This window comes from Megalops cyprinoides, chromosome 22, assembly GCF_013368585.1.
Source record: "Megalops cyprinoides isolate fMegCyp1 chromosome 22, fMegCyp1.pri, whole genome shotgun sequence".
In the NCBI taxonomy this organism is placed as follows: Eukaryota; Metazoa; Chordata; class Actinopteri; order Elopiformes; family Megalopidae; genus Megalops; species Megalops cyprinoides.
Window position 1 is genome coordinate 2,953,231 of NC_050604.1, and position 288,358 is coordinate 3,241,588.

The 288,358-nt window shown below is 43.7% G+C and overlaps 2 protein-coding genes and 1 pseudogene across 3 annotated transcripts in view; 2 read left to right on the plus strand and 1 right to left on the minus strand.

Annotated features, from left to right (window-relative positions):
• Window positions 1-1,742: 1,742 nt before the first annotated feature.
• Window positions 1,743-3,096, plus strand: LOC118770008 (annotated as a pseudogene).
• Window positions 3,097-22,022: 18,926 nt separating this feature from the next.
• atrn (attractin) lies at window positions 22,023-187,350 on the plus strand. Of its 2 annotated transcripts, XM_036516519.1 has the most exons (29): window positions 22,023-22,600; window positions 57,104-57,187; window positions 58,809-58,922; window positions 74,255-74,383; window positions 79,635-79,840; window positions 82,852-83,020; window positions 84,309-84,399; window positions 84,959-85,202; window positions 90,799-90,982; window positions 92,329-92,483; window positions 99,254-99,338; window positions 100,961-101,181; window positions 101,510-101,631; window positions 103,937-104,075; window positions 105,091-105,272; window positions 108,470-108,689; window positions 109,143-109,328; window positions 109,789-110,010; window positions 110,443-110,580; window positions 112,723-112,816; window positions 121,872-121,924; window positions 122,331-122,425; window positions 123,988-124,066; window positions 124,231-124,388; window positions 138,681-138,742; window positions 153,079-153,157; window positions 165,215-165,322; window positions 179,876-179,990; window positions 184,963-187,350. In XM_036516519.1, the coding sequence occupies exons 1-29, from the start codon at window positions 22,335-22,337 to the stop codon at window positions 185,085-185,087; spliced, it is 4,125 nt and encodes a 1,374-aa protein (XP_036372412.1). In that variant the 5' UTR covers window positions 22,023-22,334; the 3' UTR covers window positions 185,088-187,350. The 2 variants fall into 2 exon arrangements, with proteins under 2 accessions (XP_036372412.1, XP_036372413.1); XM_036516520.1 differs by lacking the exons at window positions 153,079-153,157; window positions 184,963-187,350 and having other exon boundaries at window positions 179,876-179,952.
• Window positions 187,351-202,907: 15,557 nt separating this feature from the next.
• Window positions 202,908-288,358, minus strand: part of gfra4a (GDNF family receptor alpha 4a) — a 109,136-nt gene continuing 23,685 nt past the window's right edge. The window contains exons 2-8 of the mRNA XM_036516437.1: window positions 232,340-232,618; window positions 230,817-230,897; window positions 226,395-226,740; window positions 220,332-220,441; window positions 218,267-218,401; window positions 206,579-206,739; window positions 202,908-205,000 (exon numbers count right to left, since the gene is read on the minus strand). Coding sequence (XP_036372330.1) covers window positions 204,860-205,000; window positions 206,579-206,739; window positions 218,267-218,401; window positions 220,332-220,441; window positions 226,395-226,740; window positions 230,817-230,897; window positions 232,340-232,618 — 1,253 coding nt within the window. The 3' untranslated portion in view covers window positions 202,908-204,859. The remainder of the gene's footprint in view (window positions 205,001-206,578; window positions 206,740-218,266; window positions 218,402-220,331; window positions 220,442-226,394; window positions 226,741-230,816; window positions 230,898-232,339; window positions 232,619-288,358) is intronic.

Consider the following 288,358-nt stretch of genomic DNA (forward strand, 5'->3'; position numbering starts at 1 on the left):
TGGCAACCGCAAATCCACGTTTCGGTGCCTGGATTCCAGTTGTTTCTGCGAATTGCAGCGATCCATTTGCTTCCGTTTTCTTTAGCTTTCGGCAGTCTGTAAAAAGAGAGCTCCGACTGCTTGTTGAATCTATGTGTACAGTCAATCGCACAACAGCTCTTTCCCATTTTAGATGTGTTTTTTTGTGTTTTCGCGGCATTCAAGCTGAACGCTAACGCTGTCTTTCTGCCACTCAGTGGGTGTAATCCGCAATGACTCCACCCATTGTGACGTCACATACATAACCTCTATATGTAGCCTAGCAGCTCATATCCCTCCAATCCCCACCCAATTTTTTTTTTTTTTTTACGGATCTGCATGATTCACGTGGGTCACATTTTCAGGTCGGAAAATCCGAAAAAAATCATCCCTTCTTATTGCACTGTATATATAATACAATTTGACAGCATTTCTTTTTACTATTTTTGCACTGTAAATAAAACACTTTGCACTAAAGTGCTATTTGTTGCTGTTTTGAAAAAAATCTTTAATAAAAGGAAATGGCTAAAGAACAATTGGTCAGTGTTATCAAGCTGGTCCTATGGATCCTGGCTGTAGAGCTCCCAAGTGTTACAGTAACTAGATCATGGTGTAGCCACATAAGATGGATACCAAAATCAATCAAAACCTTGCCATCATGGCTGCCATATGCCTGATCTGAGTATTGGGATTAATCTGCGAGTCAAAAGTAACAGGCCTCCATATCTTGCAATACAGACAAAAGTGACATTTTCCAAAGTTGCACAACTGTTGGGTTTTTTCAATCTAATTTTGGTGAAAACTAGTCAGAGATGAATAATATTGTATCACAAAATGGGCATGTTCAGTAGTTGATCACACCAAGAAGGAGTTCACATAAGACGAAAGCGGAGGACTCAAGGTAGCACGTCCTTTAGCATTTATACCTCATAATTTTGCATTAATCACAAATACTATGCCACCACTGTGGAAGTTCACCTTGTAATGCAGTTAACATAATTTTGCAATATAGTGATGGTGCTTGTTATTCAATTCAATTACCCTCATACCCTAGAGTGTGTTCCATCTTAATTGTGAGTTGTGACCACAATTTAGTAGTTTATTTTTAGACAGACTCTATGACCTCAGGTGTCCAAACTACATGGATTTGTTTTTGGCCTTGTGCTAGGTGACTCTTTAAGTAAAGTACTTCTGAGTGTGGTACGATTTTTAGGAAGCTAGAACAAGTTAATAACATCTAAAAAAACTCTATGAATTATAAATGATTATTCCCTAGTTCTCTTTTCCCAGGCATTACAGAAAACTATTCACAGATGAATAATACTGTATCACAAAATGGGCGTGTTCAGTAGTTGATCACATCAAGAGGCCTGGTCTATGACATGGTGACCTGAGTGCGCTCTCAGATTGTTCGTTATTGCACGAAAAGCCTAAAAGTCATTTAACAACAAATGATCTGACGATGGCTAGCTGCACTCCTGAGGGCTGTACTACAAAGTGAGGTAACTGGTTTATCCAGGTAACTTCAGGAGTAACTTTGTGACGTCCGGTGTAACTTCCGGATTAACCCATACTACAAAAGGTGGATAAGTCTTGCCCAGGGTATGTTGTCATGGCAATTTACGCTGCATCTCTAAACTGCTCCAAGCAGGTTATCTTCATGGTTAACTCAATGTTACCCTATATAAGCATCACCCCTTCCGTCCACAATCTTGTTGTGAAAAATGCCGGCACATTTGGAAGACCCAGTCAACATTGGTGCACGGATTGTGAGAGGCTCACTCCGCAGGGCGAGGATGTTTAGAGACCGTCAGAATCCTCTACCTTACCCTGATGATGTTCTCTATGAAAGATATTGATTCTCATCTGAGGGAATTCAGTATCTTTGCCGGCTTCTAGGGCCAGACGTCTCCAATGGCACTCGCCGGAGTAATGTTATGAGTAATGAGTATCACTGTTGAACAGACAGTGTGCCTTGCTTTGCAATATTTTGCCAGCGGACACTTCATGTATTCCATCAGTGATGCTGAACATCTGAGCAAGAATACTGTATGCTGTGCAGTTTGCAAGGTGGTACTTGCTCTCACTAAACTGCTGGATGCATTTGTTGTTCCCTGGCCATTTAAACGTTCTAAAGTTCAAAGAGGCTTTTTATGTGATCACAGGTAATTCGCAGTATAAAAATACTTGGTCTATTTTTAATATGCATAGGCTAAGCCTATATACAAAACACATTTTTTTCCATAGAAATCCCGAGGGTGATTGGTGCAATTGACTGTACGCATATCCCCATTTGAGTGCCCTTGGGAGAACATGAGGGGGATTATGTGAATAGGAAGTCATTTCACAGTAGCAATGTTCAGGTATTTGATCATATTGTATTTGATCTGACATGTAGGCTAGTCTACATTATTTTGTCCTTAAAACTTCTACTTATATTCAAGACAATTAAAGACACATTAGGTGGTGATTTTCTTACAATGGTAGTATGTTAAAATGGCCTGAAATCCTTTGTCAGATGACATGTGATCCCCATTTAATGGTGACCAGTCTGGGAAGCTAGGTGGCCTGGGTTGGTGCATGATTCACGCATTTTTCAGGAATCTACTCTTGGTCAGAGATTTGAACAAGGTAAGACAAGCACCCCCCTATATTTCACACATCATGCTGTATTGTGACAATTTCTTTCTATCGTTCAAAGGGCGTTTTGATGGCCTGCTGCTTGGGGACAGAGGCAACCCGTGTCTGCGTTACCTGATGACCCTCTATCCTGACCCACAAACAAGGGAACAAATAAAATATAATGTGTCTTACAGTAACACAAGGGTCAGGATAGAGATGACATTTGAGGGCATCAAAGCACGCTTTGCTTGCCTGCAAGGCTTGCGGGTGCGTCCGGAGCGGGCATGTGTGGTGGTGGCAGCATGTGTGGTGCTCCATAACATTGCTACTATTAGAAAAGAAAGCGCACCATGCCAGTTGCAGATGCCACCAGATGCAGTGGACCCGGTGACGTTGGATCACCCAACAGGAAGAGCCGTTAGAGAGGCCATCACAAATAAATTTTTCCACCAATAAAAAAAAAGACATGAATTTATTCTTTCTTGATTCATGTATTTATTTATTGGCATTCTCCCTTTCCTAAAAATTAGAAGAAAAAAGTTACAGATGGTAGAGACAAATTGATCAAAGGATGGTCAATGTATAGTAATACCTTTTTGTCATGTTCCAGCTTTTCTATTTCCAGTTTAAGTTTTTTTATTTGTAGCATTTTTTTCTGGCAATCGAGCTCAAGCATACGCTTATAGAGCGACCGCACATTATCAGATCCAGTCTGCACAGCAAAACACATTGAGAGAACATGGCATGCAGGATTCGGCATCATTAGTGTTACATATTGTCAGTATGAATAATCCTTTTAATAGCAAAGGAAAAGCTACCCTTTGAGTTCTCTGAGAGGGGGTAGCCATGGGTGGGGAGAGTGGTTGATTTAGCTCCTCCTGAAAGACAATAATGCAATTGCCAACTGACCAAAGCTTTGTTCTCTTGAAAGTTCATTCTCATTCAATAGATGTATGACTGGAAATACCAGCTCATGACAATTTGCCATACATATCAAAGTATTAGCCTATGTTAGTCACTGTTTAATAGATATTAAATAAGTGATGAAATGGGTCAACCTGGATGTGTGTTTCCGACATGGCTGACATGGTCTCCTCACCCAAGTCCTCCTTAAAAAAAAAAAAAATTAAAGAGAAAAGCTGTTAAGGTGTGTCAACATATCAGCATTGATAAATCCACAGAACTCCTCAATTATTTCCACACTTATCTCTACCTGAGAGTCAGATGAGGGGCATGCTGGTGGCTGGAGCAGATCAATAGTATCCCCCTCAACTGTACATAAGACAGGCATGTAAACTACATAAAATTATTTTAAACTGGGCAACCAAAACAATTGATATGATATTACCCTGTACATAAAGGGTGGACATTGAGCTGCCACCAGGGTCAGAACTGACAGCCCCCTCAACCCCCTGCATTATGGGCCTTCCTCTGTTGTTCGCCATGGCCAACTCCTCTGCCTGTGAAAATGTAGCAGGAGGTGGCCCTCCTCCAGTTTTCACTATCTCTGCCTTTTTTCTGTTTGCTGTGAACACATGAATATGCTATTATAAGAGTAGGCTACACACCACAGTATTAATGATGAGAACTATTAATGCATACCACTTGATATAATATTGTTATATTTCATCCTGACTTGTTGCCAGGTGTACTTTCCACTGGGGTTGCAGCTGAAATGATTGTTAGAATGCAGTTATTCTTAACACAATAGCATTACATTCATAGGCCTACAGGTAGCCCTACAGCCTAGGTGCTTTAGAGAGTAGATCTTAAATCATTAACAGTGGGTAACGGGTCAATGTCAGAAATGTAGCCCATGTGTAGGCTATAATTAAACTATCCTAATTGTTTTCACATATTTAGATAGAATATTTCACCTGTCCTTACATCTCAATCATATTACTATAATAAAAGAAGAGTGCGTAAGACAAAATAGATAACTCAAGAACAATGTTCTTACGAATTTAGTCCATGGCTTTGTTGGCCGCCACGGTGTTAGATTTAGCTGTTAACGTTTCTTTAAACTCCTAATATCCTGAAAATATCGGGGAAAATACGGAGCACGAGCCATTGTGCAAACTCTGCCTGCGTTGCCGAACACGCCCCTTTTATACGAACGCACGCAAACTCATATTAAGTTAACACCGAATCAACTAACCGACGTCTTAATCACCGTCGTAGTATAGTTTAACACCAGTTTAGGCAATCAGAGTTTGTCAACCCTGACTTTCCTTGATAACCCCGAGTTAAATCTGAGTAGGTTAAACTCCCTTCGTAGCACAGCCTTCTGTCTGCTTACTCGACTTAATTGAAACCGCTCAGCGGAAGCTATCATCTGCTCGTGGTGATCGAAACCGAGAGAACCGCTCAGCGCGTTTGCACATTACTTGTCCATTACAAATTTCCGCTCGGCACTCAATTTAACGTCAGCTTGTTTAGCCAGTTAAGCAGATGACATCCAGCAAAATCTGTGCACAAGAGACAACTATCACATCGAGCTTGGTTAATGATCCCTGTAAACAGTGTACGAAATACCCGGTGGCAATCGGGGGTCCCCCCTATACCCACACCTGCTGACATGTAGGTTTCAAAATACGGGAGGGGGGAGGGGGGGCAATTGCTCTGTCAGCTATCTTAGCTGCGCTTCAGAACTGTACTACTTAGACCGGAGTATCACGAGTTTCACGCGCAGCTGCGTGTTAAGCTAAATGTGATTGCTGTTAACAGCACGCACGGGTTCAGCTGATTCGCAGTTGAACTGTCTGGAAACCGGAAGTTGGAGATCTACACAGAACCAGAGCCCGTCTATATAGATGTTCTCTGCCAGAACATAGTTAACAAGAATGCCACTTAATGACATAATTTACGATTGTTTGCGAGTTGGATCCTCAGTGTAATATAAATATTATAGGCGACTGTAATTGTTATTAGGCTTATATATTTCTTATACAATTCACTTCACATCCGCCAAAAATAAAGTTTATTTCCCTGCAATAAATAAATAAGACCATTCCTGAATCCTGTCGTCATTGAAGTGTCTGAAAGGGAACTAAAGTTACGACTTTATTGTAACCCTCGATTTATAAGCATTTTGGTCTGGATCGTGCTTGAATTACTGTATCATTACTCAAGGACGTGCATAGACATGTGTTTTGGATAAGAGTGGCTGTGAAATAAGTAAATGTGTTCGATCGCTAAATTGTTTGTTGTATATACAGTACATATTTCTTTTTGTTGAAAATTGACGGTGCCGAACGGCGCAAAAATCCTGGTGATGAATACAGAGTGCACTATTTAGATTAAGCGTGTTTTGCCTGTCTTTGTGATTAGAAAAAAAAAAAAAAACAGCCTACAATTTTTCGAAGATGTAGAGCGCTATCTCCGCAAACCTTAATTATAGGACTATATAAAGAGATATGCCTATATAGCTTTTATTTCACAGTCAAAGCGGGGGTTGTAGATATTAAATAAATAATTGTATGTAGTGCCTGGATTGTGTTTCATAGACGATCTGGCAACTTGGGTAACGTCAGACAAACATACAAAACTTATGGATCCGTGTATGACGATTATTCATAATAAAGTTTGCCATGCAATGTGCTTTATTTTATGAAGACCTGCGTCTTTTGACCACAACTTTTGAATCATTGCATTGAAAAGCGAATACATTATTTTGTGTTTATTTTTCATACTAAGTGGGATGTCATGTCAGCTGTATGTTAGAGACAATGCAGAAATTTGCTGCGATTTCAAAACCGGATTACTCGACAACGCTGTCGCTCAGAGAAACAATCGTAGTAGGCCTATCATCGGAAAAGGTAAATTCGGCTGTTTATTTTGATATATGCGGTAAATTGTGAAGCGATCGTGACTTGTTCAATCGAGAAACAGGAGTGTGAAAATGGGTGAAGAAATTAGTAAATATATTACTTTGCAGAAGTTTGATCTGTCTTCATAACGTGATTACTTCGGTATGTATAGGCCTATGAGACTAGCATCATTACAAAGCTCCGGTTCCGCTCTTTCTTGTGATAGGCTATGTGTTCCATATCTATGCAATATGAGCTCATGAGTAATTCAAACAAAAGTAATGGGTGTGGAGATGGACGCAGAGCTGTATGCAGATTGTAACTATGATTAAATTTGATGTAAATTCTAAATTATTTTTATCGCCAACACTTAGGGTTGCCACCTTTGATTTGTGGAAAAACCGGACCACTTGGACTCCCTGACGCAGTTGCACTCACTCTGGACTCCTTTGTCTGCTGCTGTCCCTTTCTACATTAAAAAGATTTTTTTTTTTACTTTAACGTGTAAACATATACTGTCTAATTATAATCTACTGTAAAATCTAATCATATGTCCAAAGGTAGGCCTATACTCCCTTTATAAATGAAAACATGATTAGATGTATTATAATAGATTATAAACAACTATTTAACTTAATGAATTTGGGCAACCTAACACTGACATTTCTCATCTCTTTTTTGCACTTACTTTATTGCCACAATCCGTAGATAAGTAGTTGTGGCCGTGAAGCACTCCGTGGTATACACTGCTAAGTTCCGCTATTGCTAGCCTGTCTTCCTCTGGTGAACCTTTTTTGTCATAAAAGTTAAAATGACTAGATTTTTTGTGTTTACTTAATACAAATCTCTGGTGCTTCTTTGTTACTGCATGATTTCCAGCGCTGTTCTTCCTTCATATTTAACTGAAATTTTGGCTGGACACAGAACACAGATGGCGGGGAACGGGTCTCCTTGGGTGGGCCTTACCCATTCAGAAACGTTTTCTCTTTTCGACTAGTCTGAGTTGTACATTGTAAATTGTTTTTTCTTTGACGTTGGTGGCTCGTCCGATTTTGTTTTGTCGTCGTTGTCGTCGTCCGTCCCGCCCTTCACAAAACCGACAAAATAAACATAAAGTTAAAATAATAATAATAATAATAACGTTACGTCTAGCTAGGAATTGAACTCACGGTGGGGTCCAACACAGTTGATTCAAATGATCAACTCGTTATGAACTCCTGAAGCTGCTTAATAACAAACTGATCATTTGAATCAGCTGTGTTGGAGCAGGGAGAGATCTAAAACATGCAGGGCAGGGAGTCCTCCAGGAGAGGGTTGAGAAACACTGGCCTAGGCTTCTTCGTGAGCAATTCAACCGAGAAGAAGGGATGTGAATTTGGACGCAGACTTTAGGACTTTAAGAGTTAAAAGACATTTTTAGTGACAATTGCAGGTGACAAATAATTTTTAATTTTTTTTCCAGAGACCCCTCCCAAAACTTGCTGTTGAGGCTTTCAGGGGGTCTCAAGTGTCGATCATGGGGTCTTGGACCCCCATATTTCGCACCCTGTCTGCAAATGAAGGAGCATGAATTAAACGGGAAGTAAAATTTTTTTTTGTTTATAAAATATCTTTCTCATAATTAGTTATTTAATTGATCTTTTAAAAACTAGCACACCTGTGGGCCAATCAACATACCCCTTGGGTTTCGGATGTCCCCGGTGTGAAATTTTGACAGGCTCGCTCTGTAAATTACTTCAGCGAGCAGTCAAGTTCAAGTTCAATTTTATTGTCGTGTAAAAAATACAGTGACATACTTGTGCTCCAACTCTCTCTGCCTTAACATGAAGGGCACACCATCACAAAATCAACAAAGAAGGACACTACAGACTTAGACTATGTAGGCCTACACCTTGCACACGTAGATATACATTTTATACACAGAATACAGTACACAGTAACATTACATTATATACACAGAATACAGTATACATTATATACACAGAATACAATACACAATAAAATTACATATTATACAACTACAATGTGCAGTGCATATGGTTGTGTCAGCTGTTCAGCAACCTGATTGCCTGTGGGAAATAACTGTTACTGAGACGGGTGGTGCGTGATTTGATGTTCCGGTAACGTTCTTTCAATGGAAGAAGTGAGAACAGAACATGAGCGGGCTGGTTGGTGTCCTTAATGATGTTTTGGGCTTTCTTTTTGCATCGAGTGGTATAGATGTTATGAAGTGGCTTTGACGTGTACAGACCGGGGACATAAGTCAATTCACTAAGCAGCTCGACTGTAATGCAGTTCACCCCTCTGCTCCAGCAATGAGCAGCACATTCAACAAGGAGAATATGAAGAGGAGGAAGTAGGGATCATACATGGCGTTCTGAGGCTGTGAGAACCAATGTTTATATCAAGGATACGGCCATGCAATACTTACAGATGGAAATGAGAGTTCTTGCCTGCTAGCAGATGGGGTTACGACCTTAGAATCAATCTTAGTCAAAATCCACAGCTCTGCACCCACAGTTTTTTGTTGCTAATAGCAACCTCATCCGATTCAGTAAGTGCAATGGAGCTCATTTGATGAGACATGTTATGATTATGAAATCTGCAAAGACTCATCCTTAAACATGACTGATAATTACACCCATATAGACAGTATCCTTGGCCCCCACCCATAAAGTGGTATGTTTTGCATATAATTGGGGGATGGTACAAGGATCACTCCTGGGACTAGGTGCTGATAGAATTTTGGGTTGATGGGACAGGGTTCAGCATTGTAGTGTTACCATGTGTGAAGGAGAGCCTTCACCACCTCTCCCTAGAAACTAAGTGTTAATTGTTAATCACTTGTTAATTGTGTGCACCTGTGTTAATTTGTATGAGGACCGGCCTATTTGATAACGAGCCACACGTTACTAATTGAAGCCTGATTAAATACAGGTGTGGCTGGGGAGCAGGGAGAGGCTTGTTTTGTCTCTGCTGTTGGTGTATGCAGTTTTCTTTGTCTTTGGTTTGTTGTATTTTAAAATAAATTATTGGTTTCTTTTAACCATTGCTCTTTTTGGGAGAAGTGTCAGCCAGTTTCAACACACCATAGCTGCCTATTTCCTGGACAGGGACCACTTCGTGCAGTGATAATGTTGCATGCTGTGTCACAGGAAATGAGGGTTCAATTTTTTGGCAGGTATACCCCCCAGCCAATCCAGGCCACTACAGGTTTCACATGTAATCACTCATCCTGCAACCTGCTGCAATATCAGTCACCTGCATTGTCTTATATTGGTCCTACTTTGTAAAAGAGCCAGTGGTTCCAGGAAGAAGTTGTCCATTAGTCCTGATCTAGCACAAGTTTTGCTGTTTAGTAATAATTTAGGTTAGTTTTTTGTTCATAGGTCAGCACCTGTGAACAACATCTGCTTTGGGCAAATTGCTGGGTTTAATCAACACTATGGTGGGAAGTTATCCTTGCAAACCATATCACTTTTAATCAGGCCGTCACAATGTTAAGCAATGGTTTGCTGAGTCTGTTAGTGAAATGAAAATAGATACAGTGGATAAAAAAAGTCTACACACCCTTATGAAATTGCAGATTTTTGAAATGTAAAGACAGAATAACATAAATGTCAGACTCTTTCCATCTGTAATGTGACCTTCCAACTAACAAAAATCCAAAAAACAAATAATTACTAGGAAGTTAGGTACATTTTAAATAATAAAAAAGACTACAACACCCTGATTGCATAAGTCTGCACACCCTGCTCCACTAATACATTGTGGAAGCACCTTTTGCATTATTACAGCAGCATGTCTTTATTACGTCTTTATTAACTTTGCACATGTAGACTTTGGAATTTTATCCCACTTTTCTTTGCAAAAAAGTTCCAAGTTCCTTCAACTTGTGAGGAGATCTCCTGTGTACATCTCTCTTTAGTTCATTTCACAGGTTTTCGATGGAAGTGAGGTCTGGGCGCTGACTGGGCCATTCCAAGACTTTGATTTTCATTTTCTGAAGCCATGCCTCGGTCGACTTGGATGTGTGCCTTGGGTCATTGTCATGTTGGAAGGTGAAATTCCTCTTCAGCTTTCTGACAGAGGCCAGCAGGTTTTGTGCCAAAATATCTTGATATTTGGAGCTATTCATTATCCCATCTATCTTGACAAGAGCCCCTGATCCAGCTGAAGAGACCAAAGGCATGATGCTACAACCACCATGTTTCAAAGTCAGTATGATGTTCCTTGGATGATGAGCTTTATTGGCTTTGCGCCAAACATATCTTTTACAATTTAGGCCGAAAAGTTCATCCTTTGTCTTGTCAGACCATAGCACATTTTCCCACATGGTTTGGGGTGACAGAATGAATTTTTTGGCATAATTTAGACTTAAGGGCTTGGATGTTCTTTTTTTGTAAGAAAGGGGTTCCATCTTGCCACCCTACCCCATAGCCCAGACATGTGCAAAATACGAGAGATGGTGGTCACATGCAAGGAGTGACCGGTACCTGCCAGAAATTCCTGTAGCTCCTTCAGTGTTGCTGTTGGCCTCTTGGTAGCCTCCCTGATAAGTTTTCTCCTCGTTCTCTCATCAACTTTGGAGGGTCATCCTGATCTTTGCAATGTCTCTGTGGGGCCACATTTTCTCCACTTACTGATAATGGTTTTGATAGTACTCCATGGTACAGCCAGTGCCTTCCATATTCTTTTATATCCCTCTCCTGATTGGTACTTTTCAACAGTTAGCTCTCGCAGTTTCTTTTGCAATTCTTTGCAGACCATGGCTCTCCCAGTAGGATGCAACCCCAAACATTCAAGCAAATCCTACAGCAAGAGCTGACTTTAATCTGGGTTTAATCAGAATCACTTTCATTGATGGCAGGTGTATGCTATTTACCTACAGGCATGATTTTGAATGTGATTGGTTAACTCTGAACACAGAGCCCCCATTATGAAAGGGTGTGCAGACTTATGCAATCAGGGTGTTGTAGTTTTTTAAAAATGTTCCTAATAATTAACTTTTTTTTCTCTGGATTTTTGTTTGTTGGAAGATCACATTACAGATGGATTACATTGTTGTTATTTTTGTCTTTACATTTCAAAAACCTGCAATTTCATAAGGGTGTGTAGACTTTTTATATCCACTGTATGACACCTCTGTACATGGAATGCCTTGTTGAGGTTATTTGAGTTTATTATATTTTGCTTGCTATTCACACCGAATACATTACTAAACAGTTTGTTCACATCTCTAACCTCCTTAGCACCATTTTCAGGCACAACTCTTCCCCCTAGCACAGACCCAAAATCCCCTCTCATCATGACCAGAGCTGGGTAAAGATACATCAAAATGTATCTTGTTACAGAATACAATATACCCCTCAGATAAATCTATCAAAATAAAACACAAAATACTGGTGCACAAATTGCATGTATTTTGTATTTTCAAAATACAGGAAAATAAATTTATAACATTGGGCATTCTGAATTTGTACAAAATGGCAGAACATTCAGACTTTTATAAAGTTCAAAGTTTATTGTCATATGCACAGTAAAGAAACAAGTTCCCTGTACAATGAAATTCTTCCTTTGCCTTCCACTTATGAGTGCTGTTAGGAGTAAAACACAAGAAAACACAAGAATTTAATAAAGAAAATATATAAAACAGGTCGGAGAGTGTAAGGAAAAAAAATAAATAAAGGATATATACATTAAATGTGCAAAAAGGACATCAGTGCAGTGTAGGATGTGCAATGTTGATGCAATGTCAGTTCCATTCCATTGCACAGTTGGTTGCAGTGTGGATGTGTATGTGTGAATGTATGCATGGGCTAGACCGGGGAGGTGTGTATTTGTGTATTTGACCCATTCAAGATGGCTGTTGGATAGAAGCTGTTCCTGAGTCTGGATGTTCTGCATTTCACACTTCTGTACCTCTTGCCAGAGGGTAGAAGTGTGAACAGTTCGCACTGGGGGTGGGTGTAGTCCCTGACAATGGAGCAGGCTCTTTTGTGGACTCTTTGATGATAGATGTCCTGCAGAGAGGGTAGCGGTGTCTTAACAATCCTTTCAGCAGTTTTAACCACTCTCTGCAGACGCTTACGGTCCATTTCAGTGGTACTCCCATACCACACCATGATGCAGCTGGTCAAGATGCTTTCACTGATGCAGCTGTAGAAGTTGCTGAGGATCTGTGGTGACATGCCAAATTTCCTCAGCCTCCTCAGGAAATACAGCCGCTGTTGTGCCTTTTTGACCAGCTGGGTGGTGTTAAGTGTCCAAGTGAAGTCATCACATATGTAGACGCCCAGGAATTTGGAACTGCTCACCCTTTCCACCTCAAGCCTATAGATGATCAGTGGCTGATGAGTTTTCCTCTCCTTTCTCATGTCCACGATCATTTCCCTGGTCTTGTCTGTGTTGAGGGTGAGATTGTTCTCCTCACACCATGTCACCAGATTTGCCACCTCATCCCTGTATGCTGTCTCATCACCGCCAGTAATGAGTCCGATGACAGTGGTGTCGTCAGCAAATTTCAGGATGGTGTTGTCCTTGTGAGAGGCGACACAGTCGTGTGTAAACAGTGTGTAGAGCATGGGGCTGAGGACGCATCCTTGTGGGGTGCCGGTGTTCATCACGATGTTACTACATGTTGTATTTCCTATTCTGACAGCTTGTGGCCTGCCAGTGAGGAAATCTAACATTCAGTCACAGAGTGTGGGGCTGAGACCAAGGTGCAGCAGTTTGCTGGTGAGCTTGTACACAAGGCTCTGGTGAGAGTTTGAACCCTACAGGAAGGGTGAACAGGAAGTAGAATGCTACTGTATCTAAGCAAAACTGTAAAAAAAAATACTGAAAATAGTATGCCTTGTACAGTATGTAGAAACTTGCTCTCCGTCCAGTTCAAAGACATGGCAGTTGAGACCCAACCACTTCAATTAGTAGCCTATTTAATTGCCTATAAGAACAACTAACTTTTCAAATATTTCTGGTCTTAACCGCCTCCTGTGCGGATGGAGTATTATTCCTGCAAATGACAACAGTCTCTCAACCGGAGCTGAGGAGGTGAGGGTTAAATTGTGTTAAATTGAGCAAAAAGGAGCTTGATCGGTGGGTACAGCTCCAGAGAAAGCAGGTCCCTTCTGGTGTCCTCCAGAAAATGAAGGGTCTCTAATTTAGCTTTGCTGTGGCTTGTGATCTCTGGTCTTTCCCAGACTTATACATCTAGCTAAAACTTGCTGGCTGCCCATGGCTAACCAGTCTTAGGGTGTACTCACACTAGGTGATCCGTACCGTGCCCGAGCACGTCTGACCCCCAAAGTCCAGTTTGTTTCTGTCCTTTCTTCTGTTCAGTCTCCTTTTTGATATTTTTGTAAAGCCATGTAGGTTCAGAAGTCACAAGAGTAAGACGAAATAACAAGATAAAAGACAATAACAAGTCAACCATGTGTTCAGAGTAGATTGGGCAAACCTACAGTATGCATCAGGGAGAGTGAGCCCCTTTCCAGGCAGTAAGAAAATTGCAAGCAGAAACTGATGCAATAGATCTCAGAGAACAGCAGGGTAGTCAAGAGACCCTCCGGAATTGGCAGCACATAAATAAACCACCAAGCCTCTAAGAGAGCCTAAATATACAAGCATACAGTTTCCCAGTACAAGACTGACTCTTTATCATAAGTGGGCATTGACTGGAAACCTAACCAAACCAAACAAAACTTTAAAAAGTGGAATTCAGTAATGCATTTGTTGTTTTTTCTTCCTTATCTGAACTCTTTCATACAGGAATTGAACTTGAGGTCTTTGTTGTTCAAAACAATTATCTTATTCATTGTGTGATATTTCAAGACCATCTCAGCCGTCCACCATGACTCTGAATATAATACCTGGACAGGAGCCAATGATATAAAACATAAAGAGAGATAGAATGTAAACGCAAGTTGGAGGAGCTATCACATTATCAAAAAAACAAAAAACAAAACAAAAAAACCCACAAATTAAAACACTATGGAATCATAATTTTAATAGGTACATTATATCAATTTGCAGAATTTTTACTTTTTTGTTGAGGGTCGAAGATCCCTCTGTGCAGTGATGGGACATTGTACTCTAAGGTGTGCTGTCAAAACTAAGTCACAGTTCCTATAGATCCCATGGCACTTACTGAGAGCACTAGTTTATGATCCCTTGAGTCCTTGATGAATTCCCAATATGGCTTATTCAGTCTGGCCAGCTAAAAGTCCTCACCCTGTCTCTTTTGGTAATTAGCCAGTGCCACTGAAAATCACTATGGCGTGGGGAAATCCTTGGCACACTCCGCAGCATAATGCATCATTACATTAAATTATTCTGCAGTTAAGCAGACACTCTTTCCAGTGTGACCTACACATAGCTTACAGTTTGCATGTTATCTATTTATACAGATGGTTATTCACTGAGGCAATCTGGGTTAAGTACCTTGCCCCAAGGTACAACAATAAGAACCCACTTAGGAAACATATCCTTAACCTCTGGGTTTTGAGTCCTGATCCTTCACAACTGCACCACACCATGTCCACCACACAGCCTGTTCACATTCCTTAGAGATTCTGCCCATTTGTCAGCTGCACATTCATACTGCGAATGTCCCATTCCACCACATCCCAAAGGTGCTCTATTGGATTGAGATCTGGTGGCTGTGGAGGCCATTGGACAACTCGTTGTCATGTTCCTGGAACCAGTTTGAGATGACATGTGCTTTGTGGCATGCAACGTTATCCTGCTGGAAGTAGCCATTAGAGGATGGGTAGACCGTGGTCATAAAGGGATGCACATGGTCAGCAACAATACTCAGGTGGGCTGTGGCATTTAAATGATGCTCAATTGGTATTAAGGTGCCTAATGTATGCCGAGAAAATGTTCCCCACACCATTACACTACCACCTCCAACCTGAACCGTTGACACAAGGCAGGATGGAGCCATTGATTCATGTTGTTTACGCCACATTCTGGCCCTACCATTTGCATGTTGCAGCAGTAATCGAGATATGTCAGACCTAGCAATATTTTTCCAATCGTCTACTGTCCAGTTTTGGTGACCCTGTGCCCAGTGTAGCCTCAGTTTCCTGTTCTTAACTGACAGGAGTAGTACCCGGAGGGGTCTTCTGCTGCTGTAGCCTATCCACCTCAGTGTTCGACATATTGTATGTTCAGAAATGCTTTTCTGTATAGCACTGTTGTAACATATGGTTATTTGGGTTACTGTCAGCTTGGACCAGTCTGGCCATTCTCCTCTGACCTCTATATCATTAATAAGGTGTTTTTGCCCACAGAACCACCGCTTGCTGGATGTTTTTTGTTTTTCACACTGTTCTCTACACACTCTAGAGCAGTGTTTCTCAACCCTCTCCTGGAGGACTCCCTGCCCTGCATGTTTTAGATCTCTCCCTGCTCCAACACAGCTGATTCAAATGATCAGTTTGTTATTAAGCAGCTTCAGGAGTTCATAATGAGTTGATCATTTGAATCAGCTGTGTTGGAGCAGGGAGAGATCTAAAACATGCAGGGCAGGGGGTCCACCAAGAGAGAGCTGAGAAACACTGCTCTAGAGATTGCTGTGCATGAAAATCCCAGGAGATCAGCAGTTTCTGAGATACTCAAACCACCCCATCTGGCACCAACAATCATCTCACGGTCAAAGTCACTTAAATCAGATTTCCTACCCATTCTGACGATTCTGATTCTGGTCATTTTTTTCATAAATCAATGCTATTGGCCACCCTTTACATCTGTCTGTGGGTTTTACAAATATTTAACCAATGAAAAGTATTAAAAAGAGCTTGTGACTAAATCTAGTAACTCCATTGGATTCTCAAACTGTCGGCAAAACCTCATAGCTCCACCCCGCCTCCATCTTGAATGAAGTGCAAGTGCTGCACACAGCAGAGCTATAGGTAAACAGTGATGAGGGCATTTCGTCTGAGGCAAACAGCTCAATAAAATGCTTTCAAATTAGCCCTAGGTTGCAAACTCAGTTAAAACGATGCAGTGTACCTATTTATCAAATTTAGCTCTGATGTTAACATTGTGATTATAGGTAGAAGTGTTTGCTGAGGAGACTAGCGAAGCTAGCTAGTGATATGACAGGAAATGATCAGATTATTCACAGCCTTTATCTCGCTAGCTAGAGCAATCCCTACTTCATCGAAAATAATACTTATTAGAAAACTCAGTTAAAAATCTGTCCATTATTGAAACGGCGATGATAAATGAAGTATAGCAGCTAGCTATAGCCTACTGTAGAAAAATACACAGCAGTAGTAGGCAGTTGTTGAGACAGTCTGTGGTTGTTTGCAATGAAAGAGCTGCAATGCATGGCTAAATAAAGAACTGGTTGTTTGAATAAGTACAGCGTTTTCTATACGCAAGAAACACTAAGTCTATAAAGGCTAATGTTTTACATATTTGAGGCCTGAGACGTGTGGGAGCGGAAAAGAGTGCAGGCCACGGTAGGTTGGAGTGCAGTTTAGTCTAGCATTTGCAATGTAGTCATAGCCAATACTATCTTCAATAGCCTGTTCATAGCACTATGTATATAAAAATTGTCCAATGTATTCAACAACAGGGAAAACCGAGTGCACACATAGCTACAATAAACTTTCTAACCTGTAAGTTGATGATAACGCAGCTGTTCTAATGATAATCAGTGACGGACAAAACGTGTATCTCGACATTCGCTGGTCAAAAACCCTCCTAACTCCATTTGAGCTTGATTTTGGTAAAATATTAATAATATAATGACACATGCAAGTATCTGACCATATATAAAGACACAACACCATCTTTGACGATGCGGTTGTTCAATTATTTTAAAAACACAGGGGTTTTTTTCATTTCCTGAAAAGTAAAGGTTTTGGACATACAAGGTTTCTGTCCGACAGCGACAATATATGTAGATAAATTAATCAGCTTCAAACTTGTAAACAGGATATACTTCAAGAGGGCTTTTTTGTGGGGGTGGGGCAGTGGCAGTTAATGCTCTTACATTTATTCATTTGGCAGACACTTTTATCCAAAGCGACTTACATAGGTTTTACAATGTTATCCATTTATACAGCTGGATACTTACTGAGGTTAAGTACCTTGCCCAAGGGTACAGCAGTAGTATTCCAGCGGGGATTGAACCAGCAACCTTTCGGTCCTGCTCCTTAACCACTATACTACACTGCCACCTAAGACATTAAGGTCAGGGAGGTGATTTTTCCTCAAGGGTCTGGCTGCAGACCATGGGGCGAGTGGAGCTCCACTCTTGAACAGGAATCACGTCACCTCCACTTGAGATAATAATAAGGAAGTAGTTGAATTGAAACAGTAGGCGAAGCTTTTACTGTATATGAGACGAAGGCATTGAATGTATTTTTGTATTTTCCCCAGCAATTTGCACTACTTACATTAAAACATCACAATACGTTTAACCCTAGTATTTTGACTTTGTTCATGTTTTACCGGGAAGTGGAGGTGATGTACTTCCTGTTTGACAGTGGAGCTCCACTCGCTCATGGTCTGCAGCCAGACCCTTCTCGATTTTTCCGGATTAATCCGGAATTCCGGATTTTCCGACCTGAAAATGTGACCCACGTGAATCGTGCAGATCCGTAAAAAAAAAACAAATTGGGTGGGGACTGGAGGGATATGAGCTGCTAGGCTACATGTAGAGGTTGTGCATGTGACGTCACAGTAGGCGGGGTCACTGCGGGTTACACCCACTGAGTGGCAGAAAGACAGCGTTAGCGTTCAGTTTGAATGCTGCGAAAACACAAAAACACATCTAAAATGGGAAAGAGCTGTTGTGCGATTGACTGTACAAATAGATTCAACAAGAAATGGGAGCTCTCTTTTTAGAGACTGCCGAAAGTTAAGAGAAAACAGAAGCAAATCTAGGCACCGAAACGTGGATTTGCGGTTGCCATTGAGGATAAGGATGTTTTTATTGTCATTCCAGAACATGTTATACATGAAGGGGAACGATATTTTTAAGGTTAAATCGCTGTTTCTTCAAAGCTAAAATTAGCTAGAATTTTTCCATCTACTTATCTAATCGCACCGGTTTAGCATAGGCTATACGTGCTAAACGGCTAATCGCACCAGAGTGACCATCCGAGCAAAAGGGTTAAAAGTTTCTAAAAAACATGTTGAAATTTTGTTTATTATTAGCAGGGGTGGACACCCCGGCTTCAGAAAGTAAAAGTCCTGCCACGTATTTGTTTTTTGAGGCCTTCTTTTGAATTGAAAAGTTGCATGTTGCGTGTTGCTTCTGCTGAGTTAATATAAAATATTAAAAATATAAAAATAAATTAAAATGATTTTTCAAATTAATTGTTGTCATGGGTCATACCTTACCATACGTATGCTATAGTAGAGCCGCCATCGGTTTGATCCTAAATGTTTGTAAGGACAGAATCTGGACCAGCACTATGGAGCAAACTTGTGGCCCTAGTAGATTTCTGGAAAAGGTATGAAATGTGTTGTGTGTGTGTGTGTGTGTGTGGGGTGGAGCCGCAGCCGCAGCGTGCTCTGTGCTCAGTATATTTTCCTGTTTTTTTGTCCTTTGCCAATCACATGACTGTAAGGTGTGTGGCCCCAAGGGATCCCTTTTGTGCTTGTTTTATTACTACAATTATTTATATTTAATTATTCAATAATGGTATGGTCTAAATTTCAAAAACAACTGTTAACAGTAGGCTACATGACAGCAAAGTGACCAGCACTAAACTGAAAAAGCTTTGAAAAGAAAACTGGAGATACATGGCTCCAAATTTTTTTTTGAAAATCTAGTCCTGATAAAAGCAGTCTCAAATGTTTGAGAACTGTATAATGAAGAACAACCTATATGGTAAAAAAAAATCCAAAATATAACAAAGTTCCCCAGACTCAATATCATAATATTACCCCATGACACACAGTCTTTCTTGCCATATCGTATATGCCTGGAATCATTTTTCATTCTATTGTAATTCATATTTTTCAGAGTTTTTCCTCACTTTTATTCTAAAAAAGCCTTCCTGACTGATGAGGAAATACGTCTGTGACACAGTGGTGTCGGTGTATGTTTTCTTGGAATGAAAGAAAAAGTAGCAAGAAGAAGTCATGAACGAGCAATGTTAACATCTGGGCCCAGTTGTTCAGAAGTAATCTGATTGGATTTTGGCTATCGGATTGGATCAAATCTTGAAAATGGGTCGTTCAAAAGAAAAAAAAAAAGGATTCTGAAAGATCACGTAATCCAGTCTTGGTTTTGATCTGGATCAAACCTTCAGTGTGTTGTTCAAAACTTTTTAGTAGGATTGGGATACCTTTGATCCAAAAAAATCTGGATTATCCTGATCCCAGGAGAAGGGTGGATTCAGGGTGGATTTCAGGAACAAAATGTAATAAAACTTTAAATTGGTCAAATAATACAACATTTGTATCATGTAGTGTATATACATTTATTTATATTTTGCACTTGATTTGTTTAACCATGAAAGTAGATAAAGTAGACATTAGGCTACCTATTAAACCTTTCAGTACAGTAAAGTAAAAAAAAGGATTTTGTCCCCATAAAGTAATCCCCCAAACAGCTGTCAATATCAAACAAAAATATTTAATTTTAACTGTCATTTATCACTGTATATTATTTACAATGATACATCAGAGATGAAGCAGTCAAAAGTAGTTACTAACAATTGCATCCCTTATTGCACATCCAGTGTGTCCCTCATTCTGAGAGAATGCCGGAGGATGGTCTGGGTCTTCAACAGGCTCAGGTGCATCATAAACATAATCACAGAGAGGGACATTGCACCTGGTAGTGATGTTGTGCAGGACAATACAGGCAAGTATTATGTTGCACGCTCCCTGTGCTGTTTTCTGTCTCTACTAGTTTCAATAAAAACACTTAAAGTGACCCCACGCTGGCTATTCTACCTTTTGTTCTTTACATAGCTAGTAGCCTACATTGTGATATGTAATCCCATTCTGAGCACTGGCAATCCGGATTTGGTAATCTTGAAAAAATTGTATCTGGATCAGGGTGATACAATCCAATGTTGCTTTGAAAAATCTGCACAAAAGTAAAATGGATTACTTGATCCTGGATAGCAAAACATGGGATTTCCAAATCCGGATCATTCTGATCGAGATTAAACTTTTTGAACAACTGGGCCCTGGAGTGAGGTCTAACTAATGCCACAAGACACTAGTGATGTGCAGTTCGTGAACGAATGAATCCTTTTGAACGAATCTTTGAGGTGAACTGAGTGTACTGAATCCCTAGTCTAAAAGATTAGTTCCTTCCTCTTTGCAAACATGCACGCTGATTAGCTGGCATAGCAGCTATAACTCTCCCTCCAATGGATATTACATATGTGGTCTGTCCACGAAGCAGCCTATCACAAAACTGAATCAGCAGTACGATCATGACAACAACTAACCAATGGCTGAAATGCAAAAACTCTCGAAGCATCTCCCATTGGCCATCTCGGCACAGCTGACGATGTGGGACAATGCAAAAGATCCGGTGACTATGAAGACTCCAAACTCCCCATACTGACCTGATGAACTGTTGACAAGTTCCTCAGTTCACCAGTTCATTCGGACTCCAAAGATTCACTGACTATGAAGACCTGGTGACTACGTGTTGCCAGAATCGCTAGTTCTCAGTATAGCAGGTTTGGGCTACATCCGCCATTGACTGTGACGATGCAAAAGGAATCAGAGCGCTTCCGTGACATTATTATAGTAATTAAAAACAATATTAACTATTATTTTGCTCATCTACCTGCAATATTATTTTATATTTATATTTTTAGCAGTAGCATATTTTAGGTGCGCACAATGTATCACATAGTAGGCTACAAAACAAAACAGCGTACTGTGTAGCGTTTGTAGCGTACTACGTCTACATTAACAACAAATAAAAATACGATATCACTGACTAGAAGTATAATAAAATGTTTGGGCTGGGTTAGTTCAAAACTTGTAAAACGAAGTTATTCGCTTCGGATATAAGCGTGGCTCTTTTCTCCTCAGTGCTTTTTTTAGTTTTAGCAAATGTACTTAGGCTATTATAGGCCTACGCGTTAAAATGTGGGGTTCTATTACCTTCCTAAAGACGAAGTATACTTTGCGGCTGCATGATTGTTTGAATAGCATGGGGCAATTTCACGTAATGAATATTACGATTTAATTATTATTAATTTCATTGACATTTTGTTTCACGCGTTCTGTTCTGCCGCAGAGCAGGCTAATAATGGACATGATATTTGGAACAATGTAGAGTAACTTTTAAAATTCAATAAAACTATTGACAGATTCGTGTATGCCGCCCGACCGGATATGGAAATGAACGAGTCAGTGAGTCAAAGAATCGAATCATTTTATTGAAGTGAACGAAAGGAACCGAATCACTAAAAAGAATCGTTTTGAACACCACTACAAGACACTCATAATCCCACAGTATCAACATGTCGATACAGTGAAAGGCAACAACAAATCAAATTCCCCGCGCTACACGCGCTGCTCGCTTTCCCCGCCCCTATCGGTTTAGACGTCATTTCCAGGTGTCAGTGTGTCTCTGCGCTGGTGGGGATTAAGGGATGTGAACAAGGTAGCGAGAAAACTAGCCGATCGGAGGGCTGGGGACAACTGTACGGGCAAGAAGTGCTTTCGGAAATCCCCAAGGATTTACAGGGAGGATCGGAGCACACCGACATCGCTTATCTCTGAACTCTTCGAACAGGAGACGATAAAACGGGTGCCTTTTGTCAATGTAGGAATTTTACTCGATGATTTAAGAATACCTGCCGTGGAGGAGTTTATTCTTTGTACATAATCGGGAATATCGCAAATAAATCAGACACTTGCAAGGAAATCATTTCCAGGATGGACGGTGAGAGGCGGCTGGCCTGCTGGCGCTTCGGTCGTAGCCTGAGCCGCGGTCTATCCGGGGAAGGTCGTCCCGGCGCGGCGCTACGAAGCCTGCTCTTTCTCTCGGCGCTCGCCTTCCTTATTGGTCTGCCGCGTCCCTCAGAGTCGAAGGAATGCGACAAACAGTGTCTGAACGGGCAGTGCAACCCTGCGAGCGGCAACTGTTTGTGCGATCCCGGCTGGGTCGGGGACCAGTGCCAACACTGCGGGGGACGCTTCAGGTAAGACGCGATATTGCTGTGCACCGTAGTTTTGCCTTGTAAATGGAAAAGTCGATGGATAGCCTCAAATCAGCTGCGTCGGGTACCTTTTGCGACTGTGCCTCGACAGAGAAAGCTGACAAGCCGCGCTATTCTTGGATCCTCACAGGACTTTATTTCTGTTGACATTTTGCCAAGTGCCCGAACATTGTAAGCAAGCACTTGTGAAACGGTCAGCTAGCTTTCATATCTTTCCATAACGACCTTCCCCTTGCTGGTTGCAAGTTAGTTGTTCACGTAAAGAAAATCAGGTAGGTTATCTTCTACACATAAATTCATTTACATCTTCATTTGGAAGACGCTTTCATCCAAAGCGACTTACAGGTGAGGCAGAGTACAACAGAGAAAGCCATACACGGAGTCACAATATTAAGGCTACTCTGTAGAGTGCTGCATGACCAAGTTTCAGCAGTTGGCCAGACAAGGTACAAACTAGTTGGTTAAAAATACAAATGCATTAAACCATTAATTATTTTTTAAAGGAAAACAGAATTTAGGACATCAATTGCATTTGGTGGTAGCGATTCGGGTGATCAGATGAGTGTGGATATTAACGGGTAGATGTTTCACTCGGGAGTAACTCATTACTCATTAAACAGTTAAAAAATCGCACAATGTCCAGATTGGCTTCTCACACAGCTGCAGTCCAGGCGGGGGACAGTGCTTGTCACGAAATATTACAGGATTCGGTAAACTACTTGCTTGTAATAAGAGCTTCGTTTTGTGCCTGTACGAGACATTCTAAATACATATCCCGTCTCTTATTGTATTGGAGGGGTGTGGATGCTGAACTGTTCTCAAAATGAACTCAATTAAACTAAACCTGACTGATAAATTCAGTGCCTTATATGACATAAAATCGCAATGTCACAGCCGTACTTTTGCGGCCAGTACAAAACGTGTGTTCTTGGGGACGCACAGTAAGCTACTTTTGATCAGCAGAATTGAGCGGAATTTGTAGTCTCTAGTATGTAAAACAAGATTTAAGGTCAACACCTGCTTCTTTAGCTGCTTACAAAGTAGAAACAACCAGATTTTAACCCACCCCCCCCCCCAAAAAAAAAAAAAACAGAAACAAAACATAATAAGAGGGTGCCATTGTCGATATAGTTGGGGTAGGATTAACAGTTAAGGTTAGTTAAATCTACAGTTTTGTGGGATCTGAATGTCAAGTGATGCGTTAAATGTCCGAAGCTGACGAAATTGGGACAGAATTCCCCTGAGCCCTTTCCACTTTCCCTCTTTGTTTAAGCCCCTGTGTTTAAAAAGAGAGCTGAAAACAAACAGTCCTACGGCTGAGTCATCGTTTTTTTTTTCTCTCAGAGAGAGGTGTATCTGACCTAGCTGTGTTTAATGTTGATTCCAGTTTCAGTGCTGCACAAGTGCCTGTTTTTATGCACGCATGAATTTCTCTCCGGTCTCTACAGCATTGCTGGGGTAATGGCAGTTGTCTCACCCCTAACTCATCTTTGGTGGGCCATTGCGTATTACATTACAGTCACTCATTGTGCTGACATAGCTTTACATTTTGACAGTTTATTCTTTCATATAGCTGGAAATGTAGCGAGGCAAATGAGCTTAAGTATCTTGCACCAACTACCTTGGTGAGGGTGAAACGGCAGTGGCCCGTCTCAGAATTGAACTAGCAGCCTTTGGGGTATGAGTCCTATTCTCTGCCACTGCACCACGTGAAGGGATGCTGTGTGTTCTGTCAGAGGGCCAGGTTTGAGCGAGGCTAAGGTGAAGGTGAGTTTTGGCACATCTCTGTAGGAAGAGCAGAGGACAGTGGGTGGCTTATGGGTGAAGCCAGCTTCATGACTGATAGCATGAGGTGAGGGGAGTGTGAGTAGCGGCAGGTGTTCCTTCAGGTTCCAAATGAGAGCGGAGCAGGCCACTAGCTTGTTGCGTCTTCCAATGCCTAACCAGTCTTTTGCACTTTGAGATTGGTGGGAAAGATGTGGAACTTAACACAGATGAGGCCATAGCATAGCAGAGGAGTAGGTCCTGTGATGCTGACAGCTCCGACTACATCGATTGCGTGTGCCTCGGTCAGACTCTCGTGTGGGTATGGCATGGGCCGTGCTCATGTTTGTGGAGGCCATGGCTGCGAGTCAAGCCACCTTCACGGCGTAGGCACTGGAGTTGCAGGGCTATTTTCAGTATGTCCATTTCTTCTGCTCCCGCTGGGGGTGAAATGAAGAGCTTTCTAGCACTCCATTCAGCCTTATCTTTCTTTCCGTCTCTCTTAAGTTCTCCCTCTGACATTGATCAGGGGCACTTTTAACTTCTGCTCTTCTCTGAACCTCACAATTTAAGATTTGATTCATGGAGGAGACGTGCTAACTGAAAGCAGTTGATTTTTGGGGCCCGTATTAAGTGAGATGTCCCTGGATCTACTTTCCAGAGGTGAATGCCCCCCCCCACTTCACAACTTGTGGCCAAAACGCTGATCCCCCTCTCTATGAAGGCTGTTTTGAGAATTTATGTCCCTGCGACTGGCAGTCGAAACCACGAGTCGGTTGCCTGAAAGGCCTGTTGCCTTGGCAACAGAAACCACAGCGGGAGAGGGGTGAGAAAGACCTCTGGTAGTAACGAAAATGCATGGTGGCCCCCGGTCTTCTCAGAGCAAGGGGGAAATGAGCGCAAAGCAAAGCCGCTTTTCCTGCCCTCCTGCAGCCCTGAAATGCAAGAGGTGACGGGTTCCATACCAGACTGTGCTTTGGCATGTTCTGCGGCTGGAAGCGGCAGGCTCAGTCACCCTCCCTCCAGCTGGTGCTGTCTCACTCTGAGCCGCAGTTGATGGGGGGGGTTGGAAGATTTATGGATTTTTCCTCTCGTAACCTGTTTGCCGGTGAGGTTGAGCAGAAATGACAGAAATTGATGCTTTAGGCTTCCCACTGAGTCCTTGTTCTCATCATCAAGAATAGGAATGGGGAATGGAAGGGGTTTAAAGGGTTCTGAACATACGTTCATAGCGTTCATTACATGCAAGTGATCCTTTAGTGAGAGTTAGTGCATACTGCCTGAGATTAAAAAGGTAATGAAAAGGTAAAGTAAAAAGAAACAGTACAGGTGATTGAAATGGCTTTGTCTACACTGAACCACAACTGTATTCACACTGTGTTCTCTGTCTTGTTTTCCTTGAGTAGCCCATTTAATCTCAGTGAGTGTGTGATAAACTGAATTTTCTAAACAGTGGTACTCCTGCCATCTATTGCTTAGTCTATATTTGAGATGGGAGAAAAAAACTGCTGGAGTTTAAGGGCTGGGGAGTGCGCTTATTTAGCGGAGGCAGCAGTGCCATCTTTTGGCAGGTGGGAGGAGCGTGGGAGGAGCATGGGAGGGTTTGTCTTTATCCTGTAGTTAACCAGGAAAACCCCACTGAGACTCTTTTTCAGGGGGAACCTGACAGAAAGTAGTTACACGTTGTTTCAAAAGATGGCATGGCACATAAACACACATGATGAGAAAATAGAGGGTGATAAAAATTGAACGTGTAATAAGACTGTCCAGTGTGAGATATGTCTTGTTGGCTCAGTGTACGGGATTAGATTCCCCTTCACCCCTCATCTAAACCAGGACGGGCTCTGGTCCTGAGCCGCTTGAGGGCCTGGCCTGTGCTCTCCTCCTGAAAGGCCCGGAGTGGCAACTCAGCATTAGCTCGTAATGGGAGCGTGACGAGAGGACGTGCTCAGTCTTGTTCCAAGATCCTGCTCTGCTGCTTCGCTCTCTGACATGATGTGATGCACCTGGCGCATGTGGCTGGGTCTTGCGGGGGTTTTCTGCCCACCTCCACAGAGCCTGTGCTGGGTTTTGCTGTTTCCGGCCATGTAGCGAGTGCTCCCCTCTAGCTGCAGACATTAATTACAGACAGGGAGGCTGGGCAGGCACCGAGACATGGTGGGCCGCAGTGTAGCATAGTGGTTAAGGAGCAGGACTCGTAACCGAAAGGTTGCCGGTTCGATCCCCGCTTGGACACTGCTGTACCCTTGGGCAAGGTACTTAACCCACAATTGCCTCAGTAAATATCCAGCTGTATAAATGGATAACATTGTAAAGAACTGTAACCTATGTACGTCGCTTTGGATAAAAGCGTCTGCTAAATGAATAAATGTAAATGTAAATGTGGTGCAGAGAGGGGCTGAAACTGAGGCTTGGGTGCGTGGTCAGTAAGACCCCGCAGATATTTGGGGTGGTGGCATTCCAGTATGCTCAGTGGCCCATCAGGGTTGTGGCCACTGAGCATACTGATGCTCAGATGCTCAGAGACTTGTCCAGCACCACTTTCCCATCCCTGGGGCATAATCACCTCCTGAGCCAAGCCGCCTGTTACCACAGCCGACTCCGCTCTCCCTCCCTGTCTGTGGGGGTTCAGAATCCAGTCGGCGGTTATAGTTGGGTGTGTGCTGATGGGTCCCTTGCTTTTTGTCAGCCCCTCAGTTACCCTCCCAACCCCTCAGGACAAAATGGCTTATTAGTGGAGCACTTGTTGCACCCCAAAATATTGTCAGAATCACAGTGACAACCTCTGGCACAGAGCATCTTCTCCAGCATAGATTCCTAATGTGGCGCTTAATATAGCCCGCTCTCTTCCTCCGTTATAACAGGAATATACAGAGTGGGTTGCCCTATGTTTCTATGCTCTCTGCTGTTGAAGCCACACTGTTCCCTGTGCTGTATTACTGATTGAAAGGTTCCTCTGGACCCTGCGGGGCTCCGGCTCTTTGACGAGAGAATGCTGCTTCTGTAACTGCTGCAGTCAGTTGTGCGATATTTCTACCCACCAATTACAACCTCTCCGCACATATTCCCTCATCCTGCAAATGGAGACAGATGGACCACATTTCAGAAGGAAGAACCACATCATGAGGCCAAAAGGACCTCACATCCACACTTTTTCCAACACAGTTGTGGGCAGTACGAAGCATGTTTGACATTTTAAGGGTTCCTTTTGCTCTGCTTATGCTGGCTAATAAAAATAAATCATGGTGCGTTCCTTGGTGTGCAATGTAACCCATATGACTTCACAGGCAGGCCTGTGTAAATGTCAAACTGCCTGTGTGGGCAAGGATTTATGAGCAGATATTAATTTCTGATTTTAATAAAACTATTAAGCCAGACCTCTAATAAATACACAATCACAAGATGATGTTGCGTTAAATGTACATGCATTCCTTTACTTTGTTGTCATTTAGCAGGCACTCTTATCCAGAGCGACAGTTTTATTCATTTGTAGAGCTGGATAGTTATTGAGGCAATTGTGGATTAAGTACCTTGCCCAAGGGTATAGTAGCAGTGCCCCAGCGGGGAATGAAACCAGCAATGTTTCGGCTATGTGCCCTGCTCCTTACCACTATGTGACACTGCTGCCCTTACATGCAGGGTTGAGTATTTTTTTCTAGCAGAAACTCTTATTCAGACTGAATTACAGAGGTGCCACATCATCAGCTGTGTCAATGCAAGGTACTGTATTGGTACAGATGATGTAGCATATAATAAGCCTGCATGAACTGTAGCACACATCAAGACAATGGGAACATGTGTTACTGTGTAACCCAGTGGTACAATAAGTATAGTACTGGACTTGGGGGGGCTTATAGTGTTATAAGAGTAAAGATGATGTCAGCAGCCTAAGAGCTATATTCATGATGTGTGAAACTACAACAACCATAAAAACAACAGTAAAACACCGGACCTGCAAGCAAACAAGGCTTGCGTTTGTCTCCTGGCTGCCGCTGTGTCCTTCCGAAATGGCCTCCTTGCAGCTGATGCTGGCTGACCCCCTCCTCTCACAGGTCTGATGCTCATCCAAATGCAGCACTTTGTGTAATTACGCTCTGCAAGTAATAACAGAGCAGGCGGAGTGGGGGACTGTCCAGTGGACTGCAGCTGGTCAGCTACGTGCTTGTGTGTGCTGTTTGCGTGTGTGTCAGCGCAAGCCTCTGTTTGGGAGTTTCAGCCTGCATTGCTGTGTTTGTATGTGTTTGTGCGCATACATGCATGTGTGCGTTCATGTGTGCGTTCATGTGTGTGATGTTTGTCAGCAAGCGGGCAATGGCGTGTGCATCTGTGTTAGGGATATTGAAAATCCACTAAAATTACTGAACATATTCACTCACAACATCCCCTGTCTGCAATACAAACAACATCAATGTATTTAAAGCCTTTTTATATTACCAATTCTTGCCTAGAGGTGAGATGCAATTGTGTTCTATTCAGATATCAGAAACAGTGGCTTTACACTGAATTGGAACAACCCACTTAAGAAACACTTTTTATTTCACCAGCAAGTCTGCATAGGAGAACAGCTTTTTTCCCTCTCTGTTGAACATCTTAAACCAGAGAAATGAGGGTGATTCTGCTGTTTTTCTTCAAAATCAATGTGTTGCTGTCCTAATATACATATATACACACACATGTCTACATGACAGTACCCAAATGGCACCCAGCCCATAGACACATGTGTAACTGGCCTCTGGTAGCTGTCATAAATGATTTGTGTCAGGCGAATATCAGTTTGGGTTCTGAGTTGGACTGAAAAAGGCAGCTCCTGTCCTCCAGAAGAGGCCTGAATTCTCCTGATGGTCAGAGGCTGTGGTTCTCACAGAGGATCGCATTGGTCCTTTTGTTATATTCATAGGATGCTGCCCCGCCAATGCCTTGAAGACATTTAACACAATGTCTGGGGCATATTTGTCCTTATCTGGAGGGGGCAGTGCCCATTCAGGCAGGTAAGGTTTTTGTCTGCTGGACTGGGCAGCTGGTTTGCTAGCCCTCAAAGTTCAAAGCCAGAGACAAACTCCATTCCTCTGAGAACAGCTAGGGACCGGAGAGAGCAGCTCAATGTAGCTGGATGATGTAGAGTAGTTTGGTATATTGTGTAGGTTTTGCTTGCAATTTGATGTTAGGTTCTAGTGATATTAATATGCTATTTTGCCATTATCTTTCCCTCACGTATTCCTTCACAAATTTTGTATAGATTTGAAATTGTCAAAAAGATTGATTTCAAGCACAAAATGACCTATTAATAAATTTAGTGGTTGATCAGCAGTGCAGAGCAAAGTTTAAATGTGAAGTGATAAATAATTCAAGCACTAGCCTGCCATATCGATAAACACACAAGACTATAACGAGCACATTTTAAAAAAATAGTCTGTTCTGTTTGGATGCCATTATTATTTCATGAAAACTGTCAGCTGGCAGATAGTGGTCTGGAGTGGGTTAGCAGCCCTAGCTTCTGTCTGCGTGTTGGAGACTGTTTCCTAAAACCAGTCACTGTATTCAAAGGGGATCAATTGAATTCATCTGTGTTATGTCCCTCACCAGCCCGTCTGCAACCCCCAGTCAGAAGGAGGCCCATTCCATTGTAATGCATGGCCCCGGGGGCCGAGTTTAGAATATTCACAAGGGCCAGTGCAACTGAAGGTAACTTACTCAACCAGGTACACAGCTACAGCTGGGCGTAAACCACAGCCAATCCGGCGACAAGAGGAAGCGCTGAATGTCTGTGGTCATTGAGGAAGACAAAGAGTCATGCAGTAGTCATGGTGCCTATTGCTCTCAAACGAGTTCAGAAAAAACAGGATAACAGCCAATGGTAACCAGGTTTTTATTCAGTTTTTATTCAGATTCATTACACATGAGTTTAGTCAAAGGAGAACCTCTGAGTCCTCATTGTTGAGACTGTCTGCTACCTGAAGCAAACTGTTACTTTTGAGTTTAGTAAAAAGGTAGGCACTGAAGTCTGGTCATTGGTCATCAGTCTTGCTGGGATTTTTTTGTTATGACTTTTGTATTGACTTGTGATGTAAAAAAATATGTGGTTTTTCAGTTTGGACATGATGATGAAAATAACACTCCCATTGTGGAGCTGCTTGAGCCATTCCATGTTTTTCCAGGAGGAGGTTAGCGTACCATCAAGAGGAAGCTTCCATTCATTGTGCTAACCTGCTTCTCGTAAAACCTGGGGTGGCTCACAATGCTGTGCATTGGGAGAGCTGTTCCATCTCTGCAGCACTAGACAGCCTTTGTCTCTGTGAAAAGGAGGAATTGTTGGGTGATATACAGGAAAGCCTGTCTGCCCAGTTGTATTCTGTGAGTGGTTATTTATACAGTTGTTCAAACAGTTCTCTGCCAGTCAGTGCAGAAATCTCAGTTCTGCTCATGGCACAGATGGTTCACAGAACAACAGTGTTTAAACAATGACTCTTTGTTGCCAGCTGTAGCTGTTATCTTCTGAGTGAGCATGTTCAGGAGCATGTTCAGGAGTGCATTTGGGAGCGCATTCAGGAGTGAGTTCCCACCCATTTTCAGGAGTGTTTTCAGGAGCATGTTCAGGAGAGCGTTCCCACCTACAGAGGTCCTTCCTTCTTTGAGGAGGCATAGTGAAGGTGGTAGGTGATACACATTGGCCATTTTACAGCAGAGTATCCACCACACATCAGTCAAGGGGGAGAGAAAGGGAATTACTTGGAAAGTGCCGCTGGGAGTTTATTAGCTGGCCAGATTGAAAGGGACTACGTGCAGCCGATCTGCTGCATTCTGTGCTGTGGGATCTCTAATGACCTCAGTCAGTCAGGGCCTTGCTTTCACATCTCATCTGTACCACAGAACAACTAGAGATTTCACAGCACTGGGCCTTCTGAAAGGGGTTTGCTTAGGAGGCTACAGAGGGAGTCACAGATACTTGGCACGTCCTTGCTATGGACCAGCTCTGGGGGGTCAACATCCATATGTGACATTAGACTAGCTGACCACTTGGAAGGTGGGACATCTCTTTAAGCAGCTGTTTGGATAATTCCAGTGCTGAAAGCAACCTAAATCGGGCCTTCCCATTGAGAAGTCTCATGCTTTGTGGGAATTCAGAACTCCTCCTCCTCATGGTCAGAGGTGAGTTTTTTTTTTTTTTTTTGAGGTCAGTGGCCTCAGCCGCTGAGAGTGGGGTAAGAAGAACTGGGACCCAGAAACATCTGCAGACCCCTGTGTAAGGCCATTCATGCGCCTCTTGTCAGTGCTGTAGACCTTTGGCCATTGTGATCAGTGTTAGCCTGTACTGACTTGCTGGGACCTGAAACCCTTGAGAACGCAGGAAGTATAAGACTGGATAGAGACTAGGGGTGGACAGTATAAACGGTATAGAAAGTACACCAGTATAAATTTGCCCTTCGGTATGGATTTTGATTATACCGTGCTGACCGGTAGAACCCTCACAGATCTAGGTGTAACTTCATCGAAAAGACACGCTATTAGCTTTATCTACATACACAAATCTTTGCTGACCTGACAGTGATTAATCTTTTCTGAAGCATAAAAATATTGTTGTCCAGGACACGGTGAGCCCGGCGGCTGTATAGCCTATGGGACACCGTGAGTTTGCGCTACTGTCAGACGCACACCCATTCTCTCTCGCTCACACACGCAGGCACACACGCACACAAACACATAAAAACACACAAAACAGTAGCCTAATCTCACAAAATGTAGCCTACATACAACAACATGACAAAACTCTTCAAAACTCCTGTCCCATGTAATGGCCACCCATTAAAAGTCTATCTGCATGTTATTTTCTTTTAATAATGTGTTATTCTCTTTCCATTACTCTTGAATTATGCTAATCATTGTGTGTGCTATCAATTGATTATATTATATAACAAAGATGGACAGGACGTTCTCACAGGCTAAGTGCTAGGGATGAGGGGAGATTAGTGTGTGCATGCAGGTGAACACGGTGTTCAGGCTCATCTAATTGCAAACTGTCATGATTCTTAGCTGCTTATTCTTATTCTCGGTTGTAAGATGTGGGTGGTTGCAAAAGGATTGCTTTCTTCTCGTTCTTTGTGTTACAGACAGGCCATTTCCTGTGAGATCTAAAATGACCCTCGAGAGTGCCAGGAGATCTTATTAGTCCCCAGATGAGCCTGTTATTATTGTTGATACCCGTTTTGTCAGATTTATTTGAGTAAATTTCATTGTTAGTATTAGTGGGTCCCTAAAACACTTCGGCTTGCTTGGTACAATATGAAAAGAGGGTTGGCGTTGCTTAATTAATGAGTGGTTTGACCCTATCACCCGGGGGCGATACGTGGAATGAGGCTATTTCCGGTGGGGTTGCGCATGCACCGGGGTGGCTGCCACTGTGGACCAATGTGGACTGCTGAAGCTGGCCTCCCGCGGGAAAACTGAATACCCTACTGCAGTTTATGACCGACCACTCTACCGCGACGTTTTTTTTTTTTGCGCGATTTCCTTTTCTATGTGTTAAGTCCTGGGAAGGCGACCAACCGAAGAGCGTTAACAAGCATAGCGCAATTACGTTATGTGTGATTTGAAGCACAGTAGAATTCCCTGTAAATCATTATATAACGTTACTGTCATTTGGCAGATGGTCTTATCCAAAGTGTCTTACGTAGGTTTCAATTTTATCTATCTCTACAGTTAGATATTTGCTAAGGCAATTGTGGGTTAAGTACCTTGCCCAAGGGTACAGCAGCAGTGACCCAGTGGGGAATTGACCCAGCAACCTTTCAGTTATGAACCATGCTTCTTACCACTGCACCACACAGCTGCCCTGTGTAATGATAATGTTTGTGACCATGTCATGCACCTTCTTTGTGTGCACATTTTTATTGTGCTTAAGTTACTTTGTTTCGTGCAGGATTGAAGTGCACAGTGTTGTTATAATCCAGAGTGGATGGTATGAACCCCTGCATCCTTGCAAAGGCGCCCCTGGGCATATCAGGTGTGGAAAGAGTGCTACTCCACGCAGCATTTCAATTGATTCATTATTTGGCCCACGAGGCCCCAACCCGCTCTTGTGGCTTTTGTCATTGTTTCATTCTTCCTGTTATTTTATTTCTTGATTGGCGCATATCCTGTTCCAAGCATTATGTGTCCTTTAGTATTTGGCTTGATATTTGGCCACTGATATCCCCTGCAGTCATAACCACTCTTCAAGGTTTGTGCCCAGGGCTTCATACGCAGGAAGCGAATTACCAGGCTGTCCATTGTCAAGCCCAAAAACCTAAATGCTCTTCCAGGAATAGTTCCAGGATGCTCAGGCTGTTGTGCTTCGAGATGCAGCCCGAGTCTAAATCATGGCAGACAGAAAGCTGTGCTGTGTGTTTATGATTTACCTCCCTCTCCTCCTTTTATTTCCCTTCTTATTACTAATTAATTACTAATTAATTAGTAATAATTAATTATTTAATTAATTATAGTAATAATTACTTATTACTTTAATTTTAGAGGAAAGCTTTTTTTGTGCAGCGTCTCTGTACAGGGACGCTGAGCCTGCAAAGCCACCACTTTAGCCCTGGCCTTAGCATAGCGAGGCATGTGTGTTCAGTCTGGATTAGAACAAACTGACAGAACATCTTGCTGACCTGTAGTAAATTTCCCATGTAGAGGACTCAGTATGGCTCTCATTTCTACAAGGAGTTTCCACTCCAACAACTAACCACATGCTGTAAGATCAGTAGCTTTATTACTGCCTTGGCTGAGCTGAGCCAATTGACCCCATGCCCCAGGCCTAGGAGAGATTTAGAAGGACCCGCACACTGGGAATAGGGCCTCTGAAGTTTTGGTCTTTTGACTGACCCAGAAATACTGTGGTGGGAGAGGGTGACCGTTGCAGTTCTGCCCGCCTGAAGACAGTGAAAATGTATCGTTTTCATGTGTTGAGTAAAAGGAGGCGGTAACTATCTTGTTTACCTGTGTTGTTTTCCGCGTCATCAGTCCTGGGATGGCTGGGATGGTAATTGATGGTATGATGGTTTGTACTCATTTATCGCATGGGCTAGAAAGCAGCAGGAAAACAAAGTTTTCTGGAATAAATCAAGAAGTAGGCAACTGGAAATATACTCCAGAGAAAGTATGCCTATTTTAACATAGCAACCATGCACAGAATGACATGGTTGTCAGTTGTCAAAGGCCCTTGAGCTGCTGAACCAATCAGAGAGCTGGAGCTGGCGACTTGTGAGCCAGTTAAATGTCTGCATTTTGTAAACATTATAGATGAAGTGGTACTGGCTGCACTTTTAGCACCACCCATTCAAAAAAATGCAGCATGACCATGAGCTATTCTATAGGCCAGTGGAAGCATCTGTCTGGGTTCCCACGGGTCCTTGAAATCCTTGAAAGTTTGTGAATCAGAAAAAAATTTTCAAGGCCCTGGAAAGTTTTTGAAAATAGACATAAATAAATACAGGTCCTTGAAAGTGCTTGAATTTATTTTGTGCAAGAATTTTTTGGAACATTTTCCGTATAATTCCCTCCGCTAATGTGTCTCCATTATTTCGCCACCACTTCGTATGCATAGGTTGCTGATTTACGTTGGTTACGCACAGTGTTCGAGTTATGTGGGGGACAGTGGGAGCTGAGCTCCCATAGAGTGAGGAGTGGCTCCCATGAAAGCAGTAAAGTCAAATATCTGTGGGGGGGGTCTCTGAAAATACAGCAGCATTATATTTTAATCACAAATAAAGCTCATTTTCCTTCCATATACGGAGTAATATTTACGTTAAAGATAGATAAATAGCCTTGACAGGTAATAAGAGTAAACGTGTAGAATAAAGCATCGTGAATGCAGCATGGCTGCACTTCACCACGACGCCCCATGCCACTATGCGTGAAAACTATCAATTTATGAGCTCGCGAACGTTAATCCGAAGAAGAAACACGACCTTGCTTTCATTCCTTGGATATGTTTTCAAGACAAAGATCAATAAGTTAAATAGGTTTAAATACTTTTTTTTTTCAAGAGTTTGGAGACCCCCACAGAGATGAAATCATAACTCGATCCCTGGTTACGCGGCTACTTTGCTAGTTTGTGTTCTACGTTGCCATGACGTTCATGCGCGCGCAAAGCTACGACAGTACCTCAATGTTTGTTTCACACACACCATCGGCTGATCGGCGTGATGCCTGGTAAATGTAAATTTCAAGATATTTGGCTCACCAAAGAGGATTTTGAAGAATGGCTTGCCAGAGATCCAAAGGACCATCACATGGCCAGGTGCAGAGCCTGCTGTAAATCAATCAAAGTGGATAGCATGGGATTTGTGATAACATGTTAACCAAATATTTTATTTAATGTAATGTTCAATAAACCAACAAGTTTACTGTAACTAACTAGTTTTGCTTGTTAAGATAACTCATGACGCAAGAATACCTTAAATGTATATTCATATATCTTAAAACTTCTGGTTACATGAGCCTAAGCTCTTTTCAATCAAATCCATGCAAAAGTTAATTTCAGATAATTTTAGAATACAGTATAAGATGTACTGCATATTCTTCAGTTTCATGCAAAACAAAAATATGACAAATAGAATACCACATCTCTGTCATATGACCAAAAATAAAAAGCTTTTTTCCATAGTTGTGTTCGACACATGAAAACTGTGACAAGGTATCCTTGGTCTGACAAGGTAACACGATGTAACCTTGCTCTCACTTGAAATGTATTGCCACATTAAGTCCTTGAATTTGAGGGTATTGGACCTGGAAAGTCCCTGAAAGGTCCTTGAATTTGAAGTTAACCAAGGTGTGGGAACCCTGATCTGTGAATTTCAGGGTTTGCAGGTACTTAGATGCAGCACTTGGTTAGGTTAGTGTTGAATGGCTAAAACATTAAATTATACAAAGCCAAATGCCACGTCATGAGTTGCTTGTGAAGACTAAAATATGGAAAATTTTGACCCAAACTGGTTTATTTTCCTTGGACTGTGCCTCTCTGTCCCCAGATCCTGTGTTTACTGCGATGAGAGAACCGCAGAAAGGGCACTGCACTCTCGTCTGGCCCGGTGCGTTCAGCACCATAATTGAATGCCAGTTAACGCAGAGGAAATGCCGGAGCTGGCCTGACAGGGGCTGTCTGTGTGAGGAAGCCTTTAAACCCAACACATTCAGAGTGCAGCCAGCCTGCACATATGAATACAGACAGGCCAAGTCATGGTTCACTGCTGTGGGGGGCTCTCAGATCAATACAGGTGATTCATTTCACTGGCTGGGCTGTGTCATCAGTGCAACCAGCCTGCAATTCACTAACTATATTCCTATTGATATTGACTAATTGATTATGTTAAACTGCTTATAATAGCCTTCATGCAATTTGCATGGAGTAGTGGGAGAGCACACTGCAGTAATCTTCTTCAGGCTTATTGAATGTGGGTGTGGTAAGAGATGCCTGCTGTGAAATTGTTCTGGACAATGAGCTTGCAAAGTACAGTACTGTGAAAGGCTCTTTAAAAAATCGCTACCTCTAAATAGCTCCTGTTCAGCTTGAAGTGTAAGTCTCCATAAGGTACATTAGCTATAGCAGACAGTTCACTGCTCACCACTCTCTGAAAATGACTAATCTTTTTGCACCAAATTGTTTTATGAACTAATTTATGAAAGCTTGTCTAAGTCATCCTGTTTCCTATTGAAGTGTTCTTTACATAAAGGTTGCAGTAAGTAGGTGGTAAAATGCATGGTTGATTTTTTTTGTCCTCATTGAGGTAACAGGTAGTTCTCCTGGGCACACTTTGGTAGGTTCACTTATCACGCACACAGACAAACACACATGCACACACTTTGGTTTTGCACTGCCTGACCCAGAGGCATAAAGGGTTGGAGCTGATTGGTAGACAGAACCATAGTGAGAAGAATAGTAACATAACAGTTGAACATAACAGGCAAGTAACTTGCTTATTTTTAAAATCCCATTCCACTGCTACATTTTATTGGAAAGTGGAGTGTATCAGCCAGTCAATCAATCAGTCAACATTTATTTTGTACCGTGGCCTTTTCAGTCAGATTGTCAGAGCACCTCGCAGAGCACAGTTTCTAGAGCCAATCAAACTTGAATAAAAAAAAACAGATAAATGGGAAAAACTGTAAGGAGTTGGGGAATAGTATTTCAAAAGCCAACATATGTGAGAATAGACATGTTGCGTGTATATGAGTTATTAAGTAGTTAAATTACGTCTGATTAAATTCGTTTAGCATACGCTCTTATCCAGAGCGACTTCCAGCACAGAAGAACAGAGGTGTATCCATTCAAGTTGAATGAGCAACAGTGTCAAACCAGGCTAACAACTCTCTTAGGCCAGTGAGTGTGTGTATAACACTATTTAAGCCCTACCACAAGTTAACTTGTGCAATTTGAAGAGGCAATGGAAGCCAAGTATAGTATGAAACATCAGTCACTAGAATACAGAATCCAAAATACATCAAAATACTATGTAAATGAAACAATACTAGAGGTACCAGGTGAAACCGAGATGCAGTCTAAAGAGGTGTGTCTTCAGTCTGAGTCAGAAGATGGCCAGTGATTCTGCTGGTCTGACCCCCTGATACTACAGAGGGGCCAGTACAAACAGAAATCATGCCAGGGAGGAATGACCATGTCAGGATGCGACAGTCAGTTGCTCCGGGGTTGCAGCACTTAGCGATCTGATGTAGGTATGAGGGGGCTGTCACATTCACTGTCATCCATGCTAGCACCAAGGTTTTGAACTTGATGTGAGCGATAACAGGAAGCCAGTGAAGTGAGATGAGGAGGAGAGTAACTTGACTACGTTTGGGGAGATGGTAGACAAGTCGTGCAGCTGCATTCTGGATTAGTTGTCGGGGTTTGAATGCACAAGCAGGAAGACAAGCAAAGAGGGAGTTACAGGCGATCATTGAATAGGTAACAGCACACAACACATACTGAACATGTGAAAAATATACAAAAATATGTGAAAATCTCTTTCTACATTGTGTTGTGTAATATCTAGAAATCTTTCCTCTGTAACTTGGACTAAGCGCATCGAGCTTGCCTGGCTCGGTGCCAGTGTAGTTTGTTAGAGAACCAGTCGTGGTTGCCTGCACGTTTCTGAATGGAGAGCATGTGAATGATTCTTTTGCAGATTCAAATCAGCCATTTAAATACACCCCCCCCCCACCTTTTTTTAGTTGGTTTGCTGATCTGCCAGTATGAGAGTGCTGGTTGTTTCCACAGCAACGGGCAAAACAGCAAGTGATTTAGGAGGGGTAACAAGACACACCACCTTGTGAGCAACCAGAAGCTTTCAAGTTTGAGTTTGGGAAAAACGGCAAAGAAGGAAAGGGAGAGGGGTGTCCACCCAAACCTCGAGGGGTTCATGCCCCACCCATATGCTGCCAGCCCCTAACTGACGCCTGAGAAATCCTGTTTTTAAACAAAAATACAGCATAGTTTGCAGTCCCTCTTTACATGAAGCGCTGCTGAATACCGGCACATTTACACCTTCAGAGCCATTGCCATAGCCTTGCATAGCATCTATTGCCTATAACTTGTGGCTGTTACATATAGGCTGAAGGTATAGCCATGCTGCATGGCTATGTGTAGGAAGTGCATTGTAAAATACTCTGGCAGTAGACCCACTAAATGTACAGAGGAGGCCAGCATGCTGTGGTATCTCTTTCTATGTTAATGCAGAATAATACTTTTGGTTCAGTTAGATTCAGTTTTTATTGACAAGTGATGGGCTTTGTTTGAATTTGTCACCTGAAGTGCTTTCAGGAGGCGGGCTTGAATCTGGCACACTGCTTGTGTCTCTTTAAAGTGCTGCGGCTGAGGAGAGGGTGTGCGGTTTAAAATCTCGTCCTGTCCCGCCTGCCGAAGCACGCCACTTGCTCATCTTGTGCGCTGTTCGCTTTCCAAAGGGGCCATCCTGCTCTGTGACCTCGTGCTGCGATGCGTCACATTCCCCCATTCCTCACAGTGTCGTCTGAGCTGAAACGCGGAGAGCTCGCCGTGGCTGCAGAACTGGGGTTCCCTCTCTGCAGAGCAGCCGTGCCATCCCACAGCAGTCATTAGAGGAGGGCAGCCTGCAGTCTGCGTCCTCAGTCTTAACCAGCTAAGAGGAGCAGTGCACATGTTCTTCATGCACGTGTCAGCACTGGGAGGATGTGTAACTCAACGGCTGAGACCAAGCATGCATCTCACAGATGCATTTAAGTGTGGGAAAACCTCAATGCTTTCATTTGGTTATGGCACAAAAGAGAATCACCCAAAAACAATCATGCATGCACATTTTATTTAACTTTATTGGAACAACTTCATATGATACATCCTGTTTGTACAGTATATAAGTGACTAACTAAGCTTTGTAGTAAAATACTAGTTGCTGGTGCTAGGTTAATATGATATATTGCAAATATGAAATGCTAATACAGTAGTGTAGCTGTTTGTAAGTGGGCTTATACAGACTTATAAAGACATACAGTGAGCCAGCTGCAACTACAGGATGATTAATCATTTTTGACAAAAAGTTGTTTACTTTCATAAATATCCATACTTGTGTAGGATTTATTTAAGCTGTCCTCCTCTGAAGAACACCAGAAAGTGCACACATTAATGTCACTGATTCAGTAACATATGGAATTGGTCAGAATTTGAAAAGGAGTTCAGGTGAATTAAGTCTTAAATCTCACCTTTAAGTACTTTAGGAGCCCCAGTCCATGAGTCATTTATGTCAGTCTAGGTCTTTGTGCACTAATAAAGTTGTGTTTTTCAGGATGAGTCAATTTGGTTGAGGTACACCTTATCCTTAGACTTCTTACTGAATGCGCTAAAGGACACTCATTAACTAATATTGGTCAGAACATTTATGACTTCCTCTGTGTCTGTGACTATTATAATCTTCATGCAAAAACTGTAAAAGAAATCATTGACAAATGTATTTGTATGTAGTAAGACATATTTTCATCATGCCAGTGTGCATTAATAAAATATCTTTGTCAAAAAGGCAGGCTACACAAATTCTACAGAACTCAACTCTAACACAACTACAGAATGTCCGATTAACTAAGGTGTTCCACGGCGGCCACATTTCAAGACGTGAGACCTCAAGTGTATACCTCAAGGATAGTTGCCATAGTTAACTGCACCTTCACTTTTACCATCCCTGTTCCAGACAGTCAGCCTGAAGTTTGCAGCATTGTTTGGTCAGAAGGCTACTTCTACCACTGGTTGTTCAGAGCAGGAAGTAGCCTTGTAAGGCTCCCATCTCGAAAGCCAAGGAATGGACTGGGTGACGCGTCTTAATTGGTGAATATGTGCGGTTGCATTGTTGTGCAGTTGAGGCTGTATCACTGCTGTTTCCATATGCACGTGGTGGTGCCTGCTCTCTTACTCTCTCAAAGTATCTTCCTCTATCTCCCAGAAAATCTTGGCTTCCTTCTGGGTCTGCTTGGAGAGCTTGTGCAGAGATGGTTTTGCTTGAGTGGGGAGAACCCAGGACCTAATTCAGGGTTATGTGCGTTTCCCATGCCTCAGGCATCCAGTTTGGACTGTGAGCACCGCTGTCGTGCCTGTAATGCGATCTGACTGCCCTGTTGACATGAAAGCACGAACATTTACCCACATGGCATTTATAACTTCACAGAGCCTGCTTTGGCTATGTCACTGTGGGCACTGTGTTCCTCTCAGATTTATGGTAAGAGACTCATCTCCATTTTTTTTTGCTTTGCACATTCCCCCCTGGTATGTGAGTGCAGCATGTGTGACTGCTTAGACTGTTATTCAGGGCTGTGAATTACAGTGGACAGAGATGCGGGCTGGTAATTAAAGGATTGGTTTGTCCTGAGACGGTTGATTACTATGAGGCCCAAACCACTAGCTCCATCAATCCTTGGCTCTTCCACTATCTCAGATCAGTGTTCAGCACTTTGTGCATTGTTTTCAGCTGGTATAACTCTACCACCACTGACCTGAGACCATGGGATTCAGGCCTGGGATTCTTTAAATTCATGCTTCGCTTGCTTGAGCTATGGCTAGTGAACTGGCTGCGTAGCCTTGAAACTAGCTGCTGCGAATATAATATCCATCTTCTCTAGAGTTAATTAGCAGTTATTAAAGAGAAATGAGACAGGCTTTTGAAGGAGCAAAAAGGAGAGCAAAATGAAAAGAACTCAAGCTACAGAACCCCCTCAAAGCTGTCATTCCTTCACATTTATTGTATATGAAATGAACATCTTTCATTAAATTTAGGGCTGGGCAATGTAGTCGTCGCAATATATTGAATAGCTATTTTTAGTGCAATAACCGCTATCCCCGGTATGTGGCGTTAGGTTTCTGCCCGTATTGTTTTCCTTTTAGTCATACCTGATGTGGGAGCACACTTCCAGTTTTCTGAGGCTATGTGAAATGCTTCTGGGGGAAAAAAAACACCACTCATATCTATTCAATGTTGATATCACAGCAACAGCACTATGCTGCTTCCATGCGGTAGATAGAAACACATGGCTACAAAGATAAAGAGTGAAAACATATGCAATGTGTTTTTCAAAGCTAATAGGTAAGTTAACCAACATATAGATACAAGTGATATTTTTCTGCCCTGGAACAGTGGTGGTGGGTGAGCTGGAAACAGGGGAAGCCGGAACACTACCTTTAAATCTATCATTACTTTCAACCTGTTTCCCTTTATCCTCCTTGATTAACAATAAAACAAATAATTCACAGAATAATCGACACCAATCTTGTTATTAGAATAAATGATTATGCTTGCGAAACACCTCATTGTCTGTAGTTTGTGTGCTTGCGAAAGCTACAATGTGAGATTGTTTAATTAGCAAGGATGGCATTTATCGATTTAAATTGCGTTAAATGCTCATGACACATCACAGCTTTTTTGAGGTCTGTGTTCTAAACGTTATTGTTCATTGCATTCAGCCTAACCTAAAAGTTTATTCTCAGTAATTTAAATTGAATTTTGTAACACAAGAAAGCTATAATGTGAAACATTTAAGAGAATGCTTTGGGATTGCCACTTAATTATTGAAATTGTTTAATTAACAAGAATGGCAATCTCATGCTGTAGCTTTTGCACAGAAATTTCAGACCGTCTTCAGTGTTTTGGGAGCATAATCATTTATTCTAATTACGTGATTGGTGTCGATTATTCTGTGAATTATTTGTTTTATTGTTAATCAAGGAGGATAAAGGGTAACAGGTTGAAAGTAATGAGAGATTTAAAGGTAGTGTTTCCACTTCCCCTGTTTCCAGCTCACCTGCTGCCACTGCCCTGAAAGCACTTCACTGAACTTTGGAGTTGTGTTCCCGCATCAGGTATGACTATAGGGAAAAAAATATGGGAGGAAACGCCACATACTGGGGATAGCTGTTAATGCTCTAAAAATAGCTATTCAATATATTGCAACGGCTATATTGCCCAGCCCTAATTAAATTAAGTAGAATGGTATAAGTATATGAAACAGAATGTTGCCATTTTGACCAGCTTAAGATAAATATGTAATAATTAGTGAAGAAGTCTGTTATCTATAAGAAGGCAAAAACCTTAATCCATGTTGATCGATGTGTGAGTGTATCATGTTATGATGGAGGGGATGCTGGGAAAACAGACTTGCTAAGATGCAGCACATGAGCTGAAAGGACACGGGCAGAGATGGATGGAGAGGACAGGGAAGGGACCATGAACATAGAGGAGGCCATCAGAAACATGGAAGAGAGTAAGGTGTCAGACTAAGAGGTAGACTGAAAGACCGAGGCACAGCTTGAGCTCAGGTAGGATATTAAACCTTTCCCCTGTGGTTATTATGGACAGATTTTATTAAGTTCTCAGGCAGTCAATTTAAAATGTGTGTGTGGATCGTGAATTGAGCCTGTTTGAGATGTCAGTCAGCTGGAGGTTGAAAGCAGTCTCTAAACCCCTGGACCGGGGATCTCCAGGAGCAGCAGTGGGCACCACTGGTCCAGAGGAGAGGTCATCTCATTTCAGCATTGGTCTCTTTCAGCGCTGGTTTGTTATATGACTCTTTTCATCAATAAAAAGAGAGTCCACCTCTGTGTTTGCCTCTGGAAGGTATTCACTCTCCTGCTTGCCTGAACTGAAAACTCTGCAATTTACCAGCTTGAATGGTTGAGGCAAACAAGCAGCAAGAGCGTTTTTTTACATCCTCAGGCCCTTTGACCTTGAGAAGTAACCTTTATAATTAACCTTAAGAATCGATTACCCTTGCTCTCATTCCCTCTCACCAGACCCCATGATCCTATTAAAACAAGAGCACAGTGAAGAATGGAGGAGGCCTTGCTGGGTAGTTTGTCTCATTAGTGGAATGAAAGCCTGGCTTGATTATTTGTGATTTGCAGGTTTGAAGGTGCAGGTTCTGCATAAAGAGAGTGAGTCGACCACGTTCCTGCTTTCCAAATGATTCAAGGTGTTCTTTTTTTAATTTGAGGCGGGTGAACATTGTTGTGAGTGAATATTTGTACCATGTCTTGTGTAGCTGAGATGTGTCTCAGTGTTCCTCAGTGGCGAAGATTGCTCCTAAGAGCCGAATCATCACTTACTGAGACATGCTCTCTTCTTATGGTGGCTCGGATGTTGTGGACTTGCCTGTTGTGACTCATAGCGTTGTTCTGTTGCACAGAAAGGCCATTGATTTGGGCTTGTCTGACTCTAAGGCTGGTATTCAGTCCTGCTCCTCTGTACTTTGCCCTTAAGGTTCAATTCTACTGCAGTTTTGTACATGTATGTGTTGTTTGTCACCTTTAATATAGTAAGAAGCCACTCTGAAGGGTCCTTATATATTTATTTTGCCATCTATTAATTCCATTTTCCTGGATGGAACAACCTTACTGTGCTTGCTGGGTACTGAGGGCACTCAGGAGAAATGCTGAGGGCAGTAATGTTTGTTTTATAACATCCCTGTAAAAGTGTGAATGTGTCTGTTGGTCTAGGACAGCAACTTTAGCATGTGTTGAAGGCTCATGCTGAGACCATACTGACAGCTCTGGTTTGCTTCATGGAGTCTGCCAAGCATGTGTCCATTAATTTTTATTTCACTGGAGAGGGGAATGTAACTTTCTGAGGGAGTGAAAACAGATCATGTATTCTTACATTTTTCCTTATTCTTTTACATTACATTTACATTTATTCATTTGGCAGACGCTCTTATCAAAGCAACTTACAAGTGAGGCACAGTACAATGCACTCAACGTTTTTCACCAAACTTTAGCAGTCATCAATGAGTATATTTTACATTGAAGCTTGTCACCACTGACTCACTCAGGAGCTGTTTTCCATTCTACAGGTCCTTCAGTGCACCAAGAGGCAAGCGCCATTGCAGGACAGGCACATTCTCCTGTTTGGGTATTTCATATGCGACCCAGGGTGTCCCAGGGTGCTGAGAGTGGAGCAATGAGGGGACCCTGGTTGACCTGCCTACCCCATCTCTGGCAGAACAAAGCTAATTTGTCCTGCTGACTCCTGGATTTAAACCCGGGTCTAAGAGTTCAGTCTATGCGTGAAACAAGTGCCTTTATAGTCTGAGCCACTGCAGAACCGGAGAATGGGGAACTGAAAAGAGGATTTCTCTGTCCCTCAGATGTTTCTGAGCAGTTCCCACATTGGTGCATGTTAAAGAGTGCAGTCACCAGGGCTCAACAGGACCACTGAATCCACAGCTTATAATATTCCTGTTAGTTGCTTGCTGTTATTGTTATCAGCTGTGGAAAGATGCTGTCCACAGCAGTTATGAGCATTGTCTTTCGCACTGATCTTATTTCTTTTGAAAATACACATAATCATTCATTGTGCAAATGATCAATTGCAATCAAAACATTCCTCTGGCCTTTGAAACTCTCAGAAATAGCTGTCAATCTTTATGCTCTGTTGAGCTGCTGGTCACACGCAGGGGTGCAGGCAGACATGTATTGCTCTCCTGCTGAGCTGTTAGTGGCTATTTCTCTGTCTCCATTTTGCCTTATATCAGGGTCAGAGTACTGCTATTCTGTCAGTGCATGTGGATGCATGGGTGTGGGTGATATAAAACTAACAAGCTTGATCGCTTGTCGCTAACCTGCAGATAGCTGACAGTGTTAGCAAGTTGGTCATGAGATATGAAATTCTGCTACCGTAAATGAACTTTCCTGCTTGTCCTCTTATCTAGTCCTTCAAGCTGGCAGGCTAACTGCATTAAGACAACTACAGGTGTCAGTATGACCAGTGATGTGTGAGCAAGTAATGAGTAATCCTTTCAAAATAAGTCTCAAGTTCATGTACTTGCTGGTGTTGGCCTCCCTGTCGCTGATCATCTGTGCATCAAAAATCTGTTTACCTCTACAGCTGCCTTTACTTCTACCTTTGCCTCTACCTTTATCTCTAACAGCTACCTCTACCCTTACCTAACAGTCTGTTGTATACTGAAGAATTTGTGCAAATTGTATGGTGAATGAGAGGTTTATTTCAAGCTTTCATTGCATAAGCATTTCAGGAGATACCACAGAAATCTGCACAGCATATTAAAAGATAAGACCACCACAAAATTGCTCTTTCCTTCTTTTAAGTGCAGATACCCTTTTTCGACTGTCTCTGTTTGCTTATATTTCAAATACCTCGGTTAAAGGGGGTTAAAATTGATTTCCTGCTGTTAGATAGCATCTTCTACATTGCCTGCTAAAACTCATTGCTGGGGCAAAAATCATACTTTCTTTGCCCATCAATATTATTTTCATCCACTGGATTGGTGTAGTTGTCCCTGCCTAAGTAACATAAGCAACGCTGTCAAAGTTAATCTTTGCTTTCAATGTCAAATCCCTTGCCTGCCAGTTCAGCTAATCTGTCTTTGTGACCACAGGATGCAGTGTTGTAACATGCCTGGCGGCAACAGGCTCTGCCCAGTCTTTATGCTGTCCTTGCTTGGTTATAGGCAGGACAATGTGCGTGTTGGGCACACCGTGACCCGTCTCGTCTTCTGTATACAGCCAGCTCTGCTCTCAGACTGCATACAGTTAGCTCTCCCAGCCAGTGATTTTCTGTTTGTGTGGTCCTACGAATGCACTGTGACAGAGTGCTGTCACTACGGTTGAGTATGCGCTCTGACTGCCATACCAATGAGCCTGGCTCTTTGGTGTTGCGGTCAAAGGTGCAGTTTGGTACCCTGTACACCCGGGTTTGAGGCTGGGTAGGGTGACTGCTCTCGCCCTTCGCTACATGCACCCATAAGTACAGATTTTAGACACCGCTTGGGCCCCGCTCAGAGCTCAGCTGGCATCGCTGACACTGGGTTGGTCCTTGGGGGTTTGCAGTCACGCCCTAAGCTGCTTTACCTTTGGCTCAGACTCTTATTCCAGAAAGACCCCAGTGGAGGGAGGCTTCACCCACAGCTTGTGTGAACTCTGGAGGGCTGAGAAACAGGAGTTTTCTCTGTGTGTGACATGTCTAGACTTCATGCCTGGCATTCAGCACAGGGAGAGGAACCTACCAAACCTCTCTTTTTATAGAGCTGTAAAAATTTATGGTATTATTTGGTATTGATACTGGAGGCATCTTTCCATGCTCAGCTCATCTGTCATAGCTCATTAAGAGTGCCCCTCCCCCAATGCAGTCTCTCACTAGCGTTCGATGGATGCTGACGACGCACTGTTTTCTGCGTGACAGAGCCATTGAATCAACAGTGACTGAGACTGCGCCAGGCCAACCTTGCCAACCTTGCCTTCCCTGTTCGGCAGCGTGGGTTGGCAGAGCCCGGGTCCCTCTACGGCAGTGTGCAGATCCACATAACCTGGCCCCGCCCCCCCCCCAATAGGGCATATTACAGCACAGGGATTACCTGTGTGCTGAGGCTGTAGAGCATTAGAAATGAAAGTGGATCACCTCACCTCATTCACTGTTCTGTGGTCTCCTCTAGGTCTGGGTTCTCTCTTTTTGGGCCTATACAACCACTCTGAGTCATGAAGGAACAGAGCTGTGTTCTGCCAGCTGTGGTATCATGGCTTTGTTGGCGTGTTATGCTTTTGTGCAGACTTGGCAAACATTTTTCTTCCTGACTTCCAGCATTGAAAAAATGGTCTTCTTGTCAAGTTTCAGAACATGCTTGCTCGTAATTCTGACAGACTGTATAAGATAGCAGGAGAGTTGGATAAAAGAAGAATAAGTACAATAAAAACGAAGATTTGTGATGCTTTTTTGTTTTGTCTGGATTCTGTATATTTTGTCTCCAGTATGTCTCTGGTTTTATTTATCAGTGTGTACCTGCTAACACAAAATGCATTCTGAGCTAGTGGCGTATTCCTGCATGCTATTGCCCTCTTATTAGTGCACGACTCTCTCCTGGGGTGTGTGTGTTTGTGTGTGTGTATGTATGTGTGCTGTAATTGACCTCCTTGTCATGTGCAGATTTCACCTTGGATCGCTGCAGTCTCTGTTGGCTTTGTTTGTGTGGAATGCACTGCCCCCATACATCCCCTCTCATCCTGGATTCAGCTTAGAGGCTTGCACCTGCTGGGTGGACCTGTGTACCCTGAGTGCAGCCAAGAGCACAAGTAACCAGCATGGCAAGATGAATGCCTGGCACAGTGTCTGTCACACCTGCAGGTCAGAATGTCGGAGGGTCAGAGGTCAGGCCTGCATCGAGCTGTACGTCCTTGACCTTTGATCTTCCTGGATCACTAGAAGCCCGGAACTTCTTACAGTGTTGCACTTATGGCTGGTGTGGTTAATAGCAATGCGGAAGGGTACTTACAGCTTTGGCTTATGGGTTTTCCTTATGCGTTGCCACTTGGATTGGCAGATGACCGAACGCTCTCATCACGCCTGTAACCCAAAAGTCCAAGAATGTGTCTTTTCTCTCCATGAGACAGATTGTGAAAAATGTATTCTGTTTATACTTTGCCCATATCTTGCAGGCCCTCCATAACTCTTCTTATGAACACAGCAGGACTTTGAAGATGTACAGTATTTTTGTTACCTTTGAGTTAAAATGAAGTTTGCTGTGGCCAAAACTGAAACTAATACCTAGAAATCAAGTCCACGTGCAGAATGACTTTGACTAATGTGCAGTCTTTTCGCTTCAAATGAAAGCTGTTTGGGTAGAGCAGAACTGTAACTACTGTAACCCCTTGGCCAGTAGGCCACTTTCTTGTTGCACCCTAATGTGCTTTCAGTAAAACCTGGACTGAATGAAACTGCTATGCACTGGGAGCACTGTTTCCGTTCCTGAGGCTGTGAGCACAGAGGAATGCTTCCCTCTCATGAAATAATAGATCACTGTGTGGAGGAGAGGAGATGTAAAGATGTCTTGTGAAAGACCACTTAATGATGTAGGCTCTCTCTCTGGGGGGCTGCATGGCCATCCATTTCGTAAACCGAGCTGTAATTTCCCATAACTCGATTACCTTTCAACGCAGTTGGTTGTAATGAATTGGCTGCCTTGTCGATCAGCATAGAGGGCAATGGAGCTTTTACCATTGGACCTGTTCCTCTACTGACGTCTGACCACTGACCTCCTGCCGCCTGCTTCGAAGTGCCCCTGGGTCCTACAGTAGTATGCTTATGTTGATCCTCCGCCAATGTCTCAAGGCAGGAGCATTCAAGACACAGACAAAGCCACTTTGCTGTTGTAGAGCCCCTTGTTTCCTTTTTATTTATTTATTTGTTTAGGATAAATTCATATTCAGATAAATTCAGAAATGCCCAATTCCGTTTTACTGTGTGTCAAGTTCACTCTGTCTTTCCTTTTCGAACAACTTGCACCCATTCGTCGTTCATTTTACAATGGATTCAAAGAAGCAGACAAAACAGAATGGCTGTTGAAAAGTCGCCCAGAGTGAATCTCTGAGGAGAACGGGCACCACGCCTAAATATTAGGGCACTGCAGTTATTCAAACCAAAGAGCAAAGATGATTCAGCTGGGTGTAGTTGGCAGGATTCGGACTTCAGACTCATGTCTTTGTCATGGTGTTTGTGAGCATGGGCTGCGTACAGGGATGCTGTAATTATTAATTCGCAGAAGTGTCAAACCTTAAAGAAGGGGGTTAATGAAGAAATGTCTCTGTCCTCCCTGCTGACTCACTGAGGTGGGGGGGGGGGGCTCACCACAAAACTGAATTATGTGCTGAAAGAGGGTTTACAGTCAGATTGCAAAAACATCTGTGAATGTCTAACAGAATGCTCACCTGCCCCAAGAATGCTGTGTCATATGGTATTATGGTATTTGGTGAAGTTTAGGACAGCTCTCCTGACACCCTTTAATGTTCAGACAACTGCATGGGAATAACATGAGGGATTTATGTGTGGCATATGGTTTGTGTTGTGTGTTTATCTGCTGCACTATTCACCATCCCTATATTGGATCTATTGTGCGCTGTGTTGTTGTAGTTAGTGCTGTAGTTAGTTAGCTGTAGTAGTTAGGTGTAGTTAGTGCTTCAGCAGCGTTAAGGTGATGTGCGATCGCCAGACACCTGTGCAGAAACACATTAGTGCCACGCTTCTGACCCGCACCCAGCCGTGCTGCTTCGTCGCCTTGCTCGCTGTTTATATCTCTGACACATCACATTTGCAAGCCTGCATTGGTGTTACAACTCATGCATGTCTCCCCGAAGTGACATGCTTGGCATAAACCTCGATTCAGCTGACCTTTGATATGATGCCTCATGACCCAAAGAGCTTAGCACGTGACCTTGCTTCACCTTCCCCCACGGAGTGCACCTCACGGAGTCCAGGCATGGAAGTCCCCCCTAGATTTGGTTTTCCTTTTCTCCTAACGGTCCTAATAGATGCAACCATTGCGGCCAGATAACAGCACAGAAAGTCTGATCCAAAGCCCCTGCTTCTGCGTAATCACAGCCTGACTTATCTTTCATTTGCTCTCTCTGAAGAGGTTTCTCATCCTTTTCTCAGCTGTAAACGCATCAGAGGCAAATGAGTGCTTTTGGGTGAGGGGAATTGGATCAGTTTGTGTAAGCGTTGGATGCATACCTTTTGAGAGATTTACTAAATGGTGCTTGTGCCATACACACCCCTTTTGGGGTTTGGTTCCACAGCAGTCTTGCCGCATTCAGGTTCAAAACAGATGGTGGGAAGTTTCACAGGCACAGAGCAGGAGGGCAATTCAGTATTTTGAGCAGCTGATGAGAGGAGGTTTGAGCAGGGAGCAGGCCTTTAGACAGATTCTGGTTGTGTGCTGCTGGCCTGTGGCGGAGCTGGCTACATTCAGGGGCTGTATTAACCTGCTGTAATTACGGGATCCATCCCTGCACTAACAAACAGCTTTCCGTGCGTATGATTACCAGCCTGCTGGAACAGCTCTGTGGAATTATGGAACCCAGACACGAGAACAGAACGTGGCATTCCTGATCTCTCCCACAAAATCTGCTTAAAAAAGACACAGCACATTTCTAATTACACCAAAAAGTGCATATTCCAGAATGGCCTTAAATAACACAGGCTTGCATGGAGATGCACAGGGAGAAGTGGTGCATGTTGCCTGCTAGTTCGTCATTTTCCTAACCAATCACAAGCCAGTAAAACAGACCTTAAATTTCAACAAGAAACACCTGCATGCATGCTGAGGGGGTGCATCACCTGATGCTTTTGGTTGGTTGGTTTTTGAGCATACCTTCTCTAAGCCTACAGTATGGGTGTCACCTTGTTTTCAGGCTTGACACATAACTAGTAAACAAGACTATAAACCTGTGATTGGATAGAATATGCAGTCAATTTTAGCTTCCCCTTGGCCTTTGACTCTAATCCTTCAGCTGCTTAGTGCAAGAGGCACATCAACTGTTGTTAGCAAGCCCACCTACCATAAGTACCACTAAGCTGTCAAACTTAAGCATTATCAAAATCATGAGAAAATGAACTTAGTTGTGAACATCAGACCATCTAAGAATAGTATTTATTTGTAAGAGTAAGAATTTCAACTAAAGCAGCTGTTTGAATTGTAAAGTTTTACAATAGCCCATCATCAATGATGATTGAGAGGATGCTGTGGTTTAAGTGTGGTGATATGAAATCCTTCTTTGTGATTGGTGCAGTACAGTGGCATCTGGGATGAGTGGGCTATTCTCTGTTCCAGGCAGACTGACTCATCTCAGAACACTCACAGGCTCATTTCTGATGCTATCCTTTTCACTGTCTGTGGGGAAAAAAACCCTTATTTCAAGTTTTGAGGTACAAAATTAAGGTAAAAAAGCCTTGCAGATTGAGAGGCTTTTGAGACTCTGTGCTTGGTATTATGGCACATGCACGCTTCCTGAGTAAACACGACTCCATTCCCAGATGGTGTCTCAGCATGAATTAAAAAAAAAGAGAGAGAGAGAGAGAACAGTGTGTCATGATTCGTGGTGTGGAGCAATGAAAATGCATTACATTGTGATGTCATTGAGCCAACTGTTCACTTGTAAGCACTCAGACAGACTCACAGGTGCACTGATTTAACATTGCTACATGTCTGGGCTCCTCTAAGGCATAATTCATAATTGTACCCCTGTCTATGGTTGTTAGAGAAGTGGACTGTGGTCTTTGTAAATCAGCCACCAGGTGAAAGAGAATGATGATGATGATTAAAGGTAGTCATGGGGCCTCCGGACTCTGTGGTCTTTCTGGAGGAGCTTGAGTAAGTGGATTTAGACAGACTGCTGTACGAGCTTCTCTGGGCTAACCGGCAGTGGGAAAGGCCGTGCCCCTTAACTGTTTAGCCACAGCCACTGTCTGCCTCTGCTCCTCTGCTGCATGGGTCTGGAACTCCAGCCAAACACAGTCCACGACTCCTGCCTTTTATTATAACACCAGTTTGTTTACCTGAGTTTTACCTTTTTCCACTGGAATTTGGCCTGCTATGGGCCAGCAGCAAAAAATACAGTGTTTTATGTTTGCCAGAGAACAGGAGGGCTCTGATTGGTTCCCTCTGTGGTTGACTATTCAAGCATATTGACATCTCCTTGGCGGTGAAATCATCTTGAACTTGTGGGCCACGTAATCAGACCCAGGTCGTTTTTACGGCATAGCTGGTAAAAGAGGTTAAAGATTTTTAAATGAAGTGGCAGCAACGAGACTGTAACCGCTGGAAACAAGGCACAACCTTTGCCTTGTTTTGTAGATGGCTGAGAGCTTTATGACATCGTGTAATTACTTTCCATCTTTTGGAATGTGTAACTGCGGCTTCTCCCCCTGCTTGTGCCAGCATCCTTTTCCTAAAAGAACTTCAGCTGCGTTTCGGGGCATAAGGCGAAACTTGTCCCCCTCACGGTGAGTGCCGGTGATCACCCCCAATGTGCTTGTGTGGCACTCTTACCAGGGTTCTCTGAGTTCTGACCAATAGCAGCAGACATCTGTTCTCTCCAGGTGTGTGATTGGTACACACAGTCCAGGTATCACTGAAGTCCTCAGTCTGAACACATTTGGGTATTTTTTGGACTGGAGAAGGTGTTAGATGACATCATGCTGATTGATCACCCTCTGTCTTCTCTTGGGCTTAGCCAGGGAAATTCCTGATTTATGATTCACTTCATTATCTTGGGGTTGACAAATGATGTGTTTTTCTCTTGCTGACTCAAGATTAACAATTGGCTTTTCATTTTTTTCAGTCTGAAATCTGTTATGACACTGTGGTGCTAAGCCCCAGTGCTTTATTCAGTGTTAGATTTAACCCTTTATGGTCGTGTTTATGGCTTTCAGTGGATACATAGAGCTCCTCTTTTTGTCATGGTTCTCGAGACATAAGACATAAGAAATTCATTTACACAAAATGGTACTAAAACAATATGGTGAAAAAAGCTCATTCAAAAAGAGGGGGTGTAGGAGCCATTTTGAACCTTAGTTAAAGTTTGTCATTATTCAGTTGGTGTATGGGTTAAGCACAGAACTGAAAGGTAGTTTTTCTGTTATATACCTTTAAATGGCTTTGTAGAGTATGCCATGTTAGTTGTTGTCTTAGACATAATTAGTTCAATATATTATAGGTCACGCCCCTTTTGATTGGGAGAGAAGAGTATGTTAATTAGATGGGAGGAGGGAGGAATGGAGTTAGCAAGTTTGCACATCCAGAGGGGGGTGAGCATACAGTTTTTCAACCATGTCCGTATTCTTTGCTCAAACAACATTATAACAAATAAGGACGCACTCAAATTGGCAACACAAAGCAAAGCAAACAAACTAATGAATTGAATAGTTTCTGGAAGGATCGATTCGAGTTTGTGTTCAATGGGATGCAATGTGTCTGCTACTGAATGGAAATGGAACTAGTGACTGTGAGATGTGAACAAACTGGATTGTTGTGAACAAACTGATAAGGATATGTGAGTAATAAACCACCCTTTTGAGTTAACTTGTGACTCTGGATACTTCTTAGTTTGCTAGAGGAAGGACAAGAATGTAACTTGTGCCCTGGTGCAACAAACTAGCAGAGGTGGCTAATTTAGAACACAGAAACAAGTAGCTGTCATAGGGGGTTTACCAGTACAGTGCACTTTTCATACTTTCACATCGATTGGATGTTTCCAAAAAAAAAACAGATGTTGAGTTGCCCGGGGTTTGTACTAGTGGGGGTTAGTACTATTGAGTTTGTTGAGACAGCAGGGTTTAAGGGTCAGGACCATGGTGGCAATAACAGATGGGATTAAAAACCACTGGTGTGTGTTGTATTTACTGGTATAAGTGGGGAAAAAACTTGTGGTGTCAGGTAATCCTAGGACTGTCCAAATAAATCTGTATGCTTCAGAATAGTTGGTAATTACTTGAAAGTTACTCAAAGGGAGTGATCAGTTGGCTGCGCCTGTGTGTTGGTGTTTGGAGGTGTGTGCCCAAAGTAGGCCTGCACGATATGAGGAAAATCTGCGATGTGCGATAACATTGTTCAGTATTGCGATGACGATATGACTTGCGATAAATAAACAAATATTGAAGTGTGCATTTTAGCTATACAGTTCCTATGTCTTTCTGCTTTAATAGGCACACTGCTGACATAGACCCCAGACATTGAATAAACTATGCCCACTGAATAAAGAAATGAAATAAATTATTTCAAACATGCTTTTATTGAACAAATTGTACATGAATACCCAACCAATTAAACAGAACATTAATTTAAATAAAACATTATAACTATTATATGTCATGTTATTCAATGTCATTATAACTAAGACATTAAAGTTTAATTTCCCTTGCTCCCTTGAAAATATTTTCTTCTAAACCAGAGGTGCCCAAATTCTTTCCTATGAAGGGCCAAAAATTAATCTGGATGGAGGGCCACGGGCCAAAAATAAATGTTGATGTTATGTGAAATTACATTACATGTATGTAATATGTATTATATTTTATAGAAAATTAACATTCTAAATCTAAAATAAAATTTCACAATAATAAAAACACAACAGCAATTTTATTAATTTGCAGAGATGATTGTCAAAACATAAAACATCCATATGCTTCTTTTTGGGAGCATAAACATATTTAAAAGGAAAGACACTTTTCTGACAGAAAGTGCCTGCAACTCAAGTTTCAAGGTGCTTTAGGAAATTACGTTGTAGGCTGTATTGTCCACCTTTGTAATGAAGAGTGGAAATTTGACTTCAGCTTGAAAAATTGACAAGAATATATAGTTAATCTTCATAGTGACAACACTGAATAACAAATCAATATTGGATATTAAGTTTACATTGAGCAACGTTTAAGTTACACATCATCACAAAATGCCCCAATATGGTAGCTAATGAGCCACAATATCAAAATTAGCTTCTCATTCAGGGTCACTCAGAACGATTGGTAATTTCGGTTTATAGTAACGTTGGCTAACTAATAACACCTATAACAGGTTATTGGTCGGAAATACAGCAGAATCCGCTAACCCGGGCTGCCAGGTTTGGCATAATTATTTTGCCTAATTGGTAGTGATTTCGCACTCACTTGTGTGACTGAAATGGCAATAGTTTGGTTTCCTTACTGAGATCGTGTCAACTTAACAAAATAAAACATGCATTTTAGCCATTAATTTCAGCACTCGTTCCTGCGCAGAAGTAGCCACGGTTTGTTTCCATGGTTACCAGTTTATTGTAAGTAAACACTTGGCAGAGTGCTGTTGTCGGGAAACGGTTTTGATAGCGTGTAACACGATTTCAGCTTTTTATGTGACGTCACTTGCAATCAGACTGAGAACCCTGTCGAAAAGGTTGACTGTAGTTTATCACAAAGACATGCTTCTTTAGTGCATTTCAACCACTGCTGGCTACGCCCCTGCCCCTTTCCGCTCATTGGTGGAACGTCAGTTTTAAGGGACGTGTCATCAGCCTGTGTTTTAGGATCAAAAGTACATGTCTGTGTGTTACGGTCAGAGGTAGCCGTGTGTGACAGAAGTGCATGCCTGTGTGTTTGGATCTGAGATGTGCTCCTGTGTGTTGGGGTCAGTGGTGCATGCCTGTGCGTTGGGATCAGAGGTGCGTTCCTGTGTGTTAGGGTTAGAGGTGTGTGCCTGTGTATTAGGGTCAGAAGTGTGTGCCTGTGTGTTAGGGTCAGAAGTGTGTGCCTGTGTGTTAGGGTCAGAGGTGCGCTCCTGTGTGTTAGGGTCAGAGGTGCGCTCCTGCGTGTTGGGGTCAGAAGTGCGTGCCTGTGTGTTGGGGTCAGAGGTGCATGCCTGTGCGTTGGGATCAGAGGTGCGTTCCTGTGTGTTAGGGTTAGAGGTGTGTGCCTGTGTGTTAGGGTCAGAGGTGCGCTCCTGTGTGTTAGGGTCAGAGGTGCGCTCCTGTGTGTTAGGGTCAGAAGTGTGTGCCTGTGTGTTAGGGTTAGAGGTGCGTGCCTGTGTGTTAGGGTCAGAGGTGCACTCCTGTGTGTTAGGGTCAGAGGTGCGCTCCTGTGTGTTAGGGTCAGAGGTGCGCTCCTGTGTGTTAGGGTCAGAAGTGTGTGCCTGTGTGTTAGGGTTAGAGGTGTGTGCCTGTGCGTTAGGGTCAGAGGTGCGCTCCTGTGCGTTAGGGTCAGAGGTGCGCTCCTGTGCGTTAGGGTCAGAAGTGTGTGCCTGTGTGTTAGGGTTAGAGGTGTGTGCCTGTGTGTTAGGGTCAGAAGTGTGTGCCTGTGTGTTAGGGTTAGAGGTGTGTGCCTGTGTGTTAGGGTCAGAGGTGCGCTCCTGTGTGTTAGGGTCAGAAGTGCGCTCCTGTGTGTTAGGGTCAGAGGTGCGCTCCTGTGTGTTAGGGTCAGAGGTGCGCTCCTGTGTGTTAGGGTCAGAGGTGCGCTCCTGTGTGTTAGGGTCAGAAGTGTGTGCCTGTGTGTTAGGGTTAGAGGTGTGTGCCTGTGTGTTAGGGTTAGAGGTGTGTGCCTGTGTGTTAGGGTCAGAGGTGCGCTCCTGTGTGTTAGGGTCAGAAGTGCGTGCCTGTGTGTTAGGGTTAGAGGTGTGTGCCTGTGTGTTAGGGTCAGAAGTGTGTGCCTGTGTGTTAGGGTCAGAGGTGCGCTCCTGTGTGTTAGGGTCAGAAGTGTGTGCCTGTGTGTTAGGGTTAGAGATGTGTGCCTGTGTGTTAGGGTTAGAGGTGTGTGCCTGTGTGTTAGGGTCAGAGGTGCGCTCCTGTGTGTTAGGGTCAGAAGTGCGTGCCTGTGTGTTAGGGTTAGAGGTATGTGCCTGTGTGTTAGGCTTAGAGGTGTGTGCCTGTGTGTTAGGGTCAGAGGTGTGTTCCTGTGTGTTCAGAGTTAGAGGTGACTGATGTTTCTTTGCTCCTCTCTCCTGCAGGCTGACTGGTTCCTCTGGGTTTCTGACAGACGGACCCGGCAACTACAAGTACAAGACAAAGTGCACCTGGCTCATTGAAGGACAGTAAGTGCACTTACCGACACTGCTATTGGCACACCCGTACAGCAGGTCCTGGGTCGTACAGTCTGGAACCAGACTCTGGCAGGACCTGGCAGGACCTTCTCAGGCTTTGTTTGGACACTGTGTTTTTCTTTTGAAGAAAATCTTTATGCTCATAATTTCATAATTCACTACACATAATTCCCACAAGTATGAACAATAGTAGATCAAACACAAATATTAGCTGATGTAAGTAGAATCCTTACTGGTGATCAAAATCTCGCAGTTACACTTTAAATATAAACAGTATGTATCTGTGGTCTAAAAGTCACTTAATGTGTTCCCAGCAGGCGTGACTCTATTTAAAATGTTTGTTTCAGTTCTTGTCAGTTCGCCTTTCTCAGTCTCGTGTGTTGAGTAACTCAGCAGGTCAGACGATAGAGAGGGAGGCGCTCTGTTCTGTGTCCATTGCGGAGTTCAGTGCCCTGATTGGTCATGCCAGCTCAGTGAAAGCTTAAAACCATAGCGCAGGAACACATGAGGGGTGTTGGGGTGTTGGGTTGGGAGCACACTGCGGAGGGGGGATGAGGTCAATCAGAGACACTCATTATGGCAGCTTTGTCCCCCTCCCCTTCAGTGCTCTTTGCTTGCTCACTCCACAGCGAACCAAAACAGGATATCGATTTGTGTCCCTGGCAAACAATGATGGGCATTCTGCTGCGGATACACACACACACACACACACACCCACACACAGAGGTGCTTCGCGAGAGAGCTAACACAAAACACCCTAATAATGTGCAGTCGTAGAGGTGTCCCCCTTGTTGAAAAGTAACAATGCTCCGCTGAGGAGTGGCCCTGCACCGCACGGTGTCACCCTCACTGCCGCTCAGACCTCTGTGTGATGTCTCAAGAAGACACCCTAGATTGGAAAAGGTTTTCCCTGCGTGTCGCGTGGCAGGCCAAGCCCTGAAGGTTTGTCCGACAGCAGGAGAGGAGGACGGTCCGCCTCACTGATGAATCCAAATGAAAATGGCAGAGCTACCAAAAAGGCTGTTTCTGTGCAAGCGCAGGTGTGCTGGGGGAGCTGTGGAGAGAGAGAGAGTGGCTGTTAAAGCTGCAGTTCCCACAATCTCCTTTATTTCAGGCCCCAAGCTGAGCCTGCTAACACTGTTTAAAGTCAGCCTGTTTCTCTGTCTCGCTTCTGAAAGAACAACAGCAAGCAGCACTGCACACACTGTTGCACTCTCGTGGAAGGCAACCCCCTGTCAGTTGTGCAATTTAAGTTTAAACAGATACATTCATATTAAATACTGTTTGTGTTCAAGCCTGGTTCCTTGCCAGCAATGCCGATAGTGCCAGTGCACTGAACTGATTAAATACATGACCTGTTCTGTATAGAGCATTAGTATGTTAGCTGTTGGCTAGGTATCTATGATCAGTACCACATAATTAGCCAATTTTGTTTGTGAGCCTAATATGTCATTGATGGGTTTTTTTAGCATACTGGATGGTGAATTGCAATGAAAGATGTTTATTATATAAACACTGTAATAGCACTTGGTCTTTGGGTGAGACCTGCAGCAGGACTTCCTGGAGGAGCCATGCTGAATTGTGTGAGGATGTGTGTTCTCTCCCCTTGCAGGCCCAACACCATCCTGCGGCTCAGGTTTAACCACTTCGCCACTGAGTGCAGCTGGGACCACCTGTACGTCTACGATGGGGACTCCATCTATGCCCCCCTGCTGGCTGCCTTCAGGTAAGGAATTCCGGGATGGGGGGTGTCTCTGTGGAGCAAACGGGCCAAGACGTAAGCAAAACTCCGCATATGAAAAAGCATTGACTTTCTAGAGGACAGGCTGATCGTGCAGGGCCGGTACTGGGTGGAGATCACAGAAACACTGCTCCACAGGGAGGTGATCGTACTACCAGCTGAGCCCCTCACCCACTGTGAGCAGGTCATGTGACACATGCAGGAAGCACATGTTGTCACTAGAAGTCTGTCCCATATGATGAAAAAAGCCAAGGTCAATTTACGATCAGGCTGTACTATATCAATTGTGTAAAAATCCCATACCGACTTAAATCTAGCAGTATTAAAAGTGTCTCTCCCCTCAGATTTTAGGTCATGACCCAAATCTGAGGTGTTTTTTGGCAGGTTCAATGCTGTCAGCTCTGAGATGGCAGTCCAGCTTGAACAGCTTTTGGGCAGTGTGTGGTACCTGCTGTAGATGGCCTCATGGCCTTGGTGCTGGCACAGCACACGGGATGCTTGACCTTACACCCCTGGCCTGTAGGACTGTGCTCTCCTAATGCATCAAATAGGAGAGTGAGAATGACAGTTTGCCTGTGTAGTTTGAAAAAGCTGAATTGTGTTGGTTCAATTCTGCTTGTTTCTTCTACTGTGGGGAGCAGTAAAATGTATGAGAAATTGGTGTATGTGGTATTCAGCTGCATAATGCTCTGTCAGCAGTCTGGAGTGTGTCATATTCAGCTGCGTAATGCTGTTTCTGTAGTCCGGAGTGTGTCATGTTCAGCTGTGTATGAGGAACACACTCCTGTGGTTCCCACTTCCTCCACTAATTTCCTCAGTACTGAGGACTCACTGTCAGAAAAAATGGATAAACATTGTGGATTACACTATTCAACAGTTAATGAATGAGCAGGACAGTGATATCTCTAGTTGCATACTATTGAACCAGCCTGTAGTTCCCTGCATTTTGGATTGCCTGCACAGGGTTATAAAGCAACCATTGAAATATGAGCAGAGCATGCACAAATCCAGATCTTGGCAGCGATTCCTCTGTGTTAAGGGCTTTCAGAGTCCCATTTCTCAGCAAAATAAGCCATCTGCCTACAGTCAGTTGCTGTACAGTACAGTATAGTGCTGGGCGGTATGACCAAAAATTTGTATCATGGTATTTTTTAAGATTCTGGCGGTTTCATGGTAAATCACGTTTTTTTTTTCATTACGGGGCCTTTACATAGGTTTGTGGCTTATTCTACTGTCAGGAGCACATAGAACATAAAACAAAAAATTTCATCATGTATATAATGAAGGCTTTGATTACTATAGGGTTTGCTTGGCCCCACAAAATGACACAATATATGAAGGAATCAGTATGCATGAAACAGTTGGAAAATGTAAGCTATTTTTATTGTGCAAACTGCAACATAGTAAAAACAGAACTTAAAAAATAGATATGCCAACAACTTTAACATTGCTTCCTTTTCAAAAAAAATCTCTCATTACTTTCAACCAGTTCCCCTTTATCCTCCTTGATTAGCAATAAAGCAAATAATTCACATAATAATTGACACCAATCGCGTAAATAGAGTAAATGAATATGCTTGCGAAACACCGCAGATTGTCTGAAATTTGTCCTATTGATTTAAGCTACAGCATGAGATTGTTTAATTAACAAGGATGGCGATTTGAATTATTAAGTGGCAAGTAATTCAAAAGCTTTCTCTTAAATGTTTGTTTCACATTATAGCTTTCTTGTGTTATAAAATTCAAATTACAAAACAGCTAAATTTAGTTAAATCGATTTAAATTACTGACAGTAAATTTTTAGGTTAGGTCAATAACATTTAGATCACAGACCTCACAAAAGCTGTGATGTGTCATGAGCATTTAACGTAATAATTTAAATCGATAAATGCCATCTTTGATAATTAAACAATCTCAAGTTGTAGCTTTCGCAAGATGTTGCAGTAGCTGTTGTTGCGGCAACAAAAGACGCTCTCAACTGCTTTTTGGAACAAACGCTGATACATTTTTTTACCTGAAAAATGCTCTGACCAGCGTTTTTCAACAGCCTTACAGCTGTTGTTTCAGCTATGCTACGGTATGGCGGTATATGTAAAATTCATACCTTACGGAAAATTAATACCGGTATACCAGATGAACCGGTATGTAGCAAAGGGCGAGAGCAGTCGCCTTCGCTACACGGTATATTGCCCAGCACTCGTACAGTACAGTCCCACAATACAGAATCTACTTCTGGGGCAGAAAATTGATAACTCTAAGCTGGTGTGAAACGATTCAAATTCCACCTTGTTTGGCCCCTGAGTGGTGAGTCAAATGGTGGTAGGCTGGAATTCCAAAGTCAGATGTAAAAAGGCTCTCAAAGACCGTTTTCTTTCTCCCCATAAATTATTTTACAGCTGGTGAATTTGGCCTTATGCATGGTTGTAGGTATTTTGATGATTTCATAACCAGACTAGTTACTGCAGTAAAGAGTTTTATGCTCCAATGACTGTAGTCTTCTCCAGTGAGCCATTAGCCATTCATCTGGAGAGGACCGTGAGTCATTAAACGCTTTCTTCAGGATGGTGCCTGGGCCCCCAGTACTGGTTGTGTTAGAGTTATGTTTGTCCGTGATTGGAAAACAACATTGGAAGCTTATGTGTGTTTCACTGTGGTGCAAAACTCACTTTTTCTTCTCTTCCATATATGAAAGTCTTTCTTTTTTACTGTCCCATTAGCTGCCTGGTTCCCTTAAATCTGTTCATTAAAGATGACACAGTAACTGCATAGTGTGGGCTCAACTAAGGGATGAATTCCAATGTTAGCAGACATTACTCGGCACTTTTAAGGTCATTTATGTACTGTATTTGTTATGTAATGTATTAATTTACTCTGACAGAACTAAACTTTATCATACAGTTCGACTGCTATTTGGCATAATCACAAAGTACTGTAAGTGACCTGTTTTAAGTCAAGAATTTAAGTAAGTTCTGAGTTGTTAGTTATTGGGTAGCGTTTCATGAAATTCAGTAATGCCAAACTCATGATTTTGTAAGTAAAGTGTTCCTATATTTGATAGTAAAAGATAAGGACAGAGGCTATTATGTTTGTGTTGTGTTGAGATCATGGCCGCTAACAAGGCATAATAAAGTGATGAAGTACGAGAGCCTGCATTTATCAGCAATACTGGCATGTCTAGGACTGTTTGGCTTTGTTTCGTACCAGCAACTCTGTGCCTATATTCTTGATTTATCTCTGGCCCCAGGTGCTTTATTGCTTTCATAAAACATATTTATGTAGATGCTCAGATCTGTTTTTCTAAATCCTTCAAAAGTCATTTTTTATTCCTCAATTTTTGAATATCATTCATACAACAATATGTAGTTCCTCTAAACTTTTGCTGTCTTGGCTCAGAACTTAAGAGTTTGTATACAGGCTTTTGCTGATTATTATGTTTTTTAGTTAGTTATTTTCTAATGAAGTTACAGCACAGGCAGAAAGGAGAGTCTATCATTCATTACTGAATGACTGGCTAATGCATTCACAGCCTGGGCTTTGTTGTATAAATAGGTTCTTATTTTCATTCAGTCACATGAGCCTCTCTGAAGTTCACTGCATTGTGTCAGTTATCCTTACCTGGAGATCAGATGCTGTGCGGTTATTGAGGGCGGTCCACACAGGCCTTTTTATTGGAGGAAGCCAATTTGATTGACACTTGCGTACTGTAGATTAGGAAACTGAGAGTCTTGAGGTGGAAGAGATTAGTCTTGCAGTAGGGTCAGAGGTTGGAAGTGATGCACACTGCCAGACAGCAGGCAGCTGTGACTTTTCACTTGACACGATGTCTGAAATTGATGTCTGATTGCTACTCAGCTGTACCAGCGGTTTGCGGGTATTGGAGGTATCACATGTCATGGGGAAGTGAGTTATTGAAGTAGGTCATCTTCCCACAGCTGCAGCCACCTTAGCGCTCGTATTTGAATGAGATGAAATTATTTTAGTGCATTGAACTGCATTAGGCTCAAATACAGTGCAACAACAAAAAAATTCAAAGCTGTGTATTTAGCTGCAAAAATCTTGTCAATGGCGTTTTAGTCACCAGAGGCCCTTCTCCCTCCTACCTCTTAGGCGATGTGACCACTTGACCACTATTACAGTTCAGCGCTTTGATGAATTTGAGGTGTTATAGCAACTGGAGTGTGAGAGCAGTTGTTACCCTCTGTAAGAGTTCTCTCTCTCCCAGGGCCAAGCTACAGTAAGTGCTGATCCAGACTGTCTATGCTCGGTATTCCATATTTTGATAGCAGCCATGCGTTCTAATAACCTGGTCCCCAGGAAAGCTGATACTATGTGGTGTTAGCTGGATGTTAGTGTTCCTTTCTGTGGAAGATGGTGCAGTATCCACACTTTCTGATCTGTTCAGTGAGTGAGGTCTGCACTGAGCATTCACCTTGTTCACTGTTTTTCTGCTGCTGAGATCATTTGCATTTTTCTGTTCTGTACCGGTTGAGAGAGAGCCTGAACCTGTTTTGTATGCACATGCTCACATGCACGCACACACACAGCCACACAGCTCAGGTACGGTGTTCTTGGAATTGAGGTGAGGTTACTGCACTTGTGCGCAGTGAGCTGAACATTGTCGCATTTGTCACATACGCGGTCCGCTCAAGTGACTAGGCACTGGGGAGGGGAGTTCAGGTACACAGCCAATCAGTACTCTGTTAGTTATTATCTTCAGGTCTCCTGACTGTCACATAGTCAGTTACTGCTCTGTTAGTTATGATCTTCAGGTCCCCACACTGTTATTTTTAGTTATTCATTTACTTCCCAGGAGCCCTATTTGCATTCGGCAACATTCTTACATTAGCAACATCCGTCTCCTATATTTTGCATACATCCAAGCAACTGATGTTATCTCAGTAGGGAATCAGCCCCACAACCACCTGATGACTATCTGAGTTTCCTAATCGCTGTTAATGGGATTGCACACCCTGGAATAGTGTGTGGTCTATTGCAAGTGCTCACGCTGAGGAAGGTGCCCCCTGCTGGTACTGAAGGAACATGGGCAGGACTCTCATTGGCCTTTGTGGAGACAGCAGTGGGGCTCAGTCTGGGGTGGGGAGAAGGGCTCTTTAGGGTAAAAACAGGGTGTTAAGGCCCGGAGAGGCTGCAGTAATTACCTGTAATCCCCAGATCAGCCCTGCTTTAGCAGCTGGGAGTCTGCAGTCTGTCAGAGAGTGCTCAAACAAGCACACACCCACATGCACACAGGTTCATACTCATTTATACACATACATGGACATACATGCACACACACACACACACACACACACACACTCACAGGACAGCAGGCAGGTCCCTTGTACCTCTCTGGCGTGAATGTGGGATGGCCAAAGGCTTCCATGGGGCCAGGCTGTGCGGCCTTGGCGGTTTGAAGAAGCAGAAATAACAGCCACAAATTTCATTTTTATGGTGCTTTTCATTACAGCACAATATCAAAGCCTTTTACAGCCTGGAAATAAAACAAATACCACAAATGGCAACAGTATAACAAAGAATGTCTAAGAATTAGTAGAAATGCATAGAAACTGTAACAAAATAATAGCAGTGCTTCCACAAAAGCCAGGCGGTAAAGATAAGTTTTAAGACCAGATCTTAATGGTGCAATTGATTTGTCTGAAACAAAGTGTCAACAGCCACCTGTCAGTAAAGGCGACAGGTGTATTCGCCTGGTCACATTGTTTTTGGAGGCAGAGCTTTAACAAGCAGCTTGTCTGCCTTTCGAGAGCCAATGAGGTGTGAACACAAAATCGACATTCCTTTGTGTGCTCCTCTCGTCCTGCCCATGTTCACACAAAGGAAGACTGTCGCAGTCAGCGCGCTGTCACGGGACCTTCAGCCAACAGCACAGCCATCAATATATCAATACAGGCTCACTTTCAAGGAATGATCATATACATTTACTTTAATGTCAATGGCTCACCAGTAGTATGGCCTGAGAGAAAACTCTACTGGGAAGAAACACCTGCAGGTAAAATAGTTAAAATAGGAGGCTGACCAAAGAAGCAAAAATAAAGAGACCAATTAAATACTTGAAAATAGTATGATAGTTAACTTTGGCCTCAGTACAAACAGAATAAGATGATATAAATGCATAGCAGTGTTGCAATGTTTGAATTTACCCAGAATCATGTATAACGACGGTGACCTCCCTTTGGAGTTCTACTTTGAAGTGATTTTGAAAGCCAGAAAAGGTGTTTGTTTGAGAGTGTGAGAGAGGGATCTACCACAGCAGGTTCTAAAATGCAGAACACCCATGTGTCATGAGCGATGGGGGATTGGCTTTTAAGTCGAGCTCTGATCTGTCCATTTCAAACAGGTGCGCACCTGTGCTAGTGATGGAGCAGGGCACTGTGATGATGTGCAGATAAATCAGACAGAAGCAAACAATTTGATCACTGGTGTCTGCGCTGCAGTACTGTATTGTACTGTAGCGGAAGCAGGCATGACACTGGGGAGGTGAGGTAAAGGAGATTGACTGTGTTTCAGTAGTGTGGTGGTTTGGGTGCAGTTGAGAATCTTCTCTCTGCTTCTTGGTACTGTGTTGTAGCTGACCAGATTTCAGGCTCACAACAGGACCAAAAATGGTTGTTTTTGGCGCTGGTCATGCCCCTTGGTGCCTGTGTCTTCTGGTAGGGTTGCATTTTTTAGCAGTCAGTTCATTGTAGAGAGTGTGGTCATTCCAATGTTGTGCAAGGCAAGAGGTCGTCAACTCCCATTCAGCCCCATATGCCAAGACTCGGCACAGGAACTGAGATTCTATCGCTCTGAGGGCAGTTCAATGGCTTCTGTGTTTAAACATAGCGGGCAGGATGATTGATGTCTCTCCTTAGCTGCTGACAGGCAAATATCTTTACTTCCCACCACAAGATCATCCTGCCATCAGTCCCAGTTCACTAGACCCCTCCCTCTGGCAGCCCTCCAAGCCCTGCTATTGGTCCAGTCTCAGATAATAGCCCCAGAGCACTTCCCCTGTTGAGAAAAGACCCTGACAGTCAGGCTTGCCTTCTGAAGAGGCTTGGTTTTATTTCACTGTCTATTTTTATTTATCGCCACAGCCAGGCTAATCCTCCTCTATCTGAAATCTCCTATTTCCCCTCCAGCGTGCGCAGATAGAGGCCACTTTGTTTGACTGTCAAACCCTTAACACAGAGATGCCATATAAAGGCCTTAATGAATTCAGCCTCCCAACATCAGATTTCAAAGCCTCCTGTTGCTTTGCTAAAGTAGTGGTGTTACAGGGACCAGATGAGCCCCAGTTTCAACGATCTGACTCGTTTGAATTGAAATGTGAACCTAAGAAAAATAAGTAGAAAGAAAAAAGTGCTATTGTGATGTTAATACTACAAGGCAGAGGCATAATCCTCAACTGCAAACAAACTGAACCGAGTACAGCTCTGTATCAGCTATAATCACACTGAACTGGGTACAGCTCTGTATCCAATGTACTCACAGTTACCTGAGTACATCTCTGTGTCCTATGTATATTCCCTTGTTTTTTTTAGTCAAGTGTTGAACTCTATAATGAGCTGTCATGAGTGGCATCAGCTTGGATTGAGCTGTGCCTCAGGTGTCTGGAGCCCAGCTGTGGATGTGCTCTCTGAAGGACAGGTGAGGGACTTTGCTGGAGGCTGCGTGAGGAGGTCACGGAGGCTTTGAGTCTGATCCCTTCATCTTTAGTCTGCAGCGGCAACCCACAGCTCCAGTGGGCAGCTGCAGTGTGCTGGGTTTATCTGTCTTATAGTACAGCCCCTCTTTGAGCCAGCCCAAGCCACTGCCAGTCAGTCACTCAGATGGCTGATTCGATTGGACAATTAAGAGTATGTGGAATGCAAAGTGAGGATCCTCCGGCATTCTAAATTTACTGTGTGTGCATTCCGAATCCAGAGTTGCACACAGTATACAATGTAAAGTTTATGCCAGAAGCCCAGAGTTAAGCAGTGTTGATTTCTCAAAATGTAGAGTTCTGCAGGGCCAGTTTACAATATACCAGAATTATGCAGGGCCAGTTTATAGTATCCCAGAGTTCTGCATGGCTGGTTTACTGCATCCCAGAGTTCTTCAGGGCTGGTTTACAGTATGCCAGAATTCTACATGGCTGCTTTACAGTATCCCAGAGCTCTGCAGGGCCACTATACAGTGGCCCAGAGTTCTGCAGGGCTAGTTTTTAGTATCCCAGAATTATGCATGGCTGGTGTACAGTATGCCAGAGTTCTACAGGGCCACTTTATAGTATCCCAGAGTACTTTATAGTGTTTGTATACAGTATCCCATTCATCCCATCCCCACCACCCTCCCCCAGACTAGGTCACAAAATAATGAACTACATATCATTTATGCAGAAATGGTAAATGGACTGCATTTATATAGTGCTTTTCTGCTCATTTGAGTATGCTGAGAAAGCACTTTACGGTTATATGCCTCACATCTACCTACCAGTGGTAGAGGCTGCCATGCAAGGTACCAACTGGCCACTGGGAGCAGTTTGGGGTTCAGTGTCTTGGACACTGTCAAAGACACTTCAACATTCTGCCAGGAGGAGCCAGATTCAAACCAGGGTTCTTGCAATCCCCAGTCAACTGCTCTACCTCCTGAGCCACTGTCCCACAAAGCACAGAGGGACCATTATTCCTGAAATATGGTCACACATGACATAAACCTTATGCACTGAAGGATGCAGCACAAGGCATTAAACCATGCCAGGCGGTGCAGTTCCTGTGATGGACTGCACAGCTGAAAATGAGCCTCTACAGTACGAGCAAACTTCCAGCTCAGACACTTCAAATGGGCTTACAGCAAAAATAACATTTTAAAAGGATGCATGAAATATTAAGACAATATCAGCTTAAAACTGGAACATCTTGTCAAGTGATGCTTCAGCCATGCGATATTGTACTGTATACTCGGCAAGCCGAGAAATGAAGCAGAGCTTCAAGTTTGTGTTGCCGGTAGGAGAGGACAGCAGAATTTCTGTAAAAGTGGGCTGGTAGATAAAAAAGAGGCTGTGAGTGATGGTTGTACCCTGGTAGTAGGGACATCAGCAAGCCTGTGGACCAAGCCCCTTCCTTGTCATAATGCTGGCATACTAACCAGCTAGCATGCCTCACATGTCCTGTTTTTAATTTAAATGAATTAGTCCTGTTTATAGCTTTCTTAATGTTTCAGCAAAGCGCCAAAATATAGAACCATGGTGAAGCATTGTAATTGGGGTGCTGGCCTTGGAACCCTGTGTTGAGCTCAGCATAATAATGAGGAGAAATCTCTCAAATTAGTTTTCTAGCCAGCCAAAAAAGTTTAGTTTTCCAGAATTTACACAGCTCAGCAGCTAGTTATTGTGTCATAATGAATTTTAATTTGTGAGTTATCTATTGCAGCTAAATAGTTAGCTGTATCTGAATGTCCTGTCACTTCTCCGTGGATTTGCTACCGTATAGGGTGATTAAAAGTTTTTTAAAAAAAAGAAAATAGAAGAGGATTAGCCAGCGTTAGAATCGGTACACATGTTCATTGATTTAACCATAATACAAGCCAGTCTGTTGAGATGGCTTGCTATGGAACTAGTTCGAAAATCAGTCAGACAAATCAAATTATTAGTTTTCACTTTTGAGTGATTGCTCAGAACCATTCTGATTTTCTTTATATGACTAGCTTGCTGTAGCATTACGGGGGTCCTGCATGAAACATGAAACTGAAACATGAATGCTGTAGGCAGCAGAAAGCTAAGAGAATAGTGATGGTGCCTTCATGCTTAACATTTAATTTCTGATGAAATTTTGGGGGTGGGGGGAGTGCATAGTCACCAAAAATATGTAATGTGGAGAACATGCACCTGCCCATTTTATCAGGGATTATACCTGTGTATTGTAGGAAATTTGACAGAAGTAAATCCCTAATGGAGGGTTGTTGTTAGGTAAACTCAAAGGCTCAAGTGTTGAAAAAGTAATTATAAACTGTGATTTCACACCAGCTATGGGGAAATTCTAAACAGTGTTAATGAAATTGAATTTTTTTTTTTTTACTAATATTTGTGTATTCTGTCTTCAGTCCTTTGTTTTAACCTGCCCAGGGGCTACAGATGTGAATTAGCTTCTGGCTAATTGACACATTTACATTGGCGTGTAAACTCAAATGTTGATTAAAGTGTGTGGTCCCTGTTAAAATAAACTGTTTAAGTAGTGGTGGCAGTGTAGTGTAGTGGTTAGGAGCAGGGCTTATAACCGAAAGGTTGAACTGCCAGAACTGCCTCAGTGAACACTGCCTCAGTACCTATCCAGCTGTATAAAAAACATTAACCTGTGCACGGAATAAGAGCACCCTCTAAATGACATTAATGTAATGTAAATAAATAAATTAATAAATAGTATCCAATTGTCAGCTAATCAGATTCCAGTATTCAAGCTGTAGTATGAGTAAGTAATAACCCAGCACAAGCTGTGCTGTTGTATTCAATAAAGCATGAGGGGGTGGTGGGATGCAGTCTTGTCCCTGGTTCCAGTGCCCCTGCAGGTTCATGCTTCCAGTGTTGGAATTCCAGCTACGTTCCCCAAAGGAAAAGAGGTGGCTGGTCCAGCCTGGCAGAAGGTCACTGTGCGCTGTAACATGGAGGGGGGGGGGGGGGGTTGTTGCCTTATTTTCTATCATTAGTCACCCCATTCTGGTCTTTTCTTCTGGGAGGTTCAGTGGTTCTTTCACACGGAACCTTCTCCGTGCAGAACCGGCATTCCAAGGGATTAACATGAACAATTTCACACCTCCCAAGTGTTCTCTGATTAGATGGTTATACACCATGTGTAAACTATTTACTCTCAAATGAAAAAAACGTGCCTTAAATGAGTAAGTTGTGCTCCACTTAAATCTAATCCCCTTTTCTATCCCTTGTGCTGGATAGCTATATGCATTCTGAAGCAGAGTCTGCCATCTCAGTGGAGGATCTTAGTGGAAACATGCTAAACCAATGTATATGCTGGAGTGGGCTGTCACGTTGGGGTGTGAACGTGAATTGGCCAGCCAGATGTCTCTTGAAGCCCAGTCACAGACATGTGACTACATTTCTCATAATACAATCTCTCCATGCGGAAACCACAAAAAATGGAGTTAATACACCAGAGGCAACAAACGGCTTACGCCTTTCCTCCAAAAGAGTCCTCTTCACCTGGATTCCAGTTGGCCTGGGGAGCAGGGTCAATGGCGAAGGTGTGGAAGCAGCTGTTCTTGGACTGAGCTGAATCTGTCGATCTGAGTCGACCAGTGACCCCTGTAAAGCTGAAGGAAAGAGCTCTCAAAGAGCTGCCATGCCGTTTTCAACTCCTTGATCTCCCTGCTGTCCCTGTTTATCAGTTTGCTGATAAACGGCTCATTTCTCATCAATGACAAGGTCCTAATCACATTGGCGAATCTGTGGCTTGCAGAGGTAAATTGGAGTTCGTGTAGCTGGTTCCCGACATTCTGTAGTTTATGACCTTAATTTGATTTTGTAGGGGCAGTGATGGAACACCACACAGAGCCCCGCTGTTTGTCTGTTTTCCCCTCCTTATCTTGAGTTATTGTATTATGTGCATACTTCAGTGTGGGGGCACTGTCCCCAGAGGTGGAAAACCCCGGCTTCAGAAAGTAAAAGTCCTACCATGTATTAGTTCTAGCCATTCACTAAACAAGGTGATTTCACTGATTAGCTCATCTACCTGGCTGAAGAGTTGTGCTAATTAAATTCAGCTGGTGTAGTGCATGGATGGAACAAATACGTGGCAGGACTTTTACTTTCTGAAGCCGGGGTTTGCCACCTCTGACTGTCCCATCCATTTCAGTTAGCATGAGTCTACAGGACTGTTCTGGAGGTAATCTGCAGTTGGCAGATTAAAGCAAAATGAAATCCTCAGAAACACTACAGGAAAAAAGACCATGCTCCGGCAGTAATCAGGTTGAGATGTGTATTGAATTGGCTAGACCTGTACTCTTTGGCTGTATTCTGACAGAATTACAGCGGTGCACAATTCCTTCCTGAGAATTTGCATTGAGCGAGTACAATTTCTATTGTTTTGCTTGTGTGATGTAATCTAATGTATGCATGGAACAGTTTTGGACATCAGATGCAGTGATACGCTGGATCAGGGATGTTTAATTGGTGCTGGATTTGAGTGTGCTATGCGATCTCTGCTCCCTGCTGTTTTTGGCTCTCCTGGTGTCTCAATAGCTTCTTTTCATTGTACAGCTCTGACTTTGCTGTTTGTGTCCCCTCTCTGTGTCTAAATATGTATGATAATTAGCTTTTGGCTTGTGTGTTGTAGTCCATCAAGAAGAATCGCTCCTCAGTGTTGGGGCTTGGGGAGAGGGAGAGGATGGGGCAGACAGACGGGCGGAGGGATGGAGGGGTGGATAGACACCCCTGTGTTCGGCGGAAGCGTGATGGCCCTGTTTGTCCTGCCAGGCGCCACCATTTTAATGCCATTTTGTCGCGGGGTTCGGTTTCTCATGTTTTCCTTGTAAGGCGCATGGTCTGTGAAGAGGGCCCGGGGACCTCAGATGACCCCTCCCACAACAGTCATGCTGGGCCAGGGACTTTTGGCTTGTCCCTGTTTGACCTTCTCCAAAGCAGCCACGCCCTTGGGCCGGATCACAGGGGAGTCTTGGCTGACGAGGGTTGCTCTGGCTTCCAAGACTTCAACAAAACCCTCCTTGTGCCACCCTTTCCCAGAATGCCTGAGGTGGAGCGTCTCTGTCATCTACCTTTGCCAGCACTCATGGGAAGGAGTTTCTTTGGAGCCGGTGCTTAATCAGGGTAGTGTGAATTTTTTGGGATTGCACTGGTTCTCCATTCCTGTATATTAATATATTCTCAAGCAGGGAGCCCTTCTGTACACGTGGAATACTTGAAACCAACTTGAGTTTTCAGTTTTCATACTTTTATTTCCAGCCAAATTTTTGCTGGTGTATTCTAGAACTATGTCTTCTTGTCAGGGTTGATTATTAACCTATATGTTCCTTGTAAGAAATGTTGTGTTATTGATTCTCTGGAACTCAAGTGAAGTGAAGAGTAGTGTTTTTGCTTAGAATCATTTGGGTGAACAGTTCCTAGAAGTGCAATTTTTTGCTGCAGCCTAGATGCCTCTCTTCTATGAAGCCCCTAAGCAGTCTTCCCAGCTTTGCACAGCTCTGTGCAGCTTGCAGAATGATGCTGGGAGACGCAGAATGATGCAGGGAGACGCAGAATGATGCAGGGAGACGCGGAATGATGCGGAATGATGCAGGGAGACGCAGAATGATGCAGGGAGACGCGGAATGATGCAGGGAGATGCGGAATGATGCAGGGAGACGCGGAATGATGCAGGGAGACGCGGAATGATGCAGGGAGACGCGGAATGATGCAGGGAGACGCAGAATGATGCAGGGAGACGCAGAATGATGCAGGGAGATGTGGAATGATCCAGGGAGACGCGGAATGATGCAGGGAGACGCGGAATGATGCAGGGAGACGCAGAATGATGCAGGGAGACGTGGAATGATGCAGAATGATGCAGGGAGACGCAGAATGATGCAGGGAGACGCGGAATGATGCAGGGAGATGCGGAATGATGCAGGGAGACGCGGAATGATGCGGAATGATGCAGGGAGACGCAGAATGATGCAGGGAGATGCGGAATGATGCAGGGAGACGCGGAATGATGCAGGGAGACGCGGAATGATGCAGAATGATGCAGGGAGACGCAGAATGATGCAGGGAGACGCGGAATAATGCAGGGAGACGCGGAATAATGCAGGGAGACGCGGAATGATGCAGGGAGACGCGGAATGATGCAGGGAGACGCGGAATGATGCGGAATGATGCAGGGAGACGCGGAATGATGCAGGGAGACGCGGAATGATGCAGGGAGATGCGGAATGATGCAGGGAGATGCAGAATGCTGAATGTCTTCATTGTGATGGAGGCCTGGTCATCTCTCACCAGAAGTGCGTGCAGACAAAGTTTCAAACTGCTGACTGAGTCACCTGAAAGATTTGGGGGTTCATGTCCTCATTAATGCCAGGGTAACAAGGGCTGTGATTTTCACAGCTCTTAACTATAAGCAAAATCTCTGCTCTGCTCTGTGGATGGGCACTCCCCCTGGATAGAGTGCAGAGAGAGGGAGAGAGGTAACATAACGCTCTGTTTGTGGGTCCCTCTGCGCTAGGTGCGCTGTGCTGCCCAGTGGTGTCGATCTGGCACTGAGCTGACAGGGAAGTGCAGTCCTCTGAAGCTGCGTTTGAACCGAACGCGAAGCGAAATTTCGGTTTGATCGCTTGCCTGAAAAATGAACAAGCGAATTTCGCGCACGTAACAGCAAGCATTTTTGATTGCCAATGCTGATAGCAAGTTGCTGAAGAGAGCGGGGCGTGGCTTCTAGCCGTACTTGAAGGTGATTGGGTTTCGCCGGGCGAAATTTTCGCTCGAGTTGAACATTTTTTAACTCAAGCGAACCGTTGCGAACGCTCATTTCGCCCGTGGTTGTACTAGCATATAAGGTAAAAAATTAAATTACGTAAAAGTTAGCTCAAAACAATTAAAATAAACAATATAAGTCGCAAGTTGGGATCACAATATATAATTCGGAAATCGATGGTAAGCCACTGGAAGAACTTTTAAAAGTGCGTTTTAAAAACGTCTATGACTTTTAAAAAATGCGTGCGTTTTAAAAAATGACTAAAATGAATGGGGAAATTCACTTCCGACACCAGTGTGACGTAGCCACCTCGGTACTCTATTTCGCATCATTCGCAGTTTCCCCGCGATTAACTCCGCCCATTCGCCGCTCGTAAATTTCGCTTGAGACCGCAGCTCTGTGCAGAAGACAAGCTGTGGGTAGTTGACATGCACACCTGCGTTCCCTTTGAAGTTCCCTGTGATGATCTGAGATCAGTGTGGAGCCGCGCATAGTAATGAGGATGAAGCTGCTGCCTTTGACAGCGCTCTTCTCTGTGCTTACAGGGGCGTTTACTTCTCAGAGCTGTTTGCCTCTCTCTCCATGACAAAGTTTGTTTTGCTGCTGCTGGAGGTGCCGGGCTGTGCATGTGTGTGTGCGTGCGTGTGTGAGTGAAAATGACACTGTGGATTTCAATGAAAGTGTGAATTGCTGTAGGTGAACAGTGTAATGAGCAGTATGTGTGTTTGTGTGTGTGTGTCGTTTGTGTTTGTGTGTGTGTGTGTGTGTGTGCATGCGAGAGAGTGAGACACTGTGTGGATTTTAATGAAAGTGTGAATTGCTGTAGATGAGCAATGTAATGAGCAGTCTGTGTTTGTGTTGCAGTGGCCTCATTGTGCCTGAGCGTTACTCAAATGAGACGGTCCCGGAGGTGGTGTCCAAGTCGGGCTATGCCTTACTGCATTTCTTCAGTGACGCAGCCTACAACCTCACCGGCTTCAACATCTCCTACAGGTGGGCCCTAACACTGTCCCAAACCATGTGTAACTGTCTGTCTCTCTCTTTCTTTTTTTTTGGGCAACAGGTCAGCTGTATGCAGCAAGAAATTTACTGCACTCCCCCTTTCTCCTCAAACACACTCAACACACACACACACACACACACACACACACACACACACACACACACACACACTGTGTATATACCAGGACAACAAACAATATGCAACAATGAATAGTTAACCTGTGATCACATATCACAGTAAATTTAATTTGACTATTCAAAAATATTCAGAAACCCATGATAGCTGCTGCACTGGATACTGAGTGAGTCAGCTTTTTTGAAAGTTTATATCTTTTTAATGAAAATGTCCCTCGCTTGGGAGGGACATTTCACTTTATAAAAAAAAAATTGATCCCTGTGTCAGTCTCTCTTGTATTGCAGTGATCAGAGAGTTTGTCTTCCCTTTGTGTCCCTATTCAGTGGGCAAGCTGTGATCACTCAGGTGATATTTGGTCTGGATCAGATTTTCTGCCAGGGTATAAACTCCTTTTAGTGTCCAGTAGCACCCCATTTTGTTTTGTGTCTTAGTGTGTGTTTCCTGATTTTCTAGATATGATTGGTTGAGTTGCTTTATAATTTGGTTTGCTCTAATTGGAATTGTATTTGCAGTGGTGTCCTGAAGCAGACTGATGGTGGTGTTAGTCTGCTCAGTGATTTTCAGAATCATATGGCTGGGGGGATTCTTTTCTGGGGTTCGGCTCTGGGTATTGCAACGCTTGATGATGGAGAGAATTTGGATCACTGTTTCAGATGAGTCCAGAATTTGAATGTTATTCTCTGGTAATTTGTTTATTTGTTACTTATGTTAAAAAGTAATGGGTGAAGGCATAGAACCTCTTCATGACACAGAAAGCCTATTTCGCCTTCACCTGTAATGCCTTTGCTGCCAGCTCAAACTTCCATAAGGCATTGATAGTTAGACCGGCAGCTGTGTACCTGGAGGTGTGCTGGAGGGCAATGTTTCCCAGTGTAAAATTATATTTATTTACCTGACATCTGCCTTTTTACTGACATGTCATGCTGTAACTCTTATCTTATTAATAGTCATTGCCAGGGGCCCAGGTCTGGTAGCACTGTTGTAACGGAGACAAGTTCTTCTGAAGCCCCTTTTCTTTGGGCAACAGTAGGTCATCTGTATACAACAAGAAATTTACTGCACTCCCTCGTCCTTTCTCTTTCTCCCTCAAACACACACACACATACACACACACACACACATACAGTCTCACTTCGCCACCTATGTCCCATGCTGTCCCGGGGGGGGGGGGGGGAAGCGGTGGGCTCAGTCAGACAGGCAGAGGAGCTGGAAACGGAGATACTTTTAATTCAGGTCACGCCTGATAACAACAGCAAAAACAAGAGCAGCACAAAGCCCCCTGAAATGGGAGCGTTTAGCGTGAATGTGCTCACTGGCTGAGGAGTGGAGAGGCAGCACTGATACCCCTGCAGATGATTCCCTGCTCTGAGGCAGGTCTGCCACACTGCACAGCATGGAGAATCTCCATTAGTCTCAAAGAAAGGAAACAGTGAAACATGCTGCCGGAGTGCACTAACCCTTTCTGCTCAGGGACAGGAGTATGAACCGTGTGGGTGGGGAAGTGGAAAGGAACTTTCACTGTGTCTGCCTGCCGGCCTGCCTGTCTGTCTGTCTGCCTTCCTGCTTTCCTGCCTTCCTGTCTTCCGTCCTTCCTTCCTTCCTTCCTTCCTTCCTTCCTCTCTTCCTTCTTTCCTACCTGCCTGCCTTCCTGTCTGTCTACATGCCTGTTTGACTTCTGGCCTACCTGTCTGTCCTCTCTTAGCAGCCTGCTCACATTCATACTTACAGGCTTGTGATTTTAAAAGCAGTTGGGCAGCCATCTGGGTGCTTGTGTGGGTGGTAATTATACTGAGAGTTGGTGAAAAGATTGTACTGCTTTAGATATATTCAGCTCATCACTTTGAGGGCATATTTCATCTGGTTCCCATTTATGTTTCTCTTTAAATGGCTACCACAATTATATCACACAAAAGGAATCAAAATGCCCGATTATGCTGACCTCCTCTGTCATTTGCATCACAAATGCTCCTCATAGCATGCCTTTAGCAAAATTGAAAAAGGAAAACAATAAACCAAATATAGGTAAACACAACAGTGAGTTGATCTCTGCACGAATGCATGACTGACTCCTATGGAAGAACACTTCATTCAGCCTTTTATCTCTGTCAGGCAGTCAGTTGGGGATGTTCTATCCCCAATACATCCCTAACTTTGAGATGCTATTTGACAGCAGTGTGTTCAGCTTTTCCGAAGAGCCTGCAGAAATGTGCTTTGAACATGGAGAGCAGAGAGATTGTTATTTGAGACATTTCCTTCCTCACATGGGTAATGTGTGGAAAAGGAGCTGCACCTAGCTGTAAAAATCAAAGATAAGAAAAGCAAGCTGCCCTGGCAAAGGCTGTCTCATCTACGTTGATAATGCTGTCTTATCTTCTAATGCTAATGCTAATATTTAGCCATGCTAAAATATCCGCACACCTGCATGCAGAGATTAACTGTGTAACGCAGTAAGGGCACATAAACTCATAAGAATTTCCTGCTCTGTACCTGTACAGGGTTTTGCTTTATGCGTTGGGCTGTGTGGAAAAGGAAACGTTGTTTGTTAGGCTGAGGGTGAGGGTGGCGGGTGCTGAGATCACATGGAGACATAGAGGTGGGCAGCACACCTTATTGGTATGCCAGGACATGGTTCCGGGGTGGCGGAGCGGACAGAGGCCAGGGGGAATTGGTATGCCCAGTCACGGCTCCAGTAGCCTGGCCTGGGGAGGAACTGCACCCAGAGAAACGTTTGTTCCATTCCAATGCACTGTGCCCCTCCTTTTGGAAAAAGCAGGCCCTTTTAATGTGTTGCCCTCTGTGACGGGGCACATTGGGTGCCCACATTCAGTACGTACTTTTGAACAGAGCGGAAGCTGGAGCCGACGGCCTCGGGGGACTCAACGTGGCACATACCAACAGTGGAAAATCTGAGCCCCGGACAAATCGCATTCGTCAGGGAACATAAAACACTACGCCAGTGGGGGACTTGTTTAATGGCTCCGCACAGCAAAAGTTCATGCAGCTAAACGGTTATTACTGCACACACCATTGTTTAGGAAGTTGCCGTTCAGCTTCTGGAAATAGTCCTATGCGTGTCGAAAGGTTGTTGAAAGCCGTGCTGGCTGTCGGTAAGGGCAGATCAAAAGAAGCAGGCAGAACTCCACCATCAGCATTCCAGCTCCACCGCCACCCAGAGCCACTGAATCAACACTCACATCTGAAGCGCAAACAGCTGCATTGTGCTGCGTTTCAGCTTTTTAACTTTTTAACAAAATCGCTCACAGTGTCCATTTACATTTACCCATATATACTATGAAAGCGGACAAAACAATATGCAGACTGCACACTGCTACAGAAATTAAGATTCATAGCTTAATCAAAAATGTTTTATTCTACCTGCTTGCAAGACCAAGGAGTCTATCATGTTATCTTATCAATTTACAAGATCTTGGAGTCGAAATTATGTTGCACTGTATGGACAGCATCATGTTTCTTAATGTTTTAATTGGCCCTATCATATGCAGGAAGCTTATTTGCATTTTTTTTATTGAGAGCAACAAATTTCCTTTGAGATATCCATTATTATTTGGTATTTGAAGGATTCATTAGAGTATCAATGTGTATTTGAAGCCCTTCATCTGATTTGGCAGATTCTGTAGTAATCTGAACAGTCTTCACTGTCCCCAAGTGTCTGTAGATGCCTTTGTTCTCAAATATCGTGAGAAGGGACTCTACCCCTGACTCGGTTCATACGGCTTCTGGCCAGTTGAGGTATTACCTGGACGTGATTTTGGAGGAGGCATTTCCCCTTGAGAGAGGGTATGTGTGCTGATACGCACAGTAGTCAGACTGGAGTGCATTATCCTCCAAATGGCATGTCACAGAATGTGCAGTCCCAAATGAAATTCACCCCATCTCTCTCATCTCTGCCTTATAGGCATTGGGACTTGTCATACCGTACTCCTCACCTTCCTATTCTGTCTGCTTCAGTGGAATTCGTTTTTGTCTGGTTCACAGACACACACTCCTTCCGTGTCTCTCTCTCACGAGGGTGCACACATACACACGCACACAAACACACTGGTGTTCAGCAGCCAAACAAAGTGTTTCTAACCGCATATCATGGTGGAGATGAGGATGATGATGATGATGACACCAGAAACCATCTCTCTCCATTAACCAATAGCCCATCTGTGCCAATGTTTCTATTTTTAAGTCTTGGCAACACACTGTAGTGTCAGTAGCAGCAGCTCACTGCAGACCCTTACCTGAGCATTTCCTGAGTACCCACAGCACAGAAAGGCTGAGCTCCACATAGTCTGGGCTGAGATGGTGTCAGGGATAGTGGCGGTGCAGGCTGCTGAATAAGGAGCGGTGTGTTAGTGAAACCTTGTCGCTCGAGGGCAGGGCAATCAGAACCACGGGCCATGGTAATAACAGCCCCCCCCCGTTGAATCAGCCACAGCATTGGAACAGAGCAGCATCAGCGCACAGAGAGGCTGCTCTGTCCCTGACCCTGATCTTATTGGACCCTTACTCTCCCCTGTCACTAATGGGAGCTTTTCTCTGCCCTGAGCCTTTGGCCCAGGGCCCGACTCTTCTTCGCTGCAGGTTGAACGCGCATGCCAATCTGCCGCAGAGTGTGAGTCTGAAAACATCCTCTCCTGCAAATGCCACTGTTGCTTTTGCATTTTTTTCCATTAGCACCTGTGTGTTTTAAACATTTCCAATGCTTTTTCCTGCCTTGGCGGGTGGAGGAGGGGGTTGGCTGTGCTCTTTAACATCATGCCGCCATGCGCTTTGTGGACACATTTGCTTTGCTTTGTTTTACAGTCGACCTACTAGTGGTTAGCCTTGGAGTCAGGTGCTTCATTCCAACTGTCCTCAGTGATCTGCCTCTGTAAATATTCAGCTGTATAAATGGATAACATTTTAAATTGTACAAAATTCAAAAAAGTCGCTCTGGATAAGAATGTCTGCTGAATTAAATGTAATGTATCCTTCACAAGCAGCGATTGCTGAGGTTTGTTTCAGGTGAGGTACTCCGATGTGAGAGTCTCTCCCCTCCCTTCCACATTCGATCATGCTTTAAGCTTGTGTTTCTCTGTCCCTGTGTTTCTGTTCTAGGATCAACACGTGCCCCAATAACTGCTCGGGGCGCGGGGAATGCCGGGTGGGCGATGCCGGCGAGGTGGTGCGCTGTGAGTGCGAGGAGCACTGGAAGGGCGAGGCCTGCGACATCCCCTACTGCGCGTCTGACTGTGGCTTCCCCGAGCATGGCGTCTGCAAGCCCAATGGCACCAAGGGCTGCCTCTGCCACCATGGCTGGCAAGGTGCGTGCCACCAAACACGCCAAATACATACTGACAGTCACTCTGTATGCTCTACACAGTGGGCTCTCTCACTAACTCCGTGCTCTCTATGCACTGAACCATGTTTTCATACTAACTCTGTATGATCTACACTGGGACATCCTCTGATACTAACTCTATAAGCTCTACCCATTAGGCCACACTCACACTACCTCCTTATGCTCTATGCACTGGCCTGTGCTCTCACACAGCTTTATAGCAACAGGTGGTCTTAGTTTTGCCATAACTCCAAAGTGAGTATTCAGCGCTAGAACTAGAGTAAAGTGTTTTTACGGGGCTGGCGAGTTGTGCTTAAGCAGTAATTGTATATGTAAGGAGTGATATTGAGATGTTTCCTGAAGCTTGCCTTGCAGGGGTCTTTACACAGAGCTGTGCGTTGTGTGCTGTTTTAGGAGGTGCTGGAAGAATATGACTTAAAGCAAACACTTTCTGGCATGACATGGGAAGATAAAGGATGACTTATTAAGCAGAATAATAAATGTGTTGAAATGCAGGCGCGGCCATAGGCTGAAGCACTCAAAGCTGGCTTTGTCTGCCACCCCAGCTTCATTCTTTTGCAGAAACATTAACACCCAAGTGCTGAACCTGATAGCGTTCATGGAGACCAAGACCAGACACACTCACATACTCATATGCACACGCCCACACACACTCACATACACACCACATATACACGCATGCACATAAATATACACATGCATGCGCACATTCACTCACACACACACACACACACACGCGCGCATACACACATATACACACATGCACACACAGATACACACAACACACACACTGAGACTTTGCACCTGTGGACTTATGAGCCTACAGCAGCCATTTCAAGGCAGAGCCAGAAAGGCACTTTTTAAGCCCTGTTTTCATCTCCAGATATGTGACTGTGTGAGCATCCATCCTCATTAGCCCTCTGGCTTTTCTCTGAGCCGTGACCCTCTCAGTATGCAAGAATGTGTCCCTTTTAAGCTTGGAGCATGCCAGTGCCCCTGCATGGCCCCCCCCATGGCCCATCGCGTCCCCGGTCGTTAACACTCCTGCCGGCAGGGCTTTGTGCTATGTTCAGGCCAATAAACACAGCCACAGACGGAGGCTTTAGCATTCTGCTCAGACCTGCTGTAGTGGAGACACGTAACTTAATGACCCTCAGATTGTTTACTTTCCGGTAACACAGACTGAAGACGGGTTCGCTTGTCAGTCAATATTAGTGTTGATCAGTGTAGCGCTAACAGTGTTCACTAATGACTTGGTGACAGTCTGGGGGAACACTGAAACAGGCCCCACATGCAATCCCCTGTGTCACTGCTGTCCTCAGCTTGGTGTGATGTGGGTCTCTTTGGGCTAGCTTGGCTTGCAGTGGAACGCTCCCCTGGGAGTGGAGGTGCGTAATTGCTAAATGCCGCCATTCAGAATCGAAGCTTAGCGAACATCATCTTAGATTCACTATAGTGCCTGAAGACTGAAACCAGCGGGAGAAAGATGGATGCCATCTGCCTAAGAAAAACGCTGCCTTGATTGGTCGTAAGAAGACTATGATAACAACCAAAGTGAAGAAATTGGGAGTTCCACAGTCAAGCTGTAAAATTCGAAAAGACAGGGAAAGCGTCATATAGAGGTAAGGTGTAGGGCTGTGATGATAATGATTTTTTCTTCCTGCAGTAATAAAACAACATATTACTACGATTTAGCGGTTTACCGATTTACTGATTACAACTTAGAAAGTGGTTGCAAACTTACAAATATTTTACATTTTAACATTTTTACATTTAACATTTAAACATTTTAATATTTTATATTTTAATTCACATAATTCTGTAGGCTATACAATAATGGCATCTCAAGCAGCATGAACAGGTAGGCTATGTGTAGCCGCATTAAAACAGTTTTAATTATTTTTCAAATCAAATGAAAAATAAGAAGATGGTAAGGGAACATTAAGCTAATGGTTTTTAAACATGCAACATAATTGAACATTCATGATGTTGGTAGGCTATCTACTACAGTCACTGCTTGTATAAAGTGCTGCAAAAAAATCGAAATGTACTCATTCTTTATTTTACTGTCTTTTTATTTTACGTGGTTAACGCAGATGTGCTGAACGGCAAATTTCGTTTTAACCCTTTCGCGCGTACGGTCACACCAGTGTGATTAGCCAGTTAGTGCATATGCTAAAACTGGTGCGATTAGAACACTAGATTGGCGAAATTCTAGCTAATTTTAGCTTGAGGAAACAGCGAATTAACTCTAAAAATATAGCAAATGCTAACTGAAATCTATAAGAAACTTAATAACACAAATGAAAACATAATGAACCATATAAGGTAACACGCGTGCTACATACCATAACAAATAAGTTACATGCCAAAGGGTTCAAACAAAATTTGCCATTCAGCACATCTACGTTTGCCACGCTTTTCAGTATTTCAGCCAGGTAAATATCCGCGCTAGAATTATGGAAGGAAGTTGTGGTCAAACTTGATAATATGATTAATTTGCGTTAAAACATTAACGCGTTAAAGTTTCCAGATTAATCGCAAACGAGCGTTAACGCATTAACGTTGACAGCCCCAAAATAAATAAATAATTGCGGTGATGCGGTAATGAGCTCATCCCCGTGGTAGGCGTCTCATGACCGCGGTATTGCGGTAATGCGGTTATCGTCACAGCCCGAGGAAGGTGACGAGTGTGACTCAGTGCCTGTGACCAAAATGTCACTCATCGCACAAGTTTGTTGTCAGGAACTGCAGAGGGCATTTTAGTCTTTACAGACATGTGCAAGTTAGTAATGCAAGTCAGTTTCTTTTTTATGTGTGGGAATTGGGTCAGTGTTACTTAATGACAGTGCTGTTTAATTCCTGTATTTTCTTATATCTGTAGCTGTCATTGCATCAGTTGAGCCTCTATGTACGTGAAGAGGGTTTGCACTTGGAGGTTGATTGATGGTCGTGATGGCTTCTCCTTCTCAGGTCCAGATTGCTCAATCCCAGTGCCGGCAAACCGCTCCTTCTGGACCCGAGAGGAGTACGAGGTGCGGAGCCTGGCGAGAGCCTCCCACAAGGCCGTGGTGGACCAGGACATCATGTGGGTCATCGGGGGCTACATGTTCAACTACTCGGACTACAGGATGGTCAAAGCGTGAGTACCGACTGGCTACCAAGATACCAGGCCTTCTGTTGTGCTGGGGGAACAGTCAGGCTACCTGCTCTACACTTGTTAAGGTCAGGCTATCTGCTTTATACCTGCGTGAAGTTGGCACCCCAAGTATTTAAAAAGTTCGAAATGGTATTACTGTTCGCTTGTGCTACGTTTGTGCTGGTTTGTGCCGTAAAAATTTTCGTTTGAGCTGCTATGGTTTTTTAGATATAACAAATTATATTGTATGTGCTGTGACATCACCCAGCACCCCAACCTCCTCCGAATTGCTCCTAAATGGTCACGGACGGCTACTATATAACTAACGTTAACCAGCTAATTAGCAAATGCAACTCAGGCCTTGTAAGTAATTAGCTGGCTTAAAAAATAGCTACAAGTGCTTGTCATTTTTAAGTGTTGGATATTTCCAAATAGCGCTGCAACGTAAGTTTACTGGGATCCCATGTAATGTTATTGCTCTTGGCATTGAAGCGCTCTGTGTAGGCCTATCAGGAAATAATGTAATGCCAAAGTTTTTTTTCAGGGCACCAACCAGCAAAACATTGCACAGTAGAGCCCACTTTCTTCGTTATGGAGAAAGAAGCGTTCTGGAAGTTGTCACAGAATTTTTGCCATGAAGTACAGTGTTTATCCAAAGCATGACCGCACGAAGGAAAATTATCATGGCACAAACCAGCACAAACGTAGCAGAAACTAACGTGACCATTTTGGAGCAATTCGGAGAAGGTTGGGGTGCTGGGTGACCTCATCGCCCAAAAATATAATGTTTATATCTAAAAAACCATAGCAGCACAAACGAAAATTTTTACAGCACAAACCGGCACAAACGTAGCACAAACGAACAGTAATACCATTTCGAACTTTTTAAATACTTGGGGTGCCAACTTCACGCAAGTCTGCTTTATGAGTGTAAAGGTCAGGCGATGTGCTCTGCAGTTGTATAGGTCAGGCCTCAGGTTGTACAGGTATAAAGATCAGGCCTCAAGTTGTACAGGTGTAAAAGTCAGGCCGCAGGTTGTACAGGCGTGAAGGTCAGGCCCCAGGCCGTACAGGTGTGAAGATCAGGCCGTAGGTTATACAGGTGTAAATTGGCTGTGTATTGAAACCTGATTACAACCCCTTCAGCGCTCCATGGCATCCTTAGTGACTGTGGAGCTGATCCATAAGGAGGCTTGCTTTCACAAAGTGAGTGCAAAGAAATTTTGTATGCCCAGCGCTTGTCTTACCTGCTGTAATGGCCCCTCTGTTGCCCCCGTCTCCTTCCTTCCAGGTTCAACGTGACATCCCAGGAGTGGCTGCCCCTCAACCGCTCTGTGAACGCGGTCACAGGCCGGTATGGCCACTCTCTGGCTCTGCACGAGGTACGAGCTCATATGGGCTAATATGTACGCTTTTCTTTAGCATGTACCCAGATGCAGTCCTGCTTTAAGAGTTGGGGCAGAGCTTGCAGCTTAATCAAGCCTCTGAAGGGCTGCTTGACTGCATAAATATATATGTTGTTTTCTTACCAGTGTTGTATATGGAACCAGCATGGTGCAGCTTATTATTGTTACACTGTAGCACAGCTCTTATCTGACATCTGATGAGCTCAGCAGTCAAACAGTGGATTTCTCCCATTTTAAATGTAAAATCTGGAGGTATTTTAGAAAAATAATGGCTCCCCTCAGCCAGTGGGAAACAGCATTGCACTTTATGGGAGCACACTTTCTGTGGAAGGTTTTGCCAGATTGTTGTGCCTGTCTGTCACCAAATTAACCAGACTGAATGCTTCTGTGGGCTGTTGGCTGGGAAGGCAGAGATATAGCAAATATCAGCCCATACATGGTTTTTGTTTTTGTGGTATGTCAGTGCTCTCAGAGGTCTGACTGTGTTGATTAATTAACACAACTGATTAATTGATTGATTAACCCCCTGCCCCAGGGCAAGATCTACATGTATGGAGGCAAGATTGACTCGACGGGCAATGTCACCAGCCAGCTGTGGGTATTCCACCTGCGCAACCAGTCCTGGGTTCTGGCAAGCCCACGGGCCAAGGAGCAGTACGCAGTGGTGGGCCACTCGGCCCACATTGTGCAGTTGGCGCGGGACACGTGGGTCATGCTGGTCATCTTTGGCCACTGTCCGCTCTATGGCTACATCAGCAAGGTGCAGGAGTACAACATCGGTGAGTTGGACGGGTAACCACGGCAACCGGCAGAGGGCCACACTGTACTATACCACTATACCCACTCTACAGACATTTACTCTGTCCGCTGCACTGACACTGATCCAAATCAAGGTTTGGTTTGCGGCAATATGGTCACACAGTCATACTCCTGAAAAGCTAAGTGAACTGAAGCTGTGGCTGACATTTTCTTGGTTTTTCAGATCACCTGTAGATGCATCCTCTTTTGTTTCATTTTGGTTAACATTTTTGCCGTGTACACACGGCACTTGTAGATACAAGTGCCGTGTATCTACAAGCCTGACATTCCAGTTTAAAGTAGCAAGTGTGTTTATTTTACCAGGAACAGTGTACAATTACAAACATTCATGACATGTTACACGATATACTCAGATTAGCCACGGGCAACTGTTCACTGGCAGTCTCATTCAGGGATCCTGGCACCTGAGGACAGCATAGCTAAAACTATCAGGAGTCCCTGTGTGCCAGAGTTACCATATTAATCTTATTAACTAGCATCTTTAAACATTTGTCTGTGACATGAGCCAGAAATAAACGGAACTCCTTCTGCATCAAGCAGTTTTGTTTTTATAAACTAAACCTGGCGATTAGTCTCATACAAATGAGGCAATACATTTAATGTCATTACACATGCCACAGTATGAAATTTTGTTGCCAATTTGGGCGTGGTGACTTGGAAAATTGTCATGGCTGTCATCATGTCACTAAATACAGCCTTTGTCATGTTCTTTCTCTTCCACCGATAAGTGTTCATACTGGAACGTGCTGATTGAGCATGTTAGGTCTGATGGCTTGTTCCTCGTTTTCATGGAGTATAACGTTAAATTCAATTCAAACAAGCTTTGTTGGCATGATCACACAAATACACAGTATTGCCAAAGCAATTTTCACATAAATATGCAAACAAAATTACAATTAACCGAAGCAGACACATGTACAGAACCACACAGATGCTTCCAGCCTATTGTCTCTCAGGCTGTGGCGCTCCGATATGTACCATGCTGCTTAAGGTGCAGTGTTTTCCTCTCCCAGTTTGTAGTCCTATTTCTATTGCTTAATTGTGGGGAGGTGTAATTCAAAGTCCTCTGATTGTTTGCAAGTTATTACAGTGTTTTTACCTCACGTGTCTCATAATGACCACATTGCCTTTCCTCTTTAGGTTCCCATGACTGTCTGTGTCTACCTTTTACAGTTGGTAGGGTGTGGTCACAGCCTGTACTTGGTCAGGATGTCTCTCTGCTTTGTATCTCTGACAGTGAAGAGATACTCTGCTTGTGTGTATAACTTTTCAGGTGTCTGCGAGAGCGGGTTGTGCTTGTTACGCTTATACTCGGCCTTGGCTACCTGGCCAGGGTGGTGTTTATAGACCAGGGGTGGAGCGGAACCATTTAATGGCCCCGTTGAGCCCTATCAGCAACCTTACAGAGCAGAGACCTGCATTCAGAAGGGAGGGAATTAAAAACTCCGAGCACATCATGCAAGAAGTACCACCATGGCAGCGACCATGTCCCATTGTGTTTACCATACTGCGTGGTGATATTATTAGCCACAGCAGTAATGAGGATCAGGTAAAACCACACGCTAAATCCCTCCTGTTTAATCCTCTCTAAACGATCCCAGGAGGAGGCCCTGGGTATGCCTGAGACTCAGGTGGCCTTGCACGTGTGTGGAGAAAGGCCTGCAGAGGATCATCAGCACCCTGTGGGGTCGAGCATGAGGAGGAGGCCGTCACGGTTGTAGCCAGTGCTTGGACTGGTGTTCCACGAGCGCCGTTACCGCATTCGACAGGCTGACGGCTAACGGCAGGCTGTAAGCTAGCCCGCTTTGTGTAGAGCAGCCTAACCTGAAGGCTAGTGGAGCTGTCTCAGGAGGAGTGCGTGCGAAATTAGAAGGCTGTTAGCAGCCGTCCCCATCCTCGTGATCGTTCATTAGGGCCTAATTAACTGTCCGCTGCTTCCTCCTGTGGCAAGCCTGAGCAAGCGAGCCCGAGAGACAGGCACATCGATCTGTGTGCCGAGGGCGTGCTGACGCTGTCGGCTGCTGCCCTGCCTCCGATCAGCGGTCAGCACCAGCTGCTCAGGCCTGCTATAGATTTACCGCAGTGGGAAGCTAAATGCTGCACTGGGCCTGTACGTAATCGCCCCGCTGTGTCCTCTTAGCGATGTTATTGTGACGTGTGTTCACTGCCCTACCCATGATGGCCGCTTAAACAGTCACATTGGTGCAGACCGAGGCATTATGGGTGAAGGAGCATACCCTGCGTATTAGAATGGTCACGTGTTCCTCTCTGTCCAGGGTGACTGCCATAGTCTGGCATGCAGTTAGCCATGACATTCAGATAATGAGAGCAGCTCTAATTCTTTAGCCCATGCCCACACTGCATGGCCCCAGGGCAAAGTGGGGACTCCTCTCTCTCGCACCAACCACCCCATGAGACCAGACTTATAGTTAAATGCTCTGCACCGTAGTGTTATCTGCCACATACAAGGTGTCTGAGCTCCCCTAACCTCTCCCCAGTCCTATAGGACTGCCGCGGAGAGTCTGTACTCTTAGGGCAAAAAGCCTTTAATGGGTCACAGCAGTGCATCTCACACAGAACACACCAATACACAGCAGTCACACTGCCGGCTTTCAAAGTCTAGTCCAGGTTCACAGTGTGATAGCTGCTTAGCAGAGTTTTTGTCCAGACTTGCATACTTTACATGCTTTAGTTTTTACATTATCCGTGCGCATGGCTGGATATTTACTGCAGAGACCCCACTGGCACCCTGTGGGATAGGTGCCCTGCTGCTTAGCGCTATGCCATACTGCAGTAGGTAACAGGAGTCCCATCGGCAGACCTTTAAACATGCAACAATGGCGGTAATCTCACCCACCCTGCTCTTTCTGCCATCTTTCACTGATTTCAGAAGGAGGGAACCCCAGACCTCAAACCGTTACCTAAATCAGGTCATTGAGCAGATTCACTCATCCAGGATTAACACACAGCCTTCAGCTTTTATATGATCAAGAGGCATATACTTTATGAGAAAACCGTGAGGGATCATTATTATTATTACTATAAATGTATTAATCTGGAGGAGATTTTTCTTTCCCTTGCAATGCACAATGTATGCCATTCATGTATACAGATTAATGTCAAAAAACATCATTTCCCACACAAATTAGCTCACAAAATGTGCCAAACGTCTGTGGTTGCCTAATGGTGTAATCTGAGATGTTGCTGCACAGCAGGTATGGTTGATGCCCCCATTTATCATAGTAAAAAAATAAGACTCCCTTCACTTGCATGGGTAGAATGTGAATAAGGCCCATCTGAGCAAGGCCAGCAGGGAGACGGTGGTATCATAGTGCCCCCTGGTGTCCACTCTGGGCTCAGCTTGGATGGTGAAGTCCAGTGCTGCATTTCAGTTCAGTGGAGACTGAACCAGGGCCTAAAGCATTCAGGTCTGTGGAATGAAGTGCACCTCTTGCCGTTCCTAAACCTGCTTGCCAGGGGACTGCACAGGAAGGTTTGCTGCTTTACCCAGATGGTCTTCCTGAAACCACAGTCTATCCTGACTGCAAGACATTTGCTCAGTGTGTTCATTACCCCCCACCCCTACCTTACATGGACGAATCACATTGTTGTGAATTACAGAATCAGCGAATGAGACTTTGGTGTAGGTTAGAGGTAGACACAGAGGAGAGTGAATCTGGGGTTCAGGGAGAGGTTGAAGCTTTTCTGTAGATATTTAATCATTGCTTGCCTTTAAGTTTTCATTTTCTAGGACAGTCCCTCCAGACTCAGTGTTTAGCTTGAAATCCTATAAGTAAGTATATCAATTTGACCTGTGCTTCTGTGTAAGGTATCAAATGACCACAGGCTATATCATGCTATTATACTACCGTAGCTATCTGGGGACTTTTCAGCAATGTAAGTGAAGCTAGCTGGGTTTGCAGGCTGTTTTTTCCAACTCATAGAAATCTGTTCTCTCAATAAAAAGAAACCCAATGAAAAAATGTGTTGTGATTGGTGTAAAATCAATACCCCGTTGATTGTTAGTGGTCGTAAGTAGCTGGTAGGGGTGTCCCATGCTGTGAAGCCAGCAATAGCGTTTGATTGGACATGCTGTGGACAGAACCCAGAGCTTGGATCTGATGCTGCCAGACAGCAGACATACAGCGATTCCTCATGGCTGTCACACCTGGCAAGGGGACCCCGCCAGGCCAAACTCCCCATCACCCCCCCCCCCCCAACCCCAATGCTGACACATTGCTTTTGTTTTAATGTTCAAAATCTCATTTTATATATACTGCATCTGAAACCAAGTGATTTTACACGCCAAAAGTGAAATAACATCCTGCTTAACAGATCTCTTTAAACCGCTACCTTACAACCATCACCTTCGATTCCCAATAAATGATGATGCATACCAAAAAGGCAGTAGTGGAAAATGTTATTATGTGATATTAAATATCATGAAATACAGGAAAGATGTCTTCTTGGATACATTTTCATCCAGCGTAATGACAGACAAGGTTGAAAATTTTTCATTGTTATGAAACTTTTCCCATCATCACGCTGTTAGACCATCGTTTCACTCATACCTAATAAAGTATCACCAGTCAGCTTCATACATATCCTCTAAAGTCCTCTAAATTGACTTGCTCCACAATGAGTATTTCAGTTAGATTATGTCCATAAAGTCATTGATTTTTGCAATGAGTACCGTGAGCAGACTGCAGCTCTGAAATACATAAAATAATAAGTAAACAATAAGTGAATTAAAGAGTCATGGATTTTTAGATTTTTAACGTACAAAATTACTTTTGGACATCAATACCTGAGAACTAATAGGACATGAAAAAGAAATGCTCATGATTTGTGAAGTCTGGATTTTGCCTGTCAAAATGCCAGATGGATTTATTTTCCATCAAAACTTGGCAAAATTTGTTAAATGGCAGGTAATTGTTGGGCAACAGAAACCATAGATTATAAAATTTGTTACAAAACCATCTTCACTGAAACAAACTAGCACAATTTGGCGGGGCAGACCTGAGGCTAATTCACTGTTTGTGATGTTGTGTTTTATTTGGGTTAGTTCATTTCCCTGTTACCGCCTAAGAGAGCTCTACATGTAACCCTGGATATAATAAATTGACACATTTTGTGCATCTGAGACGTGCTCTTCCTTTAATATTGCCTAAATGTGCTTTGCTATACTCAGCACCCTGGGAACCATTGTAATAGGTTCTGCTAGTTTATTGAATACAAAATCCCAGAATTCGGGAAATGTATGGGATTATTGGAACCATTATGGAAATGACTATTTGCGTGTTTGATTTGCATGTCATTTCGGCAAGCTCTGTTAATTAACTGTATTCCTTGTGCTGCTGATGGGCTGTGAGGCAAGTCAAGTGTACGCGTCACACTGGTAACTGGCCATGAGGTGGGTTAAGCCCTTTCCTCTGTGTCGTTTGATTGGTCACGTGGTGGGTTGACTGCACTCATCACATCGTCGACTGGTCCCGCTGAGGGCGGGAGCCGAACGCTGACCCTCACCCCGGCCTCCTCCTTTCCTCCCCGCTGCAGCCACTAACACCTGGTGCATCGTGAAGACCAATGGTGCACTAGTGCAGGGTGGGTACGGCCACAGCAGCGTGTACGACGCCAAGACCCACGCCATCTACATCCATGGTGGCTACAAGGCCTTCAGCGCCAACAAGTACGGGTTGGCCGATGACCTCTACAAGTATGAGGTGGACACCAGGATGTGGTAAGTGGACAGCTGAAAACCCCTCTGGGAGAATTAGGTGCCTGCATGGCTGTGTTGCAGGTAGGGTTCAGTGTGTGTTTGAACATATTGGAGTCTGAGTGGATTCTGTCTGCGCACTTAGAGGCCCAAAGGTTGTCCTTGTTCATTAGTACTGAAATTAGTACTAAATTACAGCTGGCGCTCTTGCTTCTGTTGGAAAATCTTTTCAGGTATCCTCTTAGGTATCTGCTGTTCTTACCTGAACCTGAACATACCGAAGGTTATAATTGCAAGCAGGTGAAATAACAAGTTTGACTGTGATGGAATCAGGAGCTGCCAGTAACAGAGGTAGAGGTGGTGCTGGGAATGGAGGTTCCTCCATCAGTGTCCCTCCTTCTGCCTGCTCTACCCTTGCTGGTTTCCTCACGCAACCCCCATAAGTCAAACCCTGTGCAGCTGTGACAAAAGAAATCCCAAGGTTACCATGCAGCATTTGTGACTGAAGATGGATCTGTGAGACACAGTGTAGGATTCTTCAGTCCCCAAGTTCAGCTGTGGAAAAAGAAGAAATCCTGTTGGATTTAATTCAAAACTGTGCAAAATGCACTATGCAACTGTTAGATGGAATATTAATATAATGATTTGAGTTATCATTGAAGGTAGGCAGTTTATCATTGTTAAGCTCAGGTATTGAGGTTGGTGAGTTGCTGTAAGAAAGATCTGCAGTGGGTGCATAATTTCATATCTGTACACATCGAAAGGAAAGCCCTCATTGGGAGGAGTGTTGTTGCATATGGCAGTTTTCCATAGTAACATTAACAGATGTTAGTGGAATTTGCTTGGATATATGTCAGACTTCAATATTTGTCAAGGACACATTGTAGCAGATAATTCATCAGGCCTGTCTGGCTTAATCAAATATACCCAATTACACAGCTGAGGTCCAATTCAGAGCAAGCTAAATCGATACCCGGGGTGTCAGTTATGGTCAGTTGTCAGTGAGTGAATTGGAGCTGGAACTGTTTGTGCATGTTTAGAATTGATTAGACTTTAAGTGAAAAGAATGGAGGAATTTACGTGAGTTCAAATTTGCAGGGGGAGCCAGACTATCAGAGATTGATGCTCCTCATCCTGATGTGCTCAGTGCTTACTTGATATTTTGGTGCCTCATCTAACAAAAGGTTGAGCTGATGTTTAGGTCGCTGATTTTGAGATGATGTTTAGGTAGCTGAGGTTGATCTGATGCTAGGGCAGCTAAGGTTGACGTGATGTTTAGTTAGCTGAGTTTGAGCTGATGTTGATGGTACCAGCAGATTCTGATCTGATATATGTGCCTTGGATGTGATGTTTCTGTTGCCCCTATCCAGGACCATCCTGAAGGACAGCGGCTTTTTCCGCTACCTGCACACGGCAGTCATTGTGAGTGGCACCATGCTAGTGTTTGGGGGGAACACGCACAACGACACCTCTATGAGCCACGGCGCCAAGTGCTTCTCCTCCGACTTTATGGCCTACGACCTGGGTGAGTCCCGTCCCGTTGTTCTGACTCAGGCAAGTTCTGCTCCCTTAACTTTACCTAGCTAAGTCCCGTTTCCTAAACCCGACCCGGCCAAGTCCCACCCCTTAACTCACCGAAGGTGAATCCTGCCCCTTAACTCAATGTGGGTGAGTCCCGACTCATCAGCTCAACCTGGGCAACGCAAGTCCGGTCAAAGTCTGGTCTCCTTAACTTGACCTCGGCAGGTCCCTACTCCTTAATGTGAAATCCAGTGAGCAATAAAAGTCTATTGTCAAACTGAGAACCCAAACGAAATTTGTGACATTTTTGCGGCAGCTATGGGTACTGTGTGTCTTTATTGCACACTAATGATTTGTACCTTCAGCTCCACATCAGTGTATGCAGTGTCTGTCTGAGAGAGCCTCCCCGTGCAAATGTCTCACCGTTAGGTGTTTGACTCATCATTCAGGAGCACCCAGTCATAAATGCTTTAATGCCTGCCTGACGCCCCCGCCATCTGGCTGATGTGAGGATAATGCACGCTCAGATCAGCATCTTCGCAGAGGAATGGCACATGCACGCACAGTGTGAGATAGGCCCCCACAAACCCCTTCAGGGTGCCTTTTGCAGTGCCTGCTTACCTGTCAGAGTATTGCTGACTCCCATCCTCTCTGCATGAGGCCAGCATTAAACTGACTTTCATGGAGTTACGTCTGGTCTTATGACCAAAGCCATATCGCTGGGGCAATATTAAACACACTTTTTATGTTTCATAAACCATAATATGAACACTATCTAAATCATTTTGCTGAATTATGACGTCAAATAACACAAAACCATGTGAGTAAGGCTCAGACCTTCTCCCTGTTACTGCTGGTGATCCTCTTCAAAGTTGGAGTGAAGTCCATCTTTGTGTGTATGTATGTGTGTGAGTGTCTGTACATGTGTATACATGTGTGCTTGTGTGTGATTTGTGTGCCTCTGTATGGCGTCTTGGCTTTAGGCTGTATGTATCATAGAGAGAAGTAGGTCTTACTGTCAGGGCGGTTGTCATTGGTGATCTCAGTGTTTGGCTGGTTCCCATGTTCAGTGCATCTCCCTCAGGTATTGGTATTCTGTGAACATCCTTCACCTGTGTATGTGGGGTTTTCAGGAACAAGATTCTCTGGGTGAGCCCCCACTGCTGGGAAATGTGTGTCAGATTTCCTCTTTAGGACCATGATCCTCATAGACAGAGTCCAGCAAAGTCCCATTACAGAGTAATGGGTAAGTTTCATTCTGTGGTATGGGTGAGAGGGCTCTGTTCTCCAGGGTACACCATGTTTAGCTGCATGGTCACACAACATAAAAATGCTGTGAGAATACTGGCAAAGCGGCCAACCTGTGTTCAGGAAGATCATGTAAAGAAGTGTCTCTTTCAATCTCTTAAAATATACTATCCTTTTTTACCAGTTGGTTGGCAAGAAGCTACCTTACAGATTGGTTGTTTTCAGAGATGGTATATTTTTGTTTGTTTTAAAAGATGCTGCCCATGATTTTGATTGGCTTACAAGATGCTGCCCCTCATTTGGAATGGTTTACAAGATGCCTGTAAATTGAGAGGACATGTTTCTGAGCTGTCTATATTTCCTTCACCTCCTCATCAGAAACAAACTGTAAAAAGGTGATGGCTTGAGTGTAATTAAACTCAGGGAGTGGAGCTGCTTGGCCGTGCTTGTTCGAGGCTGACGCCTTCATTAGCGGCCCTGACAGCTGTCTGCTCTGCCTTTCCTCTCTTCTACTGCTGTTCCTCTTCAGTGATTGTGGGTGGGGGAGAGGGGTGGTGGTGCATCATTGGCTGGTTTCCCTTTTCCTGAAAAATGGCTAATTACGGAGAGAGGGGCCCTCTCATCATGAGCCGTCTGTCTGGAGAGGCAGATGAGGAACGCACTCCCCCTTCCCCCCACTTCAACTGCAGTAGAAATGAAAAAAATTGGACTCTAATTATGTGCTTGTCCTATGAAGACGTGCCTTGGCCAGTGGGCTAATTGACCCTGCTTAATAATGTCGGCTCGATTAAGTGAGCACATCGCCCCTCCTTTCATATTCTGGCATCGGGTGGACATGCATTGGCCTGACCAACAGGGGGCAGCATTGACACGCGGATATTGCATGTGTGGCCGGCAAGAGGCAGAGTTGTGTAACAGCTCCTGTACGCTCACAGCATTGCAGCCCATGCAAAGCAAGGTGGATGACGCCCCTGCGTTCTGCATGCCAGACTGATCCGGGCCCCTTGTGCTTCTGAAAGGAGGTGTTTCTCTGTTTTTTTGGCTTCTCCCCTTTCTGAGAGCTACAGGACTCACTCACTGGCATTATTCCATTTTATCACATTATTTATCCACACCGATGGCTGTGTTATAATTCTTGCCTCACACTTTTTTCAGATTCTTAGTTTGAGAACACCTTGTGTTGCAGTGGGAGTGTTTATGGAAAGGCTTTGCTGACTGTGGCATGTGACAACAATGTGGGAGATTGATGTACCTAGACAGTGTTACATTACATTATTGTCATTTAGCAGTGGCTCTTATCTAGAGTGACTTACTTAGGTTACAATTCTTCAATGTTAATTCAATGTTATCCATTTATACAGCTGGATATTTACTAAGGCAATTTTGGGTTAAGTTCTTTGGCTAAGGGTACAGCAGCAGTACCGCAGCGAGGAATCGAATCAGCAACCTTTTGGTTACAAGCCCTGCTCTTTACCACTATGCTACACTCTGCCCTTATGATCTGCCAAAATACATAATGTGTCAAGTGTAAAGATAAGCATTTTACGCCTCCCTGCATAACAGAACCTATATGCAGATGATGGCACCAATGTTATTAATATTGTACTTGGCAGTATAACAGAGGTGCTGTGGGAATTATGTTTATATGATTAATGGTTTGCAATGGTGCCTGTCCCAGATGAGCTGCTGACTGACTGCCCTTATATCTGGCAGCCATGGGTAGGCCTGTTTGTGTAGGGGGAATGAGTACAAGGGTGGGTACATGTACTCATTGTACCCACCCACATGACAAGGAGGCTTCACTCAAACTGCACTGTGTCCAGCATGTTCACCCCTAGCTCTTTATTCTCTTTATTCTGATTCATGCAATCACCCCTGACACCAACACAATCACCCCTGACTCCAACACAATTACCTCTGACCCTCACACAATCCCCCCTGACTCTCACACAATCACCCTGACTACAACACAGTCACCCCTGACTACAGCACAGTTTGCCTGTCTTCTCTTTGTCATCTCTCACTTTGTTCAGTTGTTCCAGTAAGCCTTCAGTTTTTCCAGTAAGCAGAAGTGACACTATGAAATGAGGTGTGCTGCACCTGAGACAGGGTAAATTTTCTGGTAATAATTTGTCCCACAGAGAACTGCCAGGGTGAAGCCATGCTTATTTTTGCTTTAGGTGTTACTCCAGACTTCCTGAAATGGCAGCCTTGCAGAAACAGATCTGCATCGCTCTGGAGCAACCTGCAAAACTGTCAACTGAGGTGGCGGCTGTGTGTGCGGGGGAAAGGGAGAATGATTTTCACAGTGTTACTATGTGTGAATTTGGCGGCCACTCTTATCCAGAGTGACATAAAAGTCCACGGTGGTGATACAAATTGTACAAGTAGCAAGAGAACTAAGGGTGCAGGTATGGAAGAGCAGGTAACACATCAGTGATAAAGCTAAGTACAGGTGTGAATGCACCCAAAACCCCCAAATTATGAGAGTCTTAATGTTCAGCAAGCAATAGAAATAATTCAAATACGAATAAAGTTAATAAAGATTGCAGTCACAGTCAAAGTTTGTGATTCATCACTGTCAGGTCAGCAAGATTTGTGTATGTGTATAAAGCTTAGTATCGTGTCTTTTCGATGAAGTTACACCTTGGCTTTACTGACAGTGATTAATCTTTTCTGAAGCAAGGCTCTATTTGTGGCACTGTCATGCAAAATAAGCTGAAAACACATTATTATACTAACGAAAACACAAAGTTCAAGTATCCCTATGATTCTAAAGACCTGCCTTAAATTAACTCTGTACCGATTTTCAAAATTAAATACACATACATGACATTTTTTTTCTTTCATTTAAAATAAAAGCGTCACTTTGACGCACTCCCACGGTAATCTGCCAGTTAACTTTGCCGCAGTTCTAGTGTTAAATAGGCTATTGGTGTCTGGGGCACCGTGAGCCCGGTGGCTATATGAAACCGTGAGATGTAGAACATAGGCTATTTGAAAGGTAAACAAACAGCTAATGACCCAAACGCAAATATTCATGTTGGCCAAGTGCGTGTATACACTGTCTGCTTTTTTTATTTTTTATTTTTTGAAAAAGTGGTGGCTAGACTGGACAACAATGGTCAGACTTCGGTTCAGCACAGTGACTGATGTTATCATCATTATCATCATTATTATTTTGTCAACCTTTTTGTTTGGCGAATATTAAGAAATGATTAAATCATAAATCCTCTTTAAGAATATGATTTTAACTTTAGAGGACAAAACCCAGAACCGGCTTCCTAGCATGTAATCCATCTCTTTGTCATGATTGGTCATTTGGTACGTGTACGTATTTATTTGCATATAGAGCAGGGAAGTGAGATCTGATCACAAGTGGTCACTCGAGACACATGTGGAGATGCATTCTAATGCCAGGTGTGAACTGACGTACTTAGAGCTGTCCACTTGTGATCGGATCACCCAAAATGCATGTTAATGCCAGGTGTGAACAGGGCCTAAGACACAGTGAGAAGATAAGCTAACAGCTAATAAGACAAGCGTAGCTTTCACTTATTGTTGACGGCACCACAGTAACCTCCTCCACATCGCTGAAGAGCCTGGGTGTCACCCTCGACAACAGGCTGGACTTCAACAACTACATCTCGCAGACAACACACTCCTGTCGATTCCTCCTCTTCAACATCAGGAGGATTTGTCCTTTTTTGACAACCTACTCCACCCAGCTGCTTGTCCAGGCCACCGTGTTCTCCCGCCTGGACTACTGCAATGCCCTCCTTGCAGGCCTCCCAGCCTGCACCTTTCAGCTGCTGCAGCTCATCCAAAACGCAACTTCTAGGCTGATCTACAATCTCCCTAAGTTCTCCCGCATCACCCCATTACCCCATTACCAGCCAGGATCCGCTTCAAAACCTTGACTCTCACCTTTTCTGCTGCAAAAAAGACTGCCTCTACCTACCTCCAGGACCTCATCCTACCCTACGCACTCGCTCGACAACTTCGCTCGGCTACATCCAGACGCCCCGCTCCTCCCACCAACAGAACGAAAGGCCCACACTCCTTGCAACGTCGTTTTTCCATCATTGCCCCCCAGTGGTGGAATGAACTCCTCACCCCCCTGAGAACATCTCCTTCACTCCAACACTTCAGACGTGGGCTGAAGACACACCTCTTTAGACTCTACCTGGACTGACACCCTTGCCATTTAACCTTGTAAATCTATGATTCTTGGCTGTACTTGTAGCATTATCTCTGACCTTGTATTTGTGGCATGTTTAGGTATTATAGCGGCACTTTATTGTCCCAGTGATTGTATTCGATATATGTAACCTTAGATCAGATTAGTTCTGTTTTGCTACACCTTCATTGTGCTCATCTTCAGCACTATCTGCATTGTATGACCTGTACACATCCTGCACTTGTGCCTGTTTGCCCACTATATGCACTTTTGTACGTCGCTTTGGATAAAAGCGCCTGCTAAATGAATAAATGTAAATGTAAATGTAAAGTGTAGCATAAAGTGCTGAAACAGAATATACGGACAACTTGTCTTATTCTAACAGCATAGAAATTGCCAACAAAGAACCATACTGGTAGATCAACTACAGGAGTAACACAAGAGCAAGCACAGCAGCTGTTCTAACTCCAGTCACCCAAGCGTACACACTGTCCTTAATGCTAATTTATAACACTGTGTCAGACTTCACTCCAAGTAAGATGTGCTTAGGTGTCAGGAGTTTGGCATAGGATGTTTCTTTTGAACATTCTACTTTATTAATGGGAACCGTGGTGTTATTTGAATAGGTGGGTTTGGAGTGGGTGTTGGTATGTAATGAGCACTTCTGCATTTGCGGTAGTTGCAGGTAGCTAATAGTACCACAAGGGGGCCAGAGAGGAAAGGAAGGGCTTTGAGGATTTGTGGCTGTGTTGGGTAGGAATCACTACATGACTGGAGGTTGTGAGGCACACACAGCTTGTACTGCTATGATAGGGGTTATGCTGTGGTGTGGTAGGGAGATGTCATACTGTGGTGTGGTGGGGAGATGTTAGTGGTGTGATGGGGTGATGTTATGCTGTGGTGTGGTGTGGTGATGTTAGTGGTGTGGTGTGGTAGGGTGATGTCATGCTGTGGTGTGGTGGGGTGATGTAAGTGGTGTGTGGGGTGATGTTGTGCTGTGGTGTGGTGGGGAGATGTTATGTTGTAGTGGGGTGATGTTAGTGGTGTGGTGTGGTAGGGTGATGTTATGCTGTGGTGGGCTGGGGTGATGTAAGTGGTGTGGTGGGGTGATGTGCTGTGGTGTGGTGGGGAGATGTTATGTTGTGGTGGGGTGATGTTAGTGGTGTGGTGTGGTAGGGTGATGTTATGCTGTGGTGTGGTGTAGTGATGTTAGTGGTGTGGTAGGGTGATGTTGGTGGTGTGGTGGGGTGATGTTATGCTGTGTAGGCTAAGGCTGTCGATGATGAGGATTTATTGGGGTTTGTACAGCACAGTGACCTCTGTCCCTCTGCCCTCTCTACCCACAGCCTGCGATGAGTGGTCAGTCCTGCCCAGACCAGACCTCCACCATGATGTCAACCGCTTTGGACACTCAGCTGTCTACAGCAATGGGTACGGCCACCGCCTGACAGAGCAGGGGAACACAATCTGCGGTCAGCATGTCAAGTGCATTCACAAATAATTGCATACATATAGTGGTATCCGAGGAAGGCAAATCACTGATTTATCATACAGTGACTGATTCATGCATACCTTCTGGGACATCACTGGTAACATGATTCATCGTAAAGTCAGTGGTTTATACATACCATCTGGGAGATCATTGAAAACCTGATTTATTATACAGCAGTGGATTCATGTATACCTTCTGGGAGATTATTGAAAATGTGATTTATCATACAGTGATTTTTTTCATGTATACCATGTGGGAGATCATTGGAAACACAGTGTGTGATGTATTCTTTTTTGGGTCTTCCTGCTTTTTTGCAGTCAGAGAGGAAGCTGGAAGTGAGTCTCTTCCACTTTTGTCCCCAGGACCCAGTCATAACTTTCTAGCTTCAGTGGTCGTCAGTTGTGAACGACACGTTTGGTGTGCGATCTGTGTTGCCTCGTCCTGCCCTCTTAAACAGAAGTAGGAGGTCAGACTTTAAACGGGTCTCAGCGGTCTGAGGGTTGCTAAAGAGGGGGTGGCCTCTCTTAAACAGAGAACCGTGACATCACTTCCTGCTGTGAACCACATGGCAAGCACAGGGGGAGAATCTCGCCAGAACCTTCTTCTTTTTTCTCCTCTGTTTTGACATCTAGTAATTGAACTGGGCGCCTTATTAAAAACATGAGAGCTTGTATGTTATTCTGTCTTACTGAAAATTTCATTGGCAAAACTAGTGATGTGAATCGATTTCTTTCTGAGGCCCTGCTCAAGGTGCGTAGCATAGCGTGCTTCGATGTAAGGCTTCCCGAGTGCAGCTGCTTTAGGTTCAGTATGGCCTCGCCTGGTTGATGTGGCAACAGCAAAGATGTGAAATAAGTGGATGAAACTTGCTAGAGTTATGGGCTAGGGATGCTTGCCTCCATGTAGTCACGTCGGCTATCCCACAGTCCTCTGCGGCACCCCTGCTGGTGTTTGACCTGTATGAGGCCTGCATCGCGCCCGACCTCTCTTGTCTCATCCTCTCCTGTTCGCCCAGACCTCAGTGGACAGCCCAACAGGACCACTGGTTCTTGGACCAGGGGAACGTTAGGAGAAAGGAACCGGTGATAACTGGGACAGTAAGCTGGGCCTGTGCCCATGAGCTGGGTCTGAGAAGGAGGGCTGGAAAGGGGTGTTTGAAGTCAGTGGGGTGTAATCCTTCGGTTTTGATCAGAGAGGCGCGAGTCAGGAGTCAGGGATTGCACAGCACGCATGTTTGGCGAGAGAGCTCCCTCTGTGCTTTGGTGTTTCCCGGTTGCTTTAGCAAGGGCACTGCTGTGCAGGATTAGACAGCTCTGAGGGCAGGGACAGTGTCCGGGTATACACGCTGTGCTTCAGAGGAGCCTGCTAATGCTCCATCAGTCAGCCACATCTCAGTCTCTCTCCCTTTCTGTCTCTTTTTCTCTCGCTCCCACTCTACATTCATTCTATTTTTCTCTTGCCTTTCCTCACTTTCCTGATCGCTCTTTCTCTTTGTCTCTCTGCCCCTTTCCCACCTTCCCTATCTCTCTCACCCTCCCCCCCGTCCCCCTGTCTCTCCCAGTGTGATGTATGTGTTTGGAGGCTTTAACAGCCTGCTGCTGAGCGACGTGCTGATGTTCACTCCGGCAAGCTGCTCAGCCTTCTCCAGCGAAGCGTTGTGTGACTCCATCTGGCCAGGCATCCGCTGCCTCTGGAACAGCAGCCAGGGGGCGTGTCTGCCCTGGGAGGTGGCCACCCCCCAGGAGGAACAGGTGGTGCTAGCCTCCTGCCCCCCCAAAGCATGTAGGTACCCCTGCCGACCTCAGTCTCACTCACCTGTTTTCCTCTGGGACAGTCCCTGTGCCTCTCACTTGGCTCTACCCCATGGCTCATCAGCCAAGCTGGCATGCAGAGCTGTCCCACACCAAACTCCATGCTGCTGCCAACTTTCTGGTGGCCAAGAAGAGCCCCCTCTTCGAGAGTCACACACCCAAGGCTGGCTTCACAGCCTGACTTTTTAAAAGGCAGAAGCAGTGTTCAGGTGTGCAGCGGGCTGTGAGTTGTTTGGAAACCTGTTGCTTGGGCTGGCCTGTGTGTGAAGAGTGTCTGTTCTCTGTGCTTCCCCCTGCAGATGCGGACAATGAGAAGTGTGACCAGTACAGCGACTGCTACAGCTGCACCGCAAACACCAATGGCTGCCAGTGGTGTGCAGACCAGTGCATCAGCATGAGCAGCAACTGCACTGCTGTCACGGTGAGGGGGGGCGTGGCTGTAGTGGTCAGGGGGTGGGTCACAGGCACAGGGGGTGGGGCTGTGGCAGTCAGGAGACAAACCAGCAGACGCAGGGGGATGGGGCTGAACAGGGTAAGGCTACAGTAGTCAGGGGAAAGTCTGCACAAGGGTTGGAGCTGTTGTAGTCAGGGGGTGTGCCAGAGCTGTAGGCACAGGAAGCATGCTTAGAGCTTCTGGGAAAGCTATATTTCAAGCATCATTAGAGATTCATGATAACATACTGCTGTTGCTATACATTTGTTTGTGTGGCATTTGTTCTGCAACGGAATACAAAAAAGGTAATATGTTCTCTCATTAGTTGTAAGCCTTATTGACTTTGCCATTACTATCCTTTTACTGTCAACAAAAAATGTTTTTTAAAATGTTTTATTCACCTCAGAGTTTCCTTTTAGGTCAATTGTAGAATGTATAAGGCCATTCTGTGCATGACACTGAGATACTGATATGTGGAACATCAACATACTAGCCAAAGGCAGTGCAGTCTGAAGTTCCCTGGACCAATCTGAAATCTGGTGGCAACATCACAACATTGTATGGGCTGAGTAAATGACCTTAGGCTTTCTATTGGAGGGCTGCATTAAGAGACTAACAAGTAATGCCCAATGCAGAATGTGTGCATTGAGCTCTGTTTTGGGCATTCCCAGTTATCAAAATGGGCAATAATTAAAGACGGTTGGGCCTGGGCCTGTTTGTGTTTAAAGCACACATTTCTGCCATCGTCTCTTCTGCAAATAGTGCATGGAGAACCTCCATATCTCTGTCTTGAAACACAGAGCTCACTTTCCTCAAAGCTGCTTGTAGTTCACCCCTTTTATAACTTCAAGCCTGCTGTTGTCTTTCTTTGCATTTTAGTAGGCAATACATACACTATATGGCCAAAAGCATGTGGACACCATCACACCTATATGAGCTTATTGGACATCCCATTCCAAAACCATGGGCATTAATATGGTTGCCTCCCCCACCCCCCACCGCAGCTATAACACCTTCCACTCTTCTGGGTCTTTCCACAAGATTTTGGAGTGTGTCTATGGGAATTTGTGCCCATTCAGCTCAGGCACTGATGTTGGACAAGAAGGCCTGGCTCGCAACTGGCGTTCTAATTCATCCCAACGGTGTTCAGTGGGGTTGAGGTTGGGGTTCTGTGCAGGCCACTGGAGTTCTACCAAACTCATCAAACCAAGTCTTTACGGACGTTGCTTTGTGCACAGGGGCACAGTCATGCTGGAACAGGAAAGGGCCTTCCCCAAACTGTTGCCACAAAGTTGGAAGCATACGATTGTCTGAAATGTTTTTGTATGCTGTAGCATTAATGTTACTCTTCACTGGAACTAAGGGGCCTAGCCCAAACCCTGAAAAACAGCCACAGACCATTATCCCTCCTCCACCAAACTTTACAGTAGGCACTGTGCATTCAGGTTGGTAGTGCTCTCCTGGCATCTGCCAAACCCAGATTCGTCCATCAGACTGCCAGATAGTGAAGCGTGATTCATGTTTCCACTGCTCCAGAGTCCAGTAGCGATGTGCTTTGCACCACTCCAGCCGTCGCTTGGCATTGCGCAGATTGATGTTGAGCTTGTGTGCAGCTGCTTGGCCATGGAAACCCATTTCATGAAGCTCCCAATGCACAGTTCTTGTGCTGATGTTGCAGCCAGAGACAGTTTGGAACTCTGTAGTGAGTGATTCAACAGAGGATAGGCGGTTTTTACGTGCTACGTACTTCAGCACTTGGTGGCCCCGCTCTGTAAGTTTGCGTGGTCTACCACTTTGTGGGTGAGCTGTTGTTGCTCCTACACACTTCGACTTGACAATAATAGCACTTACAGTTGATCAGGGCAGATCTAGCAGGGCATAAATTTCAGGAACTGACTTGTGGCAAAGATGGCAGCCTATGACAGTTCCACGTTTAAAGTCACTGAGCTCTCCAGTACGACCCGTTCTACTTCCAAGGTTTGTCTATGGAGATTGCATGGCTATGTGCTCGATTTTATGCACCTGTTGACAATCAGTGTGGCTGAAACACCTGAACTCAATAATTTGGAGGGGTGTCCACATACTTTTGGTCGTAGAGTGTAGTTCTCAAAATACAGGAACATAGTTGTCCATCAGTATGTAATAACAATGATAAAATACAATCTAATAAAATACACACTAATTTCTTTTTTATAACGGGAAGGTTACAGTGATGAGAGTGGTTGTAGCTCCACATTAGTGTTGCCTTAGGTTTTTATCTGGTCTGTGTGCTGAGTGGTGTGCTGTTCTTCAGGGTCCAATTGCTGAGTATGAGATGTGTCCCAAGGACAACCCTGAGTACGTGTGCAACAAGAAGACCAGCTGCAAGAGCTGCGCCATGGACCAGAACTGCCAGTGGGAGCCACGAAACCAGGAGTGCATCGCCCTGCCAGGTACTGTCCCTCTGCCTGGTACTGTCCCTCTCTCTGTCATCGCCCCTCCCTCTACCCCTCCCTCTGTCCCTCACCCTGCTCCTCACCCTGCCTGATATTATCCCCGTCCCTTTCTCTGTCCCAGTCCCTCTCTTTGTCCCTGTCCCTCTCTCTCTGTCCCAGCCCCCCTCTCTCTGTCCCAGGCCCTCTCTCTGTCCCAGCCCCTCTCTCTCTGTCCCAGCCCCTCTCTCTCTGTCCCAGCCCCTCTCTCTCTGTCCCTGTCCCCCTCTCTCTCTGTCCCAGCCCCTCTCTCTCTGTCCCTGTCCCCCTCTCTCTCTGTCCCAGCCCCTCTCTCTCTGTCCCAGCCCCTCTCTCTCTGTCCCTGTCCCAGCCCTTCTCTCTCTGTCCCAGCCCTTCTCTCTCTGTCCCAGCCGCTCTGTCTGTCCCAGCCCCTCTCTCTGTCCCAGCCCTTCTCTCTCTGTCCCAGCCCCTCTCTCTGTCCCCGTCCCTCTCTCTCTCTGTCCCAGCCCCTCTCTCTCTGTCCCTGTCCCCCTCTCTCTCTGTCCCAGCCCCTCTCTCTCTGTCCCTGTCCCCCTCTCTCTCTGTCCCAGCCCTTCTCTCTCTGTCCCAGCCCTTCTCTCTCTGTCCCAGCCCTTCTCTCTCTGTCCCAGCCCCTCTCTCTGTCCCAGCCCCTCTCTCTGTCCCCGTCCCTCTCTCTCTCTGTCCCAGCCCCTCTGTCTGTCCCTTGCCCTGCTCGTGAGTGTAGTCCTTGCTTTGCAGGCTGCTGCTCTCTTTAGGAATCCTGCTGTCTGCAGAGTTTGGCTTCCCTCTGTTGTTTCTGCTTCTTTTCCCTTTTCTTGACAGTCTTCTTCACTGACAGGGGGGCTCTGTTCACATGCGGGACGTCTGGAGTGTAAGAGCAATTAACCTGGCTGCTCCAGGCCGTGGGTGGGTGCTGTTGACAGCTGGGTGAAGTGTATGAGCTGCAGCTCAGCATTTTCGTAACGAGCTGGCCGCCCCTCCTGCTGTCCTCCAGAAAACATCTGCGGGGAGAGCTGGCACCTGGTGGGGAACTCGTGCCTGAAGTTCATCACAGCGAAGGACTCGTACGACAATGCCAAGCTGACCTGCCGCAGCCACAACGCTGTGCTGGCCTCTCTCACCACGCAGAAGAAAGTGGAGTTCGTCCTCAAGGAGCTGCAGATCATGACTGTGCTGGTGAGCTGAGAGGACTCGTTGCAGTGCATTACCATCATTTAGTATACACGTTTATAAAGGGGGACTTACACAGGTTATAATTTCACATGTTACCTTCCTATACAGCTGGATATTTATTGAAGCAGTTGCGGGTTAAATACCTTGCCCAATGGTACATCAGCAGTTTCCCAGTGGGGAATTGAACCAGCACATTTTCAGTTACCAGCCCTGCTCTTTACCTCTATACTGCAGTGCAGCCTGATTAAGTGACTCAGGAAGTAACAGATGACCTGTCTTATTTGGAAGTCAGTACCTGTTTTGAGTCGGGCGCACCAAGGGCATGCCAGGGTAGCACAGTTAAGTTACTAAGAGACCCCAGTCTCAGTGCATACTGGGAAAAGAACAGTCCAGTTTAATTTCAAGGCCTGTCAGTCTCAGCTGCCAGCAGGTGGTACCATCTCCCAGGTCTTCATTGGGGAAAGAAATGCAAACAGCATATAACCATATAACACATGATTACATTATGGATTATAGGGCTCCATTTGCTGTTTCTCAGCAGCTTCGACGTAGCTGACCATGGCTGTCTATAGCCCACTGGTTTGATGATCAAAATGACCAACTTTAACTGTTTTTTTTTTTTTTTTTAAATGAATAATAAAAATGAAGCTATTTCATTGGACTGTATACAGAGAGGAATATTAATAATGTACCATGTGTCATGTACTCATGACGTTCCATTTTTGTCTGTCAGCGTGACATTTAATATCCTAGATGACAAGTGGGTGATGGGGAGATGCAAAAACCCTGAGCCCCCTGCTTTTGCTCCCCTTTGGGCACACATGTGGCAGTTTGTGTTCTCTTTTCGCTGTTGTGTCATTGTGGAGGGAGACCAGGAGGGCAGGGCTTAGGGTTGCGGGTAAAGGAGCTGCCAGTCCATCTCATTGGCTGCCTAATGATCCCAGAGCACGCACCCTATACTCCTGTCTGCTTCTGGCTTTTGTTGCAATGGAGATGCGTGTGTGCATGCGTGCACGCACATGTGTTCATCAGTGTAAACCCTTACTATGACTGCAGACAGAGTTTATCCCACAAAAATGAGCTCATTAATTTTTTATTTAAATCAATTTAATTGTGTTAATCACTATTCGTTTTAAACCATGCTGCCAGCTCACTTGTATTGCTCATCCTTCCTCTCTGTGGTGTTTTTGTACCTGAAGGTATGCTGCTCTGAGTCAAAGCCCTGTTAGGCTGCGCCCTAAAACTTGATCCCCCTTGTTATCTGAAACATGGACAATAGAAAAGATCAAGGCTGTATTCTCATAGGATTCACCCTTTTCCCAACAAGTTGTTTATCAGCTTTCTGGAACCAAAAGAGGCAATGCTTTTAGTTATTCCATTCATTAACCAACTTTACAAATTCCCCCATCCGGGATGCCTGATTCTTAATTAATACAGGACTTAAGTATGAGGCTCAGAGCAATAAGTCTGGATCCGCTGTGGAGAAACAATGCTAGGACTGCACAGTGTGAGGTTGCTGTTCAAAATGTGTGTCATGCACAGCACTCGAGCTGCTGAAGGCAAGGCATTGATTGGATCGGCGATTTGTCCAAACAGCCTTAAGGAATTCCTAAAGCGGGATGGAATGTTCAAAGTCTCCCCTGTAATGTAGTGGGGGGTTTGTGCCACATAAAAGGGACGAAGGCTCGATTGCATGCGGCGGGGTGTGAGGTCTGGGGTGGTGTTTTCAGGTGGCTAGGAGGGAGGTGTCCGGGGGGAGTCACTGCTGAAGGAGGGAAGGGGTGTTGGAGGAGCAGTGCCATCGGTGCAGATGGTGGCAGAGTTGGAAACGCTCTGAGGAGGCCTGCCAGTCTGCCAGAGTCTCTCTCCAGTGAGCTCCACTCTGTGTGTAATGCCAGGAATGGATCTGAAGTGTCTACATGTGTGTGTGTGTGTGTGTGTGTGTGTGTGTGTGTGTGTGTGTGTGTGTGTGTGTGTGTGTGTGTCTGTGTCTGTGTCTGTGTCTGTGTCTGTGTCTGCGTGACTGTGTGTGTGTCTGCGTGTGTCTGTGTGAGTGTGTCTGTTTGTGTGTGTGTGTGTTTCTGTGTGTGTGTGTGTGTATGCTTATGTGTATGCTTTGTGTGTATGCTTGTGTGTGTGCATCTGTACTTATATACATGTGTGCATGCATTACATTATGTTATGCATATGTTTTCCAGACCTGCAGAGATCACATATCTCTGAGTGATGGTGTGATGAACCATCACTCCCACACAGACCAGACCTGATTCCCCTAGCCTAGCTTGCTAACCACCAGCTAATACAACTCGTGAGCTGATAACTGGATTAGGGGAGCATCTGTACCAATAAGGGTTTTAACAAAATGGGGCACTCTGCAGGAGAGCTGGAGACCTGCCCAGGAAGAACCTGCCCAAAATGTAGAGGAAGAGTCATTCTTTCCGGAAAGGGTGAACTACTTTTCCCCTTGGGTACCTACTTATGAGCAGAATGCTGGTTAACACCCCTAGCACTGTCTAGCTTGGTTTGGCTTGTTTTGGTTTATAGGGAGGGTCAGTAAATCCACCCACACCAATCAGCACCAAACAGAAGATGAAACAGCATGATGAAACCTTCAAGCCTCCCAAAACAAACTTCATGACATGAGCTAGCTTTAGGAAATCCAACCGACTCTGGTAATGATAGGTGGGCCGTTTGGAAAGGTGTTAAAATGTGATGTTTCCAAAGGACAAAAGACATTTCTGTCCCCCAAATGTCTTGCCTCTAAATAGGAGTCCCTGCCACATAGTACAAAGCTGTGATATGTCCCACGTTGGCCCATAAATGCTGGCACTCTCTCTCATTATGCCATGTGGGTACGCTGTAGAACCACACTGTAGTTCTTGCATAGACATTAAATGACAGAAGTGGGTCTAGCTGTTAAAAATAATGGGTGGGTGTTTGCAAAAAAATCAGGAAGCTGATATGGATAGGAATACCTCAGGAGCTTCTTACCATCTCAACAGTAATTCTTCATCAGCAGGAGAACTGAGCCTAAAACTGACCCTAAAATGTCAGACTTGTGCTCTGTGCATAACTGCAGAGAGTGCGATTGGCTGGAAGCCCCGTGTAAGACTGTGACCTCTGTTTCTGTGGGTACACAGTTGCAGATGTGTGATTGGCATGTGTGATGCGACTGGCCCTGCCCCCTCTGTGTGTTGCAGTACAAGGCCACAGTGACGCCATGGGTGGGGCTGAGGAAGATCAACATCTCGTACTGGTGCTGGGAGGACATGTCCCCCTTCACCAACACGTCCCTGCAGTGGCTGCCCGGTGAGCCCAGTGACGCCGGCTTCTGTAGCTATCTGGCTGAGCCTGCCTCCAGTGGTCTTAAGGCTGCCACCTGTGTCAACTCTGTCAACGGAAGTCTCTGCGAACGCCCAGGTGAGCCATGTGACCATCCAGCCAAGTTCCATTGAGGCCTTTTCCTAGGAGTTTTACAAAAAGGGGATTCTGAGTCATATTTCGTACCTTAAGGAGTATTGCTAGTCTCTGCTCCGGGTCGAGCTTTTTCTGCTTTCATTGAGACATTTTCTCAAGTAGTTTACAGAATTGGGGTTCCAAATCAAATTAATCAGGTGCCTTGCCTCTTGAGGGAGTACCCTAAGTCTCTGCTCAGGCTAAGCCTTCTCTGCTTTCAGTAAGATTTAAATGTATGGGTTATCTGCATAGGAGATATCATTAATCCCAAATTAAAACGGTCAGAATCACATGTATATTCATTTCAATAAGGGTGCAGTGGTAATACCTTGCTCAAGTCCCACCCTGCGGTGGTCATCACTGTGTCACTGCTTTGTATCTGAATGAGCTCTCCTCCCTCCTTCCCCGCCCCTCCAGCCAATCACAGCGCGAAGCAGTGCCGCACACCCTGCGCACTGCGCTCCTCCTGTGGCGAGTGCACCAGCAGCAGCTCGGAGTGCATGTGGTGCAGCAACATGAAGCAGTGCGTGGACTCCAACGCATATGTGGCCTCCTTCCCCTTCGGACAGTGCATGGAGTGGTACACCATGAATAGCTGCCCGCGTAAGATACACCCCGCTGTGCTCTACGTCTCCCTCAAAATGCGCTCTTGCTTGCATTGGTGGTTGTAGGCCATCAGTGGTCTGTTGGCCAGAAGTACTTGGCATTACATGACATTATTGTCATTTGGCAGATGCTCTGTAACATAAGCTACAGTTTTTACATGTTATTTATTTACGCAGCTCTATGTATACTGAGGTAATTCTTGATTAAGAACCTTACCCAATGGTACACCAGCAATGTCCCAACAGGGAATCCATCCAGCAAACCTTGGTCTTTACCCAACAAGCCCAGGTCCTTACCACTATGCTGCTTTGCATATTGTCATACTGTGTGTGTGAACACATAGGAGGTGTTAAATTATAAAGTATCTGAAACTCCTAGGCACATGTTCAGGGTGTAAGGTAGTGCCTATTGTTTAGGGGATTTGCGCCCATGTCTATTTGATGCATCTGTGTTTCAGCGGAGAACTGCTCAGGGTACCGGACCTGTGGGCAGTGCCTGGACCAGCCGGGCTGCGGGTGGTGCACGGACCCCAGCAACACAGGGCGGGGCCAGTGCATTGAGGGCTCCTATCGAGGGCCCTTCCAGGCCCCCAGCCCCACCTCCTACCTGGAGCCAGCCCTCAACCTCACAATGTGTCCCCAAGAGAACAAGTACAGCTGGTCTTTCATCCACTGCCCTGGTAAGGCTGAGAATTTACCTGTCATCCACAGGGAAACCCCACCCTCCTGCCCTCTCGCTGGACTTAAATGGACCGCCTGCCCACTCCCTGTAGTGTGTGTTCCTTCCTACACAGTGTGTTTAACAGTTACACAGTACTACACACATTCTGTACCATAGGGTAACTGCAGCGTATTGTGTAGTCATAGTGCAATTGCACTAGAATCTATAACTTTAGTCTAATTGCCGTAGATCATGCAGTCATAGTGTAATGTCACTAGATTCACGGGCCCCGTAATGGAAGTGTTGAGTGGAGGGGCCCCGTAATGGAAGTGTTGAGTAGAGGCAGACTGAAGTTATTAAAGATGCTGTGAGAAATGACAGTGTAGAGTGAAGTGTGAGTCAGAGTGTGTGGAGTCACTGGCTCTGACGCTGGCCCTCTCATCCTCTGCAGCATGCCAGTGTAACGGCCACAGCCGCTGTGTCAACGACAGCGTATGTGAGAAGTGTGAGGACCTAACCACGGGCAAGCACTGTGAGAGTTGCATCTCCGGCTACTATGGCGACCCCACCAACGGGGGCACCTGCCAGCGTGAGTAACCCGGAAACAGGGACAGGGTCTGGGTCTGGGGTCTCATGCAAAAGCTTCATCAACTTTACTTTCACATACTATGAGGTTGACTTTTAGTTGCATTTTAAGGAAAAGTCATCTTTCCTTACCTTCATGTAAGTCACCTTCATGTTCTGCACATATTTAGGGGTCAAGCACCGAAGGTGCTAGGCACCTATTGTAATTGTTAGAATTTATCATTATTATTATTAGGGGCCAAGCACTGAAAGTGCTTCAAAAAATCTTTTACCAAAAACAGGTGTTGAAAATGGGGGGTCCTTTTCTAACCAGGGACATGTTATTATATTCAGCTAATATGGTATGTTCTCTGCCATTTTTCCCACAACTTTTAATTCTTTCAAATACCCAAAAAATGCACTCCTCCAACAGCATTAGCATTTCTTATTGCAATGTCCCAATAAGGCACACTGCATTTTATGGCACTGCTTATGTTTAAGCTTGACATATATGTAGTGGGGGGGCAGTACGGTGGTGCAAATGGGTAGCACTACTGCCTAACAATATGGAGGTTTCAAATTCGGGGTGTGTCTGCGTATTCAGTTTGTACCTTGTCTCTGTGTTCATGTGGCTTTACTCTGGGTATTCTGGTTTTCTACCACAGTCCAAACACATTCAGGTAATGTCAATTGGACATGCTATTAGGCCCATAGGTGTGAGTGTAAGTGTGGGTGTCAATGTGTGTCTGTCTTGTGATGGACTGGTGTCTTGTCTATCCATATAACCTGTGGAGAACTCAATGTACACAGTTTACAGCACTAGCAGTTACCAGCTGAAATGGGGAGAAAGAGCCATGGGTTCAAGGGCACAGAGCTTGCATGCTGATTGGGGGCTATGCTCTGGGTTGCCATCTGTCAGCTCCACGTAAATTGTAGTTGGAGGATCCTAGTAGTAGCCAGCAATGGAAGGCATTTGCAGTTGAAGTGTGCATATGCTGTAGAGTTTATGGCCGGAGTGCTAAAAACAGTATCATGCTTCAGTCCTCATTAATGTCACAGACACATTGTATGATCCTGAACTGCAGCTAAAGTGTGGCAGCATGTCTCTGCATAAAACCAACCAATGCTTCGGGGTGGTCTTTTCAGCAGGAGGAAAGGTTAAAGGGATGGCTAATTAGCCTGGATTTGAGGATTTAGAGGGTGCTTCCTCTGTGATGAGGAAATGCAGTGTATAAGTTTGACGCCCCATAGCCAGTTGCCTGAGAAACAGTGTGAAAGACTTTCTCAGATATTATGGAAGTAGCTTTTTAGTGCTTTTTTAAGGATAGGAGCTGAGTTTTTACAGAACTGTCTGTATTTAATGTGGAGCTGATGAAGAACAGCACAAATCCCATGAGATTAATTTTTTTGTATTTAAAATCCTGGCACCTGCATTCTGAACTAATTGGGGAATGGGCAGAGTACAGTGGGGCTGTCAGACTGTAAGGGTTTGCAGTAGTCTTAGCTCAGGGGGATAGACATATAATTTTTTTTTTTCGTAACTTTAGAGGGATGTGAATCATTAGATTTACAACATTATTTTACATGTGAAATCAGAAAAGGGTAAAGCTGGAGAGTTAAAGCAAAGCCATTCACATCTCCTGACATGAATGAATGAATCCTGACACCCCATCAGAGAACCTCCAGGGATAAAGAACCAGTTTTTGAAAAAATGTTGCATTCATCCAATCATCAAGGCAGATTATTTGTGTTTTCTCAAGTAAAGTTTCACATCACCTGCACAATAGAGGAAACTGACACTTTTTCCCAGTTAAACTCTCAAAGGGTGATTCTAAAGTACTTAAAGCATAAACTGTCGGTAAACAAACAGAGGCCTAAGTACAGAACCTCATGGTGTTGTATATTGAGATCTGCTGAGCCGTTCTCAGCGTCCCACTCTTTGTTCTGTGCCATAATGGTTAATAATGAATCTGCACTTATGCTTTTGGAATTGAACAGTTTTCGCTGTGTGCCTGTGTGTTTATTCTTACGTGTATGTGTGTATGTGTGTGTGTGTGTGTGTGTGTGTATGTGTGTGTGTGCGCGTGCGCATGCGCTTTATATTTGTGTGTTCTTGTGCTTTGTGCCTGCATGTGTTCATGTGTGCGTGTGTATGCTTTGTTTCCAGCCTGCAAGTGTAACGGCCATGCCAGCATGTGTAACCCAAACAACGGGAAGTGCTTCTGCACCACCAAGGGAATCAAGGGGGACCGCTGCCAGTTGTGAGTCTGACTGCTCCTTTTCCTCTTTCCTTTTCCCTGATTGGCCCTTTTCCCTATCCCTTTCTCTGATTGGTCCCTTTCCTCCCCCCACTGCATCTTTCCCTCTCTTCCTTTCTTTGAATGGCTACTGACTGTGAGAAGTTCAGCTTTTTGTGTCCTCCAGTAGTCCTTCCATCTTTCCCCTTGTCTGATTGGCTGCTAAAGTAGGAGCAGGCCCTTACAGACCTCCGCAGTGTGTCATTTTGGAGCACTTCTGTCTGAGCTGTTTATGGCAACACACTGTGAACAGATGCTGATGTCTCTGTTGCCCCTTTTCCACCAAGGCAGTTCGAGGGCCGGTTCAGAGCCGGTGCCTAATCTCGAACCAGTTCTTCGCTTTTCGACAGCCAAAGAACCGGCTCTCGGCCAGGAAAACTGGTTCGAGAGCGGCATCAACACTCCTGGTCTAGAACAAAGAACCGCTACGTCAGGAGCTGGGGGCGGGATTATCATGACCAATAAGACCAACTAAAACTTTGTGACTGCCATTTTTTTTAAATGTAAATTTTATTGATTTTTACCATTACATTTGAAATTAAACAACACAGTGCCCTTTACAATCTCAGAAGATAATGAAATATGAATAATGAATAAAATAATGAATAAATAAATGTAAAAAATTACAGCAACATGCTAACATAAGGAAAAAGGATATACACTCCTGGGCAAAAGAAAATGGGCCAAGCCCAAAATCGCAAAACATTAAGCTTTTAATGGTCTTAATAACAAATCATTGGTTAGGAAATTAGCAAGAATTATACAAATACACTCTTGAGACCTTCTGTGCCACCATTTGCTCGTTAACTTTTGCTGCAGTGAATAGTTTAGGAGAAAGCTGGAAACAGGGAAATTCACTTATATATTGTTTTTGTACACAATGTAAAATAATGATAATGATAAAAATGTTTGATATAAAATTCAAACTAACACATGTCTGGATGTACAAAATTTTTGAAAAATATCTTCTGGGATGTTTTTATTCTGAAAAGATAAGTCATTATTTGGTGATCTGCTGCACCTAACATAGCCCGTCAAAGGCCTGATAATGAGCTCATAAGTGGAGCCAGGAGTGATAGAGAGATCTACAATATGCAGTGTTGTGAGTCCCAAGGAAAATCTGCTCCAAAAAAGCAAAATATCATGCAGGGGTTGCGGTCAGAAATCGCATAGCTGGTCTTCATCAGGCCAACTGTAGTTATTGTGAAATTTACAAGACCTTAAAGTCAGAGAAAATCCCTATTTCTCTATCAGCTATTAAGAGAATAGGTCAAAGCTTTGAAACAACAGGTGATGTTGCCAGAAAGAAAGGATCTGGAAGGCCCAAAGCCACGTCATGCAGGGATGACCACCTGCTGAAATTTACAGTTCTCAAAGACAGGAGAAAAACTGTCAGAAGAATTCAAGACCAAGACAAGAATCTTTCGAGAACAACAATTACCAGAAGGTTGTCTGTTGCAGGTTTTGTGTCTAGAAGATGTGTTAAAAAGCCATTGCTGTCTGAGAAAAACATCAAAGACAGAATTAAGTTTTTGGCAGAATATGGAAAGTTTGATTCAGAGTGGTTCAGCAGAGTTGTATGGAGTGATGAATCATGGTTTGAGTTATATGGTGATGCTCCAGAGCGGTGTCATCAAAGACCTGGTGAGAAATACAATATATGCATCTCTACCACAGTGTAATGGTGTGGGGAACCTTTTCAGCTGCTGGTACTGGTTAGCTGCTTCACTGTGAAAAGTCAATTAATGATTTGGAGTACAGGAGAAAGACTTGCTTGTTCTCTAAACAGGAACAATCAGACATTATTTTTCAACAAGACAATGCTCCTGCCCACACTGCAAAGACCACCAAGAAGTGGCTTGAGAACAAGTCCATCAGGCTCATGTTTTGGCCTGGCCATAGTCCAGATTTGAACCCTATAGAGAATACTTGGTCTCACATTAAACACAAACTAGCCGGGAAATGTTTTTCAGCTACTCATCAACATCAACATCAACTATTTGAAGCCATCAACACTGAGTGGAACAATATTGACTCCTCCTTCTGTAAAAAGCTGTCTGCAAGTTTACCCTCAAGGCTTCAACATTTAAAGAAATCACAGGGGAAAGCTATCCCATACTAAGTTACTTTATCTATTTGTTTAATTCTTGCTAATTTCCTGAAAAGTTATTTGTTGTCAAGACCATTAAAAGCTTAATGTTTTGCCATTTTTGTCTTGGCCCATTTTTTTGCCCGGGAGTGTGCATTAAAAAAGAGAAATAAGAATAAATAAAATGAATAAAATAAAAAACCACCATCTATGCTAAGATTACCTCATATAGTGCATGACTGTCTCCTCACTTTTTTTTTTTACCCAAAACCCTGCCTTTGTACCCCTCCACCACCCACCCAGACTTACCACTATATCCTCCACCCTCCCCTGCATGTTGCACCATCAGTCATACATGCGATGTCATAACTCCATTCATTTTAAATACCCAATACTGTTCATTTAGCTAACAAATATTGAAGAAATAAGAAAGATAAATCCATAAGGAACAGATGAATAACTAAATAAGCAATACAATATATATATATATATATATATATATATATATACACATACACACCATTATATGCACACACACACACACACACACACACACATTTATAATATATAATGTAAAAGATATATAATGAAAAAAAAAATAAGTAGAAGGGGGTAACAATAGGTTTAAATTCCGTGTACCAATAGTTTGTCTAGGGACTAGAGGGATTATTCCAATCTAAAGCATATTTCCCCTTTCCCACAATGTTCCGAAGGGAAGGGGGTAGATACATTAAAAAAGCTCACTCAAACAGACCATCATCACCCCTCGCTCTCACAGTTAGTTGTGAATGTATGTCCCAATGTTTCTCTTACATTTAGTACAAAGAGGAGAGGTCTAGTTGTTCATTTTATTAAGTATAAAAGGCCTTATGTGGGATCTGTGGAGTATCTTATACTGAGTTTCTCTCATTTGGTTGCAAATAAAAGTGGTTCTGGCAGAAACTATTGCTTCTTGCCAGTCATCCTCAATGTATTCATCACCAAGATCGCGATCCCATTTCTGTATGACCTTGCGTATATCTGAGGGATCTACGGAATAGAGCAGTGAGTAGGAATGTGAAAATATTTGTATCTCTTCGCTTCAATAAAAATAAATCTGTGTTGCTAAAAGAGGGAGTGTCTGTGGGGACTTTTTTCACCTTTGATTGAAAAAAATGATGGGCTTGAAGGTACCCAAAAAATTGTTCTGATGATATGTCAAATTTTTGTTGAAGTTGCTGAAAGGACATCAGTGTATTGTCCTGATATAAGTTCCCAACAAGCCTGATCCCTTTTGCATGCCATATGTCAAAAACACTATTTCTAACTCCCGGGGTGAACTCTTCATTCTTAGTCAGTGGTATTAATGCATATGATGGAATGTTTTTTTCCTAGATATTTAGTCATATCTTGCCAGACTTTGTAAGTATTGTAAGTGATAGGATTATCCTTAATTTCAGGGGTTATCTTTTTTCCAGCATAGTTTGTGAATTTACTTAACAAAGATAAGGATGCGGAGAACCATTCATCTATACCCGTTTCTGATTATAAATGAGACTGTAGCCATTCTCAAACTATATGGGTATGGCAAGCCCAATTATAAAATCTCAAATTAGATAGGGCTAAGCCTCCCCGTTCTACTGGCAGTTATAAAGTCTTCAGCCTAATCCTGGGCTTTTTATTATGCCAAATAAATTGAGAAAATGCCTTTTCCAGGTCTGAAAATACTTTCTTTGATATCCATAAAGGTAACATCTGTAAGGGATAAAGTAATCTGGGGAGTATGTTCATCTTTATCAGACTAATTCTGCCTATCCAAGAAAGGGGAAGGTCACGCCATGTCTCTAGGTCATTTTTAACAGTTCCAATTGTGGGTGCGAAATTAAGTTTCCACAGGTCCTCAACATTGGGTGACACTTTTATTCCAGGTAAACAAAGCCTGAGGTGGCCCATCTGAAAGGAAAATTAACAAATGAAATTGTACTGCCAAAATTCCCTAGAGGCATAGCTTCAGATTTAGTATAATTTACTTTATAGCCTGATATTAGACCAAATGAATTTATAATAGACAGGGTAGCTGGGATGAAGATCTCTGGGTTTTTGAGAAAACGTAAAATGTCATCTGCATATAATGCAATCTTATGTGAAGTTCTTCCCAGTAGGTGATTTTATTAATTTTTGGGATGGCAGATGCACATGCAGCTCTCTCTCTGCTACTGACTAGGGGATGGAGAGGGGGGATGGCAGGTTAACAGAGGGGATGCATTTTGGTCATTTTGCAAACAAGAGGGATAGCATCCCCCCTCATATCGCCTACTGGTTCTACCTAAAGTGACACCATATATATCCTTATCATTCCTAATGTGTTCTGCCAGTTGCTCTAGTGGAAGGGCAAAAAGGAAGGGAGAAAGGGGGCAACCCTGTCTTGTCGCTCTACAGTGTTCAATGTTTCATCTGTGAGGAGTACTGTATTACATTGAGAAGCCTCCTCACATTGGAATATGAAAACTTATTCATAATAAAGCCTGTCTGGTCAGTTTTTATGAGTAAGGGTAAGTAATCCTCTAGTCTCCTGGCCAATACCTCGGAGAGCAACTTGCTATCTACATTTATAAGGCTTATAGATCTGGTTTATTTTTTTTCAAGATCAAGGAGATATTTGCAAAGTTTAGAGTAGGAGAAAGACAACCTTTCTTGAGAGTCTAAATACATATCAGTAAGAGGATCCACTATAACCTGTCTCTTTTTTTTGTAAAACTCTGGACCGTAACCATCCGGTCGTGGTGCCTTCCCAGTTTGAAGCTTGCAAATAGCATCCAAGACCTCTTCTTTAGTAATTGGTCTGTTCTGCTGTTCTTCTGTGAGGGAAGGCAGGGTAATCTGGTCCAGGAAAGACTTTCTCACCTTCTCTGACATATCACATTCAGAGGAATATAACTTGTAATAAAATTGTCTCATAATGATGTTATTTTTTTGATTCATAAACTTTATTAAGTGATGATATTAAATTTACCTCAATTCTGCCTTTTGCCAAACAAACAAGGAGATGACCGGGCTTATTGCCACGCTCATATAGCCTCTGTCTTGCAAAAAGGATAGAAGTCTCTGCTTTGCTGGTTAAAAGCTGATTCAGTGCAGATCTTGCTGCTACAAGTTTCTTTAAAATATATTTAGATGGAGACCCCTTAAACTCATTTTCATATTCTTGAATTGAATGTTCTAATTCCAGTTGCTATTTAATTGAATCCCTTTTTTGAGCTGTTGTATAAGATATAATGGATCCCCTGATATATGCCTTGGCTGTTTCCCGTAATAAAGAAGGATCTATATCTAGTGTTTTATTTGTTGACAAAAAAGTCCCATTGCTTTTCTAGAAAATCCATAAATGGAGGGCTACTCAAAAGTGAGGGACTTAGCTGCCAATGAAGGGTGGAGGGATCAAGATAAAGGGGGGGGGGGGGATAACTATATGTACTGGGCTATGGTCAGACAGCATACATATGCCAATTGAACAAACTCTGTCTAATACTTCTCTAGATGCTTGGAAATAATCAGTTCTTGATGGGGACTGATGGGGTGTGAATAAAAAGTGTAATGTTTAGCACTTGGATTTGTAATTCTCCAAATGTCAAACAGACTCAGATCTACACACAGTTCCTTCAGTCTTGCTGTCTTTGTTGAGATAAAAGCAGGCTTTGGTGGAGATTGGTCAACACCTGAATCCTGGGCACAGTTAAAATCTCCCCCATTGTAAAAGGAGTTAGATGTGAAGAAATCGCAGTAAGCAGTTTTGGGAAAAAAAAGAGGACTCAAACGTATTAGGGGCATAAACAGAGCCAATAAGAACACGTTCCCCATACAAGAAACCCGAAATAATAACAAATCGGCCTTCATCATCTTTGATGACCTCATCTAAAGTGAAGGGTAATTTTTTGTGTACAAGAATGGCTACTCCCCTACTATGCGAATTGAAAGATGAGTAAAAAACTTGGCCTAACTCCTCCTTAATTCAATGTGTTGCAGATATTATTAAATATTAGCATAAAAGCACAAGATGAAAATATCACAGGTTTCGATGGTGGTGATGAAAAAATGCACTGTCAAGAAAAAGTCTGTCCACAAACAATGGACACTGAACACTGAAAAAAGCCCTAACAGGCCCAACAGCAAATAGAGAACAAAACCAGAATAACAAGGTTTGTACAACTCTTACAGCAGGTTACATGACGCTGAAAGTGATTGATAGACCGAAGAAAAGAATTAGCGTCAGTGCTACTGTCATCCGAGCTCACTCGCTACAAAATACCACACCAACAAATCTCTTCAATCCCATCCCCTCCCCAACGACCCCGACGGTTCCTCCTTAAACATCCCTTTTGGGATTATGATACTCTGACCACAGAATCAAACCGCAGACAGCCCTTCTTTTCATACCAGTATAAAAACCCAATATAGTAGGCTAACTTACTTATTTACTGTAGGTTGCACTGCAGCTACATTCTAAAGCAAACATAAACTAATATGTACCACAGTTAACTTAGTATTTGCTATTTGTAATGTTACCTAAAGCACAGTTCAAACAAACTCCAGAGCAGTAGCCTACCACCAAAGATGTACTTAGACGGTGGCAATTCTTACATAGTTCATGGCAGTCCATCCAAAAAAGTCTGTGCTTCTCAAGGGGACCGAAAGCATGTTTCTCTCCGTTGTGAGTAAAGCTGAGGATAGCCGGGAAGCGCATAGAGAAGTGAATATTCTGTTCAATCAACTGTTCTCACACCTTGTTAAAGCTATGCCGCTTCTCCTTGACTGTAGCGGAGAAATCCTGCTGGATGAACACCTTTTGTCCTTCATGTGTCAGCTGCCATTTTCCCCTCAGTGCAACCATGATCCGTTGCTTGTCCTTACAGCTGTGTGTTTGTTCGGTGCGTTTAATGCGTTTAATGAACTACTGTATGTGTGACAGATAGCGGGGGCAGTGACATGCCTTCATTGTCACATTACGATTTGAGCAGTGACTACAAGTATATTAAAATGTTTGGGCTCGGTCTATTCAAAACTTGTAAAACGAAGTTTTTCACTTCAGATATAAGCGTGGCTCTCTTTTCCTCAGTGCATTTTTTTAGTTTTAGTAAATAACATGTACTTATTATAGGCCTACGCGTTAAAATGTGGGGTTCTATTACCTTCCTAAAGACGAAGTAGGCTATACTTTGTGGTTGCATGGTTGTTTGAATAGCATGGTGCAGATTCACGTAATGGTGATGGGAATAACGGCTCTTTGAAGGGAGTCGGATCTTATGCCTCCATTCCTTTCCAGCTCGTCGTTCTTTTTTTCTTTTCTTTTTTTTAGGGGGCGGGGGTTAGTAGGTTTATCTGCAAAATTATATCATATAACGATATGATAGGATTTGGATCAAAAATGACTTGTATTGCCAGGCCTAATATCATTGTCTGTATATGGTAACCGCCATGAAACAATCAGTAAAACTCTCTCTGTCTCTCTCTCTCATTGAACCAATAACATTTTCGTTACGAGTCCTGCTCCTTAACCACTATGCTACACTGAGTGGATTTAGGGCAGGCAGTGAAATTCGGGTGCAATGATAAAAATAACAGCTCTCAAGTACGACTTGGATCCCTTCGTTCGTACCAAAGAGCCATTCAAAAGACTCGGATCGGTCACGAATGTAACATCACTATCTTGTAACGGATATTATGATTGAATTATTATTAATTTGTTTGACATTTGGTTTCATATGTGCTGTGTTGCCACAGAGCAGGCTAATAATAGACATGATGTTTGGAACAATGTAGGGTAATTTTCAAAATGCAATAAAACTATTTACAGATTCGTGTATGTTGCCCGACCGGATATGGAAATGAACGAATCAGTGAGTCAAAGATTCAAATCATTTTATTGTACTGAACAAAAAGAACCGAATCACTAAAAAGAATCGTTTTGAACACCACTATTCTAAACCGAAGATCCCAGAATGCCCGGATGAGATGGTGGTATCTGGTTTGGCAGGACGTTCCCCCCGCATTGCTCTATTGGATATGGTGTTCGAAAAGTGGACTACAAAACAAACTACAAGTCTTAAATCTTAACATTTTTGGAAAATACCGAAACATTTGATGAGTCCAAATATATCCTCACACTGAACAGGTTAATTCAGGAAATTCCCAGCTCCTGAAATGAATCCGAACTTGAGTAAAGATGGACAGTGTGTGAAGCCCATTATAATTTTCCATAGGGAATTTACTTCCAACACCAGCGAAGAACCAGTGATGACGTACCCACCTCGGTGAATTACTTGTTTTATTGTTAATCAAGGAGGATAAAGGGGAACAGGTTGAAAGTAATGATAGATTTAAAGGTAGTGTTTGGGCTTTCCCTGTTTCCAGCTCACCAGCCTCCACTGCTAGCTTGGCGCTAGCAGGAAAGCGGAGACCTATACAGATGTATACAGCGACGTAATGACGTGGCTCTGTGGTGGCTCTCTAGCCCGTGGAAAAGCAAACCGGTTCTTAGAAGGTTTGCAAGTTGAACCAACTCCGAACTGGCACCAGCACCAGCCCAGAACTAGCACCTAGTTCGCGTTGGTGGAAAAGGGGTATGTGTGAAGCCTGCCTGGGTTTGGCTTCCTGTGGAGCTGTTTACCTTCTTTATCCTTACGTTGCCTTCCTCTTACCTTACTGTTTTATTACACTTACCTCTTTACCTAGCATGTTTGTCCTCTTCATCTGTGGATTAGTTTAACTTACATTTGCCCAGTGATACCTTAGGCTTCATTTAAATGTCTGACATCTCTACATAGACGTCTCTATCTAATCTGGAGATTTGTTTTATCACTCCTTATTTTATTACTCCTGTCCAATTAATGCACCAAATTTCTCTCTCTCTTTCTCTCTTTCTGTCCCCCACCCTCTTCCATTTCTTGTTCTCAGGTGTGAGGTAGAAAATCGTTACCAGGGTAACCCTCTCAAAGGAACCTGCTACTGTGAGTGTATACTGCCTCATTGTCTCCAGAGACAAAAAAATAAATCAAAATGTGTCTGTGGAGACCAGGGAGGTGAGAGGAATACAGGAGACCAGTACATCTGTGCAACAAGCAGGTCAAACTGACTGGGGCCAACTCTTATGGTGTTGTATCAGCTTCTTTTCCTGGGCAAATTATGCAGTGCACGCCTGCTGTTCCAAACCTGGGCCTTTACTCACAATACTTCAGTGAGTCAGTGCAGAGTGCATGCTTGTTTTCTACCCACAGTGCCTCAGTAAGTCAGTGGCGTGCGGATGCTGACTGAGTCACTGAGCCATGTGTGGTAGTCTACGGTGGCAGGATGTTTCCCTTTCGGCAAGGCGGGCGGTGGTGGTGGTTGTCACTGCTTTGTCTCTCTTTTGCACAGACACACTGCTGATTGACTACCAGTTCACCTTCAGCCTGTCGCAGGAGGACGACCGCTACTACACCGCCATCAACTTTGTGGCCACACCAGAGGAGGTGAGTGCCAGAGATAGCGGAGTGCTGCCAAGATCCTCACATCCACCTAAACACCAATCCTAATTCTTACTGCTCCACTAGACCCGTCCCACTCCCTGTCAGTCACTATGTAAACCACACCTTCCCCATCACATAGCCATCGTAACATTGACACTGTTGCCTGTTGCACAGCTCAGTGTGTTACAATACAAAAGACAGCCCCTTCTCTGGATTAGGATCTAAATTCTCTCCTGTGCCAGCTAGACAGTGCCAGTGAAGACTGCCCTTGAACACTGTGCTCATGAATATTCATGAGCAGGCAGGTCTGGTAAATATTGTGATTCAGAGTGATTGGAGGTCATAGAGGTTTGAAACATACTCAATAGTGATTAGCCTCTGAACCCACCAAACACTGGGATACACAGCTAATGAGTATTCATCAGGGCCTGCTGAGAGCATTCGTGGTTTGAAAGTACTGAACAATGTCCCATTGGACTCCTCTTTACTGCAGCCACAGGCAGATTAGGTTGTAATGGGTTGGGCATGTAATGGGCATGTAATGGGTTGAGGAGGTCTTTCTTGGCCGTTCTCCATTCACTTCCTTCAGAACAGCTCAAAATGTGGGGATATGGAGAGATGGCTCGAGCCAGTCAAAACTATGATAATGAAAGAAGAAATTTGTTCCTTGCATTTATACTCGCAGAGCACATTTCAGCTGCTTGATAACGGGACCTATATTTGAGCCATTAAGGTGGCAGGCTTGTGGAGGCTTGTCCAGGCTTGTGGATGGTTGCCATTCTGATTCTACTCTACTGCCATTGTGGGGCAGTAGAATAGCAATTTATGACAGAGAGGCTTCCATTAATATTACATTATATAGTTGCACACAGAGGAGGTGGACAGGGTTATCTCCCCCACTTCAATTGCCTTTTAGTTGTTGAAACGGGAAGTAGTTTAGGCCATTGCGAACCTCTGAATGAATGATTCCAACAGGTATGGAAACATAAGGACGTGGTAAACCAGGAGACAGAATGTGGGCACACACACATGTGCATGCACCTACACACACAAATTCTCAGCAGAGTAAAATTTGAGTGGTCTGTTGGTCCTGTTAGCAGGGGGAGGAAGCTGTGCTGCATATTGCAGGAGGCATTTCGGCTGGTATCCCATAATGGGCGATCAGGAGCCCATTCTCTCCCTGTGTATTTCCTGTGTCCCCTCTCCCTGTGTCTCTCCTGTGTCCCCCATCTCTGTGCTGAGTGTTTTGAGAGCAGGGTGCCACACTCTTGCACAAGGAACTATCAGTCAGTATGAGAATGTTGTTTTTATATCCTGACTCAGTGCAATTAATAAGGAATTTCAATGTTTCAATAAGTCTGAAAGAGAAACGGCTCAACGACATGTTTTCTGGTTGGAAGCAGACAGCTATCAGAACAAGCTTCTCCACTTCTTTTCCAGTCTTCTTTGGGTTTGAGCTTGCTGCTCAACATGACCCAAAATGTGTCCTTAAAACAAGCAGCTTTGAAGTGATGACCAAGAGTAGCCTCCTGTAAGCTCACTCCAAATGCCTGTGCCTCTTTCAGCAAAATCGTGACTTGGATATGTTCATCAATGCATCGAAGAACTTCAACCTGAACATCACCTGGGCAACCAGTTTCCCAGGTGAGGCGTTTGTGTGTATATGTATGTAATACAGTAATACAGTCAGCAGAGTCTCACTGTGAATGTTGACTACTTCCCTTGAGCTTTTGCTATCCTTGCCTTTCTGTGTCTCTTTCTTCATCTGTGAGTCTCCCTCTCTCTCTTTCTCTTGCTCTCATTCACAGCCGGCACACAGGCAGGAGAGGAGTTCCCCATCGTCTCCAGGAGCAACATCAAGGAGTTCAAGGACAGCTTCTCCAACGAGAAATTCGACTTCCGCAACAACCCCAACATCACTTTCTTTGTGTATGTCAGCAACTTCACCTGGCCAATTAAGATCCAGGTAGGATTCATAACAGGTCGGCCCATGAGAAGCCTCACCAGGTCATTCCTGGAAACCTTATTCAGTGTCATTTAAACCAATGAAATGCTCAGCAGTATAAACACAGCATGCACAGATAAAGCAGTATGCAGCTTTCAGCTACAGGCAGTCAATATGACTTTGTGTATTTGCTAATCAGATAGCAATGGCATGTAGCAGAGGTTCTCAAACTTCTTGATGGTAGGTGTGACCTGTAGGATTGTTTCCCTGTTACTGTGTTTAATTTGAATGAATACACTTCTGTTCTCTTGTGCTGAAAGTCACTCTGGATATGAGAGTCCCTTAAATGAATGTCATGTAATGTAATAATGAGACCTGCTTGAAGAAGCTTTGAATATTCCTGTTGTTGACAGCGTTCAGTAGCAATTTAAAGCAATTTTTCCCACTCAGAAAATTCATCAGGAATTAATAAGGGAATCGATAAAGAATCGAACTGATAAGCAGAATTAATAATGGCATTGGTATCAATAAAATTACACATCAATTCCCATTCCTAAGCATACAGTGACTGTAAGCCACTCAGCTGTGTTTATGGCTCTGATACTGTCTTTAAAAGGACTTGTTTTGTAGAGATCATGTCGAAACCTTTGCATTTGAAATATGACCTTAGTACCGCCTGGTAACATTGCAGGTTGAGCTTACGTCTGGTAAGTGTAATCGAGTACAGGGTAATTCTGTCATTAAACCGACAGAGCTAAGTGATTGTTCTGGCAGTGATACTGCGTAACTCATGAGGCTCATGATTCACTAACATGGATTAGCTGCGGAGGAGATTTACACGAAGGCAAATGTGAGTGACACGATTTACAGACTGAGTTTCAATACATGATCATAGCCTAGCTGAAGATAACATTTGGACACCTGTCAATTTTGCTGAGAAAACAGCTGGACCGTTACCATCGTTAGTCCAACTGCAGCACAGAACCCAGGAAGGAAACCCAGTCTTGTAGATTAGATGCAATGCCATTTTTCCTGCATATCATATAACGTGTTGACATAGAGTAATTTTGAGCAAACTTGCACTGGCTTTATGTGTTAGACTTTGCTCGGGAAAGGAAGTTGGAGGAATAATAGAGCAAACGGTATGGTTTTGTCTGCATGAGTCATCTACAACTACAGGTGCACAGCAGTGTGCTGCTGATTGGACAGGAGGCCAATGATAAACCATAGGAGTATGCCATGACCCAAGCAAACAGATCCAACAGCAATGCATCAAATATGACTTTCATACACATATTCAGACTTTGTGCTTACAATTACATTTGTGATGAATGAATAAAAAGAAAGGTCCTAAAACTCTCCTGGCAGCTATCTGAAAAGCCTGTTTGCTGAGGTTAAATCACAACAGAGGTGTGAGCTCCTCAGTCACTCATTCAGATACAGGAAGTGAAATGGATTTGCCTGTGACAAATGAGGAGTGTAGGTCCTGACCCTTTGTGGCTCAGTTTAAATTATGTCTGGGACCCCTGAAATGGAACTTAAGACCCCAGGTGGGGCTGGTTAATGCTGCTGATATGCATGTATACTATTTGTAATACTAATTTGTAATACAAATTGTTTTGTGGCTTGTGTAATAACCTGTTTTAACCTTTGCTTTGCTCTCTAAGGGTGTAACGCATCAGTAAATAAACGAGTGACAGCAGCAAAGACGTTTCTGAGTTCCTGCCTGTTAAGGGTCGTGCCGAGAGGCCAGCCTGAAGTGTGGGTGAATCTGACTGCCAGTCTGAAGTGTCAGTAACTCTGAATGCCAGCCTGAAGTGTGGGTGACTCTTGAGTGCCAGCCTGAAAACTGAGCCTGGAGAGATACAGCTCGGAGCAGTCTGAGTTTTTCATGGATCTTTTGTTTGTTTGTCCTACATGAGGTTGAGGGGTATTTTCTGGCAGTTGTGGCAGAAGGCAGGTCTATGGGCAGCAGCCTGAAAGAGCTCCTACCCCAGCAACACCCAGGGAGCCCCAAGCTCAAAGGGAGGTTTAACAGCGGAGGGGAGTTTGGTAGAGAACTGTTGGGCAGACAGGGATACTCTCTCTCTCTCTCTCTCTCTCTCTCTCACACACACACACACGTCATGTTCATTTTTACATTTTTATTCTTATGTAGTGTAGCACTATTACTGTCACTGTCATCATTACAGTCATCATGATCATCATCATCATCATCATCATCATCATCATATTTATAAACAAAATCGAGAATTACCATCATTGTAAATGATTGTTATCATTGAGTCAACATCTTTTAAAATAGGATTTGTGTCCTTTTACAGATCCTGTTGGTGAATGGGGCTTTATTTGGTGTTATGGCAGAAGTGGTATACCCACTAGGAAGTGGATAGTGATTTCAAACACAAAACTGCACATGCTGGAATATGTGTCTGTCTACTTGAGGGCCACTCAGAGGGCCTGTCTTTCCAACCATATCCCTCCTTGTTTGCATGAGGACCAATGAGAAAACTTGTGAGCGAGTGGGGCTGGGTTTGCGTGCAGACACAGAGGGAGATTGGGGGCGGGGTTGCGCGGACAGTGTGAGAGAGGAGAGATGCAAACACTGCCACGGCTTTACGGAAGAAACGGATTATGTAACGCAGCACCAAACTATATCAATATAAATGGTATTGTCTCATCCTATGTCTCATTTGAAAATATATTGATATACCTTAAATAGTCGATATACCACCCAGCCCTACTGGAAGCTTTCATTTGGTGTTCTCAGCGTCCATCCCACCCTGTTCAAGAGGTAGCGGAGGACAGCTGCATGCCATGGAGACCCCCCCCCCCCCCCATTGCCTTTTTTAGTGTGGAGCTAAAACCTGTCCGAAATCACAGTAAATTCCCAGGATGCTACAGGGTGCAGGGCAGTTACCACAGGGGCAGGGATCTTTGTGGATGTTTGAAAAAGCCTGGATCCATGGCCTTCCAGCACTCTAGAAATCCAAGTGTTGTCAGGGAACATCCCATTTTCTCCCATCTGGTCATTAACTTTTAATCCAGTCACATTGCTTATGTTCCAAGATTCTAAGATCTGAGCATTTCTAAGACATTCCACATTTTGTTCACGTCATCAAACGCCGGCTGGCTTCAGCTTTTATCAGTAATGCTGAGAACGTAATATTGCTGGCTTTTTCACTGGCAAGTGTGATTGAACAAGAAGCAGAATAGCATGCTAACAGCATCTTTGTGTGTGTGTGTAGGTATGTCTGTGTGTAGGTGTGTGTATCCTGGAATGCAGCAGCTGGTTTATTTTCTTCACCTAGTTGCTACCATAGAATTCTCCTCAGAGATTGAATTGGGATTGTTGGCCTCTTCTAGCTGAACCTGATATTGGCGCTGCAGATGAAGTGTCTTGGTCAGAAATAACTGGTTATTCACCAGACTCCTTTTGACACCCCCTCTTCTAGTTGCTCTCTGCTATTTAGTGGTTCTATATTTAGTGTTATTATTGGCTATAATATGTACTTTGCATTTCTGAAGGAATATTAAAAATACTTCAAATTTTAGCATTACCAAAAGCAAGACACTTGCTTTTTACATTAACAAATTTAACAGTACAATCAAGCACCTAATTTACTCTCTGAGAATAAGTTTATTCAAATCAACTAAAATAGCTGTCACTTTAGTTTACAACCTGTTTATGCTGTTTTGCTTGAACATCAAATGAATTAATAGGTATGTTACTACATTTGACTTATGCTTTTGACTATACCATTAATAAACAGATTGTATGTGTGTTATTGATGCTGTAAGCTGTAATATAAGAAGGTAATTGAGTTTATGGACTATCTGTTTGCCATCTACTCAAAGCTCATACGCTTTGTATAGGCTGTGATGTATAAATGTAATTTCTCACAGAATGCATAAGCCATTAAAATAATGAGACAGAAATGCATACATATGTACATACATACACACACACGCACATGCACTGGCAAAGGGTAGGAGGGAGAAACATCAGGACCAGGAGGTTGTGATTCGGATTGGACTGCTTCCTGGATTGGCGTGTCTTGCGGCCTGTGTTTATCTGAAATGCCACCGGGGTGCATTCCCTCCTTGGCTGCCAAGACAAGCTCAAACCCTTGGAGGCGCCCAGGTTGGTGTACAGGGGGGAGCTGGCTCACATCCTTTCCAAGGCCCCAGACGTGGTCCAACGCACACTGCACTGAAGGAACACAGAGCAGCTTTCTCTCAAAAGGGGATGGAGCGCGGGACGTTTGGCAGAGCTCACGGGCTGGTCCCTTAACTGGGGAGAGGAGAAGCTTTGAGAGCTAGAGTGAGAGGTAGAGGGAGAGAGTGAGAGGTAGAGGGAAAAGGAGAGAGAGAGAGAGAGAGAGAGAGAGAGAGAGAGAGAAAGAGGTAGAGGGAGAGGGAAAGAGAGTGAGAGAGAACAAGAGGTAGAGTGAGAGTGAGAGGTAGAGTGAGGGAAAATGAGAGTGAAGGAGAGGGAGAGAGAGCAAGCAGCAGAGCAAGGTGTAGCGGGAGTGAGAGAGGGAGTGTGAGAGTGAAAGGTAAAGTGAGAGTGAGAGGAGGGTGAGGGAAAATGAGAGTGAAGGAGAGGGAGAGTGAGGGCAAGCAGCAGAGCGAGATGTATCGGGTGTGAGAGTGAAAGGGAAAGTGAGAGTGAGAAGAGGGTGAAGGGTAAAGACAGTCTCCTCTGCATGGCTTTACTCCACTCTCCTCCACTGTGAGCCTGTGCCAACAGCCCCTGTAATGGCCAGCAGCCCCCACCCCGAGCCACTGCGTGTGGCATAAGGGCAGCTGTGTCTGTGTGGCTGCATTAATGTTATTTATGTGCCGTGTGTGTGCGTGCGTATGTGTGTGTGTTCTGGCTGTGGGGCCCAGCTCTCACAGAGAGGGCAGCCTGTTCCCTGGCTGGCCCTCTGGAAGTGATTTGGCAGCGTTCACCGCTCTCCCGCCCGTCCACACGCTCTCAGACCCAGCGGCTCCAAGCCCCGCAGGCAGCGGGAGGGAAAGCATCGCGCAGCACGCACCCCTGCCCTTCTCATCCAGCCGCCCTTTAATTTCGGCATACCCCATTCCAGGTGTAAGCAGCGACTTCAACAAGGTAACTTTCGGGCTTGATCCCAGCTCTACTGCTGAGGGGGCGGGAAGTTTTAGAGGGAAGAGCACCAACTGTGGTGGAGTTAGTGGTGGTGGTGGTGGGGGGTATCAGAGTTTGGCGTGCGACGATGCTGGAGCTAGCCTCCAGTAAAGTCATTGCTCATTGAAATCCAGTAAACATAGGTGGCAGGCGAAAAACAGGATAAGCAAGTAGGAATGTTAAGTGGGAACACATGGCGAATGTGGAAGAGCTCTCCAGTGCTGCTGGTGGCCTGCCTCTCAACAGCTAGCGCTGCTGTCAGGTTCTTTCAGGCTTTTCTGCCTCTGAGCAGTGTGGATCACTGAGGACGCGCTGTTGTGCATCCCTGCCTGTGGATGTGCTTCTGCTCGGGGTCTCTGCCGTGACCCATGACCCACTTACTGTGGGCACGTACGTGTCACATCTTCCACCAGAGTCCCCCGCGTGGAGTTACATCCAGACAACCTTTTCTTGTTTTTTTCCTCATAACCGCAAGATTTGTTTTTCAGTGTTTTCAGTGCCCTTTTTTCATCTGGGTGGAATGGCTTGTTTCTCTCATTGCATGCAGGTAGCAGTTGCCTCAGGTCTTGTATGTGGCTGCAGGTGATTCAATTCCAGCAGCCATCTTAAAGGTGCTCTCTTTCTGTGAAAGGGACGGTGAAGTGCTGGCCATCAGCTGTGGGTGGCAGGTGTGTGATGCTCACCTTTCTCTGGAAGTGGCTGCTGGTGGTGTTTAGCCTGAGCGGGGCAAGCGGCATCTGGCTGTTAGCGGTATGGGTCCTGGCCCAGCTCTTTACAGAGGAAAACACACTCTGTTCCGAACAGTGCCAGATTCTGTGTAAACAGCTCTAACAATAATATCAGCCGTTTCCCGTTTCATGGACTGAGGCCAAGCTCTGAAAACAGGCTCTCTCTTAAAGAGGAGAGACTTTCCTCTGAATATTGTCATTAAGACTTAGAAGTGTGTGTGTGTGTAATGTCTGTGCATAATGTAAAACAATTTTGCAGTTTGCAGGCTGTGACAGTGGACACCATCAGCGAGCTAGTAGGAGTAATGTCTGCTTAAATGCATCAAACATTATCAGCTATTTCACAAACTGATGCTTTTTACACAGGATCATAACACAGTAAAGATAGCATGAGAAAATATAAGTCTGTCTCCTGGATTTACTTTGTAAAGGGACAGTTAAGATAGATCCATGGCAGCTGTCGCTGTAGATGGTTGTTTTATCTTGATAAATTTTGAATAATTTGCTTATACTGCCTTTCCTCTGGTCTCCTTTTACTTAAATATCACAGGGCACACTGCAGAAATCTATCTCAGCCATAAGAAGTTAAATGATAAATTGGGTTTGTTTAGAAGGGTTTGTGACATTAAAAATAAGTAGTTGTCAGGTGCTGCCTCCTTGTCTAAACTGGCCATGTGTGGGATTAATGCAGACTCCAGCTGCTGGCTGGTGGCTGACACCTGATGCAGAGTTAACTGAAAGCAGATTAATCTGCCCCACCCTGGGTAATCAGAATGTGCTGAATCTGGTTTTACTGTTTTTCTCAGCCCCCACATGTCAGGTTCCCACTGCCAGGATGGGCTGCCCTCTCTGTGTTAATCGCCTTTATTTCTTTTTATTTTCACATGACATGGACTGTGCTCTCTTAGCTCTCCCGCAGATGCAGGCGCTGCTCAGAGGGCATTTCTGTTACCCTTGCCTGTTTAGGGCAGGTCCTGTTCTGTGGGTTGCTGCTGCAGCACTGAGATGTTAGCGAAATTGTCAGCGGAACGGGGGAGCGTGAAGCGTGACGTGATTCTGATCTTCACTGCTGATGTTCATGAGGGTGATGTTCTCCAGCGATCACATGCATTCACTCATGTACATCTTAAAATGTGTTTTCTCTGCATGCCTTTAAGGTCTTTCATGGGTGGGTGGGTGTCACCAGGGTTGTCGGACCCCCGGTCCAATCTTTGAGTGTCTTAATGGGAATTGCCAGTGTGGAGCCTGGTCAAATCTTGGCACAGATCTACAAGAAGTCACACAGAAAGTGCAGGATCCCTTAGGCTACTTGTGATACATTGCAGGGGGTGTTTACGTGTCTTTGTTTGTATTACGGTACAGCACTAGCCACATTCAAAGCACCCCCAGCGAAATCCTAATGCCATGCTTTGGGCATGTGTGGAGGGCTCTCTGCATTGTGTGAGGCTGGCTCCTTTAATGCCTCTGCTTACTTTGGGAAGGAGTGGGAGAGAGAGGGAGGAGGGGAGAGAGAAGGAGAAAAAGAGAGAGTAGAGAGGGAAAGGGAGAGGGCAGGAGGGAGAAAAGGAGAAAGAAAGAGGGATAAAAAGAGAGAGAAGGGGAGGGAGAGAGGGAGAGTTGCTATTTCCTCATCCTTCAGTGATGAAAGCTTTGGGGTGAAGGAGTGAGAGAGTGAAAAAAGTGTCAGTTCGGCTTTTTTCTCTTCCTCGTTTTGTTATTGTGCTCCAGTCCCCCCTCTCCCCCGCCTGATTTCCTGTCCTCCCCTCCCTCTCTGCCTCCCTCCCTCCCTTTCTCTCTCTGGCCCTTCCAGAGCTCAGTCTGGAGGCTGTGTTGTCTGGTGTGTGTTGTGCTTGTTTGATTGGTCATGGTCTGTGTGTGACAGTCACCTGCCGGTGGCGTGCTGACCATGAACGCCGTGGCCGTCTTCACCTCCACTATCCTGCTGTGTGTGTTCTGCTTCTGCGCTGCCCTGGGTGTAAGTTCCTCTCAAAGTCGCTCCGAGCTCTTTGCTGCCACTGCTCTTGCACCGGGCTTACTCAGGCTGGGCTTTCTTACTCATACTGGCCTTACTCCAGAGTCTTTGCTGCAAGGCCACTCATGGCTTTCAGCACACAGCATGCAAGGCAAGGAGGAGACTGTATCACTGCGACACTTTTACAGATTGCCGAAAATGCGTGCGTGTGTATGAGTCTGTATATGGATATGTGTGTGTGTGTGTGTATGGATGCGCGTGTGTGTGCATGCATGTATGTTTGCGTGTGTGAGTGTGTATGGATGTGAGTGCGTGTGTGTGTGTTACTGGTCCTTTTCACATGTTTACTGGCAGATGCGTTTACCGGAGCAAAGGGCAGTAGAGCCTCATGCTGGACCCTCTCAGTTTATTTGTGATCTTTGGAAGGCGCGACTCTGGTCAATATTACTGAGCGTTACTCCTGTGCTGCCTTAGATTTCAGTGACTGATACCACCTGTTATCAGTGTCAGAGCAGAGACAGCTCAGCCACACACTGGCTCTGGAGGACAGTGGGTCTCAGTTACAGACATTGCATTAAAGACAGTTCATTTGCTATAACAAGGCAAGGTAATGTGTATTGCTTGTGTATATTTTTCTGCTGAAGTTCTGTAAGATATTTTGACAAAGACGTGCTACATTGCTTTACTCATGAATTTTCATGAAGAGGTAAGCGTAGCATCTAATTGGTGATTACAATCAGAGGTGACCAGAAGCGTGTCAGTGGTAATGAGCTTGTCTCCTGCTGTTGGATGGACAGATGTCTGTCTCTGTTTGGGCTTTAAGTACCTGGTACTTCTTAGTCCTACTATGAGCTGTAAAACCATAGTAAATAATATTAATAAATAGCCATGAATAAAGCTCAAGGATCCTTACTTAAAATACTGGTGAAATCTGTCACGCAGAGTTGGCCTGTTTGGAAAGAGGTGGAGGGTCTGATTTTCATGGTCGCCATGTGGTTGGCTGCATGTGATGTGTGTTGTGGGGAACTCTGTGAAAATGCAATGAAAGCAGCAGCCTGGCTGATGGGCAGGGCAGCATTGGAAAACTTGTAAAACCACTGTGATGTCTCAAAGCTGGGGTTACGAGTGTGTGATTCTTTTAGAAGCTGTGCCTGGTTGAATCATTCAAACTGGACTGGGAACTCGTGAAGCTGCGTTTTGGTGCGATGTAGCACTTTTTTCTCTGAACACGATCTCCTCTCATTTGTGTGGATACCCCGTGAGACCAGTGGATGGTACCTGAGGCAGTGTTACCTCGGGAAGTGCTGTGGCGATCCAGACCTGCGTGTAAGAGTGCAAGCAATATGCTCCACATATTAGAGCTGGCTAAGAATAAGGGTGGATACACATGCTTCCTACCCTCCAAGGACTATTTGTGTGTGCATGTATGTGTGTGTGTATGTGCTGCATGTGAAAAGTGGCACACACCTGTGCCATCACGTTTAACTAATCTGTTTTCCCAAACTCCTTTGTGACCATCCCTGTTCTAGTGGTCATTAAGACTGCAAGAGGCTGGTCTCTCTCTAGTGTGGACAGAGAATAAAACACACTGATATTGACAGGATCAACAATGGCATTCTCATTGAACCATGATTATTAAACTGTCATTTTATAAACAGTGTGGGTCACCCTGGTGTGTAAATCTGATGGCAGGCTCAGCATGCCAGTGGTCCATTACAAGCTTTTAAAGTGCTGACGTAATGTGCAGGCTCACAGCTCAATACAGTGGACTGCAGTGAGTCAAATTAACTCTTCAACCATTTCACCTCTGCTTGGAGTGATGTTTGTGTGGTAATTACATTGATTAGAAATGTGTGAATCTGTATTTGAAAAATTCATATGTCACTGGGTTGCATCCTCAAATCAACAACAGCTTCTCAGATAGCGTAACTGTTTCTAGGATTAATAACAGCAGTAAAAAATAAACTACATGATGGTCATATGCAGTATAACCTATGGCTACCTACAGTATGTAATATAGTAATGAATTGCATGGTGGTCATATGCAGTCACCCAGCAGCCTGTGGCCCTGGGAAGAACATCATATTGGGAATAAGTGCATGTGTGTTCAAAGGGTTGTTTTGGGTTTTTGGTGGAGGAGCACCCCTGCCCTCTGGCAATGGATTAGACATACTGCAAGCTTCTCTGAGGGGCACTGTGTCTTCACTGATTTGTTTGTCTTGCAGTCATGAGAGGAGAGGGCGCAAAACACATTAAAGGAAATTGCTTGCTTGAAGGTGCTACACAATGGGTGGACAGGCTGTCTTGAATATTTGTTTTTAGGATATTTAAGTGCTGATTTTGGGGAGGGGGGGGGGGGGGGGAGGGGGAGAGAGGGGGAGAGAGAGAGAGAGGCTGCGATGGTATGGTGGATCTAAACTAAATTGTGTGGATGACACTGGCTACATAGTATGGCTAACCTAGGTGTGATTGATCTGGACTCTCATTTGTGGTTGATCTTGATTGATATAGACCATGTGTGGTTGATGGAGTCCAACCTGTGTTAGAAACCTAGTTACTTTATGTGAAGCTGGCTGACTGCTCTGGAAGCACGGTTCTGAAATGTCAGGGTAACTTTCCACAGATGTTGTGCAACAGATGAGGCGACTGCACCACTTAAAGTCGCAGAGTTGTGGAGATTGCAGAGGTGATGCCACTAATGAGATAGCCTGTATGATTATCAGCTGAATAAATGCTGCTGTCCATTGCAGTAGTACAGGGAAATATATGAATTTCTTACTGCTTTTTTGCAAAAGCCTACTTTCTCTCATTTGTTGAGTTTTCAATATGGGTCTGGCTGAGTTCCCTCATTATTCCTGTTTAGACACAGTGCCAGAGCTGATGGATGGTAAACATAGCACAAGCACAATACATCTAATTTAATGGAGACAGGCTCATCTTCCCTGCTCTGACTGCAGGCTGTAGGAGGCACAGGCTCTACCAGGGGTGCTGTCATGTGTCCATGCGTTCCATCTTGTTTTAGGGCCCAACTGCAGAGCTTTTGATTCTTGGCACATTGAAGAGGGCATGGTGGTCTTTTTACATGTGTCCTGGATGAGAACCTAGTGATAGAAGAGCAAGGGGTGTCATGGGACCACAGAGAAGACCCCAAAATCACAGAGTATCATCAGAAATAGAGAATGACGCATTCAGATTGTGTGGTCATGACATGTATTGACAGTGTGCAGATATGACGCTGAGAGAGGTTCTGAGTGAATGTGATGTGCCTCAGAGCAGATAGAGCCTCAGCAACAACTAGCTGCGGAACATCGGAGTGGCAGAGACTCACTAAAGACATACTCCAGTGGTACTTTATTTCACCCTTTGAAATGGTAGCAGGAGGCTTAACAGAATTACCTACTGTATATCAATTTCACTGAACATTGAAGTTACATTATAAAAGCATAAAGGGAAGCATAGCCTGAGTATCCATTTGTTAAAAAAGTGCTAAACATGGGCACTTGGTATATTGGCAAGACCATTCATCAATAAGACCTCCCCCGATCTGTAGAGACTAGTACTTTTGAAGTTCCGCACTGGTTACTACACTGTGTGGGTGTGGGTGAAGCAGTCAAGAGAAAGGTAACCAAATGTACTCCAAACAGCATGTAGTAGTGTGCTTGAAAAAGCCAATGCACTGTTCTCTTTGTTACTACTTCTTATTCCATCTGATTTTGTGTACTCCTACACCTTTGAGGATACACTTGCGAAACTTGGCTAATACCTTCAGATAGTATGGTATTGCGTTGCTTGTGCATTTTGTATCAATATCTAAAATATTCTTTTGGACACTTCTGATTTTACATTTTCCCTTTGACTATCATGAATAGAATGTTCAGAATCTGATCGTTCTGTCATGTGCAGTTGAATTCACAGTAGGCATACTACAGTGGCCACAGACTGTTTAAACTAGCAGTGGCTAGCGAGTGAGTAGCTAGCTGGCTAAGTCACTAGCTAAATCTTTTTTTTTTTTTTTTCAGCTAATTAATAATGTGATGATATAGGTAGCCTATGAGTTGGCTAACTGTCTAGCATGCTAGTTAGCTAGCTACCAAGCTGGCAGGCTCAAAATGAGTTAACTTGTAGACCTATCCATGGAAAAGCATGTGCATGTCTGCATGAGATGGTCTCACATTGAAGTTGCACTCTAGCAATATAACCAAAGTTACTTACTACTAGCTACTACTATGCTAGGGGATTTCAAGCCAACTTAAAAGTCCCCAAACTTTCTTTTCTAGTTTTATACTGTAATTTCACTTTCACACTCTTTCTTGGATCCTGAAGTTGAAACCTTTCATTCCAAGTTAGGGAAGTTATTGCTTTAATTAATAAAGTAAGCTATCTCATGAACTGCTCAAGTGCACTTAGTTTCTTATGGTGGTCTGATTGTAAAATTTCTTATGATTAAGGTTATTGGAACATGCCAGCCTTTCCTTTCCATTAGTGTATATGCATGTACGGTCCTTGTCTGCATCATTATCATACTGAATATACCTTTCTGAGTGGAAGTTATTCTGTAGTGATTATTGGCTCTTTTTGAAGCAGGCACTAGATATTTCTGATAATAAGAGGATGCCACTACTTGGCTGAAATTCAGTGAAGGGGCCTATTTCCAGTCAGGCTGCGATTGATATCTATCGCAGTTGTGATTAAACTACATTGAAAATGAAGGTACTTTAGTAGTGCATCGGTGATACTTTAGTAGTGATTAGTGATATTATTGTAGCGCTAGCTTACACATTATAGGATATATTATGTATAAAATACATTGTTTTATATAGATGCGTGTATGAGAGGTATATGTGTACACACACACATCTACATATTAATACATCTATATATATTTATATGTGCCTAAAGTGGTATTTTGTACCAATAAATAGCATTTGCCACACAGCCCACCTTCTTCATTTGATTGGTTGGACAAGCACCTGACCGCCTCCTCCTGTCATTGGAATGTTCATGTCACAGTCTAGTCTTAGGTATACCTGTTTAATATTGTTCCTCATTCATTGCCCACACGCATCTGATGTTCAGCTTATCAGCATTTTGCTTTTGCTCTTGTATAACAAGCTTGGCGTTGTAGGGAATAATAACCAGGGGCAGGGATGTAATCGGAGTGGCCGAGGATGAGGCTGGACCAGTTTACACGAGGGATTACTGCAGAGTGTGCTGCAGCATGTGTATTTGGCCAGCAGGGGGCAGCTTCGTACCAGCACCAGTGCTGTCCACCTTTGACAGCCCCCTCATGGAATCCCAACACCATAAGACAGCCACGATTACATTGTCCACAGCTGATACACCATTTCATTGGGGCCCAACACCGCTACATGCACTCACCTTCATAGGTACGGGCCACCACCAGCTGCCATCCCTTTTCCTCTCCCTCTCTGTTTATCTTCCCTTTTAAATTAGGCAGCGTGAGCAGCGGTGTGGCTGTCTCAGCATGTCTGGGCTCATTAGGCTCTTTGATTGGACTCACTGCCCATTAGGGTGGATGGGCAGATAGACAGCAGTAGATGCACAGCAGTAGGTACTCATGTCCCAGGCAGGATGTTAAGGTCCTCCAGACATCAGAGGTCTCTCAGTTCAGAGGCAGAGGTCAGACCCAGTTCCAGAGTTTCACTAATAATTGGCATGTGGGACTCCACACAGCCATAGACAGAGTTAGTGACGTTAACAATGCCAGCATCTCTGTGGTAAATGCACATGCGAAGATGAAGCGTTGGTGAATACTTTTTAAATGAGGTGTGTAGTTACTGATTGCTGATGTAGGTAAGTGAACTCATTAAGGGTATGCTTTAATGAATTGCGTGTTCTCTGAATTGCGTCGTTATTCCTGTATGAGTGAAATGAGCTGAGGAGGTGAGTGGAAACCCTGCTCTGTTTAGTGATTTCAGTCGTTCTTGCCTACCTGTGGGAACTCATCCATCTCTTTTTTTGTGGAGATGATCAGAGTCTCTCCTCCCATTCCTGTTCTCCCTTCAAGCTCTTCTATCCCACTAAACCCCTGTCACCCAACAGTAGGTGCTTTCCTGCTATCCTGGGTTCCATCATTGGCATCATTATGGTTTTTTGCTTGTGTTGTACTCTGCCTCACTTGTAAGTCGCTTTGAATAAAAGCATGTGCCAAATGAATAAATGTAAGGCTCAGACAAAGCACACCCTGCGAAAAACATAACAAAACATGGCGCAGTGGTTGTGTTGCTGTTTTATTTTTTTCCATCTTGCTGCTTTTTATTAAATGAGATGACAAAGCCGTGTTTGTGAAGCTGCTGTATGTCACTGACCTGGCTGATCCCAAAAATCAGGTGGTCACTTGGTACTTTTGGTGTCACGCTCCTGCGATGGCGAGCATCAGAGTGGGTGAATAGTGCCACTGATCTGAGTCTCTAACAGTGTCCTCCTTCCTGTCTCCCCAGATCGCCTTCTCCCAGCACAGCAACTTCATGGACCTGGTGCAGTTCTTCGTCACCTTCTTCAGGTGAGTCCTTCTCATGATGCCACACCCCCATCTGGAGGTACCGTCAGCTCCGTGGCCCCTCAGAAACGCAGGTGGGATGTTGCCAAAACACTTTGACTCACTTTGCAGCCACATACTCTGACATTTCATGTGAGTCGTGTGGAGGTTGTCGTGCCTGCATGGTTGTTACTCAGGGCTAAACTGAGACAACCTGTCACAGCATATCTGCTGATGTGCTTTACAACACATGTGAAATGCTTACACCCAGTATGAAGGGTGAACCGATTACGAGTTGGCACATTGGCTCCAGAGGCAATTCCCACGCTCTTGTGAAAGATATATTTTTAGGCTTGCCAGGGATACTTAAAAAGTATTAAAATGTCAAAAGTCTTAAATGAAATGTTCCTATTTGTTAGGCTTGAAAATGTTGTAAATCCAGTCAAAGATGTATTAAATTTTGATCAAAAACTCACTCCAGATTTCGCAGAGGCTCCTGATGTGCCCTTTACTTTCACAGTGCCAGTTTCTTTCCTTTTTCTTGTGCATTTGCGTGTAAATAAGTTTAACGATAAACGGCTCAAAGATGAAAAACAGACATGGGTTAAGCTATTAGTGGTTAATGCTTCCGAGGCCTGCAGCTGCAGTTGCAGGAAAACATCCAGGCTTTCAGGCAGGATGGGTGTGAATGCTGCCTATTGGCGCGTGCAGTGTGAGTGACTACAGGACCAGCCGCTGCTCCAACACCTCACGCAGCACCTCGCTTCTCTAAGATGGCTGGTGTTCAGTCTGCAGCACGGTGCATGGACTACAGTTTTAATTTCTTCAGTTTCTATTGTAAGAATTCCAACTTGCCAAAAGCCTCAGTTTTGAAAGAGTTCTGAATTTGCCAAAGAGCAGATAATCTCACTGTAAAATAGCACTGGGGAGAGGAGCGCAGAGCAAATGCAGGCTTAATGCCACAGAGTCTGCCTTTAGACGTTAAGAGTCCCTCCTCATCAGATCACCCACAGGTCAGAACACAGTCCCTCCTCATCAGATCACCCACAGGTCAGAACACAGTAGTTCCTTGTAGTAGTCATTCCTCTGCCTACAGCCTACACTATTATTTTTATGATACTACCAAAGCTCAGTGAGAACCAGAGCTTTCTGTAGTTCATGCTACTGTAGCTTAGTTAAAGCCATGCTACCACAACCAGGGGTGTAGTGGTAAAAAAGTGGTGGGTAAATGATGAATTCTGTGATCAAGGTAAGGTGGACCACGACATACTGGTTAAAAAAAAAGGTTTTCAGAATATTTGTTTATTTATTTGTAGAATGTACATTTCGTGGAGAAAATGTGAAGTGGGCTAGCTGCTACATGGAGGTTATCGCCCAATGCTTGTGTCCCGAGTAATGCAGCTCTTGTATAACAATACAGGTTGTTATAGGCTACCATTAGGTGGTTCCTAGGGTGTTGTTGGGCATCACTGGGTGTTCCCTGGGGCCTTACTGTGTGGTTTCTACACAAAAGGTGAAGCTGGAATTCGTTGTTAAACAAGACTATGGAAGGAATAAACATAGTTGAAGTCTATGAAGTGTATTAATCACCACAAAGAAAGTATGAAACAATGAAAGGCTATGAAAGAAATATATATAGTTAGTCTATGAAGTGTAGCAATCACCACAAAGAGAGTATGAAACTATGAAAAGCCTGAAAGCAATAACTATAAAGTTTATAAAGTGTATTAATCACCACAAAGACAGTATGAAACTATAAAAGACAGTATGAAAACAAGAAAAATATAATATCTTTGAAGTGCACGAATCACCATAAAGAGAGTGTGAAAGTATGAAAGAGAGAAAAATATAACATCTGTGAAGTATATTAATCGCCATAAAGAGAGTAAGAAACTATGAAGCAGTCAAAGGACATCCCATAATAACTTGAAAACAACCCAGAGCAACCAGTAGTATACAATGTGAAATTACAAACTGCATCTAGAATGGAATTCTGAACATTCCGCAATGTATGTGTATGGAGAGCATGACTCTCAAACAAATTGCTGAAGCTTAAAGGCTATAAAATCACATCGCTTAGATATTTAAATGTGAGTGACAGTAGAAGAAGCTGAACATTTTGATGTAACATATGTCTATATAGTATAAAAACTGTAGGAGTAGCAGCAGTTTACATCAGCATCAAGGAGGAGGCTTGCTTTTTTCACGTTTACGAAATCGCCATATATCAATTTGTCAATGGCAGGAATCCAGACACGTAATGCTAGTCAACCTTAGATGGATAACTAGCTGGCCAGCAAGCCCCATTCTACGGCTATGTCGTGACCCCAGCTGCTGCAAGTGATGTTATTGGTCACAGATACCGTAAATACTGATAATGCAGTGCAATTTTGAATACTACTGCTTGTGCTGGTAACACAATAGGAAACTAACTGTAACGAATTTTAAAGTTGTGTATTTAGAGGTGAGTAAACGCTATTTAGAGGTGCGTAAATGCTATTTCAGAAATGTAGGAGGTGCATAAATGTCGTTTACGTGCGTATAGCCTCCATTACAGCCCTGACCACAACTCATTGTAGGGACAAGGTTATATGGAAAGCTCTGATCAAAGACAATTGAAGCATATATGATCTGTCTCTGTCTTAGGGTAGGCATACCACAGATGAAAAGCTCAACAACTCTTGTGTAAAAGACTTTTTTGTGTAAGATCATCTGCAGATATATCTTCTGCAACCTCAACTTGAGAGTTAATCATGCTTTAGACCCGTGCCTACCTCCTGGATGTGAAGTTAAACATATAGAGCATAGTGTCAGTTTCTGTGTGGGCCTCTCCTGTAACAGCTCCTTCCCACACACATGTTCTTAGCTCTAAGGAACATTCTGGTTGGTGGCAGGACGAATTGCTTGAGGCTCTCCTTTCAGGCACGGCTGGTGATGCTGATAAGCATCGCACAGCTCTTTAAATCTGCTTATCTGTGTATTACCCTTCTGTCCCTGGAACTCTGGCATCCATCTGACTTGCAGAGAGTTCTCCTCGTCATGCTTAAGACTCTGAGACAGTTAAATGCCCCAGTTACATAATTTAACAGGTTGGTACTGTGCGCTTATATTGGCAGTATTCGATTTTGACAGTTAGCACTAGTAGCTTCAATAAATCATTATGCATAACCAAATGGGCACAAGGAGTAGAGAACATGCTTCAGAACTCCTTCAGGTGATGCAGTTAGCAGAGAGGAACAAGGAGGTGTTAGGTTTGATGCTGGAAGCCAGGTGTTAGGATGGAACATGGATTGAACATTTTTGTTGAAGGTCAGGGCGTTTCTCGGAGGTATGGGTTATTTGAGTTGCTGAGACCCCCTCGCAGGAAGTGTGCTAGCCAGCTGTGATGGATTGTCCCACAGCCCTGTGTGCTCCAGAACTCTCCCCCAGGAAATGTACTGTTGTGTTATTGATCTGGGAGCACTGCAGCAGTGCACAGAGTCAGCCCCTCCCTTATTGCCTGTACCCAATCAGCTTTATCTCACCAATACTATGACCTCTGATCTGTGTAAGGGGCAAAAATACCAAAGTGTGCATTCAGGTAGCAGTACATGTACGCACCGCAGTACCCACAGTGCGCAACACACACACACACTCAACTACTTCCCAAGATGGTCATGAATACTGTTACATAGCTTACATACGAAAAGGTCTGCTTTTAATTGCACAGACATAATTTTCTATGTTTTCTCACTTCTGAGTCATCTGAGGTATTTCAGAACACTAACACCTCCCCCCTGTCTTGCACACAAGTCAGTTCTGCAATGTTTCAGACTGTTGACAGATTAGCATGCAGTATCTGAGGGAGTGGAGTTTGTCTGCGCCCAGCGGTTTTGCTGCTGGTGGAGTTAGTTAGTGTGCAGCGTCTGAGGGAGTGGAGTTTGTCTGCGTCGAGAGGTTGTACTGTTAGAGCAGATGTTATTTAGCAGAGGGTGATATTGACTGGGGCCCAGTAGCACAGTTCTGCTTTCCTCTTGTTTGTATTATATTAGCTGTAGCCTCAGAGGCGTATGCAGTGTAGTGATAGATTCCCTTTCTGTGCAGACAGAAGTGTCTGCAGATGCCTGCTCCTCACTATCACTGAGCTACAGTAACATTTTGTACAAGACGTTCACAATGCATTATGTCAGTACGTCAGTCACAGTACTGTCTTCTTTGTGAGGAATGTGACTTTGGCTTGAGCCAAAGGAAGTTGGACTGACCTCCAGATACACAGGTGATGGGTCTGAACCTACCTGCAGATACACAAGTGATTGGTTTGAACCTACCTCCAGATACACAAGTGATGGGTTTGAAACTACCTGCAGATACACAAGTGATGGGTGTGAAACTACCTGCAGATACACAAGTGATGGGTTTGAAACTACCTGCAGATACACAAGTGATGGATTTGAAACTACCTGCAGATATACAAGTGATAAGTATGAATCTACTTGCAGGTGCTTGGAATACTAGTTGGTTTTATTTATGTGATGCCACTCACAACATATCCTTTGTATACAGGATTCTCTGTGACATAGTGACCTGAGGATGAAACGTTGTTTTAATTGCACACCTGAAACCATTTAAGGCATCTAGATGTGTCACAACGTGTGCATATTGATCATGGCCAGGAATTAACTGATGAAATGGTCTTATTCTGGAGGGGAAAAGCTCCACCTCTTAAATCCAGAGAGCAGCCACCTCTGGCCCTTCCCAACGGCATTGATTGGCCTCTTGTTGAACAATGCTGTGTGCAGCTTTGCCACCTAAAAGTCCATCGATTGGGTGCAGCCAAGTGCTGTCTATAGTCTGAGATCAGAGTGGCCTGTGCCATTGGCTGATGTTTCACACGGTTGTTCAAGGACAAGGAAGTTCTTCTTTAGCAGTACCTTTGTAAGCCTTTGTTTTTGAAATAAAATGAAATGAATCCCAGTTAAATATTGTATGCATGCCAATGAGATTTGTCTTCATACTAAATAACAGAGCTACAATCACATCGCCTTGCTTTCGAAAATTGTGTGTGTGTCTGTGTGCTTATTTTGCATTGTCTTGAGACTTCTTTAAAATGCAGATGACGCTGTCAGGCTATATCCTTCTTTTGAATATTTTGGCATTTTTGATCGTGTAAAAGCCTGCAAATTGATTTTAAACAGTTGCACTTACTGTTGCTGAATGTGACGTGAGGTTGGCACAGCAGAGCTACAGCCTAGAGTTACACTGTACAGGGAGGGAGACTTTTTCTATTTGTACTGCAGGACCCTTTAGGGAGATGAAGTGTACCTCACCCCAGCTCATTCAGCTGCAACTGCCGAATCATTTAATGGAAAAAACTGCCATGCAGTTGAAAACGACTTTCCCCATTTTCACAGTCTTCAAGATTAATTCAAGTTTCATTTCAACAAAGTGACTTTTCCTGTTGAAATACCTTAGTGGTGTGGCCCAAAATCGAGGACACTTCTTGACACAGAGAAGAATCAAGAATATGAGCTCCTCTGACTGTGAGCAAGGCTGCTTTGTTGAGAACACAACAATGCTTGGACAAAATACTGCTCATTTCTGCTGTGTTTTTGTGTTGATTTCTTTGTCCCCACGGGTGATGTAATGAGGAACTGCTGTTTATGAAAAATCAAAAAACAGAAAATGAAGGGATAGTAAACCAATCAAAATCTGTCTCCAAAGCTACAAGGCTGTTGCTATGGCTTTTGGGCTAGGTCTTCTTGATTTTAGTGGCCTGCTGAAGAGAATGGAGTATTGTGCACTGCTGTTTGGCTTTGGTGGAGAGAGCTGATACACAAGACCCAGAGAGAAAATAAAGAAGAAAGTAACATGGATGAGTAGTTTACTGAATAATATACTGGATAATCAGTCTCTATTTGTGAACCTTTTATAACTGTATATTTCCTATCTTCATGCCATGTTCTGCACTGTGCCTAGGAGCGGCTGCAACATGTAATAGCTGACAGCTGATACGCAATATGAGCTTTTTATTCTTTTTTTACCTCGTTACTTTTGCATACTTTTGCATTATCTGTCCTGGTGTTCTATGATTTTTTTGGTCACACATTTACAGTAACATGAGCTGTTTCCATTCACCTGTTTCATGCTGTTCATCACTGATGCTGGCAGGGAGTCACGTGATGTAGGTCAAGGGTTAAAGGGCAAAGTCTTTGCTCTGCAGCTGATTAGCAGTGACTGTTGATGGTGGGTGAGATACACCATGGAATGTGTTTCTGCCTGGGTTTTCAAGGCTCATCAGAGAGGCTGAGCACTCTAAGTGTTACATGTATGAAGACATTAGTCATGTAGCATTCACTCTCTTATCACTGGGTTTGTGTACGTGTAAATTATCTGGGCTGTGATTTGTATCTCATAAATATCAAGGTGGGACTTCTCAAGCACTTTTGATTGTGGCACTAAAATATTGCTAAATGACATTATCATTGTATTTGTGACATCGTAATCATAAACTATCCAGACGTTGATCTTTTAGCCTCAGGCCTGTATTAGCTTCAGCTTCTTGTACCACATATCAATTGATTTCTGTCTTCTACATGTGCTAGTACACAGAAATTTTTGTCTACTACTTTTTCATGTCAGCGTATTGTGAACTGGGTGAGAGCCAACACCAGCTTATCTCTTCTGCTTGTTTGCTCTTATAACACTTTTTGTTACATCAGTCCTGTTCTCTCTGACAAGGTTTTAGTTAGCAATTAAGGGATCGCATCAGATGTTGTGCAAATGGCCTTCAAGGCATAACACTTCCAGTGCCGGTCTTTCCCCAGCCCTGCGCTCAGGGGCGCCTATGTTCTGCTGGTCTAACAGGTTCACCCTGGGGTTTTCCATATCCCTCATTAATCATAAAAACCTGAATGTGCTGAAGGTTTGAGCAGTTCTGACCTGCTAATCCGGCAGCAAGGGGGAAACGGATTAAACAGAAGCCAGGAGTTCCTATGAGTGCCCACCACTCATGCTCTGACAAATGGTGGCAGTTCTTCTGACACCATTATCTGGGGGTTCAGCTCCACGTGGAGGAAAGCCTTGCACATGGTCCTAGCCCTCGGGGACCCCAGTGTCACTCAGAGAGCTGCTGGCTCCAGTCTCTTTTTCCCATTGTACTCTTCTCCCACTACTCACTCTAATGTAATACGTGCACATGGTGGATACTATTGAGAGAATAACAAACCCACCAAACCATTGTTTTTTGAGCCATGTCTGAATCAGTGAATGATTACTGGCAGTTGCAGGGAAAACTTGTTGTGTTACTGTGCTGTTAACTTGTGAAATCTCCCAGCAACCCCTGTGTCCACTGCCGGACTGTATCCGGCACAGCATCCCATACACAGCCACACAGACCCTGTGCATGGGGGTGCCGGCTTTAACGCATCATTTCCTGTGTTTGCTTGCATGGGCAAAGGATTGAGGGTGGAGGAGAGACTCCCTGCTGCCAGTGTGAAATGCCCTCTCCATGTGAAACATTTACAGTCATTCAGACCAAAGAAATTACAGGGGAAACCTGAAAGGCTACTGGTTAAAAACAGGCATTGTAAGACAAGGCCTCCTACTGTTACTGAAGCAGTGTGGTGTAGAAATAAGGAGCAGGGCTGTTTCCTCAGCAAACATCCACCTATAAAGGTATAACATGAAAAATTAGAAAAAGCTATATGAGTAGGTCTGGTTAAGAGTGTCTGCAGAGCAGATGTAGTGTATTATTTATTGTAACTTCCTTCAACAAGGTTGTCATGGTAAGATATACTCTTGTGTTCCTGCACCTGTTATATGGTATCATATCTGCTGTATGGAAGACATATGTAATCAAACAGCAAGCTAGAAGTAAGTGGCAACATAAGCCTTCAATTGATAGATAGTGCTTAAAGAGATCATAAGGAAATCCTAATCTTGTGTTGAAGAAGTGCAAAGAATTGTAACAGCTATATCAGCTTACATTAAAATTAGCATACATTTAAAATCAGTGAGGCAAAGGAGTTTATGGGGAATGCACAACTGAAACTGTTAAACATTAAATATTAAAAAACAAAAAAAGAGAACGTGCTTTGCTTTCCTTAGTATTTGCTTGGACCCCAAACAGCTCTTACCCACACACCCACTCTCATACTAGCTAATTATCGTGTGGACCACTTATCAGATCTGCAGCCCCCCTGTAGCACTCTCACACTGACAAACTCACAAACTCACAAAAAGCTGTTTCCAGCTGACATCTTATGACAGCTCAGATTTGGGTAGTCACAACTGAACTGAGGATATATACAAATAGATATTTAGACCATACATCTGTTCATTTCATTAACAGAGTGATACAGTAATTCTGGCCCCAGTTCAAATGACCCCCTCAGTTACTTTCATTCATTAACCAGCCAAAGACATTCCATGACTGGCTGTTTTTCTCCCCCAGGTTTAAAAAACTAACCAAATAAGAACCGTTCTGTTCATATCACTAGACTTTTATGGGCCCCTGTGGTTTCCCATAGGCCATGTAAATCACATGTTGATCAGATTGTTAACAGATTTAAAAGCACATCAGTTTTTATACAATAGGTCAGGAATGAGATTGTTGAAAGGCTGTTGTCTTGAATAAGAAGAACTCTTGGAACTTACACTATTATTCACCAAATACCTATTGTGACACGCATAACTTCATAGTCTTCTGAGGGCCCTTACATTATGCTGAGACTATCAGTGATATGTTCCGTTTAAAAGGATGTGTCTATTTAGCAGTGTAACCTGATGGCATTTCTAAAGCTGGTTAATGCTCTCTCAGCTGAGATCCACCTCTTATGCATCCTCTGCTTGCGCTTCCATCACTGTGTGTTAGCCCAGTTCCTTCGTTTGTGAAGCATATCCTCATCACTTCCACTCAGTACCATATAATTAGCAGTCAGTGGTCCTGTAGCTTCAACAAATAGCAGTGCAGCAGATGCAAGGAAGATACGTGCACAAGAGGAAATGCACTCAGTGCCGTATATGTTAACAAATTATGTGCCTGTCCATGCATACCAGACCTTGAGCCTGTGTGTGAGCAAGAGGGATTTTAGGTATAATACCTCGCTCTCATTAGCCTCGTTTGGTGGTACCTGGCCTGCGCTGCACTGGTTTTGCTTGGGCTCGTACAGAAAGGTGACTTCAATATCTGGTGAGCTGTGCTGTGTATTGCTTGACTACCTGACCTGATGAATACGCCCACAGCAAGCAGAGCTGAGCAGAATCAATAGCTCTGCACTGCAGTCTGGCCCTTTTGCTCTCTGGTCGCGGCAGGCTAAGACACTTGTGCTTCGTCTGTGAAGCTCACCCTAGCAGAGTGTGTGAATGCCTTCTCTCTTCCCCATAATGAGGGAGGTAAGCTTGGCTCAGGTTCCTCAAGTCATGTGAATCACCTCTAAAGCTGCACAGAGTTCCCCATAGGAAAGGCAAGGCTTGAGAGGGACAGCCCATCAACACAGCCAGCTTCCAGAATGGGTCTAGCTCTACAGTTTAGAGGTATGAGAATATCCAGCATTTCATGCATGCAGTAACACAATGCCTCAGGGTAGCCCTCAGGCTACTGAAGGCTCTCATTGTGTTTTCTTGCTCTTCTTACCTGCTCACATTGTGACCTGTCAGACGTGTGGCATTGTTAGCCAGATTCTACTGGGCAACCACAGTTTCTCAGGGGCTGCCTGCATGAGGAGCCCTGGTGGATCTTCATTTCCTGGTGAAGGGAATGGTACCCAGAATCCACTGCGGTTGAAAATTCAGTCTGTACTACATATTAGTTGCAGATGCCGTGGTAGAGATGCTGAGGTAGAGTCTTCACATTTCATATTGTGTACAGGGTCCCCTGGCAGCTGGGCCCGGCCCTCACCCAAGCTTTCCACTCTGACTGTGGGTGAAATGGCAGAGCCGCCCTGAAGCTATATGAGTCTGCGGAACTGTCAGTGCTACAGGAGCCATGCTTAATGGAGGACAGTGCACAGATAGGCTTTTTAGACAGCAGCGGCCCACCATGGAATTGAAGTGGTAACCTCTGGTTCACAAGCCTTCTCCTTACCGCACCAGACTGTGGATACACCATAGGTGTCATATGAAGGTCAAGTCTGGAAGTCTCCAGACTTGGATAGCCTCTTCTCAGTGACATGTATCAGTGTCAGCATTTCAGTGGGGTACATACGTGGATCTGCTTGGTTCAGTTCACGGCTAACAGACATCCATCCTGGCTCTACTTGTTTCAGTTAACTGTGGACAAACCTTTATTCCGGCTCCTTGGTGTACTCCAGGGGAACATCTGTTGTCTCCTCCACCTGTCACGTTTACTTAATTAGCCCCTTAGGCTGTGCCCCTAATATGGAAGGGCCTCTTCATTTTTCATTTTTCGTCTGTAGATTGATTCACTTGTCAGGCAATTCATTTTATTCCCTCTTGTTTTTTGATGCGATGTGCACATTTGTAAGAAGAGAGGTCAATCTGTTTTCTGAAATCCTTAAACAACACCATTGTTCAGTGAAGAATAAGTGTGCTCGGAGAGTTTGGATTGGGTGGGTTTGTATTTTTACAACTGCCCTGGCTAAGATTTTCTTTGCTTTGTTATCTGCCTGACTTAATTTTACTTCTTGTGCTTTAAGTAATTCTGAACCAGAAAATACAAAAAAAGAGACTCGATTGCAAGTGGCAGTATAGTGTAGAGCCCCAAACAAAAGCTTTCCCTCACCTTTTAACAAAAAGCAGTTCTAAAAATTGGCAGGAGAAAATTGGTGTGTTAGTCAGTAATTGAGGCGTGTTTTGTCCCATCTGATGTCATGGTTTTAAGCACAGCGATTTTAGCTGACTTAGAAGTTCTTAGAGTTCAGACACGGCTACGATCCCGAATTGGAGGTGGCAGTACCGGGCAAAACTCAATGCCGTGATCCCTGGCTGTTGGTTGACTGAGCTTCCCCTCATCCTCGCTACTATCATGATGATAGTGTCTAGCTCCCATGCCTGCTGGTGCTGGAACACGGCCTATTAGTCAAAGCATGCAGGACCTCATCGTCGCTATCACTTTGGGATCCAGATTTAAAGGTCTAGCGTATAGCGGCTGCCGGGAGACCTACGCTACCACAACACTCTTCTAGTTGCGTTATGTATGTTTAGGTCCTTTGGAGCTTTTCCTGCAGATCACTGATCTGCTGGTTAAACTCAGTCGTTTGTTTTAACCAACTCTTCTTCTCAAATGCGAACACATCTATTTGGAGACGTAACTTCTGCATCTCATCAGAGCAGATTTTTGCTATCTCCTGCATACTATTTAGAGTTGTTTCGTTCTCTTCTATGGTACGCAGGTCGTTGCACCGGAGAAGATAGGCTACAGCCGGGGGTAGCTTGCTATACTTCTTTTTATGTTCCTTCTTACAACCTATGGTATTGTACCACTGAAGGATGTCATTGCTGTTAGAGGTAAGGTCGAGTCCCTTACTACGTATCCATACGAGGGTTTGTTTGACGCTGAGTCCCCACTGTTAAGAGTCCATTAACAGGCCCTGCAGTACACTCAAACTGTCTTGTTCCTGGTCTCCCATGTTGCGTCCCTTGAGGGAGATGTAAACTCTTGTTTTGAGTTTTTACGGTCCTCAAACTATCCTGGGTATGGCGACCCGTTCTACACTATGTGATTATATGTGTAGCGTGCTTTTCTGTCCCTGGGATGTCTTCTAGGAAAGACACGAAAGGGCTTACCTCAGCAGAGACCAGGTCCACAGAGTCGCAAACAACATTCCCGAGCTGGACCGAGCTGTAGGTGACTACAATCTCGTCGGGGTCACCAACTGTAGAGCTGCCTGTAGAGTTCTCACTCGACCACACCAACAACGGAAGTGCTCGAGTGGTGAAGGATGGTGTGCCGTCTTACCTTTGGCAGTTCGGGAACAATACATCTGACTCCAATTTTGTAATTGTTAACGTATTTTAATTTAGTAATCAGATTACTCAAATGCCTCTCTGCTAATTGTTAAGTCAGAATGCTTATATATGCAACCGAGGGACTGTAACCTCTGGTCTCGTGTATTGTTGCTCCATACGGGTTGCAGTCTCTCATAGAGATGCATACATACCTGTGGCTTGAGCTTGACTGAAAATGGCACTAGTTGTATAGACGAGGGACTACGGAGTGTATCAATAGCATAATGATTCTATAAGCGTGTAATTAGCAGTTATCTTACTGTACAGTGATCAGCTGCAGCAAGTAAGATGGACAATGAGCATTGAGTTATGATAAATGAATTTATTGTTACAATGTATTGTTATCCACAATAATGACAAGTAGGCAGTGTGATGGAAAAAACAGTACAACGGAGAGGCAAAGAATAATGCATGGGCTATACGCAAAAGTGCACAGGAGGTCGTGCTAACGAGTCTCCCTGAGCTTTACCAGTTTCCCCCCTATATACCTGAACATAGAATGTGGTATCTGGACTTTGGTGCTGTGACCAAACATGATAAGCTCTGAAACAACAATGTAGTCACGATTCAGCAATTATAAATACTGCAAGTCTTGCGATAATCAGAGGGGTTTGAAGGGGTGCTAGCACGTGAGGAATGCAGAGATAAGTGCATTCCTCTCTGTCCACTTGTGTGTGTGAAATTAGCTTTCAAATGAAACCAAATATGATTATGTTGCACATGAGAATGACCATTTTCCATACTTTTGACAAGAGATGAACAGAGTCCTGAGTGTGGCTGTGCTCTAGGTTGCCTGGCAGCAGACAGAGTTCAGAGTGCAGGATGCAGCTGCCCTTAGCATGACCTGCTGACCAGAGATTAATGGCAAGGGTTGGACTGCAGCCACCCCCCGGTTGAGTTGCTTAATAGTCACGTTTGGTGGGTGTTGCAAGGCAACTGAAGTATCCAGATAACTATTGCACCCTCCTGACCTGTAAATTTCCCTGCAGCAGTTTCAGATAAATGGAAATCATCCCTTTTAGGGAACTTAATTGCAGTGCATTCTGGATTGCTCTGTCTTCATGACAGTACTTTTTCGACCATGTGTTGTCTTCTCACCATATAAGAACACCTTGACACAGATTTTTAAATGTTTTGTGATCACAGGCTCATGATACCTCATTAATACTTTAACCTAACCCAAACTTTGACCTGGTTCTGTGGAGATATGTTCTTGCTGTAAATAGGGTACTTGTTTAAGTAATGTGCTCCCAGTAAGGGGTTCTTAAAGTATCACAGAATTTTACTGAAGGCTGTCTGTGGAGCATTTGAATAAAGTTGGCAAGCTGGTGGTTTAGTGCACTGTAGCCTCATTCATCACAGGCTGAGAGGAGACATTTAAGTTTCATATTAAGGAAATTTCCCTTCCTCCCCATTCCCAGCATACTGCAGCAGAGGAGACTCGTAGCGCTGCAAGTTAGAATAGTTTCACTCTGTTTCTGAACCCTGACGTGATGTCCACTCTACGCAGTGTGAACACAGTGGCCGGGCCACTCCCTCTAGACGTGTCATCTGCCTCCATTTCCTTTGCCATTATAGGTCAGCAAGGCTGCAGCTGTGGTATTTTGCATGAGGCGGTGACATGCAGCAGGGCGGTGGCCTATGGTGGACACACGTCTGCCACTTTTTACTGCTCTCACAGAGTGACTTGGGCTGTGTGCGAGTAATTCTCTGGAAATCGAGGTGGGAATGCTAATTGTAGAGCCCCAGAACAGCTCGTATTTCCCATGTTCCTTTGCAGTTAAACACTACGGATCATGCATGATTTGAATACCAATCTAAGGACTTCAGTGAGGTTAATCAGATCTAAGGAGGAAGGACTGCTGACCGAAACTAGCCCTTGGCACCTTATGCAACTACAGAAGGCCTTTCTTTCAGGATGTGCAAATTCAGTTGCATTTTAGATAACCCTCAGTTAAATCAAAATGTAGCTGAAGGTTCACAGTTCAGGTGAGTAAGGTTTGTGTAAATAAACACTGAGTCCCTCCCCAGGTTCATAGCACCTTAATCTGGGCTGGATGAATGTTCTCCCTCTCTCTGTCTCCCCCCTTCTCTTTTTCTCTTTTTGAGTCCATCTCTCCCTATTTTTCATTTAGAGAGTTATTAATGCATGGAATATCTTACCATGATTCATAATGAAAGCAGAGACCCTGAGAGGGTTTAAGACCAAGCTGAACACAGGGCTCTTACACTCTAAGATGCAGGCAGAATGACAAGCCCAGCTGGGCTGAATGGCCTGTTCTCATCATTAAATGTCTCTTCTTATTTGGCTGCTCCTGGTGCTGTAGGTGTGGGTGTAGGCTGTCCCAGTCTCAGTGCATCCTGTGTCTGCTCCTGCCGGCCCATAATGACCCTCTCTCTTCCTCTCTCTCCAGCTGCTTCCTGTCTCTGCTGCTGGTGGCCGCTGTGGTGTGGAAGATTAAACAGAGCTGCTGGGCCTCGCGCCGCAGAGAGGTGAGTTACTCACTCACCTACACCTACTCTCACCTACACCCGCATACTGACACCCTCTCTTTCAGTGGCTAAGAGGCGATAAAACTCACAGAGTTTCCATTGACTCTCTTATTCTGACAGCATTCCCTTGTTCTAATGGAAGCATACAGTCTGATGTCTCTCGAGGTGTTTTCGTGGTAGTGATCAGAAAAGCTGCCTTGTGTTCTCTCAGCCATGGTGACTCTGCAGGGTTCAGGTCTGAGCTGTGGCCTGTGAAAGGTACACAGTTGATGTCACTTGATGCCCAATAACCTTCCAGGTGAAAGCAGAACCACAGATGGAGAGAAGGAAAGAATGAAGGGTTAAAAGGACGTGTACCACAAGGTGTGTCATTGCTCACCAATGGAACAGCTCCAGCTGGTGAGGTCACAGATGGTGCCATGGAAACCACATAGTGGCAGCAAGGTTCTGTGTCATTAAATGCAGTGATAAAATAACACGCATGGAGGGGGTTTAACCTAGTTTCCTGTATATATAGTTATTTCACAGCGCCACTCCTAACTTTTTTCAGTTAACATAAACTTCTTTTGGCAGTGAGGGGTGTGGGTTAATGGGAAAAAATGGATACTCACATACAGTTCAAAATATCCTTTTATGGAGGAACTGGTTAGTGTTTACTTAAGTCTCTAAGTCTCACCAGCTCTGCCCAAATTTCTAAATGACTCATCATTAATATGAAGCCTGCTCAATGTGTTTGAACTCAAAGACAATGGTATGATAAAGTATTGAGAACTATTGATTTGTCAGGAAAACTCTAAGGCATCCATTTCATGTAGTGCAAGTATCAGGGTATGATTCATAGATAACTTGAGTTGCCTGGAAGGACATACAGGATGGATGAGGCATGTTTCGCAGACTTCTCACCCCTAAGCCTTTGCATGCAGGCTGTCGGCATGGGAGTGCTAGACTCATATGTTTGAGCCCCGATCTTGGGATGAATCCTGCATCGAACTACTGTAGCATGGGACAGGGGGTTCATCACATTCAGAGAGTTACGCTTTGAAGTGTTTGTTCTGGCTGAACAGAATGTTGCACAGGCTTGTGTCTGATAACAGAGCCAAGTTAAAGCAGGCACGTGTAATACTGCAGACGTATTAAAAAGACCCTGGAGAGGCTGTTCTCTGAAGGAGGAAGCTCCAGGGGAAGGGGTTGCATAAACCAAGCATGCGCTAGCCTTTAAAGGCCTTGCTGTGTGTGGTTGACACAACCAAGAAAATCTCTTCTGTTAGGTTTTACTTTTTAAAGTGTCTTTATTTCATAGAATGTTCAGAGAACAGCATTGTTATATATCATTGTTTCAGGCTCCTTTTAGAGTCTCAAATTAAGTATGAGCTCCTCGTTTTAGAACACTACTGAGATTTTATCAATGCATTTTTGTCTCGTTTCGTTTATTTTATATAAAAATACATACATACATTATTACATATTTATTGCATGAGCTAAACATATTAAGTGCAGCTACTAATCCTTGAGTATTTGGTATGCCCTAGAATATAAAAGTCCAGAAAGAGACTTTGTCTTTGTCAAGCTGATCTGGAGTCAGTCCTCGGTGCAACATAACTTTTTACATGTGGGGATGATCCTTTTCACTTCTCTTCAACTGATCTGTAGTCAGTTTTGACAGACAAAATCCAGAATTCCCAGATCATTATTATTCCTTTAAGGTCCCCTTAACATTCAAGAGTTGATGTTCAGTACTTTAAAACAGTTTTGAATTAATTTTTAGTTGTTGACTTGGCAATGATTTGTAAGGCCATAGTTTAGCTAAAATATTGATTATAGAACATGCCAATTTAGAGGAATTACTTGGGGTTTGCAAAATATATCTCTATCATGCTGTCATCATAGTAATGAAAAGCTGATTTCCTGATGTGTGAAAGTGATGACACACAAAGTTTCATACTGATGTAAAAATTTCCTACCTTATCAGGATCGATTAAAATTTATCTAAGCAGAAATCCTGGCTCTGCTGATCTGGGGTCCTAAATGCAGCACACCCCTTCATATGTGGAAATGGTCCATTTCAGTTCTGTTCTGCTGATCTGGAGTCAGTGCTTGAGGATGCTTGTAGAAAAGGAGAGGGGTTTGCCTGCATCTCCTGAGGGTTGAAGGCTAGCATGTGTGAGGCAGGCTGCTTTCACAGCAGGCCAGCACAGAACTGCACTGAAGCACTGTGTGTAATGTCATCTAAAATGACCTCAAAGCAGTGTGCTTTCTAAAAATTGCATGTCCTTGGAAGAATCCGCTCTTAACTACCTATGGCCATCTACTGTATATTGGGCTGTTTCCACAAGCCACTGATCAAGGTTTAGAGGCAGCAGAGTTGTGTAGTGGTAAGGAGCAGGGCTCATACCCAAAGGTTGTTGGTTAGATTCCCTGGTGGGGCACAGCTGTTCTACCCTTGGACAAGGTACTTAACCCAGATTGCTTCAGTTAGTATTAAGCTGTATAAATGCATGACATCTAAAAATGGGAAGCTATTTAAATCAATCTAGATAAGAGAGCTACCAAAAGCCTGTAATGTGGCACAACACAACACTGACTACACTGACTCACAGAGATGGTTGATCTGTCTGAAGTGACAGGCAGGTGCAGATATCTGATGGGGTCGAGGTGTCCACCCTCACCTGAAGCCATTCAGGAGTCTGCCAAGTTCTCCAAACACTCAAATGCAAACTCATGAATGTGCAATAAAGCCAACATTTAAGAATGCAAAATCACCACCAAAAATACAATAAAGTAAACCGTCAGCAAAAATAAAAATTCAAAAGGAAAACTTTCCACTGAATTGGTGCAGACCAATGCCTGCCCAAGCACAAAACCAACTTCCGCTTCATGGCTGAGTTTCTGTGGCTACTACTGTAGGAGCAATTCACAGAAGATACAACATTAATGAGATATTCCAGTAACTGCTCTAAGTTTAAAGGCAATGTGCCTTAAATTTAGCATTCGTCGATAGATTGATGTGCCTGAGGAGTGAAGTATTCACATTTAAATCTGACAGAATTCATCTTCAGTGGAAAGATTGCATACAAAGAATTTCTGGCAGAAGAGCTATCAATCCAGGCAAGCAGTCTGTTAAGACATGAATGAACTTCACCAATGAACTTCATTGTGCGTATCTATACCTCTCATAGTATAGATACACACACACACACAGTACAGAAGCATGCACATGCACACACAGGTACAGATATACACAGGTACAGATAAATATGTACACAAGCAGAGTCTCTTACATGCACGCACACACACACAGGTGCAGATAAATATGCACAAACATACAGTCATACACAGACACACAGGTACAGATAAATATGCACACATGCACAAACATGCACAATCTCACATAAACAGACTCATGTCCATATGGATAGCAATTGCTCTATTGCACAAGTTTCACATACAGACACATACAGAGATGCAGCACATCCTTCTGCAATGCTCCATCAGTCCCTTCAATCCCTTTAGCATTCTACATAGCAACCAGAGAGATTGCCTGGGAGCAAATAAATTACCCTGGAGATTTTGTGTTCACCCCAGAGCCTTTCTGGGGATGGGGCCGCTGTGAATGAGAGAGGTCAGGACAGGGGACTTTTAGTCTGCTTTCAGACACTCTCTTTGTCACTCTTATCCAGGGAACTTACCCTGATACAGCTCTCAGTTTGACACAGTGTCCATCTACCCAGCTGGAGATTCACTGAAGCAGAATGACTGAAGAGCTGTGATCAAGGGTTCAACAGCAGAGCCCCATCTGGGAAGTGAAAGAACACATCTTGGGTTACATGTGTAGATATGATATGGAGATGTTTACAATATGTTGAATTGTGCAAAATTAAAAATTTTCCCAAAGTGGTAAAACTCTAGAACAAGGTAGAAGGTAGAACAAGCAGCCATGGAAGTGGAACTGAAGCTAGGATTAAGCAAGAGTACAATGCCACTACCCAACTCGGGAATTAAACCTGCAACCTCTGGCACACAAGCCCATCTCCTTAAACACAGTACCGCACTATACCACAGCCCTGCACTGTATGTCTCCTTTACCACGGCACCGCACCCACTTGTATACCTTCCCTTATTAAAGAATTGGAGCTGAGTTATGCGATCTGAATCTGCTCTGGGAGTGTAGCCTGAGTCAGTGGTGAGCATGCTCACAGCAGGTTTGTGAGACAATTTGCACAACAGCTATGATGTTGCCATGGCTACAGCTCTGCCCGTGATCCTCTGCGGGAAGTACGTTTGAATGGCTCGGCTGGAAATGGCTTTCGTCCCTTTGAGTGCAGTGCCTGACTGGGAGTCAGAGACACACCCAAACAAGCCACACTACAATGGCGCAAATTTATTTTCTCTTGCAGCAAAACATCCCTTTTTGGCTGCGGATTAGATGATTGACAGCGCCCATCCCTGAAAGGGAGTAACTGCCTCATGGCCTCCATCATGTTTAATTCAGACTCGTGTGAGTCAGATTTAGCAGGTCCCATTAAATGGAATATCATGCCATTTAAGGAGCAGCACCATGCATAATGTGTTTCAGCTGCCAAACCCTCAGAGTAATGCCAAAATCAACCACCGTGGTGGCAAACATGGCTCTTTTGCTTGTAGCTCCTCAGTAAATTACGTGTGATGTGTTTTCGGTATATTTTTATTCTGTCCCTTTAAAGGCCATCTAACAGGTGTGGTTACCTAAATGACCATGCTTGTACTCCTGGCTGCTTCATGAAAGGGCAGTCTCATTTTGGTATTTTGGTACTAGACTGTTACCTTGTAACATTAATGAATTCTGCACTCTGTATAGACACAGTGAAGCTGGACTAAAAGCTGTCTGTGTTTAGTATCTAGACACATGCACTGGAGTAAATGCTCCCTGTCTTTAATATAGGCACATACGCTGCACAATAAGAATGGTGTAAACGCTCTCTATGCAAAACCTGTATAATGCTGGCTTTCCATTGCACTGCTCAGATGCACAGCACTGCTTTCCCTGTTCAGATTAATAGGCCTGATTTCCTGATGAATAGAATTGGTTTTCCTGTTCAGATGCAGAGAGCTGGTTTTCCTGCTCAGATACATAAGGCTGGTTTTCCTGTTCAGATGTGTAGTTCTGGTTTTTCACTGTCATCCAGCTGTGAGTGCCCAGCTGGGCCCTGAGAGCTCCCAGCTTGGAGATCATACTGATAGTGGCTGAGCCTGGCTATCTCCAGCAGCATACTGTGGAAGCCAATTTGGGCCTTGATTGTCACATCCTGACGCCTCTGTCTTATTGATCAGAGCAAAATGGGATGTACACCCTATCCACCTGACAGCTCAAACCATGCTTCCTGGATTAGTCCTGGAAGCACCATCAAACATGACTGGATATATGCTGGGAACAGGTGAGCTCTGTGTGTGTGCGTGCATGCTTGCGTGCTTGTGTGCATGTGTGTGCACACATGTGTATGTGCATGCAAGCATGTGTGTGTGGGCTGTTAGAGGTCTGGATTGTACCTTCATATGTATACTAGCAGCGTCCAATTCTGCAATCTCGTCCTTCAAACATCTTTGTAAATATTTGTTTAATTGATGCATAAATTCTGTAATCAGCCTTTATCAGGCAATTCCTCTGGAGCGGTAATGGAAGGGTGTTTTTCCTAAGTTGTCATTTGCATGTCATTGCATTCATATTATTATTCCTTTCATATCAGAACAGACACCTGCCGTAGACAGCACTTGGAGTTGGTTTTGTTTGAACGCAGTGCTCAATAGATTTTGCCTCATTGGCTAAAGGCCTGGTGTGCTTTCAGAACTGACTCTGGGTGTCATTTTTCTCATTGCCTGTAGTATGCCCTGAATATCATTTAGAAGGGGTGGAGGCGGGCCAAAGCAAACAACGGTCCCTCGCACATCCTGAGGATTTCATGTAACATTAACCAGAGAAAGGAAAGTGATGAGACTGACTCCTGCAGCTGCGTAGCATTTGGCGTAGTGTTCAGCCATCTCACGGGTGGGCGGTGTAATGGATGCTCCGTGTCAGCTGTGTTGTCTGACTGGAGGCGGGAGGGGCAGTCACCGCCAGACCTGATCCTCTATGCTACGCTGCAGCAGTCCTCTTCAACAGATCTCTAAACTCTAACGTCAGGCCATACAAGTTGAAGTGAGGCGAGAGAGCTTGGATCCAGGTGATGATCGCATGCTTGACTAGAAAGGTTATCAGTTAACTAGCATTGATCTAAATGCAGGCCCAGGTCACTGGCATAACAGAGCATTCCACACTATTCTTTTAGGTAAAGTAGTGCTGTCCGGTAGCTTATTTTCGCTTTTGCTGATCTTTGACCCCTTTCTGATCTCTGGCCCTTGCTGATCTTGCAGTTTCTGATCTGCACTGTTGCTGATCTTTAGCCGTAGCTGATCTGTGCCATTGATGATCTTTGATCTCTGCTTTTCCCCCATTGAGCTCAGTACATAATGTTCAGTCTTCCACAATGTTGGGCTGAATGGAGGAGTTGAGACCATGAGTGATCATAAGCAATTGGGGAAATAGCAGGGGCTCATGTCTTGGCACTGTTCCTTTTCCGGTGTGATGGAGAGCCCGTTAACCGAGAGAACGAGAGCAGGGGGTCACCCACCACAACACACATCCTGCGCTCTGCCCATACACACACAACAAGCGCTTTCAGCACAAGTATATACACATACACTCCAGCCACACAGCAGCCACTTTCCGTGCACACACACACACACACACACACACACACACACACACACACACACACACACACACACACACACACACACACACACACACACACACACTGGCCTCAGTGTGAACAGGCTTTGCAAAATGAATTTCAGAAGCTCATTTTCACCAGTTTGCTTGGGTAAGCACAGTCCCTGCGAAGCACTGAGGGTGATGAGGAGGGACTGTGAGGAGGAGGAGGAGGAAGAGGATGTCAGAGAGCTTGCTTTGACGGTTCTTGCTTCAAAGCAATTCAGCATGCTTCATTGCTATGACTTACCGCCAAAGCTCAAACCATCACTCAAAACACAGAGAAAAATATCAATTGTGCCATATCTCAAAATAAAACCAGAATAACCATAGCAACCAGTTTACTGTTAATCTGGATGTTAGGTTATAAACTAATGCAACAAATTAGGGGTAACAGTAAGAAAAATGAGAAGAAGAAGAATGTTAGTTTTATGAGTCTCAGATTAAGCTCCAGTGCTTGATCTCTGATCCACCACCACTGCACCAGCCTCGTAACAAATTCACCTGCATGCCTCTTTGTTTCTGTACAAGGGAGCTCCTCGGCTCTGAACGCTGGTGCATCGATTCTTTGTTTCTCATAAAATGAAACACCACAACCAGGGGTAGCCTTTTCCCGGCCCAATCTGTGTTTTCTTTGTCCAATCAAATACTAGGCTTCCACTTTAGGACTCAATATGAATATTTAGTTCTATGTATATGTTTCTGTACAGTATTAACAGTACGAGTATTAGTCATCTTCCAGAGAATAATCCCATCACCCTTTGGTAAAACAGGGTGTTTTGAAGAATCTACGCTCCAAGTATTAAGCCTTCTGTACACTGGTACATGGCTAGCCCCAGTGGGAGGCATCAGCTTTTCAGAACTTGCATGTGTTGGGCCTCTTGTGATCAATAAGTATGAAAAGTATGAAACAACGCAGATTTAAGGCATTTGTTTTAAACCGCCTTCCCTGTTGTCTTTACGGAGGAGGGCGGAGACTCTCAGCACAGACTGGATTTCCTAGTGCACATTCTGTGCTGCTGCTTTTCAGTCGAGCCAATCTTCAGGGTAGATTGCTCAGCTTTCTCTGCCTCAGAGTAGGATTCAGGGTAGATCAGCCTTCTCTATCAGAATAGGATATGCTTAGCTGATTTGGGATAGATTGATTGGCCATCTCGCTCAGAGTAGGATATGCCTAGTTGTTTCAGGGTAGATTGGTCTTCTCTATCAGAGTGGGATATGCCTAGCTGTTTCAGGGTAGATTGGTCTTCTCTATCAGAGTGGAATATGCCTAGCTGTTTCAGGGTAGATCGCCTTCTCTCTGAATGGGATGTGCCTAGTTAATTAGGGGAAATCTGCCCATGCTAGGCCCCGATGACCTTGTGTCTGAGGTAAATGACAGCATCAGTAGTATGATTTAAGGGGACAGGGGGTAAGATCCTCTTACAGAAGGCAGCTTATCCAGTGCTAGCTTATCCAGTGCTGTGTTCCATGACATTCTGTGCTAGCTCATCTCAGCTCTTTTTGGATCCAGTGTGTCAAAGTGTGTGTAATGACTGATTCCAGTGTTGTCTGTTTAATTCTGCCTCTGTCATTCATGTCAAGAATTAACAACAGAAGGCAGGCACAGTAATCTTTAGTTCTACTGAAGTCAAGTATGTGAAAAGCAGGTAGAAGTCCAAAGACTAAAATCTCTGTATTGATTTCAACCAGGCCAAAAGATATTGCATTTCATTGCAGTGAGGATGTTTGCTTTTATAAGAGTGTGTCCTCAGCTACCATGGATATTTGCACAACACGCAGCAGTCAGCCCATGTTTTGATCCACCCCTCAACAGTTTTCCAGCTTTTTTAATTATATGGGGGAGCAAACAGGACCAGCACGGTCACGTCATATTTCACCCCATGCTGCAATGGAATGGACCGCTGCACGGGGATTCCAAGATCCAAAGGGCAGTCCCTGTTCGGTACGGTAGTGTTTGTGCTGACGAAAGCGTGCCTTAACTACCAGTCGGCTGATACACCATGTGAAATTGTGCCTGAAACGGAGCTGGGAGCAGCGCTGGAAAGCAGGGGCTGTGTCTGTGATTGTGACTGAGGGCAGTATCTGTGTGATGATGCCCTTGGTCAACGGTGGGGTGCAGTGATATGGCTGCTGCCCTTTAAAAATGTGCAGGCACCACTTTGTGCTAGGACCCGCTGACTGCCTTAAAGGAACCAGAATGAGAGTGTATGGATCTGCCTAAGGGCCTTGCGGGTCCAGCGTTTCCAAAATGTAGTTTAAACTGGTCCTTTTCACCGTTCTCCTAAACATGTTATTCCTCCCCACAATGAGGTGTGAATAGGTTTGGGGGTGTGCTTTCCCTGTTGCTTCCTCCTTGGTATTTTTCTTTTCCAAAGGAATCATTGGCCTTACTAATTGACCATCTTGTTATTTTTATCATTTTTTAAAATTTAATTTACATTGGGAAACAATGTGTAAAACTTTCACACACACTAATCCTCCCTTTTCAGTACTGTGTAAATGGTACATCATGTTTTCATCTCATGGTTTTATGTTGCATTCTTATTGGATAATTATAAAATATTTTCCATCATATGAATTTAAGTGTAATTTTTAACAGCTTTCAGTCATTTGTTTTTACTTTGATTTTCATGTCTGCACTCTTATCAGAATCAATGCGCTCTTCCTTATGGGCAGCTGACACAGAGATGGGGCTCTTTGTGGTGAGAGGTACAGTATCTGGACCTCTCATCTCTCTTCTCACTCTGAGCTGAGGAAGAGCAGCCGATCAGACGCTGTGGATAGCTACAGCAAGCTGATGTGTTAAGTAAACACATAAATATCAACTATCTTGATCATAGAGTAAAAAACCAAAAATGAGAAGACCAAAACTGGGTATTGTATAACCTCACAAACTGGTTATAATTTTAATCTTAATAGCTGTTTGGTTAAACACGAAGATTGGGGGGTTACCTTTAGACATTTTACCTCAGCTGGTTTTGTCCCAGATATCTCTGTAATAGACAGAGCACAAAGGCAGGGTAAAGTGGAGATGAAAATGAGCCTGGTGTTTTTGGTGCATTCGGTTTGTGCTGTGCCGTCGTGTTTATTTCACTGGAGCGGTGGGTTTGCTCAGATGCGTGCTTAGGGCCCGGATGTGCCTGCGGGCTGGGGCACAGAACAGCCCTATTTTTTCTGGAAACCAGACTTGCAGATGAACCTGCGACCCCGCTGCAGAACTCTACTGCAGTTTCATCCGCTTTCCAGTGGACCTTCCTACATTCTGAGAGCATACCGTCAGGATACAGCTCTTGCAACAGAAAAAAGCTAATAAACAAACAAGCAAACATAAATAAATAAATAAACATATAAATATAGTGCTTGGATTGTGGTTGACATTTCATAGCAGAGTTCAGTCATCCTGAAGAGGTGATTCTTGTAAGTGGAGGGCAGTATGTAAGGATGCAAACCATTTCCCTTTTGTCAGATGTAACAGGAAATAATATTTTATAAATATTATTTCCTGTTACATCTGACAAAAGGGAAATGGTTTGTATCCTTACACAGAGGCTCCTCTTTTATATTCATCTGTTCATAACATTTTCCTGTTTCTACACTTCATGGCACAGTGTGATGCTGATCGCAGTCACACCACGTTCCAGCTTCCTGAAGCATGTGCGTGTTTGTCACCAGCCGTGCTATTGTAATGTTTCACTCAGGTCACGTCGGTTTCCTAACTTGCACCACACCCACCTTCACACCTACAACAAAGCCGTCTGCCGAATGCGCGATCAGATGAAGACATCAGGGGCTTGGGCCCAGAGCCATTCCGCTGAGTGGACTCCTTCTGTCTGCTAAACTGAGCGTGGGGAAGGGAGATGGACTACACTGCTCCCCTGCCGGCCACTAGAGGGAGCTGGTAGTATGACAGAGAGAGCAAGAGAGATGTAGTGAAAGAGCGGAACTGAAGAGTGAGAGGGGGCTGAGGAGGAGAGTAAGATAGACAGGAGAAATAGGGAAAGACAGACGTGAAGCAGATGGATGGAGGAGGGGAGTAGAGGGTGGGAGAGCAACAGAGCCAAAAGAGGGAGAGAGAAAGAAGGTAGGAGAGAAACAGGAAGAGATGGATACAGAGGGTGAGAGGGAGAAGGTGACAGAGAAACAGGAAGAGAGAGAGAAGGTAGGAAAGAAACAGGGTGAAAGCTAGAGAGGAGGGAGAGAGGGTGGGAGAACCAGGGAAGGGGGGCGGGGGGGGGGATATAGACAGGGTGGAGAAGTTAGAGGGAGAGAGAGAGAGGGTGTGAGAGAAACAGGGAAAGAGAGACAGGGTGGGAGAGTTAGAGGGGAAGAGAGGGTGGACTGCAGCCAGAGCAGAGATGAGGAGAGATGTTAGCAGGAGATGGAGGTGTGTGCTGAAGTACCTGTGAGCTGCAGAGGGAGGGGTGCGAAGGGCGGGCGCACCATCTGCCACCTGAATGACAGCATGGCCAGGAAGAGCACCTATAGGCCCTCAGTCTAATTATGGACTCGTCACAAGTAATCAATCCTGTCTTAGTTACTAATAGTGGTTCGTTAGGTGCTTGCTATTTATTCATTTAATTTCATTTTTTATTCGTTACTTACTAATTAGGACCAACCCTGGACATAACCTTTACACTAAAACCAACAACATCTAATTATGAGAGTATTATAGGCTTAATTAAAAATACATGCTGGTCATGAATCAGAAGTGCTGTGCAATAAGAATTTAATAAGGCTTCCCCAGGGCAGAGCATTTGTGTGCAGGAGAGTGTGTTACACATGGCGCTACACTGCAGGATAGAGCATTACTGTACAGAGGAGTGTGTTACAGAGCATTACTGTGCAGGAGAGTGTGTTAAACATGGCTGCACACTGTGGGATAGAGCATTACTGTGCAGAAGAGTGAGTTACGGAGTATTAGTTTGTATGAGACTGCATTACACATGACTCCACACTGCAGTATGATGCATTACTGTAGGGAAGAGTGTGTTGGGGGTATACATAGTGCCCCAGCAGAGTGTCTCTCTCCTCCAGCACCACAGGTTTTAAGAGGAAGCAAGGTGGAATATTACCCAGCTCTACACTGCCGAGCAGCAGCCTCACACTTACTCACAGCAGCGCTGTGAATCACCCTGTATGGTGGCGTCGATTCAGCTAGCTCTCCGCTGAGCAGCCGGTCGCTTCACACCTCCCATCAGCAGTGCTGCACTCCATTTCAGAGATGGGCAATGGTCGCTAACCCTTTCTCATCCTCCTCTTCCTCCCCCCCATAGCAACTCCTGCGGGAGATGCAGCAGATGGCCAGCCGGCCCTTCGCCACCATCAATGTTGCCTTGGAGACGGAGGAGGAGCCGCCCGACCTGATCGGAGGGAATGTGAAGGTGAGCCTGCTGAGTGGGTGTTGCTGCCGAACGTAGCGTCACTACTAGCCGAGCTCGGCGCTCACCGGTCTCCATGTTCCGCTCCTGAAAATAATGCTACTGCTCCTTCAGAGCTGCTTAAGTCATTCTAGCACCAGAGACATACATGCATACAGACTTTACCCACAGAAACACATACAGACCACCCTTTACCCACAGACACACATACAGACCACCCTTTACCCACAGACACACATACAGACCACCCTTTGCCAACAGACACACATACAGACCACCCTTTACCCCCAGACCCACATACAGACCACCCTTTGCCCACAGACACACATACAGACCACCCTTTGCCAACAGAAATGTATACAGGCACAGATACAGACTGTTCTTTACCTCTTGCTCCCAGGGAACTGCAGGCTGCTGGTTGTCATTATGCCGGTACTCATGACTGAGCTCATTAACTGAGCAGACAGGAGCCTCACCTGCTGTTCTTGTGCATCAGATGCTGACTGGGTTATGATCCAAGCAGCTGCTGGTGCCCATTAGGAAACCAGCTGTAGCTGTAACCATTTTTCATGCCATCAGTGATTTAACCTGGGGTGCCAGGATGGGATGGGATGGGATTGGAAGCCAGCAGCCCCAGTGGCCCTCCAGGGGAGAGGTGCCCCAACCCCCTGTTAACCTCTTCAGTCAGAGTCCCGCAGCAGGGAGACAGGGCAATCTCAGCTCTTACGCCCTGTTCAGATAAGCAAAACCCGTAAGCGGCAGTTCTTAAGGGAGAGGAAGATGGCAGTGATCAATGAAGAGGGAGAGGCAGATGGCAGATTGATCTCATGAGTTCATTTTTTATCAGACAAATGCTGGTCATCTAGCAACCACAGGACGCCTGACCATGGCTTGCTCCCAGTGCTGATGTGAGCAAGGCCCTGATTGGTTAATTTTATTTAACAGGATGGAGAGGCCAGCGGGCATGGTAATGTGTGATCTGCTAAAGCGACTTTAAAAGCAGCTGTGTCCCTAGGGCTGCCTGTGTGTGCACATGGCCCAGCTGTGATGTGTCAGTGTGCTGCGTGTGGACCACGCTGTGTTTGCGTTGCCCTTATGGCCTGTGATGAGTCACGGCTTGTCTTTTGGGTGCTGGTGCCAGAGGAGCAGCAGCAGCAGCAGCCTGGAGCGGTACCTCTCACCAGCTATAATAGCAGACCAACTGGTGTAAGCACATGCCCTGAGGTTGGTCTAAACGCAGTTAGTTTGGAGGGACTGCCACACAAGTATGGTGACGGTGGGGTGCATTTTAGAGTGTGGAGTGTGTATCAGAGTGGGGTGACATTGGAGTGTGTTTCACACTGTGGTGTCAGTGGACTGTGTTTCAGAGTATAGTTTCAGTGGACTACTTGCCAGGGCCTTCCTGCTTCTGTCCTAGTGCACAGTAACAACCAGTTACTGTCTTATCTCTATGAGAGGGCAGAGTGCTGCTATATGCTGCTCTGGTGGCTTCTGTATTTGCACTCTGACTAGGGGTGCAATGAATAATTGACGTAGTCGACTAAAATCGATGACCAAATTAGTTGCCAACGAATTTAATTGTCGATTAGTTGGTGACATCATCACGTGTGTTTTTCGTGCTGACTCAGAATGCTCAGACATGTAGCCTACGCTATCTTGCTTTACTGGAGTGAACAATAGAGATGGCAACACCTTCACGACCAAATACCTCAAAAGTGTGGCAGCATTTCACTCTTAACCCTTTTGCATGTAACTTATTTTTTATCCTATGTAGCACACGTGTTACGTTACATGGTTCGTTATGTTTTCATTAGCATTATTAAGCTTCTCATAGTTTTCAGTTAGCATTTGCTATATTTTTTAATGTTAAATCGCTCTTTCCTCAAAGCTAAAATTAGCTAGAATTTTTCCAATCAACTTTTCTAATCACACCGGTTTTAGCATACGCGCTAAACGGCTAATCACACCAGTGTGACCTTATGTGGAAGGGTTAACTCTGCCAAGAAGGCTGTGAATGGCAACATTTGCAAACGTGACCTTGCCTGGCATGGGAGCACATCAGTTATGCTATCTGAAGAGCATCTGAAGAGGTGGCACATTGGCTCTCTGGATGATGAAGACTCGTCTCATTAAGTTTCGTAGCTAGCTAGCATAGCTAATGTTAATATTAAAAGCCATGTTACTTCACGTTATGAGCTGTAACGTTTTCTATTTTGAAAAACATTTTCTCTTGATCAATAAATTATTAATAATGTTGAACATACAGTGTATCAAATAACATATTATTCACAACGATCCTGTTCACATTCCACATGTTAAACCAGAGCCCGTCTGCTGTTTAGAAATTGTCTGCTCAAATGTTGCATTGTTGTCATGGCGACGTTTATGGCTGGAGATAGTGTTGCTGCTGAGTGCGCAAGTTTTGAGAACACCGGAGAATTTGACACTTTCTAAGTCGTGAAAGATTTCTACAACTCGTGTCTATGCGTGCTTGTCCAATACGGGTTACATTCGAATTAATTTGAACGAGTTATGGGTTTGTTGGATCTCGTAATGCTATCATGGATGGCTTTCTTCAAAGGAAGCAGACTTGTACTCCCCAGCAAGTAACTGCCCCAGCAAGTAACTGAATTAGTCCTAGTAACCATTCATTAAAAGACGTATTTTTGAATGAAGTTCTCACCTTTATTGTCTTTATTGGTGGTTAGCATATGCCTAAAACAACCTCAAGCTAAATTTAAAATCTGATAGATAAATAAGAGCCATTGAGTAATTGTGTGATTCATAATCCGAATAGTTGATTATTCATTTCAATAATCTGTAGATTATTTGACTATCAAAATAGTTGTTAGTTGCAGCCCTAACTCTGACTAAAGCCTTCACACACACAGCAAGCCCCTGGTCCACATTTTTCATGGAGGGCACCAGCAGGCAGTTTACCTCAGGAGATTAATGTCCGGCTCTGGCTGCAAGGGATTCAGAGGCTGGCTTGTATATCAAGATGCTCGACTCCAGGAGCAGGTGGGGAGTATCTGTGCTTTACTTTAAATACCCGTCCACAGGTTTGGGCGTCCCGGATACAGGGAGCTCCTCAGGGAACTCTGGCCCACTCTCTCTGTGTCTGAAGCTAGCCCTCACAGAGGACGAAAAGCAGGGCTGTGTGTTAAGCAGTAACATATTTCCTCACCATGCTCAAAATTTGATGCTCAAATTTAAATTCAAAATTCAAATGAGTTTTTGTTGTAGGGAAAATGATTTAGCATTTAATATAGAAGATGTGTGTAACATTCATCACAGACAGTAAATAGGTTTATGCCTTTATTCACGCTCTCTCTCTCTCTCTCTCTCTCTCTCTCTCTCTCTCTCTCTCTCTCTCTCTCTCTCTCTCTCTCTCTCTCTTTCCTGTTGCACACACAGAGTAGTCAGCTCGTATCTAAGTGTTCTGTTACAGTGTTCAATCTGTAAGCAGATGAGCTGCCTAGAAGATGCTGAATCTCTGGTGCTACTGCAGTGTTGCTGTCTCACTGCTCCTCTTCATTGGCATGCCTTCCTGTACATACTCAGTCAAAAACTTGATCCAATATAGAGCTGTCCCTTTGACAGTTGGGCCGTTACACCAGCAGTAGATGGCAACCAGGTCAAGCTCTGATTGGGCAGTTACAGGCGAGCTCCACCCTACACACTGTTTGCTCCCCTGAGGAGTGAACCTGCCACACTGCCAGCTACCGTGGGACTTGTCATCCACCACTGGGTGATCATCACTGCTTGTTGTAGTCTTTGTTGATTTTGCCATTGACTCTTGCAGAGAACCTTCACCAACATTTTAGGAAAAAGTCATAATAATCGAGCAGTGGTGTATGCACTCCTAGTGTTGTGAGCTTTTGTACCTTTCCTGGGGTGGTACTGCTGACACATTAACATGTCGGGGGTATATATTGTAACAATATAGTGAATGTGTGATTTTCTTATGTATATCTTATGCTGGATATTTGATTGGGGAGATATTAAGGAGAAAGAGAACGAAGTGGCTTTATTATAAATGGCTGTATTTTAACATTAAATAAAACTCAGTTGTCTTTGGAAGCACATACATTGAATGTGCTTCGTCTGGGTAGGTAGTACCAGCTCCTTCAGTGAGATCAATCCACATGTCCTTGCCATTGAGACCGATTTTCATTCGGTGAATTCATTCGGATATTCATTAAGCATGTAAAGTTTCAGAGAGCTCAACCTGTGGTGACTTATGGCTGCAAAAATCCTAATTTTAAGCTCAGCATGTTAAAAACTCAAATCCAGTATATGAGGAAGTAAGAATGGATATGCCAAATACTAACATTGTTTCTGTAATTGCACATGCAATTTTATGTATGTTTTGTAGCATAAAGTTTTAAACAACATTTAAAAATCATGTTCCACAATATGCCTAATGGTATAAAATACAAGTCTAAATATGTTTGTATGTATAAATACACACACATGCATGCATAAGTCTACTATGTATCTCTCAGGGATCTCAGGGAGCGCTGATTTTGATGTGAGAATGGGAGGGGTAGAGTGTTCCTCCCTCTGACATTGATAAAACTTGGCAGGGAAACTCGGGGCTGCTTGAGCGGTGTAATTACGAAGGCTAATTGAAGCAAACCTCCATTAACTCAGCGCAGCGAGTCAAGATAACTCACTGTGGGGGGGCGGAGGCAAAGCCGGTTACTCTGAAATGTCATTAGCACACTTCTGAAAGAGTGTGAGAGGGAGAGGCGGAGGCGGAGGCCTGCCTTTGACCTGGAGAGAACAGTACAAGTAAGGATTCGAGAGAATGCAGAATTCAGTTTTGTCAAGTGTCTGCACAACACCCCAGCCCCCCCACTCCCCACTCCCCCCCATGCTGGCAGGATTGAGTGGGCGTTTCATTGAGCAGAGATAAGGTGCAATTTAAGAATGTGCGCCCTTCTGAATTCCCCCCGCGTGGGCCCCCGTGGGAGGATAAACGGGGCCAATTTACAGCGTTGTGTGGGGGAACTCCTAATCCCTCACAACAAAGGGAGCTGAGGCTTTCGGTTTGGGGGGGGGGGTTGTTTCCTTTATCGCTGAGGGGCTACTGCATTGTGTGGAGTGACAGGATAATGATGTAGGGCTTAGAAAACCCCTCCTCAATCTCGCCTGCTACCTGCGGTGTCTGAGAGCAAGGCCTTGTTCCCCAGCCATTCAACAGAACACCCCTCCCCTCCCGACAGCCAGAAGACACGCACCATCAGAATAAGATGAAAAGCAGTTAATTACTTCTCCTAAAAGACTGTTCCATGGCTGTCAATGGCAGAGAAAGAAGAGAATGTTTACCACAGTCTTGGGGAGTAGTGCTCTTGGAAAGCGGTGTTGTCCCCAAATTCTCCCATGTTACTCCCCTGCTGAAGTCCCTCCACTGGCTTCCTGTCGCTGCCAGGATCAGATTCAAGACCCTGACCCTCACCTTCTCTGCAATCAACAGGACAGCCCCTGCCTACTTCCAAGAACTCATCCAGCCCTACACACCAGCCCGACCCCTGCGCTCAGCAGCAACTGGACGCCTCGCTCCTTGCATGGTCAAGGCAGGAGGTGCTCGTTCTGCCAGACAGCGGCGTTTCACCTACATCGCTCCCCAGTGGTGGAACGAACTCCCTGTCTCGCTACGGACAGCTCCTCCACCCCATTCCTTCAGATGGGGCCTGAAGACGCACCTCTTCAGACTCTACCTGGACTGACCCAGCACACAATTGCTGCCCCCCCCCCCCGAATCAGTGCTGTCGTAAATTGCTGTGCTTTTTAAATTGTTTCTTGTTGCCGCCTTTACCCTGACGCTCATTGCGCTGTTTGAAGTTGTTGAAGTTTGCTGTTTGAAGGTGTATCGTATTAGTTGCCCTATACGCTGTAATTGTACAAATCTGATAGTACTGTGTCCTCAAACAGACCTTGCTCTCAGCTGAGAACTGTCTCATTGTGGAACTGTACACATCCTGTCCCCTTACTGGCGCTATACTTACTGTATGCACTTTTGTAAGTCGCTTTGGATAAAAGCGTCTGCTAAATAAATAAATGTAAATGTAATGTAAATGTATTGAATTTGACAACAGGAAAGTGTCTCCTGTTCCATGTGAGGTAATGTTCCTGTGACGTCTTACTAATCAGATCCCAAGTATAGCATACTCATTACACGTACATACAGTGATGCATACACACATACACACACACCGTCAACACACAAGCGTAATCATACGGATAGATACACTCATAGACACACATACACAGTAACACACACACCATCTATGCACAGTTATACAGATACACACATACACACACACACACACACACACACACACACACACACACACACACACAGAAATATGAACACAACACACAGTCATACATGCACGCTCACACCCACATACAGTCATACAAACAAACACACACGTGCATGTACCTTGGTGACAGTATGTCAAAAAAAAAAGTGTGCACAGTGTGTGGGGGAGTATATTCGTGAGTAAACTGGGTCAGAGCGGGAATATGATTAGTGCCTCCTCGTTGTACTCTGGGCTGGGTGCTGGCGTACCAGGGCACTGCGTGACCCACATTACTGTGTGAGATGGGGGCCAGCAGGGGGACTGAGGCCCACACCGCCGTCTGCGCATGCAGGCTGACTCTCCGGAGCTGCCTAAACCCATTTGTAGAACCGGGTGGGATTGCTAATGGAGGCCCTCGGACAGTGTAGTGCATTCCCCTTGAGGTCTGTCTGACGTGCCACTGTGACCTGCGTCCAGACTCCCAAACAGCCCGAGGTGAAGAGCAAGGCGCCGGATCCAGGCTGGCGGATCCCTGCCCCGAGCCACTACTCAAAACAGGAGAGAGCCCTTTCCCGCTTCAGAGACAGTCTGTCAGGGCTGTGTTCAGCAGGGCAAGGTAGCTTCCACGTCAGCTGGCCACGCACGAGCGCATTTAGGAGATGCTTGATTTTGCCTGACATTCCTGCCTTTCCACCTGAACTTATGTTCTATTGTGATGGAAGTCGCTCTGGAAAAGAGGGTCTACTAAATGCATGTAATGTAATAACAATGTGTTCTGTTTTTAGTGCATATTCATCTCATCCATGCATATTATGATACACTGCTGTGTAAGGGTTATGTAGACTGAGGTTTTGCTCTTTGCCAATAACTCCCTGAGAAGTTGCAAATTGATTGCCTTTTGAATGATCACAAGTCTTGTGGAACATAGGCCTAGTAGACTATATGTGTGTGTCATGAGATTGCAGAAATGCTTTTTTTAGGCTCCTGTCGCTGATATTATATAAACGTGTCTCTTGATAAATGTTTCTCTTGATCTCACCTAATGCCACAGCCGGAATACCCACTGTTTGGGGCATGTAGTTGGGCTTGAAAGCGCTACTGCGGTTTATAGCACAGACATGGAAAATAATGTCCCTAAACGTCCCCTCGGTGCCCAGCCAGCCTAGAGTCTGTGCAACGGCCAAGCGGGAGATGGATGGAGTGTCTGTCTGACTCCCGGGAGCTGCAGAGACCGCCTCTGTTAATCTTTCAAACTCCTGGACGCAGGGTCTGGCTCGCTTCGTCTCTTTCCGGACAAATAGAACCAGCCTGCTGGAACAAAGATGGGTTTGGAAGCGCCGGGGCGTCGAATTGACAAATCAAGTCATGGGACAAGGGCAGGCGCTTGCGGCTCCCAGCACCTCATATTTACTCTCAACTCCAAACTGCCAGCCCGGGGTTGGATTTATTACCGAAACCACGCGCCCCTGTTCCTCAGGGTGGGGGTGCCAGTGTACATGCGCTCTGCTGGGGTGTTTGCAAACCGTGAAGAGTGACTTATGTCGGTCACAAAGCCCTTCTTTTAGGGCAGCCCTGCTTTGGGCTTTCTTTATTTTTGAGAGCGATGTGTTTCTGTGGCATTCAGTGGCTGCAGCACTGTGGTGTAGTGTTAAGGAGCAGGGCTTGTAACCCACAGGTTTCCAGTTCAATTTCAGGGTGGGAATTGGTGTAGTGCTCTTGGGAAAAGCACTTAACCCGAATTGCCTTTGTAAATATCCAGCTGTATAACTGGATAACGTATACAAATTGTCAGCTGTGGTCTGGATAAGACCATCTTGGCTAGCTGGGTCAGGATGCATTGGTGGCAGTTGTGGGATAGATATGAGATCACCCTTTAGCTGTTTTTTGGGTGTCAGTCATGCCGCTCCGCTTGAATCAATGGAAAAGATGAGGATGTGAGCGTTACAAACTTTGCCGTAGGATGATATTTAAATTTAATTTATCAAAATAAATGGTCTAAAAAAATCTAAGTAGTTGTATTATTTACACTGAGACAAGACTAACCTGTCAATTTAGAACAAGCAATGAATCTCAGAATGAATCTCTTTTTAATGTTTTATTTTTAAATAACATAAATGACTGTAAGGCGTGGAACCTCCACCACACGAGATAATAGATAGTAAACGATAGCTTTGAAAAATAACACACATTTCAGCTTGCTGCCATAACAGTAAATAATAATTAAATATCCACAATAAATATTTCTCTTGGACAATGAAAATTCACACACGTTTCACCCTGCTGCCATGATACTCAGTCATAATGAAAGTGAAACAGTGAATTATCAGTCAGAACATTGAAAATTTGCACACGTCTTCCTTGTCTCCATCTGCTAGCCTCTTGTGCTTGGCTGCAGGCAAGCAGCACTTTCTCCATTTGGAGGAGGAGCTGCAAAGGACTCCCGACATTCCCTGTCATACTAAAACCTCCTGCAGACAGTGTTCTCGTGGCACAAACACAGAGGTATATTCGGGTGGGTTATGTGGCCACTCTACGAGGGTCCTCCACTGCATTGATCATTTCTTCCTGGTGCCTTCCCTTTCCCTAGCAGACGACTCAGTATAGTCTTTCACTCTCTCTCTGCCTCCTCTCTGATGCTCACAGTTCCAATCTGACGTCTAAGAGTTGCTTTTGGCTTTTTTTTTTTTTTTTTGGTCTCGTACAGTTTGGTACCAACCCCACAGTAGAGAGGATAAAGACAGACAGCAATGCTTCAGGTCTTTACTGGATTCATTGTCTTAACTTGGATTCCAGTTGGGCCAGGGTACCAGGCAGCTAGACTCTCACAGTTAATATCCATGATATATGGATCTCTTCATCTGCCTGCTTTGTAATATTAGATACAAGCATGTTTATCCTAGTCAGTAGAATACAGTCTAATAGTATGCTCCTATGAATCATGCAGGAGGTCATTGTTTTGCAGCTTTTATGAAATAGCTATACTGCTCATAAATCTTCAACAGATAGTCTACAAGCGTTACATAAACAACTAGAAGTAAATTAATGATTCTTTAGCATTTAGCCTTTATGCATCTACACATAAATATTTTCATACAGTGGTGAATAAAAATACAGAATTGATTACAGTGATTCAGGAATGCTGGGAGTTAAGAATTAGACATCTGTTCCTCTGGTTAGCTTCACCACAGCACATAGTGCTTCCCTGTACAGAAGTGGAATGGTCATTATGGCTGGCAGTATATTTTTACGTGGCCCTAGAAGTGCTTCCAGCCATAGAGTCCTGTGGAGGAAGCCTGGGTTGTGCTGCAGTGTGGTACTGCAGTCAGTAAGGGCGGTGTGGCGTGGGGCAGCACAGTCAGTGCTGCCAGCTGTGGGCAGAAAGGTTCCTTTTTTTTTTTTTAGACACTTTACACATTACTTTGGCAGGAAACCCGGCTGTGTTTGTGTGGTCCTCAGATGTGTCTGAGACCTGAGTGCTGATGGTGAAAGGGTCTGTGTCGAGAGCACAGGTTGAGCAATAATAAAGCAGTAAGTGTTCTCTTCTGGCTCTTCTGCAGTGTATAGACTTCTCACTGGAGCCTCCAGTCAAGCTCTTACTCATGCTCATGTTTTGCTCTCCGTTCCCTTCGGTCTCTTGGTCAACATGACCCACAGAGAGTAGCTGAGCCTAGCTGGCTCACAGTGCAGACACACAGTGCTTTCAAACAGGGAGAGAAACTGATCCTTGCTGGCTCACAGCACAAATATACAATGCTTTCAAACAGGGAGAGTAACAGAGCCTAGCTGGCTCAGAGCACAGATACACGATGCTTTCAGCTGATCAGTGCAACCTCCTCTTCCATCTGCACACTGTCCATGTCCCAGACACAAGCCCTCCATCTGAGGGAAGGAGAGGGTTCCCATTGACCTGTCTGAAGCCACAGCCAGGTGCATGCCAGGACATGCCTCTTTGCTCATAAATAAATTCACTGTAAAACTCTGACCGCATAACAGACAATAATTAAAGGAAAGAACTGCATCACCTTAGTGTCTGACATCATCATCAGTTGTCTCTTTTCCAATATTCATCAAGGAATAAGACCACATAGTGCCTTTCCTCTAGGGTTGCAGGGAGAAAAAAGGAATAGTAGGTGTGCCAGTCTTACAAAACTTAGGTCAAAGTGTATGTCCTCATTTAGGAAGAAGGGTTTTTGGAGTTCTCTTACAGAATCTTAATGGTCTGACATCGTTCGCCTTATTCAGAAGAGATTTAATGCATACAGTGGTTATAAAAAGTCTACACACCCTTATGAAATTGCAGATTTTGAAATGTAAAGACTGAAATAACAACATAAATGTCAGACTCTTTCCATCTTTAATGTGACCTTCCAACAAACAAAAATCCAGAGGAAAAAAAGAAGAGTTAATTATTAGGAAAAATAAATAAATAAAAAAAAAACTACAACACCCTGATTGCATAAGTCTGCACACCCTGCCCAGCTAATACTTTGTGGAAGCACCTTTTGCATTTATTACAGCAGCAAGTCTTTGTGAATAAGTCTTTATTAACTTTGCACATCTAGACCTTTATCCCACTCTTCATTTTAAAAAAGTTCAAGTTCCTTCAAATTGCGTACATCTCTCTTTTGGTCATTCCACAGATTTTTGATGGGATTGAGGTGTAAGCGCTGACTGGGCCATTTCAAGACTTTGATTTTACTTTTCTGAAGCCATGCCTTGGTCGACTTGGATGTGTGCCTTGGGTCATTGTCATGTTGGAAGGTGAAATTCCTCTTCAGCTTTATGACAGAGGCCAGCAGGTTTTATGCTAAAATATCTTGATATTTGGAGCTATTCATTATCCCATCTATCTTGACAAGAGCCCCTGATCCAGCTGAAGAGAAGCAGCCCCAAAGCATGATGCTACAACCACCATGTTTCAAAGTCGGTATGGTGCTCCTTGGATGATGAGCTTTATTGGCTTTGTGCCAAACATATCTTTTACAATTTAGGCTGAAAAGTTCATTCCTGGTCTTGTCAGACCATAGCACATTTTCCCACATGGTTTGGGGTGACAGAATGAATTTTTGGCATAATTTAGACGGGCTTGGATGTTCTTTTTTGTAAGAAAGGGTTTCTGTCTTGCCACCCTGCCCCATAGCCCAGACATGTGCAGAATACGAGAGATGGTGGTCACATGCAAGGAGTGACCGGTACCTGCCAGAAGTTCCTGTAGCTCCTTCAGTATTGATGTTGGCCTTTTGGTAGCCTTGTCCTGATCTTTGCAATGTCTCTGTGGTGCCACATTTTCTCCACTTACTGATAATGGTTTTGATAGTACTCCATGGTACAGCCAGTGCCTTCGATATTCTTTTATATCCCTCTCCTGATTGGTACTTTTCAACAGTTAGCTCTCGTAGTTTCTTTCGCAACTCTTTGCAGACCATGGCTCTCCCAGTAGGATGCAACCCCAAACATTCAAGCAAATCCTACAGCAAGAGCTGACTTTAATCTGGGTTTAATCAGAATCACTTTCATTGATGGCAGGTGTATGCTATTTTTTTGTGATTGTATGATTTGTTAACTTTGAACACAGCTAGAGCCCCCATTATGAAAGGCTGTGCAGACTTATGCAATCAGGGTGTTGTAGTTTTTTAATTAAAAATATTCCTAATAATTAACTATGGCTGTGTCCCAATACGAAGTAAGCCGCCTTAGAAGGCAGCATTTGAAGTGACATTTTCACTATTTTCACAATTTTGCACACTTGCCTTTTGTAGGCATGTCCCAAACTGAAGTCATCATAAAATGTGTCCAATCATAAAATGTGCCTTATTTCAGTTAAATTTGAAGGCAGCATCTGATGTATCCTTTGCCAGGTAGGTTATCCCATAAGTCTTCGCGATTGCCTCAGGCTTCTCAACTTCCATTAAATTAGTGGCGGCTGAAAACCCCAAAGAAGTTGTGGTGGCAGCGGAGGCGCTCGTTTTCAAGTGTAAGTGTACAATGAACTTGATGATTTGTTGTAGTTAGGTTTGGAAAAATACATTTTAATACATTATTCCAGTGTATTAAATGATCTAGTGTTTTTAAGCCTTGGTGAGCTTTCCATGAACTAGCCAGCTAGCTTGCTACTAATCACGTTACTTTCAAATAGAATAGCCTAACATAGCTAGCATAGCATAACATAGCATAACTAGCGTCTGTGACATCATCCTGCCTTCAAAGTGCGTCCCAAATTCACTTCTTTACCAGGATCTTTTTCCGTTAGGACACTGCCTTAGGAGGGAGCTCCCTTCTAAGGGATGTAGGCAATAGGCAGCTGACTTCATATTGGGGATACAGCCTACTTGTTTTTTATCTGGATTTTTGTCTGTTGGAAGATCACATTACAGATGGAAAAAGTCTGACATTTATATTGTTGTTATTTCTGTCTTCACATTTCAAAAACCTGCAATTTCATAAGGGTGTGTAGACTTATTATATATCCACTGTACCATTATTCAGGTACAGGATAATATCTCAGCACAGTTTTAGAAGATGCGATTTATTTGTGGAACTGTACATCAGAACTCCTATAGGATACTGACTCAAAGTAGAAAGCTTCATTCTAACAAATGAGATGGAAGATGGCCCGATATAGAGTAAGGATGTATGGGCCAGCAGTGTGGTGTAGAGCAAGGCTCATAACCCAAAGGGTGCTGCTGTTGTTGTGACCTTAGGCAGAGTACTTTACCCAAATTGCCTCAGTAAATATCCAGCTGTATGAATGGATACTGGAAAATTGCAAGTTAATCTGTATAAGAGAATCTGCTGAGCAAATACAATGTAATATATTGCCTGCATTTTGAGTGATATGAATAAAATAAGAACTGGATCCACAGTGTATTCCTTGCACACCCTGCAGATTCAAAGAGGGATAGCTTTGATTACTATGTTTCAGTCAAAAAAAGTCAGATATCCCCCCAAACCCCAGACAGCTGCCATGTTGTGTCTGAATGAAGGCAAGTTTCAGTATAGTTGTGTACTGGATTGAGAAGAATCACTTGCCCCTCTGGGTCCAGAGAGTGGCTGATTATTCACAGTCATCCTGGAAAAGAGGGGGATTGTGGGATAGACAAGCTCCACAAATTTCCACAAAGGCTTTGTTGGAGTAAAAGGGTGAATGTTTGTGGATGGGACCTTCCAGACCCGATCCCATCTCAGCAGAAATAGCAGTGACCAGGGCTGGTTTGATCTCTACAGAATATGACAGAAAAACACAGCAGCACTCTTGTCATTTTACTTTACTGAAACGTGACCATATTACTGTGGGATTTGAAGAAACTTTCTGTCCATTTTGCCATTTTGACTGAAAATATGAAATGACTTGCATAAAGAAAAAAATAAAAAGGAAGAGCAAATCCTAGAGAAAACATGAATTGTGTAATCATATGCAAGTTATAACTTATATAGTTTCTGTGTCCACGGTTACTATTTGGACAATGTCACTGAAGCAGCCTAGGGTAATTCACTGAAATGTAGAGCAGTAGCATGTCACCTGGGATTGGAGCCTGCAGTTCTCTGGCTGTGTCACCACTGCGGTACAGTGGCAGTGGCTAAGGATACAAGAACAACCCTGTCCTGCGCAGATTGCTAACTTTTGTTGTGTTAAAGCCCTCTGTGGTTCTCAGTGGATAGACCAGATTTCGAGAGTTTGGTTTTTATATTTTTTAGTTTTGGATATTATGTGATTCAGTGGCATTATATGTTAGTTATGGTATTATATATATTTCACTTCTTCTGGCAGTTTCTGTGTTGTCTTACTGTCAAATTAGCACAAGTTAACTTGTGCTGATGCTTGAATGGTGTAGCACGTGCACTTGCTGGTCTGGAAGAGTTTTTAACCTGGTTTCACACTGTTGCTCATATAACTTGCATGGATACACTTCTGTTCCCTTGTGTTGGAAGTTGTAATGTAATGTGGAGGAGGTGGTGAGGTCATCCACAGTTAAAACAGGACGTGGGGGTTGGGTGGTTTTATCTGGCCAGAATCTCTCTTTTCCTATCTGAGTGATTGTGAAGGGGATTCTGGTGGAACTCTGATGCATCATGATGTATATACCAGCAACTAACAGACATTCGAGATGCACACCCTCAGCTTTAGTGAGGACGAGTGGTTTTTACTGCCAACCAATGGTCATGATGCAGCGCTCATGAAACTGACCGTATTCTCCTGTGAGCCTTTGACCTGTGCTGACCTTTCACCCTTTCTCTGCCCCCTCAGGCAGTGCCCAAGCCCATTGCGTTGGAGCCCTGCTTCGGGAACAAGGCGGCTGTGCTCTCCATCTTCGTGCGTCTGCCGCGGGGCTCAGGGGGAATACCCCCTCCAGGGCAATCTGGTGAGGCCCCCCTCTGCTCGCTCCGCTGGGCTCCTCTCCACTCTCGCTAGTATCACTGTCTCCCCTGCTGCACTGTGGAGTATTCTCTCTGTCTCCTGCAGTCTCTCTCTCAAATTCAAATTCACACATGCTTTATTGACAATCCCCACCCTCTACAGTCTCTACAAATACAGTATCTCTCTCTGTGTTTCTCTCTCACTCCCTCTCTCTCCTTGTCTGTTTCATCTTATCTGAATCCAGTATTTTTTTATCTTTTGGTGGTGTTTGATTTACTTTTTAAAATTTTTTCTTAGTTTCACCTGAATGCATTCAGCTGAAACAATTAGTAGTAATGGCCATTTACAGAAAAAGGACACAAAAGTCTGAACATCTCTGTCTATATATATATATATATATATATATATATATATATATATATATATATATAATATATATATCTGAGACCATTTTTGCATTTGTTTCGAATGTAATACTATTTTTTTCATTACAAATGATAATATCAGTTTAACAATTTGAGTGAAAAGTTGAATCTTTGAAAAATGTACATAAATTTCAGAATATCTTAGTATTTGGTATGTCCCCCTTTTGCTTTAATGACAGCATGCACTCGAGCTGGCATGGGCTCCACAAGTTTGTGCAAAGCCTGATGACCCATGCTATCCCAGCATGATTTGACAATGTTCCAAAGAGCCTCTGGTGATGTCACAGAATGCTTGGCTTTCTCAGTCTTCAAGTACCCCCATAAATGTTCAAACACCCCCAGACTTGAATATTCCCACCACCATGTTTCACTGTCAGTTTGATACACTGCGGTATCATTCTCTCTCCTGTTCATCTCCTTACATACACCCTTCTGTTACTGCCATAAATCTCAAATTTGGATTCATCAGTAAACAGGACTTTTTCCAGTCATCCACTGTGAAATGCTGGTATTTCTTAGCCCACCCCAAGCGTTTGGCCTTGTTTTCCCTCCTGAGAAGTGGTTTAGAAACTGCTACTCGTCCTCTGAGAGCACTACGAGACAGCTTTCTTTTGACAGTACTTTTGCTGATTGGAGTCTTGCATTCTTTATTTAGCAAATTCTGTATCTGTGATGAAGTTGCTTTTCTATCTTTCGGGGAACTAAGCTTGATGTATTGATCTTCTGATGGTGTGGTCACTTTTGGTCTGCCTGATCATGCTTTGGATACAACTGATCCAGTTTCTGCAAAGCCTTTCAGAGTTTCATGCACTGCCCCCTTAGAAACCTACATACAGAGATGACCTCTGGGACTCTCTTGGGACTCTCTGTGTTATGTGTTCCATGCATGTCATAATGGCTGCTGATGCTCTTGTTGTCAGCTTCTTTGGCAGCCACCTGCACCAGTCTGTCCCTGTGTGTCTTGGATTCCTCTCCTGCTGTGAGGCCCTATTGCAGGCTATAGAGCTCACAGAGTGAGGAGGAATTCTCTCAGGCATTAACTGTGAGCCGTGGGCTGACATTGATCGTTGTGCAGATTACCTCCCCATGGAATTACCTCAGCACTGTTCTGCAGTGGCCACCCGCTTGGCTGTAACACACGAACTCACAAAGTGTGCATGTGTCTGTGCATACGTGTGTGTTTGCGTGCATTAGAGTCGGCTGATAAATCGGCTTGCCGATATTATCGGCCGATATGAGCTAATTGCAGAAAAATCAGTATCTGCATTTATAACGGCCGATAAATGACAATTAAAAAAGAAACAGAGAGACGCAAGATGGATTCTTCAACCATGTTATGAGTGTTGTCGTTGTGTCTGTGAGTCTGTCCACCAGAGGGCACACTGCAACGCCACAAATCACAACAATCAGCTGACCCAAGCAGAGTCGAGCAGATTAGCCCACGACAGAGATCTGTGTTCATGGTGAATTGATAATTGTCATGTGAAATACATTACTAAAAATAATAATAAATATCCCCCATCACTTCTTCTCTTAACCTAAATAAGCTGTTTGTGGCAGCCATGCCTGGTTTTGTTGCAGTAATGTGAAAACAGGTACCATCAGTCAAACATCAAAATTACGTTTAACATTACGGTAGTTGAGTGGTGGAGGCTAAGCTGTTGACAAACTTGATTGTAGGTTTATTTATGAAACAGTGTGGCAGTTCTAGCGAGTAAACAAACAACGGTTCTATCATTTCTCCCCCGTCACTTCTAAAAATTCTCTGGCAACATGGCTTATAGCAGCTTATAACGCTGTCCATTGCTAAATTAGGTTACCCACAAAGCTAGCTAATGCCATGTGTATCAGTGGAAGACCGCTACCGTTAATGAGCGGTTAAACTATAGCGTTTACCTTATTCTGCCTAAATGAAGCAATGGTAAATATACCTGCGGCTCGCATGTCTGTAGTTATAGTCAGTGCATTGGAAATGAACCCTTTCACGCGTATGGTCACAGCGGTGTGATCAGCTGTTTAGCGCGTATGCTAAAACTGGTGCGATTAGAACACTAGATTGGAGAAATTCTAGGAAACAGCGATTTAACTCTATAAAATATAGCAAATGCTAACTGAAAACTATGAGAAGCTTAATAACGCTAATGAAAACATAACGAAACGTAACACACTACATAGCATAAAAAATAAGTTGCATGTGAAAGAGAGGACACGTAAATAAACGTGAGCTGAACAAGTATCAACAGCATGGCTTGGTAACCAAACAAAGTTATCTACCTTCTCTTTCAAACGTGTAGTGTGAAATGCCAAAGTTGCAAGTCCTCTTTGCAGACAGTCATATAATATTACGTGCATTCAACAGCAGTGTTTACTCTAGGTTACTGTATCAGTTTACTGCATAGTTTAAGATGGCATGATATTTTTTTTTTACTTTTTTGTATTTTTATACATTTGACAAATAAGTATGCATAACAAATGTTAGGGAAAATCTTTGTTTATGTTATGTGTTTCTGGAAAAAAAAGAATATTGGCCGATATATCATCATCGGATTTTTAAATCCTCAAATTGAAATCGGTATCGGTCTTAAAATCCTATATTGGTTGGGCTCCATTGTGCGTGTGTGTTTGTCTTTGCGGCCAACAGAAAACATCCTCCCATGCTCCTGTGCTGTTTCATGCTCACATCTCACAGAGCTCCTCATCCTGTGTGGTTTCAGATTTTGCCAAAATGTGTATTTGTCACACATTCTGCCGAAGAGTTTTGGACTAGTTCATATAATTCATGATCATAAAGCCCTCTCTGTGGTCACATGACCAGAGCTGACCACCACCTTCTCCTATTCCGTGACCCCCAAACCTAAAAACACGCCCCCCCCCCCCCCCCCCCCCCCCCCCAAGTCTAACCTCAGCAACAACCAGACAGATCAGCAACAACATCCCATACTGACAAAGGCTAAATGATGGGTCTCACCGAGACACTTATAAAAGGGGTTTCCATCTAAAATTTTGTACTTTTGAGTTTGCAGCTATGGATACATTGTAAGGAGACACTTAAGCTTCCAAATCTAAGGAAGACCACTGTCTATCTGTAACCAGTGTTTATGGTAGTCAACAGAGTAAGAGAGATGTTTCATTGTCCTCTCAGTAGACCTGTGCCATTTAGATGAGTGCATATCACTCAGCCAAAAAAAGCTAAAGAGGATGATGCTTTCCATGCCTGCAGGCTCCTGATTTATAGCATGAAGATGTTTCTAAGGAAATAGATGTGTATTACATTCATGATTGAATGCATTTTGGAATATTAAAACAATAAAGTGAGTAATAACAGTAGTGGTGACAGATCTGAGATGAACGGCACATTCACATGAAGTACAGTGCTCTCTGAAATAGATTGTTAATCTCTGTGTAATGGGACATGGCGTATTGAGTGTTTACAAAAATGAGATTACATTTAAATTGAGTTTCAGGAGGCACAGGTGTCTATAAATAGAAATAAAAACACTTATTTCGATATCGCCTCATTTAAGGCTCAAATCTGAAAGCGTTCAGCATGTGACTGAATTCTTTGTTTGGGGTGCTCTGATCTCACAGTGTTTTACCATTTTACCATTGTGTCCACTTTCCCAGAGCTTTGGATATGGGCCAGTCCACAGGTCACGACAGAACCTTTGAAAACCTCCCACAACACATACCAATTCACAGACCACAGCCAAATATCTCAAAAAATGTGATGGTAATTTGTCAGACTTTTTTCCGCTCGTTTTGCATGCGGTCCTTACTCCTTACTTACATCCTTACTCAAACAAATGCTCAGTCGGAGATGCACCATGAGTAATGGATGAAAGTTGTTCATCTTGGCCTTAGAGACACAGCAATTTAGCTGCTGCATACATGAAGAAAGCGCATGAATGCAGTACCATCAGTGTTATGGGGGCAAATAGCAATGCAGTTCATTTTTCAAAGCAATTCGCAAAATGAAATTGGCTGTTGAGCTGTAGGTTCCATATTTACCCTTTAACACCTCGAACACTGTAGGCTTTAAGAGTGAGAAATTCAGGTAGAACATGTGCAGTGTCAATGAAATGTACGTTTATTCCAGGTGAAGACTTCCTTATGTTTTACGCACAGACTCAGACAGTGATTGAGTTCGCCTGAAAGAAACCCCATACTCTTTGTCAGTTTTGTCTCTGTTACTCAGAGTCAGCTGTTACTGATCTGATTCCAGAGTAGGGAGTTATGTCATTAAACTCCATTTAAATCCTAAACACATGAGGCTAGTACAGAAAAACTTTGCAAACAAAACAAAACAAACACAAATGTTCAGAGACCGCTGTGGTCTCCAACACTTGCTGCTCATGTGATACAGAGAGGCAAACGATCGGCTTGCTGAGCTCAAGACGAGGGCCCCCAGCTGTCGAAATCAATCATATCCTTATTGTGTCACTAGGGGCTGATGTCACATATCACACACCTTAGTTTTTAGGCCTAAATGGCTGTGTTGGGGGTGTTTGGGGGTGACGTGCGAGCGCTCTGCGTTTCTGTCCCTCCCTCCAGGTCTGGCCGTGGCGAGTGCCCTGGTGGATGTATCCCAGCAGATGTGTTTGGGCTACAAGGAGAAGTCGGGAGCAGTGAGGAACCGCAAGCAGCAGCCACCAGCACAGCCGGCCACCTGCATTTGACCCAGCCCCTCCTCCCCAACAGCTGAGCCACAGACAAGCAGGAGGGGACATGGGCATGTAGGAGGAGCCTCATGCATTGTAGGGAGGGGACACGTGATTGTGGGAGGAGCCTCATGCATCGCGGGGAGGGGACACACAATTGTGGGAGGAGCCTCATGCATTGTGGGGAGGGGACACACGATTGTGGGAGCAGCCTCATGCATTGTGGGGAGGGGACACATGATTGTGAGAGGAGTCTTATCCCTCATGGAAAGAGGGGAGAGGGGCATGAATGACGGTGGTCTTGAGAAGTTCCTGATGGTGGAAACCATGACTCCACCTCCCTCCCGTGAACTATCGGAACCAAAAAAAAGACTGCTGTTTGCCATGAAAAGGACGCCTTTTTTTTGCCTGAGCAGCTTGTCACTTTCGTGTCCTCTCGCTCGTGGAGGTTCTGTCTACAGATGCTCTCGGTGTCATTTAATTTATTTTTTTATTATTATTTCAATGACAAACTGTGCAGTTTCATTTTACTGTTGAGACATTTTACTTTGTAGGGAGAGAGTCCATACCATGCTATTCAATGAAAAACAATGTGGTGTTTGTCCAGAATGTTGTTATTTCTGCATTATGCAAGAACCCCTGGACACAGTTGCAGTGGAGCCTTGTATAGCAGGTTATGCCTGAGTTGGCTGATTTAGTTGCTTTTTAGGCCAGTGAAGCCAGTTTTGGTGAAGTTTGATTTCTGCTTCCACTGAATGCTGGCAATAGAGGAAGGGAAAAGATATTTAAAGGGGTAGCTTCTCCAAAAGTCTACAATTCAGTATGCTGTTCCTTACCTTACTTTCATAGGTGTCAATATTGAAAAGGTCTTCATTTGAACGCAAGCTAAGTTGAAATCCTTTTCATTGGTCTTTAATTTCATGGTACCTGACTTACACACAAATCCCAGAGGCCATCCCTCTGCAAATGACACTTGCAAATCACAAAAAAAATATTCTTGACAACTTAAACACAGACTCCAATGCTGATCTGTATATGTGGTCCTATGTACTGTTTGTACATTGAGCTGATTTGTGTCTTGTGCTGTAAGGGATTTGACATTATAGCCATTTAAGTGGGTTAGTAGCCCTTTGCTACCTGGCACCAGCTTCATGGTGCATTCTGGGGATTGTAGGCAACAAAATGGAGTGTGGTTGGTATCAACCAAACTTAGAATGATCAAAGTTTGGAAACATGTAAATGGTTGAGGACAGCCACCTGAACATGATTTGAGGGCTGAACAACACATGTGTTCAAGGGATAGAGGTCACCTCCATTTTTAACTGTGGTCTCAGAGGGAGAATGCCACACCTTGGTGTCAGAATATGACACATTAATGTAAGGAAACTTCTCCACTGTGAAACTGGTGCATTGCTTTTTAACATGCATACCTGCTAGACTGTGAGGTATAAGCAAGGTGTTTGGTATGAGATTTTGGGTGACTTTAACAGGAGGCACAGCGTGACTAACGGCCGGCAAAACCGATGTGTCACTGTGGTTCCCACCTCTGACCCTCCCAATCCTTTGCCTCTTCATAGCAGGGCATTAAAAAACTCATTTTAAATGCACAGGGAAGCAAGGACACCATCTAATATTAACCCCATTGCCTCTGTACCAGCTCCTCCTCCAGCTGTGGCTTCTTCCCTGTTAGGGCTGGCGCAAGACGGTTCTCCTGGAAACCCCATCCCATAATGAAGAGGTTCACAGGGACCCCTAGAGAGGGCAGCCGAAACATCCCCCAACATAACCAGCAACTTTACCCAGACCCAACAAACAAACCGATATGGATCTATAGAGGTGATTCCCACATGAGCCAGGTTCCATGTTCAGATTAAATATGCATCCCTGCTACTGAACACGTTGTTAATGTGGGTCTTGTGGGAGATATAAACGAGGCCATTGTGTTTGTTTTAATTTCAGGTTCCAGCATGATTTAGGAAAAAACTTCTCTGGGCATTGCTAGAAGTGGGCATGCGGTACATCTTGTTGGTGTTTGCAAATGTTTGCACATTTCCCTGGCAAAAAGCATTTTTTAATTTTTTTTTTCATAAGGCATGAATCATAACTGTGGAGAAGTTTCCGCTATGTGAGGAAGTGACTAAAAAAATGTTGATCTCGTAGTTTTCACATTGCTACAGTGCGACAGCCTTTACCAATCGTAACTTTGCTTCCACATGAAAAGCTGTGAACTGTTTAGGCTTTAAGTATCAGTCCCTCAGAGAGCATTTCATGGTGGTGCACACAAGCCATTGATGTGTTTGTCGCACTGTCTGGGGGGGGGGGGGGGGGGGGGGGGGGGCGATATTTTAGTACTGGTTGGCATCACCCAATCAATGAACATTTCCAGCCCTTCGCAGAGCAGATTTCAGACCTTAGGATGCCAACACTGACTGGAAAAACTGGGCTTTGGGTACAGTGCTCATTCTGTAGCTCCAACTAATCGTGACCATTCACAAAGCATTCAGATCAGTGTGTCAGTCTGTCAGCAGACCTGAGGAAGACTGAGGGGAGTGCACGAGGAGGGACGTGGAGGGAAGGAAACGCCTCCTCTGTAGGTCTGCTCTGTAGGTGTGCTCAGGGTGGAGGGATGTGCATGAGCCTTTCACTGCGGAGAGAGGTCTCTGATCCAGCATCTTTGTCTGAGTCACCTCCATGCTGCGGTGCCTCTGTGATTTCAACACTAATGTAGTGTAAAAGACCACATGTCCACTTCTGACTGACTTTCAAAAAATAGCATATGAAAGCTAGTGAAGAGACCCATCTCGAAATCAAATTGCAGCTATGAAACAATCATTGTGAATGCTGTCAAATTGGTAGTCTGCTGAAGATCTGTAATTTGATGTTTTGATATGACAGTATAATGTCTGTGATGTACCTTGATGACTGAGAATGATAGTTCCCAAGCATGGATATCTTGTAGCCACACCCCCTTAACTGATGTTGATGTGATTGGATCTGAAATGGTTCTGAGCTGCTTGATCAATGGGAGGAATCAGGAAATTATATTACAGCTATTATTCATAACTGTCTGCATCCCCTCATTGGCTGGCATCAACAGCTCGTTCTATTAAGTTTGTCTTACAGCTTGGTGACACCAGTAAGACCTCTCCTGCGAGAGAGGCTATGCAGACATGAATCCCTGTTCATTGCCGCTGAAATGTCTTTCTATGGATATTCCTGCTGTTAAGGTGGCCTAAAATTGGCATCGGCTGAGTCATTCAGATAGCTCCCTCATTTGCAAATATGAATGTAGAAACGTTGAGTTTTGTGTGCTGCCAGTCCCTGTGCACAGAGCAATGAACTGCACAGTCAAATTAAAAAAAGCTCAAGAGGGAAAAGCAGGCATTTGATGTTGGCTAGCGTCAAAGTGTCCCATTTCCATGTGAAGTTAGGAATGAATGCTTTATGTGTAGGTCTGAGGCTCAAAACACAGCAGTGCTTTTTATCACACAGAGGAGTTTATTCAGCATGCGTCCACTGTGGTCTGTTCACATCAGAAAGTTTGATACTGCCGTTTCCTAACGGCTGATTGGTTCTCTCTCATGTTCTCTCCCTCCGGGGAAAAGCCATGCACCAGTTCACTGTCTGAATGAATCTATGGGATCCCTCAGCACACCAGAAATGCAAGCTTGAGCATTTCCCCCTCACTAGATGTTTCAGTCTCCACAAAAAAATTCCTTGACTCGATGGCAAGGATGAGGGGGTTCATTTTATGGATTACTGTTCTAAATCGTAGCCCCAAACCATTTTTTCACCTCTACTTTTGGGATTGGCACATTGGCCCATGCAAGAATCACTGAAGTAATGCTCCAGGATGTGTCCTGGGCTCCACTATACTGGTTCATAGCCATCAGATCTGTTTCTCTCCAAAAGCCACACAGTGTACCACTCTATACCAAGCACTTACTGGAGGAGCAGTAATCTCTCACTGACATGAGCTTTGTAGCTGATAGGTACCATGGGATAGACTAGGAGGTGCTGATATGCCAAGAGGAATGCTAGCCAACATAAGCTCACTCCTCGCCACAGGGGTGGAACCTATTAAGCCACTTCGCCCAATCACAGCAGGCTTATGATGGAAGCCCAGACTAGAACATGCAATGCCTGAGCCATTAGACCTGCATTTAGAGTGGGAACCTTCACCAGCGGAGCTATGTCTGAGTGTGTTGCGTTTCTAATGATTGAATTTCTTCTTTTTTTTTTTTTTTTTTGCTTACTTAACATCGATACTTTGATGGATGTTCATAGTAAAGCTGGAGGAGTGTGTGGCGGATAAATACTCCCTGCTGCCGAGTCCTCAGCCTCCCCTCCGTGAGCGGCTCCGTGAAACGGCGTCCTCAGCGGCCTGAAGCTCATCTGTTTGCACAAAAGCTCACTTTTATCTGCGGAGCTGTCATCATGTAATCTGGAATCGCAGCCCGTTTTTCGAAGTTTTCTTCGCCGAGCTTTTTCTCAGCAGATGAAAAGGCGCGGATAAAAGGCTCGGTGAGAAGAAAAGAGCACCATTGTTTGTTTTCAGAGGGCTGCTGTTAGTTTTAAGAGCCTCCTTTTAAATGTCACTGGCAGTTTTCAGCTTGGTGAGAAAGCGTTTTGAGGCTCTGGTGCGAGGAGGAGAATGAAGAAATGGTGTGTGCAATTGGGCTTCAGGAGTTGCTTTTTCTGTTCTGAAATCTGTTAGTCGCTTGAATGGGTGGCTTGTTAGAGTTTTCGTCAAGGATGTTTTTCTGCACGGGCTCCCCCAGTCTACCTTGTGAATTGAGTGGAACACACCAAATTGATACCCTGCCTTACCATTCCAGTTTATACTTCACACCCCGCCCCACCCCGCCATTCTGTTTCCCTTTACACCCCGCCCAACCCCACTATTCCATTTCCCTCTACATCCCGCCCCACCCCACCATTCTGTTTCCCTCTACACCCTGCCCCACCATTCCATTTCCCTCTACACCCCGCCCTGCCCCACCATTCCGTTTCCCTCTACACCCTGCCCAACCATTCCATTTCCCTCTACACCCCGCCCCACCATTCCATTTCCCTCTACACCCTGCCCCACCATTCCATTTCCCTCTACACCCTGCTCCACCATTCCATTTCCTTTACACCCCGCCCCACCATTCCATTTCCCTCTACACCCCGCCCCACCATTCCATTTCCCTCTACACCCTGCCCCACCATTCTGTTTCCTTCTACACCCGACCCCACTATTCCATTTCCCTCTACACCCTGCCCCACCATTCTGTTTCCCTCTACACCTTGCCCTGCCCCACCATTCCGTTTCCCTCTACACCTTGCCCTGCCCCACCATTCCGTTTCCCTCTACACCTTTCCCTGCCCCACCATTCAGTTTCCCTCTACACCCCGCCCCGCCATTCAATTTCCTTCTACACCCCGCCCCATCATTCCATTTCCCTCTACACCCTGCCCCACCATTCAATTTCCTTCTACACCCCACCCCACCATTCCATTTCCCTCTACACCTTGCCCTGCCCCACCATTCCGTTTCCCTCTACACCTTGCCCTGCCCCACCATTCCGTTTCCCTCTACACCCCGCCCCACCATTCCATTTCCTTCTACACCCCGCCCTGCCCCACCATTCCATTTCCCTCTACATCCCGCCCCACCCCACCATTCTGTTTCCCTCTACACCCTGCCCCACCATTCCATTTCCCTCTACACCCCGCCCTGCCCCACCATTCCGTTTCCCTCTACACCCTGCCCAACCATTCCATTTCCCTCTACACCCTGCCCCACCATTCCATTTCCCTCTACACCCTGCTCCACCATTCCATTTCCTTCTACACCCCGCCCCACCATTCCATTTCCCTCTACACCCCGCCCCACCATTCCATTTCCCTCTACACCCCGCCCTGCCCCACCATTCCGTTTCCCTCTACACCCCGCCCCACCATTCCGTTTCCCTCTACACCCTGCCCTGCCCCACCATTCCGTTTCCCTCTACACCCTGCCCCACCATTCCATTTCCCTCTATGCCCCACACTGCCCCGCCATTCCATTTTCCTCTATGCCCCACCATTCCATTTTCCTCTATGCCCCACCCTGCCATTCCGCTATTCAGTCTTTTTGCAGTATTTACATCATGCATTCATTATGTTTGCTGAGCAGACAGTCTCAACCAGACAACCTTACACAGTTTAAAATATTTTCACTTCAGTTTTATCAGTTGGTGCAGCTGGATATTTACTGAGGCAATTCAAGTTAAGTATTGTGCCCAGGGGTACCGCAGTAGTGCTCCACCAGGGAATCGAACTGAAATTCCCCTGGTTGGTACCATAGGCCACTACAGACGTATGTGCTACCACCAGGATTCCTATAGCCTTTCAAATGTTGATTGAGATGAAGGAAGCTTGAATTAATGAGGTCTTTATTTGCCATTTCCATTACTTCACAGCTATGCAGATGCTTGTATGACTTACTTAGCTTACAGTTTTTACATGTTATCCATTTATACAACTGGATATTTACTGAGGTTCCAAGCCCAGTTCCACACCACTAGGGCTACAGCCCTAGCCCATTTCTGTAGGTCTCTGCACAGAGTGATCAATTCTGATTAATAAATTATCAGTCATTTTTGTTTAAAGTACGGTGGAGTTTGGTCATTTAGTCACTCGGCCTAATCTCCAAGGCCAAATGCACAATACACTCACAACCTTCTCACAACCTTGGCAGTGCACATGGGAACACGCGTGTCTTGATGTTAATGTGAAGTGCCTTCAGCTGCATGTGTGTTCTGTTTAATCAGAACAGTTTAGTATGAAGTTGGGTGGGGGTGGGGGATGGAGCCTTCACACAAACTAGAAGAAGAAACGCATTATGGGAGATGGGGCAAGCAGACCAGATGTGTCAATTTGAGATCCAAATTGGAAAGACTTTGGAATACCTTTCTATGTACTTTTTGTGATAGTCCAACAATAGTTTTGGAGTTACAGGAGTGATAGAAATTCCTCATGCAAATCTATGCATGTTTGGGATTGCAGTTATTCTCAGAGGTGGACAGCCTGGAGGAGGTGTGGTTGGACTGGCAGATAGATACAATCCTGGTGGGTGACCCTGGATGTTAATCCTGCTGTGGTTGTAGATTGGCCTTAGCCACTGTAACTGCTGCATGTCCACTAGTGTAAACTATAATTCAGGTGCTTCAGCACCTCTATAGCAGAGAAGAGGACAGGCCTCTACGGTGTAAGAATAAAAGAAACCACTCTCTGATTAAGAAAGATGAGCACTACCCAGAATCCTCTTGCAGAGCTCTCCAAGTCACAACCTCTCGGAGTTCCTCTCTTTTTCTCCTCTCTGTAAAGTACTATTGTGGATACTGAATAAGTAGTTTGTCAATATGTATAATTTAGCATCGATTGCACTCTTCTCTTTTTGTAAATAATGGGATAATATTGTAAAAAAGCAATTTTTCATTGTCAGGAGAGTTCTCGTTTAGATAGACAACATTGTAGGACCTGGAGGAATGTACTTTTGGTTGTAAGATGTGGAGATAATGAACATTTTTTGTATTGTAAAATAACTAATTTAAAAAACCCAACACACTAGGAATGGATGAAACCATGTAAAATGAGAGCATTTTAACAGACCATGTAACTAGAAATGTATATAAGGAACGGTATGTAGAGTTTTCGGTCTACAATAAAAAAAATTAAAAGTCTGAATGTCAATGTCATTGTGTTCCCCCTGTGGCCTTAAGAACAACGTGTAATTAACTGCAAGCCACACATGCAATAATATTGCATTTGAGTGTTCAGAAATGTGAAATATGTTGTCATTAATCTGGAACTGACCTTTCCTAGCACGGAAGAGGGGTGGGAATTCCATTAGCTTGTCCCCTTGTCAAGATTTGTGTTTTTTATTCTGTTGGTTGGTTGGAGGAGGAAGGAAAGGTGAAAGTAGTTTGTATGGACATGTATGACATCCCACATTCACGTAAGAAAATGTTACAAATGCTGGCAATTATTTGGGGTGTCACATGGATTATTTTATTCCATTCTTAAACTCACATAGCTGACCTTGTGGTTGATATTTATCCTGCAGCTGATGAGTGAGCTTTGAGCCTACTGTGACGGTACACTTATTGGTGCTATACATCAGCCATTACAAATTTACCAAACAGTTAACCCAGTGGTTAAAAAAATCAGATGTGATACTGAGCTCTGTTGCCGTCATTACCAGACATGTTTCTATACAGCGACCAGAGGTTGAGTCATTGCCACCCGCTCACTGGCCAGTAAGACAGCTTGCTGGGTGGCAGTGTCTAGTGATGATGAGAGCACAGTGTGCAAGGGGTTTGAGAGCGGTTACTCATCCTTTTTATTGGCGCGTGGCAGTTAAAAGCACTGTAATGAGCAGCACCCCTCTCTGAAACTCACTGCACCCATCTGTGGCTGCCTTAGTGGTTACGCACGGTTGTCAGTCAGTGGGTGCATGTGTGGGTGGCTGACTGTAACTTAGGTGGGACCACTGTAGGTTTCCCACAGAATCTTCGCTGCATTTGTCCCCTGCTGTCCTTCTGCCTCATTCCACATCAGCAGGGTCCCCTCTCAGAGCCTGCCCTGTCCACCTCACTAGCCAAAGAAGAGAACTGTTGTCATGAATTAATACCTTTTATGTGCTATCCCAGTATTAACATTTCCACTGTTTTCCAGGACTCTCTGAACCGCCTTGTCTCAGGGTTGGGGTAAAAAATTTCCTTTTTTTTTCCAACTGGCCCTGGGTGTTCAGTATTCGATTCTATCCAGAAAATCTCTGTTTTACATGTACAGTGCCTTGTGTCAATCGAAACTGAAAAAATGTGCCGTAACAAACAAATTTGACTGAATGATTTTACCAGTGGAGGTGAAGGCTGTAGGAGTGGATCTACAACTGTGTTACAATGTAACACAAAAGGTGTAACCAAACCACATGGTATTTCGCCTCTTTTTACCTCTTCACCTATGTGATTTGAAATGGCAACCCCGGAAAGTATTTGGCATATATATGACACCTGTTTGCTTGGAACTGTGCATCTACCACACTTCAGACATGTTTCAAAACATCATTGTTTTTAACATTAAGTATACACTGTTGGGCAAAATGTGTAGGGTTACACTTGTGTGTAGGTTGAGGGTTATTGCTAGGCCATCCCTGAAGGTGACAGACACATTGAGGAAGCAAAGCCAGACTGACCACTCTCCACTCTAAGGAAACCATGGCGATGTCCACACTGAACAACGCATGCTAGAATCTGAACCTGAGTGCCATGTCTTGAAGATGTGAAAGGCACTTGATACTGTGCTGGTCAAAGGATTTAGATCACTGCAGGGTCTGAGATACATTGTTACATTTTAAAATGATGCCAACGCTTTTTAACATTAACAGGCTATATTCTTTAAGCCACTATATGGAAGAGCAGTCCAGTTCACAACCCCTTTTAAAAACAACAGCGTAGTTACACTGATGACCCAAATCATTATGACCACTCACAGGTGAACTGAATAATGTTGATCATCTCCAAACAAAGGCACATGTCAAGGTCCGGGTAGATTAGATGATAAGCGAACAATCAGTTCTTGGAGTCAACGTGTTGGATGCAGGAGAAATGGGCAGGAGTAAAGACCCTTGACAAGGGCCAAATTGTTATGGCCAGACGACTGGGTCAGAGCATCTCTGAAACGGCAAGGCTTGAGGGGTGCTCCTGGTCAGCGGTGGTGAGTACCTACCGACAGTGGTCCGAGGAGGGATAAACCACAAACTGGCGACAGGGTGTTGGATGCCCAAGGCTCATCGATGCGTGAGGGCAAGGAAGGCTATCCTGTCTGGTCCAAACCGACAGAAGGTCTACTGTGGCACGAGTCATAGAAAATTTAAATGATGGTTTATGGGAGGAATGTGTCACAACACACAGTGCATCACACCCTGTGGTGTATGGGGCTGCGTAGCCGCAGACTGGTCAGAGTGCCCATGATGACCCCTGTCCACCGTTGAAAGCGCCTGCAATGGGCACGCAAGCGTTGGAACTGGACCTCGGAGCAGTGGAAGAACATCACCTGGTCCGATGAGTGCTGTTTACCTGGGGAACTGATGGCACCAGGATGCACTGTGGGAAGATGACAAGCCGGTGGAGAGAGTGTGATGCTCTGGGCAATTCATGTGGACATCAATTTGACACGTGCCACCTATGTAAACATCGTTGCAGACCAGGTACACCCCTTCATGGCGATGGTATTCCCTCATGGCAGTGGCCTCTTTCAGTAGGATAATGCCCCCTGCCACACTGCACACATTGTTCGGGAATGGTTTGAGGAACATGATGAAGTGTTCAAGGTGTTGCCCTGGCCTCCAAATTCTCCAGATCTCAATCCGATTGAGCATATGTGGGATGTGCTGGACCAACAAGTCAGATCCACGGTGGCTCCACGTCGCAACTTACAGGACTTGAAGGAGCTGCTGCTAATGTTTTGGTGCCAGATACCACAGGACACCTTCAGGGGTCTTGTAGAGTCCATGCCTCGGCGGGTCGGCACTGACTGACTAGTGATTACTAGTGTTAGGAGACAGTTTTGTGGAATGGCATGACGTTTGATCCGGAGACACGCGATGTGTATTCGAATACAAACGCTGGAGACAAGCGATGTGTATTTAAAATACAAAGCGATGTCGCTACATCCGACCGGAGCCAAACGGCGCCTCTTGTGAACCCTATGGAGCCAATTAGGTTACAGGGCTCGGGGAAATGCCCAATTAGAGAGGGAGCTGTTCAGCTATGCACAGCTCCACAAGACCAATCAGAAACAGCACCCACGCTGGTTATCACTCATATGCAAATGTGACTGCTATTAACTGTATAAAAAATGAACTGAATTCTATACCTGTTGAACTTCTGCTCAGTGCTGATGTTCCCACGGCCGGCTGTGCTAATAAACCTTCCTGTCTTTTGCTACGAACATCGAATCTGCTTCTTTGTCGTAACGAAACACTTTTTGGTGTTCCGGACTTTTACTAACACTAGCAAGCTAGCTAGTTCACGGAAAGCTCACAGAGGCTTAAAACATTATGTACATTATTCCAGTGTATTAAATAATTACAGTGCATTTTTAGATATAACCGCAACAAATTATTGAGTTCACTGTATACAGACATTTATAATGAGCTCCTCTGCTACCACCGCATCTACTGCTGTGGTGTTTTCAGCCGTCATTAATTCATCAGAAGTTGAGAAGCTTTAGGTAATAGCAAAGATTTATGGGATACCCTACCTGGCGAAGGATACATTGGATGCTGCCTTCAAAGTTAACCGAAATAAGGCACCTTAGAAGAACGCATTTTATGATGACTTCGGTTTGAGACATGCCTACGAAGGGCAAATGTGCAAAATTGTGAAAATAGTGAAAATGCTCCCTTCAAATGCTGCCTTCTAAGGGAGCTGACTTCGTATGGGGACACAGCCAATGTTTTGGCTCATCGGTGTATATTGTTAAGCTTTTTAGACTTATCCTTAATTTACTGAAGATAACTGGACTTCAGAAAGATTACAAGGTAAATTACATGACATTTCAATTATTGAGCCCCAGTCTCCTTGGGCACCTAAACATGGACCTTGTGCAAAAGCTTGCGAATGTGAGCATCTGGAATTAAATACACTCTTTTTCTAAATTAAAGAGATGCCTCATATGGCCCCTCGGTCAATATTGATTGTGTGGGTGGATATTCCTGGTGAAAAAGATGGTATCATTTATGGAGCAATTTAAACCTTGACATGGCCCTACGATAGCAGCATTGAGTGTGCTGATACACATAACTACCAATGTGCTATTCACATGGCAGTAAATATGCTCACTATTGCCTTTCCTCTCAATGTTTGGACAAACACACTGCAAAATGTCTTTAAGCACACCAGTACATTACAGAATGAGATAAGCATGAGCTGTGTTACTGCTGCTAAACATGTATTGATCCAGTAGGTAATTCTAGTACTTTAAGATTGGCTGTTTAACAATTGACCATTGATAATGTGCCCTCCTTAAATCTGTTAGCTAAACATGATTAAGCGTGGATCGGTTTCATGAGTGCAGTATAACTAATTAGTGGCTGTAGTTGGATCAATATAAAATCTAGCATTGTGTGACTTCAACATATGGTTTGGAACTCTAAAAATAAGACTGGTATTCTGTACTGACCTACAGGAGGCTATGTATTTCATAGTTAAAATGGAGGAAAGAGGTAACAGCATGAAAACATGAACTGATATATTAGCTATCATGAATAAATGAGTAGTTGATGATTTATAACTATAGGTAAACTTACACTAACAAACATAAACATGTGTAAAACAGTTAACAGTTAACATGAATGGATACTATGTGCTATACCAGATATTCCAAAACTAGGTTGATGCTTTACACCATTATTTTTTTAAGAAGCTGTCATGGCACATTAATTTACGATTAGTGAATGAGACATTAATCAGACATAAATGTGTCAAACTACAGGAGATGAAGTACCACGAGTTAATGCTTAAAAACTGTCAACGCTCATTAGTCAGTCATTGAGAAAGGTGTGAATGAAAACTACAAATATACAAATACAAGATGGTTCGAGAGAAGTAGTCCAGTGCAGCAGTATCCATGAATGAGTTTAATTGTTTTTTGTTTTATTAATATTAGTACAAACTGTAGGTATAGGCATTGTTTGCTGTACATTTAACTGGACTCATTGGCAATGTGTGAACATCAAGTAATGCATACTTTTCAGTAGGTCTACTTCAGTAGGGTATGTGATGTGTGGGTATAGGTAAATGACTACCTTTCTGTTTAATGGGTTAACACTGAGATGTTTTTGACCTCTCCAGACGGTTGGAGAGTGATGGATATGAGCACCCAAAAGGGTTTTGGTTCATATCCTGACTTAAATGTAAACTTTTAATGAGCTGACCTGTCTTATGCAAACTGTGTCCCCAGCAGAGAAGAGTGTTCTGGAAAACATACCACAGCTCATCAGTAAAAAAGCAAAGAGTATTTCTTTTTAGATGTAATATGTTTTGAATAAAGTCCTGTCTTTAAACAGCACTTGTTCCAACTACTTTTTTCAGTTTGGAGCCATTGCATTCTATTAGTTAATTCATTTGTCATCGTGAAATGGCAGCATAGCAGAGAAGGGAGACTATGAAGGAGTGGAGGGGCATTACGTCACCACAGTGTTAGATCCATGGGGAGGGCTGGCTGTGAAAGTCTTCTCAAAGTCTAATGCCAGTGAGAGAGCAGCTGCATCAGGGTGGCTGCAGGGACAGAGGCCTGGAATGCAGCAGACATGCGTTTGGAGCTGCAGACATTTTGCGTTGCAAGACACTTCTGAGACCCACAGGGGTGGGGTCAGGTGCATGGTCCACCGCTGCACATGCACACGCATTCATATGCTGTAGTATAAGTTTTACAGGTTAAATGAAAATGAATTAAATACTAAAATCAGGATATAGGCTGCTAGAGGGGATTGCTTTTGTTTCATTTGGTTATTTTTTTTTTGTTGCTTTTTGGGTTATTTTTGGTTTTGGTTTGTTTCACGTTTTTGGCAGGGTTTCTTTTTCTTTTTCATATATTTTTGTTAATGATAAGTTTCTTTTTTTCTGTTCTATTTTGGGTTAATTTGGTGGGGAAATCCCGGGAGGGGATTCCCTTTTAATTCACAGTGCATGTGTGGAGTGAGTGATGGTGGAGCACTGTGGATCTGGACCGCCTTCCTGGAGTGACGCACGGAGCAGGCGATACAACAGAGGCCAGCTGGGGGAGGAGAGGGGAAGAGAGCCTGTAGAGCGGTGGAGCAGCAGAGCCCCAGGCTTGGCAGGAGGTGGATCGGGGTGGCGCACCTGCACAGAAAGGGACGTGACTGGCAGTGATACCGTTGTGTTTGTGCGTGCCCTTTTTTAAGTCTGCCCAACCTAGCAGAGAGGGTGATTTGCGCCGCTGTGTTCTTTTTCCCCAGTGCAGTCGTAGTTCCTGCTCCCAAGCTGTGTGAGGAGAACAAGCAGCAAACATCAGTGTCTGGAGGCAGCAGTCTGGACCAAGAACACCAGCTGCACTCCGTCCTTTTTTTGTGTTTGGGTTTTGTTTTTTTTTTTATTTTGGGACGCAAGCGAGGCCCAGCATAGAAGCACAGGCCGAATTGCATCCCACCCTTTTTTTGTCCTTTTTTACCTCCTCCTCCTTGGGCTGTGGTGTCCCCCCTTGGGCAGCCGAGAGGCATCTCGCCTCTGTTGCGAGGGCCAGTGCAGGAGACGAGTTGGAGAGTGGGCACGGTGTGGTGTGTGTGCAGAGGGGATATTTATTTTTGGTCTGCCCAGGCTTGTGGTGGGGGTGGGGGGGGTCTCGCTCCTGGTGCCGGGCTCCCGTGGTGAGAGGACGGGACGAGGGGAGGGCCACCATGGTGAAGGGGGGAGGAAGGTTAGGAGGGGAGCTCTGCAGATCATGAGCCGTCCACCTATGAATTGTGGCACTTTTAAAAAATAAAGTTTTCATACCTGTACTCCTGGTGTTCTGGTTGTTTGTGGCAGGTGGATCCATTGGGGGAACCTGTGCTGGGGTAGCGGCGGCTAACGTTGGCGGCTCCCGACATATGCAGGGACCAGTTTATATTTGACCCTCAGGGAGTTTTGCACCCTTGCCCCATAAATGCATAGCAGCTGGTCCTCCAGGTTGGGGGTTTTACATAGGCAAGTCTGTCATAGCAAAAGTAACTGTTGCAGATACTGATACAGTATCTCTACCAACTGCCGGTCCAGTGTAGACTTGAGTCAATGCCCAGGTCAGTTATAGAGTAACTATACTAGTGTACATTAAGAGTTACCAGAGTTTCATATTACCATGGCTTCTTTGCTTGGTTCCTCTCCACTGCTGCTCTCGACTTAAACTATCAATGCCTCCTTCAGGAGATTAGTTGACTGTTTCCACAGCAACACTGCAGCAGCCCCTGTGTTCCTTTGGATCAATAATCTCACATAATGAATAGTTACAGACAACATATTCAACCCTTCCACAGTGTACAACACAGCTGGTTCAGACTACTAATATCCTTCTTTTTAATCCTTCTGTGTGTCCATTGTATATAGAGGTAGTTTTTTCCCCTCATGGTCTTCTCTTTGTCAGTTAAGCACAGCCTATGTTTGGCAACTCTTGCTCAGTCTGACTAGTAGATGAATAAAATGATGATGAAATCATTTGCGCACAATACTGGAGTGGAGTGGTAATCAGCAGGGTTTCACATACTCCAAACAGAGGACATGCACCACCATTACAAATACTGCTTGATTGCTCAAAACATGCTAATTAAATGGGGAATTAAACCATGGATATGGCTTGAACTGCTCATTGACATAAAATGAATGGAAATGGTGTAGGACAGAATTTGACAATGGAACATTTTATAAAGATGCTTCTAAATGTCCTACAATTTTTCTTTAAGCCGTTAACTGTGACTGAAAGCAAGTGAGATTGAAACCATAGCAACACCTTCCCTCACTGGACTCCCTGTACATGCTGTTTCAAGTGGAAGATATAAAAATACTTTGATAAGACATCATGTTACAGATGTGAGCAGTGAGAACAGTATGATACCCAGAGCTGGCACATCATGAAACTGCTGTTTGTAATTGCGTTTGTAATCATGCAACCTGACACCGAATGTGATCCTTGAGAAAGTTTTCTGACCTGTCCGAAAATTGATCAGAACAAGTAAATCTTTGCAATAGCAATTACTATAGTTCGAAAGCGCTTCGTAGTTCAATTGAAGTATATCATAGTTCATAAGCATTTGACACACTATGAGGTCCACACCAATACACTGATGCCCTGTCATTGATCCTGTATGCTCTGATCAAGCCAGGTTTTTAGCAGGTTGACAACAGCATCCTCATCACACGACTTCAACAACTTAACTTACTGTTTATTGTTTTTGGTTGAGCCTAAACCTGTCTCTTTGACAACCTGATGTAAAGGGCTAGACTAGTAAGTTAGCCAAGAATACTTTTTAAAGCTTTAGGAGGAATAAATAAATTTTGCAGGGTAGTGAGATCAATTTATTTTTAGCTTTGTGTTATGATTCTGTGAAATTGTTTAGCCACGTTCAGTTTGATAATGAGGATGCTGTAACTAAATTTAACTATTCACTGCATGTTTTTAACATGCAAAGTCATGGGCAATTCATACATCTCTTCAGTTGCATTATCTCGAGAGCACTCTCAGGTCTTGGCACTTTCCTCTTTGATGATTCATTTTCTTCCTCTGCCAGGAAAACTCCCTCACTACATTCTCCATAAAGGTGAATTTAAAAAATAATGGAGTGGTGAATAAGGATTCATTAAAATGTTCTACAGAATCGTTCAGGTTCCCTGAGCTTATATTGATGTTTTGTCTCATGCCATATACTTCTGGGTGTGAATTCATATGAGAAACATAATTTAATGACCCGTAGAAAGCCGCTGCCTCATCCAGTTAAAATATCTTGGCCCCTCTTTGTCTAAGATGTTTTCTCAGCTGTGACAGATCTATCTTGCACTCACTCATTTTGCCAACCAGCAAATAACTTGTGCTGCAATGCAGCTGAAGTGAAGATGAGTTTGGCAGGCTTGCTATTATTTAGATATTTTGGATCAGCTTAATGTGGCAAGCCATTAAAATGATGGAATATAAAGTTATTCTCAAATAATAGTCCATGTGAAATAATAGTCTATTATTGGAACATCAAGTAAATGTGTTGATTTATACAATAACTTAGGGCAGGTGAGTACAGCTGTGTAATATAAAATGTCAATTGCACTATGGTATGACTGTTGACATGGTAATGTTTTTTAGATAGGTGTTTCTCTTTCTTTCCCTTACTGATTTTCCATGAGTACTGAAACTTTTTCACCAGAGTTCTAAAAAATTCTAAAAATATCTGCCTTTAGTGGTCGGCCATGGGGCTTAGAGCAGCAGTCAGCCACACCCTGACAGCCGCCAAATCTAAAATGCACTGTAACCATTGAGATGAACTTTGGGAATGGGTCCTAGATTGGAGGGAGGACGGCATCATTTAGGCCAATTTGCTGGTTGATGGTAAGCAATCATATCAAGTCTTTGAGATGAGCGGCTCCAGCATATCTGTGTTCGTTGCTGGATGTAGCGCGTCACCTCTGCCCCCCTCCATCCTCAGTAGCTCCCTCCAACGCGAATTGTGCTTTTGCTTTTGTGCCGAGTTAACCTTGGTGTCTCTGTAATTGCCATGACTCAGGGAGAGATGGAGGGGCCTGATTGCAAGCTGCTGCCATGGAGCTCTGACAAAAGCAGGAGAGCTCACACTGATTCTCCCTTTTGCTCCTCTGTGATTGCAATGCCACAGTTCATGTTCTTAATGTCAGTGTTGCATAACCCCTTATAACAATGTCGGGCCATAAAAGGACTGTGTTCTAAATATTAGTCACCAGCATTCATAAAATAATGTCCTTTATTTAAATGGGTAATGGGCCAATGCTCTCATATAACAGGATATTTTATACATGTACAGTGTCTTCAACCACACACACAGCACACCAAATGGAAAAAAAGCAAACAAAAAAAAAAACAGTTTTTGAAAGAAAAAAAAATCAATTTCAATTATCTTACAGCCTTTTACTTTTAACTCTTAATAAAAACGACCTTTTCCTGTTAAATAACCCATGACAAATTTGGTTGAGAAGTTGTGAAGAGGTGCTGCCTTTTGGCACAGGTCTAACCCAATCTAAAGCCTGCACCCAGAAGCTGGTGCGTGTTCTGCCTGTAGGGTGTATACTGCCTGTAGCCCTCACTGTAGGCATTATTTACATACCACATGTCAGCAATCACCTTGAAAGCAGACATGCACTCTCTATTACTCCTGAAAGCTGGAACTGGGAGACTCTGGGGCCTTTTGTGTGGCTGTTATCCTCATGAGACTATTTTTGTGCTGGCTATTCCTCTTGTGCTGTACCTGGTCTGAAGAGCGGATTCGTCCCAGTTGTGTAATGACCCAAAACGCGGAGAAAATATCACCCATTACTTTTACAGGATGTAATGGCAGTCAATGGATGAGCGATGTGGCTACATTTTCTCAGCATGGCACGAGCGTTAAACTTTCAAGAGGCTGTCTGCTCCATGGAGCTCCAGCTTTATCATTTTTATAGCTTTTTATTCAGTGACCACAGCCCACTGACTACAAAAAAAGGCAGACGGAGACTTTATGAATTATGAGGTGCAAAATTCTGATGAAGGGGGGTCCCATGGTGTCCTGAAAGCTTCCTTTGAGGATAGAGGTTATCTGCAGTGAATAGACAACCCCTCCTCTGCCCCAGGATGCTTTGCAGGAGAAAAAAATGGACACCAGGCTGTGTTTCATTCGGTAGCTTTTATTTGCAGCGAATAACATGTATTCTGATGTACGAAATTCACAACCGCCCCCCCCCCCCCAGGTCTGAACTCTCTCATTGGCCATATATATATATATAAAGCTTTCCTGTCACACTGTAGCACACGTCATGTCATCCCTGGTACCAAGCCCTGCCCTCTGTCTCCTTCACCAACTGCTTCAGTGCTGGCATAAACATGAAAGCAATGTTTCCAAATAATCCTGCAAATCCAGTATCCCGGGGTCAGAGGAGCCTTTTCAAAAGTCCGAACGGTGACCACCCCCTGCCCACAACCCCTCCACCCTGCTATTACTTGGTGAAAGGTGACAAAGGTCAAGTCAGTGAGCAAAATGAATGGTGCAAGCGCTGCTGTGGAAACCCAATCCCTCTTTATCTCATGTCCTCAAAGCCCGGGGTGGTTCTGCGTGGTTCTGCTCGGAGTCACTCACAAGAGAGAGATGTCTTCTCTGATCCACATCCATTCATATGAACGCAGTCCCCTTCTTCACTTGAGCTTCATCTGTCCAACCAATTCTGTATTAGAGCCTGTTCCCCGTCAGTATTGTCTGTTAGAGATGTAATATGTCCCCTTTTCACCAAGGGGTACAGGCAGCTTAGTTCTTATCCAAACAGAATGAATGAAATATGCATGGTAAAAAAGTTCCTGGTTTAATGTCTTTTTCTTCTCATTTTCTCTAAGATGTGTTTTGGTGCATGGGCTGATGACAGAGGCTTTTCTTCTTCTGTTTTTGGACTGAATTAAATAATGACATTGAGATGAAAAATGACGTCATTGATTCAAACATTGACTGAAAATTACATTATGAATCACTATGTCAATTCTTGTGGCGCAGTGGCTGTCTGAGGGAGAGGATCCTCTCTCACAAGAATGAATCTACAAGACGTCAAAACACGACTGTAACTCCAACAATAAGGAGCTCTCTGCCCCCTCCCCCTCCAACTCTCTCTCCTCTTACCCCTCCCTACCCTCACCCCTGCCATCTTTTTAGGGGCACCCTGTACATATGTAGAATTGGCTAAATTTAAAGAAGGTCAGTTTGGTCTCCTGTGGGGGCTAATTCCTGATGCGTCTGGATACATACAGTATGTATCGGGTAAAAATAGCCCCTCTCTCTCTGTCTCACACAAACACGCACACACACACTTCCTCAAAGATTCGCGGATGCTTTTTGCCCGCTGAGATTAAAGATCACAAAAAGAGATAATTATAATTTGTAAAGAGGAAAGGTGGAGACTTGCTCCTGCTCTTTCTGCACACAAATATACATACATACATGTCTCTCCACCTCTCCCAACCCCCAGAGTTCCATAGTGTCGAGTCCCCAAAGTTGCCTCTAGCACCCTCTAGTGGTGGCAGAACAAGAGCAGCACAGGCAGAAGACAGCTCCAGCAGACCAGACTGTTGGGGGCAGGACTGAGGGCATGGTCAGAGAATCCTGGGGATGGGAAGGTAGGGTCTCTCCACAGTCTGTCCTTCTCGGTGGTCTGGGGGAAGAGATATCAGCTATGAGAACATTTGGATAGGAGGCATTTTTGTCCCTATTAAAGTAACGCTGACACATAACACATGTCTTGGTCTGGAATTATTTGCCCAATTTAGATTCAGGATGCTGTGCCATCAGGAGATGCTTCAGGCCCAGGGTGTTGCTTATCCTTGATAGGTTGTTCATTCTAAGCTATGGTCCAATCATGATGGCTTAGTTTCCTCATGTTCATGCCTTTCACTACCCATGCCAAAAGGCTTTGCATGACTGACAGGGCAGCAATCAGACATTGCCTGCTCAGTGCTGAAGACTGAGGGCATGATTCAATCGAACATTCATCCTTGACCTTGACATCCAATTAACTGCAAGCATTTTTTCACAGCACAGCACAATTATTTTCATTCATTTTTGTGGTTACTTAACGGGCTGCACTGTGATTTTAAGGGCCAGAGGTAACACTGGCATTTAACAAAAACACTGAACTACTTCAGGGGCAAAGCCGTGACTGGAACCCACAGTCCCCCCTTGTATGTTGCCAGCACAGCCGGGGTAATTACCTGTGAGCAGATTCACACCCTTCCCCATAATGAATGTAGCTTCCTGACTCCACCCATCATTCCTGTGTCATTCCAGTGAAGGCGGATACTGCATTTATCAACTCATTTTCTCCCGAGGCTTCACGCTTCTGTCATCACTCTTTATAACAACATCAAGACTCCACAGTTTCACACCAGTGTAGGGGAAAAATGAACTTCTGATGTTTATCCAGCTGCTGCCACAGCTTCCCTGAAGAGGGCGACCTACAAGAATTCTCTCTCCAGTGTAAATGATTTATTAAGGATGTATAAGACTAAACTATTCTGCATGAGTACTGCATTCTTTTGCTGTTACCTTACATTTGTATAATACTATGACTAGGGGTTGTGACTATGCAGCAGAATCAGCAGTGTGTACAGACTTGCAGGGCAAGGTTACGGTAAGGTTAATTCTAATAGAGGACTGTGTATTTGAACATCCATACCAGAGATACCAAGATGTGCCAAAAGGAAACACTGCTCATTACTCGTAATGGACATACAAAATAGGATTTCCTCTTGTACAGAAATACATAAACAATGCAAATCATTGGCAATCATTGTGAAGAGCTGGCAATACATAGGCTTCAACATTCAGTACTCCTGCTTTGCAGTCGCAACGAGAAGATTTCCCAGGCCTTCATTTTGAAAAGAGCCATGGAAACAGCTTTTCCATGCTAAGTGCTTTTAAACACAATTTTTACCGGCTGACAGCATACATGAGCTCACATGTACCATTTAAAGAAAATAAAGCACTTTAATGAACCCAATTTGTTTGGCCCACTTCTTTTTGACATGCCTTGAGTAGATATCAGCCTCCAAAGGGAACTGGCTGCTAGGTGTGTACTGCTGGACTCATCCGCAGAACCTCTGGCCCCCCCAACAGGAGAACCACACGGCCCGCACTGGCAGCCCAGAATGGGCCCTGAGACAGGGGTCACTCCCCCCCTTGCCATGCCATCCTACATCCCCCTCAGCCCCCACCCTGCCTGGGCATGCCTCACCTCTGTGGGTATCAACGGGCCCAGGATGTTTTGTTCTGTTTCCATGGTGACGGGCGGGGCAGCAGTTGGGTCACGGCGGTACGTCGCCTGGCTTGGCTGGCCTGGCTGGATGGGGGTGGAGCTCAGGTCCGTCCCGTTCCCAAAGGCCAAGATGGCGTTTTCTGTTCAGGAGAGCAGAATTTAAAGGTGACTGGTAAATCGTGAGACCCATGATAAACTGGGTTAGTGCTATGATTATGAATGCCTTTTAAAGGCACATGCAGAATTGCTCATCCAATTGGATGGAGCTGGCAGTTTTCCTCAAGCCCTACTGAGGAAAAGCCAGGCACTCTCAGAGTTTAAAATACACCTCTGCCTGATGCTTCCAAAGCTTCATAGCTACTGTAGAGTACACAGTGGAAAGTGCATTTATATGAAATAGTATACATTATACCTTACATAGCAGTATCCACTGGTGTGCCTCAATGTAGAAACAATTTAGAATGTATTCATATATATCCATTTAATTGGTTAAACTTACGTAAAAAGTTCAAAATAAAGTATTGATAGTGGAAAAGAGAGGTGCCATATGCGATAAAACAAACATTTTTCATATGCATCGTGTTGCATATTTGATTAAATTGTTATGCAAGACCCTGCAGACAGAACCAATACAGTACATGAGATTATTATGCATTGGGAGAAAGTGGCAGATCTGAAACAGGGAATGCTGGAACAGTAGAGTGTTCTGGGGGCTTCTCTCTCTACCTGTCACTGGGTGACACCTGTTAACTGACACATTTGACTATTTGGAACAGGATTTCTGTGAACACTCATTTTGGCAGATAGCTGGATCTTTTTTTTTTTTTTAGAAATGTATTTGTCTTGCAGAAGGACTGATGACTGTCTGCTGCCTCGAATGTTGCACGCTCTCCAGTCTGCGCCTGTCGCAGTGTTCCAAAATAAAAATACTAATCTTATCTTTTCAACCCAGCAACCACCACGCTTACAACATTGCCACAATGCTGTAAGAGCATTATCGTGCATCTGTACAGGTGCTGCGTCAGTGACAGCAGATTAATATTAAGTGTTAATGAGTGTGGTAATCTGTTTCAACTATGCACAGCGCCCACACACTAGCTGTTGATTGATCTAGTATACTTATGGTAGGACTTCTCTTAAAATACGATATGTGTGTATGTGTGTACATGTCAATGTGTGTGTGTGTTGCATCCTCCTGCCTTTCCAGGTTCAGTGATAAAGGAGGGATGTATTTAGCCAATTAAATTGGGGAATGTTTACAATAAATGGCCAGACTGATCCGTTGTGAGGACACAAGGAAAATCCCCATTACAGATCTTGAAGTAAGTGAAGTAAGATCTATAATGATCATGATGCATCAGGACCTCAGTTTAGCATTTCATCCAGTGTGGCACATTTTATGGCACAGTGTCCCCATCACTGACTTTGTGTCTACCTTAACCAGAGGGAAGACCGCCAGTCTTCTTACCCAGCAACACCACTTCCAGCTGCACTATAGTTCTCCCTTTAAAATCCTAACCCAGCCCCAGCAGTAAGACTGCTGGCATATAATAAGGAATGCATTCAGTAATATTTCAAAGCATGTATGAAACACCACATAGATTTCAGGTAAAACCGCACACACATGTATAACCCTTGCTTACAGTGTAAAGGTACATACAGTACCTTTGTCAACCTATTTGAGTGCAGCCTGGCCATCATTAGAGGAGTTACAGTGTATTCGTATTGTGAATAGTCTGGTGCACGGTGGCCTGCTGGATCAGGGGACAAGAACAGTAAGAGATGGATAGCAGGATCAGATGCAAGCAGAGGGTCTGTGGTCACAGCCCCCATGAAACAGCTCAAAGCTTCCTGTAAACATACGGACATGGCTGTTTAAGCATGGAGCACTCACGTACTGTCTGCCGGTGAGTGACTCTGTAAAGGTGTGGTGTGGACACAGAGAGCAAGGCAGCTACTGTACCACTTCTTGTTGCTTCAGAGGGCTCTGCAAATCTTCCTAAATATTCAGGGCCATTGCTCAAATGGTTAATTCTCAGTTGATGTGCAGGTTTTTGTATCATATCAATAAATCATAGATAAAGGATCTAAACTACAGCAAGCAAAGCAGAATCACTCCCCATGAGCTCTGGGAATAACATAAAGGTCATTCCTTCCATTTGTGGCTTTGCAATTCATTTGACAATTAATAAATTAATCAAGTATTCAGATGTTTAAAACCTTTTACAGTGATCTGTTGACTACGACAAACATGAGGAGTAGCCATCCATAGCCAGAGGTTACTGAAAGAAACAGTTTGAGTTTCTCTCCCAAATCCCTTAAAAGTTCAGTCACATTCGTGGCTTTTGAGCTGTGATTTCAGATATTTGCCCCTTGCAGAACTCCCTGTTCCTAAGCCACAGAGTACCGTGTGAACCCATCATAAATTTATTTGACATATTATGGCTGTTTATATTAGGATTGCATATCTGTAAATATTAAAATCTTTTATTTATCCAAATGTAAATAAATGTACCTCTTTATCACAATAATTGCAGTATTACATACACACACAAATATACAGATGAATCAGTGGTATTTTGCATCATTACATTTTGTGATGAATTCTGTGGGTAACATGGCCCTCGTTACATGGGGCATAATTCTCTATTATCAGTGCAGCTGGGTGTTTACGGGAATCTCCAGAACAAATGCCCAACAAATGGAGAGGGAATAAAGCACTGTGTGACATGAAAGGGCCACAAATGTTATGTACATTGCATATACAAAAATGAAGTGTATAACATGAATATATTCAGTTTCATTATTGAGTCAGTATTCATGCAGAGCAGCTGGGTTTTAAGGTGCTATATCTGTCATTCTGTTGCTGCACTGGCACAATGAGGAACACATAAGAGACTGGGATACAATTAGGTGGCTTTAAGCACTGTGATACAGCTACCAAGTGAATTAACTTTCCGACAGGGGGATCCCCATATACTTCACATACTGTGGTTATGCATAGCCTGAAACAGATTTTACAAAGTCAGTACAACAATGCAATAGTACACACAATAGTTTGCTTTTTGGCTGAATGCAGGCAGGATGCCTTGTGTAGTAAAATGTCACTGTACACTTCCATTACAAGTTTACATCAGCTTGTTTGAGCTTCTACTTTTTAATCAACATATGAAAGGCCCTCAGGTTTCACATATTTCAGTAGCTTCAAGGCTTGTTAAGGCCTTCTCGTTTTGCCTGTTATGCAGATTACAGGGTGAGCTGGTTCTTCTCTCCTGGCAGGTCCACCAGCTGTGACTAGTCTCATTAGATGATCATATCTCTTTTCCAGGAAAGAGGACTCATCAATTATCTTGAATATGAAGGTTGCCAGTTTTATACCGTCAGCATTCTTGCTTCTTATAAATTCGTCCTTTTGGTCATCACCATCTTCATTTCACCAGACCAACGTCATTGGATTCCCTACTGAATTTTTATCATAACTACATCATAAATATGCTAATGTATAATTAGCAACAGAAAAGAGGAGTCTCTATTACTAGCTTTCATGCCGTTCTTCTCTTTTTCCTCCTCTGCAGACTCATCCAGACTGATGATCTACTGAGATGCTAGGTTTCATAACAGAAACAGGTTTAGACTTTACCTGATAATCAGCTGAGATGCAAGGTTAAATAATGGGAATATGTGTAAACTTCACCTGATAATAAACTGACACAACAGGTTTAATAATGGGGACACGTTTAGACTTTACCTGATAATCAGCTGAGACACTATGTTAAATGATGGGAACAGATTTAGACTACATGATAATCAGCTGACACAGCTGGAATAATAATTGCAACAAATCTGAGGACTGCTTCTATTTATGTGTTGTAATCTCCCTTGTTTTGCCTTCCTGACATCTTAGAGATGTGTTTGGAAAAGGCAGCGTGACAGTCGGAAGGATGTGTTGTTCTCGGTAAAGCACACATTACTTTTGAGGGGCATTCTGAAGGCTGTGGTGTCACTGGAGGAGAAGGGACTGGTGTTAGCCAAAGGCAGTAGCATACCTGCTGCAGGATTGGTGTTGTGATAGATTCAGCCTGCCTGACAAAGCCTGACAGGGGATCAACCCAAAGAGCAAAGAGCAGTGAGGAGAGAGGAGAATACCGCACTCTGCCTTAGACTCCCAGAGCTGCTCTTTTATTTAGAGGCACCGGCAAGGTTTTGACTATGCTGAAGGAGCGCTGTTGCCACTCTGAATAAAACATCTTCACTGGGAGCATAGGACTGTGTGTGGGTGTCCTCTTGCTTCTATATGTTGTGCTAATGGTGACTACCTGTCACCGGTGCAATACATGGATGTGCACATTTGATATTTAATAGATAAACTTACCCCATGTCCAGTGACACATCTTATCCTGCAATCCTGCAAGACACCTACTTTTTGCCATTACATAGACCTCCTGCCAAATCTGACCCACAGCTCCATGCTGTAACTAAGATAGGCACTGCAATTCTTAGCTGCAATGCTAAGTAGTACAATGCTATCACAGGCACTGCACTACCTAGCCCTGTAGCTAACATAGGCACTGTACTACCTAGCACTGTAGTTAACATAGCCACTGTACTACCTAGGATGGAGCCTCACGATATGGGGGTCATTGAGTCATGAGCTTAGTAGTTGTTTTCCAGGTTGGGTGAAGTAACTTTTCTGAAGCAGTTCACTTGCCACAAACACATTAGCTCCATCAGGACACTGGTGAGGTGTGTGGTCCTCTGCAAAGGCAATGCCACATGGAGAATTTGAGCACACAAGCTCAGCCCTCCCCAGTCTCCCAGACTCTGAAAGAAAATGGTTCCTGTGACTTCAAATGATTTCAAATGAACTGCTGCAGCTGTTGGTAAAGTCAAAATCCTGAGTTATGTGCCTTGTGATCTTGAGATTGTGACATCCACATTCTTTTTTAAATAAGATTTTAAATACAGTAAAGGGCATGGCAAGTTGCAAAAGGTCATTTGTATTTCCCTATGAAGTTTCAGCGGGGTACGCTGAGGGGATACCAGGTTGATGTGTGTTTTCTCTTATTCCGCTTCAATTCCGCTCCCTCCCACTTAAACTAATTTCGTTTGCTTCTGGAAGGGCTTGATGCTACCTACTCTTTCCTCTGTGTCTGCTCCATTAACTGCTCCGGGAAATTAAATTACCCTCAATTATTGAGTCATCTGGGGCAATTTGAATCCCCTATCAGCAATAGGACACAGTAAGAAGGTATAGTTTGGAGAGACAAACTTTATTAGAAACAGCAGTGAGAGAGTAAAAGAAACACCTCTGTATCAATAGCCTTATCTTGACAGAGGGAATAGAGGGAGCTGCCAGGAGCTCTGAGCAGTGCATTTCTGCTTCATCCTTTTTTCCATGGTTCATTTATCAGTTCATTTCTCTACTCGTTTTCTCGAGAGAGTCAGGAGAAAGACAGGAGGTAACAGTTGATTGACTCCATTGGAGGTCAAAACAGCCTGATACAGTTATTGCGCTGTTGGATGGCACTCGGATACCAGCTAACAGCTCCACCCCCTTTACGGTTAAACCATCACCTGAATTCTTTAGTGTTGTTGCCTGACAATATTCACCTTGTGACAGACAGTGTAAATAATTTCTTCGGTCAGGTGCTATATCATGTGTTTCTGGAAGTATTTTTCCCCCAAACCAAATCCATAGTCTGTACAAAACAGCCTCCTGCAGCGAATTGGATGTGCTAAAATTGTACCACTCACCCACACACTGCATTTTCACTTGAAACCTTGTAGTTGGATTGCCACCTGTACCAAATTAAAACAGCCTAGGCCATTGGGTTTGAAACAACATTGCCCAGCATTCTTTGCAGAGGGAAACTGAAAATAAAGTGCAGATATAGGGATCACAGTTTTGCGATTGTGTCAGAGGTCATGACCAGTGGCGGAGCCAGAGGGGTGACTGGGGTGGCACTGGACACCCCTGATATCTGATTGGCCACCCCGGGTGCCACTCTAAAATTTCATTTGCTGTCACTGCCAGTTTGATGCTGATTGACATCTAATTTCACTTCTTGTTGAAAGAAGTGTTTATTTTCACATCCGGCGGCGCCTTTTTCAAATCGAGGACGAGGAAGAGAGATATTTCCACAACTCACGAATCACGCTAGCGACTGACACAACTATGGCAGACCTGTGGCGAAAGCATTTTAGCATCGGGTTTAGGTTTCCTGGACAACTTTTACGAAAGTCGCTGTGTAGATGCATATTGGCAATTTGGCTCCATAACAGACAGATAATCAGATAAGAGAGATCGGTTCCCAATTTAGCCTAACATTATGTTTACATCTGTGCTAATAATACATGCCACGCATATACACTGCAGTGTCGTAAGTTACAGTAGCCTATACGAGTGTTTAGCTAATGTGGGGTAACTTTTACAGCTGTCAGTGTTCAGCAAGTTAACATTTAACAATTTGAAATCCATTAAGTCAGATTTTCGTACTTGAACTCAAAACGAACAATTATTATCAATCTGTTAACGTTATTCAAAAGATTACCACAATTTGCAGATAGCCTGTTTGCTATCGTAAAGGTGTAAGAAATTATAGCTATTTACTGCAGAGTAGGGCTAGCCATGATCTAACTAGTAACTTAGGCTGAATGTAGTTAGTTGGTTATATAGGGGATGTTGTTGGGAAATTATATGTATTGCAGGGAATTGCAATAATTGCAGGGAACATTGTTTAAGTTTGTAATATTTGTGGGCACCAAAATTATTTTTCGTTTTCAAGTCCATTTCTGTTTGATATTTTGTGCAGGCATCATAGGCGTTTGCGGGGAGGGAGGGGGGACATTGACCCCCCAGTCGCTGAAATATGTCACTACATTTAGTCTAAAATAGGTCCAAAATTAATCTAATTAATTACATGCTTTATGATTAATTAATCAAAATCTAATAGTGTGCTAGCAAGCCTACCGTATATATAGCCCGTCCATGTATGCTAAAAACTAGCTTGGTAGCCTGTAGTGGGCTATGATAAGTGGCTTGCTTGCCTACCGTATAGCTAGCCTTTACGCGTATGATAAAAAGTAGCTGGCGAGTCTGCTGTCGGGTACGAAAGTAGCTAGCTAGCCTTTTCGTGTATAATAAAAAGCAGGAAGCTTGCTAGCTAGCTAACTAACCTGCAGTCAACAAACTGTTTATGTGTTGTTTGACAACACGTGTTTTTTTGTCGGCGGAGCCGAATAAACGACAAAAAACATAATTTGTTGTCTCAAATTATCGTTACTTGATAAACAGCCTTGTGTATAAAAGCAATATCACACTCGAAGTCGTGCTGTTACACTGAATATCAGCATGGCTGTGATTATCTTCGGCACTCGGCTTGCAGCCTCACATCTACGACCGAATCACAGCCGTGCTTATATTCAGTATAACAGCACTCATCGCTCGTGTGATATTGCTTAAATGCACACTGACGTATGGGGTCAAGGGACATCATGGAGTACGATTAATCTGCGTTAATTTTTTGACGCGTTATTTTTTTCTGTAATTAATTAATCTAAGTTAACGCGTTATTTTGACAACCCTACAGTAATGCAATAAAATAAAATGACTGTAAGAAATAAATCTGAATTCTATTATGTTTGGTTTTGTAATAAATTCATTTTTGAGCCTTCACATTGAGGACGACATAACCTAACACGAAGATAGTCGATATATATATACGTGGGTCGCAAAAAAAGGCGTTTACTTCTACACTAGGTAGGACACTGGCTATTTAATATATATATTTTACAAGCCTACTGTAACAACAGGCGACACTGTTGCTGAGCAATAAGTTGCATATGAGTGAGTATGCATATTTCATAGTTTTTAATTTCACACGAAATTATTTCATGTGTACACTAAATGTTTTAAAAGGGTACATGGGAAATGAAAGCATAACAGTATAATATAAACAAATTGATATTTCACTTTTAACAGACTTTAACTTTACAGTTAGTGCGCTTCATTTGTGTGCGCTCATGTGTGAAAGACAAATACCCTACGTAAGCCGATGTGTGATATAGTACAAAGTGGTCAGAAACTGATTTGATGCGCTTTGTTGTTTGGCTTTATGGCAAGCTTGGCAATATTGTCTTCTGTCACTGTATGTTTATGCGTAACACGCCACGCAACAGTTGGACTGTGTACTTGCGTCAGTTAAAAAATGTTTGCCCCCCCAGCGCAAATGTCAAACTCCGCCTATGGCAGGCATATCTTGTGTTTTCAGTCAGACAGAAAAAAAACATATTGTTTGACTTGGGTGGATCAGAGAGGTCTGTACAAGTTGGTCATACCTGGTATGTCAAATTTCAGTGTGTTTTTTTGTACATTTATTTCCATAAATAAACTATGCAAATGATGTCACACACAAATGCTATGTTATCTCCTTGGTGGTTGAGCTTTATTTTCTGAGAATATTTTGGATGGATGTTCAACACTTATAGACCCAGATTATATATTCATGAAAACAGAGTGACTCAAGTCTCTCTAGTATGTGAGTACAGTACAGTGTGTGTGTGTGTGTGTCTGTGTGTGTGTGTGAGAGAGAGAGAGAGAGAGAGAGAAATTGAGCTGCAGTTCCAAGGTACAGACAAGTGCTGTTCATAGTATGTTAAAGAATTCTAGTGAAGTAACCCTAGTGGACCACACTATCTGCCACATTGAAGAGCTCTGGGTTAAGTGAATTATCACTTCTACCTCTAATCAGCAATCATAGGTTTCATTCATGCTCCTTAGATGCCAGGTTAGAGTTACACACTAATTTTCTGTCATGGTCTATGGACCCCCTGAAGTAGCCTTGGCCACCCCCTGGCCACCCTATGTATAAAACTCTAGTTCCGCCACTGGTCATGACCCCAGAGACAGCCAGGATTCAGCAGCATCCTGCACTCCTTCCTATTGCCGATAAGCAGCTTTGCTCTCCCCTAAAGAGCTCTGGCAAATACTGCCTCTCTATCGCTCTACTCATGAATATTAATGACCCGGCAGGCCTGGAATGTATTTTGATTCAGAATAATTGGCAGTTACAGAGACTCTACACATATCAGTTGCGATCTGAATCAGACAAGTAACAGCCTCGCTGCTAATGCATATTCATGAGCACCTGCTTTCCTTGGAAGTCCTTAAGATCAACAATGCATGAGCTGAACTTGCAATCGATGCAATGCACAGAGTTTCACACCTTGCTAGAGGATGAAATGCCTCCTCATTTATGGTGCTGGCTTCAGGAGGTGCACTTGCTATTGCTAATGAAATACACAGACCCTTACAATCATGTACTTTGCCAAAATAAGCAAATATCTAGTAATAATTGCCATGACATAATTCATCAGAGCTGTGTCATTTATCAGATGAATGTTGTTTAGGCTATGGCTGCCTCCAGAGAGGTGTTCCACCTATTAATTGTGCAGGTGAGTGTTGCTGCATGCACACTGGCTCAGAATGCGGACTGGAGGCGCGTTCAGTAAAGTGCACCTTCCCTGCATACATTGTTCAAACAGTGCCATCTGAACAATTGAAGTGAGTGCTCCATTGCATTTACAATGAACACAGCAAGTGGTAGGATGAGTGTGTGAATCCAAGTAACAGAAACAGTCAGACAGCAAATGGCTACTGTCAGGCTGTTTTAATCAGAGCCTCATGCATAGTGCTGGCTAGCTAATTGGGAGGAGGTGAGACAATGACAAAAACTCATACTGTGTATTATTACTGATTATTTATTTAGTTTGTAAACAATACTTGTAGCTAGCTAGCCTGTTGCCAAAGGCTACAAAGTTGTAGCTTGCCACCTTTGTCTTGCAAGCGAAGTAAATGGACTGAGATCCAGCCTAACCAGGTTTCATTTGCAATCGTGATTTTGTTACAGGAACAGGAGACGTAAAACTCTCGAAGTCTTTGGATCAGACATCCTTCGCTGCAGGTCAGAGAACAGAAGAAAATCCTTCGACTGTTGGATATATTGAAGATACAAATGTTTAATGAAGAAGAGCATTGTTCTTTGGCTGCATTGAGTCACTGATTGAGAAAATCTGGAGTACCACGACTAACATGGCCATACTTCAGGAACACCTGGTCACTTTTTAATTCATGTGCACAATTTCTTTGCAGAGGGAAAAAGACACTAAGCAGTTTATTTGTTACTGTGCTGCTATCTTATCGTACCTTTACAGAAATAAAAGAAAAACTATTAACTATGCATTGCAGATAAGAGAAGAGAGATGAATGCATCTGTGACATTGTATCATGCATAAATAACAAGTCTGGCAGCTCCAACACACTGTAATGTATCTGTTTGCAGGTATGCAGAGGCCCTATTCATCAGAGACATTTGTGCAGACTCATAAAAGTAGTTTTACTTCATTACTTTCACAGCAATTATACTCCTATTTGTTGTGCCAGTTATGCTAGGTTATGTTACATATTTGTTTTACCATTTAAATCTATTGAGAATTTAACACCTGCTGTTGGTCTGTGGTGATGCTGAATGTGGGTACATTTGTGTAAAAGTGCAACAGCAGCTAATGAAGAATATACAACAGAGGAACCACTGTGACATCCTTTGGAATTTTCTACATTTGCATAACCACAAACATGGACTGTAGCATCATGATAATTGTTAATTTGAAGTTATGACAAATTGACAGTCCAGACTATAATTTCAAGATGCAGTCTGAGAGCATGTTCACATTAACACACACAGATTAACACACACAGACACACAAATAATTACACATTATTTTTATTCTTTATTTTCCTGTTGGGGCACCCTCATGCCAAACCTTCACAGACCTGAAACCAATCAGGAGACAGAGGTTTCATTGCAGGTCAGATGTAATTCCATCATCACTCCAGAAATAATCAGGCAATGGGAGGACATTCCAATGCAGTGCAAGTCTGTCAGTGCACAGGGGAATATTGCCACTCCCATTCTGAAGGCCATGTTCTATCCACAACCACAATGAAGTGGACATACCAATAATAGTGATAAGCTACTTGGGCCTTTCTCCTATTGGCTTCTTATTCCTCTCCTTTGTTGGGGGTCATTACAGTAGTTATAACAATCACTATGGAGTCATTATTTCTCCCCAAAGTGCACTACAAAGTGCACTCTGGTGATCTCTTGCAAAGGGTGCTATATAGTGGCACCCTAATTTCTTCTGTCTGCAGACTTTTTTTTTTGCTTAAATCACCACCCCCCCCCCCCCCCCCCCCAAAAAAAAAAATGAAATTCAGGAAGCATCTGTGGCCTAATGTACAAAACACTAATCATAAACCGGCCTCACCAAACACCATTTATAAACAAGCAAGCCTCAAAACCAGCCTCACCGAACACTATCCATAAACCAGCCTTAAAACCAGCCACAAAAAACTATTCATAAACCAGCCTCAAAACCAGCCACACAGAACCCTATTCATAAAATAGCCAGACAGAAATATATTCATAAACCAGCCTTGAAACCAACCAAACAAAACCCTCTTCATAAAGCAGCCTCACAGAACACTATTCATAAATCAGGCCTACAAAGCCTTCCACAGCCTCATTCAGTAGTTCCAGGGATCTTAAAAAATATTTTCAATCCCCCATCCATGCATAGATATAATAAATAATAAAGGGATAAACTCACTCAGGCAGAAGTTGTCGTTGAAGTAGGCCAGGAACTCGGCACATTGCTCCCTCTGGTTTCCACTGGCAGTGCAGGAACACCAGGGAGCAACGTTGGAGGTGGAGTTGTCCAGGTAATTGGGAGTTATGGTGCTGCCTGTAAAGAGAGAGGCCTGGTTTTCATTCTGTTGTGATGTTAAACTCTCAGTGACATCAGGCCAAAATCTAGCTTCGGTTTGACACCAAACAGCACACCCCCCCCCCCCCCAGATCAATAGCAGCATTTCTAACCGAAATGATGTATGGCGACTCATGGAAATTCACTTCCCTCTGACTGTCAAGGCACTCATTCTTCACAGAATTCAGATAAGACTCACAGACCTCTCCACCTTTCCACCATTTAATTTTTGAAAGGGAAGGCATAACACCCATGTGCCATGTAAGGTAATGTGATCTGCGAGAGACAGGAAAATGTGACAGGCCTGAACCATTTAGTCAGATTGGACCTTAATGGTATGACCTTTTTCAACACTTAAACTGACATTATCCAATTCTGTGCTCTTACCTTAGAAAACCCCATTTAAAAAGCCCTAAAATACTCCCAGAGTAGCAGATTTATAGGTGTAAGGCAATTTCTGAGTTGACTCGTTTTAGGGGGGAACCTGTTGAAGTTTGACCTTTCAGAATTGTCCTCTCAGCTTGAAACTTTCCGAGAGGCAAGTTGGCGGATGACTTGGGGTTGGCTGGGGGTCAGCTGAAAGCGAGCCGCGAAAGGCACTTGGAGTGCCGGTAAGCGCCAGGGCCCGTCGACACTCTAAATTGAAATTCGCTGTTGATTTGGCTCTCGAGGTGGCTACAGTCATTGCCATGTGCTGCTCTTCTAGATGCATTCGGTGAGTGAAAAACACATGCCGTTTCAGATACCCGGCAATCAATGGCCTTTCAACGGGATACATGGAACCGCGGTGCAGAAGTGTTTTTTTTATTTTAAAAACCTCCATTGATTTCTCTTGTCTTGGGATACAGGGCTCTCTAAACCAACAGGCTCCCCGCCGGTTTCCTACCGATAATGGCATCTGCTTGACTCCATGATTCGCACTCAGCAATTTGTCCCTCTCTCTCACTGGCTCCAAACCAGCCTTTCACATTTCTCACTAACAATGCTGTTTCTCCCTCCATTTTTCCCAGCCTGTCGTTTCCCTCCCCCTCTCCCCCTTTCAGACCGCCACCCCCACCTCTCTCTGGGGTTTTCAGCTCCCCGTAGAGCCCCTGTGTTTGTGTGGGGCAGTCTAACACAGGAGAGAGGGCAGTTTTGGTGTTAGAAATGTTTCTCATGTTTCTAGCGACTGAAATACAGGGAGGCTGAAGCTATGGCTGGAGGGTGTATGTGTGGGGCTTCCCCCCATTTCATTCAGGCTTTCCACGCAGTCATTCCCTCCCCTCCTTCTCCGTCTGCCTCTCCTCCCTTTCCAGTTCAAACTACCCCTGTTGCCACAGCACTGGTGTTGACAAAGGGATGAAAAAGACATGAAAGTGCAGCTATAATGCGTGCAAAAGACTCTACCAATAGGACAAGGGCTTTTAGGATGTTAGGAAGGAAAAAAAAATTAGATATGGGTTTAATTGCTTAAATATGTGCCATAAAATGTTTTGGATTTTTTTATGAGGTTGTGGTTGTAGTGGTTTACGCTCTCACAGTAATTAAGGAGCCATTCAGGATTTTCTTGATCTGTATATTTTTGGTTTGACAGTTGACTCTTTTTCTTCTTGTTCTTATTTCTTCTTCCTCTTTTTTCTTATTTATCACGCTGGTGTGGGAGACAGGCCCTATAGTTCCCTCTCCCTCTTTCCCTCCTTTCCCTTTCACTCTCTCTCCCCCTTTCTCCCTCTCTTCCCTTGTCTCTCTCTCATTCCCTTCCTCCCTCCAACTTATCATGCTGGTGTAGGCCAGCAGGTAAGCCTCTCTCCCTCTCTCCCTCTCTCTCCCCCTCTTACCTATCATGCTGGTGTAGGCCAGCAAGTAGGCCCTGTAGTTCCCTACCCTCCCTCCCTCTCTCCCTCTCCCTCCCTTTTTCTCTCCCTTTTACCTATCATGCCGGTGTAGGCCAGCAGGCAGGCCCCGTAGTTCTCCTGCTTGCAGCCACTGACAGTCTGTGTGGATGGCTGGCAGTCGTACTGGAACTGCGCCCAGCGGGACCTGCGGGAGAAACAACAGATCATCCATCATGCGTGGGGTGCCCAGCCCTGCATCACAGCCCCATCCCTCACTGCTGACGGGCTGTGAGGACCCCCCCCCCACAGGTGCCACAGGTCTCAGGGGCTAACAGCTGCCCCCCATGGCCCCCAGTGTGGATCACAGGGTGTAACCTCCATCCCCTCTCTTTGCACAAAATGCACAACCTCCCAGCTACAAAGAAAACGCTCCCAGTCCAGCAACCAAAAAGAACTTGCAACCACTGGGGAAAGACAAACAACCTGTTTTTATAGTTTTTTATGTAGTTGTACAGTCCTGTGCTGCTTCTCTAGATGTGGAACTGGGAATATTCCTGTATAACTTTGCTTGTCTGTCCTCATAATTAAAGTGAACAATGTGCAGAGAAGAGTTCAGCTATGTGGAGCTTTTGAAAACTTGTGTTCTGTTGAGTGTTTGCTACCTTTAGAGCACAGAACAGCTGAGACTAATTCAGCAGGCAGTCAGATGCTCTACTCTTTTGCCGATAAAAGTGCAAGGGCAAGCTGATCAGAAGCAGTTCACCAGACCTAGCAGTGGGGTGCTGCATTCACAAAACATCCATGCTTGTTTGATTCAGACTCTATCAGCTGGACGTATTTGCCTCTTAGTCAATTCTGAGTAACAACCATTGCAGGACAATGTGTACTGAAAACTGTGGACAGTGGATTTGTGTGTGTGTGTGTGTGTGTGTGTGTATGTGTGGTTGTTTTTAAAAGTTCAGAGGGATCTGTCTGAACAATGTCTACATGATGCTTGATAACGTTTGATTTAAGCATTCATAAACACTCAAGGGCTAACAGCTGTCAGATAATAAAAGAAATAAAGACTGCCTATAATAAACACATGATACGGACATTCATAAATGTTGCCAACCATTATGAGAGTGTTATGTTTTATGAGGGGGGGACACGCCTAAGAACCAAATGCAGTCTTTTTTTCTTATTTTTGAGGAACAGGCTTGCTGCAGCAGCTGTCAGAGCTCATTAGAGGGGAAGTGTGCCTCTATCTCTCCGCCTCTCTCTCTGCCTCTCTCTTGTTTTCTGTGCCTCTCTCCCACTCTCTCTGCCCCTCTCTCAGTTTCTCTCTCTGCATCTTTCTCTTTCTATCTCTACCTCTTTCACCCTTTCTCATGTCTCCCTCTCTTCTCCTCCCCTCTCTCTCCTTCCCCTCCCCCCTTCCTGATTTCACTGCTCAGTCATTTCATCTTTCCATCCTCAGTGTGCTCCACAGTTTCTGCTCCCCTCTTCTCCAGTCAAACTGTCTAGCTGTTTTAGTTCCACTTGTTCCACCTCTGTGTCATGTGCATGACACATGGGTACAGAAGTTTAAATGGACTGTCAGCGTGAGAAAAGTAGTGAGATGTGACATATCGGAAAGCCCACTGTTCTTAGCCTGCATTCTAACATCTGCATTCTGCAGTCCTGCATTGAATACTCACAGCTAAATACTCTGCTCTCTGCTTTTGTTAAAATGTCTGAGAGTCTTGGCAACTTCATGGAGGCTTACTGCAAGTTTTGTGTCACTCTGTTTGAACTTGAGTTTATTTTCATTTTACAGCATTTGGTTAAATGACAGGGTGGGGCCACTTAGCGGTGTAGATTTGAATTTATGGTGATGGGACCATGAAGAACAGCACCCCATTACCTGCACCCCTTCACAGATTTCAGAAGTTCTTTAACCACATGCTGTACTTGCTATGGTGGGACAGCCTTTTCTGTCACGGCGGACTGAACCCTACATTAACATGCAGATTTCTTCCCCTGTCTCACTTATCACAACAGCATGCATTGTGATTCACATTCTTTCTTCTTCTATGTTTTGTTGGTACTATAGAGTATGGAAACACTATTATGTGTTTGACTGTGTAGGGGATACATGTGGCCACACAGCACGTATGCCAATATTGCATCCGAGAAAAGGATTTAGGCAAAGGATGTCAACTTGCAGTTGGTAGAACAAAAACTCAAGGACTAGGTCATAACTGCTGATGAACATGATTCTTCTCTTTCCCTACAATTTCCACTCTCATATAGATCAACCTCTGACAAATCATCCAGGCATCAAAATCAGCCTCCTGTGCTACACATGATAATCAATCAATCTCCTATCTGCCTTGCTACATCATCAATGACCACACACACATATACTAAACTGGAAAGAATGCTGTCAAACACAACATCATTGCCCCAGTATAACTCCCTTATGCTTAAGGAGAGAGGTGTTGGGTGCCATTTCTAAATTCTTTGAGGTGTATGTGGTTGGATTGCAAATCCTGTGCTCCTCTCTGGTGGCACACCTGGAGGTAGATAAATGTCTGTATCAGCTAGATTGAAACTTGGATATGCAAACCTATGTTGTGCTGTCACATCTGTACCCTCAAAACTATGGTGCATGTTGGAGAGAAGGAGGGCTTCCTGGCAAACGTTAAGATTGAGAAGCATGGTCACTCCAAACAGGGTGGAGGTGGGGGAGACCGTGCCCTGTGGTCAGCCTGTTTCATTAGTGGTTGGCGTGGGTGAAAGACACCAGGATGGAAGAGATCAGATGTAGGCTGTGCATGCACAAAACATCCACGGCATTGCAGTGCAATAGGTCAGCATCTACCCACCCCCACCCTCTGCCCTCCCAGAGGCACCCAACCCCTGCCTGCCACTCATTACAGGGTTTAAGCAGAGCAGGATGAAAAACAAGCCTCACTGCCGACTCAAATCAAACACCGCGAGTCGTGGTCACGGCCGAGGCCACAGCCTCAGACCTCAGCAATTACTACACTGCTGACTGCTGTATGTTGTATGCGCCTGAAGGGTTACTTTACACTTCACTCAGTATGGATATCGAGGCCAGAAAACCCACACCTGCAACAGGCTAGAGAAAGAAACACTTTGATGTTCTCAGACTGCACACACACACAGATACACACATGCCCACACACAGATACAAACACACACACAAAAAGCTAGCTTCTCCTTTTCCTTTGGCAACCCATGCCTTTTGAACAAAAAGAAGAATGCTTCATGCACAATATTTTAACATCTGTTGTGTGAGGCCCAGAAATTCTAGGCTTATGTCAGTTTTCAAAGTGAAAAATTAAAGCAGCACATGTAGCTCATTGTTGTCTGTATAACATCACCCAAGCCTTGCTTGTAACTTATAACATTAAAATGGAACAGGACCTATTCAAATGATAGAATAAGATATTAGATTATCATTTCATACAGCCCTAATAATACATCTCACAAAGGCTCCCACCACTCGGTAAGTGAATATCCTTTCTCCAAGTCATTTCAGCTGTGGTGCTGATATTGGTGTCATAAACTGGAAATAGATGTTGCGCTCTTAGATTAAGTTACATTACTTTATCAGATGCTTAACCGGAGCAACCTGCATAGTTATGTAGTTTTTTGTGTTTTGTAGTTTTTCATTCTCATAATAATAAGAGCTATTGGGCGACATGTATCAACGGTGCGTATGCACTAAAATCGTGCTGAGCAGTTTTCTACACATAAAACGGTATTTATGAAAAGATACTTCCCGGGAAAACATGCGTAGCTCTGCGCATGGTCTCGAGGTGGCGTACGCATAATTTGTAATTTGCAGATTGGTGACACCAAGAGTAACTAACAGTGATGCAAGTAAATGGGTCTCATGTCATTCATTGATGAGTGTTATCGCACCAGGATGAAGTGACTGAGGGGGCAGTTAAAAATGGTAAGGGGGCAAATCTTATTATATAGTAAAACAGTAGGTTATCATCCTGCTATGCCTATTTCTGCATTTTTTTCATCCTCCGGGTGGCAATATAGTGGCGTTTTGACTAGATGCGAACAATTCCCTACCTTACCTTTTCCATGTGTTTGTGCGTCATTGCCATAATATGAAATAGGAATATTTGGGGCAGATTGACAGGTCACCATCTAAAATTGGTCTGGTGGTAGGTTTAATGAAATCCATTGATTTAACCATGCAATAGCCTCTGAAAGGCTAAATAATAACAACACAAAACTACTGTTTCAAAATCAAATAATATATTTATTTCACAGCAGTGGTGAAGCCAGTATTAAACCTGAGTGTCCTCGCACAATTTAGGGAATCGGAGCACTCGGTACGTAGGTCTACGAGACACAAAATAATAGAATTTATGAACAATTCTAACCACAGAGATGACTGCTAACATCAACAAAATGATAGCCAACAGCATCAGGGTCATTAAGAAAGAAAAAAAAAAAAAAACATGATCAGACCTTTCTGCTCATGCCATGCAGCTCTCTCCCTCTCTCTCTCTCCCTCTCTCTTGTTGACTGAAACTTCACTACTGTGTCATTTCCAATGAGTATTCCAACGTTTCCAATAGCCTATTTTTGTCATTTTTGCTATTTTTCTATAGGGTACATAAAACTTAAACTGGGGGGGGGGGGGGGGGGGGGCACAAAATACAACTGAGGGGGCAAAGCCCCCTCATGCCCCCTCGTTGCGCCGGGTGCGGACACACTGGTCCTGTGTGTGCTTATTTGTTTTTTGGCCTCTCTTTTAAAACCCGACCACTTCTTCTTCACCTCATCCACCGTATGGACCTCTGATGAAACTGCATTCATAGCAGCACATTTTGAACCACTCCGCATTTTTCTGTCAATTTGAAATGCCGCTAGTCTGGCTTCCGAAAAGGACATTTTTTCTCCTCTCCACCTCATCAACCATCACCTCTATCTCCGTGTCTGAATAATTTCTTTTCTTACATTTGCCATTGATCCTCAGCATCAATCTCTGCATTTCACTCAGATTTACCTGGGATCTTTGTATGTTAATTTGACTAATTAAAGGCGTATCTCGGTCCATATAAGAACAATTGTGGGAGTGGACGTTAGGCACGTTCATGTGCACATAATCTCACACTGAATTGATTTACGCTCAGATTTATGAAGACAATTAGGCTAACTGGAAGTGTATAGCTTACAATTTGTATGTATTATGCATTTATATAGCTGGGTAATTAAGTTAATACCTTGCCCAAGGGTTCAGTCGGCCACAGGAGAATTGGCAACATTTGGATTACAAGCCTTGCTCTTTAGCACCATAATAGATATGTTTACACCACATGAGAGATGCCAAGGGCAACTTTTCTTGATAAAAGTCTACAAGCTATATGTCTATAGTAATCTGTGAAACTAGAATATGAGATTTTAGAAGTAGCCTCGTATTAATTATGTGGCTCAAGAATTCTGGGGACTGACTGACTGGCTCATTTGAAATACTCTGGGTCCAAACTGAAGCGCTTGTGTGACTGCTGCTTCTTGCCTCAGACAGGAAGAGAACAGCCAGCAACGCATGTCACCAAGACCCTCACCACAGCTGTTTTGATTGGCTGAATGAGGATTCACACTCCCATCATTGGCCGCACTCTTACATTCCTGTCCATTCAATGCTGACAGATAGATCCTGTACCTCAAGGTAGGAGAGCGTCAGTCACCTTGATACCTTAATAATGGCATTTTTAACATCCTAATCTATCATTTCAAAAGCTGGTTGAGGATGGATTTTGTTCTGGCTTAAACTGCTGAATAGGGGAAATTCCAGCATGGTGTTTAAAGACTAGTTAGTACAAGTTCCCAGTCTGCAAGGAACTGAGACTTGCTTGCCAAAGGCAAATGTCGATTTGCTGGTTTTAAGAGTTAACAGGAGGACAGGCAACCCTGGGAGACCAGAGAGGTCAGGTCAGTTGAATGTCTATATTGCAATTATTATACTGGCCAACGTGCATGTCCCGTGTGTGACACATGTTGATAACTGATCTTTTCTGCTCATGCCCAATACAGCGTTAACCCTTGAGTGCAACCCAATTGAACAGACAGTAATGTGCTTCCAAGTATGCATTTGCAAACAAGGCAAAACCAGGTATCATATCTAAGGCGTGAAAACACACCTGCACACGTAGTCGGCCTTGCAGGTGCGCAGCTGTGCCAGGCAGTTGGGCTTGTCCTTGTCCTCGTAGGAGCAGCCGGGGACGATGGTCTGGCGGCGGCGCTCAGCACAGGCGGTGTCGGTACAGGGGCAGAAGAGCAGTTCGTGAGTGTAGTCTGCTGGCACACGGTCAAAGAACTTGCGCAGCGCCTTGTGGCAACGCGGTCGATTGCAGGGCCCCGCCTTGCCCGCAGGCTTGATGCAGGCCGACACGTACTCTGTTCGCAGCTTCTGGCAAGTCTCGTCCACATTGCAGGCCTTGGCTGCATCCAGGCAGCGGTTCACTGTCGCCACACCAACCTCAGAGCCTGTTGTGAGAGGAGGGGGAAGGGACACAGAATGACAGCATTTACTGTGGTAGTTAACCCTATGAGCCCTGCCCTATTTTTTTATATTTTCTGAGGTGTTGGACTCTTCTTAGTTTTAGGCAGATTACTCAGGACCTGTAATAGTTATCCACAAGACATACATCATATATACATACATCATACATCTTATTCGTGTATCTGAATACACTGCAGCTATCAAAAGGTGGAGATTACATCTCTGTTGTATACAGTCTTGTTATTTATCCTGACATCTGACTGAACACCATGCAAAACCAAGATTTCTGGTACATAGCAGGCAAAAAGAAAATATCCTGACATGACGGACATACTGAAGAGATGACTTGGAGTCCTTTTTGAAGTAAACAAAGCAAAACAAATGGGAAATTTCTAGTTGGAAAAATGAGTTTTTCAGTGGAGAATGAAGCAAGCTTATATGGTTGCAATTTATGGCTGTCAGGTTCCTGGGGATAAAAGTGACATCATTGCCTACAACAGGAACTGCAAGACTGCTTTGTTTTTTTATCATTTTGCACAACCAGACATTTACTGAATTTACCAACCAGGGAGCATTTTAAAGTATGCAGGTAGCATTATTATAAACTTTCAGAACAAAATGTTTACTGAATTAACAATCCAGGGAGCATTTAATAGCATGCATTTCACATTTTACCAGTAAATATTTATCAGTAAATATATACTGAATTAACAAACCAGGGAGCATTTTACAACACACATAGCATTATTAGCAGTTTGCAGAACCAGATGTATACTGAATGGACTGATTTTAGAGGCTTTGAACCTGCCTGCCCTGGCTTAGAGACTATTTTCTGGGACCACTCTTCCACACATCCAGCACCTCTCCTCCAGCCACTGGACCTCCTCAAAGCACACTAGCTAATTAGATCTATAATTAAGAATGAAAAAAGCTTGACCTTGAGCCCTAACGAGTTGTTAATTAATAAACCCTGACAGGGGAAACCTGCTGGATCAGAGGCCCCCACAGAACGGTGCAGATCCCATCAGAAATGATACATCCAGGAAGGAGAAATGTGGGCTGCCGAAATTGCCTCCCGCACTCCCCTCTCCACCCACCCCGTGCTCTGACTCTGCAGATAATTGCAGCGCTCTGCTTTCTGTTATCTTCCTAAAAGCGCACACGTCCCCCCTTGGCGGTATGGATTTTTCCCCCCTGCTGAGAGGTGCTGGTCTGGCGCGAAGTGGGATGCAAAACGTGTTCATCATACCGGCGTTATATCCAATCCGCCATTATGTGAGTTTTTAGCCATTGAGCGGGCCAATCGATAACACAATCATGTGTGCCTCTTCCAGCCCCAGCGAGCCCTCATTATGAAACCGCCTGCAGTTCTTCCCTCTGGTCTGAGGGGCTGTTTTTTTGTGCAAAAATATGACTGCTGTGTGTGGTCTGGCTCAAGTTAGGGCATGAGATGGATATAAAGAGGCAAAAAGGCAGGTCGCTGACCCTGGGATGAACTGTTAGAAAATGTCTCAGAGAAACAGACCTCTCATAAACATGCCAGTCCCCCACACATGCACACACACACACACACAAAAACACAAGTTCAGAGCTCCTTTCAGCCACAGAGCGATGTCTGCAGGGGTGTCATTTAGTGCTGCATAGCTTCAGTACCCCATCCGTGATGTCCATGTCTCTGAAACTCCTAAGACCGAGGCATCTCCAGTGTGTGACAGTTTGTTTTGCAGTGGAATTGCAATGCTCACAGACATAAATGAATCTCTCCCCTGGTTTGGTAAAAACCACCCATTCATAAAGAAGATAGCACAAAGCTGGGTGACCAAGCATGAGGGAATGAGCTGTGCTGGTGATTACACAGGAATGGTACTGTGATGCCTTTAAACTGTGCTGTAATTGCCTGCTGTTGAGGAATGCACTTCAGAGATAAAACAAAGATATATCACATGTAAGTCAGACACAAATCATAGGGGCCTTATGGGTTGTATTTTTCAGTACATGTTCAGCTCTAGAACACATTAAAGAGTAATGATATGTAGTTCTACCAATAATGAGACAATTGTCCTTACTGATCATGTTTCTTGAAATACAAGCCAACAGTCATATATGTAGATGCAAGCTGCTGCTAAATGGGTGGCAGTGTAGCATAGTGGTTAAGGAGTAGGACCTGTAATCGAAAGATTACAGGTTTAATTCCCAGCTGGGTGACTGCTGCTGTGCCCTTGGGCAAAGTATGTAACCTACCTAACCAACCTCTACATTAGAGCATCTGCTGAATGCCTGGAATGTAGAAAGTAGTATTGGTAGCCTAGTAGGGGACAGACTTCCCTGTGGACCACCATAGGGAACTAATGCCCCAGAGCAGTGAGAGGGACGCTGTTCTTTAGGAAACTAGATCTTTTGCACAATAAGTGGTATGGACACACTGTGGCAGTTCAAAGCTGCATTGATAATATTGTGCTAGGTAAGGTAGTACCCAGTCTTGCCAGTTTCCCCATATGATTACATACCAGTTGAATTGAATAAATAAATTCTCATCTCTAAACTGATGTGTGGTGTGTGGATCCCATGTGGTGGATTCATTTCTTCATGGCTTTGAGATCCTTGAAATGCACTGTATACATATATTTTTTTATTCATATGACATTGCATGCCTCTAAGACGCTAAAAAGATGTGACCTAAACATTTGTCTTTGCAAAGACGTCAGTCACGGGTTATCAGGACGAATCCTAAGCAACCATCCATCATGCCTCCGTTTTGACTGGTGTCTGACCAAGGAGAAGAAAGGCGCATGTCTCCTTTTTGACCTCCAAGCTTTTCTCACAGGCAACATTAAGGGATGATCATTTTGAAGCGGAGATGTACTCCATCTAAAGGCTCTGGCCTGAAGCCTGGCTCCTTCCTGTCAGGCAGTGATTAGAGGCAGACTGAGGCTCCTGAAAAGGATGCATCTTGCCGTTTTAACATGGTATCACAGAGGGCTACTGTGGCTCCTTAGAATTGGTTCTCCTTTTGGCACAGATAGTTCAGATGGAATGATGGTATGATGAGAGACAGCAGCATGACACCATCTACTTGTTGCTATTTGTCATTGACTCGATGCAGCCAATGCTGGAATCCTGCTTCCCTCTGCTGAGGTGAAAGGTGGCCTTCAGTCTCAAGGATAAGCAGCTTTTTCACTAATGCCTTATTCTGGACGGGGTCATTTCTCTTACTGAACAGAAGTTGAAAGCCTGTGATGGAGCAAACAATGCTAATAGCCTCCATTTGCATACAGCATGCATGCTAAATGCCAGGCTTTAATGTACAGGCTGTTTTCCCTTCAGTTGCTGGATCATTGGATTCTATACTGGGCTGTCTAAACACATTAGTCACTTGACTATTGTATCCCATTGTATATGACGTGTACTGCTGCGAAAAGGCCTTTCACATTTTCATTCTAAGTGCTTTGTTTTAGCCTTGCAGTTTTGAGTCCCTTTCCTGGGAGAGCTGTTGCTGCAGCATACCCTTTAGGGCCTATGACTGCTGATACTCTTGACAGACAGACAGCAACACCTGAGACCTTTGCCAGTTGCATTGTCAATTCAGTACTTGTCTTCTTCCTGCTCCTTAAGGATATTATCCTCACCCATCCTTCTTAGATGGTTTTTTGGGCCTTTCAGTTGTGGATTTGTCAATTACAGATGATATTTCCTTGTGCTGCCTGAATATGCTTCACATGCCAGTGAAGTGAGCTATGTCACTATGCGTTTCCTTTATGTGAGTTCTACAGCGATCCATATAAGATGATGGACACGTTCAGATGACACAATGCATAGATTTATATAAGGCATGACTTGTACACCATCCCTGTGCTGGAATATCAAAATCTACATATTGTGGAGCTAAAGAAACACATTTTTTATGTTAATAAAGTTAACAAAAACGAATGTATATCATATTAATGTTCCTATTGTTAGAATGGAGTTGATTCTGTGAAGCTAAAGAGATCCATTTGTTTTGTTGATGAGGTGCTCAGATGTTAACTGCTTTGTGTGAGCCGATGCCAGGAGGGGTACTCACCTGCGGCGATGGAGGCCAGACGGACATAGTCGAAACCCTTCTCCACCGGCTCATATGGGTAGCTCTCCACCAGGCTGAGCCCTGGAAAAACACAAGAGTCAACATGCACCCCTGCTGTCAAGATGCATTCACCCAAAACCACAGAGGGTCCACCCGAACAGCTCCTCTCACACACACAAATAAGCTTTTGAGGATAACACAAGGAAGATAAATCTAGGACACTTCACTCCCTCTCAGCACAACCATAAAAATATCAGTATAAACCCCTATTTACCATAGCCATAACATAAACAATTGAAATGTATATTGAAATTATACATTGATATAATTCAAATCACCATAATAATCTCTGGGTTTGTTCACTAGTTGATGATTAATTGAATCAACTTTAACATTATTCAAGGATATGCAACTCAAAAATGTTGTGTTTTGTAAATAAACAACCCTTACCAACATTAAAATGAGGCAAAAAACATCATCTAACCAATAGTAAACACTGCTTTCTATGACAACAAAAGACAGACAATAACAGAAAGATAGACAGGAGGAGGTGTTCTGTCTGCTAAGGAAAGTACCTGTACTGGTCACAATGATGACCCATATGGACAAGAAGAAAGGAGAGGTCATTTTTCACAGTTACTCTGACTGATTTCCTGGCTGCATGTTTATACGACAACACACCTGTGCCGAGTCACATGAGGAAACACAGTCCTCTTTATGACACAAAGACGGTAATGCTATACACAGTAACAACTCTTCTGTGAGCGCCAAACAGAAGGACACACAGAGACTGGAGAAACTGGTCAGGAAGGCCTCCTCCATCATTGGTGCGGAGCTGGACTCTGTGGCATCGGTGGCAGACAGGAGAGCACTCCTCAAACTGCTCTCTGTCATGGACGACAGCAGCCACCCACTCCACAAGTTGGTGGTGGGGCAGAGGAGCAGCTTCAGTGAGAGGCTGATCTCACTGAACTGCTCCTCCGAAAGATGCCGCAGGTCATTTCTTCCCAGAGCCATAAGACTGTACAACACCACACGTGGGAGAGGAGGGGAAAGGAGGAGCACTGTGTAGTCTTTTAGTCATTTAACTTTTTAGTCTTTTTACCCATGCACTGTGTCCTTTACCCATGTACTGTTCACTGTTTTTATCTGTTTATTTATTTATTCTTTTTGCACTTCCGCACTTTTAATGGTTGTATTATGGTTTTTATTATGAATGTACTGTATGTCAGCGAGCAGCTGGATAACTTAATTTCCCACTGGGATTAATAAAGTACATATCTATCTATCTATCTGATGTATACTGTAGGATTTCAGTGGGATATCAGCATGTTTGTCTAATAAAGACTACCATGACAAAAAACACAGGATATCTGGATATTATTTTAAGCTCTTTGTGCTCTCTTGCTCCTTTGTACAAATATACAGTATGTGAGACTATATAGTTTTGAGAGTATTCATTTTTCATCGATGGCTGTCGATGGGGAGTGCCCTGTATTCCCATTGGCCCTTAGTTCCCTCACCATGCAGGACGGACTGATGCAGACTCCAGTAGATGCTGAGGCAGTTCTTTTCCTTCTTCATGCCCCTCTTGCACTGGCAGCCACGCAGTGGGCTGGAAAGCAACGCCGTCACAGCATTCTCGCAGTGGCTGCGGGCACTCGGACCCAGCTTCATGCTGCCATCGCCTGCCACGCACTGCCGCAGTGTGCGCAACCGCGGGCTGCAGGTGTCATCGCTCGAGCAGGTGTCCCCCGCATGCAGACAGTCCCGGCCCGCCGACAGCGCCTCCCACAGGACCCCTGTGGAACAGGCCAGAGAGAGACAGGTCAGTGAGGCACTTCGGCAAAGTTTTGTGGGTTGGCTTGAATTTATTAAAAAAATCATTAACAAAAGAGCTACTTCAACTGTCTGTCATCATCATCACTTCCAATTTTTTCATTAATCTGTGCTTGAAATAGTATGATTTATGTAAATATAATACAATGCATTCTACAAAGGATATCTATTTTTAAGTACCCATGAGACCACTGGCAGTATGTTTTCTGTCTTTACTGGCTAAATCATCATTACTATCATTATCCTGACAGGGTTCACCTCAATCACAGCATTCAGATCTGTGCTGTCCAAAATAATAGAAGAAGTGGAATTAGCTGGAGATATAGATAAGAGTAATGGGCAACAAAATGTATTGAAAATCTAACAATAAACTGGCTACACATTTTGAGGCAATGTCAAGCTCAAATATCAAGGAAAATTCAGATTCTGGTCATTTGTGGCACGCCATTCAGCATTTGAAATGGGGTTCGTATGAAATCTAAAACTGACTTTGGAGATTCTATCTACATATCCAAGAGCCAGTGTGGGGATCACAGTTTAAAGCAGAACTGTCAAAATAGTTCCTAGAGCACTGGTGTGTGTGCTGGGTTTTGTTCCAGCCAATCTCCCTGGCTTAATTGGTCCGATTTGATAATTATCATGCATTTACACCGAAGAATTTCCAACAATGCAGTGCAGTAAAATATTCAGTATAAGAAACATGAAATTGTTGGATTTAACTGTGAGTAAACCTGCATACATACCAGCCCTTCAGGAATGGTTTTACACCCTTAATTGAAAATAACAATATGGTGCCTTTATTCCTGTACCTCATAAGATATTCAAAATGCCACAATAATCTGCCTATTTCCTGTGCCTTTACAAAAAATCCCCTAATATCTTACTACAACAAAGTGTTTGTATATTTCCCATGTAATTGGACTAGGTATTCACATTTTCAGTCTTTCAGCATACATGCTTTGCATCTGTGAAGGAGGACTGATTGAGTGCTAATGATGCCAGCTGTACTTCATGAATGATGGCAGCTCTATTTTATGTTTTGCATGTGTGCTGTGTTCAGCCCAGGGCCCAGAATGTTTGGCCTGAGCTGCAGGTTGTAATTCATGGAGCTTTCAAACGACAGTCTTCTTGTCTTCTGAAGGGGTAACTGTTGTGACAGATGACAAATTCTCTTTGAGACGTTTTGAAGTTATAAACAGCTCCACATGACAAATGATTTTAATTGTTCACCCCAGGTCTCTTCAGAAGAATTATCTCAAAGACATACAGAGACGTTACCTTACAAGGGCATAGATTTCTTACACAGTGCAATGGAAGTCATTTTTATGCTATAAATATTAATAAGCCTGAGAGCATACTCTTATTAACACATGGTGCACTACATGTGGTATTCTACAGAGAGTATTTTTGTATAGGAGTACAGAAGTCATTACCAGCCTACATGAGGAATTTGATGACAGGAATCTCATCTTTGATTGGACTTTAAGTACATTAGGAAAAATTTAATGAAAATTTGCCACTTCAATTTTTTATGATTCCTGAGACATGGGAAATGACATGCTCAGATGCTCAAAAGGGTAAAACAGCATTCAGATTGTGCAGAAAACACTCATTCACTGCAGGAATAGATATTCTGTATTTTTGCAGACACATGTGTCCTAATCTAAAGGTTGAAGAAAGCATTTCCCCTTTCTGATGTGTATTCATTTGTGACAAACTGAGTCTGGTCACAAGGAACCGACCTTTGAAATCTGACCTGTGGGACAAGTCCTTCACCAAGCCCTTCAGTTCCAGTACTGAGCACACTTTTCTGGAATTGTACATGATCTTTTTGCACTGTAACAAGGCCAGGAATGCAGCAAACTCTTGATCATGTTGGGGAGGACTATAAGCTTGGTGATTTGGACCAGATAAATGGACATTGAGATGTGCTTATTTTTGCTAATAATTACATTTCATTCCACAAATCGATCACTCAATCAACTTCTAAATCTGTTGAAACATTTTAAAAAGGTAAATGTCACAACTATTCCAACATCAAAAAAGGCTTAGAGCCTCCACGAAATGTAGGACAGGAAACAAAGATACGCATATGAGCAAATGGAGGCTTGTGCATGATCATACAATATGCTACAGTTCTCTCCCTGAATCCAGAGACTGTTGTTCTACTGCAAAGATGGCTCTTAGTGGTTACAATGTTTGGGCAGTTGGATGGATGACCATTGGTGGATGGTAGCCATTGATGATTGGTTCCCATACTGTGGATAGGGCAGCCACAACTGGAGAGAATGATGTCAGGTGCTCCCAATCCAACACCTGTTAATATCAACACAGGAACTGCTAGAGATGTGCATCATCTGTAACTATGAAAGTGGATCAATGAAAATGGATGATCACACATCAGAGTGATCACCTGGCTCCCATACAGTTTATTGGAGACAGTGCTAGGATAAGCAGCAGCCTGCACTGAGCCCATGCATACTTGCACACTGTTCCAGCCCTCTACCATTTTGGCAAAATGCACTGTGTTTAATACTTCAAGGGCTCGGGAGACTTGACCCATCTGACAGTGTCTTACTGGTGACAAGTGGAGCACGGCAGCCTCTGAACCTGCTATAAATGAGCTGGCAGCGCAAAAGATGACAAAGGTGTTGTGTTTGGAAGGGGAGGTGGCAGAGCAGTGACAATGTCGTGTCTGGATGCTGTACTAAAAATTTCTCAGTCTACCCTGTCTCATCTAACCCATTCAGACTTGTCACTTTACATGTTTCAAAACCTGCAGGTTTAGGATGAGCTACAGCCTAAAGGTTTTCCATATGGAAAGGTCTCCAGGAGCACCAACCTTTAATCTTATCGATGGGACAATTACCCCTCCTCTGGGGTAGCTCTGAGGTTTGTCTGAGAGCGTAAGTGGTGCTCAGGTGATGGCAGCAGGTGATTTCCAGCTCGAGAGTGGGCACTGGCACCGCAGTTCAAAGAACTGGAGTTGAAAGCTACTTGCTGAGACTCATTCACCTTGTCATCCAAATCCATTACATCTAGTGTGCATGTCTTTGTCCCACTAAGATAATCATTTCATTACAGAGCTCAACACCCTGCCCCACGACCCCTGGCACATGCATGTACACACACACGTACGTGAAAACATTATGTGAATACATGCAGCTCTGCTGGGTCTGCTGTTGCTTCTGTTGCCAAAGAACTACAGGACTGAAGCCATCATACGACCACGGACTGTCAAATCCAAGCAGAGCAGCCCAAACAAGCCAACGCTTCTCACAGCTTGCTAATGAATCCAGTGTTCAGTCTATGGCATTCAGGGTTAGCAGAATCTTAGATGTTCCAGGAGCAGATTAACAATTGAATGCTGTCATTTTCTTATGTATTATTACATTTGTAGTTATGCTTCATTTAGTGTACATTTATATCAGTACAAAGAAATCATTAAGGATGAGTTCAGCTGGCACAAAGTTTCACTGAGATTCGGGTAGGAGATGATGTCCAGAGAAAATATACTCCACTTCCTCTGGCCCTGGAAGGCAATGACTGGCAAGAAAAAAAAAACGGCTACTAAACATATATCAGACAGAGGAATGATTAAAATATGACATTTTTTCTGGATTAGTTTCTCCTGCTGGCCTATTGTTTCCAGCCATGGGAAACATATGTAGATGGATGGAAGTAAGGTCACGCTGTCTGACTCAGATTCGCTCAATAAGCACTGGCCCATGTGGCTACACAATTCAGCCTCTGGTCATGCTTTGAGTGGGCTTAGAACAGAACCTGGATCATTCTGTCTGCCTGCAATTCTCTTAAGCAAGCTTTGCTCACCACAACAATATTCACACAAATCAATGAGTGAAAATATACTGCCATTTCAACCCCTCCAACATCCTCCCAATTGGACACTTAAGGGCCTAAAGGTAATTTTAGAAATTGTTGTCATTAGTATGTTAGACCTCATCTTACACAACCCCATGCATACATGTGCATACATAAATATACATTCTACAACAGCTGGTGTAAATTTCCTTTCAATTCAGTCAATTAAAGACATTAACAAAAATTCAATTCATAAATATTCATAAAAAGTGATGGGTGATATTCAATGAATAAATTAAATTTCAACTCATTTCTTGAATTGACTTAACTGAAATGGACCCCATCTCTGTACTCCATAGACACAGACACACACACACACACGTAACATATCCTAGTACACTTTCTCCCCAGGTTACTTCATTTTCGTCCTTAATGCTGTCACATACTGCCCTAGCAAATGTACACCAGGCCTTCCTGCAACGCAGCTGCCCAGAGTGACCTTTCACCCCTATGCATCAGTGCTCTGAGCCTGATGAACCTCCCACATGAGAACTGCATCTGTGTTCACCTGACTTCCTGTAAAATTCTCTATGTGTCTTTGTGTGTCTTCTGATGCACTGTGAATCAGATCAAAAAGCTAAAGCCAAACAGGCCTATAAAAGACCAGGTCCTTGGAATTCTTTAGGACCATGCCAGTTGGGTCCACCTCATCAGTTGCAGTGTGGTATCTTCAGGAGCTGCGGTCAGGACAACGTGACAGTGGCTAATGGTTATCCCAACATTCAGTACTGTCATTGCTGTTAATATTAGACAGCAAATTGCAGAGCAGGACAATTCAATCAATCTTAGCATCACAAAATGATGTTATTTCTTGGATAAATTGACTGTCACCATTAAAAAATTCATTCATTCATGAAATCTCAATCCTGTCACTGTGAAAGAACTTCCCGTGAAGTTTTGTAGTTATTAAATTAAGTTTCTTTGCCAGTAAGAGACTTTGAACATAATTGGGTGGGAATGATTGCTTTTCTGTCATCAGCCACCATGGGATGGCACTGCTGTAGACCAATTACTTAAAAGAGAGTCATTTTGGATTTACACACTGCATGAAATGGAATCCTAAAAGAGAAAATCATTCCCTCTGGGTCATCTGAAAAAGTTTGTATTCCTAAAGGTCAAAAGATGATAGCGATTTGACTGGTGGTTATGAAGAAGGCCAGGAACACACTAAACTGGAACATTTCTTCTACTCCTCACTAGCTCAGCACAGCACTCAGACAAGTTGCTCAGGGTTTACAAGTTCAATGTGTTCTGTAACAGTGGTTCACTGGAGCTATTCAAGGCGATGGTAGAGAGGCAGCATGTGCACCATGCAGCATTCAGCCAGTGGGCTCAGCATTCATACAGCTACCTCATGCTGAAACACACTGTACATGATGGGTAGTGTAAACAGATACCTCATACTGAAATACACAGGTGCATGATGGGTAGTGGCAGTAGTGTACTATTGCAGGACCATGACTCTGCTCTGCCTTTCCTCTGGGAATTCCTCTGGGAATATCATCAGCAGCTTCTACCCATGATCCTGTCGCACTCATTGTGAGGATCAGTCCCAAAACAGTCCCAACATGGTCCTCAAACAGTCCTAACACAGTCCTCAAAGGGTTCTAATGCGATGCCAACTTGGTCCCAACATGGTCATCTAAGGGTTCCAGCATGGTCCTTAAGTAGTCCCAATAACACACAAAATCCTGTTGGAGCTGATGGACAATGACAGGAGGCAGTAAGACAAAATCATGGAGCTTGACCAACCAGAGGCAATGCAGTGTAAAATGAAATGGTGAGATTGCCGATTTGTCTCATTTAACCATGTCCCGCCAACAACTGCAGACAACGAAATACGAGCTCCCTTTCATTATGAGGGTTTCACAGACATTTATCTTCAACATCTGACTCACCACAGACAGAGACAGACTGTTTGGATTCCATATGCTAACTATTAAAGAAATTCACACATTTCTGCGCCACCTTTTGTGTGAGTTTTAATGCTGCTACAGCTAGCTCAGAGTGAAAATTCAAGAAAATTTCAAGAGAACATCTCTCCAGGCCTTCAAAGCTTACTGCTTATCTCTGTCAAAGTTGCATCAGTGCTAACTTGCATATGAAACCATGCAGAAACAGAAATGTGTGAGTATTTCTTATTCTTGAACATTACTCAGAAACTGTTTCTTAGAAGAGCAGCAGATACTCTCAGATTTTGAAAGACATATAGCAGATTGTATACAACTGAGAAAATAGAGCATGTTATAGTCATGTGCACTTACATCTTGCAACAGTTTTATAATAATACACAGAACATGTGCCATCTAATAAGAGCTCAGCATGGAAAGTGGAAGACTGTCATTATTGCTGATGAGTCTTGCTGAAGTATGGCACAAACACTTGGAACGGAAAATTACCAAGGGTGCCCTGTGGGTTAAAGACAACCATACCTGTGACTTTCCAATGGGACATGCATGAGGCTTCTGCCATTTTGGCACCCAGGAGTAATGGGCCTTCAGTACTGGGCCACTGCGCGATGCCACAGAAGCACTGACTGCCAGCTGTTCAGATGGAAACGCTTAATACTTGAGGTCCAGTCTCACTGATCTCTGTGCTGTGTGCAACAGTGGCAGGAAAAGTAAACAATGCCTGATGTCTCCTGAATAACTATAAGCACTACCATACTGGACCAAGGTCTGCCTGAAACCAATTGTCACTTCATAAATAGCTCCAGCCAACCTTGGAAAAAATATGATAAACGACACGGTTCTGAATTTTAAGGAATGCATTTTGTTACAGGTGGAAACAGAATTTGATTATTGCTATTTTGCACTTGTTTGCATAATATTGAATTTGTTCTGTGCTTCATGCATAAATTGGATACACAAAAGCAAATTATTGTATGACCATACAATATTTTGATGTGTTGCTTTTTTCATGAGCTCAATCAACCCCGCTCCATAACAACTCCTTCATTACACCAGGCTATTCTATCCATCTGACTGACAGAATTGAGACACCGGGTCAAGGCAAATGAATGTTTATTTTTAAGGCAGGGCAGTGGATTTGACCTTGCCTTCAAACTGCCTTTCATCACTGATGATGGAGAGCTCATTACATAGGGATTATTACTGCTTGGACTTCAGTGCTTTGAGCCTGGCTAGCAGCAGGGACTCATGAGCCTGTTTGTGACTGTGACACTTTCAATGTAAAGAGATTAACTGGGTACCTTTGTTGATGAACCACATACACAGCACGCTGGAGCAGATGCAAGTTCATGCAGTGTTGACTTTTCCTGTGTATGCTAGTTTGTTTCATACTGGCTGGTGTTTATTTTGACATTTTTAACAAGCTATGCACATTAACTGCAGTAAGTCTGGAGTAATGACACAGATTAAAATTGAGAAGTGCCCCTTATGATACCAAGTCCCACATGCATGGGTGGGACTTATTCCATTTTCTCAGTTGCAAGACATGCACATCAGGTTAAAGCGCACCAAGTGAATCTCCTCACTTCCCACAGGAAACACACCACACACCCTGCAACTATATTTGTGCTTCCTGACTGGACCCATCCATTCTCAGCACATGTTAAAGACAAAAAAGCCAGTTCAGAACAGATATTGTAAATGCATTTCTCCTCTATAGACACTGCACTCCTATAGAAAGTGCATTCTGGAAGCTGGACCAATTCTGTCCAGCTTTAGTGATATGAGAGATCAGAGCTGCAGGAGGTGGCTAAGACAAGGAAGAAAGACCTCATCTATTGGGAGTGATTTGCCAGGACCATTGACGTCTGAATGCGTTTGCAGTCCGGAAAAACCCAGGAATAAAAAAGGAACCCTCTCTCTAAAGCCAATCAGCAGTTGAATTGGGGCATTGGCCAGCCCTCAGTGAAGAGAACTCATTTTCCAATGAAGAAGGGGGGTGGAGATCACGCAGGTGCATGCATTCTCACGAATGGCCCATTGGGGACAAGCGAATATGGCACATTACTTCCATTCACAAAAGCTGGCCGTTGGTGGGATGGGTCTGCAAGCTGCGTCAACTGGAGCCCCTCTGCTGAGGCTTCGGAAGGTGGGAAGTGTTCACAGCCTTGTCCCCAGTCTCTCTCTGAGCCGTGCTAATGCACAGGGAATCATCTAGCTTGCCTAATAACCATGTCTGTGGCACACACTGAGAGTGCTGCAGAGACTACAGGAACTGTGGGTGTAGCAGGAGGAATTTGGTCCTCCTTCCATTCTTAATGATCAGCTTGGGCAAAGAGAATTTAGTCCGGATTTCGGGTAATCTTCTCACCGGCTCTCCTCAGACACGGGTATTTTGCAAGATTAATAGCCACGATTCCCTTCACAGTCTCATTAACTGCGTTATTGCAACAAGAACAAGGGTTATTTGTCAACATGAACAGGTGAAATAGTGCCTTAGTTTCTGATGTAATTCTTCCAGTCAGTCTATTTCTCATCTTGTGGTACTAAAAAAGGAGAAACATTAGAAAATGCTTTTGATGAAGGCATGTTGTATGACCAGTCAGGACACATTTCCACTCTGATTGGTCTCACACCTATTCTGCCTCATAGGCTGTGGGCAAAATGAGCTCAGTGATGGCTGTTTGGGTCTCTCTGGGGAGGGAAGTAGGAGTTTAATGTTCTGTAATTAACCCGGCAAAATGTCTGTAAGTGAAGAATGAAGAGGACACTTTCATGTTCATTCTGTGTTAATGGAGAGAATGCTTTCAAGGCTGTCTTTCTATGTTAGTGAAGAGTGTGGTTTCACAGCGGTCTTTCTCTGTTAGTGAAGTGTACGGATTCAGAGCATTTTCTGAACACTTTTTCTGTGATGGTGGAATGTGTGGTTTCTGAGCGACCCAGAGTGGTTTTACTGTGTTGAGAGAGAGTGTGGTCTCAGAGTAGTCTCAGGGCAGTCTCAGAGTAGTTGTCGTATGTTGTTGGAGCGTGTGGGTTAAAAGCAGCCTCAAAGTGGTCAAAGAGTGGTCTCAGAGCAGTCGATGTGTGTTGTTGGAGCGTGTGGTTTAACAGTGGTCTCAAAGCAGTCTTTCTGTGTGGCAGTCCCTGGCGCAGACAGGACCCTCCTCCTGGCACCATACAGTGAAATTGAACTGTGATGCTGCATTGATTTCCAATACCACAACACTTTGCTAGTTTAAGCTTCCATATGTGCTCATAACTGTAAAAACCAACTTCACTGAGCTGCTATTGCCTTAACATACAGGATTATTGTGCATGACCTGTCCACACCATAGTGAGAGACAGGCACCTGTCGATATGACATACATGTTTAATGAAATATCAGGTTTAAGGGTAATCTGGAAGACCTATCAATTTAGTAAGCAGAAAAATAGAACTTTTATTCAACGGAGGCAGAATACATTTAAGGAGAAGCACCACATCAAACCACTGCCAACCCCATTCACTGGGAAATTACACCTAGAACTTTAGTTCCCCTACCTCCCAGTCTAATTAATATGCTTCCTCCTCAGTCGCGCTTTCCCAGAGTGGAGTCCAAACACCAAGTGTCCATTAAGCAATTTATGAACATCTACTGTCTGGGTAATTTTGTGTACTCTGCTAGTCAGCAAGCAAAAAACAAATCCCCTCCACATAATGGATAGTTTCATCTTCCCGTAGTTGAAAACAGAAATGCAAGCTGAATCTTGACCAAGGAAGTGGTGTGGGAGGTGCTTTTTTTCTCTTGCATAGCCAATCTTCAGATTCATGACAAGAATACTGAGGTTTTCCAGACTTAGGTTACAATGACTCTGAATGTCTTAAATAGCTGAGGACAGAGAGGAAATGTCTTTTCCACGCAAAAGCACGGTGTTAGCCATGGTGTTAGTCGTGCTGGCCTTCATTTGTTTTTATGTGTTTTCACGCCACCATAAAGCCAACAGACAGACAGGACTCAATAAATATTTGTCCCTAACTTTGATTCACACTTGAAAGTTTTTGTGAAAGTGAATTGAAAGTGAAAATGAATTTTTTCCATCACAAAGACAGTTTGATGAGTTTAATAGTCATCAAATTAATGAAAAAAATTGTTTGCACTGAAAAAAGAAACACTTGCATTTGTTTGCTTGTCAAAGGTGAGGACGAAGGTTGATTGAACAATTAACCTTGTCAAATATCAAGTTAATTATCCCAGCACACAAATCACTAACTTATTAGTTGCACAATTACCCTGATTTAATTGTGCAATCAAGTTAGACTGGATGGAGTTAAGATTATCGGTTTAAGAGTTAAGGCTGCTGATGAGGCAGGAGAAATCTTTAAAGCAGCTGCACTAGATCATGGGAAATGTCCCTCTCTCATCTCCTGTGCTGTAGACAGTTCTTGACCACTTCCCCTTTTTTAACAGTGACTTCCAAGTGGGGTTAAACTGGGAACATGCTTCAAAGATATGTTTTACACTCTGCTGAGAATTTGATCCAAAATCCTTCTGGTGTTATAGCTGACACTTTAATGGCAAGGCCACTGTGATGAGTTCTGCAATGGAGCAATGAGATTCGATTCTGAGAGCCCCTTTTGAATTTGACGCAGGCTCTCTGGGCCTCAAACACACAGTGGGTTTTAAATCCATAGCTCATGTGTGTGTGCCACTTCATAAATCCCTGCTCTGGAGGGGATGTCTCATTTGACAAATGCATGATGTATCAAAGCATCACATGACTCCAGTACACAGGATTCTGCCTTTGCCACTTACAGCAAAGGGATCTATCAGAAATCAATATATATGTTTAGCCCCAATTTCAGCATCACAAAAACACAGAAAAGGACACCTTTTAGTGACTGAGGTGACAAAGTGTGGGGCACAAAGTTCATTCTGAGCAGTGTGCATGTCCCTTTTGGAAAAAGCACCGCTACAGACAACCCTGCCACTTCACTCAAGTCTTGGAGAGCAACATTAAAACAAGCTTGCGTCTGAAATTGAATTTCATACTCGCTGCGACCAGCCCTGGTTCGGTATCGATTTGTGGTGCTCGTGTTATTAAAGTCTATTCATAGGAGCGCAGCGCCTCTCGAGGAGTGGACGGGGCATGTGATTAATCATACTGGCACTAAGGGTGGCGGGGGCTGGAGGAAAACCCCAGCTACATTGTCTACCTCAGGAATAACTCTCCATGAAGTTTCCGTAGAGGTTTATAGTTCTCCTCAATGACTACCTTACCAATAAACACAGACATCTGTCCAAAGAAAACAATTTCTTTGTCCATGATATTATTTAGCGGCACATAAAGTTTGCTAGCCGGATATTAGATAAATGTCCTTCTGACGTCAGCCACCAATTGGCAGAAGGCAGAATTGACCTTTGGAATGAAATGTTTTCAGCCAGCACTGTTGCTGAGGTTCTTCATTTTTCATGAATAATTCTGGTTCACAGGCGAAACATTTACTCTTAATGGATTTTCCAGTGAGCTCATTTCTTCTTATGGTCATTCATGCAAGTACACATGGGCATCAGTCCTATAGCTTTAGAGTTTGGGCTTGTTTTACATTGTAAACCATGTAAGTCTCATTTTCCATCATATATGCATGTAACATATTCACACTTTAAAAAGTAATAAATTCATATTTAAAAGAAATACCTCTTTAAATGTATTATTCAGCAAGACTGAATTCTGCACTTTTTTGCTAGAAGTGTCTGAAAGAATTTTAGAACTTACACTGAGCGCCAGGTCAACAGCCTTTTGAATGAAGGATTATGGGTGAAAGAAGCTTGAATGGATTGTTGGCATGGTACCTCATTCTGCTTGTGATAAACAGCAGATAACATAGCTATTCCATACTTCTTGGCTTCCTTTGGTATCACCATGAGCTTCATGAATGGTAGCTTTGAAGAGCTCTGCCAGAGTTCAGTTATAAGCGAAGGATGTGTTGACATTAAACTCCAACAATGTTAAGCAAAACAAGCGGAACAGTGCTGAGCTGAAAAGCCTTTTATGGTCCTTTTCCTAACATGTAAGTAAAAAGCTCTTCAGTCCCAATTGGGATTTGTTTAAAAAAAACAAGCACTGCACACACATTCTTGTTGTTGTTTGTGAATGAATTTGCTGCCATGAAAGGAAACTGTCTCCCTCTCTTCAGTCCCTCTAAGGGAAATGAGTTTAAATATCTTGACCTGACAGTGTGGAAATGCCGTTTGTGTAGTCCCTGTCCTTGTTAAGTGTTTCTTGCTATTACAGCACTTGCACTTGGAAAATGTTAAACACAATCACTGCATTAGCTTCCACCTTCCAGCTCTGTATTTATTTAAATCATCGGTACCAAAGAGCACTCCAGCACTTTTGCAAGATGTATGTAAATTGCCCAATTAAGGGAGCCTGTCTGAAAAGTGGTGTGGGATGCTGGGAGTGGACGCTGCAGCCGTACAAACAGCGTGATGCCTCTCAAGGAGGGCTGGCGGACTGGCAAGCACCATGGATAGAACCGCAAGCTGGGACAGATTCCTCAGCACCTTGAACAAAGACCAGAGTCCAGCACCAAGGATAGCACCACAGTCAGGGCCAGAAACGTCAGCGCCACAGAGAGCAGCCCAGCTCCTCATAGCAGCACATTAACACTGTGTTCCCTCATCACGCAGCTGCGGGCAGCTTTTACATTTAATTACACTATTGGAATTTAGCACACGCTCTTATCCAGAGCGACTTAGGTTATCCATTTTTACAATGTTATCCATTTATACAGCTGGATATTTACTGAGGCAATTGTGAGTTAAGTACCTTGCACAAGGGTACAGCAGCAGTTCCCCAGTGGGGAATCGAAACCGGCAACCTTTTGGTCACGAGTCCTGCTCCTTAACCACTATACTACACTGCTGCCCCAGCTCTGCCTTGCCATGTATTCCCTTGTGTAATTGAAACTCATTTCACAGACATTTCTGTTGACTTTGGTCAATGAATAATTGTCTTTCAATCCCCAGTTTCCTGAAACTTTTCTCCTGTTATCTGATTGGAGGGAGGTAAATGGATAACCAAAACACACACAGATGCACTGCACAAACCCCTGCTGCAACTGCCAGGAGTTAGGGAGCACCACAGCTGTCAGGTTTACAGGTGAAACTCTCAGAATGCATAGAGAACCGAGCATGTCCTCACTGCCGTAAATAGCAGACCACACCTGACAGACATGTTGGAAGCATCTCTTTATGCTTATGAGTCATGTTCGTATTTCTGATTTACTGATTCCCCACTCCACAGTCTGTCCATTGTTGAAAAAACTTAGTTATGAATTTAATTTGCATAAAAGCTATCATTTCCTGACCAATTTGGCTTAACCATGGGGCTTTCAAAAGAAATCAATCTGACAGACTCTTTCAGTTTAATTCTGCAGCCCATACTGCATGTAGAGGACATCACCCACTCCCATAATTCTCTTAAAGGCCATATGTACATTCTATTGAAATAAAACATTATTATTATCGCGATCCATCTAAAGCAATAGAATATGTAAAACTAAACCTTGCTCTCACTGACATAATGGTATGAATCCAGACTTTACTGAGAATAATATGTCCAAGGAATATTTCCAAGCTTCTTATTGAGCTCTTCTGATGTACACTGACCACACAGACACCTTCTAAACATTGCCTGGATACTGTATAAAACCCCCTTCCTCCTTTGCTTTACTGTTGTACACTTTACAACAGCAGAAATAAATACCACTTAGAGATCACTTAAGCCTATAGATTTGCACATAACATTTAAGGGCTATAATATCTAATCACAGAAAGAAGGCACTACAGGACCTGCGTTGCCTTTCCCCTGAGAATACCCTATGCTTTCCAGAGCGTCAACTGTGGAAGTGGATTGGCCAATGATGGCTTCTCGTGCACTCAGTTTTGGTTTTGCTGTGGAACTTTTCATTTGCATTTAACAGAGACAGACCTTCAGTGAATTTAAGCTCAAAGTATGCTGTCTGATTTAATTTATTTGTCTCCAAGGGAGCTGTGTCCCCAGCACCTTTCCCTAATAAAACAACACTGTTTAAGCCATTTTACCATCTGGTGAATGTTTTGCCTATATAACACTGATGTACATACAGTACATACCTTTCATTACCACCCTCACAGGTTAATGCTATGGCTCACAGTTGCTTTACGATTATGATGTCTTCATGCAAATGCTTTAGCTAACTACTTTGAAAGATAAAGCACTTGAAGCCTTTCCCAAAAGCAGCCTCTTACTGCCCCTCCACTCTTACATTAAAATACTTTTGAAAAAAGATAAAATGGAGTATATAATGTCAGTTTGTAATGAATGCACAGGACCAGTTATCTGCTTGACCTGTAAGGGAACCTCTTGGACCCCTGCCAGATTGAATTTACCATAAAAAGGCAGTAATTCTTCTCATGTCATGCGTATACACTTCTAGCTGTCTTTGTGTGTTTTCTCCACCCTGACTGCCTCTTTGCCGCTGTTCATTCCAGCACGGTTTGGTAAGTCTTTGATCTTTTTCTCTTATCCTTCCAGCGGCTCCATTGTTTTTTTTTTTTTTTTTTTTTGTTTTAGATTCTAAATTTTGTTTAGAATTCTGGCCTTCAGGAACGTTTGAATTTTATATTCTCTTGCCTTTTATCCTGTATCAGGACATAAAGAGAACACAAACAGCCGAAACGATTCATTAACACCAATAATATTATAATTTTTGCACATGAAAGGTGACAAGATGGCTTTTGGAGAAAGAAAAGTGCTAAATGCAAACTCTATGTGAGACAGGTAGTGCTGTATAATCTTCCTGCCCCACTTCTGCATCTGGGACATCACAGATGTTTTTCTGTACAATCAAAAATGTCCCAGAGCAAACAGGAAAGCACAGCTCTGCTGACCCAACAATATACAGATCAAACAGATTGGCTGAACTCATAGCTGCAGTTTTTGAGAGTTAGAAATACTATAAATGCTTGACACTCATTTGCAATTTGTACAAATGTGCTAAGTGTAGCCAAACCATATTGTTGGCACACAGTCATGCTTCCTTTATGGTGGAGACATAGTGGAGACATACTGGAGATATATTGTTCTAGCTGAATCCATCATTCACTCTAGTGATAACTTGTTATTGCTTAATCATCAAGGACTGCTGTGAAAATTTTATTTTTTCCACAATGGCATGTGTTATTGCTTAATAACTAAATCTGAAGGCTTGATTGACATTAATAATCATTGCAACAATCCCAGAATAAAAGTCACATCCCCAACCATTTCTTCACACACACTATATTATTTATGCCACACACTTTAATAAAGGCTGCTTATTTAAAAACTACCACTGAAAAAATAAATTCATAAAAGCATACCGCATGGTGCAAACATGAACATCCATACCCTGGAAAGGACACAAATATTTAGAACTATTACACACTGAATGTACACATTCTCTTTTTCTAAGCATTTGCATGCAATGCAGAAAAGGCTCAGTGTATTTCATGTTGAATTTTTTTTTTTTTCCCAAAAACCAATGACACCAAAATCCCTCAATTCCTCTGCACACCCCCACAGTCGCGGATAGCAACAGATGTCAACTTAAATAGACTTCCTTGTTAGGGGAGGTACTCACAAGCTGTGCCTGCGGTCTCAGGATCCAGCATGCTTGACCTTGTCTGTTCCAATCAGATGTACCTTGCAGCGTGGCCGACAGTGTGTGCCTTGTGCCATTGTTCCTGATAAGCTTCTGCACTGGAGAGTGAGGCCCTCCAACATTCCAGAGCTCTCTGCTGGAGCATGCCCTGTGAGCTCTTTACAACGGAGCACGCTCAGTGAGCTCTGAATTTTGGAATAGCAGGAATACATAGTATGTTGCTGGTTTGGTAACTGAGTCAGGTTTCAGAGTGGAGTTACCCACTCCAGGGTGGAGACACCTACAACTGTGTGGACACAAGCCCAGCTAAAGTGCTGCAGTCTTTTTAAATGAAGAATGGACAGTGAATGACCCATGACCTCTCTCACAGTGGACCTGGAGATTACACATACATTCTGCGCACTTTGAATCCTTTGTGTTCACATATCAAAAAAGACATGCTACTTGGCTGTTTCAGTCCAGCACAAGGACACAGGGGACCAGAAAAATAGGACTAACTGTTATGTGTCCTTGTGTGTCCTAGTGCTGAACTGAACTACTGAAGTCATAGACAGAACAGAAAAGTATTTAATAAGGCAGCAGCTAGACCAATCACACTGCTGTATATTTGCATGATGCCCAGAAATGCATGGACCACAATGGAAGGTACACTGAATAAAACATAAATTGAGACTAAAGTATTTACAGTCTTTTGTGGTCTGGTGTATGTTGCTGTCAGGGTGAAACGTACTGTGCTTCTGCAAAAGCCTGCTCTTTCCTTGTTATTCTTTCACTCCACCTGACTAATTGCAAATTGCTATTTACATCATAATGCTGGAATAGAATCACATTAGTCAGTTATTTTTATGCTCTGTTAGATGGAAGATGCTTTGAGCCACCTGCGTGCAAAGTACTGTTTAAATAAAATTTATTATTATTGTTGTTGTCGCAGTTGCAGTTGTTAATACACTAAAAACCATGAATAAACCTCTACATTGAGAGATACATTGTGTATAGAGTCTTTATAGTCACCTGAGACAGGGATGTCTTCGTTAACTAAGGTGTGTGTCTGACTGACAGGGGCTGAGACACTGCTGGGTCCCACAAATCAGGACCATGTGACATTAATGTTGCTGGCTGATTGACCACTTTGTACTGCGCTGTCAAATCAGTTTCCCATCCACCAATCGGAAGCAGAGACATGGCTACAGAGCTTGAGGACAGAATAATGATTACCAGTGATTCAGGAAAGTTCTCTGGGGAGCTGTCCATTTGGGGTATGGTGCAGGGAGGAGAAACAGCTTAAACAGTGCCAGTGCTTCTCAATCAACTCAAAACTTGTGTTTTACATAGCTTGTGTTTTAAATAGTCTATTACAGGTGCTACACTGATTACAAGACTAAAAGACTGTTTCAATAGCTGGAAAAGTAACTTTTTATGTGCAGCTGTGGTACTGTTTAACTCACCGATTTTGCATTGATTGCTCAGATTCTTGTTTGTCTATCAAGGGATTTCAGTCTTGGTCTTGTTGAGATAAAATCCTAAAAGTTTTAAGCTGTGCGCCTGACCTCAATGGCCATTAAAGAGTTAAAGACTCTAAAAAATATAAACAGCTCATCTAATTTAGACCATTTTCCTAACAAGTTCAGAGCAATGTAGCTGGCTTCAGGACATAACTGCTGAAACAGAAGTTAAATGAATGCCACCCCTAGTTTCAGACAGGACTTGCCTGAGGCAATCCAAAACTGGATTTAAGGACTCCAGTGAACTGAGGGTGATGGTTCATAACCTATTTGCTCAGAACCATAACACCCATTTAAATCAAACATGAAAACAAGTAACATATGTGAATCTGTGTACCCACCCCTGTTCTCCTTCAGTGTCAGGGCTCTGCCCCCTTAAGCCGCGGTGTTTTGTTTTTCCCTGTCCTTGTGCTTTTTTTTCCCTTGTGTTCCAGCCCCCGCCCCGCTCCCAGCCTGGTCCCCGCCCACCTGATTTCCTCATTGCCTTCACCTGCCTGCCTGCTCACCTGCATCCCATCTCCTCGTCACCCCAGCCCTATATCTTCCCTGCGTGTCTCTGTCTTGTTGCTAGTTCGTTTCAGTGTTTTTTTTTTTTTACCTGTCTCGTCTGACCCGGTCGCTTTCTTCTCACCTGCCTGGTTCCCGACCCTGTCTGCCCCGACTCCCGATCCTGGATTTGCCCCTGGACTGCTTCTTTGTGTTTCGAACCCTGCCTGTCTCTGGTCTTATGAACTGCCTGCCGATTTCAATAAACGCCTGGAACCGGAATATCCTGTGGTCCGCGTGTGTGTCCCAGTCACCGGCTTAACATTCAGACTACAACACAAACACAAATTTATACAATGAAAAATAATTGAGGCTGAACCAAAAAACATCCCATTACCAAATGTGATTGTCTCCTGTTGTTTGAATTGTGTGCTTGAGCACGTGCTTCCCCTACAGCCAGCCATGCAGCTGCATGACCAGGAAGCAGTAAGGAAAACAGAGCTGTTTGACAGCTGCATACTACAACCAGGCTTGCAAATGAGAACAGAGATTTAAATAAACCAGACGGCAATAACAGTTCAATAATGGTGTTTGACTTTGCAATGCAGATGTGTTGTGATACACATAGATATGTGCAATTATCCACACATGTTCACAAGCAGTGTCAATGGAATTAGAGGATAATATGAAAATTAGACCAGAATACAGGGTGATGATATAGACTAACCTTTGAAAATGGCAGCTATTACCACGGTAAAATATTGTATGCAAATAATTAGGTAATTGATATAATGACGAGAAATCCTAGGGACAGTGATTGTTTTGTTATGAATGCAGTTAACCAGTTAAAATGCATGCGTGATGATTCTGGAACTGCACCTGATCAGTATGAAAACCGTAAACAGTTTGTAACCATTACAATGTGTCCCATTGAAGACACTGGTGGGCTAACACCACATATCCTTCACATCCCACCTACGCTGCCCATGAAATGAACCATAAATGTGTATATTATACTGAGCTCTCAATCTGGATGTATTTAAAATGACTGTATGCATTCTCTGAACATAAAATTCTTCTATACTAAACTTTACTGCTCCTGTTGTCAATGTGGGGAATTGTCAATCATTTTCTGTTGGGAATACAGCTCTAGATTCATGTTAATTCATGTCATTTTGTTTTCCTTATATATGGAAACTCTTTCCAGTCTGAGTATTTCTAATTGTTGATTCTAGTATAATCTCAGATTTTATACCTCAGGGTGTCGACTGAGTGTCTACAACATTCCAGTGGATGTGGTATCAGTTTCTGTGCTATTATTTCAGTGTCTATAATCACAGGTGTGGTAGTCTTAGTCTTAGTCTGTTCTCCCACATGTGGCATCAGTCTTTAAAACTATGGTGTCATAATCTGTTCTACCCGATATGGTATTAGTGTGATTTTGCTAGTTCCAGATGTAGTATCAATCTTTGATTGTTCAATGGTGTCAGTGTCTGTAATCCCAGATGTAGTGCTCTCTCTGATTGCTGGATTCTGCATCTCTATCTCTCACCCCCTGGCAGGTCCACCCGCACCCCCGGTTCCCTCTCTCTTAGTTAGCCTGATGCCTTTTTCAATTACGCGCAGAAGAGGGGATTAAATTCCCAAACCCCTCTCTAATCCCTACACAAACAGAGCTGCTGCAGTCATGCCCTCTGCCCCCTCACTTCCTAGCCATATTCCTTTCATTGCTTTCTCCCCTCTGTTGGAGGCATACTTCTTCGCCACCTGCTCACTGAAAATCCTCTCTCAGTACCTGCATCCCTGGCTATCCTTTAACTAACCCAAAGCACTCACAACCTCATTAAGTCCCTCCACTGACTGATTCATACTGATAAAATCCTACTGCAGCGTTTTTAAATCCTGTGATATTGTGGCGAGCTGCAGTAACATGATCCATATTAACATTATCTAGTAATCACAAAACAGAAGTGTAAGAACCTGCTTTGAAATATCTGCTTGCATGACGTTTGTATAGTGTGGTAAAGAAGGCACTGTGGAATGAAGCTTGGCCTGCTTCAGCAACTTTAGAAACCCATTATAGTTTTCTATTCTCTATGACATTTATTTTCAGGACAGTCACACAGTCAGATTTAGGAGAGCAGCAGTCTCTTCAGTTTGGATAAGAGAGGAAAGTATACCCTTCTGCCAATTTGATTTTAATGAAAAGAAAAAAAGTAATAGAACTACAGTATATTTGGTGCAAAAAGAAAGACCCTATAGAACACCAATCAGATCATTTCATATAACAGGAACACACTGCTGGTTCAATCACACTTGCTTAAATAGATAAATGAATGGTTATTCACAGTTACTCATGTATCACAACTCACAAGTGTGCATCAAAGTCTGCAATAAACAGTGACCAACTGAAACTGAACAAACCACTTGATTGGTTCATTATGTTACAAGGCTGGATCTTTAGCTCTGTGAACCAATAACCTCAGTTTGAGTTTGGTGAAATTAAACTGCTCTCTCTGAACAATGACTGATTATGAATCAAATCCTGGAAAGCCTAAGGGGAAAGATACAGAAGCTATTTTGTCCTAACATTTCAAAACCAGTCACTCATGGATACTTTGGTTCACCAGTATATGTGCACTACAAGAAACATCATGAATGGCCAAACAGATCTGGGGTCTAAACCTGAAGTCTTCAATTAAACTAAATAGAAGAGATTTGCTTTAGCACCTCTCCATCTTATTCTGTGTCCTGTTTCTGTCATGACTGAAAAAGGACTTTGGATAAAATTGTCTGCTAAATAAATAAATGTAATTGTAAATGTAAATCTTATGAAGTTTCACAGAGAGGGAGGTGGGGTATACCAAGAGAGGCATTACAAGCTATAAGTTCCTTGGTGTTTTGAAAAAATTTGCATGTCCTCACGTTCTCAATTTTATGGCGTATTTACTAAAACCAATTATGTAAATGAGGACCACTGTGAGCGATCAATTCGAGTAAGGCCAGCGGCTGCTAACTGCTCTTTTTTACATCGAGGGTGGGGGCTGGCACAGGTATCAGGATCTTGGGGTGTAAGGGCCTGTAATGGTCACCTCTAACAAAAACGAACAATGTGCTGTAAGTGGGGGCACTGTTAACAAGGCTGGCTCTGAGAGTGGAGAGAATATGCAAGTCTAAAGCTAATCATGTGTGGCGTGACTGCAGCGTGTGCTCACCGTTTTCACTGGACATTCTTACCCATGGTCTGCATCTCTCACCTTTGAGAGAGAGTCGCTGCTTCTGAAATGACTGAGTTTTCTATGAATCCGGGTTCTTCTTTAGGGTGTCTCTTTTGACTGGTTTTGAATTATACACAACTTGGTCATTGTTGCAGTCAGTGTGTTTTCATTTTCTGTGCATGTGCTGGTTGATTGACAGAATCAGTGGAGCAGCGGTATGGCTGTATACACAGAGTACACTGCAGAGGTCAGCAGTGCGAAAAACCCAGGCTTCACCTCAGGCAGTCCTCCAGAGTGGTGGGAAAATGGAAATATCAACAGTTGCTGCAGCATCATGTGCAGCAGAAAAGAATGTGGACCACCATGCATCAGCATTCTCTACTTCTGAGATTACAGAAACAAAGAAGTGTGGGTTTGTAACACAGCTATCTTTAGGAAAGAGTATAAACAGCTTGCTTTTATAACTTTGAAAAGCCATTTAAAATTACATATGACTTTTGTTTATCTGCTGCTGTGTTATTTAAATTGTTGGTCTATAGAAAAAAATCTAACACTAACTTTTTTAAATTTTAAAGAGATTAAGCAAATCTCTTTAAAATTTTAAAGAGATTCAGCAAATAAGATCTTCTCAATGGCCCATTCAGATTAACTAATTTGCTTTGTGTAAATATAATCATTATTACCACTGTTGTAATTACGATCATTAGGTGGCAGTAATGAAGAGTACAGGGAGGTTTTCCCATGTAAATAAACAATGCAATACTTATATGTCGCATCTACAGCTCAGCATGCAGTGAAACCATTAGAGCCCCATACTCTGAACTGGGGGGTTGTGTGGTTGAGTCCCAGGCGGGGAGCTACTGTTGTGCCCTTGAGTTAGGACACCTCCACTGCTCCACTAAAGCGCTCCAGATGTAAAAGTAGGTTACAGAATGAGCTGGATGGAAAAAAGGAGCACTGCGCTCACCACAGCAAATAAATAATAAAAAGTGTGCTGATGGAGAGTGTTAAGAGATTGATTTTTTTTATCAGCCCAGGTCCCGCGAGAGCTTTTCACTGAGTGCTGTCAGGAATTTGGAGGGTTTGTAAGTAATATGCCGTTGATGGGAGGCATCGCTCTCAGCGCCGTCTGTCCAGTACTTACTGAGCATCTTTGACACCTGATAAAGAAACACCTGATTGCACCTGCACACCACGCTAGCTCCTGGAAAACGCCTTTACTGCGTGCTGAGGCACAAGACGGCGAATGCTGTGGCCACCCCCCCGCCCCACCAAGGGCTGAGATGTAGCCCACCATTGAGGTGAACCAATTCCTTCACCTCCTCCACACCCCCCACCTGACCACAGTGTGCGCATCCATTACACAGTGCGGGGCATTATGTCCTCCCATGGTGCCGGCATGGGCCTCCCGTCACTCTCCCGCTCATGCACTCTCGTACTCCTCAGCAGAGCAGAGTGGTGTTTCCACCCCTGACAGTTTGTTTTTCCCAAACACTACACTACAAAGGAAATTCAAGCATGACATTGCAGTCACAGCACTGGTGAATGCAGATGCAGGCTCACCCACACACACAAAACCACCGGAACGCTGCAGACAGCTCTATTTACATTATTTATCTATTTACATCTATTTACATACACCTTATTTTGCCTGCATGTGGTATGAGGTTATTTGCCCCCTAAAGTGCTTCAAATGAGTGTGATGCATTGCGGATGGGCCTACGTTTGGACAGATCCTGCTTCTGAAGACCCCCCCCCCACCCCCCCCTGCCTGGAGCCTCTGACAGATGAGGGAGTAGTATGCATGGGATGGCATTTGGGGTGAAACTTGTGTCAGGTTTGTGGCGGTGATGTTCAATCAGGCATTTGAGCACTGGCATGAATAACAGCAGGCTCCACTCCAGAAAGTGACAAGTTTCATTATGGCCTGGGGGGAGGCACTTCAGCCTGCAAGGCCAGGGGCTCTGATTAGGGGCAGGATGGGATGGGAGAGGGAGGGACGGGTCAGCTGCCCAGACACACAGTGCTGTGAGACAGTAAGAGATCTGTAACGGCGCCCCCTGCTGCTCTGGTGGGGTAAGACATAGGGTCTTCCACATGGGACAGGCCATTGAGGATGGGACGAATCAGTTTTGAGGACACTACTCTGCGGAAGGAATAAGAAGACATGCGTTTGGGGGGGGGGGGTGCTGCAGTGACATAGGGATCCCTGGCTCAGTGAGAGCCAACGAGAAGTGATTTAAGTCAGAGGTCTGTAGCTTTAGGTTATTGTTAAGATTTCCTTACTTCCCCATTGAAGGCTTAATGATCCATGATTCAATATCCCATCAAACATTAAGGGTCCCTTACGCGCCAGCCCACTGATTCAGCCAGCGACTGGAGTGTGATCTTACAGCTTTTTTAAAAAAAAGTCTCTGAATGTGTGTATCACAAGAGGCTGTTTGAGGGTGACGGTCCACTACACGTGAGGCCTGTGCGCGCTTTCTCACATGGTCACCTGCACACTCACTCCTGTATACAGCCACTCTGACATCCTGCACACCACCTACCCAACTGAGTGAGTGATTAGGGACAGATGGGGGGGGTGGGGGGTGGGATGGGGCTACCGATCTCTTCTGCTCCCCAGCAGACGCTGACAAGACTGGTTGAGTTCAGAGATGTAGGCTGTGGAGAGGCCATCGCGGGCCAGGGGGTTTCAGGTCAACCTCTGCCAAGTTCCCTGGCTAATTAATGCCAGCTCTCTGGCTCTCCCCTCTCTGTTGGGCCACCGCAGTGCTCTACCCTTCATGCCACATGCTCCGTGGCTCAGCCTCATCTGTACCTGACCTCATGGAAGACATTGCCTCTTTGTCACCTCCTTCCGTTTCTAAGAATGAGGGTCATTGGCCAGGATTACTCTCAGATTCAGTTTCCTGAAAGATAATATTGCCTTTGCAGGTGTGTTCCCCTTAGCTGATGCTATGTAGTTTACAGCACCACGGTTACTGACAGGCCAACCTGCACACCATGCCAGTGGTAGGGTTTAATTTGCTTCAAAGGGACTGATGACTGACCCCATTAATGCAGGTCAAAGGTTCAGTAAATAGTTTTTATTTTGTTCATGAAGGTTAATAAAACCCTGATTATAAGCACTAGTGAACACAAGTGGAGAGGATGAGTTTTTCTGTGTAGAATGCCACAGACAGCAGGGGATTGTGAGTTCAAATCCCAAGTACACCATTACTCTTACTGTACTCCTGGATAATTGTGTAAAGCCCTTTGTTTAAATGTGGATTTTCTAAAAAGGACAGCTGAGCAGGTGGATTATAAAGTTGTGGAGCTGAAAACAGAGGGAACGAGGCAAAGGCAATGATATCCAACAAACAGCTGGGGTAAAACAGAAGGCAAAATATACCACATGTAATGAGGGAACTTGGGGGCTTAACAGGGACACAGCCTGTGTAACATTAGTGTAACATGAACTAGTTGTTAACTTAATGTAGAGACCAGTATACTGAGAGTAGGTGTACTCCATGAAACACCTCACCTTGCCAACTGAAGATACCCAGTGAAATGGAGAACACAATATCTTGTTGCACTTCTGCATGGCATGCAGCAGTTGCTGAGCTGACTGTTTCCAAAGCTGGTGAGAAGCTGGATGGTCTCTGTCTGCCTGCCGCCTTCAACAGTCTGACAAACGGAGAATTGTGACTGTTGAAAATTAATTTTTCTTCATCAGCTGTCTTCATCAGCACACTGCAATGGTTCAGAAACCACCGAATCATCCCCTCACCCTTATACAGCACATCCAAATTGCAAATGCATGACATGTTATTTCTACGGACTACCTGCCATGAAGGGCAATTGATCACCCTCCTAAATGTAGTATTTCTGAGCTTGGTAAATGAGTTAAAGCATCATTGTCATTGACATTACACAAATGGCTGTCAGGCAGGAGGTGGCATAGGAAAGTCTGTTTAGGAATACTCATCCAGAATATTCTTTCCCCACACAGTGCCGCAGTTTGAAAGTGATCATCTCCTGTTGCCTCTTTACTTTGAATAAGAAACAAAATTAAAATAAATTAAATTTTAAGGCAAAATTATGAAATGAAAGTCATCACATACACATGGCCACATTGCTCGCAATGAGAAAAAAGCTGTAAAAAGATGGCTCGACAGTCAGTGGTACACAGGAAGACAAAGGTCAGAGAAAAAAGATGTGCATCTAAACCCAGAAGAGAATCTGGAACCAAGTCCATTACGCTGTGACACAGGTTATAAGACAGTTATGATGATATTGAGTGGTATCGCATCATACCTTGCATATTATGAAGAGAGCAGCCTTCATGTAATTTTTTAACAACACAAGGGATGTTTTTCTCCTGTTTATGATTGCATGTGCCTTAAGTGATAACTAGATTTCATCAAAGCTAAGTAAAAGTCTTAAATGGCTTGTCCTTTGACCCCTAAATGGTGATGTCACTACAAAGGCTAGCATTTGCTTTGGAGCATAGAAAAAATACAGAAAATATAAGTTCCCTTGGGGCACAGACACAGGTGGGGAGCAGGAGAAAGAGCACATTGATTTACAGCATACCGCATGCATTCTGTAGATTACTGATAGAGTACAGAACTGCAGCCCGAGACGTGCAATCCGAAATGATTTATTGACCTACTTCATTGTGCTGAGTTTATACAATGCTATATACTAGTCTTAGAGCAAGAGGTTCTGTAAGCCCTGGCTTTTCAGAGGTTTGAACATTACCACACAAAGATGAAGCTCGTGCTGAAGTTGCAGAGAAGTTGCAAAACAATTTTAATGATGACAGCATTGTCCTTGCAGATAATTTACAAATCAAACCTAACACGCTATACTTGGACAGGATGACTACCATTTCAAAACCCCATAAAGGAAACACCAGAGTACTGCTGGGAAGGATCTTCACAATAATTTGGTGACATTCCCTTGTAGGTTGCTGCCAAGCCCAGACACAGAGGCAGACACAAACAGGGGATGACCAGCCTGATGGGCAATTGGAGAGCAGCAAAGTGCTCACAGGCCATGGAAATTAGCTGCAGTAGCCACGTATCCAAATACACCAAGGTCCATGACCACACATAAAAAAGCATGCTCAATGCTCAATCTGGTCGAGTCAGTCTATAACAGAAGATCTGGTCTATGACTAAGCATTTCATTTAAAGCCTTTAAAGCTCACAAACCAAACAACAACAACACCAATATGAAGGTAGATATTACAAACATGTTAGTCTGCTATCTAGCTAGTAACTTCACATCAGAATCAGACATCAGAATTCTTCAAAGTAAGGCAATTCACAGGGTTGAAGAACTGACTCACAGCCAATATGAAATAATTTATAGTCAGCTAGCTAGCAATTTGCAACAACCTAACTTAGCGGACATAAAACATGGTAGCTTGTTAGCAAGTCAAATGACCCACCTTGAAGCGATCAAGTTATTTCAGTTCATTTAATTCATAACATTACACTAACCCTTTTGCACGTAAGTTCAAACATATTTCCAACTTCCCCCCAGCATGACTTATTTCACCTTGTGCATACCTGCTGTTCTACAACTTGGTTATTACATCATAATAATATTTTGAAATATAATTTTAAGAATACATAATATGATATAAATTGCTAACATTAGCTGGATTTTTTTCCAGTTTGGGAGCCAGAACTGAGTTATGAGTACTTATGTTGCTACTTTTGTGAATCTGCATTGAAAAAAAAAAATCATATTGCATTTGTGGAATGTTTTTATTTTAAAAAGCAGAGGGTTTCGAACGAATGTTGCTTTGTTGCATCACTTGTAAATAGTCGTTCTAATCTACTGTTCTAATTGCACCGGTTTGACTGTACACTCTAGAATGATCACACCCGTTTGGCCATACATGCAAAAAAAGATAAAGTCAAATAAATAAATTTAAAAAATGGTTCTAACTGTATATATTAATAGTAAATACCTGCTCATCTCTGTATGTAAATTCAAGCATAGAGATCTATACCCACTCTCTGATTCTTTTTTTTTGTGCATAACACATTTTTCCTTAACTTCTGTGGAGACAACAAGGGCAATGATTGGATTCTAACGAGATTACTGCATGCCCATTGGCTGAAGCCCCTACCTCAATGGTTCTATGAACCATAGCGGCCAACTGTGCTCTCAAAAGGCTTGACTGAGCAGCATTTAGTTAACAGAAATACCTGCTGGAAGAGGGCGCTTATGAGGTCTGAAGCTACGCTTGCAGTATCACAAAACACCCCCACCCCCTTGCGTGAGGTGTTCCTCCTTTGTCAGTGCATATATTGAGCTGCCAAATCCAGGCGGCTCCGTTCCACCCCCGGGAGCGCAGCGTTTTGACACCTGACACAGTTTGGATCTTTTTTCATTCGTTCTGCTTCGGTGACCTTCAGCTGTGACGCTCTTTTTCCCATTCCAAATCTGACAGCTTTTGGAATATGGCACATTGCTTATGATGACAGCCATTTCAGAGGTCCTCATAGCTTTCCACTCTCAATAGAGATGTACTGCAGGTGCATCATGCGGGAGGGGGGTTCAGACAACTGAAGCATGGCTTTGACACACAAACCCTTTCTCTGGTGCTCAGTTTTAGTCCAGTGCAAGGTTCTTCACCTGTACTTACTCAAGCCACCTCAGCTGTAAACATATAAGACAATAGCCTATTGTCCTCAATCAATCCCAAAGCCAATAATATAATGGCCACACACCCACCCACTCCCTTCCTATAAATCACTGCTGCCCAGCTCTTGTAAAAGGCAAACAGAGCTGAATATGATAATTATGTACACACACAAAGACCTGCTGTCCGCCAACTCATACGAATCCTCAATGCAGGATCACATTTCAGCCTTTTTAATTCTGTGGCCGACTGACCTAACAACATCAAGGAAACGCCGATCAAATCAATTACAACAAACAAATCACCTCAGAGATCAGGTGCCTTCGTTATGAATCGATTTTGTTTTAAACATTAATGGTCTGGCACCTCTGGGGGGGGGGGGGGGGGGGGGGTGCGTGCGATATAGACAGTCAATGCCACCTCTTGCATAGCAATCAGTACCAACCCATGAATCGATCCTGCCATTAAAACTAGCCTTCCTTCTCACCAGACGGTAATGAGAAAGATTACTCTTTGAAAGGCTGCTTTTTTATCCATTTAATCTGCAGTCTACATCACAAAGACAAGTGAGAGGAGGAGTCATCTCTATCAACACTTTGATGCCATGGTGGTGTTTTTGTGGATTTTAGGTTGGGTGTGAAAAGGATATGCATCAGAACTGCATGTAGTTTATCCTCTTGCCTAGTAAGGGACACTACATCACAATGGATGGATGGTGTGAATGATGACCATTTCCTTGATTATTATGATATCAGTGTAATTTGCTTTGGCAGTGCATAGTGCTGCTGGTGAAACCAGTTTGAGCCTGAAAAGAGACGACAGATGGGGATGTACATGAAAAGTGACCATGCACATTGCTGACGTGCCCAGAGTGACCAGAGGTCAAAATACAGCCATCAAAGCACTTACGAATGGTGACCGCAGAAGTACTGCTGAGATCTTACTTCACATGAGAAATAACCAGTCCTAACACTCATAGCTATAATGCTTTTGGATTATCCTTTAATGATGCTCAATTATGCAAGTGACTGTAACAAAGAGAGCAAAGCTGTGTCTGTGTGTGTGTGTGTGTGTGTGTGCGCGTGTGCATGTGCATATCTCTATGTCTTTTTCTGTGTGTGTGTGTGTGTGTTTGTCTAGCAAAACCCATCTCAAAGTGCTCCCAGGAGGTGGGTGAGAGCCAGAAAGTGCCAACTTAATAATGATGCATTTTACAAACACACAAAACAGAAAACATAGAGAGAGATTTCCCCACAGAGTGTGCACTGCAAATGCCCTCTGTGCCACAATATACAATGACCTCCACATGCACTGTACAGTTACCCTTTATGTGCCCTTTATAATGGCCAAAAGGTGATTTAACAAAAGGCCTGCAGGTACATGAGCAGAATTTTGCACAGATACATGAAAAGATGTTATTTCACATTGAATTCTGCCAATAAAAGTCACCACTACATACTGTAAGCTTCACAAATAATTGCTGATGAAAAAATCCTAATGCTCATTGTGCTCAATTATCCACACCTTATTATTATTTAAAAAATCAAACACTGTAAATGTAATCCAGTGAGTCTGTCTTTTATTGTCTGGAAGTTAGTAGAAACATTCAGAACTTTATAGGACTACAGGCTGACAGAAGTAGTCCATTATTAGCTTTGTTTCGTGGTTAAAACTGAACTACAACTACGAGTCAGTTAACAAAACTCCCAAGAAGTTGCTCCTGCAAGTCTCCATGGCAGTGACCATTATCTACAGTTTCTGGGCTGCTGGGTCAGTTGGTACACTGCTAGGAAGTGCTGGTATTACAGACATGCTCATAAGTACATTCTAATTAAAAATCTGTGGCACCTCAATCTCACTTTGGGGTTGTTTTGTTTGATGATACCTTTGTTAGAATCAAAAGAAATTTAGAACCAAATACATACCAGGCATTTTGCTTAAGAAAACCTGGTTCTTGCACTCAGTACTCAGTTAGAGACAAAGGGATACCTACAACCATATGGAGGTGTAATTAGCTTATCAATTAACATTTTGGTTTTGTTAAATATAAATATATGTTGATAAATATTCCATTCAATTCTTGTTTTGCAGACTTGCTTTGGAACTCTCAGAACTCAAAATATCAGTTATAAATCCAGAGCAACCATGCAATGACATGTAACTATGGTGTGCTAAACATTTTATAGCAGTCAACACCTGTCACCAGGCCCTGAAAGCATATGATAAATCCAGCCCAGGGTGCCATATTCCCGCCATGAATTAGAATAAGTGTGGATTCCACTATGGCTCACCCATGCACTCTCAGTAGCGTTGAGGGGATGTGGGAGCTCCTCTCCTCTCCTGGCAGAAGCATAACCTGATTTACAGATCCCAGATGAACGCAGATCCTCGGTCAACAACCATGTTGGGCTCGCCTCCACCTGTGCCGCTCCTAATGAATATGCATAGCTGCCTCCAGACAGACCGCCACTCAGACCTGCTTACCAGCGGATCTGCCGTTATCATCACACCCGTCACAGAGGAGCGAGCAGCTGTTACAGTATGTACCTGACCTGGAGTTATTGTCCTCCTCAAACACACACCCCAGGCTCATGGTACATTTGTTTGTGGTCCAGCAGGGGGCAACCTTTCCTCTGGAGGAAAGCATAGCACCAGTGCTTAAGGCAGAGATGGGGATGCTGTGCTTTGGGGCTAGATGTTAAACCGGTATCCTGACTGTGGTAAGTAAAACATCCAGTGATATATATATAAAGTATAAATCCAGCAGCACTTGAGTAAGGTTTAAAGATAACTGCACATGTATATGGTTTAAATCCAATGGTACATGTATAAGGTTTAAAGCTAACCACACATGTATAAGGTTTAAATCCACTGGCACTTGTGCTGTTGTGCATCACTTGGGCGCTCTTCATTGGCAATGATTGACCCTGATACATCTAAGACCCTTCAAAGAGATGAAAGGCTATGAAAATGCAATTCATTCATTCATCCATTCATGCTACTATATTTGTAGTGAATGTATTATGTAATGCAACTCCCCCACTTACAAGTAATATACAATTTTTGGTGTACTTTTCTTTACTCCAAAAACATTGTTTACCACAGCAGCAGAGCTAGCTTTTTCTCATTTGCATTTATATAATTTATACAGAATTCAAACTATGCCATATTAACATTTTAAGCTACTTCAGAGACGACCATCCACCAAATAAATACTATGACAAATAATAATAATACAACACAATAATATCGAATGCAGCTTGCCAGGGCCTGTGGGGTCATTTCAGTGATGCATAGAATTGAGCTGTGGACAAAGTCAATTAACTATATGGAGATACTTCAGGAAGATTATTTCTGCAGTAGTAAGGACAGCTAATATTAAATTCCCCAGATCAGAGGAGGAAGTGCAAGAAATGAAGTGGGACCTCTTTTAGAATCCCTGGATTTCCCTGATCTGTGTTTAATTCCTGTCATTCAGCTATTGATAATGTTCTTCCTGCTCTTTCAACGAAGCTGGTTATACAACTTGACAGCCACAATGTCATGCATGGGTGACATTTAACGTATGCACTGCATGTGGATTGAATGTCACTACCCACCCGTGAATTTAGTTAAGCAATGCTATAACTGCCTAATGCAATAACAGATTTTGCTATTGTTTATCGTCCGCTAACGCTACAATGTTATTTGAATGGGTCGATGAGTTCGCGGCTACTTCCTGTACGTGAATTAACGCCATTATCTCATGTCATTCTGAAGACTTACAAAGCATGAGCCGGTTGAGGGTATGAGGTTTTCTGTTGGGAAGACACTCAACCCATTACAAGACAACACAACTCATTAAACATACTAAACATTCCATGGACAGTGAAAGGATTAGATGACAATGAAGAGCTTCAAATGCATTAAATCCCCGTACCCCTTTTCAACAGATTAGTTCTGCGCTATGGGATTTCTCATGTAAAACTGTGCATCACATCACCGGAGCAGAAACATATTAGTAGTAATACAGCACAATTTTGCCTGTGATATCAACCAGTGCGGATTCGCGTGTATTAAGTTAATTATAATTTTCATAATAAGTAATGATTAATCTGCCTTTTCCGTTTAGATGCCAATTTGAAAACTCCTCTCAATGAACAACACGGCACCTTCAACACCTACCTCTGCTACAGTATAATATTATGAGCTCATCTCCTATTAGAAAGTGAAGGCTGTCTCCGGGCGTAATCTTCTGACAGTCTAATGAGCTCAAAAGAGAAGCGATTCGACTCGGAATTGGAACATGACATCTATTTAGTCCTTCAGAACAGGCCCCACAGTGCTCAGCCCAGGCACACATGACAAGACACATTGCCTCTCCGTGGTCAGAACAAGCCCACCACAGCCATGCTATCAAATGCTACATGTCAGACTGAAGCAACGATGAAAAGATGAAATTAGGAAGTTTAATAAAAAGGGCTACATTTTTGCAGCATGGTGACAAGTCCGTTCTAAGTATCGGGGAATGGAATTTGTCCGGGTCTCGTTTATGGGTCTGAAATGCAGCAGAGATCCGAGTTAAATGTGTTATTTCTGAGCGCTTTACTTCTTCCCTCCTGGAGAAATGATTTGATCTGGGTTCTTGAATTATTCAGGTAGTCCCAGTTTGCCCATGAATCCACATGGCTGGAAAAGATTGGCAAATCCCATGGGTGGAGACGTATAGGAACCGCATTCATGAATACCTGCGTGATCAGACTGGGAGATGGAAGGCAGAGATTTGCGGTAATGCCCGCAGGGTTTTCGGCGGTTAGTGATAACGCTAACAGTGATGTGGCTAGCGTCAGCAAAACTAACACAGATGAACTCCATCCACACACAGACTTTCGTAGCCAAAGCTAAGCTTTCCCCTGTACGGTGAACGAAATAATTTGCTGCCTAATAGGGCAGCAGGGCCGTTTAGTTGCTGTGCAGATACGGTGCTGTAAAATGCTGCCTGTCGGTGTGAACCGTCCCTTATTGAATTTAAATAAAAGGTTTAATTGAGTTGTGTGTCGGCGCTGCTGGTGTTGGGACCAGCTAAACCACCTTGACTGCAGCGTGGCGCAGATGGGTGCCCCGACTCCAATGCTGCTGTCATCTCGTATCAGTCCTCCCGCTCGGGGGCTCGGCGGCAGCCTCCGCACGCGCCTGGCCCGCGCGTGTACCGAGGACGGGCGAAGGCTTCGCCCCAGAGATCGCCGCACGTGTCTGACCCGAGTCCATGACGAGAGCGCCCAGCGTTTGATTCTAACACCTCCTGACATTCAATCAGCGGGGCGTCTCCTCCGAGCAGGCCCCCGAAAATCGTGCCAAGGTGCTTTATGGCCCCGGTAAATGGTCTCTCCGGGACACTTTCAGATCATGAAATGCATGTCAGGAGCCGTATGAGCCGTGGGTCAGGGTATTCGAGGGACTGGGACCTATTAAAGAGGCACCGGAGAAGCTCTAGCTGAACCTGCTCTGAATATGGCTGACCAGAGCCAATTTTCTCTATCCGCACCACTATCACACTTCCTGCTCATATTAGTTTTGCTGTTGTGGAGTTTTATTGACACTGCAAAGCAGCCTGTAACTAAACAATCCGTAGCACAAGTTCACACAGTTTGATGTTCCATGAATACCAAGAAAAGGTAACCTTTTAATAAAGTTAGGTGGATGATTTCTGAGAGAATGGTGCTACCAAGGGTTCTTTTCTTCTTTCTCCGACTGATACATACACACAGATACACACACGTTCATGCACGCACGCATGTATGCATGCACAAACACGTACACATACACACAGACTTATCTTCATGCAAGCACGCATACAGGTACACACAGATATGTACAAATTATTGCACATTTGCATATTTTGCTTAGCGGATGCTCTTATGCTTAGCAACTTGAACTGTTTACAGTCTTTAACAACATGCTATGTATGTATGCACCTGGGTATTTACTGAGGTAATTCGGGTTAAGTAATCTTAGACCAAGGGTACAACCACAATGACCCACCTTTGGGTTCAGGAGACATGACAGACTGCCAACCCCAAAACCACACACACATACTTTACAAACACACTCACACAGAGACACACACACAGACACACAGGGAGGCCCCAGAGATTTTCTTTTGCTGGTGGTATGGGGTTGGTTTACTTTTTAGCGAGGGTGCTCTGAAATTTAGGGTTTCCCATTAATGTACACAGTTTCGCCACAGTTTAATTTCTACTGCAACACCCGACACACATACACACACGCGCACATACGCAGTACCCACTCCGCGACAGTTACAGTGCCATTGTGTTAAACACAAGGTGAGATATTGCAGCTCATGGGATATGGGAAGCCAGCCTACGTAAATGTACCTCTGAATATAAAATTTCACACAATTATGCCACGGCCAGGGCTTGCACACAAGAAGCAAGCAACAGATTTGTGCACATTTCAGCCTCAGACTCTGAGATCACAAACTCATGCTGCCAGTTACCAACACTAATGAATCAACAGTATTCTCCATCGCATAGAGATAACTATACAGAGTCAGAATTTGTGCCTCAACCGCCAAATGCATTAAATTCATAACAGGCAACAGAGATAAAAAAAAAAAATCACGCGCTTACCATTAGGCATCTTCATAACAAAAGTTGTTGAACCCATTGTTGGTAAATACTGGCTCCAAATGAAATCCATGCCCTCGTTTTAAAAAATGTCGACAAGCAAAGCAAACCGCTGCGTTCTTGGACACGCTGTATTCTAGCCATGCATACTGATCCAACCAGCTTTTGTTAAAACTTCTCTGCTGATTCCCAAATGGCCGTGCGGGGTATTTTGAAGAACTGGCCATCTTGGGGCCCTCTTGGGGATGGTTGCTAATGTCATCTATTTTACAGCATTGCTAGCATCCTCAGCAGCAATCGCGGGCAGGTACTCTTCCTCATCTCCATCCTCCGGCTTTTCTTGGTCCTGGTCAGTAACTACTAGCGTTGTGTCTATACCTTCATGAGACCTATTAACATCACCTGTAGCCCTATTAGGTTCACAATCACTCTCGTTTCCTTTTGATTGAGTCTCCACACATGGACGTTTATGAAGTAAAAAAACGATCCATTATGATATCGCTAATGCTAGGTTACAAAACAATTGCGCTCTGGACGTGAACGTAAGGTCAAAAGTTCAATGCGTGCTGCGCCCATTGGCTGAATCAGATAACTTATGCTGGCTTTATGTTTTTTAATCTAAAAATAATCGGTTTGTTTTATTAATGTATTTATTTATTTTTCAAATCATAAATTATGATTGGGGGTGCTATGGCTATCCTAGGGGTAACTACAGCACCCCCCAAGCCCCTCCCTGGCACCGCCCATGCACACACACACATACACACACACACACACTGAACATCTTGACATGCTCTCTCCCTCAGAATGTCCTCCTTCTCAGTAAGATGTGAAAAGTGTCCTTGCGTTCATCCTGTTCTCTGCTGCAGAATGTGACACTTAAACAAATAAAACAGCTGCATGTCGCTCCAACATGGTACCTCTGTTCCTTTCAGTCTTTTCACATTGTCAGCAAGCAGCCCTCTGTGCAAATTTACACACGCTTTCAAACAGTCTGGGAAGACAGGAGTCTTCACAGATCAAGGCGGCTGAGGATCTCACTGTTCATATTATGCTTGATCAAAGTTAATGTTTCCTTTGAAAAGAAGTTTCAGATGAGCCACATTCCTAGCAAAGAACAGGGCCTGAAAGGTAGGAACAGCAGAAAGCTGCACCTGACTACACAGAGCGGACTGACTCTACACACAGAGTGGTCTGACTCTACACACAGAGTAATGTGAAGCTACACACAAATTGATCTGACTCTACACACAGCAGTCAGACTCTACACACAGAATGATCTGACTCAACACACAGATTGGTCTGAGCCTGCACAGGATATACAGAGTAGTCTGACTGTACACACAGAGGGCCCCATTGCTGTGGAGTAGCAAGAGCTATCTGACAGAGATAAAGAGCTGCATTATGCTTGTGTAATTCTAGAGATAATGACTTTGGAGAGAGATACAGAGACCCAGTGCACCCAGTCGAACTCATATATATGGATTTCTTTTGCCTTTCCCTTGCCTTCTGTTGGCAATCACTTTTTATGCAGGGAATACTATTGAATTATTGTCTTGGTTTTTTGGTCTCACCTGAAATCTCCATCATTCTTTAGCTCTCAATTTTCCTTCAAGAAACAACTAAAAAATTAGCAATGCAGATGTACTGAGTATGATGTTTGAAAAAAGCCATGTACACAGGGTCAGTATTGGTATTAGACATAACAGTTCCCAATGACACAGGCAATGTTTACACCATATAACAAACCACAGTCACAGGCCTGGTCTGACATGTGAATTACAGCAACATTAAACATGCTTGCTTCCTTTCCGTCAGTCCTTCCATGGAAATGAGGCCGTTGTTGTCATTGATTCGAAGCCTTGCCTTCAGCATTTCCGTGCTCCTCTCTCCACCTGCACTGCTACAGCATCCTGAATGACAATCACTTCTAATCATTCTGCTGAAAGACTAGAAGTGTACATTTTCCAGGCTGAAGCTGTCACATTGAGCACACTCGTACCTTGCTCCGTGACAGACAGCACAGATCGAAAAGTAAAAACCAAACTGAAAGTTTTTCAGACTCATCTCCCTTCCAGCAGATATTTCTACGTTGTATAACCATGACGTGTTTACTTATTTAATAAACAACTAATGTACAAGCACAGTGATACCTTCAGGACAGCCCTTCTGAGCTGGATTCTGTGCCAAATGTGCATTTGTTACGGTCTACCACCTTTTCAAAGACAACAAAGCCTCAATGTATTTTTAACATCAAGTGTGAATTTCTAACAGGACTAAAAAAATCCTATTGGAGGCACTCAGTTCTCCACCACACACAACCAAAAAATGCAGTAACTGGGGTTGGCCAGCTGAAAGTGAATATGTATTCTTATGTCACTGGCTTTGAGGAGACAAAGGAGTTAGAAGTGCTCCAGGTTGCTGCCACAGGACATCTAAAGTTTGACCAGAAGGAGCAGTTTCTATCCTCCTGGAGCCTTTAAATAGCACTCTGGAGCCCTTGGCCTATTTCATCATGACAACACACTGTAGATGGTTTGATAGGAATAGACCATGAAACTGCGGTGCAAAATGTACATTTTCCAGGCTGAAGCTGTCATACTGAGCACATTCATTCTTGCTAGTTGACAGGCAGAGCAGAAAAAATGAAAGCAAAACAAAGTTTCCAGACTTTGCTGGAAGTATTCTTATTTTCCTTGGTTGTTTCTGTGCAGACGGTATGAGCATTCTGTACCATAACTCTTTTGTAAAGAGAGAGGAGCCCTATCCCCATTCTGCCCAACCCCCACATTATGCAGAAGCATCTGGATTGAAACCAAAATGTGGCTCAAGAAATACTGATTTGCAGAAAACACTGCTAACACTCTGGATGGGCTCTGGACAGGCCCCCGCACTCGGATGATGACAGCTGAGCCACCAGGAATCCTGGGTGAGTGGGGCTGGGTGTCACTGTGGCATTGCCCTTAACAGGTCACTTCCCCCTCACATGAGAGCCCTGTTGCTTGAGCCTTTAGTGCCTGCCACACTGCCACGCCTTCCAACCAGCTGGAGTGGGATGGCAAACCTGCCCTATGCACGGATAAACCAGTCTGAGGTCCTCCACCTGTTACACACACCTCTCTCTGCTTTCCATTACCAATACTGGCAGAAGCTGGAGGAAAAGATCCGAAGAACACCAACACCTCACCCATGTGGGCCAGACCAGAGAAATTACTCTGTTTCAAGTACAAAGACACCAGAATTCACCAATCTACAAACTTGCTTTGTAACTGAAATATTTATCAGCTGGCTCAATTTTAAGAGAACGGAGAGGATCAACAGCACCAAAATGAGTGAAGTCCCATATGGCAAAGAGTTCCTCAAAATCAGTACACTGGAGTCAAACAGAAAAAGCCTTTATTTAAGTGAGCAGAGTCACCCTTTGAACAGGTCAGATTTAAATTGATCTCTGGGAAAAATCAATAAAAATTGTTCGTCATACTGTACAAGAATTGGCTACTTATGAGAATTAAATGACACTGGATGAATGTGACTCTTCTACCATAGGACAACACCATTATCTGGAGCCCAGCTGGCCAATCGTGAGCCTAATTGCAGGACAAATTTTTATATTGGTGGAACTGCCCTTTAATTGTGCCTTTAAACCATTGTGTGCATTGCTTATGGTGTGTGGACGTCTTTGTGCTGAGTTATTAATATTTCATTTGCTCTGTAAAGCCTGTCTCATAGTTTGAAATGCCAATGGATTCTTCACGGTGCTGATGATAACGGGGGGAACGATGGCCATGGTGAAAATTTCAATTTGCGTGAGCTTTGCTGATAGAGACCGCGGACACCAGGTGCCTGGTAGCACATATCCCTCTCAAAGCTTATCTCCGAGGCCGCAGCAGCACCGTCTGGGCCCCTCAATGTCACTTCAATGTCATATAGACATTGACAGAACTGCTGGGAACGGATGGGGCATGCCAAAACCACATTCTGGAAATTATAATGGACTGGGTCAAACAGGCTACAAAAGAAAAAAAGAAAAACACTGTTTTTGGACATGTGCAAGCTCTGTGTTGTTGCTGACAGTCTTCTTGCAATGACTTAATTGAAAATGAGTAGCGACACCTGTGTCTGCATGGATTTAGAGCTTTGTTACTGTTGCCATGCAAATCTACTGACACACAATGCAAAATGAATTTTTTACAGTTCTGTTGGTCTCTTTTCAAAATAAAGATCTACTGATCCAGTAAGGCCCATCCTCTTGTCTTTCCAGAGAGTGTATGATAGTCAGCCTTCAATTCAGTTGACTTTTGAAGTTTTGGATTCTCAGCTTCCTGGTGCTCATGGTGTCCAATAGAGACAAATAAATTTTTAAAGTGGGTGGCACATGAGGCCTTTACCGAGCAGAACACTGCAGTCCCTGTAATGATGACTGTAATACAAACAAACGAATGCATCCAGAGACTCTGTGTTCTCTCTAAAGTCGTGTCATTTTGCTGCTACAGAAAGGTGACACTGATGTAATAACTCCCCGCTTGGACTAGCTATATCTCTTTTCCTTTTATATCCCTCCTACTCTGAAGAGGAGTCCACCAAGGCATAGCGGACAGGCCTGCCCAGCTGTGAGCCCCTTGGGTTTGTGTGTATGATTCTGATATGTTTTATTACATGCAGGAATTCTGCAACATATCTCTGTTCATTTATCTCTGTACTTTATGAGTATGTGAACTGTGATTGCATGACACAGAGGAGCTGTTTAAACGACAAATATCTATCTTCATATTCATAACAGTTCTTAGCTGGATTTATGTAAGCCCTTTCTTTCTCTTTCTAGGATCTCCAGGTGCTTTATGGGGGGTTACTTATTCATCTTCAGAGGATTTAATTATTGAATTGAAACGAGGGATAGATCTAAAAGATCCAGGTGACAGACAGGCAAGGCAGCCGCCAGCAAGGATGGGTCTGAGCACAATAATGATTTATTTATACATCTGTGAAATCCGCCATCCGCCGCACTGTTCATGGGTGCTTACTGGTTAATCGGTGTATCAAATTCAAATTGCCAGTAACCTCTAATACACCCTGAATGCAGTACCAAGGGACCAGCTTGGAAATGTCTTACAATGGCTCCTTCAGGATTAAGCACTTAATAATGAATTTGCTCAGGTTTGCTGTGGTTCTGGCAGAAATTCAATAGAGTCAACTGCTATGTGGCGTTTGATGTTATACTTATTGTCACAGTTATAACTAAGGTTATGTCATTAGTAATATTATTAAATGGGTTTACCATCCTTTAGTAGAAGGAAAATGTCTGATGCTTGTCCTCATCTGTTCAAATGGAGCAGAATGACTCATTATACTTTGTCCCAGTGTCTTATTGGCTGGCTGTTCTTCACAGTTTGGCTCTGTCATCATCATGGTGATGTGATCAGGCCGTGACAGTGCTTTGGTTGCAGGTAACATAGCCCATCACACCAGGGCATAGTTCCTGACCCAGGCCTCGTCCATGCATCCCTCCTGGAGAGACGGGCACACTGCAAGAGTTCCATCCACTACAACGAGGTGCTCATTGGACCCTGAAACGTGGACCCTGAACAGTCTGTCAGACGCTCGCCTTAGGATGGGAAGCCAGCTCCTGGGTGCAGGTTTACTGCATGACAACAGACCTCAGGGAAGCCCCGGCTTTAAAGACTGGTCTCTACCAGTGCTTGGTCTCTGTTCCTCTCCTTGGCCCCAAGAGAACACCTTTTTCAATGAGGAAAAAATCAATTCAGCTGCCATAGATCTCAATCCATTGCGTGATTTGAATCTCTCACACAAACCACCCCTGTTTGTGCCGAACATTACTGCAGGCAACCCTGCTGTGTTTATGGGTTCTCCTGAATCACCAAACACTTCAGAAATCACAACCGTAATCAGAAAAAATGATTAAATTTATGGATTGTGTACTGTTTCTCAGAACACCAAATGGAATGTGTCCCCACTCACACCCCCAAAGGCTGATGGGTAACAGACCTGTTGAATCCCTGGCATTTAGGTCTCTTCTTGCCTTCGTGTCCATGTTGAGCCTGAAGCCACTTTAAAAAGCAAGGCCTCTTGCTGAAATTTGTGCACATTTCAGTTATATAGTTTCCATTGGGGGTCAGGCTGTGACTGGTGAAGTGCATAACCGTGACCAAAAGGGACGCGCAGTGATGTGTCGCTCAGAAACAAGCACAATCCTCCAGACGCCCACTCCAGCAGTTTTCCACCAGCTTTGTCGAATCAACAGGGTATTTTTGAAAGGCTTGACCTCTTAAGGGTAATGCAATTTTTCAAAATCTAGTTTGAACGTGTATTTTGTAATAGCTGTATTGTAATGTGAAATCCTCTTTTTTCCCTGACATCCATCTGTTTCTAGGCGGGAAGCTGCAGGATACTGATCAGATATGGATTTTCATAATCTAGACTAATATGTCCATATGCTAGTATCATTCACACTTGTGTGGGAGGATTGCAGAAGCTGAAAAGCTCTCTGTGCCGGGATGAGTAAGCCCCAGTCACAAGTCATGACCAAAGATTACACAGTGTACCCTGTGTATGCTATCTGTGAAAGGTAGGCTGTCACATTGCTGTTGGTCTGTGAAGGACAGATTGTATGCTGTATGCTGTACACTGTACTCTGTGAAGGCCAGATTGTCCTTCATAAATATCACAGCACACAATCAGGCCTTCACAGAGAACAGTGTACAATCTGTCCTTTATAAATAGCACAGCATACAAGTCTGTGAAAGACAGTGTCAGGGCTCCGCCCCCCTAGCTGTGGTGTTTTTGTTTTTCCCTGTCCATGTGCTTTTTGTTTTTCCTTGTGTTCCAGCCCGCCCCGCTCCCCGCCTGGTCCCCGCCCACCTGATTGCCCCATTACCTTCACCTGCCTGCCTGCCCACCTGCATCTCATCTCCTCATCAGCCCAGCCCTATTTCTACCCTGCTTGTTCCTGTCTTGTTTGCCAGTTCGTCTCAGCGTTTTCGTACCTGTTTCGTTTCCGCAGTTTTTTGGATTTCCGCATTCTCTGTGCCTGACTCTGCCTGCCCTTCGTCTTCGTTTTCTGCCTGCCGTTTTGTCCCTTTGCCTGATCGTTTGCCTGCCTGGTTCCTGACCCTGCCTGCTTCTGTTATTCGACCCTGTTTTTGTCCACGGACTGCCTTCTGGTTTTCGACCCTGCCTGCTTTTGTTTCGCAACTTTCCTGCCGTCATTTATAATCCCGCCTGCAACCTGAAGCTCTCTTGGTCTGCGACTGAGTCCCTGCCTGAGCCCTTACAGACAGATTGTATACTGCTCTCTGTCTGTTAAGGGAAGATTACAGTGTGTGTATGCGTCAATGAGTGAGATGGAAAGTCAGAGAGCATGTGTGTGCGGGTGAGTTATTGCGTTACTCCTTTGTGATAGTTGCTGAGGCCTTTACACCTCTCCTGTCCCTCAAACAGCAGCTTCAACCGATGCGCACAAATTACTCAACAATGCTCAATGTCAGGGGGCAATTTGCAGTCTCTGGGAGGTGCTTAACCCGAGGGGATAATGGAAGAGGAAGCACAGCTCCTCTTTCGCTCCCTCCACCTTTCCCTCTCCTTTCAAAGGTGGAACACAGGGGTGTGGGTGGGGAGCACACTAAATGTGCCACACACGGGAACCACATGCCCTCACTGCACCCTCTTATGGAGGATCAGATCCACTCAAGTGAGAAATTAATTCTTTTCAATTAATATGAAGGAGCGGCGGGTGACCCTTTAAAAGGGCCTCTCTGCATCCTGGAGTGTCATTTAGAATGTGCCTTTAAAGCGTGGCGGGCGGGGACTCGCGTTGTGAGAGATCAGGCTGGAGAGATGTCTAAGTGGCAGACGTGCGGAGGAATAAAAAGAGGAAATGAAAAGAGCTGAAAACAAACAGAATGAAGCAGGAAGGGGGCGAGCGCCTGACTCCCTGTCTGATCACTGCCACGGATAAGCTGCAGCGTTTATGTAAAACCACAGCGCTAAATGACAACTCGCTGCCCATTTTCTTAAAGGGCAGCATTCACTGACACTTTGTACTCTAAGTAAGCTCTGAACATGAGCACGAACAGTCTAACTACTACTTATACGTAAGTATGCTCTTACATTTTGTTATGGTTGAATCTGGGGTTAGGTTTAGGGTCAAGGTTAAAGTTGCAGTTCAATTGGGATTTAGGCTCATGGGTAGGAAAGTCAGATCCTTTGAAAAGCATTGGTCTACTGTTATAGCCTAGAGGGAAGACTGCCCCCTACTGGCCCACCAATGGCACAGTAACACTGTGGTTTTCCTAGATGGCCTCCAGTCAAAGTACTAACCAAGCCCAGCCCTGCTAAGCTTCATCCATCAGGCAAGAGAGAGCTGCAGCTGGGCAGTTGGCCAACTCAGAGGTCAAGCAGCAGAACCCTGCAACATTTATACATTTAAATTTAGCCGTTTAGCAGACACTCTTATCCAGTGTGACTTACAAAAGTACGTGCAAAAGGTTAAGCGAAGAACAGAGACGACACTAAATCATCAGTGGCACCAACAGTAGGAGTCATTACATAATAGCGCATTCTGCCAAGTGCCACACCTGACCACTACTTAGCCCACCTTTAGCAATCAGCCAGGCTGGTGTTGCTTTCGGTCAGCAGCATCCACCATTGGCTTCATTATCCCCCGCATGACAGACACCTTTCAGCATATCAGACATGTCACTTATCCTGTTATACTCATACATGGCTCAAAGCAGGCAGAGATGCTACAGTCCTTGTGAGAGGGCACTGACGATACCCACCCAAATAGAAAAGATGCAGTATTTATATTCACTTTACTGCATGTGCATCATGTCTTATTTGATAAAGCTCTGCACATGTGGGGAAGAACAATTCAAAAGCCTTCTTTAAAACTACGTTGATTTAAAAATGCAGTGCTGCAGGTCTGCCTTGGGTCCCTGAGAAACGTGCCAGTGGTGAAAAACCTTGAAAGGGCGCAACATCCCCTGATGAAACCCTCACCAGCGTCTGCGAGCATCTGGTTTGTGTCGCACAGCCTTCTGCTTGCTCTCTGTCCAACCGATCACACACGCCCTGACTGCTGAACGGGCTGCGGCGTGGGAAAACCTGCACGGCCTTCGCTGACTCCTCATGTTCACTTCATGGCCAGAGGAGAGCCCTCGGGGGTTCTTCACAGCTCCTTGCGAGTGTTGTCTGAAGGCAGAAGATGTACCTTGAAATATTTGTAATTTGAAATAATTAAATTTTATATAAAAATTCCTGACAATGCTTTCTAGGAGTGTGTGTGTGTGTGTGTGTGTGTGTGTGTGTGTGTGTGTGTGTGAGAGAGAGAGAGAGAGAGAGAGAGAGAGAGAGAGAGAGAGAGAGAGAGAGAGAGAGAGAGAGAGAGAGAGAGAGAGAGAGAGAGAGAGAGAGAGAGAGAGAGAGAGAGAGAGAGAGAGAGAGAGAGAGAGAGAGAGAGAGAGAGAGAGAGGGTATGTGTGAGTATGAGTGACTACAATCAGTGGCGTATCCACAGCCAGGAAGACAGATAAATCTGTCTAATTCAGTGAGTCAGCTAAATAAGACGCAGAAATGCCCAACCACAACTGAAGTCATGAAGACTGCAGAAAACTCCAGGATGGCATAATTGAACTCCGAATTAATGCTGAGGGCTCAGATCTGGAGCCAGTTTGTCTCATTAACAGACAGAGCACAGAATCTTTATTTGACTCGCTAATCTCATCGACCCTTAGGGGCTCCATTAAAAATATCGGACCCACTTTACTTTAAGTGCTGCTAATACCTTTGTATTTACAGTGTGCCTAACCTTACGGCAGAGGCAATGGGGAGCAGAAGGAGGAAACTGGCTTCGTAACCAGAGAGATGCATGTTCAAATTCCGGTCCAAGTCCCAAATGTACCTCACATCAGTAAATGCATGTCTCACTGGATGAGGGCATCTGCTATGGAGATATATATATAGTGTAATTATATAATGTGGTTTTTAATTCATTAAAACAGCTGTTGTATTGTTTCTTCAGTTTCAAAACCATCCTGCAAACTCTGTTACCTTCAGGATAATTTCAGCCCTACCTCCTCTTACCTAACCCATCATTGACATGTGAGTCATTGAAAACATACTTTGAAAACATACTTACATACTGTGAGGCTCAGTCTCTGAAACCAGGAAAAGCACCATCGACAAATAGGTACAACAGCACATTCACTAACATCTAAAATACAACTAAAAGCAATCTCAACACTATTGATTGGCGGAAGATCTAGTTAAAAAACATTCTATCATTCCATTACATTGGCTATTGTCATAGGATCATTCGGTTAAACTGGACCAAATGGCTTATACATAAAAGGTAGAGTATATGCTAGAATCTGCTTGTCCAGAAGCAGGGCAGCACACTGCTGTCCTGGAAAATCAAGGCAGCAGTCATCTAGTTAAGTCGCACAATAAAACAGTCACATTGAAATATAGACACATTCTGAACAGCGTATTGGATTTAACACCTACGCATAGTGGAATCGAAGCCCCAAGCAATAACATGCCATTTGCTTTCAGATCATTCCATTTGAACAAATGTCCAGAATTTCAGCGGTGATGGCACCAGTAATCGCCAATATCAGTGCCGTAGCAGCCGTAACATTACCAAAGCTGAAGTGGCAGAGGGCTATGGGAAGGTTAGCGAAGGTAAGTGAAATAGCGTAGCCAGCCGCTCCACTGTAATCTAAAGCACTCTCATTCTGTCGGCCCTGGCTGTCCTCTCTCCTCTCTCCGCTGTTGGTATGGGATGGGGTGGGGTGGGGTGGGGGGGCACAGAACAGGCCTAATGAGGACTGATTCCTCTCCGGGGGTCTGGGCCTGCCAGCACGCTTCTATTCTTGAACACTCCGCACACCACTTGTCAAATGCTTAGTGACATTCGCTCCTTCTACGAGTCTGTCCGATTAATTCGGCGTTAGCTAGATGTCGGAGGCGGAACCTAAGGGGCTGTCAGAGGGGGCGGCACCTCGGGAGCCCTGGAGGAGGGGCGGTGTCTATTTACGCCCCTCTTTCCCCCCAGTGCATTTCTCCCAGAACTGCCCAAACTTGATCCTCATTATCTTCCCTTACGTTTCAGCATGGCAGTACTGATGGGGCATTACAGGGGCACAGCTGTATTGCACCCAATATTGACTTTTGCACCGAGTCATTCTGACATGTTCTCAGTGCAGGCTGAGCCCTGTGGCTTGGGTTCGAATATAGATGTGTCATCTGCCGACAGTAACTGGGAGCCTGCAGCAGTGGAAAAAATGTTTTTCCACTCGGGAGAAGCATGGGTATCTCAGCCAGGGTGTCCCTGTTTCACAGCTCTCCTGCAATTTGTCAGGCGCCCATGAGTTGCTCAGATGATTTTGGCACAGTAGTACCCATCCTCCAGTAAGCGCCCGCTCCACTGTAGTGCCCTGCAATAATATTAAAAATGGCTTTTGACAGTGTGCATTCATCTAACTTCAGTGCAGAGGTTGTTTCAGTGAGAAAAACCAAGAACATACAGGTGATGAATCCAAAACACGGTTGCATAAAAGGGAAAAAGCTTAAAAAAAGAGTGCCGTGATACCAGGACAAAACAGACAGTTTACATTTTGTCGATGTTAGGGGGAGAGTGCACAAACAACTGTCTCATGTGACTGTTTTGAGATGATTGTTATGTTTGAATGACAGAATGAAGACAAAGAAAGAACTGCAAGCTCCACTGCACTTTTTCTACCCAGTAAAAGCACATGGGGGACGAGTTTCACATCTGGAATGCTGTATGTATAAACACACATTGCCTACATTCTCGGACTCATTTCCAAACTTCATTAAGTTTTAATATCCCACTCAGCATGTATGTATGCCATATCATATTCTACGCTCATACAACAACAACAAAAACAACGAATCCCAGCAGATTCTGTAAGTGCTAGCGCCAGCACAGTGTACTGCGCATATGAATGATAGAGTAGCCCTGTTTGCCATGCAGCAATTAAACACTCTACAGGGCTGAATCTTTATTAAATTATTACATAAGTTCAAAGGTGGAGGCGAAAGTTGACAAAATTGGATATTGTTATATTTGAAGATGTCACTTATATGATTTTCATCATCGTGATATCGAAGGGCTAGATTTAAATTTGGTGTGTGTGTTTGTTGTAGTAAACAGTGATCTGCAGCCTTCCTTAGTTAGTGGTAAAAAGGATGTTATTTTTATTTCTGTCATATTCGCTTGTGTGAACTGGGCTGAAAGCAGCTCAAATTTTCTGGCACAGTTGAGGTAGTGAGAGAAGTATACAGAATTGCCATCACCAAATGTGACCAACAGCAGGAGAGTAAAATTGCACTTGTACTTGCTCACTGTGCCATCATAACAAAGGGAGGGAGAGTGGAGGGTGTAACTCTTGGGGTGCTGTGCATGACCTCAATTTGATAAGATTGCATATAGATTGGATTAAGAGTGGATAAAAGAATTACCTTGTACCAAAAAACAACTGGCTGTTTGGCATTTTTTTTTGTTTGAGCCTAAGAACTAAAGACAACTATGCTACCTGATGACTTTGCAGGAGGCGTGGTTCAACAAAAAATGTGAATACGACTTTCATTCTCACTTGCAAGTTCACCATCCTTCTAAGTTCACATGAATGGGGTCAGACTTGATAGTGACACCACTCTCCTTAGCATTGCAAACATGTCCAAATCAGTGCCTTACAGTTATACTGTATATAATTTGAAAAACAAATTTTTAAAAAGATTTTTTTAGATTTGTTGCTTGTTGCAAATTGTGAGAGTACTGTGGCCTCTGTGTGAATTAGATAACAATTTAGTGATGATTTAAAGTAAAAGCTATCACCCTAATGCAAAATTTGCTGCTCCATCCTGCTCTGCGATAGCCCAGGTCATCCCGCACATAGAAATTCTGGGTGATTTATGCTTATGGATTCAGTCGCCATCTCCCCCTGAATCACAGTGAGGCTCTGGCTGTGTGCTAAAGATTGGGTGGTGCTCAGCTAACAGAAGCACACCCTCCTTTCATGGCAGGTCCTGAGTGTTGGGAGGTCTCTAACAATGTGACTGATAAAAGATAATCAACAAGGCTGAAATATGTGCGCCTTCCTTTTTCTACAAAGAAGTGAGCCCAGGAAGGTCAACATATTATCCATGTGCACAGACATAAAGACCTTTGCAGTGCACAGGAAAAGTAGTTGGGAGCACCAAGCAAGAGTAAAAAGAACCTCAGAGAACATAATGGGGAGATCCATCTTCCTTCCAAGCTTAGAGAGTCTTAACCTAAGGTATTTTTCAGGACAAGCCCAGACCTGTTATTATAGCTCAAGAAGCTTTTTGAGTATTTCAGCACATGGCTTCTTTACAAATGTCCATGAGCATTTGAGCTTATTTTTTGTGAAGAATGAATTCTAGACATGGCCTAAAAAGAGCAAAGAGAAAACATGCAATGCATTTTACATATTGCCTCCAGTTGTTAAGTCTATGAGCACAATGCAGCGCAGGAGTCCAGATTACACAGTGCTGATCTCACACACAGGTTCGGTAGTGTCACTCACACAAAGGGCTCATGAAAGATTGGGGAATGGTCTTTAGACTTTGAGCAGGTGACAGTCAGTGTCTATCTTAACCCAAACACTGTGCTATGGGTATACGCAGCCCCTTTTGCATGAATGATTAGCACAAGGACACTTGAACAACATTCATGTTCAAGACCAGGTGTGAAGGAGAGCCTTCACCACCTCTCCCTAGAGACTAAGTGTTAATTGTGTGTTAATCATTTCTTAATTGGTCACATGTGTGTAATTTGTAGGGGAACCAGCCTATTGGCTAACAAACCACACCTGACTAATTGAAGGCGGATTAAATACTTGTTTTGTTCCTGCTGTTGGTTTGTGCAGGCTGGTTTCTTCATCTTTGTTTGTTTGGTTTTAAAATAGATTGTTTCTTTTAACCTTTGTTCTTTTCTGCTCATTTATGGGAGAGGTGTTGGCCAGCTTCTCTACACCAGGCTTGACAGAGGCATTGACATGCTCTAGAGTCTCACCAAGGAGCCTAGCTGGGCTGAATGGCCTGCTCCTCTCATTACACTTCTCAGGTTCTTATGAGTAAATGAAAGGAAGGTTTAGCACTTGCCTGCGATGCACAAAACCAAATGACAGCATTGTAGTTGTCGTGGGAGACACTGAGGGGTTCTCTATTGACAGATCTACCATCGGCAAGTGCAGAGCCGCCTTTGCGTGAAGCAAACGTTGGGGAGACGCTCCATCCTCACTAGGGCTATGACGGTAATGATTTTTTCTTCCAGCGGTAATAAAGCAACAAATTACCGCGATTTAGCGGTTTACCGCCCCCCGTGCAACACAAAAAGCCAACCCATAACATTTGCGCATGAACAACTTGTTTATTTTTCTAAAAAATTCTTGGGAAGGCTGATTACAAGTTAGAAAGTGATTGCAAACTTACAAATATTTCACATTTTAACATTTTTACATTTAACATTTTAACATTTTATATTTTAATTCACATAATTCTGAAGCAGCAAATCTGAAGCAGCACGAACAGGCCATATGTAGCCGGATTAAAACAGTTTTAATTATTTTTTCAAATGAAATGACAAATAAGATGGTAAGGGAACATTAGGCTAATGGTTTTTAAACATGCAACATAATTGAACATGATGTCGGTAGGCTATCTACTACAATCACTGCTTGTATAAAGTGCTGCAAAAAATCAAAATGTCAGCTACTCATTCAAATACATCATTATTTTACGTGGCAAACACAGATTAATCAAATTAGTCATTATCATATTATCATATCATTCAGCACATCTGCGTTTGCCATGCCTTTCAGTAATTCAGACAGGTAAATATCCGTGCTGGAATTACGGAAGGAAGCTGTGGTCAAACTTGATAATATGATTAATTTGCGTTAAAACATTTAACGTTTAAGTTTCCAGATTAATCGCGAATGAGCGTTAACGTTGACAGCCTTAAAATAAATAAATAATTGCAGTGGTAGGCGTCTCGTGACCGCGGTATTGCGGTGATGTGGTTATCGTCACAGCCCTAATCCTCACCCGGGGGAGTCGTATGTTGCCGGGCCACCCTGACATAGGCGAGAGAGACGCTCTCCAGCCGCTCCCTGTCTATTGCGCCCATGATGAGTCATTTTACACACTGTGCTGCTGGGAAACAAGACCGCAAGGCCCTCAGAACCTCTGTCACAGGCTGTCACAGCTTATCACATTCAACCCACTCACACACCTGGGCTGGTTATCAAGGAGCGCTTTCCAGCAAATGACTGTTATGAGAAGTAAACAACTATAAACTAACCCCCCCCCCCCCCCCCCCCCACCCCCACCCCCAAAAGATGCTGACTTCTGAGTTTCTATAGGGTCAGACCAAGGCTAATTCTCAATACAGCAAATTCTCCTGCCTTAATTGGTCCAATTATGTAATTATCCTCATACATTCACGCCTGTGCGTTTTGCTAAGTGTGGCGTAGTAAAACAGTTTTTGGGCATAGGGCACAAATGCAGTCATCAGCTGTGATTTCTCATTTACAGAAATGTAAAATGTCAAACCGAGCAAATGGCTGGACTAATTATACAATTCAGAGGAGAGGCAGAAGCATCATGGCAAACTCCAGGAGTTGACTTGGAATCTCTAACCTGAAGGTGCTTGGAAAATCTCATTCTATTTGCCTGGAGGTCCTTATCCATAGTACCAAAACCATGGCAAACCATGTAATTTCTCAAGATTCTTTTCAAGCGCTCACCTGTAATACATTTGTAACAAATGCATTTCATCACATTATTGGCATTTAGCAGATGCGCTCATCCAGAGCGACTTACATCAATTAGAGGTTTTTTTATCCATTTATCCACTTATACAGTTGGGTATTTACAGAGGCAATTGTGGGTTAAGTACCTTGCCCAAGGGTACAGTGCCCTAGCGGGGAATCGAACCAGGAACCTTTCCTTTCGGTTACGAGTCCAGCTCCTTAACCACTGCTGCCCCATGCATAAATGTGTACCATACTGTATTGTACCATAAATGTAACTGCCCCTAACTGTAATACAAATGCAAATGCCTCTTTCTGTACTACAACTGTCACTACCCTTAACTGAGCTACAAGTGCAAATACTCCTTATTGTAGGACAAATGCAAAGTGCCCTAACTATACTACAAATGTAAATGGACCTTATTGTACTACAAATGCTAATGGCTGTCAGTGCACTGCAAATGCAAATACTCCTTACTGTATTACAAATGCAAATGGCCTTACTGTACTGTTCCCATGATTGACAGAGCACAACTTCACTGACAATTGCAGCAGAAGATGGGACTCCCAGGAAAAGCCTGTCTGTATAACAATGTCTGTTCTGCAGTTGCACAGATCTCAGTTGTTTTCTGGCCATGGTAAATTCTGCTCCTGCAGCTGTATGCCAGACAGTGTCCTCCCTAACTCCTCCAAATAGCCTTCAGACAAAAACTAGCTGTCACAGAAACGGAGCCTGCATTAACATTAGTGAAAATGAGTAATAGGAAGCAAAATGAATGTAATGGGTAGATATCTTAAGTGATGAGGGAAAGAAGCTCTTTCCTACTGGGTAGGGTAATGCTTTGTTGCAATGTCAATAAAATTCATCAGACAAGTTTGTCATGGCTTTACCAGCAGCATCCTCTTGCCACTCATAAGTTGTAGGTACTGCTCCCCACCCCACCCTTCAGTCCACCCCCCTTAGTTCCTAGGCAGTGTTTGCTTTGACTGCAACAGGTTGACTTTCCCCTGTAGGGCATGAAAAAGAAGAGGGTTCTTGATTAACCCTTTCGTACGTGACTTATTTTATGCTATGTAGCTCGTGTGTTATGATACATGATTCATTATGATTTCATTATTAAGTTTCTCATAGTTTTCACTGCCACATTTGCTATACTTTGTAATGTTAAATCACTGTTTCCTCAAAGCTTATGTTAGCCAGAATTTTTCCAATCTAGTGTTCTACTCACACTGGTTTGACCGTAAGCGTGAAAGGGCTAATCACACCGGTGTGAGTCGTGTGACCATACGCGCGGAAGGGTTAATGCCTTCTGCAGTCAAACCTGTGTTTTCTTCTAGGTAAGGGTCTACTGAATCAAATAAGGGGTAACACTTGGGGTTTTGTATCAAGTCAAACAAGGCCAATCTGTCGAAAAGAGTAAGCAGAGAAACAACTGGAAACAAAAACCCTTGGGGTTAAAAAGTTAATTCAGCACCTGCTCTACTCTCTGTCCAGGCTCACGCTGAGGCCACAAAGCGACCCCGCAGATGTCCTCACATCTGAAGCAGAGAGTCTGTACTTACATGGAACAGCTGCTGAAAGGAGTTGCACGCAATTCCGAGCTCATCGCTTTGTGAAGGCAGCAGACTTTCCCGAATCGCAACACTTGGGGTTGGGGAATGAGTGAAAAAGCGAAAGGGACATTTGTGCAGATGTTCTCCCCAGCTGAGCTTCTCACTATGTCTGGCGCCTCTGTATTCCTAGAGCCCATTTCCACTGACTCACCAGCGGGCATTTGTAACCATGAGCAGCACAGCCCAAATGACCTCATGATGATGAACACAGCTGTTTTACAGCCCTCTTCCTCACTCTGTCAGCTTCCAGATTGGTACACAGATTCTGCACTATTTAAAAGCTTTACGCGTTTAATGTGGCCAGAAGAGGTCAGAGGTCCAGCTAGTGACAGGTGGATGGAGGGAGTGGTAGGAGACTGGAAGCAGCAAGCTAGAGGTGGACAACAAGACACCTGCAATGGGCCTCCTGCTCCTCCCATCCACCCTCTCACTTCCTCTAAGAAACACAATACTTTCATCCTCTCTACATCTTCAGAATGTTCTATCTGCAAGGCATTTCTGTCTCACCTGCCTTAAACTGCCTGCATTTCCAAAAAGCAAGTGCTCAGACTTTGTTATCGTTAATACCACTTTCCTCCCACCAACAATTGGTTGCTAAGGATTGTGACAAAATTGTGGCAGGTGACTGTAGTTGCAAATGTCCCGGTTTTTAAAAAAACAAGGTCTGTAGAAAATGAAGAAAACCTGTGAACTTTATCTATGCTGCATTATAACAGCTTCTAATTAATCTTAGATTAGACTAGATGCAGTTGTGTTTTTGTACTTACCTAAATATTTAATCTGTCACAAACCTTGTGTATTTCACTCACTGTAGAATCTTTTACCTCTGACTGCACATCCAGGGCAGTTTTGTTTCTACCTGAGAATATAATTCATCTCATTTTTCATTTTGAAATAATCAAGGTGCATCAGTACCTTGGCGAATCATGGAGCAGCGCTGGAGAGCACAGAATCCACCCACTCGGCGGATTGTCAGAGCTGGGGAGAATCCTGCTCAAGGACTCAAAACTGCACTGAAGTCGACAGGCTGTGCCAGGAACAGATTATCTACATACGAGATGTAACACGACAGTTTTAAATAAGGGAAAAGGGGAACCTCAGCTCTGATAATCTGCTTTGAGCAATCAGAGTAGGACACACTTAGCCCTGCTTTACAGATGCTTTTCAATGTTGAGAAAATGTTCGTTATAAAATGAGCTCATATAGAAAAAAACTTACCAGCCAAATGAACAGTGGGCCACCCTGGCCTCGGAGCAGTGGAGAGCTCTGTTTTGTTGCCTTCCAGACTCTTAATCACTTAATTGGATCTGTTTTGATGCTCAATTAATGCTGGTGGCTCTGCGTTGGAGGTGCTTCACACTTCTTCTGAAATGTGCGGTCACTTGCGTTAATTAAGAATAAAAACACAATCAATTATGTGAGTAAAGGAATGCTTGGAACGGAGAGCTCTGACATTGTGTGACCGGGGTTGCCCACTCTTCTGACCGTGGGGTTCTGCCACAATCTTAAGGATTCAATTCAATTACCAATTACCTCCACCGATTTATGCACAACCCCGTCAGCCTGCATCGTTTAATATTCTGGGAATCTAAAGTAGCACCATCATCTATCTGTGATCTATCAATCAATCCTCTGATTACCTGACCAAGTGAGCTTTGGACTGGCCAGCCATCTAACCAATCAATGAATCAGTTAATTAACCAGTCACCCAAATAATCAGTCAGTCAATCAATCAATCAATCAATCAACTTTTACTTGGTATCGTGCCCTTTACAACCAGATTATCACAGTACCCTACAGTGAACTCTTCCCAGCAAGACTGAATGGTGAAGCTGAAAAATGATTCTCTGACCCCTTGTAAAAGGCCCCTAGAAATATGTGAGAACAGATATGTATATGAGTCATTATTGTTAGTCATGAAGCGACAGTCGGTGTGCTGTAGAGTGATGGGCTGGGACACATGGGCTGAGGTGAGAATGATTGGCTCGGAGAAGCCACCAGAATCAAGATGTCTTTGCACTCTATTTTTGTGATGGCTTTCAGCTTCACTTAATCACAGGTGCTATGCCTCCTGGCCCCTTAGATTACTGCCCATTATTGATAGACTCGCTTTCACTATAGAGGCTTGCCAGGTTAAAAAAAAACTGCTGCCTCTGAACACCCCAGATGGCCAGCGACAGCCTACAGCATTATGATGATGGGACAGCTTCGCCAAAAAGAGGGGCATATACTGCAGTTTCTGGTTCTAATTTTCACCAGGATTGACAGTCAAGAAGTTAGGTAACCTCATCATCTGTGCCTGGCTACCTCTGAGTAATGATTACACAACAAAGTCACTTAACTGTGCCATGGTCAGTCTTGAATCAATTCATCAAATTAAACCAACATCTGTACCCTTCATGTTTTAAACATACACACAAATAAAGTGATGTCTTTCTGATACTCAGTAAACCACTACAGTTGCACTTGATATGTTGTTTCTACTAGTAGGCTCGGCAGTGTAGCATAGTAGTAAGGAGCAAGAGTCATAGCTGGTTCGGTTCCCTGTTGAGCCACTGTTGCTGTGCCTTTGGGCAAGGTACTTAACCCACAACTGCCTCAGTAAATATCCAGCTGTATAAATGGATAACATGGAATTGTAACCTATGTATATTGTTCTGGATAAGAGTGTCTGCCAAATGCCAGTAATATAATGTAATGTAGTAACTAAATACAACAATCTGGAGTAGGATGCTTCAGGAGCTGAAGGCAGGGGCTATGCAGGGGAAAGGGGAACACGTTACATTTCTGCTTTTCCTGTGAGATTAGCGAAGAGAATAAAGAGCAAGCAACGCAATGCCGTCCTTACTGGAGCAGAACGACGGAGAGCCCATCACCATCTCGGCGCAGCCTCATTAGGCAGCTTGGTTACACTGTCCTGCTCCCTCCCAAAGGAAACGCAGGCGCATCGCTCTGTCCCACTCTGCTGTGACCTTCAAAAGCAGGCAGCGCACCACTCCTTTTTTCTTTGCCCTGCTGTTAAGTACTCCACTTCTCAGTAATAACAGCTATGTCTCCCCTGTCTCTTTCAGCCAGTTTTTAATTCAGCAACATCCAGTGTTGTGCTGCAAAGCACTTATGAGTCCTGGACCATTAAAGTGTTTTACTGGATACACATGGGACTACACACATATCAAATAAGCGGCCCTCATAAGGTCAGTGATGAATGGTTGGTACATCCAAGTGAATACTCTTCCTTAATTTAATGGTTTTAGAAAAAACCTTCACTACAACCATAAGACAGAAATGTTAATATTATAAAACTGTGTTATGAATGACACTTTTCCTTCTAATACTTGTGTGTCTGACGTAATACACTTAACTGGCAACATTCACTGTTCTGGCTGATAGCATGCCTCTGAAATATTCATCAGTTTGTTCCAGATTCAGTGAGCCACTTTCAATACACACTGAATGCAGTAAAACACTGTAGAAAGTGACAGGATACAAGCATTGTTGCTTCCTTTTGCCTTGTGTTTACAAAAGTACATGAATCTAGTTTGCAACAGAAAATGTCGACAGTCATTTCCCAGTAAGAAATTTCTGATCTCTAAGGTTTCCCTGACTGAGCATGGATATGAATGCAGAGGCCAGCTGAGTTCATTTTAAGCGTAATTCCCATTGTACACAATACCTCCTGACTAATCTTCAAATGGAGAGGGTGCCTGGGTTTCAGTGGTGCTAGAGACAGTTTCACCACCCCCACCCCTTGCACAGAGAGGTTCATGAATATTCAATGCAATCACCTGGCAATTCGGACCCCTTAGTGTTCTAGATGAGCTGACCAAGGTTCACACAACGCAAAACGTGTGTTCCTGGTTTTTATGTGAATAATGCTAAAAGAAGACCCAAGGGAGGCATGTAATGTGTAATGTATTCAGATGTAAATACAAAACCTCATAACGTACTAATGGCTTGTGCATAAACACTATAATTGAAAGTGCAAAATTTGGTTTGAAAATGTCTCCTCCCCTCCTTTTTTCTACATAACTCCCCTCCCATGTCTAACCAAAGAGAATTTATACAACGCACATTGTTATTGCTCCATTACGAGGACAACGGCATGGCTGTAATTTATAATCGCCTTCAGATGATAGAGCAACATCCCTGTTGGTTTATTATCGAGTGGCTGCATCACGTTAATAAAGGGTTGCTGTTTTTCCAAGCCTCCAGCTACAATAACTCAGGGTTTACGGACTTGCCTTTTTCTGTTATTGTTGGGGGAGAACTGAAACAGGCTTGACCTGAGAATCTTGCAATGTTAATGTGACATCTTGAAATGATGATTTCACGATA

What these genes read in the sequence shown, in the direction of transcription:
- atrn (XM_036516519.1), top strand. Translation starts at nt 22,335, where the DNA reads ATGGACGGTGAGAGGCGGCTGGCCTGCTGGCGCTTCGGTCGTAGCCTG. An exon ending in ACCTGGCTCATTGAAGGACA is followed by an intron (nt 57,188 to 58,808) that starts GTAAGTGCACTT and finishes CTCCCCTTGCAG; the next exon opens with GCCCAACACCATCCTGCGGC. An exon ending in CCTGGCCAATTAAGATCCAG is followed by an intron (nt 124,389 to 138,680) that starts GTAGGATTCATA and finishes CTGTCTCCCCAG; the next exon opens with ATCGCCTTCTCCCAGCACAG.